Source organism: Rousettus aegyptiacus, unplaced genomic scaffold (assembly GCF_014176215.1).
Source record: "Rousettus aegyptiacus isolate mRouAeg1 unplaced genomic scaffold, mRouAeg1.p scaffold_m13_p_13, whole genome shotgun sequence".
Taxonomy (NCBI): Eukaryota; Metazoa; Chordata; class Mammalia; order Chiroptera; family Pteropodidae; genus Rousettus; species Rousettus aegyptiacus.
Genome location: NW_023416288.1, coordinates 35,215,980 through 35,459,772, shown reverse-complemented (window position 1 = coordinate 35,459,772; position 243,793 = coordinate 35,215,980). Strand labels below are relative to the sequence as shown.

At 39.8% G+C, this 243,793-nt stretch overlaps 1 protein-coding gene and 1 pseudogene across 4 annotated transcripts; one reads left to right on the top strand and one right to left on the bottom strand.

Moving 5' to 3' along the window:
* The first annotated feature begins 8,084 nt into the window (after positions 1-8,084).
* Positions 8,085-114,109, top strand: HIBADH (3-hydroxyisobutyrate dehydrogenase). Of its 4 annotated transcripts, XM_036230423.1 has the most exons (9): positions 8,085-8,239; positions 13,801-13,961; positions 21,199-21,308; positions 23,806-23,927; positions 82,658-82,791; positions 84,339-84,415; positions 91,187-91,343; positions 109,496-109,548; positions 112,807-114,109. In XM_036230423.1, exons 1-8 carry the CDS (start codon positions 8,149-8,151, stop codon positions 109,511-109,513), a joined length of 870 nt encoding a protein of 289 aa, XP_036086316.1. In that variant the 5' UTR covers positions 8,085-8,148; the 3' UTR covers positions 109,514-109,548; positions 112,807-114,109. The 4 variants fall into 4 exon arrangements, with proteins under 4 accessions (XP_036086316.1, XP_015991435.1, XP_015991436.1 ...); XM_016135949.2 differs by lacking the exons at positions 109,496-109,548; positions 112,807-114,109 and adding an exon at positions 96,062-97,023; XM_016135950.2 differs by lacking the exons at positions 8,085-8,239; positions 109,496-109,548; positions 112,807-114,109 and adding exons at positions 8,246-8,481; positions 96,062-97,023.
* LOC118610897 lies at positions 93,226-93,344 on the bottom strand (annotated as a pseudogene).
* Positions 114,110-243,793: the final 129,684 nt, after the last annotated feature.

Here is a 243,793-nt window from a genome sequence, read left to right as displayed (position 1 = left end):
AGTTCTAAGCACCTAATATTTTTGGAAGGTGACATTTTATTTCCACCCATGTAGCTCAGTTTTACATAATTATATAAGAGGTTAGATCTCATCATGATCTACTACAGAAAAAGTAGGCTGGTAATTTCTTATGCATGACGCCAACTAACACAATTATTTTGAGACTGAAAAATAAGGACTAGGGAGAGCCTTCCTACTTGAATGGCAAACTGTACATATGTGTCTGATCTGGATGCAATTAAAATGAAAGGAAAGAAACAAAAATCAAAAAAAAAAATCACAAGAATGAATAGGGTGAGAATCGCCAACAGATGAAGTTTTTTTTTTTTTTTTAAATTTATGGAAGTGAGAAAAAAGATGGGATCATGTAATGGATTAAACAGAGAGAAGGAAGCCTGAACCCAGATGTAATCAGGAGGAGCTGCCGTGGTAGCAGGAGTGAATCTGTCCAGTAAAACCCTCAGAGATGTTCTGGGGCTGGAAACGTGGAGTTAAACTGTCAAGTAAGCAGTAGAACAAGATAAAGATATTCGTGGTCTCAGAAACTCCTTTTCTTAAGAAGTTACTCGAAGTACTTGAGAAAGTGACCTGGAATACAGAAAACATGGAACTCGTCCAGCGTTCAATGAACAGAAATCCTAAATGGCTGTGAGTGCTGCAGGCCTAGAAATCGGTCTTTCCAAAATAGAACAAGGATTTAGTGGAGACCAAAAAGAATGTCTGTAATGAATAAATTCCATGCTCTAGATAGAATAGATAAGATGTTGGAAGATATTTTGATATGGTAAAGAACGCATGTTACTTTTCCTAGGGGAAACACAGGCAATTATAAATTCCGGGGGGGGGGGGGAGGGATGAAATAAAGTTGTGATCTAAATATTAATCAACCTAAAAGACAGTATAATTTTGAGCAATTGGTAGAGTATAAGGATAACAATCTATTTGGCTGTCAAAAAAAGTGTATGCATTTTATATTTTAATAGCTATTGCCAAAATCCTTTATAAAGAGGTTCTATCCATTTTTGCAAGAACTATTAAAATATAAAATGCATACACTTTTTGACCCTACTATTCTAATTCTAGGAATTTATCCTCGGATTTATAGTCATATCTTTGCTCAAATATGTAAATTTAAGGCTGACCATTCATCATTATTTAGAGCAGTAAAAATTAAAATTGGTTAAATTAATTGTGGTGTATTCATACAATGGAATATTGTGAAGCCTTTTAAAATAATAAGATAAATCCGTATGTACAATTTGAAATGATCTTCAAGATGTATAAAGTACAAAAGCAAGATATGGAACAATGTGAATATTGTGCTTCTATTTGAGTATTAAGAAGGACACACACACACTTATGTGAAGCTTATTCTGTGGTTGACTCTGGAGAGGTGAATAATGTCTGAAATGAGATGAACATTTACTTTGATTATCCTTTTATCCTGTTGAATTTTACCATATGCATATAAATTTTAAAGCTTAAAATTTTTTTTTAAGTGAAATAAAATTAAAACTAACTCACCTTTTTAGTTAGGATATTTTTGCCCAAAAGTAACAGAAAACCAGACTCCACTTAGTTTTTATTGGCTCATGTAACGGGGCATTCACTTGTCCACATGATGGAATTCCAGAGTAGGGCAGACTTCATGTTCAGCCTCGTCCAGCCTGCCAGGACCATTATTCCTGTTTGTTGGATTCATCCTCATACTGGCTGTTCCCATGGCAAAATGCTGCCTTCACATCTGCTTTCCTCTCTGTCCAGAGAAAGACAGGGTGTTTCTTCCTGTGATTCTCTTACAAGAACAAGGAAAACTCTCAGACGGTTCTGCCCGTCTCTTCTCATTTCTTATCAGCCCAACCAAACTGGTTGATGTGTTGTTCCTGAACCAGTCCCTGGGGCCAGAGGAATGCCATGTGCAGATCAGCTTAGTGTTGTATCACCAGTCACTGTAGCAAGGGGGAATGGCATTACCTTAATTCAAAACGGCCTTTCTCTGGAGCTGGGTGTGACAGTTTCCCTTGATGTGTATGGTAAGAGTATTACTGGATTAGGATACTGTTAAGTAGGAGAGAGAGGAAATGAAAGTGGGTGCCTTGCAGGCAACCAAAAGTGACCATTAGTCCTACCCCAATCTTCCTCGATGTTATTATGAAGGCCATTTCACTGATAACTTCACATTATCCTAGTTCATATAATTAAGTCAAAGAAAACTAATTTCTCTTTTGTGGCAATAAACAGAGTAAAGCCTGGTAATAATGATCATGATACGTCCTTTGAAAAGATATAGTTAACAGGAAACTCTCCCATCTGGTATCGAATAGATCATTTGTTAGATGAGCCTATTACTTAGGATACACTATTTGGGGGAATAGAACTATATCCTTCAAGAATATCAAGCTTGGAGGGAATATAGAATCAATGATTGTTACAAGGAAGGTACCATAATTATAAAGTTCAAAGTGGAATTCATTAGTTTTAATTTTCCCTCATTAAAGATGGACTACAAAGAAACAATATAAAGGTTACAGAAAGAAGGAAGAAGGAAGAAGAAGAAGAAGAAGAAGAAGAAGAAGAAGAAGGAGGAGGAGGAGGAGGAGGAGGAGGAGGAGGAGGAGGAGGAGGAAGGAGGAAGGAAGAAGGAGGAGGAGGAGGAGGAGGAGGCTTGACAAATAAGCAACAGAATCTTTCCTTGTTAAAAACAGGATCAAGTTAAAATTACCATGGACATTCAGTTTCTCCTACCCCAACTTAGAGTAAATATTGGTACTCAAGAGAAGGAACAGAACTGTGAACATCCTGGCTTATTTGTTTTTCATACCACACCCAGTAAAAGATGATATTCCCTAAGGACTGCATAATGCAAGTCAAGTTGAAAATTACACAGGCGCCATCTGCAAAATAATTATTATTTGGCCGTATTTTAGATTCTAGAGCCCAATCTTTTAGGTCTCAAAAGGCCTGAAGGGTCTCCTGGACTGCATGGAACTCTTCTAGGTAAGTTGCTGGAATGGTGATTGAAGTGAGTAATGGAGAATTACTTGGAGTGAAACACATAATTGTAGTGAGTATTTTAAATGCTGGTTGAATGGAGTTACATAAAAATTCCACAGCGTGGAGACTACTTTATTAAGGTCTACTAACCTCTTAAGAAGATGGCCCAAATATGAAATATTCTAGTTACTCCATTCATGTATCCTTAGCCATGAGTTTAGTGGTGATGGGAAGTAGAGCTGGATTTGAAATGCCAATGGAGGGGTTACAAGTATAAGGTCCCCCCGAGAGTTCTGTAGGAGAGGAACCTATCTGGTGGTTTGTACTGTTCCCGTATTTTGCAGGTATATGGTAGCAGGCGCATCTTGCAGTTGCATGGTAGAATGTCCAGTGTCAAGTGTGGAGAACCTTGAAACCCTTTCTGTAAAGCTCCTGCTAACAAATTAGCTTGATATGTCAAAGAGCCAACATCATGACAAGCTTTAATACAGTCTTCCAAAGGTGCCCCTTGGGTTTTCAGGGGCCTCAAAGCCCTTTGACACTCTCCATTTGCATTTTCATAAGCTAGAGGTTCTAAGAGTAACTCTTGAACTTCAGGAAGAGCCAATGCCCTGATAATGGCAGTACATAGCCGAGACAAAAAATCAGTGTAACTCTCCCCAGGACTCTGCATAATTTTAGTGAACGACTGAGGATGTTTCCCAGGTGGCTCCACTGGAGACCAAGCTCTTAACACTATTAATTTCACTTGTAACAAGGTTTCTTCAGTCGAATGACATTGTTGCTCAATGGTGGTAAAGTTTCCTGTACCTGTCAGCTCTTCAAGAGTACCCCCTGGAGGGTTTCGTGCTGCATTTCTTCGAGCCACTTGTTGGGCTTTCTCTCTCCACCAGGTTTTCATTTGCAAATAAGAACCTGGTTCTAACACAGTTTTTACAATAGCTTCCCAATCTGACACTAACAATTGCGTTCTGTGGCGATACTATTTAAAAGACCCGCCACCTAAGTGGATTGCATACCATATTGATTGATAGATTCCTTAAGTATCCTCAAGAATTTATGTTCCAATGGGGTATATTGTACATTGATGCCCCCTTGAGGAAATTGAGCATTGGGGGGAAATGCCTGTCTCACTATAGGGAACCCCATCAGCTGAGGAGTAGCTGTCTGTCTATGAAGATTTTTTCGACTATTCTCTTCATCCATTATTTCTTTAGTCAAGTCAGGTGAAAGGGGAAAAGTAAATGAGACAGGACCAGCAACTGAAGGCTCTGCCCCAAATAAAATATTTATAGGTGGTGCAGAGGGCTTTCTTGGTTCTTGAAAATATTCTCTAGTCGGCCCTGATTGCAGTTGCTTCAATCTCTGATTTATCGCCTCTACTTGGGTCAAAAGAACCTGATATGATTCTTTACTGGGAGGAATGCGGCCTGCACATTTCTCTTCAGATGAGGACTCAGTAGATTCCTCTTGCTCATTATCAGACGCTATTTCCTTAGGATTTTCATAAACAGGTTCAGGTTCTTCTTGGCGTGCTGCCAGGTCAGTTGCAGTACCCTCAGGGTCAGATTGCAGAGACTGTAAAGCCTGAGAAATTAAAGTGCATAAAGACCAAACAGAATCACGGATTGGATCCCCCTGTTGATGAGCTCTCCGTAAAGCTCTTATGACTTGTTTCCACACTTTACCATTTAATTGAGATTTTCCCTCTGGCTTGAACCAGTAGCAATGTTTACCTGTATAGAAAAACAATTCATGAAATTGACTTTTTTTCACTTCTACTCCTGAAGACAACAATAAGTGTCACAATAACTTAATGTACTGGGTCTCCACCTTTGACAGAAAATTTCCCCATGCTAGAACTGTGTGCTAATAAACTATGCCGAAGGTACCGCTTACCATGAGCGGACTTGCCCCTTCGGTTTCCAGCGTCGTTCTGCACCCTCTTCTTCGTGCCCCACGTTGGGTGCCAAATGATGCGGAGACGGTTAGGAAGAAGAGTCGGAGTCTGGAAATGCTTTTACTCACAAGGATAAGGGAGAGGGGATGATTGGCAATGCTAGCCTTCCCCCATCCCTTCTCCATGGCTTTTTATTCTCTCTCACAAAGCTGGCTTTGTTATTATTATTAGTTACTATCAGGTTAGTAATTACAAACTACAGCCAACTCCTAGATTCAGCTTCCAGGCCACCACCGTGTTATCAGCTATTTCTTCTTTTTCTAATCCTCGTCCCTAGAGCAAGAAGTCCCAGAATAGGTCAGGCCTGTGCGCCCTCCCTGCAATGTGTCCTTGTGTTCAAGTCCACATCTGCTTCTGATGACCTTGTTGCTCCAAGCACCAGGCATCCTGCCAGGACTGCAGGCGTTTCTCACGACAGGCTGCCCCTTTTTCGTCTTTGGCTGGAGAGAATAGCCTTTTACTGGGGCATATTTGTCTGTACCTCTAGGCATTTTTGGGTTTCTAGTTTTCAGCTTCTGTAGTACCCACAATGGGAATATAAGGCTAAATGAAAACCCAAGAACTTACCTCTGTGTTCCTCTTTTGGTCCTGAGGTATCTAGCTGGCATGCCTTCTTTTCTCCTCCTGCTTTATATACAACGTCCAGAGTTTTTAGTTGTACTTATTGGGAGGGATAAAGAAAAATACACCTATTCTATTTTGCCAGAAGCAGAAGTGAAGAGCCTATAATGCATTGATATAGTCAATACTACTGTAATAACTATGGATAGTACTAGGTGGGAACTAGACTAATTGGGGGGATCACTTTATGTCTAACTACTATGCTGCATACCCGAAACTAATAGAAAATAAGATTGAACATCAATTCTAAGTGATAACTATAAATTAAAATATATAATGTACTAAGACACAATTTTAATCACAACTAGTGGCACAGATTTAGAGAGAAGTTGCAGTGCCTTTCAAATAAAGATATTAGGAAGATAATCAAATAAAGCCAACCATTGACAGTAACTGCCTTTGCACGTGCAATATCTGCAAGCACCTTCAAATACTAATAATTACTTAAAAATCATAATGCTTATGATAGACTATGAAAATCTCAGACCCTTAATTTACGAGTCAATATAGGGCTTCTGAGAAGATATTAAGAAGATATGTGATGTAGGGATATGGAGAACTTGTGACTTATCCCTTGGTCCTGGCTGAGTAAATAGAATCAAACTTTCAATGCCGTTTACTCCCTTCTCAAAGCAATCACATCAGTAAAGTGGGGAGAGAGGGGGAGAGAAAGGGGGGAGAGAGAGAGAAAATTAAAAAGATCTCATGCCCAGCTTTAGTTCTGCCGACTCTTTCTTGTGAGCTCTTCCTCTTCCTTCCCCTTCGAGTCATAAGAGAACACTTCATAAGAGGCAGCCTTTTGTAAAGTAATACTAATTTTCAAGAAAAGAGCCCTATAAACAACCTAGAGAAACAAAAACAGTAGCTCACAATAAAACTGACAAAAACAATCTGATTGGATATAAAATCTCCGGAGGACGGGGATGTAAATTTTAGGAGCTGGTAGATCAATTGATATGTTGTCCTGTGTCGTAATAGCTCTGCTGTGTAGGTTGACATAGTTGAAAGGCAGGTGGCATTTCAGCAGTTAATTACAGAAACCTTTCGGGAGAGCTACATTTATTGGTTGCAGGTCTATTTCAGTTAAAACCTAAATAAACCAGGAAGAGAGGGTCAAGTAGAAAATGCTCCAGAAACTAATAAATGGATCTGGTTGGGGAACCAAATCTAGGAGACTGTCCCAATAGGGAAAATGATATTTTTTCTTCCCTTTCATCTTTCTTTTTGGTTGGTGTGGAATAGAGCATTCAGGTGGAGAGACAGCCAAAGAAGGGAATTGCTTTTGTATCAGTTACAATTAGGAGCTTTGCACTCTGTACCAGCTCCTGGAAACACTGCCAGCATGCCCAGCACTGAGAGAGCCTGTTTGGAAATTATTCGAATTTTTTTTTTTTTTTTCTGTAGGCACTTCCAACTTTCTAAATGACTGGTTAGAGAAAAAAGGGTCAAAATCAAATCTGTTGATTCTACTACTTAGATTAAAAGTTTAGATGAGCACAACCTAAGCAAATGAATAAATAAAATGAATTTTGAGGGGCAGGGTGTGGGTCCTATTGTGCTAGCCACTCCTCACTCTCTTTTCTGTTTTACTACCCTTCTGAAAAGGCTTCCAAGTCTTGCTTTGGTGTCTCCATAGCTCCCACCTTTTGATAGGGTCAGTGGGAATGGGAAGTCCTGCAATAATCACCAAAAGAGTTGGGATTCAAATATGTAAATTGAACACAGTCGGAAGAATGAATAAATCCCTCTGACTTGTTTCCACACTTTACCATTAGTTTTTCGAACTAACGGATGCAGAATTTTCGAACATTAGAGAACTATGTACTGGATATATACGGGAATAGACAGTGTAAGTTCCTAGTAATTCTACACTTCAACGAGAACAATGTTACCAATTTGTTTTCCTACTATTTTTCAAATTTCTGAAAAAACTGTTGCGCTACATAAAATCAATTGAATTTAAAAGTTACTACATCCACGGTAGAATTTTGATTGTTTCTCAATGAACAAACACTAAAAATACAAATGCTAACACTAGGAGACCCACGTACTACTGAAGTTAAAAACAGGTCCCGTACTTAGAAAATTTGGGAATTTCTTCTCCCGCCTAAAAATTGCAGCAGCAGCTGGAAGTCAAAGTCCAGTTCTTGCCTGCAAGGGGGAAGGGGGCTGAACACACGCTGTTAAACCCTCCGAGGGGGCGGTCCTGGGGGGGAAGGGTGGTCAGGTGCTCGGAGAAAGCCGTAGTGAGTGACAGCCACCGTCTCCCACACACCCTCTGCGTTTTGGTAAACAAGGAGGATCTCTCTGGCAAGTCTGCACACGGGGGCGGAGCTTGGGGGCGGGTCCGGGGCGCCTGATACGCGGATTCGAGAGGCCTCCTATTGGTGGTTCGGGAAGGGCGGAGGAGCTGGGAATCCTGATTGGTCTGCTTCCTGTCCATAAGGCGATTGACGACCGCTGTCCTGCCAGGCCGATCCTCGCCGACAGGCCGGGCGTGGGCGTGCGCGCGCGCGTCGGTGGGCGAGCCGGGAGCGGCGGAGGTCAGCGCGGGGAGGCGGGGCGGGGGCAGTATGGCAGCCTCCTTACGGCTCCGTGGAGCCGCCTGCGGCCTCTGGTACTGGCGCCGCGGGCAGCGGCCGGCCGCGGCCAGCCTAGCAGCGGGTAAGGACCTCGCGCCTTCTTCCCCCGTCCTTCCTCCGGCCGCCCGCTTCTCGCGCCGTGACCGCTGAACAGGTCTTTTGATGGGAGGCGCTGCGGTTAGGTCGGGGCTTAGAACCCAACATTTTGGCTGGTCCCAAGGCCTGGCGTCTCCTGCGGCTGCCGCTCACGACACTAGTGCGTCCCCCCAATACCTTCGCCCCGGATCCAGATGAATGGCGTTCAGCGCCCTTTTCGGAATTTAGGTAGGGCTGGGAAGACCTTGGGTTAAAGGGAGGAATATTTGGGTCCGGGGCGTGCTTCTTTGGAGTTAGTTAGAGGTGCGAGGATAAGTGGAGGGCCCAGCCTCAGGGTGCACCCCGGGCGATCTCGCACCCATCCCAGCGACCCCTGGCCTCGAAGCGCTGGCCTTTCAGCGTCCTTAGGATGCACCCTGGGTGGGCGCGCCCTCGCTGCAGGGCCGAATTTTTTCTTAACTACTTTAATCGTACAAGATGCTTTTACACAAGTGATGTTAATACAAAGCAAGTCATAAGTCATTCTGGCAGAATTTGAAGTCACCCTTGACCCCGAAGGCGGGCTTCCTCTCGCCTTTTCATTGTACCTGTGCTACCTGAAGATGGCACTTATGTCACTAATTAACCAAACCACTTAAAACATCCTCAAAATTGTGACTTGAAGCTACCTTCCCTCCCTCACTCCATTACCATTATAGGTTATCGTTTAGGAAGGAGGAGTTTTGGGATCCACAGGGATCTAATCTTTTTCATTTTTCAAATGAACAACCCGAGGCCCCTTGGATTAGTGAATTGGGGTATCCCAGAAGGATTTAGAAAGTTAGTCCTCGATTCTTCCTCATTCCTGCACTTTCTACCAGGATTCCGCTTTAACTGAAAAATTGGTTGAATTGTGGGTACACTCCCATTGTCTTCCTCTAAAATTTTGAGAGTTGTAACAGTGCACTGTTTAGCAAACTCATCCTCAGGATTTAAAAGAAAAAAAAAGCCTTAGAATGGAAAAAAAAAAAATCCGTGCTTAAAAAAACAGCGAGTGGAGAATTGAGTTCTTAACAGCCCCCTTCCTCCCTCTCAGTAAAAACTAAGCAGAAAAATTTCCTCTCTGGCTTCTCAAGGCCAGGCTCCCTGTGATGCAAGAGAACAGATGAGGGGCAGGTAGATGGGGTAAAAGGGGTCAAATATATGGTGACAAGAAAGATATCTTAACTATGCGAGATGAACACACGATGAACACACAATGTAAATATGCCGTCCTGGTAAAATATACAGCTAAAACTTCGACCTGTGATGCAAAAGAACAGATGTCTGTTAAAAGAATCACAATAACAGGATACAAACTCACAGAAACAGCTAAAAGTGTAACCATTGTTTGAGCTACATTTCTGGAGCTAGAAAAATGCCTCTTTGGAGATACTTTTAAACAAATTGGCTAGTCACTTTTCCCCAGTAATAAGTGTCGCACCAGTTTTCACATGAATGTGCAATTCTTTCCGTTTTGATTAACCAAGGAGGACATATGTGCTGTTTAGAGCTTTTACAAGGTGATCAAATGATATTTTAATGAACTTTTGATGCACCCTTTAGAGTTTTGAAAGTTCTTACAATTCATGATAGAAGAGTATGAAGCCCAAGACTGTAACAGTTGTCTATATAAGCTGGAATGCTGTTTCACAATGCTGGTTAGATTGCTTCGGCATGTAATCTTCTCTAGGTTCTTTGACCCAAATATATTGTATGAATGTAGATTTATGATAAATTTTAAACAGTTCTTTTTTGCGTGATGATTATCTAAAACACTTCGATTGTTTTTACTATGGAATTGTTTTAAATGTTTCCGTTAATGTCAGTTTACTACAGAAGCGTTAACTTTTTTGGCATTAGAGTTAAAAGTCCATGTGCAAGTTTGGAGTCTAGAGCAAAAGAACCATGTTCAAATAGTAATATTAGTGTTCTAAATTCTGTGGGATGTTTTTCCCCATGGTATGTTTAAGATATTTCTGTCATAAAGATCCACATAGTTATTTACTATTTATAAAAAATTAGAACTTAAAGTTGCCAGTTAATAGCACATCTTAATTTTAAAATATTTGAAAGCATCAAAAAAGAATTAGAAGAATGATTAGTATTAAACTACACATGTTACTATTTCATCATCCTTTAATAAAAATGTTTTATAGTGTATCTTAGAAGATAATTAAATTTAATTTCAGGCTTCTTTATACAGATAAAATCTACAGATTAGGCTCTCTACAGTCATTGTGACTCACTCACATGTACGTGGAAAAATAATTTGTATCATATCTTAACGCGACCACTTGATCAAAGGTGGAATGGGAAAATTAGCCAGCGTTATGTACAGAAATGGGAATAAAACTTTTTTTATTGGCCTTTTTCATGTGTAAGAAATCCACTTTCAAAACAACACATAGCATAAATAAAATGTGTAATGGTATTTTTTTCCCCTTTACATAGACTTCTAGGGTTGAAGCTCTGAAAAGATGCACATGGCCCTGAAACCAAAAGTTGTCCTTAACCTTGTGAAATTACATAGGGAGTATATTTATTTCTAAAATAATTTGACTCAAACAATAAAGGCCTTTATAGAGTAAGTTACCATCCTTAGTTTAGTAACTCTTAATATTAAGAAAATAGAATGTTTATAACAATGTTATGTGATAAGAGAGGATAAAAAGTATCTTACAATGGAATCTCATGATATAATTAAAAGAATGCATTCAAAAGACTGGTTATTTTTGTGTAGTGAGATTAACTTTTTTGTATTTTCCTGTTTTCTACAATGAAATGCATTACTTTGATTAAGGAAGAAACTCTTTGGAAATGTAGAATAATTGACCTATTACCAAAGGAAGAAAATCTTTGGAAATGTAGAATAATTAACCTATTACCAATTTTTGCATTTTGAAACTTAGAATTTTTGGTAGCACTTAATGATACTACGATGTGGATAACTTTACCTATGTCCCATTCTAGAAAGAGGACATAATCTGTAAATCTATAATTTTAGAGACTAATGTCAAATTTTCTAACTGGTTTCTTAATGTCACCTTTGTATTGTGTTGACTTTCTGCCATCTTGATTTTAGTTCTGATCAAACTCTACTATTTCTACATGTTGATGTATGTGACTTAAAGGAAGATGCATTATTTAAGTTTGAATTTTCACCCTTTTAGGAGCATATTCTCTATATTGTGCAAGCATGCTTTGTGATGCATCACCTTAACTAAAAGCTGTATTTCCTCGGATACAAGGCATTCGCTTAAAGCAGCCTTTATCTCTTTTTAACACCTTGGCTCTTCTAACCTACTAAGCAAAAAAGGGGCATTTGGCATAGGGCTTGTGCTCCAATGCTACTTTTTGACCATTGATAGTAAAAATAGCAAATACTTACTATCACGTGCCATGCACTGTTTAATGCTTAACTTGTATTATCTCAAGTAGTCTTCTAAACTAGTTACTCTTGCTGATAAAAATGTCTAGAGAAGTTAGGTAACTTGTTAGCTCAAGGGTGTACATCTAAGAATTGACCTCGTCTGGTTATGAATCTAGGTCTTTTAAATTCAGAGAAGTTCTTAAATATCGCCATCAATAAATAACCTTTTCTGACATCAGATTCATCTAATTATACTACCCTTTTTCTAACTTTGCCACAAGCAAAGATGAAATGAAGAAGAGAACTGAGCTTTTCATTAAAGACTTTATCTTCATTGATTTTCATATTGGCCCATCCAGAATCTGGGCCTTAATATTTTTGACCTCAACTTTAGGAACTGATGTCAGCACTCTACTTCAGCTCTTCTAAGATCTTATCACTAGAAATTGCTGGACTGTCAATATTTCAGAAGCTAAAATAGTCTTCTGGTTGGTATAACCCTCCTCTGATTCTTGTTTTACTGACCAAGAATCATCATCATTGACCATCATTGACCCTCTTGTGAACCAGAAAGTCAGACACAGAACTCCTGTTATATACCCAGTATGTAAAACGCCTATAGCAACCTGGTATTCCTAGGCTGTCTCCCATCCAAGTACTAGCCAGGCCCAACCCTGCTTAGCTTCTGAGATTGGATGAGATTGGGCACGTTCATTGGGCATGTTCAGGGTGGCATGGTCCACTATGTTAAACTAAGCGCTGGTAAAGTGATGTGGCATGAGAATGACACCCATATTTAATGGAAATGTTAGAGGTGATCATCAAGTTAAAAAGAAATATGCTTTAAAAATTTTTTTTTAATTTTTCAATTATTTGTGTGTGTATGATTCTAACACAAGAAGAGTCCTATTAAGCATTAGCGTTTCAAATAATTTGCTTTTAGGAAATCTCATTGCATTTAGACTAAGTTCAAGGAAGAATAGGGACCCATGAGTTGAGAGGACCTGAAACTTAGAAAGGGCGACCATGGTTAATTAGTGCACTATATGGGTTTCAAACTGGAGTTCTTGAAAGAAAAGGAAAAAGAAAAAATACACAGTGGGAAGTGATAGGGGAAGAGGCAAGTGGAGTTACAGCTCCTTTTTCTCTCACTAGACTGAGCTTTTTGAGGGCGAGGCTCATAACTTGCTTATGTCTCTGAGCTCTGTCATAGAACTTCATACTATACATATTTGTTGAATGGAGTTCTGCATCTAGAAACAAATATCTAATGTTATTTTCATGGTAATGCAAAGTATACAGTGTGATTTTAAAAAGCCTTTTGCAAAAACAGTCAAATAAAACCAACATACAGCTTTTTCTAGGAACAATTTTTTCCCCTTGTAAATGGAAGCGCCTCTTTTCTGAAAGTGCATGACGTCGCTAGCCCAAGGTCCCGAGACTGTTACTATTGTCATTTAAAGCCTTTGGAAGTGTCCCCCTCCTCCTAAAACCCCATTTATAAACTGGTGACTTTTGGTTGAAATACATTCTCCTGGGTTAACATTGCATTAAGATTGTTTTTTGTTTTTTGTTTTTAATACCATTGGAGGTGATGGTTTCTGTAAATGTGGAGGTGGAAGGTAAAAAACTTTTCGTGGACCCTGTCCATGATACAGGTTTTATTGAATGCTTTCAGCTTTTAAAAAATACACATTATTAAAGGAGATAATATAGATATAAGGAATCTAGACTACTTCCCATAATAGGTAAAGTACATAATAGATATTTTATAAATGATAACATTTTAAAGTTTATTGTTAATGGTAAAGGGATATTCGAGAGGTAGAAAACAGAAGAGATTGCTTAAATATTTATGATTTTTTTTCCTAGAGAACTAAATAATTGAAAGTTAGTCTGCTGCACATTGTTGATATCCTTAAATGTGATTAGATCATTAGTTTAAAACGAGCTTTTAAATATTTTAAAAATAGAAAACATCTAAAGATCAGTTCACCAAACCAACCCACAGATATGGAGAACAAGTTGATGGTTGCAAAAGGGGAGGGGATGGGGAGATGGGCGGAAAGACATAACAGTTGACTTACTAATGTCAAATGAGTGTTCACAGTAAAAAATGCACCCTGCTCCTATTGAAAGTAATGCATTGAAATCAGTGTGTTCTAGGTCAATGGCCTCAAAGACTCCAGTTGGATTCATTGGATTAGGCAACATGGGGAATCCAATGGCAAAAAATCTCATGAAACATGGCTATCCACTCATTATTTATGATGTGTTTCCTGATGCATGCAAAGAGTTTCAAGATGCAGGTGAACAGGTAAGGTCTTAAGATTTTAATGTTTAAAAATGAATATACATTCAAATAAGTGACAGCTTCTTAGTATACCCAATAGAGTTATAAACCTAATTGTAAATTACATATATATATATATAAATATATATATAGCATCTTGTTATATATATAATGTATATAGGAGACCATGTATTAACTGAATTTAGAGTTTTGTTTTTTTCTAGATGAAGGAAATTCTTGTACAAGTTGTAGAGTGGTATCTGAGGGCTGAATGTAATTTTAGAACTTGAAGAATACTAAAAAATTCCTGAGAAATATAGAAAAAGGTGCGAAAAAATCAAATTAAACAGTAAACTCCTGGATTATAGACTTGAAATAAATACTAAGAAATGCAATGCCTACGTAAAGAGTAGGTTTAGGCAACTTAGAGGCCACATGCAGAACTGAGTATTCTCTAACTCCTTCCATCCCACGAGCATGTCACATGGGCACGGCAGTAGTGTGTATGAGGATATGCATGTCATCTTGGAACCTTTCAGGATAGTAGTGTTGTGGCTGGTGATACCCATACAGTCTCTAAATACTGATACTGTACCACCAGTTCAGCAAAGCTTGCAAATTGTGATGTCTAAAAATAAAGAGCTTCATTAGTTTTTAGTAAAATATGCATTATATTAGGTGATAATGCAGTTAGGGAAGTTCTCCCGGAGACTAGACATTTAGCCAGATATCAGAATTAATAGCCTTTATCCAGATGAAGAACGGGGATTAAGAAGAAATTTTCTTCAAAAGTGGAAGCCTCCAGGTTTCTAGAGATATCTATTTAGGTCAACAGGTATAGGTTGAATAAGTACCATGTGTCTAGAAGTCCACCTAGTGCTGTGGAGAATAAGACAGTTTGAGCTGGATGTGGCGGGGCATTAAATGTGTCTCAGGTGGCAAGACTAAATATTACAAGGAAATTTCTACTGAAATTGTATTTTGACTGAAAGTGCTGAAATGGTTTTTGAGGAGGGAAAAATAAGTAACTGTTAAGAGTCATTTCATTTATCGTAGGGAGCTACATCAATGTTGTGTATAATCTTTGCTCATCTGCAAACAGAAATGATGGTCTGAAATGAAAGTCGTGGAGACAAGATCTCTCAGATTCCTGAAAACAAAGGAGAAGGTTCTAGGACGCAGACTCAGTTATTAGATTTTCCTCTTTCCCCCTGTTCCTTGAGATATGTGAGTGGGTTCTGGGTGGTTGCCCTGCCCAGGTCAGTGAAGAGTGAAGACCCGCTTTAGCTTGTGTCTGCAGTTCCCACCCCTGGGAAAAGTTGTGTGTGTGGTTCACACTGAAGCAGCAAGCCTGGGAGGCAGAACGCTTTTCCCCGCCTCCCACCTCCCTCACATCTCTGGTTCCCCCAGGAGTCTTGACTTTAAGAGGTCCTCTGAGCACTGATTATAATAACAGCAGTGGAAGGGTAGGAGAATGTGAAACTTAGACGAATGAAGGGAGAAGGATAAAGGGTAAAAAAACTCTGGGCCTGAAGGGAAGTAGCATGTCCTAATAAATTGAAAAGTTTGTTGATAAACCGTTTATGCTGGCAGCTTAAATGTTCCAAACAGTGGCAATGTCATTTGAACAAGTGGGATTTCCTAAGAGCACTGTCTTAAAAATATAACATTAATTTGGATGAATAAATTATGATATAGTAAAACATCAGTATTATTTCACGGTTATATTTAGTTTTAAAAAATATTGGATAAAAGAAAAAATGAGTTTCATCTTACTAATACCAGGTGAAGACGAGGTGTGAAATGGAGTAAAAAAATATATGTGAAAACTTTGAAACGTCTTTTCCATTGTGCATAATAGTGTAATAAAAGGATTCAGAGTTTATTTGAGTTGACACTTACATTTTAAGGACAGATGTCCCCTAATGTTACTATGTCAAGTGAAGCCAATGAAATGGAAGCTGAAGAAAACAGTTTTTTCCCCTCCCAAAGATGGCAGAGTTCCTGGCTGGCTGATTTCTAATGTCTACTGTGTTTTTAGTGGGACATTTTCAAGGAGAGATAGTACCAGAGAGGCACATTTGGGTCAAAAAGCCATCAACTGGTTCTAAAGATCTTTGGACATCTCGATGAAGTTCTTTTTCTTTTTTTAACAGCAAAAACTGGGGATTTATTATCTGTGTTAACTGAGGAGTTGGGAGTGATCTGAACCCAAGCACAGCTGAGTTTTTGGCAAATGTAAGCAGCTTCCTTTCTGCCTGCCAAGGCTCTGCTTTCCTCAGGCAGGCTCCTCCCCCTCTCCAGGTGCAAGTCGACTGCAGGTGAAGAGGTGCTTTGGAATGTTCCAGCCCTGGAGATTTTTCTTCAAGCTCTAGCTAGTAGGAAAAAATACTTCATGGGTTCTGAAGGGAATAAAAACTTTGATGTTAAGTCTACGGCCATGCCACCTGAACAAGCCTGGTTCTGTCTGATCTTGGAAGCTAAGCAGGATCGGGCCTGGTCAGTACTTGGATGGGAGACCACCTAGGAAGACCAAGTGCTATAGGCCTAAAAAAAATATATATATAATAAGGGGTTGTAAGCCGACAAGGTCCTTGTAATCTGTGAGGTCAACAAAGGGTTGCCTTGTCAAAAAAAAAAAAAAATATATATATATATATAAAATAAAACTTCAACATGTTAAATATGTTTTACAATGACTGATTATATTTAATATATTTATGGCTTTAAGTATTAACCTAGTCTTAATAGGGCATTTATAATTGGTGAAATATGTTATTTGTGGTCATTTCCATAAAAAATTTGGATATTCTTTCAATATCTCTATTATATCCTTATTTCTATTGAGAACTGAGGTTTAACCTACAATGTATCATTTCAAATTTTAAGATCTTTTCTGAGAATGTAGCCTGTGATAATTACCAAGCCTTTATATATTAGAAATCACGAATCAATAAATGGTGAATGTAGTAGTTTAAAAACATAAAGCCTGGAACCAGACTGTCTGGGTTCAAATCTCAGCTCTACCATGTACTGGCTGTGTGACTTCAGACGGATTATTTCACTTCTATTTAAATTTTCTCATCTTATAAACTGGGGATAGTAACAGTACCCTGCTCTTAGTCCTAGGGAACTTGATGCATAGAAAGTGCTATAACTGCTATTACTACTATTACTACTGTTCTTAAGGTTTTTTTGTGTGTACCACATTTCACCCCAGTCATCACTCCTAACACACAGAAATATACCACTGCCTTGGCTGAGTAACTGAGTCCAGAGTGCTTTGGAAGAGAATTATAGACATTTTAAAATGAAAGAATGATGATAAAAATTAAAACCAAACTAGGTGATAATGATTTGACAGCATCCCTGCTTAATATATTCTGTACTATCCCTTCCACCTCACTTTTATTTTGCAGAAGATACCGATTTCTCTTTATAAGCGTTCGCATCAAGGGGATGTGACTTGGGCTTCATTTTTATTTTTATTGTCCAGGAATTTCCTTGGAGATGCTGCTGCTCTGCTGAGAGTCTTGCGCCATTTCTGCCTGAGTTTTCTGGTTGAACTAGGCTTAATTGGAGACTCTTTCCTTTTGTTTTCTCTTTAAAAACTTGGAAGCCACCCCATCATTTCTTCATTGTAAGACCGGGCATGTCTGGTTAAGTAATTCCCTTGGGGTCTAATCTGGCATCCCCTCACATCTCGTTAAATGAGAACTTGGAAAAACCTCTTGCTGAGTAGCCTCCGCAATTGTTGACCAAATGTTTCAAGATATAGGCACAAACTGTTTTTTTGTCAGTTTTTTAAGTGTAGTATAATTTCAAAGTGACAATATACTTTTCTATTCGGAAAGATTAAAGAACACCAAGTAGCAAGTTTAACCAGGGTCATGTTCATCTCCTTTCTTTGCAAGTTTCTCTTACCCAATTACTTGGAAGCAGGGCTAAGCTTGACTTATGTGACTGTAGAGACAAGTGGGATGTTTCTCTTTATATAAAGCAGCTAGTTAACAGTTGTCTCCTTCCAATGGATATGTATAAAGGAGGTTCTCTTCCTTCAGGTTACTGTGGGCTCCAATGCCCCCATCTTTCCTCCTCCTCATCCAGCAAAGCAGATTTTGTCTTTAATCTATCCAGTCTTCTACCCTTTGTATTGCATACCTGCCATTGATGTGTACTAGCATATAGATGAATGTAAATTCAGAGAAATTGACTGCAAAAACTTTTAAAGACCATAGATATCATGATACCCGAGGGAAACAATCTCCTTTGGTCAAAATTGAAAAATAATGGAAAGGTAGAGTCATCTTAATTCATAATAGCGTAAGAATGAGACAGTTGGAATTAGCAAGAGGTCTTTTTGAAATGGCTGTGATGGCCAGAGCGGAGCCACGCAGAGTCAGCCAGGTAGGCAACTGTCCACAGATGTGGAGGTGTAGAAGATGCCTGTTGATGCTGTGTATTTCTACTGAGTCATTGCACATGTTTCTTGTCCTGTCAGCCCTTTTCCACGGAGGCTAAACCTTCCTGAAACTTAAGGGTACTGAATGTGAACATTTTCTTTGCCAAAGTTTCCTTTCTATTTGGAGATAGAAACTTAAAGATAACCCAAATCACTATTCTTATTTTGTAAATTCAGAAACCGAAGCCAGAGAGGTTAAGTAATTTGCACAAAATTACACATGACTTAGCGGCTGAGCTGTAACTAAATCTGGGTCTGTGGCTTCCCAAATTAGTGTTCCTTTCGCTGATCCATGCTGTCTTTGCTTATCCATTCAATTAGCAAATGTAATTGAAGGGCCTCTAATTAGTTTGGCTCCTAAAGGCTTTTGTGGTTAGTGTCAGACAGGCAACAAGGTTCCCCACCCCAGCTTTTGAGTCCTGGCCAAATCTTGTCAGTCAGTTGTTTTAGAGTCTTGAAGTTATCACATAGAAGGCAAGGTGATTCGACTAGCTGGACACACATGTCTGTCTTTCTGTCTAACAAACATGCCTTCTGTAGTGCTTAGAGACTTATTATACTGTACCAAATGTATATAATCATTAGATATGGAGCAGTTGTGGCCAGTAGAGTGGTGACATTCCAGCTATCACTATCATTGTGTGTATTTTCCAGGCCTGTGAGCTTTGACACTACTGTCCTGTATAATTGAGGGGTTAGCGGTCCTCTGGCAACCCAAGCATCCCAAGAAGCAGATGCTCAGAAAGCAGGGGGCTGATTGGCCACCCCATGCACTTGGCTGCTTCGTGAACTGGCAGTGCCAATTCATGGGCGTAAGAAGCTTAGAGGTGTGAAGTATCCTTAGATCTGTGAGCTAATTGTTGGTGCCCCTGAGGGCACCTCTCAAGTAGTCATCTGGATGGAATTGAATTTCCTTCAATGGAAGAGCCTTTCCCAATTCCCAAGAGAAAGACTGAAACTAACTCTTAGACCTCAGGGCTTACTGCAGCCCCTGAGAGATTTGGAGAGATGGAGTCGGAACAGAAGGCCAACAAAAGATTTGCTACTGTTTTGCATTGTGTTTATTACTTCATTTAAATAGGGATGAACAGATGGGGCTCTCTAAGGAACCCGTATTCTTGATACAGTCCAGTAGAGAACTAGGACTCCTATAATTTTTCCTCATCTCTTCATCTTACTGAGCTGTGTTTTTCTTGCTTAAACTTGAACTGTTTGCCAGGAAATAGTAGCCTCTTCTTGAAGCTCAGTATTTATATGGGTGTAGGAAAAGTTTTTATTTAACCTAAGTATTTCTTTGTAATTGGACAGAATTTTTTTTTTCAGAATTATTTATGGAGAATTCCTGTTATATATCAAAATATACATGTTAAATATGCCATATCGTACTCTAAAATGCTGTATTTTGAAACACTGAGAGAGATTATCTCTTATTTATTTTAGGATCTGAGATTTTTATATTATCATTTAATGTTCATAACAAAGTGCTAGGATACATGAGTATCTGCAGTTTTAAAGTATGACTTCTGAAATTATGTTAGAACCACATTTATCTAGAATTTGATTTAGAAACTAATAGCCTGTTGTGGGTAATTGAAATGTAATTACTTCTAGCTCATAATATTTAGATTACACTCTGTGTTTGGCTTCTCATTCTTTCACTTTCATCAACTGTACATCAAAGGCAAAAAGAAAATGTTATGCATACTTCCACCACATGAAAAGTGAAGGCATTCTCATTCCAAAGATGCTTACATGTCACTTCACATTTCGTAGTAGAAAATATGTCAATTTCTAATACACATGTCAGTCATTCTATGGAGAAATCTTCGATTATCCTCCTGATAGTCTTTTTTTTTTTTTTTTTAAGAGAGAAAAGGCTTTACAGGAGCTTTTGTGACAATTGGGGTGATGGATTCTTTCTGTTAAAGGAGAGTTTGAGTCAAGGAGTGAGCTCCTGGTGACTTCTGACTCCTCTGGTTGCTGACTGGCCAGGTGAATCAAGGTGTATATATGTGAGAGAGCGCAGGGAGTTGGGCGAATGTGAGTGAAGGTGTGTACACCCACACGTGCACACTGAGGATGGGTTGACCAACTTTATAGCCTGTTGAGTTATCATTGAAGCAGAAATAGTTTTGAAATGAGAGCACACCTTGATGCCTTTTCTTACGTCTCTCCTGTATGTGTAGTTTCCACGTGAGTCCTGATAGCTCACGCTCTCAGCCTTTATGATGACACTCAGTCAATGCAGGAAGTGCTCGTGTCGTTTTTCTGACCTTTTCTTTTCTGAAACAGCCTACATTTTTTTCCCCCTTGAAAATAGAGACTGGAGATGGTGGTGATTGGGGCTTGATCATTTTATTAGGGGATTTTGCTGCCCATTGAAATCATGGGTGAATCCTGTAGTTCTAGCCACCAGTCCCTGTTGTATTAGAATGTTTTTCTTAGTCGAAACATCTACCAAAAAGTATGTTGTTTAAGAATCCAAGTTGGAGGAATCCATGAGAAGTGTGTCTGTTCCCAGGACTGTTGGGTTTTGCCCTTTCCCCCTTAACTCACTTCACACTTTTTAAAATAAACAGTAGATTTGATTCCATAGAAACTATATCTCTATGTGTGTAAGGAATGGACTCTCTATTTTAGGCAGTAAGCTTCTTCTTCTTTTTTTTTTTTGTCATTTGGAAACAAGGATTAGTTTTTATTCACCATCACTGTTATCTACATGCATAAACAGTGGATCCTACTTGTGTTCTATAAACTGCTTACATTTCAGTTATTTCCCTTTTTGATTTTTTTTTTAAGGTGGTGTCTTCCCCAGAAGATGTAGCTGAAAAAGCTGACAGAATTATTACAGTGTTGCCCACCAGTATTAATGCAATAGAAGCTTATTCTGGAGCAAATGGAATTCTAAAGTATGTATTTCCCAACTGTGGATATTTTCTTGTTATGATAGTTCATGAATTTCTTATTTGTTAGAACTATTAAGAAATTACAATTATGTTTCTTAAAACTTTTCATACTGTTTTCTTAAAAGTGAATGGTGTGGTTTCTCATTATAAAATTGTTTTTTCGCTGAAGTCAAGTATGTGACTTTTGGGAATACATTTTTTTTTTTTTTGCTTCTGTTTCTTTCCTTTAACTCTTGCATTAAACTTATGCTTTCATTGGTAACATGTTTAAGAGACTTTTAAAGCTTGCATTTTAAACTGTACAAATGTTACAAGCATAAAATGGTTTATAGAAATTCAGGAAAAGGTTTCTATGAAAAATAAAACCAAACATTGGAAAGAACACTATTATTTAACATTTTATTATATAATAAAAAGTTATTGTATGTCCTCTGGGCTAGTACATCTGTAGTAAGAACTTTGAGAAGTTGGATTTAAAGGTTAGCAGTAGCTCTTTATATAAAACATAATTTAGGTCCGAGTTTCCTAGCCAGTGCCTAGCTTCCCTGGTTTTGAGGACCTTTTGGTTAATTACTGCCGATTGCCAAACCCTTGTGGTCATGTTAGGGTGACAGTGGTCGAATTCCCAATTTAGTTTTCTGGTCTTACTAGTTCCTGTTTCTAACATGTTTTGTTGTTGAGTTTCAGCAAAGAGCTAGAACAAATTTGTAGGCCCTGTAGGTACATGAAGGGCTAAAAAGAAAGAGTTTAATTTCATGGGCCTATAATACATGAAATTTGAGGTTTTTGAAAATTGAATTGCTTTGGAAAACTAACAAACTTGGAAGCAAAAGACACTTGGATATTAGGCAGAAAACTGATAAGATAAATGTTTAGATTCCCGGGAAGGTTGAAAGACACTTATTTTGGATGGAGCCCTCAGGCCCACAGTGTGTGTGGTCCTGAGGTGATCAAGCTGTCTTATTACCTAATCTGTCCCAAGTATGGCCCTGCTTTACGTCTCAAGGAAAAGTTACTAAAAACTTGTGTGGAGACAAATTCTATGTTTATTAACATCCTTTACTAAGGAATATGGTGGCCAGCTACCCAAGCAATCTTGTTGAGGAAGTGCTTTGAAAGAGTTTGGCTTTACACTGAACTGTGATTTGCTTCTCATGAGTGGTTCTTTATTTTCTTCTGGGTCAGGGACATTGCCCCACAGCCAGTGCAAATGTAGTTTTTGAGACAATTTCCCATTTCCTTAAAGATTTAAGATCTTTAAAATATTAATATCACAAAAGACTGGTAAACTTAATTCTTGTTTTTTTAGATTTCATAAAGTGAAACTCTATATACCAAGGTGATCTATAATAGAGTATGCTGTTTTATTTATTTTTTTCCTGTGGAATATACCAATCATTGTATTTGGACCAGATCAATTTATATGTCTAAAATTGTTATAATAAGCTTTTGTATGCTATTTTTTTTTCTAGGAAGATTTTTTTCTTTTTCTTTTTCTTTTTTTTTTTTTTTTATAGTTTTTAGCAATGACTGTTTATTCTTCAGTGTTTATATTTGTTCAGCTCTTATCTTCCAGTCATAATTATGATTAAATGTCTTCTAGGTTAGTTTGTCTGTAGTAAGAACTTTGGGAAGTTTGAATTATCACAGCCCTTTAAATTGTAATTTAGGTCACAGTTTCCTAGCCAGTGAAGATAGGCATAGATTATAGATTATAAGGGAATTATCTAGGTATATAGTCTGCACTTTCAGTACAAACAAAAATATTTTACTGTAAGAACGCTATTTAAATATTGATGTAAAATGTGATATATGAAGACTGCTTGCTGCCTTTACCATTGTATGTATAAAATTTACCATGAAGAACACAAAGACTATGAGATATCCAGGTTCATTCCTTTATTTTCCTTTCTGCTTGTTTGATATTTTCTCTTAAAAAAGTTACAGTCATTAGAGAATATGCCATCCTGAAGCAAACGGCTAAATTTTCATTGCTTATGTTTATTCCGCCTAGTGGAAAAGACACTTATATGTGAAATTTTGCAATATGGAATTTTAAAGACGAATCAATTACTTTTAGAAGAGACCCAGCTACTTTACAAACAAAAAATTTAAATTATACCAAATACTTTTTTTTTTTAAGTTAATAGGTACTTTGAAATGCTTAAATCTTAGCTTACCTGTGTTATTATGGTTAGCATGTATTTCACCTAAAACTGGAATTTATACCATATAGTTTATTAGATTATTTGGGTTTGTTTGATAGAGTTTGGGTTTGGTTTGCTTTGAACTATAATTGATCTGAAAATGAATTTGAGATTTTGAACCAGTTCTAACAATGTTTTTAATACTAAACCAGAGACCTTCTTATACCTGGCAGCTTTTAGCAGATTCTGATTCTATAGGTTGTTGCATGAAATGTGTCTTCAGCATTGGAAGCTATATTTTTAAACTACAAAACTATAATTTTTGAAAACCTGTTTTTACTGATTTTACTTAGAAAAGTGAAGAAAGGCTCACTACTAATAGATTCAAGTACTATTGATCCTGCGGTTTCAAAAGAATTAGCCAAAGAAGCTGAGAAAATGGGAGCAGTTTTCATGGACGCCCCTGTTTCTGGTGGTAAGTGGTAGCTAAAAAATATTCACACCTATTTCTGTTTGTCAAGAGTAGTGATTAAAGTTTTATGATACTCAAGATATATCCAGTTATTTTTAGACCTGTTATAGGGATTCTCAATTCCCTCATTAAAAATAAAAACAAACCAAAATAACTTTTTTAGTGCTCTCAAAATACATCTCTTATTCTATGTTCAGATAAAAGGATGTCACAACTTTGAAGAGCTGTAAATTTTTGGTCCAGATTGTTGTAAGTAGGGATAGAACAATTCCTAGATAATTTAACTTTTTCAGAACATATTTAAGAAATAATTAGCTTGAATATTCTTATAACTATTAAAGAAATTGAAGAAGTGGTAAAAAAGAAATATTTCACAAGGGAAATGTTAGGCCCAGATGATTTTACAGTTGAATATTACCAAAATTTCAAAGAACAGAGCCTCTCAAAATTATACAAACTTTTCCAGACAATAGAAAAAGAGAAAACGCTTTCCAACTCATTCTACAAGACCTGTATAACTCTGATATTTTAACCAGACAGAATGATTATGAGAGAGAAAAATCATATGTCTATATCAGTCCTGAATATAAAAATAAAAACGTGAAAGTATATTAGCAAACTAAATTCAACAATGTAGAAAAGAGATCAAACACTGCAACTTGGTTTGGTTTATCTCTCATATGCACAGGTGGCTTAATATTAGAAAATCTATAAATATATTTCATCACAATAATGTACTTAGAAATCATATGATCATTTCAATCAGGGGAAAAGGAGACCCATGAATAAAATTCTAAAAGCTTATTATTATATCAAATATTAATAGCGAGTATCTGGGTATTTTGGAATGGCAGGATTATGGTTATTATGATTTTGCATTTCTAAATTTTCCAGAATAATTGTATAATCAAATACTATATGTGTACACACACACACATATTTGTATACATATAAAATATAACAGTAGACAGTGGAATAGTAAACTTAATTGTAGGCTTTGGAATTAAATAACAAAATAGATTAAATCAGTTTCTATTTTTCCATAAAGAACTTAATGGCCTTGTTGTAAAGGCATTTTATATCCCAAACCATTTTTGAATATAGGTTGAGTATAAATAATTATTAACCCTTCTAATTAGTATACTGAATTGGTTAAGTAGGATTTAGGTATAAATATTTATAATATGGTATAGGCACTTTGATCACAAAACACTTGGTGTTAGTGTGTTTTTTTTTATAGAATGGAATTAAACTGAACAGTTCTTTCTTCTTTGAGTGGTTCTATATTTGAATTTGAAAATTGATATGGTACATATGATCTTGCTTTTGATTGATGATCTTTTGTTTCAGGAGTATAGCCTGAAATTATCATTTAATAATTAAGAATGCCAATTTGATTTTTAAATATTATTTTAACTTTTAAGCTATAGTCTTCTTTGTGATAAAAGTTTGAAATTATTCTTTTGTTCCTCTTATTGTTAAACCCTAGTTTGTAGTTTTAGGTTGCAAAAATTCTAATTTATGGTAGTGAATATACCTGAGTCTGAACTACATTGTAAGTTGAAAGCTTTGTGCAGAGAAGGTTTGTGCTAATTTATTGTTTGACACATGATCATTATGTCATTTATAATAGAAGTATCTAATAGAGGCTTATATTTGTCTTCTCATAGTAATTAGTTTTATATTTTTAATATGGTAGGTTAAAAATGGCTCCACTTTCTTGGTTAGAGGAAACTTTCTGTAAGTTAAATAGGCTGGTTTAAAAATTGTTACAGTTTAACTAAATAAAAATAAGGAGAAGGAACTTGGGCTTAGATATCCATGATGATGACCCCAGAATTTTATAGAGATTCTATATTCATCAGTCTTAAAATGTGGAATATTTGAGGTAATTTGAATAAAACCTAAAATGTTCCCCTATTTTATCCATTTCTATTCATTCTTCATCTGTTCCTTATCTTAGACTTTTAAAAAATGCATTTACATGTATTTATGTAGAGATATCATATAGTAGTATTCTAAAAGTATGAATGTGAATTTATCTCTAATTCTGTGGTTAGCATTTTAAAGAATTTTTTTTTTTTAACCCAGTGTAGATTGTATAGGTAGCCATATAGATTTTTGAGCAAGTGATTCGTTTCTTTATTCCAGCCTTTTCTTCTACTTCCTGGTAAATATTATTTTGGGGAGTAAAATGAAAAAAATCATTGCTTTATCACTTTACCAGCCCCTGGGGTAATAGACTGAAGGTTTTCGCCAAGTTTCATTTTGATATTTATTAGCCCCGCCATGTAGCAGCTTCTTGTACATCATCCTTATTACAAATAATTTAATTTTATTTGAGTTGTATATGACTTTTAAAAATAAAAAGCAAATGTTGCTTAAACTGTTAGAATTTTCATCCTGAAACCTGAAATTATCATCCTCTGGATAACTGCTTTATACTTGTGTAAGTTACCACTTTTCAGTATAGATATTACCTTGTAAAGTACTTTGGCATGCCTCATCAAATTTGGTGCTTTCTTTTGAAGCTGTCAGACTGTACATGTCTTTATCAAAGCCTACATTGTATTATATTTATAGGCATTGACTCTCTTCCTCCTACAGAGTTTTAAGCTCTTTGAGTACAGGAAACAAGTCTTTTGTTTCCCTAATTGTTTTTATTAAATATATGCACAAAATATTTATAAAATATACAGGGGTACAGGGTATAAGTGTACATTGAACCTGTGTGTCATCACCCCCCCCCCCCCCCCCCCCCCCCCCAGTTCAAGAACCAGAGCCTTGCTGTTACCTTTGACATTCTCGTGTGCTTCTCCCAATCCTGTTTTCTTCTTGGTTAGAGGGAACCAGTAACTTGAAAATTCTGACTCATTCCCATGCTTTTCTTTATAGTTTAACCCCATGTGCTTTTATCTCTAACCAGCAGTGTATTTTCCATGATTTGGAATCACAGTGAGTGTATTCTGTGACTTGATCTTTCACCTCATGTTATGTTCCTGAGTTTCATATATGGTGTTGTTAAAGCCACCGGCCTACTAAGTACCTTGTGAGAACTAGCCAGAGGCACTTTCTCTGCACTGAAACAGCCCCTCAGGTGAGCAGAAGACACCTGTGTAAAAAGGAAAACGTATTTTCTTTGGACAGATGAAACTTGCACCGGGTTGGGTTTGTGGTTTGGCAAATCGAATATGGGTTGGATGTCAGCCTCTGCTAACCCCCTTGGCCAATGCCCGTGTGCAGTGCATAAAATGTATTACCATTACATGATTGTTACATGTAGTTCACTAATTTTAACTTCTCTGTGGTATTCTCCTATAAAAGTATACCGTGCTTTATATACATTTGTTTTATTTTCAGTTTTTTAAATATTACATTCTTATACACTGTGGAAGTGAGTTTTTTTAGTCTGTGTTCCCAGCTCAATGCCTGGAACATAGTTGGTCCTCAATAAATGTTGGAAGACTTGGGTTGAGTTCAACAGGAAAAACAATCATGGGTGATAGACAGGACGAATGATGATAATTCCCATTTTACCAAGGATGGAAGTAACACCCAGAGATATTAGGTAGCTATCTGAAGATCACACTTTTGGTCAGCAGCAGAGTCGAAGACTAGATAAAGGCTAGTTTCTAGTTGAAGCCTAGAAAGGCTAGAAGAAGAAACCAGTCATTTGGTCAAGTCTAAAACTAGACTTGTTTCACATTCTACTGTGTTAGGAAATATTATTTTCTGTAAAGTTCTAGTTTATTCTAAGGAAAATAAGGATTGCTAAATGAAAGGCTGCCCTTTAAATTATAAAACCATTCTCATTATTTGGCCAAAACAGCTAATCATCAGTGTGGTACATTGTGACAGTAATGGCCCTTAATGACTCACATCTCTGAATCCACGCTCTGTATTCACTCCCTTCACTGACTCTGGGCTTGGCCAGCTGACTAGCTTTGGTCAGTGGTGTGTTAGCAAATGTTACACGAGGACAGACTTCAGGAGTACTTGGTACATTGAGTCTTGCCCTCTCCCACCGCTGGGATCTCTTCTGCTGCTGCATAGGGAAACGGGGACTAGCCTGTTGGGAGGTGCTTAGCACCAAGCATGCGAGTGAGGCCGTCTTGACCATCCAGCCCAAATCGAGTTTCCAGATGACCTCAGGCCTGACGACCAGCAGTGATCTGCCCAGCCAGGATAGTCTAAATTGCTCACCCACAGAGTTATGGGCAAATATAGCCACTCAGTTTTGGGGTGAGTGTTAGGTAGCAATAGATAACTGATGGAGCCAATGTAGTTGATATTTTCATAATTATGTAGAAGTGTTTGTTACTTATTGTATCAATTTATCAATTAGTGTGCTGCCTGTGCTTATTTAGTATAAGTGTTATAAACCCTTTCTGAAGGAGAATTATTGCAGTGCAGTTAGCGGAAAGGCCAACTTTAATGCCAAAGCTAAGTTGCTAAAATATTTTATTAAGCCAGTTCAGAAAAGAGTTATATGTCTGGTATAAATAGGTCCCCAGCTTACGTCTTGATATTTCTGATCGCAAAGGAGAATGTCTGACTAAATGTTAACCTAAGTAGTTACTCTGGTGAACTAATATGAGATATCCAGATTTGGTAAGATCTGAAAAAGTAAGATGGTAAAAATTTAATAAATGTCATTATGGTATTCTCACGGACTAATGGGATTAAATAGTATGTGCTCTTAGAATTGAGTTTTATTATTAGAACGGACCTTAGCAATAATTTGACTCTTTTATTATGTAGATGGCAAATAGAGGCCCAGAGAGGTTCAGTGACCTTCCCAGGGCTTACCAGCTTGATAGCAGATCTAGAAGTAGAATCCTACTCTCTCAACTCAAGGTCTTGCCAGACCTTCTCTTCAGCACCATCCTATGGTGGCTTTATTTTTCATAGTGGTTGTCTACTATTAACCCTATTCCTAACAATTTTGTCCACCCCAGTGGCTGGTTCTCTGTCTTCTGCCTTGCTAGCCGATGGGCACTGCCATGTGGAATCCTGTTGGGGAGCAGGGGGAATGAGGGGAGTGACTGCTTTTTTTTCTAACCCTGAGGCTGGCTTTTAATCTGGAAGAGGCCTAACACTTTGTTCTAGAGTCACCTGGAAGGAATGGTTGAGAAGCCCATATGTTGGAATCTGAGGAACCCTGGATTGATCATCAGATCTGTCCCCCATCCTGGAATGTTTATTAACTGGCTGTCAGGAGTCTTTTGTTCCACTGATGAGTTAGGATAGAACCAGAGTGTTTTGGATCCACTTGGCTGGTTAATCAAATAAACTTCCAGGAAAAGAGAAAGCAAAGTGCTATCTTGACATAGCTCTAACATGTTTGGATTTGGCTGGGACAAGATCGGCTCTGAGGTGTAAGGATTTGGAGCTGACCAGGATTATACTTGAAAGCAGATGGATGAGAAGATTGTTTTCTATAGCAAGATTGGGACTATTTTCCACGTCCTTCTGTGTTCCCATAGTATGGTATCTGTGCTGTTACTAGCACCATTGTGCTGTGCTTATGTTCATGTCTGGGTTTTTTTTTGTTTGTTTGTTTTTTCCGCTACTAAATTCTGAAGAGGGCAGATACCATATCTTATTTAACTTTCTATCTCCTGTTGGGCATTTAATAAAGCATGCTTGATTGAATCAAGAATCTTTTTTTTTTTTTTAATTAAAGATTAATGTTAAATATTTTGACATTTATTTTTCACTCCCAAGCTTTTCTCCAGGTTATTTATCTCCAGACTATTGATCTCTTCCTGAAGTTAAACTAAATAACTGCCTTTAATGTTCTAACATCAGTCAGATAGTATTTACTGTGTTCAAAATGTTATTTTATAATAGTAGATGCTATTGGAATGTGTGATTATAATCAAGGTTAAGATAAAGAAGTAGAATAATAAGTATTTAGAACAACTTGAAGAGAAAGTCCTTACATTAGAAGTTTAGAGTTTAGGGAAACATATTAATAAAATGATTCACGAATAGTTACAAAATGCAGACTAGAGCAGTACAGCAGTGACCCCAGTAATTAACAGCCAGGAAGAGAATACTTCATTCATGGTGTGATCACAACAACATGGCAGGCCTTGTTGAGAAACACTGCCTTTGTCCTATCTGGAGTGGCTATTAATGCTTAGTTTGACTTTTCCCTTGTATTCACCTTTATGGATATTTAAAAGGAAGGAGTAACACTAGATTTGATTTATATAGTTGATTCCAGGGCAACAGGAGGGTTTTTGGTTCTGGAAATAAAAAATTTATGTTGAAGATCAATTGGAAACCCCATAAGTGATTCCCAGTTATATCTGAGGGAAATGAGTGGAATTTGGAATTAGATTTGACAGTCCTTTAGTAAATATTCTTTTAAGCAATGAAGAAAGGCAGTTCGCTAGTTCATAGAATTCTCTTATCACATTTAGTTTTTTTGTTGTTGTTGGACTCCCGTTAATAAATTAAAAGAAGTTCACTTGGATATTAGGGAGAACCTAGAACTTTTAGAGAGAGAAAGTAACTCTAAAAACGAAGGTTTTCATTTTATCTTCAATGAACTGTCCTTTACTTAGAATTATTGTGTTTATATAACTTTTGTAAGATTATTTACTGTTTTCTGATAATAAGGTTTTACCTAATCTCTATTATGCTCGACAGCACCTTGATTGCAAGGGGCATACTTCATTCTTCATTTTGTGCAGTGAACATTTATCGAGTACTTCCTGTGTGCTCGACATGTTCTAGGTACTAGAGTTAGGGCTTTAAGGGTATTCAAAGTCTTGCCTCATGGAGCTTATGATTTAGAAATAGAATAAGCAAATAAATAAAAATAATTTCAGTGATAAGTGCTATGAAGGAAAAAAAAAAGGCAGAGTAAACTGTTAAAGAGACAGAGACTAAAGGGAGGCCCTTTTACATACAGTGAACAGGATACCTTCTCTGGACAAGTGACTCTGGAGCAGAGATCTGAATGCATGGGGCCGGGGGAAGAGTTTCAGTACGCGGAGCTTCCCTGTAAGGTCTCTCAAGGCATTGAACGAGCTTAGTGAGTTTGTGGAATGTTTGTCTTCGCATCACCAGGACTTGGCAAGCAGTTACACGTAGTAGAGTTTGTTAAATTCAATCACCTATAAATTGACACCCCCCGCCCATGCCTTTGTTTAACAGCTTGTGGTTATCAAAGTACAACTAATTGGACTTATAGTTAGCACATGACACTGGCCTCATAAGTATGATGCCCTAATCTTTTCATCTGTCTTGTGTAAATCACAACTTTATAAAAGTCGTAATCCTTCTTTAGTGTAAAGTGTTGTTTAGTCGCAGCATTTTGGATACATCCTTTTTTTTTTTTTTTTTTTTTTAAGTGTGGAATGGGTCTGTTACCACAGAGCTAGTTTCAGTTTGATCAGCTCTTTTGTATAATGAATGCTAGACATAAAACAAATTAAAAACTATTGTTTGTGACTAATGACCAAATACTGTTCAGTCTGCTCCCAGGGCATAATTACAGCACTTAACTATGCTTGAATAATTGAAGAATAAACTCAATGACTGCCTAATAGGTCTGTAGATTCGCATAGAAACCTTGAGTTGAAGGGACTCTGAAGTGGCACTTGGTAGTTAGTCCAAAGCTTTCTGTGCTGGCAAGCCTCATTGATTTGCTAAACTCTATTGCTCCAGTTAGAGTTTAATGTCAAAATTAAATAATTGGACTTGCGTGTATGTGTTTGTGTAATAGTTCCCTACCAGGAAACCAGATTTTATAGTCTCCTTGGCTGGGTTGAGCTTCCGTAATTTGTTCGAGGTATTCTTAGAGTACGAGTAGCAGGCACGGAGCCTGTCCAGGGGCCTCTCGGCGTGCTCGACGTGCGCCTGCGATTGTTCTTAAAACCCAATGCGCAGCCTTGGCCCTCACTGCTCCCTGAACCGGAGACCTACTGTTTCTCCACTAGATCTGTGTCTAATTTATGGTAAAGGGACCACAAAAACAAAAATTATTTGTATTTTGGCACCTAACACCAGTATAGTTAAGGGTCTGTTGGCATTTCCATTAAAACATTTTTTTCGAGAGGTTTATAACTTGGCACTTTTACTTGGCTTTGGGCTGAAACGTTGCTATTTCTGTCCAAAAGCAAATTCTTTTACCAAATTTCATATAACTTGAATTTGCTGTGGTTTATAATGTGTGGAGGGGGAAGGGCTATCACAATAGGTCTTTGATGCTCTCCCAAGCTGTTTGATTACATGGTGGTGTCGTGTGCGGTGTTTATGACATTTTAGTCTTACCTCAGTAAGATTTTATGAAATAAGTTGGTTTAACATGATTAATGTAATTCATTGTCATGGGTTCTTCCCTTTAAAGGATTATACTACTACAATGCTTTTTAGTTCTTTTTAAGTCACCAACTTCTATTATTTATTTTGAAATGTAAAGCTACTTCTTGGCATTGACTTTTGTATAATAGACTCGAGTTAATCTGTCTTGGAAAATATTAAATAAAATAAGCCTGTTCTTGGTTTGATTTGGTGGTATTTAAAACCTCAGTAATTCAAATAATTAAAGTTACCCTTAATTTTGTTCAATGGGTAAATCCATTTCCTTAGAAATAGCATAAGATTCATTAATACCGACACATCAGAAATGGGTTAATTAATTAGCCATTTACATTTGCTCATAATTTGACAAGCATACCTGTGAGATGTTGTGGGTTTAGTCCCAGGCCACCACAATAAAGCGAGTCATAATCTTTTTGCTGATGGAGGTTCAATTTGTAAGAAATGCAACATCTGTAGGGGGTAGTAAAGCTAAGGGCAATAAAAACGAGGCATGTCTGTACCCATCACCCTTTACCCATTATGTATCCTTTTTGTCTCTGGAGGATACCTTTGGCCTGGGATTTTCTCCAGTTTGCATAAGTAGTTCAGAAATATTTGGTACATAAATTCCAAGGATTTCTTAGAAATTAGTCTCGGAGAAGAGGTGCCCGTAAAAACCTCTTTTTACATTCTTTGGCATGCCCAGGACTCCCTCACAGCAGTGTCATGGACAAGAGTTCCTATATAATGTGTTAATGAGTTCTTAACATGTTTGGTAAGACTGCTGACTCACTGCCCAAGATAACATGGCTGAGGTAGCTTTAATAATTTGTCTCCTAAGAAAATAATAGAAGAGTGAATTGGAGAAGGCAAGGTGATCACTTCACTCAGTGTTTGTGTTATTGCTGTCATTTATTGTTAGTAGTATTGCTAACAACCTAGTTTATTTCTAAGAATGTACTTTCTTGCAGTTTGCAATTCCCTCATCTCTAAATCTGCAGGCCAGATTTTAATTGCATTGCAATTTCCAGTCAAGTAACCATTACCAGGGTTGCTCCTGCCAGGCTCTGTTCTATGGCGGAGGGACACTGTGTTCTCGTAACATGATTGTGTTGGAGAGTGCGCGGATAAGGCAGGGGTCCTGCCTGAAGTAATCCCAGGGTATTTTTAATGTCCTTTAATTGCCATTCAGGATGTAAGTCAGACCAGACACAATTGAGTCTGGGCACACAGTTCATGGCTGCCTAGTTTAGTGGTGGTTATATAAAAGTGAAGTAGATTCAGTAAATCTCCTGAAGCTATTACTTATATATAATTTATCTTTTATTAACATCTATTGATTCCTAAGCAGTGTGAAATTAATTCCAATATATATTATGGATAGCATTGGGGGCGAAGTGGGAAGAAAAAAAGGAATTAAGAATTTGATACGGGCCTTGTCATCGTGATCAAACCATCATCAGACTTAGCTGCAGTTTTCTAGATGTCCGATTTTCTTTGAGTTTGAAAATGTGAGCAGATGAAAAATGTATTAAGTTTAAATCCTTCTCCTTATATATTTGCCGCACAGTTCTGTTTTGTTTTGCATTACTTTGGGTGTTTCAGTTGTGAAAATTTTAAATTTACATGCACATTTCACGTTGGTCACCCTGGCACCCTCCCATCACAGCGAGCGAAGATTGGCAGCAGGCTTATCTTCTCTTTCCCGCCTCGAAGTGATTGCAACTTGACCTGACGGTAGAGGGTTTTATTGTTGTTTAGCCGAAACTACCGCCAGCAATATGAGAGACGTGAACACTTGTAGAAGAATATTAAGAATTTTAAGAATTTTGTAGCTGCCATCTTTTTATATCGAGTTATTGACTAGTAGTTGTGGTCATCAGAATGTTTCTCCATTGCAGTCTCTAAGACAGCATTGTTCTTAGGGAGGTTTTTTTTTTTTTTTTTTTTTTTAATGAAACAATATGGGGCATACAAATAATTTTACCATTAATTACATTTCATTTCCCCTAGTTCTTATGTGTGAGGGTAATACTTGTTCTCATGTGGCCAACATTTTTAATGTACTGTGTACATATATTAAAAGAATAGAAAAATAGTCTTGGCAGACACTGAAATAATTGGCTTTTCTAGCCAAGATAGGTTTGTAAAATGTTCTGAAATTTAAGAAGTGGGAGGGAAAGAATTTTTCCTTGCATTAATGCCATATTTTATTAACCCTTTACCTTAGGCTATAAAAATTTTCTGGCAGCGTTTTTTATTAGATAAGCAGCTAGAGGAAAAGGGTAGTTGATTTATTGTAATTGTCAAATATCTACAAACATTCAGATAGTTAAAAGAATTATTTTGACTTAAAATCCTGAGTAGAGATGATATATTTTTTTCTACAAGTCAATGATAATTTTGAGAAAGGAATAAGAGCAACAGAATGATTCTGGCTTTGAGTTCTGTAATCTTTAATAGTGAACCTTTAAAAACAGCATTTAGAAATATTTGATGGTATCTCATGGTCTTTAATTGGGCTGTGCTTTTATATTATTAGTACTCGTATAAAATCAACAGCTTTTCACGATCAGGCATTTACGTCTTAAATCTCGCACACTACTCTGTTAGGAAGTAGACCTAGAAATACTGGATATTTTGAAGTTAATAGGAATAGTCTACGTTTGATACAGAAAAGTTACCTTATATAATAGTCAGGGGCTTGTGGACAAAGGGAGAGGGGAAGGAAGGCAAGCAAGGCAGGAGCATTTGGGGGAATAAGAGATTACATTGTCCTTTTCCATTTTAGCTGGTAGTTGGGAGTAAAACTGTAAAGTTAAACTTTTCGGAATTGTTACTGCCCCAAGTGGGAATATAAACTATATTGAACAAAATTTATTTAGCCTGTTAAAAAGTCAACCTAAAACTATAGTTAATTAGTTTATGTTATTACATCACTTCTAGGAGAGACTTAAACTGGTCGCAGAGTAAGAGGACCTCTATCAGGTGAGCTGACTGCTACCCATATGGGGCTTTTAGATAATGATGAGTTTAAATTTCCTCTTAGAGCTAAGTGAGAATAAAACTGGAGGCAATAAATACTCTTGGCCAAAGCCATTAAATGAAAAAGCTGGGAATTCTCCAGCTCTTGACTTAAATTGTTTGTTTATCAGCTGGCGCCTAGTCTGGAGTCAAGAGCTGGAGATTTCTATCTGTGACAGAACTTTGAAACTCTTGCAAGACACTTTCATTTCAACTTAAGGTAACTTGAGTTTATAGCTTTGGCTTTAAAGATTACTAATGATTTACTCATTTCCTTACCATTTAACCAGAGTGGACTTTTTCCCAGGAAGGGATCTGTGTTTATTTAGGGCCTTTGTCTGCGGAGGGATTAAAAGGCAGCCCACCAGCATTGTGAACTTGATGGTAATAAAAGGTCACCAAAACACACCGTAAAAACATTCTTACCATGGAATTAATTATACAGTGTAATTTTACAAAGCAGCTCAGTTACTCAATCCTGACCCCCCCACATCTTAAACATTTAATCTTTTAAAAATTAAAGCTTCGGTACAATTTAAGTTTTTTGAAAAAAAAATTTTTTTTTGCTTCTTTTTTGATATTTAAACACTGAGGAATTGTCACAGGCAGTAAATTGCTTAAAAATTTTAAAGTTTTAGAATAAAACTTGTCACGTATTGTTAAACTCTGAGATGAATAACTTGTTTGGGATGAGGTTAGAGTCAAAAGGGGTGGCCGGAGTTTCGTGTTAACAGCTGAGTTTCTAAAAACCGAGCCTAGTTGAGAGTTCCTGCGCCACCAGGTGGCATTGCATCCAAACCTGCTTGTGATAAAGGGAGGATTTTAAAATACATTATTTTTTGTTCGATCGAGGTCATAACACTTTTTCTAGATTTTGCTTTTAAAGTTCGCTTAAAAATACCTCTAATCTCAAGGTCGATTAAATGTCTCCAGATTGACTGTCTTTCAGAGAACTGAAAAGATTTCTGAACTCTTCAAATATTTACTTTTAGGTGGTTAATATTGAAATGAAAATAAATTAAAATGTTGAAACATTTGCAGAGGCTTGCCTTTTTTTTTTTTTTAAAGTAAATGAACATTTAACAGTTGGTTATTTTGTTTTGTTTTACTTGTCTAAACATTCCAGAGAGGATCCGGCCTATGAAAACCCTTACAAATGTTGCAAACCCCCCTCCGAGTGACACCCCCCCCCCAAAAGACACACCTACTCACCCACTCCAGCCCTTATTAAAAAAAAGTGTTAGCAGGTTTCACTGTATGGGAATTTTTTTAAAAAAGGGAAGACCTCTGAAAGGTGCAGCGCGGTCCTTTTCACAAGCCTAACTATGATTCATTAGGCGATTCATGTTCATGTTTTAAAAGCTGATTTTGGGAAAGTAAATTCTTGCAGTTTCCTGTACTGGTTCTGAGGGAGTCTCTTCAGTCTTTTGAATCAACTCTTTAAGAAAGTGAAAACATAAAAGCAAAAAGAAAAAAAGACTCCTTATAAATTTTATAAAAGTAAGATTTTTTTCATTAAAATGTGTTAATGTTTTATTTTGATGAACCCATGTATAAGTTAACAAACCGTTCAGAAACTATTTATGTAATACAACTACCCAGATGCCACAAAATGTTGTCAGAATAAATAAGGTTCAGTGTACATTCTATTGATTTTTATCCCTTTAAAAAATGTATTCGCCATGCAGAGAGATGTTTAAGGCTTAGCTTTGATCATTTATCAAAAAGCTTTATGAAATGTTAACTCTCTTATACTCTTGCTTCTTCTCTGAGGCTTCTTAGTGTGCAAAACCTGTTTAAGAAATGTATATGTTTTCAAAGTAAATGTTTGACCTCCCACCTTGATGTTCTTGCTTTTAAGCCCCCCCCCCCAACTTTCCCCTTTCCTATATATTTTGAATAACTTGATTGGAATGTGTGTTGTACTAAAACTCAGTATACACAGTCTTCAGTACTACAGAGAATTTTGTTTTAAAAATTATGAAAATTTCACATTTTAAAATAGTCTAGACAAAGGTATTCATGACATTCGACTCTGAATATTTTAGTTTTAAACTTAATACAACAGTCTGCTTCTTAGCTTTGTTGTATGCTGATATTTCTACTTATTTAACATCAAAAAGCTGTATTGGTTTCTCTTTATAGATTGTGCCTGTGTTCTGGAATTGCCTCCTGCTGTCTATGAATTGCTTCTTGGCTTGTTTTGTTAGAATTTCTCACCAGGGTTTTTGTGAGCTTTGTAGCCAATATTAAAAAAAAAGAAGAAGAAGAATTTCTTACAGTAGACTAGATTAGTAAAAATTATACTTAGTATTCATATTTATAATTGACTATGCTTCATGGCTCAGTATATCAGTTTTATGTAATAAGAGTAAGCACACGCAAATCTCAATAATACACACATATATAATTGCCTACATTGATCCTATTTTTTTTTTTAGCTATTTCTATAATAAGTGATTTTTTTTTTGCTGAAAATCCAGAAATCTACTTTTTCATTAAAAAAAATATGGAAAAAAATCCCGACTCGTTTGGGCATATGTAATTTAGTAATGAAGCATTTAGATTTTGGCTTCTCTCATTTCAGTTGGAAATGGTATTGGTGTAAGTGAGTGTTGCCATGGGAACCTCCACATAGATATAAAAGGCAAGACTGTCTAAGTGGAGGAGGAGGGGCTGTGTACTAAAATACCACTGGCTTAAGTGATCTATTTTATGTATGTGTTGGGGTGTAAAGGCAGCTAGGATGAGAAGAGAAGAGAAAGTACAGAAAGTAAATGTTAAAAGTTAAAACCAGGTATGCGTACTTCTGGGTGGAAGTGTTTTTTTGTTTGTTTGTTTTTTAAATTTGAAATGGGATTCTTAATAACTTGTATTGTTTATATATGTTGGGAAGTCTTTGCATACCTTATTTTTAAACTATGCCAATAGAACATGCATAATTTACTTGATTTTAGATGAAATACTTAACCCAGTGAAATTTGTTGGTTGGAAAGTTAGGATTTTGATCTCTGAGATGGCTTTAATTATAAATTTTGTTAAAGTTATTTAGTTCATCATACTTCTTTTTCAAATACCTGAAAATTAAAAAAACAAAACAAAACTGACTTAGCGAACTAGGAGACAGTTAATGTAGCTTTCAAAGAAAAGCTGGCATAGGCTTTATAGTATTTTTAATATATTTTTAAAATTAAATAATGTTAATACTTTTCTGTAAATATTAGTCAAGGAAATAATGACATACTGTATCTGCATGTATAATATATCGTTTTCTAAAAAAAATAATGAAAACATCAAAAGCAAGCAACAAATCCTGTTAGGTCCCACAGGAACACATGTTTAGCTGCTGATAAAAATGATTAGAAAGCAGCCAACTTAATTGTATGTAAAGTAACATTTTTATTTTTGTGTATTCTGGTTACAAAAAACAATGATATTGTGCTACACATAGGTTAGTGTGGTAAAATTCATCATCAGCATCATCATCATCATCATCATCATCATCATCATCATCGCAGTTTTAGTGCTATGGATTCTGGTTTTCAGATACATATGTAAAAAAAGAAAAAAACAATAACCCGACAAAAACTGTTTAGACTTAGCTTTTTAGTGAATCCAGAGAAAAAAGTGAAGCTGCCAAGATAATAAAACATCCGGAAGTTTTTAAATGAAAAAGAGTAGTTTAAATTAAAAAACGGGACCTGGGGAAAGGACTGCGCCCTGCTCCTCAGGCCTGGCCGCGTCTGCTGTAAATTTACCCGCAGTGGAGGTGTGTCGTTTCCAACTCCACACAAACAGTGCGGGCATCTCTTTGGGCGAGTGGGAGGTGGGTGTTGGGGTGCAGAGGGGGTATTGAGAAGTGAACTGGGCTCCAAAGTGTAGTCATCAGTGGTTTCTACAGCGAAAGGAACAGCAGGACTGAGAGCAAAGAATGAGAAAGTATGTTTATGGGTAAAATTAACCAAGTAAAACTTCAAGTGGTGTGAAATAATTCATAACAGAGAATGCTTAGTCGTCAGTAATCTTCAGAGTCTTTATCTTTAAAACTGAGGCCTTACACTGTGTAATGTTTAGCAACCAAGATACCATATCACTTCCGAGGTATACTTTCAGTGTAGGCTATCTGCTTAGTTTTAGGCATGACATCTTAAGAACAAGAAGACTAAGAAATATTTGTATTTCTTGAAAAAATAGATAATAAAAGAGGTAAAAAGTCAAGTTTATAAAAAAAAATTGAAGAGAATGAAAGTAAGGGCAACAGCATCTGTGTTTTTTGTTTTAGTTTTTATCTGTTGCTTCTCCTCCATGCCTCCCTACCCCCCCCCATTCCTGACAAGCTTAATGGAGTAGAAAGCATAAAAAATGCACACATCCTTATCAATAGGTAGATGCAAAATATTTTTACTTTAGTCACCTTTAAAAAGTTTCATAATACAGAATTTTCTAGAAGAAAGCAACTAATACGCATAAGTAGCTTTGGTGTGTCAGGCTGTCATGCTGGGGGGTCGTGTATTTTAAACCATTTAATCTTTATAGCAACCTCATGAAATGCAGATTATCCTTATATTTTTTAGTGAGGAAGTTGGGGCTCATTTAGGGAGGGAGGATATGATGATACACGATTATTACAAGAATTAGCCTGATGTAGCAAAGATATTTTAGGTAGAAGATTTTTTGAAATTATGGTAGGACTAGTACCTTCAAGTTTGGAACACCTTTTGGTTGCTAGAATAACAAAAAGGCTTTGATTTGTTTTATTTCAAACAAAATCAATGGAAATACTTTTTCATGCTTCATTTGAGATCAGCATGCAATGTCCCCCTCCCCCCATCAAAATATAGGAAAAATTATTAGCTGACTAAAAGAGTCTACTTAGGTAATTTAAAGCAATTTTGTTTTTGGTTTTATGTGCCTGAATTGAGTCAAATACTGGAATAAAAGAGCCAAGAAAATGTGGAGCCAGAAGTGAAAACCAGAAATTTTAAACCTTCTAAAGTAACTTCCTGGAAGGTCTTAAAAATATTAAAAAGAGCCAAAAGGTGTCTTATTTAGCTGTGCTGTCAGAGTATGAGCACACAGGACAGTTTCACATATGTTTTTTTCTTTTAACAAGTGTTTTAAAATTTTTGTTTTCCAAAGTAAATTAGTTAAATGTACTTCTGCAAATTTTTAAATGCCAAAAATTGGCCTTTACAAATTATCGGTGAAAGTTTCAGCGTGCATGTATATTTCTTAAAGAATGTTTATAGTATTCAACATTAAGACTTATGACTAACAATGTGAAAGCTTATTGCTCAATAATAATAATATAGTATTTAGTCTAATTTGACATTACAACTATCATTTTGTGTTTTGGTGAAAGAATTGTAATGTATTGGTAATTGATGATTATCATCTTGTCAATATTTTTAACCCCTCTCAATATACACAATTCTTTCGTTATATTACTGAAAGAAATCTCCCAATAGTTTTTAACAGATGGAGATTTTAAGAGAAGTGGGGTGTGTATATGTATATGTCTGTGTGTGTGTGTGTGTGTGTTTTAATAGTTTAACCTAAAGATAACTCTGTGAAAGATACTCTTTACTTAATTCAGATTATGTTAAAAAAAAAAAAAGAACAACTAAACCCAAACTTATACTAGCTTAAGTATTAAATATTAAACATAGGTTCATTGAAGGCTATAAGAAATATGTTTATGACATTTTGCTTTGCCAATTTTCCTCTGAATTTTGTAAAGATAAAGTATGCTGCAGTGTGAAATGCTAGTGTATATGTGGAAAACAAACTGAACTCCCACCTACCTCTTGTGCATTTTCTAAGAGTGAGAATTTCAAGTGTTTAAATTGTTTGATATGTCTGGTTTTATCCTCATAGATTTCAAGTTCCAAACATGATTGACATCCATTTAGAAAGCAGAGTGAAGAGGAGGCCCTTCCCCCACTCACACTGGTGTGTTCAACAGGAAAAAAACAAACCAATAATCTTGTTATTTTAGCTCGGTGCACTAAAGATGGCCTTGTACCAGTTCTCAGGTTATTCTGGAAGTCATATGCGAAGCTTCTTTCATTTGTTTGTTTTCCTTATTCTAAAGATTGCCAGCTTGTTATGTACCAGATTGTTTCCAGAAATGCCTACTAGATGGATTACTGTAAAAGGAAAGGCTAGAAAAGGCAGAGTAGAAGATGTTGGCAGGAAATTTCTAGAAAAAAGATATTCTGACCCTAACCCTTACCAGGGTAAAGTTCTAAGGGTATAGTGATGATTGCTGGTCAGAAAATTGTCCAACTGGATAGTGATGAAAACTAGAGTTTAGCCAAACTTCGTTTTTGTATGGTTTTGTTCTTTCTTTTTTGTTGTTAGTTGTATTGGAAGGGACCTTTAGCGGGTCATCTGTTTATGGCAGGAGGAAGGTTAAGTGGAGCATTGCCGGACTCAGTGATGTTATCTTTTGCAACCAGAGTGACTTATGATAATGATATTCACCAGAAAAAAAAAAAAGGAACAATTCTTGATCTTTATATATCAGTTTCAAGAGTTGATACGATTTTTGAAGATTGAGGTTGTGACTTTAAAAGGGTGAACTGGGATAGTTCAGAAAGTATGGTAATGTGAACAGATGACTGTTCTCATGAAGGAGAGGTGATAGGGGAAAAGTGTGGTTAAGGAGGTTGAAGAAAAATAAGGAACCCGCAGAAGAATACCATTCTGTTTTGTTGTTTAAGGGAGAGAGTTAGGGAATTTGTACACATTGTCAATTATATGTAGATGTAAAGTTTTTTAAAAAGTAGGAGAAAATGGCTTCTGAATGGTAATTTTGATGTCCATGCTGAGCATGCCATATTAACCATGTTTGCGATACAGTTGACCATCAAAATCAACTGCAAATAAATTCCAAAATAAGGAGCTGTAGACTTTTCTTTTACTTAGTAGTATGTGTCATGTGGATATGAGGGTCACAACTGAGGAATGAGTTTTGGGAAAAGCACTGTGGAAACGAGCTGTTTGTGGTTTGACGCCCTCACCATTTACTATTTCCCACTTAGTTTCCGTTGAGATCATAGGTGTGCGTCCGTGTGGATGTGCATCTTCGCCTGGCTTCTCCCCTGCTCTGCCAAAACAAAAAGCCTCTAAGGAATGGAAGTTATTTTTCTGTTATTTCCTCCGCCCTTCATAGTAACTTAAACTCTGAGTTTTTTCCCACTGGCAATAAAAATGAAGGTGACGGACCTTCCTTGTACTTACATCTGAATTTTAAATGTTTTTAAACTTTTTATGCGATAGATACCACAGTGTAAACAATTACGAAGATGGCCCCAGCACACATGTACTTGGAATTTTCATGCAAACCGTTTTTGAGGGGATGGAAAAAACCTTTCCTAAAAATAGCCCCTACTCTTTCGAGAAATTGCTATTCAATTTTAGTTGCATTACATTCTCATGCTTAATTTTAATCATAATTTAAAATAATAATGTAAATAAAGTATTTAAAATAAAGTTTAGGATAAAAAGATTATCAATTGCAGCTGTTTTTTCCTGTATTTTCTACTGAAATTCCTTAAATCACAGTCCCTTCCTTTTAACCCCCCTTAAAATGGACCTAAGGAAGGTGTTTAATAAACGTTTTTCTCTGGACCCCAAACCACAGATTTGATGGCCTAGTAATGATGACTCTAAAATGGATAGATGAGATCATTCTCATACTCTCGACGTTTTCTTCATCGAACCTTTGGTTGGAGGAATGTTTGTGTTATTTATTGTATGTCTGCTTTCAGTTATACCCGCTTTGTCTTGGTTATGCTCCTGAGTGGGCATACTTTTTGCTTTTCTTTTCAGTTTTCACTCAGTATGTAATTATTGATATGAAATAGTGATAAGGCTTGTGTGGGAAAGAAGTCCTTGTTTCCTGTCTTTGTTGGTACTTGCGGGTTCCTAATCTCTTGAGTCTTGGGATGTAGATCTGTACATCATGACTAGGGGTGGGGAGTTTTTATGGTGAGGAAGAGGGAAAAAAATAGTATTGAAGCAATTCCTGTCTAGGTCTGCAAAGTGCAGATTGCATTTCTCTTTCAGTGGTGTTAGGTTTATGGCCCTTTTTTTGGAAAGTGCTATTAAGTGTTTGGAGACCTTTATCTTTCTCTGTTTTGTTGTAGCAGATGGAGTTGTCCTCTGGTGGTTTTGCTAGGTATGATAAATGTTGTACTAAAACTGCTTGGTGGAAGTTTGATCTGGAAAGATTACTCTTTCTTTTCGTTTCCTGAAGAAAATGGAATCATAGCATTCAAACTATTGAGCAAACAAGCCCATCAGCAAATCACCAATAATGTGTACTTTCCATTGATGCATGTGATTTTTTTCTTCCCTTTTTTTTTTCTTAAAGAAGGTTTAGTAATAAAAATCAGAAATGATCAGTTTTGTCTGAAAGAATATAAATGGTAGAATTAGTCAAACCTTTTTCCTCAGAACATACAGAGAGAGATGTCTACACAATGAAGAATTATTCTTATTTTATAAAAGAATGGAAGCAAAGAAGTTAGGCAATTCTCTTGTGCTCACAGAAAGCTTATTCAAGGATCATGGTGTTGAAGTCTTAAATAGCCTATCTTTAGTTTTATTGCTAAAAAGACTTCTTTGGGCATATTTCTAATATTCTAAGAGGCATTTTCCTCTTTGGCCACACCTTTCTTACTTTAATTTTAATTAATTTGATTTAATTTTTTAAAATTATTATTTTTATTAAATTTATTAGGGTGATATTGATGAATAAAATTAGATAGGTTTCAAGTGTACAATTCAGTAATATATCATCTCTATATATTACATCATGTGTTCACCACCCAAAGTGAAATCTTTTGTAGCTAACTAGTAATATTTTTAGATAATTATGTACTTCTAATAGCTTTTATGTTAGTCTGTGATTTATCTACAACTGGAGTTGAAAAATGTTAGCCACCACTTAGCAGCTATATTGAAACAAATGTTTGATCAGTTGAATCCTCTTGACTAACTTGTTACTAAAAACAGGTAGGAGGTTCTAACATAGTTACCTGGCATTTGAAGACAGTTTTTTTCCCCTTGAGTGAGTCCCACTCTAAATCAACTAGACACAACTGAGAGTAAAATTGTAATCTGAATTGAATTTGTGGCATGACTTGGAAAATTATTTTTAGATATTAACACCAGAGAATATTTTTTATCACATCAGAGTAGGAAGAGGGTTTTTTTTTATTATTATTATTATCCTCACATCTCAGTTATTTGCATTCATGCTTCCTACCAGTGATGCGTGGAAGATTATTGACTTGCAGTATCATGTTTTTCTGTTTACCAAGGCTGCTAAGAAACTCAGAGCTAGATTTTGGCATCCAGTAATAATCATTTTTCCCAGCCTTGCCTTTTTCTCTTTCCATTCTCACTCGTAGCTTTAGCTTGACACATTTATTTGGTTCTTACTATCGCTAGGCACTGGGCAAACGGCAGTGAACATGAGACTGGCTTCCCCTCTTAGTGCTTGTAGTCCATGTGTTTGTGTCATTTTATAGACTGTCTCAAAATCCTTTTGGAAGGCTGTGAATCATACATACGGACTCGTAGGGCTATCAGGTTTTCTTAAGACTCTCTCTTTAAAAATGTCCGTCCTCTGTAATTTTATTTCTGCCTTTATTTTTGTGTTCTTTGCTTATTTTTTCCTTCAGTTTTTTTAATGAACTGAAGGCTCCCTTATCTACCTTTTCTTTTTAAAGCTTCTGTATATTGTAATCAAAGACTGCATTTTAATATTTTAAAAATATTTTATTACACATATATGCATATGCACATTTAAAAAAACAAAAATGAGTTTCTTTTTTTGAAACTTATTTTTTCATTTAATGTTAAATTACATAATATCTTTTAATGTATAATACATTTCATACTTTTTAATTACTACAAAGTATTCTGTCATGTGGATAGACTTCTATTACAAAAAGGCTGTTCTGAATATTCTTGAAAAGACTTTCTATGTAGATGCAAATTTAGCAGTAAACGAAATTCTGAGAAATGTAGTTGCTGGGTCAAAAAATTTGTGTACTTAAAAAAATTGTGTGTTTTAAATTTTGGTAGAGGTTGCCACTTTTTCACCAAAGTTTATACTTCCATCAACAATGTAGGAAAGTGTTATTCACACTCTTGCCAGTACTATCTTTACAAACTATCTAAACTCTAGTTTGAGAGTTTAAAAATGGCATAGTGTGGTTTTGATTTTCTTTCTTTCCTTTTTTTTTTTTCTTTCAAATTATGAGTTAGTTTGAGCATTTTAAGAATGTTTATTGGCCACTTATTTGTATTTCTTTTTCTCACGATTGCTTCTTCCTGTCCTTTGGGCATGTTTTTATTGGATTCATTCATTCAGCAGCTATTTGTCAACCATTTAGCGTGTGCTGGGCACTGTGCTAGTCGTTGATATCTTTCAATTGATAAGTAGGAGTGTTAAATGCTCATTCATTTATTCTACAAATATTTGTTGACTATCTACCGTGCACTAAGTACTTAGTCTAGGCCTGAGAATACACCAAAGAGAATCCCCTAACACACATTCCTGCGCTTAGGGAAGTTATATTTTAATGAGTGTGAGTATGTATGGGCAAATATAATTATTGCAAATATTTTCTCCCAGTTTGTCTTTTCTTAATTCATTTCGTTTGTAGCATTTTTTGAAATATAGAAGTTTTGAATTTTTACGTAGTTAAATTTATCAGTCTTTTTATGGCTTCTGAATTTTATGTCCTGTTTAAAAGGGCCTTACCCTCTCCAAGATTGTAAAATTAAAAAAAAAATACACATTTTCACACATTTTTAAAAGTTATATGATTTCATTTTTTAAAAAAATTTAAATCTGACTCATTTGGAATTGTTATGGAGGAGGGAATAAGGGCAGAGATCTAGTTATTTTTTTGTTCATAAGTATGAGAAGTACCGATGTCTATATATTAATTTGAACTCTACTTAGTTTTTGAATTCTCTTGTTTTTAGTAGTTTTCAGCAGTTCTCTTGGGTTTCCTGTTTCTAAAAATGAAAATGTTGCCTCTCTAAATTTTAGGTCTCTTTTTTTTTTTCTTAACTAATCACATCGATTAATACTTCCAGAACAATTTTGAATAATAGTAGTGATAACAGGTGTGCTTGTGTTCCTGACATTGATGTGAATGCTTTTGTGGATTTGATCTTAAGCACAATTTGTGGTAGCTTTTGGTTGGAGGGAGGTTTATTAAAAAATTATGTTGAGGAAGTATCTCATTCTTATTTTAATGTGTGTTTTCATTATGCATTTCCTCAACAAATATTTATTATGTTTCTGGTATGGGTCAGACACTACATTGGTACCAGAAAGTGAGCAGCAGTTGGACTAAGTACAGACTCTGACCTAATTGAACTTAAAATCTAGTTATTATTATATTATTAATATATATTATTAATCTTACAATCACAAAAAGCTGTACAGTATTTTTATTACTGTTGCAGTGGGGATACACTTGCCATAGGAGTTTATAAGTAGGGAGATTTTCTTGGAGGTCAGGAAAGACTTGTTGGAAAAAGTAACCATGATTTGTGACCTCCAAGAAGGGAATGGACTAAGTAGGCACAGGGAAGAACATTCCAGGCAGAGGGATGGCACATCTGAAGGGAAGAGTGTGTTGGATGAGGCTGAAGAGAGAGGTCCGGCTGGATGATCAAGACCCTTTAGTGATGCTCCTCTTTCTAAGCCATTGAAAGTTTTAAGCAGGGAGGCAGCATGATCGGATTTGGGTTTCTAAAATTTCACAGTAGCTCTCTGTGGAAATCATTTTACAGGCAGGTGAGGGTAAAAGCTGGGAGACTAACTGGGAAGCTAGTGCAGTCGGCCAGGTACGTAAGGGTGGTAGCTCAAGGTAGAGTCCTGGTCGTGAGTCGAGAAACGTGGAAACGTGATTGTGTTTGGTTGTTTTACTAAAAGTACCTGAGATTTAGGCATTACAAGAAGTTAGCCTGTAAAATTCACCAGGAATAACTCATGGGATGGATAGAGCCAGGTGGGAGTGCAGCTTTTTGAATAAAAACTATCCGTGTTGGTCCCGGTACTTTGTTTTGTCATTTTAATCCTTGTCCTCTATTTCTTCTGATCTTTTCTTTCTTTGTTTCCTGACCTGAAAATCCAGTCTCTTTTCATCAGATTTCTGTTCTTTATTCTCCAACATCCTTTTATCCAGCCAACATTTATCGAGCAACTCCAGTGCTAGGGGAAGAGGTCATCACGAGGTATTAGATGCGACAGATGCGTATTCATAAAACAACACTGTGCTAAATGTAACATAGAAAACATGCAAAATCAAGTTATTGATCCATTTGGGGAGTATCTCATGGTCGGCTTTTTGGAATAAGTGAGGTCTAAATTACACTTTAAAAGATAAATACAAATTTTTCAAGGGGAGATGGGGATGCCTATTTTCAGGCAAAGGAAATAAACCATGTACGAGGACACTGAAACATGAAATATCATTGTGTGTGTGTGTTTTTTAAGTTTATTGGGGTAACATTGGTTAATACAATTATATAATTTTCAGGTGTACATTATAATTTGACATCTGTATTTTCTATTGTGTGTTTACCATCCAAAATTCAGTTTCCTTCAGCTACCATATATTTGATCCCCTTTACCCACTTTACCCTCCCCCTACCTCTCTGTATTTGACCCCCTTTAGCCATCTGTCTACCCCCTCCTCGCCCACCCCCTCTGGTGAAATATCAGTGTTTTTGCTGAAATATAGCAGTTTGGTATTTCTGGATTTTGATGTTTCTGGTTGTAAATGGAGGGGGAAGTGGCAAGAGATGAGATGGGCCAGATTCACATGACACTCAACAGTGAAGTTGCTTCCGGGATCATTGTATTCAGAAAAGCATGTCGGTTTACTGAGGGTTAGAAAAGGATAGCATGAGAAATTAAATTAGCAGTGTATTTAGTTTTTAGAAGCCCATGACTCCATTTTAAAAAATGTCTTGTCACCTCAGTTACAATAAGTCATTAGACTAAGTTTCTCAAGAAGGCAGATTTAGTTGTAATTTAAACAAATATCTTCTTCGTAAATGCCTTACATCGTGTCATATGTAAATGCTTAAAGATAATAAAACTAAACAACGGAAGTGCCTGTGTTGCTCCCTGGAGGCAGAACCTACAGTGGGCTCCATGATGCATAGTGAGCCGCGAGGGCTCAGGTCCTCACCACACTTCTGATTTACTCCAGGGGAGAGACTTCTGGAGATTTGTGGAGAATTTTTAAATAATAATTTTGTGCTCAATAATTGAATTTACATAGTGCCTCCATTTAGAAAAGCCGAAAGCTAACCTTAGAATTAAAAACTTAAGGTTTAGATGAGACCATTTGGAACCAAACTATGATGGTGTGATCATTTAAGTCCCTTCAAAAGAAAAACTAAGGTGGTTCTGTTGCAGTATTAGCATATTTCATGAGTTTTTTTTCTCCTCCGGTTAACCATTTCTCTGTTCCTCGAGGGAGATTTTCAAGGATTAAAACTAACGGTGTGCTTCACCGAAAGGCTGGAAATATAATTTCACGTCACATTCATGGTAGTATCTTTTAAATGTGATAAGAAAGTGCTTTTCTAATTCCAGGTGCTAATATTATGACCAGACTTTGAAGAAAGTGATATTTCTAGTTTACAGAAGTGAGATCTTTATCCAGAACTATGAAGGAATTAGCAGATACCTTCAGAATGCTATACAACCAAGGTGTAGATAGGGGTAGAGCTGTAAAGGGGTCAGATGGTGATAGTTAAGTAATAGCAGATGTTCCTTTTGGAATCTGTGAACCAGAGGTCTGCTAAGTACAGTGCTTGTTTGAGGCTGACTTTAATCAATGGGAAACCTTTGTATTTGTTTTTATGCTTCTGAAAGATTCAAGAAGAAACTGTTCAGGCGATTTAGAGACTTGGAGAGCAGTATTTTTGCTTTGTAAAGTGGACGGATTTGCACAGGAAGGGGATTCTGACGGACCGGCGGGCAGCGACGCAGGTGCAGCGTGAAAGCGCGCGGGCCGCGCTGGGAATCGGACGGCGGGTCTGAGTCCTGTTGTTTCCGCTGCCTGTCGTGCAGCTTCGGGTAAATTATTCGACTTCTCTGAGCCTCCACTTTTCTGGGGGTGAATAAAAGTGGTGAGAGTATCAATACGGAGTCTGCGTTATTCCGAGGCTTGAGCGAAATAATGTATAAGATGAAAACTCTTCCTGGCCTGTAAAAATGTCACCATAGACTCTCCCCGCGTGTGCATATGCCTTTCCGCAATGCCATTTTCAAGGCCTCTGCTTCCTGTGAAAATCAAATAACAAAGATTTCTATCTTTCCTTTTTTTCCCCCTTACCAAACCTCCAACTCCAGGACTGACTTTACTAGAATTTAGTTCTGACATAATCAGAGTGGAAAGATATATACATTGCTATTAACATGGGAATGTTGTAACTCAAATCAGGCTCTGTGTCATAAAACAGGACTTCGAGAGCTTGGAGAAGAGGCAGCGTGGTGTGATGGAAGGGTTATGAGATTTGGATTCAGGACTCAAGTTCAGCATGCTTACTAGTTGTGTGGACTTGGGCAAGTTCACACATGTCCAGAAGCAAACCATAGAATCCCTGTCATAGATAAAACCATGCCGAGAACCGAACTGTCTTCAGTTTAATTTGTATTTAGAGGGTTGTTTTCCCACACTACATTTACTATCTGGTGATTGTCTAACACCAAGTGGTTGATTTCTAGTTTTCTTTTAGTTTCTACAATAATTTGGAGGCGGTGGAGTTCAGAGTTAGTTTCTCTGCTGCATACTGACCATATATATATAATCTCGAGCAAGTTGTTTAATATCTCTGTGCCCCAGTTTCTTCATCTGTAAAATCACATTATACTTAATTCCTATCTCTTAGGGTTGCCTTTAGATGTCTTTACTGATCAGTATGTGCTCAGTAGTGTTACTCATATTAACTGTTAGAATTATTAAGGAGAAAGATGCGAAGTTCTCATTTAGCTGATAGGAATTTGAGAACCTAGAAGAGTAGTTTAAGGATGAATCCTCGTTACCGATTTTCTGCTTTGTATATAAAGATTTAGGGGGAAAGGTCATATCCACTGTAAGGGAGGGAAAAAACATCTTTTTCCTTCTACCTTCTCTTTTGTTCTCCAGCTGGAGCCCTGTAAATGAGACTGACAAAAGGCAAATTAACAAGAGAAAAGCGTATTTAATGTCAATGTTATGTAACAGGGAGACTTCACAAAGAAAGGAGAACTCAAAGAAGTGGTTAAACCCACGTGTTTTTGTATTAAGTTTGATGCAGAGTGGAAAGCGGTGGGAGAACTTGACAGAAGGTCGTGCACTAAGGGTAGTAAACTGGGGGACTTAGCAAGGCCAGGTCCGTTTGGATTCGTCCGAGTCCCTTATCTTTGGAGATGAAGATGCTCCTTTCACTGGGTCCAAAGAGGACACCTCTCACGTGAGGGCCTTGTGACTTCAGGGGAGAAGGGGATGGCCCGGGAGCCCCTCCTGTATCTGTTGTTTCTCATACATATTCCTTCAGCCTAAAAGAGTCAGTATGTTAAGGAGCCGTGTTTTGGAATAGTGTGTTCTGAACCCCATCACCACCATAAACATTAAAACAACTAGAATCAATCTTAGGTTTCTCCTAATTAAAGTATAAGCATTTTAATGATTTCTAAATGTAATAGAAGTATACTTTACTTGACTTTTTTGTTGATTTGAATTTATAAGTGGGAATGTAACATGGCGATAATAACATTTCATTAGATGAAAATACACATTTTCAATATTACCTCATTTCTAATATTGCCGTTCCCACATTTCAAAAAAATCTCATGAGTGACATAGCTTTGTATTCTTAAAAATACAATGATTTCTAATTTGTATACATATTTATACTTTTAATTACATAGTTGAGTGAAATAATTTACTTACTATTTTAATTTTACTTGTAGGATTTTTTTTTAACTTCAGCCCCTCAAAATTTTAAAAATATTTGGCCTTTAAAATCATTAAAAATGAAGCATTTGAGAAGCAATTCTTAAACAATTTGATTTTAGGGGTTAAAGAAGCATACAGGGGTCTAAAAGCACATAGGCACTAAAGAATAAGGTAAAGCAAGAAAAACAACTAGACAGTAGAACAGCTTACGTGTTTAGGGTGTTGATTCTCAGATATAATTGAGGAACTTAGTAATTTATAGAAGCAAAATTATAGAATTATGAATTAATAAATCATCTTGAGTGACAAGATGACTCTGGTATATTTAAAAATACTATATATTTCATGTATTTAAAATCCTGTCTATACCGATATAAAAATCCTATATATACTGATATGTAAAAAATATATATTTTTGATTTGCCAAAATTTCTTGCCTTGTATTTATCCTGGATCTATCTCCTTTCCTTTCCTTATTTCCAGGTTCAGTTAGAAAATGAAGCAAACCAAACAGACTAGTGACATTTCTCCCTCCCCCCCCCCCATCTTACAGCTTTTACATTTGGCTTGCGCCTGGCCAGCTGTCTTCTCATTCTTTCCGTTTTGCAATCAACAGCGAATTGTTGTCTGCAGAGTAAAGTTCCTAAACATTCCTGTGCTAGAAACATTTCCTTGGGCACCGAGGTCTAAACACCCTTGTGTCACTCGGCAGCACCTGTTTTGGCTAAGTCTGTGGTGGCGCTTGTGTCACCGCATGGTTCCTAAGCAGACACGTACTGAGACCCTGTCCCTCCTGAGCCGCCGCACTCAGATCGTAGAGACTGCTGATTTGAAAACGCGACTACTGATACACTCATCTTTTCCCCTAATCTTCTGTTACTTAAAGTGTCTAATTTTATAACAAATTCTCACCCATTACTTAGGTGAGAATCTTTGAATTACAGCTTTTAGCCTGGTGGAATCTTTTCTCAGTTGTCTTTTGAAACGGTTAGAAATAGTTAAACGCCTTTCAACACTCCTATCCCAAATTACCTTCAAATTATTGGTTGGCTAAAATGAGTGATTAAAACAGGAAGAAACCCAGCTGAAGGGTGTGGGGAGCGAAGAGGGTGCCTGCAGAGGAGGGAGGACAGCGCGGGGAGGGCGTGCATGGGGGGCACGTGGCTGGCGGTGTGTGCAGGGCGGCGGGGAACGTAGACAAGGTGGTGAGCCATCAGCATGACTTTACCTGATGTCATTGCGTTCCTTTTCATTAAAAAGTGGGTATTAGTAAAAGCACCGCTACAGCACTTTCTGTAATAATTCTTCTTTTTCTTGTCCAGTATAACTTGTTATACCAGATTTTCCTTTCAGTCGTTAAGATTTAAATTTCGTATTTCTGGTAGTAAAACCATCTCTGTCAAGTGTGAGGAGGCTGCCGCTTTAACACCACTTCACGTCTGATTAGAAGGTTTTCTTTTGTAATTAATTTTCCTCCGAGCTCTTTGTGGAGAACCATAGCCCACTGCAGAGAGGTTAGACGACCATGGACTTCGGCTGTTCAGCTTTAATGATACAAGGGAACAGCAAAGCAAGAATAAATGAGGTACTTTTTGGTGAGCAAAAAATGTGAAGTGACTGTCAGTGTGAGATTGGTTCTAGGAGCAGTTAGCCAGCAGTAATAGGGCACACTTGAGTAATTGAATTTGCATAACAAGGCTTGCTGAAGAGATCTGACAGGCATAGAGATTTGTCTAGCTAGAGAGCTCCAGATGGACGTGACCACGCAGCAGCTGGGTGGCACGTTGCTCAGCATGGACAGCACCGCCCAGACTGGCAGCTGGACCCTGGCGACTGCAGGGCTGTGGCAGGCCAGCTGCTGGCTTCTGACAGCCAGTGGCCCTGAAAGGGAATCTTTTTATAATGGGCTGTCAGGGTACTGGACCTGCAGGGACCGGCAGGAGAATGTCACAAGTCACCAGCAAGGGCTGTTAAGCTGAGGAAACTGTCCCAGGGAAGTAGAGGTGGTCACCGTTGCCGCCACGAAGCTAACACCTCCCAGAATGATCTCCCCTTTTCAAAGGGGACAGGAGCAATTTCTTTCTTTCTTTATTTATTTTAAACACATTTGCTCTAGACTGCGGTCATTATGGGTTATGTTTTATTCGTAAAACCTTGAAACCAAGTTGGCCACCATCCTGAGCGCCCCGGTTGACCGTCAGTTGAGATGTAAAAGAATATTATTTTCATGTTTAACCTCTGCCTTTGCATATCTGCAACAGGGGCATGTTTGTTTTTTGGGAAATCGGTGTTATTTAATAATTTATTTTGGATTTATTGCTCATAGGAAAAAACATAGTTAAAGAATAAACGGCAGAGAAAATGAGTGAACTCGTATGAAGAAGTCAGTCTCTTTAGCCCCCCCGCCCCGCCCCGTCCAGGTGGGCTGCATTTATGTCGAGGAATTATATAACCACCCTTCTTAGATTAGAATAAACATGGAAGAAGGCCAGCTTTGGGCCTGCTATTAATAAAGTTTACATCTGTGTCCTTAAACTGAGAATTTTGCCATCTTATAACATTTCCACTCTAAAAAAATGATGTAGCTAGACAGTACAACTTTTTTTAAGAGCAGGAAAACTCAGAAGCATTTTCTAGTAAAATGAGAAACTTGCTATTAGAAGCCTGAAGCTCATTCACTTTTAGTACAGTCATTCTAGTGAAACAAAACAAGTCATACAAGAGCTACTCAGGCTTTACGGCAGTAAGAACAATCAAATTGGTAAAGATAAAACCCTCTGTTTTAAACAAAGGGAGAGGACCTATATAGCTTCATAGACTGCTATCGGGTATGTAGATTATTTCACTAGTTCAGAGAAGAGTTTGAAAAAAAAAAATATATATATATGCAACTTAGTAATTCTAAGAATTTATTCCCCCAAATTAAGAATGTGTATAAAGATTTAGGTATAAGAATGTACTTTTAGCATTGTTAAGAGCAACGGTTCTCAATGTGCCATTCATGGACCTCCAGGGGGGCCATGAGGTAAAAATTATTTTTATGCTAATAGTAATATACAGTACAAAAGTATTGTCGGGTGAAACACCTGGCCCTTAGCATGAGTCAAGGCAGTGACATTGTGTCCTTCACGGCCACACACATGTGGTTTTACTTAAGATTGTCCTTGATGAAGTAATAAAAACTATTTTATTAAATTTTGACCTTTGCATACATGTGTTTTTTAATATTCTGTGTGATAAAATGGAAAATGGGCATAAAACACTTTTGCTACAATCGGTACTGGGATTGTTTTGAGGAAAAGTACTGTGGTGATTGAGTTGCCAGCTGAACTATCTGCTTTTTGAGGGACACTTTTTATTTAAAAGAATGACTGACAAGACATTTTTATAGAAAAATAACAGAGTGAGCCTGTTACTTTAAGGAAAGCAGCTGACAGTATTTGTTGGCAATTATAAAATTGGATATTTAAAACAAATTAGAATTTTTGAAAACTTGTATCTGATTTTGAGTCTGACAGTATCCTAATACTAAAGACTTATGAGATTTGTGGTTCTGTTAAAGAATGTGAATGTCTAATAATGTATATGGAGAGTTTGGAAGATCTGCATATAATGTTATGGAATTATGCCTGGGTAAAAGATGCTTTCGGCATGCCAAATAGACAAATTTTAATGTAACAGACTGAAGAAAAGTTTATCGATAACAACTTTAGATTTCACACTGCAACTAACCTTTAAGCACCATTTGTAAAGTTTTAGTTTAATATCAAAGAAGGATATCCACAATTATCTGAAAAGCTTATTAAAATACTCCTCCCTTTTCCTGCTATGTATCTGTATGAGGCCAGCTTTTCTTTATGTACTTCAACCAGAACAACATACGTATATCTGCTCTGCATTCAGTTTGGGAAGAAAATCCAAGTGCTTTCTATTAAGCCAGAATTAAAGAGATTTGCAAAATTGTAAAACAGTGCTACTCTTCTCACTATTTTTTTTTTGCTTTGGAAAGTCTTGTTATTTTCATAAAAATATTTTAACATGTAGTGGGTTTAATATTGTTACTTTTAACTGAATTAAATTTCTTAAAATTTTTTCTTTTAATTTCTAGTATATTAAAAACTAATAGATGTAATCCATATACTACATAAGCAAAAGTTTATGTATTTTATATGTATACATGTATACATATATGTATATATATAAATACATTTATATATATAAATTTTACTGTTACAGTTGGGATATGATGTATTTCTTTCCAGTGTACAACACAGTGATTAGACATTTATATAACTTACAAAGTGATCACCCCGGTGAGTTAAGTACACATCTGACATCAGGCATAGTTATTACAGTATTATTGACTATAAATGTTTAAGACTAAGAAGTTTAAGAACCACTGATTTAAAATAATGGCTTGGAAATAACCCAGTTTCCAATAGGAGGGAATAATTAGGATTAAATTATGTAATATAAATTAAAATGATTAACATTTGACATAAAAATATTTTACAGTATTTTGTTAGGTAGGAAAAGCAGATTATAAAACAATACACAATGATTCCATTTTTGTAAAAAATTATAAGTATTACAAATGTATTCTGTAACACTAAGGTATTAAGCAGTTTTATCTGGAGAAAGAAAGTGAAAAGGTTTTTAAAAAGTTGTAAGAAAGAAAAGAAGAAAAGTTATTTTGTTAGACTGCATGATGAGCTACTGTTTCCTCCTGACTCTTGATCAAGATATCTTGTTCTTTACTCGTTTTGTGATTGGCTGAGTTGCTTAACCTGAATTTTTTTTCACATGTTTAAAAAATTAAGTGAGGCCATATACCTGGCATATAATAGTTGTTCAGTACTCATTTGACCCTTGAACAACGTGAATTTGAACTGCATGGGTCCACTTACATGCAGATTTTTTTTCAATAAATATATTGGAAAATTTTTGGAGATTTTTTTACTGTCATGAAGCAATCATATTAATTACACTAGGCCACCACAAAGCAATTGTGTTGCTGCCGCTTTGTTATCAATGTGTGATTTGTTTATACCTGTAAATAAATGTTTGTTTATCACATTATCTTGTAATTTTTGATACTGTGTTAGTAATACATATTACATCTGCAGTGTTTTGTATCATATAAGACAATATTGATGTAGGTACTGACATGATTTATCTTGTAAACAGTATCAATAAATACAGTAAATGTATTTTTCTCATGATTTTCTTAACAATTTCTGTTCTCTGTTAGAAGAACACATTACATAATACACATATAAAATATATGTTAATCGACTGTTTATATTTGCCATAAGGCTTTGCTCAACAGTAGGCTTAGTAGTTAAGTTTTGGAGGAGTCAAGTTATTCAGGTTTTCAGCTGTGCAAAGGGGTCAGTGCTCCTAACCGTTTTTTTTTTTTTCCCCCTAATTAGAATTGACATTCAATGTTACTTTATTTTAGTTCTGGTGTATAGCATAGTGGTTAGACATTTATATAATTGTCTAGTTAGTCTAGTACCCACCTGGCACTGTACGTAGTTATTATAATGTTATTGACTATATTCCCTGTGCTGTACTTCACATTTCTGTGACTCTGCGTTGTTTAAGGATCAAATGTATTTACTTCCCTATAACATACTTCTTTCTCAGCTCTAAAATTCTGCATAGTCGCAGTGTATCCGTGACATTCTGAGGCTAGTAAAGCTTCCTTTGAAGTCAAAATAAGGTTCTTTTGAAAACAAGGAGAGCGCATCACGTATTATCTTTTTTTCTGTGAGAAAGTTTTGTGGAAGAATACCTGTAATACAAAAATATCATTATACACATACCTTTTGGTAAAGATAGGTAAGGGAAATGAATGTTGAATGAGTTGCAATTACATACTAAGCCCTCAGCCAGGTACTTTTGTGAAATAGCTGAGTGCTTTACAGACTTTATTTTATTTAGTCCGCGCAACAACCCTGTGAGGTAAGTACATTTTACTGATTGTAGAAAAATGGTTGAACAAAGAGGTTAAGGAACATGTCCTAGTCATTCGTGGACATGGAGTGAATTCGAACCCAAACCTGGCCGACTCTAAGGTTTGTGCTGTTTACCCATGTAATATGCTCCCTCTGATTAAAGAGAACTGAAGACCACCAGGGGAACCCAAGGAAAAGTTAGCCTAACTCCTCATGCGGGGAGACCAGCTGGATGGATTCTGAGGTGGGGAAAAGCCTGTAGTAGGGTTCATAAATCCCAAGATTTCTGGGATTTAAAGACTCATTTCTCAGTATTCAATAAAATAAAAATAATGTATATAAAAAGCACCTGGTACATCACCAGCATTCGGCAAATGGAAGTGAATTATTATAACTGTATGACCAAACCAGAAGTTTGGGTTCCTGTTCATCAAATAGGAAAAGAAGAAAAACCACTGTAATCCCTTACTTGAAACTTTTGGAGCCATGTGAGTTTTGTTTTCAAATTTTAGCAAGATAATATCGTATATTTACCATATATTATGTAATATCTGCAGCAGGGTCCAGGGCAGCTGTCTATAATCAAATACACGAATTATTTCTACAGTGAAATACAGGAATATTGACACTAAGAATAAATAGAGACTGTAGATAACCTCACATCAGGAAAGGTTTTATTGTCAAATAAGTGAAGAAAAACTTACTTTTCGAAGTTTTTGCATAGCAGAGTTATAGGAATGGGATTATAGACTGATAAAACATACAGTCATGTTTCCAGGAGAGTGAAGAAGCATGGGTCACCTTACCAACTGAGGACCAGATAGTCAAGTAATAGTTCTGTTCGAGAGTCTCTAAATCCTAGGTCAAAGCAGTAAGACCTTTGACTCCTAACCTCAAATACTCATTACAGCCAAAGAGAAAACAAGCACATTTTCTTCTGTCTTCTCTCAAATAAATATGCTTCACTTTAAATAAAGCTGGGGACAAAATCAAGTACTACATTTCTTCTAGAAGATCTGCCTTTATCAAAGAAACCACAGAAGCCAAATCTATTTGTATTGGACTCTCCAAATTTCTTCTCGTTATAGAATCATCTTTCTTTTTGGTGAGAATGGAAAAATGATATTTTGTGTCTTGATCTTTAAATGCTGAAAGACCTGCAAATACTAAATTCTCCTGAACTTTAAAAGAGACTAAGATTATAGGCTATGTTTGGTCATTCCTGAACAAAATTAATTAAACTACTTTTTGTAAAAGAAGAAGGACTGGTAATTTTAAAAGAAGGAAATTTTCGAATGTTAGGAAGATAAGCAATATAGGTCAGCAGCTCCTGATGGAGCTAGAACTGAGGCAGAAGAATCGGCCTCTCTACCCCCATCCTCCTCACGCCCTCGCTTCCTTTCCTACTCAGTTTATATCGCATGGTCCATGATTATACAGAACCAGCTCCCTCGATCCTCTTTCCCTCTGTTGAATTTGACCCCAATCCCTGGTCAGACCCAACTGTTCATTTCCCTTTCATCTGCCCCAGAGTAGCTGCACACGGCTGGAGTAAGCGGATGACCATGTTGGCCTGGTTTCACTTTCAAATTATGATCACTAATCTCAAGGAGTCCCTTGAAACTGCTCAACAGGTCTTTATTTTCTTAATTCATTCCCCCTTTTCATCACCTAAACAATCATTTCCTATCTTCTTTCTTCAGATATCTAGTATTCTTCCCAATGTCAGCTGATGACCTTCCTTCTTACTTTCATGGAGAAAATAGGCATGAGAGAACTTGCCCATGAGTTTCTCACCACATCTACAAACCTACATGCATTTGTGTGCATATACTCAGCCTTCCCCCCTGTCAAGGCATAAACCATCGGCGGTGTACCTAAAGCGAACCTCGCCACTTGTGCTCCTAGTTTTACCTATCTTGCTTTCTCACCAGTTAAATCAGAATCTCCAAGAGTTATTCCTAATACGCAGCTGGGATTAAGAACCACACCATTAGAATATATGCTCCACGAGAGCAGAGATTTGTTCTGTTTCGTTTGCTGCTGTATTCTCAGCGCCTAGATCAGTACCTACCACATGGTAGGCACCCAGACTTGTGTCGAATGGATAAATGAGTGGATGGATGAATGAATCTTTCTAGGAAGAGAAGATAGAAATGACAGTATAAGCTCTGAAGAGCACAGAACATACCTAATAATCTTTCCCCATGTTTGCTTATCAAATCGAAAGCTAAAATCTGTTCACTAAAAATTGGTTTAAAGAATTTTCTACTGAATTTCTACAAATATGCTCATCTGAAAATTTCTCATAGAATTTTAATGCAGATACTCCTAGTTTCCTGGATATTGTTTGGTTACCTACCAGGAGCTGGGATTTTTCTGATTTCTATATGCTCAGGCTTTTCTTGTCAAATGGATTTCATTGGTGGCACTTTAACAAATGAGTGGGATCTATACAAATCCAGCTCTTCTTTTTACTCAACATAGCTGCTCAGAAGACCTGGGTTCAAATGCCCGCTCCATCACTATTTTCCTCTATTAAGGAGTCAGGGGATAGTAATTCTTATATAGAGTAATGGTCCTACTATATATAATTGATTGCATTTCTGTCATTAAAATCAGGAGAAGAGTTTATTTTCCTGATACCTCTGTTTTGTGAAAACTCAGAAAAATAGCCACATTTTAATTTAGTTTTATCTTTTCTCCAAATCCTAATTTATGGAAATGTGGCTATTCAAATATACTTCTGTATTTTGAAAATGTATGTGTGCAATATACATGCACTGTGGTTTTAGTATGGAAATAAACATGGATTTTCATGAGCCGTCACTCAATAGCCCGGCAGCGTGTTACAGAAACAGTCTGGGCCTACTTCTGGGTTTTCTTACTAACAAGTCATATATTATCAGTATAAAGATATCTAGCCACTTTATTTTGATGGTTGAGTTTTTATTTGTAAAAGCAGCCCTAAAATAGAACTTTGCTGGGTGATTTCTATACCTAATGCCCTGGTAGATACAGTAGAACAAACACTATTAGAGTAGTCAGTCATTTACTTGGGAAGCTGTTAACAGGGCAAACTCAGCTGCTAGGGACAGCAAGCACAGATGCAAACCCGATTGTGAAATGGAGATGGAGGGTTAACTCAGCAGTGTAGTAATGTAAGTTAATGAAGAATAATGTAGTTTATAGAAATTTGACTCCATTGTTTTAAGAGCTTATATATATTTTGTAAATGAAGATGCAAGGATTTATCTCCATCGGTCTTTGGGTCAGAATTCTTCCTCCCACACCACTGCCCTTTTAAAAGTCACAGTAAAAATAGAATTCATGGAACATTTCAGAGTAATAAGTTTATAGGGATCCATTTATATGTAGATCAGTGCTCTGCTATCTAATTATTTGTCCTCTTTCTAATTTCAATTTCAAGTCCCCCCCAATACTTTTTCTTTTTTGGCCAAACCATTCGCCCACACCTATATATACTTTTAGCATAAATCTCCTGAGGACAAGTTCATTCTCCTGTATAACTCCAAGACTAATGTCACTCCCAAGAAATTTGACATTGATTCAGGGTCATCTAATAAATAGCCCATATCCAAATTTTCTCAGTTATCCCCCAAGTAACTGGGCTTTTTTCTTTTCTTTGATCCAGTGTCTCATAAAGGTTCATGCATTATATTTGGCTGTCATGCTTCTTCGGCCTTCTTTAATCTAGCGCAGTTCCCATACTCTTCTTAAAAGAAAAAGTCTTTCGTGATGTTGACATTTTTTGGAATTGTCCTCACTCTGGTTTTGTCTGTTTGATTGTTTCCTTAATATTGGTTTCAGGTTAAACCTTTTTGGTTACAATATAGATGCTGATTAAAAAAAAAAAAAAAAAACAACAGTATAGAGAACCTTGTTTTTGTTCTGCCTATTCTCGGATGCTTTTCTTAAGAGTCCCAAGCTCTAAACCAGGTCCAAAGAAGTAGAACTTGAACTCTCTTTTTGTAGATACTGAAAACCTAACTTGTAGTAAAGAAAATTTTGTTCTGTTTTTAGTAAAAATCAGCTGTCCAATTTGTGATCTAATGAGCCTTTCTGAAACCTGACGGTGGGATTTGTACTTTCTATTACCTCATAGGAACCTTAAAATGGCAGCATTAAATCTCTTCTGAAACGGCAGGCTTTCAGGTTTATACCCAGTGAAAAACGGCCCATTGTGTAAAACAGGCTGAGCCGCAAGTGCGTATGCTACGATTACACCAAGGAAATGAAGTATTTTATACCTGCACTCTTATACCATGGGAAGAAATGGGACATTCCAGAATCAGTGTTTTTAGTTTTTAGTTTTTTTTCCCCTAATATTATCTCTGCTTATTTTCAAAATTTATGTATAAGAAGAGTTAACAGTGAACATTGTAACCAAAATGGGGCCTTACTCTAACCCTAGTATGCTGTCTGTTTAAAAAATAAAGCAAATATTTTACATGGCATATTAAACTTATAAAATCATGTATCCAGAAAGTTTCCCTTAGTGGTAACAGATGTTCATATTTAAGTAGTATCTTCAGCTCTGTCTTTTCAGAACCCTACCAGCTTTCTCTCAGTTAGAAAAATTTGCCTACCAGATTCTCTAAAAATATTGTTTTTGTTTAAAGATTCAGTTTTTATATTCTCATACTAAAGAACAGTACGACATGTTAATAATAGTGAGGAGTAAGTTTTTTTTTTTTTTGAGGTCAGCAGTGTTTCGATTAATCAGGTTGACATTTCTTGCTGGTGGGTCATGAACTGTTGATAATAGCATTAAATGGTGATTTGGTTCTTGCAGAAGGTATAACTCATTATCCAGCTACTATATTAAATCATCGCAGAAAGCAACTGGCGCTCCACACCCATGTGTTCTGTAGAAATAGTGTGTGAGGAGGTATGTATGTTTCTTTTGTTTACATCTTAAATTTATTGGAGACGCAGTCACATTCTGTACGGAAGCTCCAGCATTGCCACTACTTTGGAGAACCAGGATCAATACCTTGACCGATTTCGGGGCATGAAGGGATGTATAATTCTTTTAATAACATACGCAGAGTCTCCTCTTCATATCGTGAACCTTTCTGAAACCTTGTTTTAATAATTAGTATACTGGGTAGCAAGTAATAAAACCAAATATTTACAGATTTGTAAGTTGGGTTTAAGCTGAATTACTACTATAGGCATATCAATACTTTAAAGAATAGGTGTTCATTTTGAGGGAGAGATACTTGGAAAGTTCATTTATGTTCTATCTGTAGAAGATTTCTTAATGAACATCATTGTTATAAAATTCTCTAAGAAAAGTTTAAAAAATGAGCTAGATTTTTTTACATTGTCTTATCAGTTGCTTTATAAGATAAACCTCAGTAGTTGGGTGTGCAGTGAATTTGAAATTACTACTATCTTTGAATTTTAAATTGAAATTTGTTTTCAGCATGTCCTGTGTGTGTATAGTCAGTGAACAGATAGTAGCAGGACTTTTGTGTTAATGTTAATTTAGTTTCTGATTCGATAGCACACAATGAATGAAGTCAGTTTCCAGGTGTTAATAAACTCTGCTCCGTGCTCGGGGTCTTACAGATAGGTGCTCAGTGATGATTTGTTAATGAATATGTGACACTTGGGCAGGAGCGGGAGAGCTTTTTATCACTTTGTATTTGTCACACACAGTGTATTTTACAGAGGGAAGAATAGGTAAAAGAAAGATTTCCCTTTACAGGGAAAAGGAATCTTAACATCTTCAAAGTAACACCCTTATTTAGGGTAAATAGGTTCTTGGAATCTGTGCTGACTCTTTAAGAGAAACAATATAGCATTAGAAAATTATGGGCCACTAGAGGTCACTGTTTAGTAATCAACTTTTAATGAACCAGAACAGTCAGAAAAGCCAATAAATTACGGTGTGGATTTTTCTAATTATGAATTCATATTTAATCATTCAATGACAAGTTAACTGTGGCAGCGGTTCTGTGTACTTTGCATATGTGGTTATGCTAATACAGTATTATACTTCTCAGATGCCGGTCCTCCATCATTAGAGTAGTACATTGCCAGAGGCTTTGTTATCTTGTCTTAATTACTAATTATGAGATGTGATTAACTTTGTTACTATCTCTACCCCTTTCACGGACCAGAAGTTCTCTTGAAAGTAAAGTTTCGTTGTAAATGAAAGTTTCGTTTCCGTGGTCACAGGGGCGGTGGTTCCGATCCGTCCCCCGGCCCCCCTCCTCCGACGTCTTCATGCTTCGTTCTCGGTGGCTCTTACTCCCACCCTGCTCTCTGCTCCGTCCGTCTCACCTGGGTTTCTTCCTCCCTCCTTTGCATTCCTTTTCCCTTCAGTGCGAAGCAGCCATTTTATTTCCTCAGTGACAGTGTTTCTTCTCAGGCTTTTCAGCCTTGATTCAGTGAGTGGTAGGATGCGACCCTTGCCGCATATCTTAGAGGAGTCCCGGCCGAGCCCCGCAGCAAAGGGAAGCGGATCTCGGGGGGCACGCACGTGTGCTGCCGCCACCTCTGCAGCTAGCAGGTGGCCACCTCCGCTGGCCTGGCCCAGGAGCCATTCAGGAAAAGGCAGATTTCCCTACTCACGTGATAAAAATTTGTTTTCTTCTTTAGAGGCTGGGCCTCCAAGGGGGGCCTCCGAGTCGTAGGGTAAAACTGAACACGTGCACGGTTCCTTTTCCTGAAAACAGTCCTGTGCGTCCTGCTCAGAAAGCGGGTATGTCAGCACGTCGCTGCTCAGACTCCCTCTGCTGCTTGTTGCCTTTGCTGCCCTCCTCGCCAGGCTGCTGCCATGCGCTCGTATCCACTCACCCCCCAAGGTTTGCTGCCCACCGTACTCGGCGGGGTTCACCTGAGCCAGCCCAGGCCTCGCGGCCTGCCGTCCAAGGCCCTGCACCGTCTGGATCCAGCTTGCTTTTCTGCTCTTGTTTCTTCCTGCTTCTCTCCACATGCCCTAACCTCTAGCCAGATGGGATCATTGACTGTTTCTCAAATGTGTACCTCATTTACTCAGGTCTCTGGTTCTTGCTCTTGCTTTTCTCATATTGGGATTTTAATCTCTTCCTCGTTTTTTGTTTGTCAAACTCTAAGCCCAACATAGATGCCACCTCCTGTGATAACCTTAGGTACAGGTGACCCTTCCTGTGAACAGTTAGCATCCCGCCTCGCATTGTCTTGGCTTGTTCACCTGTGTTCTCTCCTTAACTACATTGCAAATCTGTCAAGTCCATGGATTCTTGGCAAATTTTCAACAAAAACCTATTTGGCAGGGTATCTAGCTTTATAATCTTATTCTGTGAAAATTAAAAATAACTTTATAATACTAAGGTTTGTAACATTAGGGAAGGTAGTGGGATAACCTTTGCTGGAAATCTTTTTTATAAAACATAGGTCTTTGTCCATTAAAATGAATTCTCTTTGATCACACGAGGAATAATAGTCATCTTTCTCTTCTTGATTATCTGCTCTGTAATATCAGTGGGAGTACAGCTGGTTCTTTATTAAATCTCCTAAGCGAGAGAAAAATATAGTTTATACTTTGAAATGATGCTCCTCATATTTGCATATGTTAATTTTGAAGGAATTGAGAGTTTAGTTAAAAATATTTGCATATCTGAATTTTGAAGAAATTGAGAGTTTAGTTAAAATGAACCTTTTGCTTGTAACAGCTGAAAATTTTTTGTTTCTATAAAAATAAAAATGTGGAGGATATATGGATATATGGATTTTAAACTTGAACTATAATTTTCAGCTCTTTTTCAATTATTATTTCCAGTGGCTGGATACAATATATGAATTCCATGTTATGAGAAGAAGTGTGCATAACCAGTTTTTTTCTCTCCTAGAGGAGCAATAACCGAAGTTTCACATGCCTAAACCTATGTTTGTACTTTATTATGAAAGAAGCTAAATTGATGGGGTTTTGTTTGTTTATAAATCAACATATAGAGAATTACCTGTTTGAATATGGAATGTACTTTTTCCTTGGAAACATTTTCTAGTGTATTTAGGTCCCTATTTTTGACCTTAAGTATATTCAACCCAGACTATCCCTAAGTTATAATACTATTTCTGTGGGAAATGATTTCAGAGCTCCAGCTTGGGATGCCAGCCTTTCCTACCCTTTGAGAAAAATCAAAATGCTACCTCTTTTTCCTCCTTTTAAGCTGTGGGCATTCACCTGCTCTTCCAAAATTTCAACTATCTCATCTCTGAAGCGTTTTCCTAATTCTGTATTCCCATCATAGAGTTTTCTGTTTTCTAGACCTGAGTTTTTATCTATTAGACCCCTTAAGTCAAGCTAATTTCTAAGTCAAGCTTATCTTTTCTATAAAACCCATTCTGCTTCTTGGTTTCATAATTACAGTATTCTACAATTTCATATTTTCTGATCTTTAGTTCAAACTCTGAGAGTAGCACTGTTCAGAAATATAATGTAAGCCACATAAGTAATTTAAAATTTTCTAGCAGCCACATTAAAAAAGTAATAAGAAACACAGGTGAACATAATTTTAATGTTTCATTTAACCCAATATATCTAAAATATAATTTTCACACAAAAATTAATTTGTATACAATTTTTGAGCTATATTACATCCTTTTTTCATAATAAGTTCTTTGAAATCTGGTATGTATTTCATACCTGAAGAACATCTCAGTTTGAACTAACTATATTGTAAGTGCGCAACTGTCTCATGTGGTTACTAGCTGCTGGACTGGACAGCGCACAGCCTCGGCCAGTAACACATTGTGGTTCTTCATTGTCTGCCAAAGTTCCTTCAGTGCTCGCATGGAAATTTACAGGTTTTCTCCTTCTTTTTCTTCTGTCCTTCCTCCATTCCTGTTGTCAGAAATAAATATGTTATCGGTCACTGTGCTGGAATAAGTGAGATGGGCATGGAAAGAGATCCTGCTTTGCATTGCAGGGTGGTAATTGTCATAACACAGGTATAAACAAGTTCAGTGATAAATTGATGCTATATTGTTTGGGTGATTTGAATTTATCACATCTGACTTTTAGGCCAGTTGCTTTCCTGAAATGATAGATATTTACCATGTATTGTGGAGTTCGGTGAGAACATTCCAAGGAACAGAGATAGGTTTCAAGGTTTGGAATGGGAAAAGGGCATGGCATATTTGAAGAATTACAGGAGAGTCAGTGTATCTGGAATTTTAATTATTCCAAATTCATCTGCTTACTATTTTCTGAACAGATCCTATACTTCTATACCTTTACATATTTGTTTCTGTGATTCACTTCACCTGGACTCTCTTTGCCCCAAGTCATTCTCTGCCAGCATATCATAATCTTAATCACCTTTCCTGGCTGAATCGATCTCATCTTTTTAGTGAAGCCTCTCCTACTCTCTTTCCTTGTTTCATTCCACAAAGGAATGTGATGTTTCCCTCCTTGAGTTTTAAAAATTTTGACTCCTTTATGGCAATTAATTTTCTTTTTATTAAAGTTAATTTTATAATACAGTACCTCTTGTGTGGATCACAAAACTTAATTTGAGCAAGAATTGGGCCTTTATTTTTGTATACTCTGAAAAGACAAGAGTGTGGGTTCTTTGCATATTTCTATATTCAGTAAATACTTGGTTTGTGTACAGTAAATATCTCCAATGATATATGTAAAACAAATAACCCCCCACAAAATAAAGTGATCTAGAGATTTCAAATACCTAATGTTTCCTTTTAGATTACTTTCATGGAAAGTACTCGTAAACTTGATTGAATGCTATATCTAGTTGGATGAAATTTCTTGATTTCACCTGTAAAATTAGATGCCATAAAAGCAACGTTCTGTTGTAAATTTTTAGCGTAATACAGGTGTTAATGGTAAAGATGAAACCTGTTTTATTATCAGAAAAGAGTTAAGGATATCCTGGTTTAAAAATAAGATGGAAATCAATCTTTCCTTTGACATTTAAGGACCCATTTTATTTCCTTACATAGGCATCTGCTGCTTCTGGCAATATGGTGGATTAGATATGTTAAAATACCCAGCTGTCATACAGCACCCAGGTGCTAGATAAATTATAAAAAACATTTTTAAATGCATATTGGATTCCTCAAAAAAATTATTGGTCATTTCTCAATGACCAAATAATCGAATAGTAACTTGAAATCAGAGTGATAAGAAATCAGAGTGATAAACCCAGAATCTCTGGCTGCCCTGGGAGCAAACGTTAATTTTAAGAACCAGGAGCTCTGGGGATTAGTGTTTGTGGCTGAAAATCATGGAGGTAATGGGAAACTAGGCCTTGTGCTCACACAAAGTGAGAAATCTGACATCTTCCTCTCATTGCTCTCCTCCCCGCAAAAGCCAAAAAAACCAGAAGCCATACCTTATGTATAATCTGCTGGCTGGTAAAGGAAACTAATTAGGAAATCTATTTGTCTATGCTGGTTATAGTCTCCCCTGAATCTTTGTAACAGTAGGTCTGATCTCATGGATATAGAGTTCAAATTGAAACAACTCCAATTGGGAAAACACCCAACCAATAAATTTAAGGGCTTCTGAGTTAGTAGGGCTTGGAGGGTCTGTCACCCACAGAATGAATAAAAATCCTCTTTGGAGAAAATCATCCTCAGTCAGGACTCTCAGAATTCACAGATATTAAGCACAGTAAATGTGCGCACACACACACACACACACGCACACACACATACACACAGACACACAATCCAGACACATTAGAGGCCAAGTCACCAGATCAAGTGTCAACTGGAACAAATTTAATCTAAGAGCTACAGATACTGAAATTTCCAAAACAGAAAATAAAATAGAATGACCGTCTATAAAACATTTAAAGAAATAAAAGATGGAATTTAATGTAAATGAATAAAAAACAAGAGAATATTGGAAAAGACCAATTGAATTGGGGGAAAAAATCATTGAAATTTAAAACTCAATGAGTTACATGTCATATGAGAATTGAAGAGAAAATTAGTAAATACGAAGAAAGAGCTAAATAAATAATCTGATGTAATACAGAAAGACTTGGAGATGGAAAACATGAAAGAAAGGCTAAGAGGCCTTTCTAATCATGTATCCAGAGAAACCAACACATAATATTCTTTATAGAATTTGAATGAGACTCAGAGTCTCATACAATATTCCAGATGTCTGTGATGTGATGAAAAATTACTTGACATGGAAAGATCCAGGAAAGTCTGATAAATTCTTAAGGGAAAAGATAATCAAGATACTAATCCTGAAATTACCCAGATGTTTTATATCAGGCAGTGACTTTAAAACAGCTGTTAATACCATGTTCTAAGAAGTAAAGCACTCTAAGCTATAAAAAAAAGAACCAAACTGAAATTTTTTAACTGAAAAATTTGAAAACAAATTTGAAAAAAAAAATCACTGGATGTGTTTGAAAGTGGAGTAGATATGACAAAGGAAAGAGTTAGTGAGTATGGAGATAGAACATGAATTGGAATTATTCATTCTGCACAACAGAGAGAAAAAGTTTTTAAAAATTCAGAGCCTCAAGGTGTCCCGTGAGGTAATATCAAAAGGTCTAATACATGTGCCATTGGAATCCCGAATGGAGATAAGAGTGTGGTGCAGAAAAAAGCATTTGAAGAACTGACTGAAAGCTTCCCGATTTTGACAAAAGACAAACTTATAAATCCAACAAGCTCAGCAAGCCCAAAATAGGAAGAACTCACAGAAGTCCACCCAGATATATCATCATCAAACTGCCTAAAACCAGAGAAAAATCTTGAAAGCAACCAGAGGAAAAGGATGCATTACATGGGAACAAGCCACGAAACCCAGAAGGCAGTAGAACATTTTTAGAGTGCTAAAACCAGGATTCTATATATGGCGCAGTATCCTTCATGAATGAAGGTGAAATAGAAACATCATCAGCTAAAAGAAAACTAAAAGAATTTATCTTCATTAGACTTGCTCTAAAAATTTCATATGCCGCATCTAATAAAATAACCTAAGAAATGTATAAAGCAAAAAAATAGAAAATGTAGAACTATAAGAAGAAATTGATAAGTTTCACCATCATAGTGGGATATTTCAGTGTACCTCTCTAAGCAGTTAATGATCAAACAAAAAATTGATAAGGCGATAGATTTGAATAGCATAGTTAAGAAACTTTATCAGGAGGACATATATAAAACCTCATACCCAGCAATTGAAGAAGACATATGGGAAAAGTATTAAATTGACCACACAATGGGCCATAGATCAAGTCTGTATATCTTATAAATTGCATTCTCTGATCACAATGCAGTTTACTTGGATATCAAAGCAAAAATATTATAAAGCCTTTTTTGCATTTGAATCTAAAGTCACATACCTAAAGAATTCATGTTCCTTTTTTGGACATGTCTCCTTGGGCAAGAGGAACAAAAGAAAAAATAAACAAATTAGACTACATCAAGCTAAAAAGTTTGCATAGCAAAGGAAACCAGCAGAATAAAGACAACCTACTGAATGAGAGCTGATATTTGCCAATGATACATCTGGTAATGGGTTAATATCCAACATGTATAAGGAACTCGTACACCTTAACACCAGAAAGACAATCTGATTAAAAAATGGGCCGAGGACCTGAACAGACATTTCTCCAAAGAGTTTATATAGATATATGAAAAAGATGCTCATTGTCGCTAATTATCAGAATAATGCAAATTAAAACCACAATGAGGTATCACCTCACACTTGTAAGAATGGCCTGTCATCAAAAAATCAACAAACAGGTTGGAGCGGTTGTAGAGAAAAGGGAACCTTCATCAGCTGTTGGTGGGATTGGAGATTGGTACAGCCGCTGTGGAGGGTCCTCAAAGAGTTAAAAGTAGAACTGCCACATGGCCTAGTAGTCCCGCTTCCAGGTATTTGTACGAAGAAATCCAAGATATGGAAGCAGCCTAAGTGTCCATCATAGACGACCGGTAAGGAAGATGTGGTACGCATATATGACGGAATATTATTTGGCCATAAAAAAGAACAAAACCTTTCCATTCGCAACAACATAGATGGACCTAGAGGGTATTATGCTAGGTGAAAAAAGACAAAGACAGCACATTATTTCTCTTATATGTGGAATCCAACAACCAAATGAACAAACAAAGTGCAAACAAACTCACAGATACAGAGACCAAACTGATGGTGGCCAGTTGGGCAGCGGATGGGAGGGTGGGTGAAATAGATAAAGAGTTAAGAAGTACAAATTTCCAGTTATAAAATGAATAAGTCACACGATGTAATGTACAGCATAGGGTGTATAGTAAGTAATTTTGTAATAACTTCGTATGATGACAGATGGTAACTAGACTTATGGTGATCATTGGGTAGTGTATAAAAATATCAAATCACTATGTTGTTAACCTGAAACGATGTAATATTGTATGTCAGTTATAATTCAATAAAAAGAATAAATACATATTATAATTTGTTTAAAAAAAGACTAATAAGGCTTTTGTCAGTCCTTTTCTTTAAATAATTGCATTATGGATTTGTAAAATTCATTGTAATTAAACATCAGTATATTAAAAATTAACACCGTCTGGTCTTCTATGTGTGAGAATAAGAATACTATTAATAAAAAATTATTTTTTTTTGGTTTTCTTTCAAAATCATTTTTTAATTTGGTAAAATACACATAATGTAAAACGCATTGTTTTAACCCGTTTTAAGCGTGCAGTTCAGTAGTAGTTCAGCAGTAGTACAGTCACATTTTGATGCAACTAGCACCACCATCCATGTCCAGGACTCTTCATCGTGTGAAGTGAGATTCTGCGCCCATTAAACAGTCACGCCCCTTCCTCCTCTCCTTCCCGCCCCCGGCAGCCATCCTTCTGCGTTCTGTCTGTATGATTTTGGCTATTCTGGGTACGTCCTGTAAGTGGAATTATGCAGCATTTATCTTTTTGTGACTGACTTTATTTTACCTACCATGATGTCCTCAAGATTCATCCATGTTGTAGCATGTGTTAGAATTTCCTTTTTCAAGTCTAAAGAATATTTTGTTGTATGTGTATATCATAGTTTTGTTATCCATTCATTCATCATTGGACGTTTGAGTTGCTTCCACCTCCTGGCTATTGTGAATAGTGCCACTATGACCATTGGTGTACAAATATCTTTTCAAGACCCGCTTTCAGTTCCTTTGGGTATATACCCAGAAGTAGAATTGCTAGGTAATATGATAATTCTGTTTTTAATTTTTCGAGGAGCTGCCACGTCGTATTCCCACCAACAGTGCAAGGATTCTAATTTCTCACATTCTCGCTAATAATTGTTGTATTTCGTTACGTCTTACAGTAGCCACTGTAATGGGTATGAGGTTTTCTTCTGTGTTCTTACAGAATAAATTCCGATTCATGTATATTGAGCCAGAGTCTAGACTTGGACTGACAAGCTGACTGCTCTCTTTGTGCTCAGCACACTGAACAAGTTGTAGCTGTTGGCCGCGCATGCCGGCAGGAGGTAGGTTGTGTTAAGGGGCGAGGAGGGAGAAGGCTGTCATAGGGCTTATGTTTTACTTTTAAAAAAGTAGGGCAGGAAACATTCCCTTCTGCTGTGATTCTGAAGCCAGATGAAGAGTTCTCCCCACTTACATCACCAACATTCAGTAGTTGTCTTTATCACATATTTGGTCTCATAGCACTTTGTAAAAGTTTTATTCCACAGGTTTTAGTACTTGAAGTTGACCACAAATATAATAATTTTTTATTACTTCCTGTATAGGAGTGTTTTTCTACTCAATAAGGAAGTAGTAAGTGGAATCCAAGCTCTGTGTAAACAGTATTGTGTCCTTGATCTTCATGCAAACCTGGTTAGCTGCTCTTTCTCAGTGTTATGTTGTGCAACATCAGAAGTGGCTGCCAAAGGCTGTGTAATAGCTGAGGGCCCAGAAAGGATGGCAGAGGAGAGGAGGTCCAGCTTCCACTCGGAAGTGCTACTTCGTCAGCTAGGCCCATCCGCAAATTCGAGTCCGGATTCTCAGGGGATTCCTGAGTGGTTCCCAGAGATGACTCCTGCTTAGCCGAGTGTAACCTATTAGCATAGCTTTCTCTTACTCTGTAATTTCGTGCTGTCCTCAGTTACTCTGATTGGCTGCCAGGTTATCATCTTGCCTTTTCTTATCCCTCCTTATTCTCTACCCTTCTTTTTACCTACTCCCAAAGTTAGAATATATGTGAATAATCAATTCTTTATAGAACAGAGGGCAAGTGATTATTACACTTGTTTTTCTTCTCAAGCAAACTAGAGGGAGAAAAACTACAGAGGGGGGCGGAATATGCAAGTGATTGGACTGCGCAGAATTTGGTTACAGCCAGGTTTTACTTTGTGATTATTAATGCTGAATGCAAGGAATGTATGGAAAAACACCTGATTCCTGTTACAGAAAGATCTTCCAAATTATGCAACTTCTAAACAAAGTAAAACAGGACATGAAGGTTGCAAGCCACTTAATGCAAGATTTCTTATTTGGCTTTAAAAAATGACTTTTAAAGCTGAAGGATACATGACCTACAAGACGGAGTTTTGAAAATCACATTCTCCAAAGGTGTTAACTTTTCCCTTGGGCTCCAGATACTCCGCTTTCAGGAGCCGAGAGATTCGCTGCAGTACGGTTTTCTGCACCATCTTAATCTGGGGCGAATGTCAGAGAATTTGTTTTTAAAGGGATTTTCAAAATGAAAGCAAACGTTTCATTCTCTGAGGCCCCCCACCCTTCCACACCCCACTCTGCATTTCTGTTCCCCGGTTTCCTCGGTTTCCTCGAGCCAGCCCAGCTCCAGGCGGAGCATTCTGTTGCTCTTTCAGCACAAGTAGGTCTATTGTGATATTTATCTGAATTCAAACAAGGCTAATTAAAAGAGCTGCTGACAGTTGTTGTGATCTGACTTTGACTGCAGCTTGATGGTCATTATGGGTAAATAATGAACCAGGTCTGCAAATGTAGCAGCTGCCAACTTGGGATAGAAGAACGGCTATTGCTTCCAATTTAAGGATCTATCGACCGCTTCCCCTCTCCCTGCAGATCTTTTGCAGAAAACTAATGTTTTCTGCTGCTGCGTATTGTGGTTTCAGCTGTTTCAGATATAGCCTATAATTTCCTTCTTTAATATTTAACTTCGGACATTATTAGCTTTCAGAGTTAACAGCTTTTCTATTTTGAAGTTCAGCTTTGTCCTTGTGTATAACTAGTTAAATAGCTGTAGTTTTTTTTTATATGTGTTTAATCCGTAATATGCAGGAAACAGCTAGTCGAGAAGAGCAAAGTATAGCTTTATGAAGATGTTTCAAAATCCTACGTAGATGGAGTGTGTGTGTGTGCGCGCGCACGCGCGTGCATGTGTTAAGAGATAGATGCATATCCCTTGCTTTTGTTTTCTTCAAGATACACACCTCTTGCCAAACCTTAGTTCAGGTTTTGTTCACCTCATCAGTGACGTATGAAATATTCTGATGCAAAGCTCCATCAATTCAGAGGAACTATAGTGACTTTCATTAAAATGCAATACTGAATATATTGTCACTCCATCATGAGCTTTTCCCTGTCTTATTAGCAAGTAGGAACAGGTGCATTAAAAGTAGGAGAAAAGGCACGTTGCATTCATAGATTAATATACTTCCCTGCAGATTTTCCACAAGTACAAAATATAGCTTCTGGATTTAAAAGTCACAGTCTAGAATTTAACACCAGTACCAATGCTTAACACATCCGTAGCATTTGTTCGCCTGCCATGGAAAAGGCTGTCTGCATTATGTAGAGTCTGAGGGTGCAGTGGTGCTCTGTGTATAATGTAGCAGAGCTTCGAGATCTTGCTGGGAGGAAATGATCCCAAACATGCCCCCGAAAGACAAGTCTTACTTTGAAAAATAATGATGAAAAATTGCTTATTTCTCCATGTATTTGTTGTCCGTGTTTAGTTCAGGAAAAACTAACTTAACTTTGTTTATCTGACTCCAGAATAGTGCTGTGAGCGTTTTTGCTTTTCTGTTTCTAGGTTGAATAATACCAGCAATAGTGTTAACAAGGGGTTATGTTATTCTGGCTTATGTTAAACTAGATCACCCCCTAACATGTGCGGAGCCATTCATCTGTGTCACCAAAACCCAAGAGAACATCTGACATGGACTCTGAAACAGAAACAGTGATCACTTACAAATCAAACATGGCACGCTCTAAACTGATTGTACACGGCAATCTTTTCTAGAAAGGACAACTAATTGAACATGATAAAGTGTAAAGTTAATTAACACCCTTAAATTTGTTGATTACTTTCACGGGATTATATTGTTCGTTGAGTAGCAGCTTTCTGTCCCAGCTGTCGCCTTTCTCAGCGAATGTCGCTAGTAAACAATAGAGACACCATAACAAGTCGTAAATGGTCCCTGTGACAGCAGCCCCTTGTGAGGCTGCATCTGTAGAAAATGATTAGAACAATTGCATTTTAAAGACAGCTCACATTGCTGCCCAAGTCCCATTGGTCCTTTCTTGATCTCTTTTGATGGCAGACTGGTTAAAACATTTAAGTTCCTTTGAGTAAATGAAGTGATTTACTACGTTTTGCTGTATATCAATGAGAGTGCTTTGGTGGCAGGATTTTTACAGTGTTAAAGACATATCTGATTTGATTATACTTTTTAGATTTCCATCTCTTTCCTCTCTGGATTCAAAGACCTCTTTCCAATAGTCAGGGAATTAAAAATGATATTATTTGTGACTTTTAAATGGTTTATTCCAAGTTATCAACACCTGCGTAATAGTTTTTCTGTCACAACTCTCGATTCAGCTTTTCAGACTGAATTCCAAATTTCATTTCTTTGCTACTGTTAGACCAAAGACTGACATGTTCAAGCTGAGCAGATTTACTTGTTTTGTTTAAATTTTTAGAACATTTTATAATAACTGTTTAAAACTATCTTTCAAATGCATTCTTTCATTTAAGCTGCAAAGTTAAGTATCACAAGCTTTTCTTTTTTCCCCCCAAAATTGGTTGTTTTTTTTATTATGTAGTATAAGCTCTGTGAGAACTTCACAGGCACTTCCCATTTGAATACAGTAACGAATCAGTTCTGTCTACATGGATTCTGTGATCAGCTTTTATTTATTTATTTTTCTGTGCCTAATTTATTTTGTAACTTTTATTTTTCACTTAGGATTGATATTCAGTATTTTATATTAATCTTAGGTGTACAGCGTAGTGGTTAAACATGAATATAATTTATGAAGTGGTCCCCCGATTAGTCTAGTACCCACCTGACACTATTCATAGTTATTACAGTATTATTGACTGTATTCCCTATGCCGTACTTTACATCTCCGTGAATATTTTGTAACTACCAATTTGTACTTCTTAATCCTTTCACCTTTTTCACCCAGCCTCCTAACCCCTTTCCCACCTGGCGATCACCAGTCTGTTTTCTGTATCTATGAGTCTGTTTCCATTTCATTTGTCATTTATTTTGTTCTTCAGATTCTACATATAATTGAAATCACATAATATTTGTCTTTGTTTCACTTAGCGTAGTATCCTTTAGGTATCATCCATGTCATTGCAAATGATAAGGGTTTTTTGTTTGTTTGTTTTTAAATTTTTTTTATATAGCTGAGTAATATTCCATTGTATATATGAACCACATCTTCTTTATCCAGTTGTCTATTTATGGGCACTTAGGTTGCTTCCATATCTTGACTGTTGTGAATAGCCCTGCAGTGAACGTAGGGAGGTATATATCTTTTTGAATTAGTGTTTTGGTTTTCTTCAGATAAATACCCAGAAGTAGAATTGCTGAGTCATAAGGTAGTTTTATTTTTAATTTTTCAGGACCCTCCACAGTTTTCCGTAGTGGCTGTACCAGTCTGCAGTCTCACCAACAGTGCGTGAAGGTTGGCAAGTGTTTTTATCACCATTGTCAGATGGAGAGGTGTCGTAATTTGTCCGTGTGGTGTGACCTTCACTCCAGGTCTCCTAACTCACATCACATGTTCTTCATTTTTAAAGTCTTCATACTAATGTCTTTATACATGTGCACTTACGCTTGTGCATGTTCATGCAGCCGTTAGTGGAAATGCCATTGTCGCATGCGGAGGATCATGCCACTCCCAAGTTGAGCGTTTTTGATAAGCTAGGAACCATTGTCTAACGTAGTCTTAATTAGTATTCTTGGTCATTTTATTAATCATTGATTTCTTCTCTGCCTACTTTCTAAAAAGACAACGAACATTTATCAGACACATGCTATAGGCTGGGTGCTAAGATTCAAACAGCTCATGCCCAGAAGGGTTTTAACAAAACACACCAGAAAAGTCACTGATTAGAGCAGTGTAAGTGCTTTATTAGAGATTGCACTGGGAATGTTGTAGGAATAGAGAAAGGGAGTTATGATCATGAACTGCTTTTCAGAGTTGACATGAGTTGAGTCCTGAAAGATAAACAGGAGTTAGCCAGGCAAAGAAGGAAGGAAGGACATTTCATATGGGGGAACGGCCCAGGAAAGGCATGGATGTATCAAGAATCACTGCCCCTGTAAAGTGTTTTCAGTATGCATAACATAGTGGCTTTTGTTGCAAGAAAAATAAAAATTAAATCAGAAACCATACAAGGAGATAGAAGAGGAAGTTACTGCTTCCAACAACTCAAGACAAAAGGAAAGATATAGTGAGTGATGTAGTTCTTCTTTGCTGAAACATAAACATGTAAGTACTTTAGAAAGAATATTCTTTTCTTAATGGAAAAAAATAGGAACTGTGAGACTGTCTAGAAATGGTAATAGCGGATAATGTCGTCAGCTGCTGGTCATGCTCCTGTTGATGTATAATTTGAGACTTCAGCCTGTTTGGTTCTTATATCAAATAAAAGTGCCAAGATTGGGAGACCGATAAACATAAATATTAGAACTAAGTGATAATGTTAATATATAAAGCAGAAACTGAGTTTTAACTCAGTTTACATTGAAAAAACTAGCACCACTTTTGATTTAAAAATATGAAGACCGTTGTCCATTACTTCATTTACTGTATCCTGCGTAAAGTTCCAAATGAGAAATTTTTTAAACATGTAACTTAGTTCAAGGAAAAGTTATGTTTTGCTCGAGGCTGCTATATTCCTCTCCCAAATAGTGTTTGCCGAGACTTCTGAGTTACTCGGGTCTATATTTGAAATTTATTGTCAAATCTTATGGTTTCATTTGCATTGTTCTTAATTCCAATTTTCACTTTTCTGATTGGTTTGTTCTAATAAGCAAACTCAAATCTGTTGTGAAGAGAGGTAGAGTATTATATGTGCATTTAGATAACAGGCAGAACTAAGTGTTCGTATATGAAACATAGGAAATTATTTGCTCAGTTTATGTTTTTTTAAACTGCTGTGAACGCAGTTTGCAAACACATTCAGAATGCCAATATTATCAAAATTTTCACAGCCTATCCACAGTCGTCAGCAAGACTAGTACCCTGAGTTTCTTGGTTCCTTTTTCACCTTTCTCTTTCTGAGAATTCATTGTTCTTTCAATGATGGAGGCTGAAAAATGGAAGGAAAGGGAGAATCAGGATTTGGTGGCTATTGTCTTCATCCAGCTGACACTTGATATTATGAAGCTACATTTTGGCATTTACTTCTTATGCCTATATCTCTCTCTTTTCCCTAATTATATTTTAGAACTTTTGAGGACAAAGACTGTATTTTATACTTACTATCACTTTATATTTTGGACTTTCTGGAATACTTATATTTCAGATAACCACCTGATACCAGAAACTAGGCCCTGATTTTTGATTCAGAAAATATGCCTGCTCCTTGAATCTTTGCAGCTAGCACAAAGATCTAGCAAATTGTTAAGGGCACTCAGTAGATTCTTGTTGATAATATTTTCTTCTTTGAAACTTTGCAGGACTATTCCTCTCCTGTAGAATGCATCTGTCTTCTATTATTTATAATTGTGTATTTGCCTTATTACTTCTCCCATCTACACACACACACACACACACACACACACACACAACCACCCACCCACTGCCACTACCCACCACAAACAATAGATTTCTGACTCCTTAGGGCACGGACTGTTTTCTTCCTCATCCTCAGGGTTGAGAACCAGTGAAGGGTGGATTTCAAATAGTCAGATTTTTGATGTCAACTCTTGAGTAGAAGTGGAAGGAAAGAAAGAAGGTAGTTTAAGTAATGGAGGCTCTCTATGATACCTTTTTTTTTTTTTTTTTAAGAGGGGTTGCTGACTTAAAGACTTAGATTTGAAGTGCTTCTTTACTATGAGGTTGATCGAAATTAAAACAGACTACCAAGAGAAATGATAGCTGTCCTGTACTTTAAAGGCAGGGTAGGTAGTCAGCCACCCATTTAGAATGGTTTGGGCTTTTGCCTTTTCATTTGTACAAATGTGTTCAGTTTTTCTGATTCTATGGTCATAGGAGAGAAACACTGGAGACGTTGTCACAGCGAAGTGTTAGATAAAGCATTTAAGGCAACCACAGATGTTTAGGATTGTTAGGTTTAATTAATGTGGTTACAGGAAAAGATTTATTTTCCGATTTGTTCTCTAATTTGGAACTATTTATGTATTATTTATATAAAATGAAATATGCCTTGGCTTTGTGTATCACTTTGATAAGTGTGGGAAAGTAGATGTGGGCAAACTTGAAAATCCTAAATTATACAATTTCAGAAGCTTAAAAATAACTAAATGATAATTTTGCTTGATCATCTCACTTTATAAATTAACAAAAACTAGATCAGGGGACACTTAATGACTTGTTAGATGACAGCTGCTTTGTCTGTAATTCTTGGCATCCTGTGTGTCTATGAGAACAGGTTTTGCACAGCACGGTAGTCATTCATTCCTTTGCTCTTCCCTCCATCATTGTCTCCTTCTCTCTCTTTGAACAAGTACTGTTCTTACTGAGCATCTCTTATGTACCCGGAACTGTGAACATAGGGTGAATGAGCCAACAGAGCCACTGCTCTCATGGAGCTCATTTCACTTGGGGAAGACAGACCAGAAACAAATACAGGCGTTGAAATTAAACAGGTGTTAGATGATAAATGCTGTGAATAAAATTAAAGCAGGAATAGGAGATGGGGGACATTTTAGATTGTTAGATTGGTCAGGGAAGGCCTCCCCGAAGAGATAAATTTTGAGAAGAAATCTGAATGAAGTGAAGGAAACAAATCATGAATATAAAGGGAAAGAATGTTTCAGGCAAAAGGAGCAGCAAGCGCAAAGCTTTGAGATGAGAATGTACTTGACCCATTTCAGGAACAGCAAGGAGGCCAGGGTGGCTGGGAAGCAGTGAGGGAGAGACCGGAATGAAATGAGATAGGAGAGGCAGCCGAGGGCCACATCATGCGGGGCTTTGTAGGACTTTGGATTTTATACTCAGGGGGTGGGAAGCTCTGAGAGACTTGAGACTAGAGAAGAAACATGAAGTAGATTTATGTTTTAAAAGGATCCTTTGGCTGCTGTATGGAAAATAGACCGTGGAGGCAAGATCTGAAAAGAGACCAAGTAGGAGGCTATTGCAATAATCCAGGCGAGAGGGTGGTAGTGACGGGTAGAGAGAGAAGCAGTTGGGTCACAGTCTTGTAACTTCCTACGAGCAGGGACTTCAGATTTTCATCTGTAACCCCAGGGTTTACCACAGGGCTTGATTCTTAGTAGGTTAATTTTGTTGAATGAATAAAACCAAAGAAATGCAAAATTCTCATCACTTTCCCATACACTGTGCTGCCATTGAAAGGTTATACAAGAGGTCTTCTCTGTCATTTTAACATTGTTGGCTAGGGACCACTTTGGTATTTCTTAATCTGGGCTAGCCTGGTTTAGCTCAAGCCAACTGATATTTAGCTAGAGAGGCTAAAATTATCCTTTGGAAGACAACGGCTTAGATAACCAAATAGGAAAGGACTCAAGATGTTTTATATAGGTAAAGATAAAAGTCCCAGTTCACGAACTCGTTATAAAGTAGTAAGGCCTTACATTTAAACGGCATTTGAGATTTTACAGCATATGTTCATATATTTACAGCCACTCTATGAAGTAGTTTGCAATGCTTTCTCCATTTTGTACACTGAGACTCAGAGAAGTTAAGTAATTTGTTTATAATAACAGCCAGCAAGTGACACATCCCCTAAACCAGACACTTCGTCTGTGGATCCTTTACTCTTACCACGCTGATAAGTTTACTTACCGAACAACCATCTGTTGGGTGCGTCATGCACCATGACAGCTAATGGGAATGCTGACATAAACAAGACCCCAGTGCTGACCTTGTAAGAGTTTATCGGGCAAGGGAGGAATAAGATAAGAAATCAAAGATTTTAATAAGGTGCAGTAAATACTGTAATAGAATTAAGCACTGGATATATTTTGGTTTTGTAAATACAATTGCTAAAATATAAGGAAAAAAGTCTCTCAATATTCTAGCAGCCGCCTGAGTGTATAGTTTGTGTTCTTCGATTTTGGGAAGTGGACTTGAATTAAAATGGCATGGCAGTGTGATAAATCTCTTTATTTATTGTTTATTATTGACAGACATAAAAATGTATACAACATCGGAAATCCATAAGATGTCTACACAGCTTTAGAATTTCAGCTTTCTGGATGTTATTTTCTAAGCTCAAAATGGTTACTTACATTTATTTTAGGATAATTTAGGCCTTGATTTTGCCTTTGCAGTGGGACTAGGCTTGATACTGTTATATGGTTAGAGGAATCTGTATAGACACATGAACTAGGTTTGGTCTCAGGGAATACAGATCTCTAGAAATACCGGGTCAGTCAGGCCCTTACATTGGAATGTAGGTTATGGTAAAGTCAGAAATAATTATACCACCACATTGAGAGCAACAAAGAGTGGAAATTCCAGGAACCTCTGAATTAAAAGATGAGTTATTTTTTCTTTTGTGGTCTTCTCTTGCTTAAGTAACTTATTTCTTCTTTTTGAAATATGTGTTTGAACAAGTGAGAAAGTACATGTGAGACTAACCAGCTGAGAACCATTGTCAGCATTAATTTTTCCTTTCCTAAATGACTGTTTATTACAGACTGCTATTTAGCAGCAGTCTGTAATCTAGATACAAAGCTGTTGACCTGTGGTGGGTAGTGCTGGATTTGTTTGTAAGCTTTGACTTAAATTGTCTGCTTAATTTCTTTAAGTCAGATCAACAGGATTAGAAGTAAGGGCGGTTATGTGGTTTGAATGAAAGAGGCCATAGAAATTGAGAAAAATAATTATAAAACGTTAATGATCTTCCACCTTGGTGAAGTAAATTGGAAACTAAGAAAATGACTGTCACTTACACTTCAACATTATCAGAATGTTCAAGTGACACAGATTGGCTAATTAAAAGCATTTGTCATAATTGGGTTTTTGTACATAATCAATTCCAAAATGTGTCTGAATATTATGAAATAATGTAATTTAACCATACATGTGAGCATCCCAGGCTTTCGTAACATGTGGGCACTCCCTCTTCCAAAATTGTTTGGCTACCATAATGCTGACTTCTTTTGCTTTTAATAATTAGTTAAAAATAGCATGGACTGTGAAATAGAAAGGCTACTTGATTTGGCAATTGCACAATATTCACAATTTGAATGAAATAGGTCTCTCCTCACTTGTGCTTTTTATGTATGAAAACCGTGTATTTTATTGAATAAATTAAATTCAAAAGTAGGCCATTACTTGCAGCTTTCTATTCTAATGGCCAGATTTGATACATAGTACAGACAATTAGGGTTTCTTTATTCCTAGCTGTACTATAAAATAAGTTGTAAAAGCAAAAATTCTACTAATATAGCTCTTCCACATACTCTCCTGATTTTGAATAACAAAACCTAACTTGAAAATTATGAATTAAGATTTCTCTAATACTAAAAACAGTAATACTACTCTTGGTTTTGTTTTATAGTTACTAAAAATTTAGATGAATGGAGCTTCCTCCCCTTTTTAGGACAAGTCTAGGTCATATTTTCTGTGCTAAAATAGAAGTTTCTTCAATCATTTCAATTAGTGAACATGTATCAAATCTTTGTTAAAGGATGCTAAAGAGTAGCCAGAGTATTGTCAAAGTTTTTTCTTCTTCCTGCTCGTATCACTAGGAATGATTTGCTCACAAGATGTAGGAGAGTAAGAGATGCATGGGAATAATAAAATTCACACTTCAAATTCCTGTATTTGTCATGCTATGATTATGCCAAAATATTTTAAGATGAATTGAGAGTTCTACAGAATCTGTATGTCTCTTTTAGTTTATGATTAACCTGCATAATACTTGATTATTAAAATATTCCAGGAGAAACTTAGAGTATCTTAAACACACCTGACATAAATGTAATTTGGAAGCAAGATGTTTTAATTTGGTTTGGGGATTTTCTCTAATTTTACTATCCCTTTACCCCCAAACCATTCAGGTGTGGGAGCTGCTCGGTCTGGGAACCTCACGTTTATGGTGGGAGGAGTCGAAGATGAATTTGCTGCCGCCCAACAGTTGCTGGGCTGCATGGGCTCCAACGTGGTGTACTGTGGAGCTGTTGGGACAGGGCAGGTAATAACTCCACACCAACGACCCTGACTGGATGGTGTAAAGTCAGCTCATGTTCATTTCTCTTTCCTGACCACATTCTTGTTTCTCCTCACTCTGTTCAATCAATGGATTCTTCGTTTGCTCACATTCTCTTAAATTAATTGGAATAAATTAATTTTCCTTCATTTCTGTTGGAATTAAGCAGACATCAGCCAGTTAACTTATTTTAAACAGAGATCAAATGCCATCATCCAGATTTTGACGTTATCCCCGTGACCACTGAAATCATCCTTAATGCTGCTGTTTGTAGTGCTCGTGACTGAGTTGCTCTCAGCGGCCTTCTGATTCTGTAATTACTTGCTACGGTCCACTTGCAGTACAGTCAGGTAGAAGTAACCTATGTACTTTAATCTTTTTTCTTGAGAATGAAATAATCTTCATTTAGAAGTATATCCACTTTCTAGCCAGAGATAAATGGCAGTTCAGAACTCTGAAATCAAACCAGGCGTCCTCTTCCCGCCCAGTACACGCCCACTCCCTCTCACTCCACTGACTGCTTTGTCCTGGTCGCTGGTACCCTCTTGATCTTATTTATTTAAGACTTCAATGTTATCTTAGCTGTGCCTGTTGTCTCCATTCCTGTGTCCAGCCAGTCTCCAGGTGCCATAGATTTCGCTTCAGTGGCTCTCCTCGTTGACTGTCTTGTCCATTCCACACATTACCTGATCCAATCTTTCCCTTATTATCTCACACCTTGTTTACTGCTCAGAGGGCCTGACGGGTCTCTGGATGCCAGGTTCGCCACTCTGCCCAACACTGTAACCAAGACCAACTCCATCAAGATGCTCGTATCATCCTTGTACGTCCCCATTCTGAACTTTGAATAGATCCTTATTTCCTATTATGTCAAATTTTAACTCTCTACCCTCCTTAGCTTTCATAGCTCTTGCCTCAGTCTTAACTATCAAATTTCTCACCATTTCTTAAAATACATGCACGAGTCCATTTTCTTGCTGTTCTCAAGAACATGTCAAGCTCGTAGGCGTGTGATCCCTCTTACACATTTACCTTTTCCCCCGCTCTCCTCTTTTCTCTCTCTTGCCTGTTTAAATCTCCCTGGCCTTTGAGAAATGGTTTCGGGTTCCACTTCCTCTGGATCTTATTTCTCTTAATTTACCACTTTAATTGTTGTTTGTTTGCTGCCTCTTCATTCAGTGTGTTCCTCCCATCTCCCCAGTTAGAATGTGAACACCTTCCCTTAAAGAGTGGTCATGCCGTGTAGATCAGGGGGACTTCCCTGTGGTGCAGAGCTCACAGGAGCCGGGCCACCACTGCGGGGTTCTTGCCTGATGGCAGAACCCCCCTCTCCCCCAGCCCCAGCACCTGCTTGGGAGGGCACGGTCGGCTCAGGGAGTCGTGCGGCACCGTGTGCCTGTCCCCATTTGAGAGAATCACCTGTCGAATGCTCTTACTTTTAGAAAGAAGCATGTGGAATTGGGCGAAGAAAAACTTCCTATGAGTTATAACTTGAAAAAAAGATATTTAATATATACTCTTTTTACTTTCAGGCTGCAAAGATCTGCAACAACATGCTGTTAGCTATTAGTATGATCGGAACCGCTGAAACTATGAATCTTGGAATCAGGTTTGTTGAATAGTACATTTTCACCTACTAACAATTTTTATGGGCTTTCCTGTTTGATTTTCTGATGTTGAGAAAAATGTTCATGAGAGATAAATGAGTTGATCCAGGAACATTTTGAAAGTACTTCATTATTGGACTTTAATAGACTTTGCTTATTTGACGACCAATAGGACCCTGGAGAGCCCGAACGTTCTCTGCCACAGCCATAAAGTGTGCTGCGCTGTGTGTTCGGAGCTACATTATCCTTTTCATGTGGGAGCTCCGTTTGTTCTATTATGTCAAAATGCAAGAAACGCTTTACTGTAAAATTTAAACATACTTTGGGGGCAGGGTGTAGGACAAATTTGTGTAAAACATGGTTTTAACATGTAGAGCATTCAAGTGTTATGCTACCACGACTGGTTTTATGTATTTATTTAAAATATAATCCCCAAAATCTACACTAAAAGGGCTGTTGGTTGCTTACTCCGAGGGTGAGCTGGATGGCATTCATCAAGCTGCAACTCATCTGCTTAACTTTCATTTTAACTTGCCTGTGTTGTGTCATTAAAATATTTTTCATTAAAATAAAATAACATTCGTACTTAGCTAAAACTGTTTCAGTTTTTCCTATGATGATGATAATCCTTTAGAATGCTTAAGGTCAGTGTCTTAATTTTAGCCTTTAATTTTTTGGGTTAGGAATGCTACGTGTGATTAATCACCTAATTATTTTAAAAATGTTTTTTAGTTCACGAATGGAATAAATATATATTTCTTTCTTTAGAAAGTGCTTAATGAGCAATATGTTTTATTCAGGTGATTTTTTTCCCCACACTTTCCAAAACTCCTTAGCAAATATATCACAAATAAAAGTATTGTTTCATATCACAGCTTCTAATAAAAGCAATGAAAACAGCCAAAGTACTTGAGATATTTTTTAAAACACAGTAATGGATTCACATTTCCTCTTAATTACCATTTCAAGATGCTGTTGTTTTATTGAATCGCCCTTGTCTCAGATGTTAAACTATCTTGACCTATTAAGTTGTCATGTTGTAATTGAGATAAAAGAGGAATTTGCTTTGCATCAGTGCTAATTGGTTTATCAATATCCTGTACCATTTACATTTTAAAATTGAATGTCTGTGCTTTGGTAAGTTTAGCATATCTGTACAAAGCTTTAAAGAAAACTGGTAGAATATATATGTAGGAAGCTGTTCATTGTTCTGTCTGTATGTAGCCAATTTTAGGCTATGGGCCACTTATCATAATTGATAAACTGGTTACTAGTAACTTGTTTTCATGTCCATCCTCTAGACTAATTTCATGGAAGAACAAAATGTAAATTTCTGGAACCAAAATTGCATAAAGAGTTAATTGATGTTGACAATAAGATTAGAGCATGAGTATACATGTGCATCTTTAGAATTTTATTTTCGTTTTTCTGGGTATAAAAGAATATATAGTAAAAAAGCGAAAGCCTCAATGAACCCAGTTCATGCCAAACTGAAATTTCCCTCTTTATCTTTGCCAGTTTATTTTATATTCTGCTTCTTACCTTGAGCATCACTGGATCAGGATGTTCCTTAGGTATAGTGATGCATCGTCTGGCATTTCTCAAATAGTTTTTCTAGCAAAACTCTTATTAGATGATCCTTTGCCATTCTAAAATGAAGTTTTTTTGTATGGTCAATGCTCGTGGAAATTCAACTTCAAATACTAGCTAATAAAGAATAGTACGAAAATCAGTCGAATCAAGTGAATAAAATGTATACGATGAAGAGTATACATTGGCTGCTAGAGTAGGTTTATCAAAGAGAAAATGAAAAGTGATAAATTCTAAATAGAAATGTTAAAAGCAGAAGCAATAGATAGATGTTCTCTTATTGTTGGCCTTGATTCACTATGATAACAGTATTTAGAAATATGAAACTTTTAAATGTTTAATTGTTTTAAATGTTTATTTTTTTAAAAACTATACATTACTGTTCCTGATATCTATATCTATATCTCTCTATAATAAAATATCTGAACACAAAGCAGGAACTCACTAGTTTTACTTAACTGTTAAAATGATTTATACATTTCTTGTGCTTCAGATTGTTTTAGTGAATTGCTTATTTTCATAACATTAGGCTTTTATCAGCGTATCTGATAAAGATTCTCAGTGGTTTGAAAGTCCTAAAAATGATTGCTTTTGCTATTGTCTTTTCTTCATGGTTTACAGACATGGTTTAAAATGACAGGATTGTTCTCTAATAGAGTATAGAGAGCAGCCAGAATTTATCGAGCTGTACAAGGTGAAAGAGAAAATTGGCATCAGCAAGCACACATTCCCAAGTAGTAAATTCGCACAGAGTAGTACAGTATCAGAGTGGTTCAGCCACATTTATATTCTCTTCACTCCCAAGTGGAATTTTTTTAGAGCATTAATGTAGCGTTTACAAATCGAGTCACCTATTCCTATGAAGTGATCATTTCTGATTAATTTCATCCTCATAAGTCAGTGGGTTTTTTTTCCCCCAGAACACTGATGTTTTTCTTTTTTAGAATAGAATAAAATCTTACAGTTTAGAAACTCTTATTTGACCCTACGATCTTTTACAGTGAGTCTTTATGGATGTTCGTGAAATTTTTAAATGCTATATAAAAAAGTAAACCATAAAAAATATTGGTATACAACGTATTTTGGGGTTCTTTTTTATTAGGCCTTCCTGCCTTCTAACTGGGTTCTGGTTAGGACTCAGGACGTAGTGTTAAGGCGCAGAAAATGCCCTGCTTACATCAGAGCATTTGTTCCTGTGCATTACATAGGAACAACATTGGTAATGTGAGTTTTGTTGTCGTATTTTTATTTTTGTTCCACTGGGAATTGTTTTTCTCATTTTTTTTTTTTAATTTTGGTGGTATAAGAAGTTATTTGCATTACTAACAAGTTGCAGGCCCCTCCAGCAACAACCATGTTGCCTTCTTTCACCAAAAGCTTACCCGTTGAACTTCAGAAAGGCTGTTTAAGATCAAAACTTCCCCACAATAATAATTTTAGGTTCTTGGCTACTGCCCTTCGATGACGTTGCCTTTTTATTAGATGATGACTAAGGCCTCTGAGTGGTACGCCCTAAAAGACACGAGAAATGGCAAAAGGTTTGTAATAAAAGTTCGACCAAATTTCTTAACAACTGATAAAACGCCATCATGTTGGTTGATTGGCTATTAAGTTCATTACCCACATGACCCAGCGAGACTCAGGATGATAAGAGTGTGGGTGTCTTGCTGATGCCTGCATTTCAGCTCTGCCATAGACTTAAGCTTTTCTCCTCTGTAAAAATCACAAAAATAATAGTATCTAACCGTAGAGTTGTCGCGATGGTTAAATGAGTTAATCCATGTAACTCTTTTAAAAAACAGTTTCTGGCATTGAGTATGGGCTCAATGTGTGGTAGTTATCGGTATAATGGTGGTGGTTAGCATTCGAATGGAATCGTACTTGAATGTTCTTTCTTCGTGACCCTTCTCACTAGATAGCACTCTACGTGTATTTGTTTATCACCTGTCTTCCCAGCTAGAACGCAAGCTTCATGACGGGGGATGGCCTTGTCCGCTCATTGCCATATCTTAAGAACATACCTGACATACAGTAGGCACTAAAGGAAGATTTGTCAAACGGATGAGGAGAGGAAAGAGGGAGGGAGGAAGCACTTCTCCTGGGTGTGCGTCTGAACCGGCCGGCTCACTCCTGGAGGGCAGGCACTGCCTCAGCCTCCTAGCTCGTGGTCTCCTTGGCTCTAGGCACCGCACCTGCGTGTGGCTGATCGTGCGAGCAGTGGGGAATCACCGAGTGAGTGGCCGAAACTGACGCAGTCTTAGATGTTTCATCTCCAGGACAGTTCCTGTGATACAGTCATCTCAAGTTTAGTGACATCATTTTCTTATGTAAAATTAAACAGTGTAGATACTAGTAGAGAATATAAAGTGAACAAACTTTTTTGGCCCTTTAAAGCCTCAGTTATAGCAAAGGCAAACGTTTGGATTCTCTTTAATTTTTTACAGTTTATGCATCATTTTTACTTCTCTCAATAATTCATTTAAAATTCTTATGTATTAAAAGGTGAGTAGATTTGACACAGTGACGTTTATTTGAGTTGCATTATGTATGCGGTCAGAGCAATGAATTTATTCTCCATTTATATCAGAGAACATTCCAGCAATTGTAAAGCCACATGCATGCACGCTTGCACCCTCGAACCACATCCAGTGGCAAGTTATTATGGGGACTGACAGACTGTCATCCTTTTGATGGCTTGAGCTGTATATCTCCTGAACAGCAGTGGGGCTCTTATGCAGAAAGTATCATATGTTCCCAGCCAATTTACAGGGAAACAGCAATAACATTTTATCATGGTTGAGAGCCCAGTAGCTGCTTCCTATTAAACTTGCCCTTTCAGATACCTGTCTTGGATTAATTTGTTGATTTCAGATGGAAACTCAGTCTTCTCCAGTGAAGCATGACGTTCTAGGATAGACTCTCTGAATGACAATTACTGTGTATTCTAGCTGGTTTCAGACCATTACAAGCCTTGGGCACAGTGGAAGACAGAGGACTCCAGTAACTGATTTTAATACCGTGTCTAATTTTAACTGTCAGTTATGTATGTGCCAGTGAGAGAATCTTCAGAAAGATGAAATGTAAAACACTCCTAACTTGCTCTTTTTAATGATACACTTTGCTGCAGGGTGGGAGCAGGGGAGGAAAGCGGAGAGGGAGTAGCCATCTCCTAAAGGGACCTGGCGCGGTGGGGAGGTGTCACATTGAAATGGAGCACGTACAGCTGCCACCTCGTTTCCCCGCGTGCCCCTCAGTATTCTTCTAAACAGTAGTATGTTCACCAACAAGGGTTCCATAAATCAGCGCCAGTATTTTTCCTCAAACATTCAAGAAAAATGAAATTTAGAGTTTTACAAAGGATGATAAGCTTTGCTCACCATTTTGGTGAGTATTATAGTCAGAGTATGAATTCCTTTAGCAGTAAAGACTGTCGTGAGGTACTATTGAGTATAATCTGGTAGATTATGAAGAGGGGAGTAACTGTCACTTTAAATGTGATAAACCATCTTAAAAGAAAATCTAAATTAAGAAGCCGCTAAATTATATTTTAAATGGAAGGGAAAAGCAATGTTTTAGGGTCTTTAAAAATATTCCTTGCCCATGGAATACGTTAGACATACACAGTCTTGAACATTTAGGCTTAGCATATTTGCAGTTACAGCAAATTAATTAATTGTGAATTTGCAATTTCACTTTTCACAATTATTCCCTAAACACATTGGCTTTTTCTTTTCCTAAGTCATCTACTACAATAGCATACTGATAGCCTAATTTTATTTAAAAGGGGAAAGAAGGTATCAGTAGCAATAGCATATGTAATAAACTTAAATCTTTATGAAAGAATGAATGAAACTCTTGGATTTCTTTCCAGCAATCTACAATTGAATGATAGCCAGTTTAGAGTGGATTGTCTATATCTGTTATAATCCTTAGTAAAAACCACTTGTTTTAACATGGCTCACCATATGAATTTATATGGTGAATTCAGTTCAACATGACATGTCACACAGTGTTCCTTGAACTGTAGCTACTCCTTACAAAGCCTGGTTATGTAACAGTTGTGTTACATGATAAATGCAGACACATCCTGGCTGTTAGTCCTAACCCTCTGTCCTAGCATTGGAAAAATGTTTGCTGGTCATGATACTCCGATTTGGAAATAAACAGACATATTTTGAATACACAAAATAAGAACTGAAGCATGCCAAAATGCATAATTTGTTTAACAGATATATGTGTCTCTTTTCAACCTTTTTTTTTTTTTTTTTAATTCTGGAAGAGATTGGTTTTAAGAAAAAGCAAGTTTTATTTGAAACTTGATTCAGTGATATTTGGCAAAACTGTGCTTCTCCAACTGCATTAAGATACTTAGAATCAAAGTAATATCAAATTTTGATTCTATTTTTTTTCTGGGTCCACATTGAACCGCGTTTATGCCATCAGCTCAGTGATTGAACAAATGATGTTTCCGCCTGGGCAAGCTTTGTTTTATCAGGATCAGTAACCTTATCAGCAGTTGACCCAGAACTATAATGCATGTCGCTGAATAGATAGCATATGTCACAACTCTGTGCAGACTTGCTTCATAAGCAAGATTGTCTAATGAAGATTTAATAAATAAGGAAAAGTTTGCAGCAAGAAATGTCTTATAATGATTACTTCCCTTAAGCTCATTGTACTGCTCATGGCTCATCTCTTGCATTATTCTCATAAAAGCTAAACAGATAGACGTATAAATGCATCCACACGGACTCACATGATGCATAGAGTGTATTTGTCCATATTTCTTCCTGAAATACATTATTTGTGGGTTAAGAATGTAGAATTTAGATGATCATATTGGCTTAAGGTTCTTATGTGACACATAATGTCCAAAAGACTAGAAAACCTATGTGTGTGATAAACCAACAACACTTTTCTGCAATTATGTATTGTTTCTTAAAAGTAAAACACTGCAGAAGGTTTTTTTCCTCAGTACAGAATGTCCTGGCTCAGAATGCTTTAATCACTGGTGTGTACACCTTATAATTTAAGATTGGATTCTTCATTCTCATCTATCTGCTTTGATTTTTGAAGACATATAATAAATGGAGAGAGGAGATGAAGCATCCTCATACATTAATAAGTCATGCATGACTCGTACATTTTGACATTTAACATTTCTTTTCTTTGACCTTTGACAGGTTAGGGCTTGACCCAAAACTGTTGGCTAAAATCCTAAATATGAGCTCAGGACGATGCTGGTCAAGCGACAGTTACAATCCTGTACCTGGGGTGATGGATGGAGTTCCCTCAGCTAATAACTATCAGGGTGGATTCGGAACCACGCTCATGGCCAAGGTATGGTAATGCAGAGACTACCCAAGAGAAGGGGGGGAAATGTTTAATGGTCTACTTCCCTCCCCCCTCCCCTCCCCCTCTCCGTTTTCTCTCTCCCCTCCCCTTTTAACAAAACATACTCTATCCTAGAAGGCAAGATTACTAAAATAACGATTCATTTACTCACTAGAAATGAGCTAATTGAAACTTACCTTAGATAAAAATCCTTATCTGTTCGTTTTTCTTCCTGGCCTTTTTGGATGGGAAGAATGGGCTGGGATTTTTCTTTTGTCTTTGTGTTTGTTTATAACATGAGCTGCTAAAATTTTGTTCTTCATCATAAATTCACGTTAATTTACCATGTCCTTAGAATGAAAGCAGTAAGATTTTTCTGATGGTTGATAATACGTTGACGTTGGCTGTACACACCACAAAAGAAGCAAAGTTCCTTTCTCATGATACTGGATTTTTAAATATGTCTTTCTGCTTTAAGAATATGTATGTGTTTATGTATAGAGGCATTTAAAAAACAAATTGTTGGCCTCCTCTCATTTGTAGTCATAACTTTAGGAAATATTTTATGGATGGACAGACTTTCCGATTTCTGCACAGAGCTTATTTCCCCCCCCCCCCAGTTGACTTTTCCCCCCGATTACAAGAGTAATAATGCGTACAGCTGGACGCCGTCCTCGGCTCGCTTCCCTTCGTTCCCTGTGGTGGTCTGTCCATTCTGCTGCTCGCGTGGCCTCCCTTTCTGCAGTGCGGGCTTCGTCTGGGGACGCTCCCCCATGCTGCCCCCAACTCCGCCACTACCAGGATGTCAGCTGCGCCCCGTTTGGATCCTACCACGTCAGCCCTAACTGGTCTCCTCGCCTTTCATCTAATCTTTTCTAGTTCATCGTCCACACCATGGAAAAGAGCTGGCTTTCTGAAACGTAAAAACTCGATTGTGTCTTTTCCTATTAAGTCTCTCTCATGGCTCCCAGTTACTTGTATCTTAAAGTCCATCTCTGCAAGTTGCCTTACAAGGCCCTCAGTGACCCGGCCTCTGCTCGCCTCACCAGCTCGGTCTTGCCTTCCCACCCCCGTCTCTGCTTCAGCCGTGCCGAGCCATTTCTGCCTCGTGTTCTCTGTCGCTTCCATGCTTGCCGTCCCCGCCGCTGGGATGCTTCCTCCTCGCCCCCTCCACTGCAGCTGCTGGCACAGTACCTGGCTCGTCGTCAGCGTACTTTAACTATTTAACTATTTGTTGGGTGACGCGGTGTTTAATGTCTCGTTTTGTAGTTTTGTCTCTCCTAATGTTTCATTGAAGAAGCTATTTATTTTTATGCCAGTCTCTAGACCTCGTGTTCAGGTTTGCGTGTCCGCCACACAAGCTTTTGTGGTTGTGCCGTGTGGCTCTTGTTGGAAACAGAAGGTAGCTTTTTGAGTGCATTGTTTTCGTCAGCGCTGCAGGGTGATTTATTAGAGCACGTGGAGGAGCGAAGGAGTCGCATGCGCGGTTTCCTTTGTGTGTTCGTGTGAAGTAGGTCGTGACCTGTTAGCTTATTCGGTTCCTAAAATACTGGTAAGGGCTCAGAGGCAACAGCCAACAAGTAGAGTGTCATACGAAGCAGAAGGCTTCTAACCAAAGCGAACGGATCTGTGTGACCTCCCGTTCCTCCGCAGTGCTGGCTTTGTTTGGGGACTCTCCACCATACTGTCTTCTACTCTGCTGGACACTTTTAGCCATTTTCTCCAGTGTCCCTGGACAGGCGGACAGACTCTGCCACTTTAATTTTATTCATTCATTCATTCATTCATTCATTCATTCATGTATTTTTAGGTGAGGCAACCCTTGGTTGACCTCACAGATTGCAAGGACCTTGTCAGCTTACAATCCCTTATTTATTTTTATTTTTTATGCCTACAGCACCTGGTCTTCCTAGGTGGTCTTTCATCTAAGTACTAACCAGGCTTGACCCTGCTTAGCTTCCGAGATCAGATGGGATCGGGCTCATTCAGGGTGGCATGGCCATAGACTCTGCCACTTTAATTTTAAAGGTCCTTCCTTTAAAATTATTTTCTTGGTAATTTTTTTTAAAGAAAGCTTTTTCAACTAATAGCATAAGACAGCGCAGTACTAAAACATGGATCTTTTATTCTTGTTTCCATTGTGAAATGCAATTGTCATTTCTCTTATAAAGAGGAAGACTTCTTAATTTTGTTTGGAACAAAAGTACCTAGAAGTGAACTTCTAAAAATCTTTCATTGCTTCAGATAGCTATTAGCAAAAATGCCATAGGCAGTTAGCTTTGCATAGAGAAATTGATAGAGCTGAAAGAAATCTCCATCAGTGCGGCAGTGATTAAGACGATTGTACTTGCTTGGGCAGATCGAGGCTTTACTTACTAAGACGGGTTTTGCTTGATGGCCGTTAAATTTTGTTGTGCCAGGGGATACGATGCTAGCAGGTCCCTGAAGCAGAGGCTCGTCCGTTTATTTCTAGGTCTTAACGTGATCAAATTCTAACATACTGTGTGTGTGCGTGTAATCAGCACGTAATCAATACAGAAACTAGACCGTTCGTCTGAACTCTCCAAGCTAGAAGTCCGCTTCCAGTGGGCACTAAGGAACAATTGACGGGCAAACATGGCAGCCCTTGGTACTCACCCAACAGGCCACTTTCCTTGTAAAACAGAACAGCTTGCTCCTCCATTGATTCGTTGAAATCCTTTTGCAGTTGTCTTGTATTTTTTCCTGAGCTACCCACTGAGCTCATGAATTTGTAAGTATTTTATTTGACTAGTGAAGTGGGATATTTGTTTGTTTTAAATTGTATGTTGTAAGCTTCAAAGGATGCCTCCTTTTCCTAACATTCGAGGGTTGACAGGCTACTCAGACTCTATGGACTAATCACCTTTTCCTTTTTAGAATGTCCATCCTTTAAGGGAACAGCCACCAAAGTATTTTAGTTTCCCTTTTTTGATTTTATTAGATCTTATTTGAGATCATATTTACTTGCCCCATTGAAAAACTCTTAGCAAGACTTTTTTTTCTTAATAGTGTTGTCTTCTCTTCAGTATGTTATGTTCACTCTGAATTCTTGTATTCTAGTTTTATTACTAGGTTAAATATTAAATGTAGTCTACGTAGATTTTCTCTGTCCTTTTAAAATAAAAGCATCTTACAGACGTGCTGCACAATGTCGTTGACAAAGAACCTTGGCTGCTTGTCTGGGCATAAGCAATAATTTAGCCATCCGTGTTCGTTAAGTGTGTGGGCAATAATTAAACTTGCTTTTTAGTGGAAGCTATAGAAGAATTTAACGTTAAGTAGATTTTCCAAATCTATGTGTTTACGTGTGAAAATTATACAAACACAAAATAATGTTTGCTATTGTGGCATACATATTCGAGAGGCTAGATATTTAATTCATTCTTTAATGTCTGCTTGGTCGTTTTTGTTTTGTTTTTTTTGTTTTTTGAATCATTTTCTCCTTTGGGTGGGCGCTATCAGTAACTGCTCATTTATTGAGGACGCGCTTCGAGAGCAGCAGCATTCCTCTTGCTTCGCATCCCCCCTTCGTTGCGTGCTGACCGTCGGTGGTGGGGGCAGCGAGAACGGTAACGGTAACAAGAAGGCCCAGTCGGTTTTGCCATTTGTTTGCAGCTCTTATAAAATCACAAATAAAATGAAATGTGGGGAATGGTGTTTCAATTATTCGTACCTTCATTCTTCCATATACCCCAGGTATTTTAAATTTGAACAAAATTCCATTTTTATGTTTTTATGGTAGTGAATAGCCATTAGCTACGGTTTAACTCTCTAAGAGATTTATAATGTTACCTTTGTATATTTTCCAACAGCCATAAGTTTTCTGAAACGTTCAGAATGAAGCATCAGATCTATGAGGTGTTAAAGGGTTGTTGTGAAGATGGTTGTCCCGCTGCACTTAAAATAAAAGGCAAACATATCCAGGCTTCTGTGTCCACGGGGGCCCATCCCCCAGCGCATTTCCCTCCCCAGCCCCTTTGCTCACTCTAGTTCAGCCTCATTGGCCTTCTTACCATTTTTTGAGTATCCAAGCCGGGTCTCACCGCAGGGCCTTTACCTTGCCATTCCACCTGCCCGAAACTCACGTGCCCCAGCTCTCCTGAGCGCGCTCTACCTCCCCACCCCGTGCTATCCATCACTTTCTAACCCCTCACCCTGCTTTATTTTTCTTCGCAGCATTTGTTGTCGTCTGGAATTTTAGTATTTGTTTTGTTGTCTATCCTCCCCACTGGACAGCTTCATGAGAACAGTGACTTGATTTTTCATAATGTATCACCAGCATTTAGAACAGTGCCCAGCACACAGCAGTTTTGAGTAAGAGATAGAATGGGTATGCCATCATTCCATAACGGGGTTTGGCATAGGCTCACAGGCTTCTGCAGACCTGAAAAAGCATTCGCCTGTGTGATCTCACCTGTGTAGTAACCCCTGGGCAAAGTCAGAACAAAACGGGTCTGGTGGAGGGTGGAGCGTGGAGAAGTGGAGAGGACACTCAGGAATCCAGCTTTCTGTCTGGAGCAGTTTTGCAGCTACGTGAAAGCACTTAAAAATTATATATAATTTACCATAGTGCTTGAAAGTATCTTATTTTTTTCAGACTTCATTTTTTCTTCTTCGAAACAAAAGCAGTAGGGGCCACAATTCCAAAGTGAGGCTTTACCTGCCAGTCTCAACGTGTTCCCTCCTGCCCTTGTTTGATTTAGGATCTGGGATTAGCACAGGACTCTGCCACCAGCACCAAGAGCCCCATCCTCCTGGGCAGTCAGGCCCATCAGATCTACAGGATGATGTGCGCGAAGGGCTACTCACAGAAAGACTTCTCGTCCGTGTTCCAGTTTCTCCGAGAGGAGGAGACCTTCTGAGTGTGCACTTTGGCCATGGACACTGTTGGAAACCAAACTATCTTGAGCCTCCTTACAGCTCACGCCACAAGTAATTGAGTGTAGTCAAAGGTCACCTGTCTGTTTTTGGTCGCCTAGGTCACCATAAACCCTGGGAACTTTCATCCATTTTTAACTGCTTGTTTTTTTTTTTATCTTTTTAGCAAACATACATTATCTGAAATTTTTTTTTTCTGTAAGCCACCGATGGTCTCTGCTAACTAGCTGATTGACCTTTCTCAAAAATTTGATCCATAATCATCTTTAATGAAATAGTTGCGTACTTCAATCAGGATGTTACTTACTTCACTTTAAAAATAAAACCAAATATTTTTCAGTAGGATGAAACTGATCTTCAAGGGGAAAAAGGAAAATCCACGTGAGGAAAGCAGTTAGAGAAAGGGGAAGGACAGTGGATTGCCACCTGTGTTTCTCAGGAAGTTTGTCCTGTTAACCAGGTGGTAGTATTTTTGCATTACTGAGGTTACTGATTTGTTTTCCAGGGAATTGATAAAGCAAGAGAATGCCTTGCTGCATGTTTTATGCTTGGGACTCCATTACATCCTAGCCTGTCCACCTTATATCAGTTCTCAATGTTCAGCAAAGTTGTTTTTTATATTTTTGCTTCCTTGTACATTCTGAGTACATATTTTTTGACTTCAGAAGAATGACACCTTTAGACCTGTTTCAGAAGCAATGATGATATTTGCTTTAGGTAATTCTTAACAGTATTCTAAATAGAGCCATATTATTTTGAATTCAAATAAATTTCTATGCTGATAATACGTCCTTGGAGTTTTTGCGTCTTCTCAGCTGTTCTGTGAACAGTCAAGTGATCTGACAAACTGGTGTGACAGCCCAGCGGGGAGAGGATGAGAAGAAGAGGAGGGGGCGGTCAAAGGAGCCAAGCTCTGTGCGGGCCGGTGGCAAGCCAGCCACGGGCTGCGCCACCCGAATCCTTAATGCATTCGTCTGAGTGTTTTCCAGGTTGTAGACACTATGGGAAGTGAGCCTGCATGAAATATGGCCCCGTGTGGGACATAGTTGCCATTTTCCTCACCTCGGCCCCTAGAAATAGTCCAGGTGATAGGCCTAGACACCAAATTTGGCAGAAGTACAACTACTTCCATCATTTTTCTGGTGATAAAAAATTCCAGGCACTATTATAAGTGATGGGGCTATGATGGTGAATAAGGAGTCAAAATTCTGCCCTTGTAGACCATAAATTCTGGTGTCGCATATGTGCGTGTGTGAGGGGAAGAGACAGACAAGAAGTACATGTTCAGCGCACATGGCAGGTGATAATAAGGGCTAACGGGGACACCAAGGGGTGGGGTGGGGCTGCCGGGGCATTGGAGTGGTAAGGGACACTCTCTTTGATGAGGCGGCATCCGAGCAGAGATGAGAAGGAAGTGAGGGAGCAGGCCATGCAGTTACGCAAGGAAAGAACGTTGTAGGCACCAGGACAGAAATCGCAAAGACCCTCAGTCAAGATGGCGTAGCTATGAGGAATGACGACGAGGCCATAGGCGAGATGTCATGAGATGGGGCGGGGAGGGATCTCGTTGGGTCTTTAGGGCTGTGTTAGGACATTGATTTTTATTCTGAGTGAAGGAGGCCTGTATCGGCAAACGCCCAAGCTGACCACGAGACTGGCACCACCAAATTTAATCCCCTAGGTTGGCTCTATTTCTCTTCTGGTCTGGGCTAACGCATCCGGAGCCGGAGGGTCTGGTTCGAACTCACTCAGCTGGGACTTCTCTCCACATGGTCCCTCATCCCCCAGGAGACTAACCTGAGTCAGTTCGCTTGGCTGTGCTCTCAGCAGCCACATAGGACAAGTCCCAGTGGACAAGCACTTTTCACGCCTCCGCTTGCCTCGTGGCTGTACTATCCCACTGGCTGAAGGACGTCACCTAGCCAAGCCCAGAGTCAGCAGGGGAGGGGACTGTGTAAGGGCGTGGACACAGAGAGGGGCATCAGGGTGGCCATTTGCAAACGCCCTATCACAGCCAGCCCAGGGCGGGTTCTGTCAGAGGGTTAATGTTCTCTGCCCTGCTTTTCCAAGGGATCACTCTGGTCGCTGTGTGGAGACTAGACTGTGGGGGCGAGGGCGGGAGCGAGGAGACCAGTTAGGAGGTGACTGTGATAATGCAGTTAAGAAATGGTGGTGCCTGGGACCAGAATGTTAACGATGGAAGAGACAAGAAGTCATAACAGAGCCACTAACCGATGGAAGGTGTGAGAAAGGAGGGAACCAAGGGGCGACTTCGAGGTTGGTGGAGAATGCGGAAGGGCGGGGCTACCACTACTGAGAGGCCTGATCGCCACCTCAGTAGAAAAACAAAGGTCCAGGCCCAAGCCCTGGGTACTCTACCTTTCCATGGTTGAGAAGAGGAGGCAGAGCCAGCAAATGAGACTGAGGAGTGACCGGTAAGGTAGGAAAAAATTGGGAGTGGTGTCCCAGGAGCCAAAAAGAGTGTGTTAAGGAGGGAATAGTTATTTGTATCAAAAACTACTGACAAGTTGATTAATATAAGAGCCGAGAGTTAATCATTTGGATTTGGCAAAATAGAAGTCATTGGCGACTCCGACACGTGTTCCGATGGTGCTGGAAACGAGACTGAGAAAGAATGGGAAGAGAGAAATCGGAAGTCATAAGTAGAGACGGCTCTCAAAAAATTTTGCTGCAGAGGAAAGTAGACAAATGGGGTCAATACTGGCAGGGATTATGGGGTTTAGGGAAGTCTTATTTACATTTTTAAGATGGCAGATATTATGGGGTTATTCAATGGGAGGTGGAATGATCAAATAAAGAGGGAAAAATAATGATTCACGAAAGAGAGAGGATACTTGCTAAATGATATCCTTGAGGGGGAAGGTACAGGTGTGGATGGATCTCCAGAAACTTAAAAACCAGCACAAACAGATCAAGTGTCAGATTGCCAGCATCTTGTATGAAGGACAGTCATGTTGAAATTAATTATTCAGTTTTTCAACACAGAATAATAACTTCGTGCTGGAAAGGACTTTACTAACCTCTAAGTGTGACTCATTTAAGTCACGCTCCTCTGACCATTAGTTTCTCATCTATAATGTTGTCATAAACAATGTAGCTTAATATTAAATACGTGCCTGGAAACTCAGAACCAAAAACAGGAGTTAAGGACAGTCACAAGTGTTATTGAGCATGTGAAGAAGTTAATACCCTCTTATATTTGCTGCCGGGAGTATAAAGCAGTGCAGCCACTCTGGAAAAGAGTTTCGCAGCTCCTCGAAAGGGTGAACAGGGTTACCCCAGGCCCTGCGGTTCCACTCCTCACCGTGCACTCAAGAAAAATGAAAATGTTTCTGCGGAAACTTGTACACGAATGTTGATGGCAACATTATTCATGATAGCCAAAAAGTAGAAACTATTAAAAAAAAAAACCCTTCACCCGACGATGGCATAAACAAACTATGCTCTGTCCATACAGTGGAAGACTGGCCGTGAAAGGAATGAAGTACAGGTAGGTACGTGCCTCAGTGTGGATGAACCCTGAAAACATGCTGCCAAGTGAAAGGCCAGACACCGAAAGCCACACACTGTATGGACCTGAATGAAATGTCGGGAGTAGGCAGATCCGTAGAGACGGAGTAGATGAGAGGTTTCCAGGGGCCAGGGTGTAGGGGGAGCGGGGAGCGGCTGCTGATAGGTGTGGAGTTGCCTTTTGGGGTGAGGAAAACGTTCCACAATTAGGTAATAACTGGTTGCGCAGCTTTGTGAATGTATGAAAAACCACTAAGTGCTCGCTTCGGCAGCACATGTACTAAAAACCACTGAATTGGACACCTTTAAATGGTGGATTTTATGGTGTGTGAATTATATCTTTGGGGAAAAAAAAATACTAAGGAAAAAAATCACGTGTTAAGATCTTTCTCTGTGGATAATGTGGTTCCTACCAGGGAAGTTTTGCAGCCAGGGGACATTCGGCAGTGTCTAGAGACACTTTTGGTGGTTATACTGGGGGACGCTACTGGCATCTCATGGGTGGAGTCGAAGGATGCTGCCGAACGGCCTGTAATGCACAGGACAGCCCCCCCGAGAATTACCTGCCCAAATGTCCATAATGCGGAGTCTGAGAAACACTACTCAGGTGTGTGTTCCCCAGGGCCTATCAAGACCTGAGCTTCCCATCCTCCCCAGCAGACCTGCTTCTCCTGGTCCCTGTCCCATCCAGGTTCCCAGGGGCCAGCCCTGGCTCCTTCCTCTGTACACATTCTCCATCGTGAGTTCTAAATCTTTGGGGCCAACGTGAGGCCCTCGTCAGTTCTTGTGCAGGACACTTCAGTATCTTTGCAATTGCTTCTAATTTTTTTCCAAGAGTTTTACTGAGGTATAATTTACATATGGTAAAATGTGCTGGTGTTAAATGTACAAGTCATTGACTTTTTGTAAATTTACAAAGTTGTATAATCACCACATTCCAATTTTAGAACATTTTGATCACTTGCCCTCAGCTTGAAAAAAATCTCCAATGCCCATTTACGGTCACTCCCTCTCTGTCCCTCCCCCACACCTGCAGCTGTGGGCACCCATTAATCTTTGTGTCTATGGATCTGTAGCTGCTTTTCAGCCACCAATTTGGTTCTTGCCCAGTTCATCCTTCACTGTGAGAGAGGTCGAAGACGGATCCCAGCCAGTCCTTCCCCTCATAAAAGCTCTCAGCCTCAGGTGCCATCCGAACTCAGCATGGTGTTCAAGCCCTGGGTGCTGTGGCTTCTGTTTCGCTTCCCTGGCATCGGTCATTTCCCAAGCATGCCATGCTTCTCGCGCCTCAGTGCCTTTGCACATGCCAGTGTCGTCTCCTGAAATGCCCTTCTGTGCTCCTGGCTGAGCAGCTCGGGCACCGTATCTTCTACAGGGCCTTCCTTCCCCAGCCACCTCACGCTGTTGTTGGCCCAGCTTCTGTGGCTCTCTGTCGCTATCTCTGGTGTCATAGAACTTACGCTATTACATTATGTATTCGCTGGTTTGCCCATCTTTCTTCCACGCCACACTGTGAGCTCTTTGGGGGCGCAGAATGTGTCATGTTCGGCTTGTGTTGAGTTCAGCACCTGGCATTGAGTAAGAGCTCAACAGAGATGTGAATAGCAGTGGTTAGGTGAACTATTAACAGCACAAACTTTGTTCCTAAAGATTTTTCCTTGGCAGATCAAGTTTATTTTACTCTGAGTTATAAGTTATGCTGTGCATTACACACAGCTGCCCAAAGTCTTATAGAATGTAGATCTTTTACAAAGTTTTCTAAGTCAAAAGATTGGCCTATGCTGCTTGGTATAGAAGCAGCTTATGGGGAAGAATAGGTATTTTTGATACCAGGCTTTGGTCTCTTTATGTACTTTACACATCAACTTATATGCAGAGAAGCACGTACATTTTTCTCTTTATGGAGCACAGCAGTTTCAAATGCTGTCTTTTATAACATGCTACACAGACCTCGAGGCATAAGGTGAATCTCATAATAACACAGGTTTGATTAATTCAAGGGATTCTGTGAGGAGTTAGGTGTTTGAGAGATTCTTCTGCTATCCTATTGATCTGACATCATGATAATGGGACACAAACTCGGCCATAGCTGAGTCCAAATGTAAGCAAACCCCAAATGGAGCAGGCCTACTCCTTGGCCATTTTTCTCATTGCACGGATTTCGATCCTGACTTTTATTTCTAAGCGATCAGAAATTGTGATTGTGTGATCTGTCCACTTCCTGTGGGGAGTGGGCTAGAAAGGCCTATCTGAGCAGAGGATGGGGAGACATCGTCCCTGTGCATAAGTTCTACCCAGGCTGCTGTCAGAAGCCTGCCGCTGCTCAGGAAAACAGCACAGGTTACTCCCGGCCTCAGCTGCAGTAACTGTGCCCTTGAGCATTCTCGAATGGCCAGCCAATGGGGAGGCGTCTGCCCGAGTGGGTTTTTTTCTTTTCTTTTTTTTTTTTTAGCCATCTTTCAGTTCAATTGAAGAGGGAGCTTAAGGACATCATAGGGATTTGTAACGTTCCATGCAAGGTGTCAGACCCATAAACTAGCATGTCCATCGCGGCGATGCGCACACGGAGTCGTCTCCCATTGGTGGCAGAGAGATTGAAGATGACCTTTTACTACTTAATTGTATTCATTTAATAATTCAAGAATACCTAAAAGAGATGCAGACTTCTTCATTCGGACTCGAATTTGACTCTTCCAGAACGTTAGGAGGAGGATGCAGGAAAGCAGAAGGACTTTGCAGCTAGCCCGCAGGGAGTGGTTTCGAGTGACTCGGTTACCGGAACTGTCCCTGGCGCGGGAGACAGGACGTAGGTCATCGCTAACTGTCAGCGTGGAGGATCAGTTTCCTTCTCTCTAAAATGAGAGCATTGCACTGATCTCCGAGGTTTGCTTTAACTCTTAAATTCTAGTTCCTCTTAGTTAACGGTCGAAGAAAATGTGAGGCATATGTTTTTGACAGTTTTTGGACTCTCCCTGGTTAGGTATTATTTATGGCTCATATAGCCATCTCATTTATTAGGCTTTTTTTTTTTTTTTTTTTTTATAGCCGGGAATAGATTCAGAGATCAATACATTTTTATTAATGATAGTCCGTCATGCCTGGTAAAGAGATGGCAAGAGAGCTCATCTAGAATGAGCCACTTGAATAAACCTGACACACAAGCTTAGCTGCGAGCCGCATTTTGGCAGGCCTCTCTGTAAAATAATGACATTGGCAGAGCGAGACACTACGGAAACCGTCCTCACAGCCAGACTCATAAAATCAAAGGGCAGGTGTGGGGTGTGTTTCTCAGCCTTGGCTGTATATGCAAATCCCATGACTTTTTGAGTGTAGCATTTTATCTTCAAAAGGACAAAATTTGGCATTTGCTGTAGTCATTAAAAATGATAAATGCCTAAAATGCTTTTGAGTTGGGATTATTGTAGGTTAGAACAAATATTGTTTCAATACCAAACAGTATCTTAGAGTAGAAAACTTCTCATAGACGTTGTCAATTCAGACAGTAAAAAAATCTTTCGTTATTTTCCTATTAAGTCATCTGAAATTATGCATAATCGTTACCAGTTCTCCTTATAAAAATGAATGGTCTGGGCCATTTGGAAGTGAATTACTTCTCCTGACACCATTAGGAGATAGCCTTGTGCCCTGAAAGAGTTAATTTGCCTCCAGATGGAGCTTTTTCAGCCCCTTTGAGCAGAGTTCAGATGACATCAAGTTCACTTACGTTTGTTTTGTGCCTGTTGAACTTAATTTTCATTTTATTTATGGATAGAATTCAAAATAGTCTATGGTAATTTTAGACTGTTTGAGGCCTTTTCCATAAATTTCATCTTAGAGTTTTAATCTCAGAGACCCTAAGAGCAAATATAGCTTTAATCCCTATCTCTGTCCTCTTGATGACCTTAACCCTGACCCCAGGCCTGCTCTCTGTAAGTGCCCAACGTGATTCATTCTCCTTGCTTGGTTTAGTTTTGTCCTTTTAATGAACCAAGATGACCGGGAGACCTGATAGCTTATTTGTGCTAATGTAAGTATGCTCTACTAGTTAACTCCTAACTCATTTATTTGGCTTTTACTTTTGCCCAGCATCACCCCTTTGTCTCAGAGATGAAAAGTCCATGTTTTAGACAAGTGAGTCAGGAGACAGATACTGCACTAGAATAAAAGATAAAAGCAAATTGCTAGAGAAGGATGGACAGTCTTTATATTCTGTGCCTCAACTGCCGTATTATAGACACGGCATGCATGTTCATTGAGAACATATCTTATTACGCGGTTACAGCCCAACACGCTGCTGCTCAGAACCATTTTCACCTTCTGAGTTCTAGGCATTATAATGTCCCCAAGTCAAAATCCTTTGTGCTTGTGACTTTGTGGTCCGACTATCTTATTTCTCCAACCTCTATAACATAATTTCTGATGCCGTTTATGTGCACAGGAATACTTTTCTGAGTTGATGTTTAATACATATTATCTGATTCCCCGCCCCACCCCCCCAAAGTTGCCACGGCAGAACTGGGCCATCAAGGGCACTTAGGAGGTGATAAGCAGAAAGAGACTTTTAAAGAGAAGATTTACGATAGGTTTGGTTTTCCTGTCGTCTGGCTTACCACTTGCGGCCCAACTCATTTTTGAGCTGGTCGGGGTCACGCCGTGGGGTTCTGACAAATGTGTTTTTATTCTTGTGAATTTATGCTTGCTTCAGTGTCAAAACCAAAAAATAAAAAGCCAACATGACCGAACAGTGATATGACGTTGAACAGTGGCTTGATCTCTGATTATGGCCTTTCCTGGCAATCTCATTTAATTTCTGGCCGGCCCGGCCGGCGACATGAAAAGCTGCCCCTTCTGAGGCTGGATGTTCCCCGCATCGCACTGTACTCATAGCAGTTTAGTCTGGCTCCTTTTATAGGTCAGCGACACCCTCAAGCTTATATACCTGTGTCACCACAAATCTTAAAAGATGCAATTTTCTTGGCAGCTTCATCCTCCTAAGATGGATTGGAGGGTGGGAGTGAAGGACAGGCTCTAATCTCTGTTGCCAGGACCAGGGAGGGCGGACGCCTCCATCCGCCCTCACATAGGCCCCAGGGACAGTGCTGCCTGAAGGACTCTGAAAGGATTCAGTTCGTGGTATTCCTCATATGCCGGAATCTTTGTTTTTCTTAAACGATCTGCTTGTTCTCTTCTGAAAACACCTGATTGTGCTTCTCCTGGAGTGGTACTGATGGCATTTCTCATCCACATTACAGCTTTGCATACTTACTCTCTTTGGAAGAAATAAAATTAAAACTTCAAAGAACATTCTCCAGGCACTCGAAGAGTTATCTCATCTCCAGCTCCTCAGCGTTGGGGGATCTTTTCTTGTGTGAGTCCTGTTATACCAGATGGTTTCCTCTTTAAAAAAAAAAAAAAAAAATCATAAATGAATTCTGCATGGTCAAGTATTGTCATCTTTGCAAAGAATTTTCTTTGCCTAATGTCCTATCTGATGGGCCATTCTATGTATTATATGCTACATAATCTCCACAAATGTATACTGTGGTCCATAAAACTGCCATACTGTTTTCAGAAACTAGTAATTCACAAAGCAAACCTGAGACAGTGCTGTTAATAAACACAAATTGCAAACAAGAAGGTAGTAAGTGGAAATAATGCACTCATTTAGGACTAATAAAGCCTTTGATCTTACTTTGAAGGAAAGAGTCTATGCTTAAACTACCCATTCCGGACGGCCAGATGCCCATTATAAAGCAGTGCTTCGCTTTGATAGAAAATCACTGAGGCCTGTCTAGCAGGTCTGGTTTGTAAACAGATTAGTTAAGGGCTCATCAGGGCTGATTTGCATAGGATTCAGCGAGCCACAGTCACTTTTTCAACCTTAATGAGCAATGCCGGTTCCAGGTTGGAAATTACACCATCTTTTTTTTTTTTTTTTCCTAGCTAGAAATCTTAGGTAATTACTTTGTGGAAAAGGGAAAGAATATTCACATAGAGTGAACCCTGGCTGTCTGCGGTAATGGGAAAACGATGACCTGAGACTTGTTTTGCTTACTCTAAATGGTGAAGGATGTCGTGAAGGAATAGGTTATGAATTTAGAATTCGGTTACAAAAAGGCGTTCCTCCCTTCCTCTGCTCTTTGAGAGGGAAAGGAGGATTATTTCGAATTATAATGGAAAAAGCTACATGGGACTACAGACTCAGACCACAAAGATTTATCTACACATGTTTATGGAGGACCTCCTTGGAGCCAGGCAGTGTTTTAGGGCCTGGCATCTCTCTTCATTCAAATCAGACAGAGGCCCCGCCCTCGTGACGCCCACCTTCTAGAGCCTTCCATTATGGAGAAGTGGGGATAGTAGGGGGAATTGGGCAAGCTTCAGCACAGGTTCTGAAATTTCTGCTCATAAGCAGCCATTTGCTTAAAAGATAGCAAGACCAGTATTTCTAGAGAGAAAACTGATTCTGATCAGTCTAATTGCATTCTTATTTTTGATTTTCAGAATAATTAGTAATCTCTTTGCTTTCAGTAATCAAAAGTATCTCCTCTTTTTAAATTTTGGAATGAAGACAATGTCAAAAGACCTTGGATTAGTCTGATCACTTAATAGATAACAAATGGAGCAGCTAAGTAGGGACAAGGGATAGTTTTGAAAATAGTTTCTAAATAAAGTGAAGTGATCCTGGAAATTTTCAACCCTGACCTTCCAAAAGTACAGTGAATTGATGGTAGACAATGTTTTTTTTTCTTTGTCTGGCTTGCAGCAGCATCGTTCTGCTTATGAGAGATGTTTTTAAGTACTGTCAATATTGGCAACACTAATTTGCTTAGTTGGGAACTTGGGTTTAAATAACAACTTTTAGCCTTTGTGTCCTGCCTTGTCAAGGCCAAGGACCTCAGCCTTACCCTGCTTCCTAGAAGCGAGATCAAATCAGCACACTCCTATAAATGTCACCTTGGATATATTCCACCCCTCCAAAAAAAACGGTCTAGCTCTGATAAGTGTTAGGAGAGTCTGGGACAGTGTCCTACTGACTTGGGCAGGACTCCAGGCCCTGTCCAGGTAATTCAGATGGATAGGGGGTGTAAAGGGAGGCCATGCCCTCTCTCCAGATGGATTTGATTAGGCTGAGGAGGAAGAGGAGGCCTCATTCAGTTGTCTGCTTGTGAAGATTGCTAGGGAGAGGGTTCTAGTAAAACCCATATGAGACCAAGGAAGACACCTGTATCCCTTAGGAAAAATGGGTCATGTGAATTCTCTCTAGGGAATACGTGCAAGGTCTTGGAAGGCCTTGCATTTCCCCTTCCTGGCACCCCCTCCTACTGTATCCTTATGGGGAGCTCTCTCTCAGCTTCCACCTGGGAATATATCTGACAACCTCTTCTAGGCAGGTAGGCTCACCTGGGAGGAGCCCTCTAAATGGGCACCGACGAGGGCTGCACCCTGCCTCTCAGGAGTCCTCTTGACACATGGCGACGTGGGCATCTTCCACGCACAACAGTGGGTATCTGGGTCGTTCTGCCTCCTCCCCACTCTTTCTATAGACATCTCTCTCCCATCCACTTCTTCCCAGCTCGGGCCGACATCCAAACGTGAGCTCCGTGCGGGCGAGGACCATCGTTTGTCCCTGATGTAGCCCAAGCACTTTGTACACTGCCGGGCACATAATGTGGACTCACTAAATACTGCATTTGTTGGGAGAAAGAATGAATACGTTAATGATGATTGAATGAATGAATGAAATACCAGTTTTTTAAGCATTTCTAATTTTTATTGCTAATGTTCTTGACGCTCCGCCTCCTCTGGCTCACCAGGAACAGAGCCAGAGCTGAAGCTCCTGAGGCCTCTGCTTCCATGGGCCCCAGAGCCAGGGGCAGTGGGGAGAAAGGGGACTGGTTGTGGGGAGGCAGGTTTACCAATTATTAGGAAGCCCAAGGTGGGGCCATGTGGATGATGCCCTGCCCCAATATTTGGAAGCTTTCCAGAATTAGAAACAAAAAACACTTGGTCCCTGTTGTTATGGGCCCCAGCGCCCATTCCAGAGCATCAAGAAAAGTCCCTCTAAACAGCCAGTTACTCATTTAAAGCCACCAGCACAGGCTATGACCCGTAGTCGATGCTCAGTAAAGGTCCCTGTCTCAGTGTGGCTGTATCTAAATGCTGGCAGGTGAGCTCTTCGACTAGAGTCACAAGCCTGGTACATTGAAATACTGCTTGTGCCAACCAAGCTTAGGGGACATAGAGACCCAGTGTAGAAGGAAGCCAGAAGCTTTGCTTAATCTTGGTTTCCTGGGTTAATATAGATGAGTGAGATAGGTTTTAAAACCCTCCTTTATTTTACAAATCGGTAATCAAACTTTCGAAAGTCATGCTGAAAGCTGTCCTTCGCTCCCCCAGTCACCTCTTGCATCTTTTAACATGGCGACATTGAGGCTGTGTGTCTGAGACAGGAGGTGGTCAGGCCTGAGTTTGAATCCCAGCTTTACCATTTCCTGCTGTGTGGCCTTGGACATGTGGCAGCCTCTCTCAGCCTTAGTCTTCTCATCTTGAAAAGGGGTGGTCACAGTGACCACCTCATGGGGGAGTTGCATGACTTTAGAAAGATATGAGCAGTGCATGGGACAGAGTCTGCCACAGAGTAAACTCTGACCCAGTCATTTGATTCCTAGAAGTGTATCTTAAAGAAAAAATAGAACTTTATTATTTTTTCAAATAACTAAACACATAGAGATATATTTGCAAGCGCACTCACTTACCATAGTTCGTTGCATAGTACTGACAGGTGGTTTGGTTCCTTTTCTGTGCCTTGGTCTCCTTATCAGGCTCTTTCCAGCCTGGCTTTGCCAGGCCCATAGTCATCTGATGAAGACGTTTGGTTTTGAAGGTGGAAAAGATGTGGGCAGAGCTATAATGGAACTCTAGGACCCCCAGAGTGTCCCCTACATCTGTTAAATTGCCGACAGAGGCAGGACATGGCCCGCACAAATGACCTAGCCTCACTTCCAGCCACCTCTAACTTTCCTAGTTATTAGAGAGAGAATACAAATGACTGTGGATAAACAAATATGATCCCAGATAACAGTGTTTTGGAAAGTAAAATAGAAGTGAAAGGATTAGAGCGAGAACAGCCATTATTTGGCGAAATATCTAGGGAGAAGGAAAGAAATAGGGGCTTTGGAGCATGAGAGACTTATATTTGACTACCATCATTGCCCGTAATTAGCAAACTAGCATTACCAAAGCTTAGTTTTCTTTTAAAGAAGCAATTCATAGAGCTATTGGGAGAATTAAATGAGATGAAAGAGTATATATATATAAAGTATCTGACTCATGGAAGATACTCAGTAAAACTGAGTTCCATTTTCAAATATTTTGCCTCCTTAAGAAACCTGTGTGCTATACAATGTGTGTTTATTTCAGATTTAGAGGACATGATCGGTGTGACATCTTTAAAATTATTTTCTGTCCCAGATGTAGATGTTCTCATTAGTGTGGTTTGCATAGTTTTCATTATCTTAGTGTGGTTCTAAAGGTTTTAGCCTTGTACTAACCTTTTCGATTAAAGACTCTAGTTGACTGGTTCAAGAAATTGGTTTAATAATGAAGTAGTTTAGCAAGGCCAAGAGAAGCATTTTAAAAATGCGATTACGTGAAACGTGGTGGTTAGCCCTCCACCAAACACTTGTGTTTGTCGTCGCGGTGAGTTGTGTTCACATCTGTTGCAGACCGGCGGAAGGCTTTGAAGTTCACTCGGACTACAACGGAAAAGGCTGGTCAGGTAAGGGAGGGGGGATGGGATAAAGCCTGAGTTTACCCAAGTCTCCCATGCAGATAAGCACCAGCGTAGAGGAAGAATAAGAAATAGTCCTCTAAGCTCGGGTCTTCTGTTTTGCTTTCTTCTGTCCAGAGCCGTTGCTAAAGTAATTTACAGTTCGGAAAGCTGTGATCGCCCCGCTCGAAGCACTAAAAGCTCGTGGTGGGGCTCCCAGTTTATCACAGGCAGTAAATGCTCACAGATAGTGATGGACTAAAAGAGCCATTGCCTACGATTTTAACACAGATGATAATACCATTGAGGCGAAGCCTTTTTTCTCCTTAAAAACACATCCGGTCTACCGAATATTTTAAGAGCTCGCGTTTTTGTGTGATGCTTTTCGATCTGATTAAACCAGACCTAAGGGTGGCTTTCGGATTTGCAGGAATGCACCCCTCCCCTTCCCTTTATTGCCTGCCTCACTATTACTCCTATCCCAGTGGGGATTTCCTGGTGTGTGAAGAGGATGTGCCGTTTGATCGATCTCGGCTCGAACGGGGGGAAAAACATGCGAGGAAAATGACGTTTGGCATTTGGGTTCAATCGGGAGAGAGCTTTCTAATTTCAATAGCAAAATATGCATCCGAAACATCGACAACGGACGTCGGCATCACTGGGAAGCAGCACTGTGGGCAGCTGCATCTTGGGAAGCACACCTGCTGTGTTTAGAATGTTGTCCAAATTCTATCGCACTACGTTCTGGTGGAATCTAACAGTTTCTTGTTAGAATCGTGGAAATTATTCAGAACTGATCCATTTAGCAAAATGAGTGAGTTTACTGATGCCAGAAGATAGATTTATTTAAGAAATCCCTGAGTTTTCTTAAAAGAAATGAAAGAAAAAAAAGAGATTGTCTCAAGATATTACATTGTCCTGAAACTTCAGAGGCTCTTGGTCATGTCAGTTTTGGGCATCTCTATCTACTTTCTTTTAGTCAATTTTGCCTTCTTTACTGCCATTCTTTCAGACAGGTTGGAAGCCTAGTTTTTTGTTGGCTTAGTTTGGTTCAAATTTCTCTTTCTTTCTGGATTAGTAACAGCAGTCACCTGTCCGTGCTCTTGTGGACTGGGGACCAGCCGGAGTGGCCTCAAACGAGAACAGGACAGAAATACAGAACCTCAGCCTGGCCCAGACCTTCTGAGTCAGTCTGCTGCACAGCAGGACCCCCAGGGGGCTCCTTTTTACCTTCAGATCTGAGAAGAGCTGATACCTGAGTAGGGCTCAGCCCATGCTGTTTTAGAGGATGCTGCAATAGAGGTCATTGGCAGGATTTTAGTTTGAAGGGATGACTTTAGGGAGCCAAAAACAGAGACTCAGAGCAAGAATCAGAGGGTGTCATGGTGGGATAGACGTAGACCTGAGCTGGAACCTGGAAACCTTGTACCTCTCGGGACAGGCCACCTCCGCCTCTGCCACCTCACCACTGCGGCTTCCACTTGACCCATCGTGGCCCCACCAGTCCTTCGCTCCATCCTCACAGCCTTTCAGCTTCGGCTCACATTAGTGCCTGATTCCTCTGTTTGCCAAATCAAATTCTCAAGAGCTAGAACCTGATTGGCCCAATTTACCACTTTGCTCCCAGCCTATGAACTGGACTCTTGGATTAGTTGAGTGTGGGAGGGCAAGAGGTCTACATGAAGGCTCTCGCTTGACCTCAGGCAGAGAGAGAGGCCTGAGAAGTGGGCTGACCCCCCCCCCCCGCCCCCCGCTCCACACACACACCGAATAAATCTAATCACAGCTTACAGGAACCACAGCATGAAATTCTGGATATACCTTAGGAAAAGCACTTACCTGCTTCCCAAAGGAACTGTCAGTTTGAGCCAAGGAAATAGAAAACATTTCAAAACTCATTTATTGCCAGACCTATTCTAGGGCAGGAAAGAGGGAAAAGTGAGTATGAGGAACTGAATGTTAATTTTAAGGTATTCTATGGGCCAGTTAATTTTAGAGATTTACCATGATAAGATACAAAATAGTGTATGGTGAGAGATGGTGAGAGATGGGCCTACTAGCTGAGATTTGCTGGGTAATTATTCAGAAGACAGGGTACCCCTGACATGTCTTCAAAGAGCCTAATAACATAGCTGAGAAAAGTCACTTATTTAAAAAAAAAGGAAACAGTGTATAAAGTAAAAAACTAAGTCCTCCATTCCTGGTTATATTAACAATATTCTGTGTGTCTCTTTATTTATTTATTTATTTTTGGAAAACAGTAAGGCAATACACTTTATTTTTATTTTTTAATTTATTTATTTTTTATTTTAATGAACTCTGATATCTGTGTCCTTTTAGATTTTTAAAAATGTGTATGTACACTAATATTTACTTATATGTAAATATGTTAATTATCTAACATGATATTATCATATACATATGATCATTTTCCCCAGAAAAGCATGTGACAGACATCTTGAGGTTACTATATTAAAGACCGTTGTTTCTTTGGAAAATACCCTAGTCGTATCCTATGACCTCAGCCCCAAGAATTCAGCAAAGGTGATTTGAATTGAATTTAGCTGCTAATGTTTGCTGCCAGAGCCTATCTCTGGGAGAAGGGGGAGCAGCATTGTGAAATCCTGCAGGGACTGTGGGAGCGAAAGAGGTTTCCGAGCACTTGGCGTCAGGCAGAGAGATCTTCCTCTCCTGCCGCAGAGCCTTTCCCGCCAGACTTAGAAACCCCCAGCGCCCTAAAGGTTCTATGGCACTCATCAGTCAATCAGGTGACCCAATGTCACTAACTCTTCTAGGCTTTATGGGCACAGAAAACGCATTGCTTCTAATGCTTCTCTAAGAAGCCGGAGCCCATGAAGCTGTGTCCCCCAAGGAGCAGGACACTGAGGTCCTTGACAGGTTGCTGCACTCACCTCCCCACCCAGACCACTTCTGTTCACCAGGAGCCTTGGGGAGGAAAGCACTGTCGTCGGATGCCGCCTCAGCTTCTTTCCTTGCAGAGGCTGTTCTTCAAATCAGCCCACACTGGGAAATAATAACAGTGATAGACTTGACCTTTGAGAAGGAAACATTAGATCTTCTTTCTGGTAGCTGGGAAATTCAGTACAGCAACAAAATCGTGTGAGTAACCGACAGAAAAGAGGCCAGTGGCTGTAACTCTCACCAAGACGAGTGAGAGGTGGGCAAAACGCAAATTAAAATGTCATAGCTTTGATTCCCAGGGATTCGCTGTGCGAAACGGCAGACTGTTTTCCTTCTTCTCCACAGCCCCAGTGCATCCTGCAGTGACGGTACACCTGGCTCACAGCAGGCTTTCACGCCTTGGCCAGAATTAGACCTCGGAGAAGGAGAGGCAGTACGGGTTACACTCAGGGAGACATCAGAAGTCAATCTCACCTCGGGCCTTGACTTGCCAGGCAATATCACGGATCAGTCTTCGACCAGTAATGTGGGGAGAAGTAGATGAACCGCAGCAGAAATAATCCTTGAATCGTTACCTACCACTAAAATCATCCCAGGCAGAGTATTTTTATGCGGTTTTTCTTGGTAAAACTTTTGAGATTCAAAGGAACAAAGAAGGATCGATCCAATAATGATGATAAGAAGCAGACTCTGGCCAATTATCCATAACAAGGGTAAAAATAGTTATAGGAACCTTTTAAAAACTGAATTGGATAATAGGTGACAGACTTCTGCTTTCTGTAGTGTCAGACTAGGATCAACCTACTTGTTAAGGACAATTAGAAAAGCTGGACAGGATCCTTTAAAAAAAAAAAATCTGCTTCAAGGCGTTAGAGAGCTAATGAGGCAGAAAAAGAATTACCAGATTAAGATTTGGGGGAAGATAGGAACCCAGAAGAAGAGAAGCTAGAAACTCTGTGGCATTTAGGGTTACTTCTGCCAATTACAGAAGAGGTGGTCGAGCAGGTAAGCAGGGCTTACGGGACACGGGGAGATAAACATTGGAGTTTGAGGCTTCTCAAGGTGTGAGATCCTAATAAGCTTTCCATATTTGGGTTGAGCACCCTAAATAGCTATACCTGGAAGTAAAGGTGACCAGAAGTAAACTAACTCTCAAGGAGTCCGAAACCCAGTTCCAATCTTCTCATCTCTGAATTTGGATCAAGAGGATCCCTGATTGCTTATATCTTTAGTTTTCATCCAGAAGCAAACCTAAATCCTTTCTGAAGGAATGCTAACACCATCCTACAATTTTTTTTTCTGCTGTCTTTTGTATCGAATTTCAGGTACTCAATGGAAACATGAGGGGAAAAACCCACAAATAAAAATCAAGAGAAACAACAGACCCACCAGGAATCTAGACATTAAAAGAATTAAAAAATATTTTTTAAAAAAACATACTTGATACGTTCAAAGATATAAAAGATAAAATTGAGATTTTTGGCAGAGAAAAATCAAATGGAAACTGTAGAAATGAAATTTCAGTAATTAAGAACTCATTGGGTGGGTTTAATAAAAGATTAGACACACTCGAATAGAAAATTAATGAACTGAAAGATAGGTCATGAAAAAATATTTGGAATGATATTTTGAATGATGGGGACAAAAAAAAAAAAAAACAAGAAAGAATACTGTTATGGGTGGACAATTTTCCAGTAAGCCAGCATTAAGTATTTACTTCTGATAGTGTTAACCAGGGTGTGGTAATCTGATCAAGGAGATGCTGTTAACCAGGGTAATCTGATCAAGGATATGCTAACGGCCAGCTGTTAACCAGGGTGTGGTGATCTGCTCAGGGATGTGCTGGTGGCTATATAAACTGCCTCTTCTGGGAGCTCAGGGCTGATCTCTTCTAATCCTGCATGGTAGAGAGTCAGTCGCCAGCCGGCTAATAAAGGCTCACAATTCATCTCAGTTGGCTCCATGGGTCTTGAATTTGATCGCACCACAACAATACAAGACAAAGAGAGTCTGTGAGAAGGACTAATATGTATAATTAGAATCCCCAAAGTAAAAGAGAGAAATTGGGCAGAAGCAGTATTTGAAGAGATAGTAGCTGGGAATTTTCAAAAATTCAAGAATCACTACAAACTCTAAGTAGGTCTAATAGAAGAAAAACCAGACCTAGGCACATCACAGTGAAACAATTCAAAACATCTTCAAAAAATTGACAGAAAAATCACTGCCAACTTAGAATCCTATACTCAGTGAAAATATCCTTTGAAAATGAAGGCAAAGTCAAAACTATTTCATCCAAGGATGGATGAGTTTGTAGTAAAGGAAATACTAGAGAGTGTTCTTTACACAGAAGGAAAATGATCACAGATGGAAATAAGAGATGTAGAAAGGAATAAAGAGCAATGGAAAGTGTAAATATGTAGGGGACATAAATAAATACTGACTGCGATAATGCTTTGAGGAATTTATGCCATGTATAGAATTAAAATGCATGGCAACAATATCACATAAGATCAGAATGGAGGGTGGGGAAGAAGGGTAAGGTTCTTGTGTTATCAAAAGTGGATAAAAATTTTTTTAATTTAGATTATTAAAAATCAAAAAGATGCATTATAGTCTCTAGAGAATGACTGTAAGAGTAGTAAGAGTATGCACACGGGATACACGCAATCACCTCTGTGCATACATGCACACACACAGAAAAAAGATAGGAAGCGTTCATCAAAGTGTTAATTGTGGTTTAATGTGCACGGAAGCAATCTGGTTAATTTTTTTCTTTCCTTTTCTTATCTATATTTAATTTTTTCCCATCTAATATGTCAAGAAGAGAGCATTGCCCACCCAGAGAGCTCTGCCTTCTCGTTTTATGATATCTATTTCCTTTTTTAGCTCTTCTTAGCCAGATGATTAAAAATAAAATTTGCTGTTAATTCGAAGCCTGTCTTTTTAACTTAACAGCATAACTTAAAAAGCTTTCCCTATCATTAAAAGTTATTATATAATATTTTTAATGGCCCTAGACAAGTCCATTGTACAGCTGCTCTATAAGTGTTCGGCCATTTTCCTACTGTTGGACATTTGCATTATTTCCAATTCTTAGGTAATAAATACTTCTGAGCATCTCCCATATAAGATATCTTCCTGAGGATATATAACTAGTGGTATAATTGGTGGCTCAAAGGGCCTACAAAATATTGTTTGTTGATTCATATTACCAAACTGCATTCCGTTAAGACTGTATCTAGTTGCTTTTTAATTGGGTATAACAGTATTAGAGATATGTAATAACAGTTTTAACAGTGTGCACATAGTCCGTGTCTATGAAAGCTTGAAGTTCACTCTCCAAACTGCTGTGATTACTCCTGGAGAATTATGCCCATCAGTGCAGGATTGCATGGGAGGGCCAGCCGGCCCAAGCAAGGGAGCATCTCAAGATGGCTAGAGGAGAGAGGGCACTGTGTGCTTCCTAGTGGAGCAGGACCAGGCTGGGGATGGGGCAGCCACCCCATGCTGGACTGGTTAAAATGGGTACCAGCATCTGGGGTCTGGAGCAAGGAACAGGTTTGATGGAAGGGACGTGTCTGTGTCTTCATTTGACTCCCATACTTGATGATTCCTCAGAAATGGAAAGAAATTGGGTCTTTTCTCCTTTTCATTATAATGGGGCAGGGGGTGGGGGTGGGGGAAGCGTAAACACGACCCTGCCAATTTGCTAGATATTCTTGGAAGGATAATAAAAATAAAACTTTCTTCCTCTCTCAGCAGAATGGAATTAGGCTCACCTTGTTACAAATTGTGCTGCTACCAATTAAAGAGAGAAAAGAAACTCTGCTGAAACATTCTCCACCTTCCAGCTGTTCTTATTTAATCCACATAGTTTAAATTCCCCCAGGACCTTAAACCAACTCGACCACCAAATATTGAAAAATAAAAACAAACTGTTAATTAGAGGGGTAGCAAAGAATGCCTTCCCTTTTGTTTCAGAAAGTGAGGGGTTTGAGAAGATATTGGATGGGAACCCCTTTAAAGGTGAGGAGGAAAGAAGGTGAGAGCCCCTTCCTTTTTCTCCAGGGATTTCATAGCAAAGATTTGTAAAGAATCAGGAACACCCAGGACAGCACCGGCTCTTACTAAAGCAGGTAGGGACCTCGTTAGAGGCTGATGAAAGCAGCCAGGGCTCCCTGCTGGGGGGAGGTGCAGTGAAGTCTGAGCAGAGCAGGCAGCGCTGAGACCCGAGACCCGCCCCGGGAGGAGATGCTCTGCACGTTGGGGACCTGGGGACAGGGACAAATGGAGAGGAGCTGGGCATCCTGAGCCAGAGCGGGTGCCAGGTGACTAGGGCAGACCCCCGCCTCCAGGAGTAAAACTGGTTAGCCCCGCGGGCACCCACACAGCCACAGTTTGCCAGGAAGAAGCGGTTCTCACCTGTCAAGGCGTCTCCTGCGCCAGAGGAAGAGCGAGGAAAAGGTGCCTCTACCTGCCTGCCCCTGGGCACCACGCACGGCCAGCGGATTGGGACCCTGATCTCCTGCGCTGGCGTGGCTTGGACTGTGGGACCATGTCACTGAATGCGAAAACAGGACTTTGGGGGTCAGTAAGTGGAATCTTGGATTTTTAACTTTTGAGGTTTCATTTGTTTTGAAAACTACTAAAAGAGCATGAAGTGTATCGAGTGATAGAGTCGCACTGCTCACGTGACTTCAGGTGACTTCAACTGACTTGCCTTTGCACTCCAAACCCGTCTCTGTTGAGTGGAGCTAAGGCTAAAACACCCTTCGAAGGTGTGGTGAGGTGATCAGATGAGATGATGCCCATAACTACCCAGGAGGGGCCTGTCACAAAGGTGTCGTTCACACTCCCAGCTACCCGTGCTGGGATGTCCACTGCAGTCAGGGGTCAAGCAGAAATCACCAACTTCTCATTAAAAGAAAAAAATCTTCCTTCAAAAACAAAACTTGATGTAGGGCAGATGCGTTCCTTCCAGGCGCACGTGCCGTATTTGAATCCAGGTATGACGCGGGACTCCCAGGTAAGGCAGGCATGCGGTCGTCCACGAGTGTCAGCCAGATGACATCAGGTCCCGAAGAAACCTGAAGCGCTGGATATCATCAAGTGTCTCGTGCCCTGCTGCTCTACTTCAGGTCTTATTTCCCTGACATTCTCTGGCTCAAACGTGTGTACCTTTGTAATAATTTTGGCCCATGTGAGAAGCCTGCAAACAATTATGCAGGCACTGAGATGGAATACATCTATCGACCCCCAGGATTTCAGCCAAGGCGAGGTGGTACTCCACCAAGCTCTGCACGCTGGCGTTTAGAGGCCCGTGCTTTAAGTTGGCCTGACTCAGGCTCTAATGGCTGTCCTGTAGGTGACCAGTGTCCAACGTGGGTACTGCCCCTGTGCCGTGGGGAGGCTGACTCAATCCATCAGAATGGGTGGACGTGGACGGGAGTCCCCTGCTGTGGCCTTATCAAGGGAGTCGCCAGGAGCCCCGGTCAACTGCAGACAGGCCATCGCTAAGGACACAGTGCGCTCCTGGAGGCCACGGGGGCTCAGGGAAAGGTTGGCCGTCTCTGGGGGGCTCCCGCGGCTCAGGCTAAGCTGGAGCTGCGCTGGGCAGCAGCCAGGTGGTGGTGGGGCCCACAGAGCCCCTGTGGGAGTCGCTTCTCCACCTCATAAACAGGGAGGGTTTTGTTGGGGGCGGGGAGTGGAGGTAAATCAGGTTTTTGAGGGTCCTCCAGAAAACTCTTTCTCGCTCCAGTCAAGGCCTTCGCTTTCCGAGCATTGGCCAGGCTTCCTTTCTCTCTCCGCATCCTTAAGACCAAATTATTTTGCTAAAAAGTATGTTAGTAACTGACATCCTGGAAATGAATGAATGGGACAAGTCCGTTTGATGCTTTGCCCTTTAAAATGCACATCCAGTTTGCCAGGTAGTAGGAGTGAGAAGGATCTTCGGTCGGGTGGTTGGCCATGGTACCCAGAGAGAGACCCCTCCTCAGCCTCAGAGACCTCACCACCGAGCCACATGTCCTAGCTGAGGAAAGCCCACGGAAGTGTCCACCCCTGAGCCCACCTGCACATGGATTACACCCCCTCCTTCCCCTACAGCCCCAGAAATCTTGGCCATACAATTATTAGAACCGTGATACCGAAATACAAAATTTTCGCTAAGGTGCTCACCTTATTCCTTCAGGCCCCGCATGTATCATTGGATTTAATGTAGCATGTATCCTTTGCTGTGTACTCATTGTATTGGGATCGTCACTGAATTATTTTATTGAGTAATAGATACACATAGTTAGAAACTGAAAATGTCCAAAGCCTGCACAATGAAGGGTAGGCTCCTTCCCTCCGCCCCCCTCCCCCAGGCCTTCGTTTCTTCTGCGCAGGGAGCAGCCACGGTCATCATCAGGTTTTCTGTGTCCTCCGGGAGTTAGTCTACATATGTACCAGCATGTGTGTGTCTTGTCGCGCGCGTGTGTGTGTGTGTGTGTGTGTAGTACCCTTTCTTCAAACCACAAGAGATGGGTCACTGTAAACATTGTTTTTGCATGTTGATTTTTTCCATTCAACAGTGTGTCTTGAGGCTTGTTCCACATCAGAATAATCCAACTCATTCCGTGGGCTGTCATTTCACCGCTTCCCTCTTGATAGACAATTGTGTCATTCCCAATCTTTTGAAATTATAAGCGAACTGCAGAGAATACCCTTGTGCATGGTTATTTGGAGTACAACGCGTATGCTTGTGATTGTATCTGTGGCTTAAAATCCTGGCATTGGATCGCTCGGTCAAAAGGCATAAGCATTTGAAACTGTGACTGGTAGTTTTCTGCTGTGTTGTCCTTCCGGCGGTGTATTGGGGGTAAAGATTCAAGTATGACTAAGAGGCGTGTTATTAAAATAGCACTAAAAAGGATATTATAAGCAGCTTTACACTGCACCAAAGAAGTATAGACTTTTCCACGTGGAAACTACCCTAGAAAGCTTCTCTTGCAAGAAAACAGTAATGACACTCGCCACACCCTTCCTTCATGTCAGGCACTGTGTCTTATACGCAGAACAGACACTCCATGAGGCATAATCGTTATCTCTAATTACTGACTGAGGGGACCAAAGCACAGAGAAGTTAAGTAACTCGCCTGAGGTCGCACAGCATCCGGTTTGTAGAGTCTTGAACGTGATACTTAGGTCGGGCCTGCAGGGTGGGCCTCCCTGGGCCAGGGATCTGTAGATTCCGGGTTACAGATTCTCTTTAATTTAAGGCTTGTGCTCCAGATTCGCCCTCTCCCCTTCTCCACGCCGCTCTGTGCCTCGAGAGGCTGACCTCTAGGCACAGTCTAGGCTTCCCGCCCTCTGGCTTCTGGCTCGGTTTGGCCCACGGGAGGCAATGGCAGGAGATCAAAGGCGAGAAGTCAGGAAAGGTCAAGGTGTTTATTCCACTGGCTCCTCTCTTCTGGCCCACAGTCTACAATATCTTAAATCTTGACATCTACATCTTGCTTCAGGTCACCAAGTCTCAGATACTGCTTTTGCAGTTTGTTCTAGAAACAGTCTTTTCAAACTGTGAGCCTTCGATTTCTTCGGAAGGTTCTGTCCCCCCTGCTCCGCTCTGTAAGTCCTGGCTCTGCCAGCAGAAGGCCCCTGTCTCCCTAAACTCAGTGTGTGTGTCTCCGTCCTCTCTGGAAGGACCAGCATTTTCCTGCACACGATGGCAGGAGAGGGTTGTGTTTGCAAAACTCCTTTTGGTGGCATGGCTCCTTTCTTGTAACAGGGGTGTGCTTGCCCTCACCTTCGCTTTGCACAGACATGACAATCGCGTGCAAAACTATGACGTAGCTCCCTCGCGAAGGTTTCTCTGGGCGTTACTCTCTACTTCCAGGCAGATTATCTTTTCAAAGATGGAAGCAGTACTATCTCCCCCCACCCCACCCCCCAACACGCATATGCTCTCGTGGAATGTGACCTCGACACTTCCCATCAAGATGTAGGGTTTTGTCCCGCACCCCTAACCCCCTGCTTGAGATCTGGGTGAGCTTGAGATTGTTTCTACCAATAGAACATGGCAGAAAGGACGCAAAGTGACTTCTGAAACAGGGTCAGGAAAGGCCACGTGACTCCAGACTGATCTTCTTTGAATGCTAACTCTCCAAATCCCTCTTGGTTCCTATCGAAGCCTACCCACCAGGCTGCGAGAAGCCCAAGCCATCCGTGGTGGCCCCGTCCATGGTCCTAGTTGAGCCTTTCACTTAGCTCAGCTCAGCAACAGACACGTGAGTGGAGGACCTGTTTGGGGAGTGGATCTATCAATTCCAGCTATTCCAGCCTCTGAAGGTCACGTCTCCCTAAGCTGAGGCCCCAGACGTTATAGAGCGGAGAACGGTCCCCACTCTCCCTTTCCAGGAGTGATCCCTGGAATCTATGAGCTTAATAAGTGGTGGTTGTTTTCCACCACTAAGTTTGGAGTGGTTTGTTATGCAGTCATGGCAACTGGAATACGAGCGTACTTCCTGTCCGATGCTGTGTGGTCACATGGCAATGGGACTGGCTGATTCATTCAGAAATGCACAGCCTCCAAGACCCAAACGTTAAACAACAGCCCGTCTCCACCTCTATTTTTTTTGGAAGGAGGGGAGATCCTGGAAGTTCAGATTTTTTTCCAAATGTCAATTCAGTGATTTGAGACCAAGCACGGGTACTTAAAATTAAAAGGATGCTATAAACATTAAATACGCTTGCTCAAATTCCGGTGCTATTTTTATAATGCGAGTTTGCACATTTTTTCCCCCTTTGCTGCAGTCGCCTCTCATCTTACACCATCCACCCTGCTCTGATGAAACTGGAGCACCCCAGGCCTCCTCTCCCTCGTCCCTGCTCAGAGTACATGCTTACATTCATTTAACCATTTTGTAGGCCTTAAGTGGTTAAATCTCAGCAATTTCGTGTGCTTCGACCTAACGCTGACCTCCAACTCCTCACATACCTGTAGCACTGAATTGCAGTTTTAGGTCTCACCCTGAATGGGACTTGCTCCCTGACTTTCTTTCCTGCCTGACTCCGTCTAAATTGGATTTTTCTGCATCATAACATTTTGTCTTTCCTTCTACAGCACTTATCACAGTTTGTAATTATCTACGTGTTTATTATTTAATGTCTAATACCCTAACTAGGCTTATATAAAATCCACGAACACTGCACATGGGGCCTGGCACATCGTAGCCACTCAATAAATGTCAGCTGAGCTAATGCGCACACAATGTGGCTCTCTTCACACGCAGACAGCGTTTTTATTCCGTTGCCAGAGTGTCCTGCACACACTGGTCCTTGTCATTGCAGATGGATCCAAATGTAAGCGTCTAGAACAACGAATGATTCCTAACCCTGACTGTGCATTAGCTACCCCAAGGAAGATTTCAAAACATACTGAGGAGTTTGTCCTCGAATCAATTAAATGACAGTCTCCAAAGAACGGAGCCCAAGATGATGGCGAAACCTCCACCCTCAGAGGTCTCAATGCCCAGGGCTGCGAAGTCATGATCCTTTCCTGCCGTTGCCCCAGTGACAGAGTATCAAACCCGATCGACTCGTTTCGTTCTCAGTCCCAGCGCCTTCTTCGGGCACATTAGCTATTGCAACCAACCAGCAAGTTTTTGAGAACCAATCAAACTCATTTTGCAAGTAACTTTTCCAGTGGTCGTACCAACGGGCGGCTTTAGCCTTCCCATAAACTTGAACGGCGCCCCAAATCTACCCCACACAAACATGAAATCTAAATTAAAAGAGTGTGTGCTTCAAAGAAGATTCTCCAACCTTTCCTTCCAGCCATACCCCCATGCTCAGACCCTTTAGAGAAATTCTCAGGCCATCACTTAATTTTTCCTTTCCCACCTTCCCAATTCTTGGGGTTTTCTGTAAGTCACAATGTAAGGGGAATCTATGCAGTGATCTCTTTAACCTTCTTTGTGTCCGTCCATCTATTGATTCATCTGAATACTGAATACCTGCTGTGTGACCGGTCTTCCAGCAGCCTGGGGCTGTGTCTTACCCACACAAGGCACACTGAACTGAATGAGGCTTCGCGCCACCCTGGTGAGCTCACGTAACCAGACATTAAAACAAGGTGATAAGCGCTATTTTATCAACTTGTAAAAAGTGTCATTGGGCTGCAGTGAGGGAAAGGATTAATTATTGGTAGGAGAAATGAAGGAAGGCTTCACAGAGGCGGTGTTAACTGGACACTGTGAGTCGGAGTCCACTGGATTGGAAGCAAACGGACAAGTGACAGGTGCCTGGCAAAAGCAGAACCTGAAAAATTAGAATAAACCCAATGGTCCTGGATGAAAACAAAATAAATCACGCAACAGACAGGTGTTTGTTAACCCTTTGTCCTGGACGTGGCCTCAGGCCACAGAGGCCTCCTCCTCATCTCCTAAGTGTGGAGCAGGCTGTGCGTTTTTTATCCACATTCACTCAACTAATTCCATTTTCATAAACTTTATTGATTCCACCGTATTCTTTACAGCTACTGATTTTATATACTCTTCTCATCAGCTGCAAGTTGATTATTTCATTCCGTGCATGTTGCAGTAATTAGATTGCTTACTTCAATGGCACGATCGTTTTCGTGCACTTTGCCGGTGACGCTGCTGATGTAGCACAGTTTATCCTGCTTTACTGCATTGTTCTAATTAATTCTTCCACAGCCAGCTAAGCTGTTTCTCTTGGGACTTGCCTGAGAGGCAGAAAGGTGTATTTCTGTCTCACTTTGGTATTCCTAGGGATGAGCAGAATTTTGAATTGACCTCATTTTCCAGTAAATCCATTTTCCGGTAAATTCCAAACTGGGGGTTGTTTTGGTTATCTGTGCCACTTAACAAACCACGCCGAAACCCAGTGGCTTAAAACAACAGCAACCATTTACCATATGCATCTCACAATTCTGTGGGTTGACTGAGCTCAGCTGGATGGTTCTTCTGTTCCATGTAGTGTTGGGTAGAGTTGCAGTCATTCAGCTGGGGTCTTCCTCAATATGGAACTTCTCAGCTGGCTCAGCGATGTGGCTGGCAATCACTGCTGGCTGTTGACCAGAGCATCTTGGTTCTCCTGTTTGGTTCTTCCACTAGGCTTGAGTTTCTCATAGCATAGTCTGGATCTCTCAAGGCTCAGCTTTGGAGGGTACACAGCGTCACTTCTATATTACTCCGTTAGAGGAAGAAAATCACAGGGCCAGCCCAAATTCAAGGTGAAAGGTTATAGACACCAGCTCTTGATGAGAGGAGCAGCAGAGAATTTGCAACCATCTTTAGTTCACTGCAGGCGTTTTCCCCTTAAAGATCAATTTATTTGCCGAGGACACACCGTTTCACAAAATATATCTCTGCCATTGCCCAACTGTTTCACAAAAGTATAAGTCTACTGCATTTCTTGGAAATCCACTCAAAGGCCAGTATCACTCCCTCCTTTTTAAAATATATCTTACTACCATGGAGAGTAATTAGGTTCTATGGAACTAAACTTCTGTTTTTACTTTTAGCTCACTGCTATATATGACCATTGGTAAATAAAAGCATGCTTACATTTCATTTTTTTCATTTATATTTTGTCATTATTTCACTTTGGTTGAATATTACTTCCATATCCTTTATGAACTCTAGTCAAAAAGAGCTCCAATCGAAGCAGGCCTAAATAGGTTTATATAGATTTTCTTGAGAACAAAGGTGTAGACTTAAGCATAATTTGCCAGTTGTGTTGCAATGAACTCTTAGCCATAACATTTGTTCAAGCCAATATTTTTCTAAATATTGCTAAATTGGTCTGGCATTTTGTGTAAATGTACTTATTTATTAATCTATCCATCCATTAATTCATACATTATCTTTTGGACATTGCCACTTTGGCATTGTTGATACAAAGATGAATTAGACAGGGTCCCTGCCTGTAGAGAGCTCACGATTCGAGGAACTTTAAGTGTGCACGGCTTGGTATATAACATGCTAAACCATGATGAGGGCAGCTGTGGTATAATGCAACGGGGTGTAGTGGCCCAGGAAAGCCAGAGGTAGCCCACGAGGCCGAGCCAGGTCTGCGCCCGGGCACCAGTCCTCTGCGGTCTGTCTGTGCACCCAGGCCCTCCAGGGCACATCCCTGGGCCCAGCTGTTTCTCCAGCTCATGGCATTATAATGGGATTAGACTTCTTTCTCAGGCTACCAGTCCTTCTTGGCTCTTCATGCTCCCCGCATTGTGGAGACCCCCACATGTGCCCTGTCAGAGACATTCCCCCTGTCACCCTGCCTGTGGCACATCTCCCTGCTGATGAGCCCCCTGGTCCCTCATTTTGTTGGGGTAGAGAGGTCACAGAACCCCTGGCTTCTGTGACTTTCAACTTAGGAAAGAAACCAGAATTTAATTTCAAAGCCCTTTATAATCTGTAAAGTTGTGTTCAAACAGTTTGATTGCTATCACTATGAGTTTCAGAATTGTACAAGTCCTTAATGTGTTTTTAATTTCTTCTAAGGTATTTGGCATAGTCCTTTGGTGGTATATGTTCTCAACAGGTAATCATATGTGAACAGTAATAATATACAGTTTATTGAATATCTGTGTTTGCCCTTTTCAAGCACTGGTGTACTTTTTCTTCCAAGCATTGGGTCTGTGGACAATTTTAAAAGGTGTACCAATGTTTAAGAATTCTTCGTCCATCCTTTCCTTTCCATTTTAGAATTTTAATAAAATAGCTGCTGGCCATGAAAGCCATATATCTTGAGAGCGTAGGAACAGAATTAAAAGTGAGAAATTATTGGGATCATGAGATAGCACTTCGTACGCACCAGGGTGGCTATAATAAAAAAAGATAGGTAATAACAAGTGTTGACGAGGATGTGGAAAAATTGGAACTATCATACACTGCTAATGGAAATGTAAAATGGTGCTTTTGAGAACAGTTTGACAGTTCTTCCAAATGTTTAACATATGACCCAGAAATTCCTCTCCCAGATATGTATCCAAGAGAATTGAAAACATATGTGCACACTAAAACTTATACATAAATGCTCGCTGCAGTATTAATATTAATAACCAAAAGTGGAAACAATCCAATGTCCATCGACTGATGAATAGATAATCAAAATGCAGTATATATGCGCAATGGAATAAAGGAATGAAGTAGTGATATATGCTAAATATGGATGAACCACGAAAGCCGTAGGCCACACGAAAGAAGCCAGTCACAGAGGACTATGTATTCTATGATTTTATTTATATGAAATGGCAAAGTCTGTAGAGACAGAAGGAAGAATAGTGGTTGCCTAGGACTGTGTCGGGTAGGGAAGCAGAGTTACTGCTAAGGGATATGAGTTTTATTGGGAGGTGATGAAAATGTCCTAAAATTGATGGATGTTGGCATAACCCTGTAACTATACTAAAAACCACTGAATTTTCTACTTTAAATGGGTGAATTGTATGGCATGTGAATTATAGATCCATAAAACTCTTTTTAAAAAGAAATGATTGCGAAGAAAGATTTCTAAGCGTTTCCATTTTTTGTGAGTGTACATCTGTCTTCTAGTTCTGATCATCCCTTCAAGATGAGCTCAACTCCAAGAGTGAAGTCGCGACTCCTGCCACAATTCTCTCCCTGTCCGTGAGAGGGACTACAAGTGTGGTTTGCATCCGACTCAGCCTTCCTTCCTTCTCCAGAATCCTTAGTGAGCTGTTCCCTACTTCTGCAGCATTAGCCCTGGTCCCTGAGACTCTATAAATCACACCCTCCATTCCGTCCTCTCACTTTAAAGTGATCTCAGATACTTTGTATAAAGGATGAGACAGCACATAAAAATAACTAGTATTGCACCGATGTGTCTCATCTGGTGGTCTACGGGATGCGTATTTGTAAAGTTCTAGCAGATGTGAGAAACCAGGGAAAATTGCCTCTCATCCAAATGGAAGAGCTAGATTTTTTATTTTGTTTTATTGATCAGTGAGGGTGCAATGATATTTTATTTCATAGTTTTCCTGCAGGAATGACATCAACCCAAGACAATTAAATGAGCCAGTTATTCTATAGTGTGGTAGAGGCAGCCATAGAAAAGGCAGCTCTCTGGATTCATAGGCTGGCCAGTTACATTTCCCCAAACTGCAAATGCAATTTGAAGTATACGACTTACTAAGGGAGCACTTGGTTGCTGACAAGTTGGAAGAGTCTGACAGTTGAAGCCAGACCATTTTGATTTTTACATAAAGACAGTTAAACATTGTCTTGACAGGTTTATTCTAATTTGGTAAAGGCAATAATTTTATGGGATGGTAACTGTTTCCTTGCAGTCATGATTCCTGCTGTTAATCTTGCATTTTCTCCTAATTGGCAGATTGATGGGCTCCCGAGCATTGCTCAAAAACCATTTGCAGAGGAAGAAAGGCTAACCAGAGGGGCTTGCTTTTTCTCCTGAAATACTACTTCTAATACTGTGGGTTAGGGGGCTACTTTTACACACAATTTACAAATGATTTCTGGCACATTAATGAAACTTTTACTATTTAAATTTACTTTGTATGAAAGTAATAAATGTGTTTAGTTTAAAAGTCAAATACTACTACAAGACTTATAAAGAAAAGCAACAATTCTTTCCCCCACTCAGTCCTTTCCCTCAATTCCTGCTTCCGTGAGATTCCAGAAAATTCCTTTCATCTCTTTAGCCATTCCTCCTGTTATTTATAGTCATATTTCTAAATAACAATATCATACTGCTATTTCTTTACTTTCCAGTTACAGATATTACCCATTAACTTCCCCACTACGGAAGATCAGAAATCAACTCTCTCCTATTCATCCACCTTATCATCCTTGGAATTTCCTTTTCTTCTCTGTTGGATCCCCTAATTTTTGTTTATTTGTTGTTATTGTTGTTATTAATCTCACGTCTTGCTCTATTTTGGTGGTGCATATCCTCTAGTAACTTTTTGAAAAGGGTACATGGAAGATACATTTTGAGATCTTATCTTTCTTTCTTGTTGAAGCTTAGCTGGGTATAAGATTCTAGTTTGGACATTATTTTCCTTTAGAACCTCTAACACATTATTCCTCTAACATCTGGTATTGCTATTGAAAAATTTGACACCATTCTGTTTCTGCATGTGACCTGTATTCTCACCCACCCTTCTGTCTGTCTGTCTGTCTGTCTATCAGAACTTTTATTCTTTACCCACAGAACTCTATACTATCATGATAATATACCTTGCTGTGGATCATTTTCATTCATTGTGCCGGGCCTTTGTTGAGCACATTCAGTCTGAAAATTCATATCATACAGGAGACTTTTTCTGTATAATTTCTTTGATAATACTATGGTTTGTTTTATCTGTCTTGCTTTTCAGAATTTAGACTTTCTAAAATAATTCTTCAACTTTCTCTTCTCCATATTTTTGCCTATCTCTTCTATTTTCCAGAAGAGTTACTCAGTTACCTTCCAATTCTATTACATTTAAAATTTCTGTTACCAGGTATTTAATTTCCAAGAGCTTTGTATCGTTTGCCGGATATTCCTTTTTTTCCTAAGATCTTGCTATTTTATTTATTCTCTGGGGATATCGATCATTGTTCTCTGAAGTTTTGCCCTGCTCCTTACATTGCTTCCATGTCCTCTACTAAACTTGCATCATGGGACAGATAACTCAGTGTATAGCTCTAGCATGGCTTGAGCCAAATTAACAGAAGAAAATCGCTATAGAAATTTTCCCGTCAGTACATTCTCTTCTCTCCTCTTCAGCTGAAGGGCCGTCATTTGATGGATCTGCTATTCTTCTAATTCTAAAATTAAAAAGAAAATAAAAACAAACAATTCTTACAGCTTCAACTATTACCTCTGTGTGAATCTATGGTCCCTCAATCTACATTTCCAAACATTCTCATACACAAGAGCTGGTTCTAGATCAGCTACAGCCTATCAGACATTTCCCCCCGAGGATTCTGAGACAAATGCAAATGCAACATGTTTGTACCAAACTAATTTCAAACCAATTTTCCACTTCCACCCCCAGCGGTATCTTTTTTCCTTCTCAGTCTCTCAAATTTGAGAGGTGGAACCTCTCTCATGATCAAGGGCGAGGCTTTCCCTGCAAATAACCCTCCCCAGAAAACACCCCCTTTCCCCCTCTCTTGCTGCCTAGTTGAAACTTCGGCCTCAACATCCCTTCACACAAACAAAGATGTTAATTAAAAATCACGGCACCGCAACCCATGAGCTCTCCAAGGGAAAAAGGAAGAGAAAGGCAGCCAGTTCCCGCCAGAGCAGTTGGGTGCCGGCCAATGAGGTCGCTGCAGCCAAAGAGTCTTGTTTCTCGAAAGCTCTGCTGAGAATTTATTGCCCATCTTCTTCTAGTCAGGGTAGGTTGGTTGTAAGGTTGCCAGCTTGCTCAAATAAAGAGAGGAGGATATTGAGCAATTTCAGGGGCAGCCCATAAAGTCAGGCACAGCTGGTTCTCATGGGGATTGCAGATGGGAACCGGGGAGCCATCAGGGATGCAGGCAGATTTAAACTTGATCCGAATTGTAGTCTGGACTGGGACTGTTTTAATAACTGAAAATGACCCGGGAAAGACCGGTATCTGATATTGTTCAATTTCTGACAGACTGTGTTTGAAGGAGATAAAGACGTGTCTAGGTTAAAGCTTACTTCATAGGTCCCATTCGGTAAATAAGTATATTGAGTATGTAAAAACATTTGGCACAGTGTTTGGCATAGAGTAAGTGCTCAATAATTATTAGCTATACTGATAATGGTTATTATTATAGTATTATCACCTCGTGCCTGGCACACAATATTATCATTAAAGTTATTTGTGTGCATTATTTCTCCCTCGACTACACCGGCACTCCATTTATTGGGTGAATTGTAGTAGATGGGGGAAGAGGAAACTGCATGAACACGGCTCTCTTGCTCCCAACAATGAAGCATCGCAATGCACCCAGAAAATAGTGAGGCTGGGAGAGCTCGTCACCCAGCAGTAGAGTGTTACGTTCATTGGCTCCGAACGACTCTAGCACAGATAGGATGGAATTCTGGATTCTCTTCCAATATGACTTCTGACAAGAGGCAGGGCCAACAAGATATAAATGAAAGAGGGAGCGGGAAAGAAAAAGGACATTTCTAGGTGGCCTACTATGTGCTAGGGATCACACTGGGCCCTTTATGTTTGTTATCTCACTCAATGAGATGAAATAATGAGCAAATTCACATTGTGGCTTGCATTACCCTGATAGAACATGGATGCATTTTTTAACGTGAAATGCTTGTACAGAGAACTGCGCGCCTTTTTCCTTCCATTATTATTTGTGTGTAAACATAAAATGACAAGAGTTTAAAGATGGAGCCTCCCTGGGCACAAGCCTAAGAGTTCCTAATATAATCAAAATCCTCTTATTTATTTTCTTGCCTAAGTGGCTTCTCCCAGGAGGATAGCAGTTGCGTTTTCTTCATTCTGTGCAGCAGTGGTCGCAAATTAATGTCCTCTGCCATCAAAAAAGCTATACACACCTCTGCCAAATGTAGTTATCTCAGTTGATAATAGGTACTGCCTAGAGATGGTGGAGTTTTAAACTCCAGATCTTAGACATTCTGGGCAATTAGCCACTCCCTTGCAGAAAAGAGCAAGGAAGGCCAAGGCTGCGGTAAAAAACAAACAAACAAACAAACAAAAAAACCTTATTGTGACAGCCGTTGATCCAAATAAAATCTCCTTTATGCTTCTAGGTACTACACCCTCTCTATAAGCTGGAGTGAGTGAATTGAAGTGATAAACAGGAGGAAAGACAAGGGGAAGAATGAGAAGGTGATGGATAATTAGCAAGTTCTCAGCTCAGAATTGGTTCAAGGTGGTGGGTATTAGCTGGAGAATGACTTTACTTTCAAACTGGGATGGGAAGCTGCAAGCCTAAGAAGTCATAGGAATGTAGTTTTAAAGACAATTTTAGACTCAAGATATATTTGAAGCGCATTAAATGAATGATGCCCTACAAAATTTAAGTCATGTTTATATACAAACCTAAAGAATTAAGTTATATTATAGCAATATAAAAATCTGTTGAATTAGTTTTTTTGTTTCTATCTAATGTTTATTAGCCAAAATATATTTTTTAGTTTAGAAATTGCTTGTGTGAAAAAATACTTGTTCAGAATAAACATTTCTTGATATGGATCTTAGGAGAGTTGAATCTGGAAAGAATTTGCTTTTAGAAATGTGGTTTTAAAAAATCTGTTGGAGATGGGAAGTAAATTCAGTCATATACATCTATATGAGATGGTTCATAAAACCTCCATAAGCCCTGTTAAAAAATATGACTTTATCTTTCACTACTCGTATTGAAAAATTCTAAAACATCGCTGTCTTATTGGTCTGGTTTCAGGTTTATATGGAAAAATGGGCATAATAAGCCCCCTTAGCTCAAAGCATGTGGGATATGGGGTCAGTCTGTCAGTTAGTAGTCTCAGTTTGTCCTGAGGGGCACTGTGAGTGACATCTCTCTGGCAGATACGATTTGCTGCCCCCTGGATATTCACTCTCTTCTTACCCCGTTTCGCTAGAGCAACAATACGCGTAACTCAAAATGTTTATTTCTCCAGACTCCCTTGCACCCAGGGCTAATACTTCATTTTCTAACTTGTCGAATACATTCTATTATTACTAGTGAGTGATCCCCTCAATTGTGTGCATGGTTCTAGATTTTATTCACAGAATATTGCATTTAAAAGGAAATAGTGGTTTCAGCAAGACCCCAATGAGATGAACCATGCTAAACCATCTCTTGCCCATATCTTGTCTGCTTGTCTGAAAAGGAGTCATTCTGGAATTAAGTTTCATTGCATGTGTGGCATCCAGGGGCTAAGATGCCAGGGCAATATTTCTGTCAGAAGAATGAATCAGGGTTTAAACTGGAAAGTGTTTAGTTCAGAAAAAAGCAAAACAGTTTTATAAGATTCAAGTGATGTCTTTTAAACAGCGAAGACTCTGGGACTGAAGACTCATAGGTACTTTTAAATTTTTACTTTTCTGTGTTTTCCACAGAAGATCTTCTATTCTGTAAACAGAACAGAAAAAAAATATTTCAGAGTACAGTAAAAGGCTTTAAAGGAAAAAAATAAATACCTAATAAATGGAAATAATTTCCTTAAAGAATAACATTATGTAAAGTAATATTAATAAAAATAAATACAGATGGTCTTCACTTACGAAGATTTAATTTTTCAACTTTACCATAGTATGTATGAAAGTGAGAACACTTTCAGTAGAAACCATACTTTGAATTTGAATCTTGATGTTTTCTTGGGATGGCAACATGTGGTATGATACTCCCTCATGATGCTGGGTAGCAGCAGCGAGATGATTTTGGCCAAGTGCAAGCTAATCTAAGTGTTCTGAGCACGTTTAAGGTAGGCCAGGCTAAGCTATGATGTTCGGTGGGTTAGGTGTATTAAATGCATTTTGACTTACGATATTTTCAACTTACGACAGGTTTATTGGGACATAACCCATCGTAAGTCAAGGAGCATCTTCATCAGCGTTAACGTTTTCATTAAATGTATTTTGAATGTTGGCTACAATTTGCTTCTATTATGTGTGCATCTCAAGTCACTGAAAATTTTAACTTCCCAAGGACTTAATAATCTACTTCGCCAAATTCCCACGGATCTAATAATTTTTCTCCATAAGGACAGACAAGAAAAGCCCATTGTCTTCGATGCAGGATTCTGCTTGCAGAAATGGCCTAAATCATGGGGCTGGAAACAAGAATTGAGCAAATGCAAATAACTCCCGGCTAACACTAGTACATTTGGTTAGGGAAGATGTCTCAAGAGAAATGTAAACTATTTGAAAACATCCTGTTACTAAAACTTGAACATAAAAAGAATGACAAATGGACTGAACTCAACAACTTAATTGTAAGCACGCATGAGTTTGGCTCCTGTGAATACATTTTTTAACACACACTATTTTTCATGGTCTCTTATATGGATAGCATCCCTACCACGTGAAGAAAGACCAGTGACATTTATGACTCACCGAAGAACAGATTGGAAGCAATCAGCACCCTCACTCCTTGCCTGGGGTCCAGCCCAATGAGTCACAGAATCCTCCATCCTTGCTGAGTCTCTTGTCCAACTTCCCTCCAAGGCTCATCCCTGGGGACTGATTACAACCATCTGTTAAGAGCTCTTCCTCTGACCAAAAAAAAAATTTAAAGCTACAAATTGTCAAACAGGAAGAATACAAGAACAATGGGGCAAAATAACCAGATCTTAAACCATGCTTGGAATTTATAATCCCTAAGCAGCTGCAAATGCATCCAGCTGAGATCTCAGAAGGTGTGGGTCAAGTGTCTAGGGAGCGACAGGCTGAAGCCTCGTTCCCATTGGAGTTGGACCAGCCGGATTTATGGGTCCAGGAGCTCCAAGACTGTATGAATGTTAGTTACTGTTACATTTTCTCTACTTACGGTCCAACTCCGTTTGGGATCATTTGTGGAATGGCTTTTGGTCTGGGTCATTTTTTTATTGGCAGATTTACTTTTTCAAGGTATTTTTAAGGCAAAAGGAATGTAATAGGAAACCTGCAGCATATTAAAGAGTTAGCTACTCTCTTGGAAAAAGTGGAATGATTAACTGAACACTGAACACTGAAACATGCAATGTGCGATCAATATGTGCAGAGGGAAGATCAAGATGAGGAAATCTTAACTAGAAAGAGATAAGAGAAGAGGATTTCAGCGTTAACACCATCTAAAAGTCTGATAATGAACTGTAGCTACAAACCACAAGGGATAACTGCTTTATTAAAAAATAAAAAGATGAGGATGTCTAGACAAAATTATTAGAGATAATGTCTTAAGTGTTCCTGTACTGGAAAATATAAAACCGTATAGAGTCTTTCCTCACTTTCCTGCCTTTTCACAACCAAAACCCAAGACGTGAAGAAATTATGGAAGAAATTATCTGGGACCCAGGAACATTCCCACATAAAAGGCAAGCAGATGCCTCCAAATGACTAAAAGTTTTCTTCTCATCTTTGTAGACAGTAGATGTTTTGATAGCAGGGTTGGTATCTGATTATTTTACGCCCTTTCCTTCGCAAACACAAAGCTCTCAATAAAAGCTAGGTGAATTAAATTGAATTGTAATCATGGATTTTTGTCGATCTTGTTCTTTAAGTGCTATTTTTTGTTACTTGCTGTTTGGATTTGAGTCTTAATGTGAATTGTACACAAGGCTTTGGACAGATTAAAGAAAGACAGAGAATGAGGACAAGAGAGTTTGGGATAAAGAGAGTGAAGTGTGGCCTCAATCGCCCCATCTATTAAGTGAGGAAGATGGACAAAGATGACCTCTAAGTTCCTTCTGGCTTTAACACACAAGCTTTGCTGCATCTTCCCATCTCACGGGTATTTTTGCTTTTAGCATCTCTCAATTCAAACTTCCTCTGAAACATTGCATTTTCTAGTCATTCCATCACTATTAATCTAAAATATTGGAATGTCCAACAAAGAGGGTCTTTAAATAAAGTATTTAGTAAATAAAATATGAGACATCTCTGTGACAAAATACTATTGACAATGTGGCTGGTAAGATATTGATAATGTCACTAGATGGCCTCTTGTTAACGTGGAAAGTTGTTTCTAGGAAAGAAAAAAAATGGAAAACCAAGATATTATAGTAAAAGAAACCCTGGACTATTGGAAGGAGATTCACCAACACATAATTATCTCCAGATGGTGGGACTGTGAGTGAATTTTATTGCTTTTTTTTGGTTGATGTATTTTCTAATATTTTTACAATGAACATAGATTACTTGTGTTTTAAAAATAGCAAAGAAATGAAAGACTGCATCTCAAATCACCTTTAAAAACAAACAGACAAAAGAATGCTTAAGCTAGTCTTAAAGTTTTCTGGGGAAGGGAATTTCTTGCCCTCCATTTATTCACTCGACTCTGTCAGAGCTTCTTACTGACTTCAAAGCAGAACTACAGCTCTCCACCTGGCCCAGAATCCATCCTGCAGCTTGGCATTAGCTTCACCCTTGCCCGGGCTCTTCCCAAACATCATCTCTCCCCTAATTCTTCTGGACTAGATCCACTAAGCTTCTTCTAGGTTCCTTCTTGTGTCATGGAACTGGGAAACTAAAAGCTTAATTCCCAGACCCCTTTGAGACTGCGGTTCTGGATACAATGTAGGTTCTGCAGTGAGATCCCCTTGCATGAAGAGTTAGAGACAGAACGAGGCAGAAGCTATCTTTCCGCAGTGGTACTACCTGACAAGCACACACTGACAAATGTGGCGGCGGCAGCCCGGCTCCACCAGTCGTGCGTGTGGGGTGGCTATGGAGCAGCCAGAGAGGTGACAGTACTGTTTCTGGCCGTCTCCTGACCTTTGCATCGCAGCCACTGTCGTGTGAACTTGAAGCCAGACGTCCAGCCTGAAGACCTCCTGACATTCCTGCAGCCCTGCCAGTGATTTTGTAAAGCACCCAGCTCCCTGCATCTCATCCTTTTCTGCTTGACATGCCTGCCATGGTTTCTTTTTCCTGCACGGAACCCCGAGTGATATACGTCACCCAGGCAAAGTCTACTGGCCTTGCAAAGCCTGGTTCAGGTCTCGTCTTCTCACGAGAACTTCGCTGAAGATTGTGTGGATCCGACTAACAATAACCTCACTTGGCAGATTTCACTCAATTAGAGCAGTGATAACAGACTGCTGAGGGCCCCATTGGACGGCTTTTATTTCTTTTCTATTTGGGGCTTCATGTGAAGATTTCCTTAAACAAAGTGTTCCCTATCAAAAAGAGCTTTGGAACCCACTGGACTACCCCTAAGACAAGGACTTTCTTGCACAGAATATGCCATTTCTTTTTAAACAGCCACGATGTCGCGACCAAAGGAACAGAGACAAGAATGGGGTTCGTTCTGTGCTTTCCCTGAGGCGAGGGGCTCACAGGTTTCACTGAGGCTCCTGCCTGAGACATAAAAAACCCACCCCTCCCACTTTGGTGAGGCCCCGCCCCACCGTTAGTGAGACGGGGAGCCACCGGGTCCCAGCCTCCCTTTTGTATCCTCGCCAGTCAGCGAGATCTCTCCTCCCCCATTTTCAAATTTGTGTCCACCCAAAATGAAATTTGGAGCTCTCTGAAAGGGATTGGTGGCTCATATCATTTAGTACAGAGGGCTGGGCCTGCAAGAAAATTGTTTCCTAGTGAGAGCCTTACTGTGCTCGGTCCCATCACAGCAAGGCTCCAATATGAGGGGGCAAAATGGATTTCCACTTTTCACCCATACAGGAGAGTAGTTCATTTGACATAATGTGCAAAACTAATAGCTGTAGATTTGATATGTTTCTCCACAAATACAGTTCTCTGCAAACCTGGACTCGAAGACACACAAAATTTTTTTTTTGTCTGGACTGCAGCTCCTACAGAAGTAGGCATCACCTCCCAGTCTCTAAGATATTATAAAGAAAGAACAATATGATGAAAATAATTCATGTTAGTACACTTTTCATCAAAAGAATTCTAATAACTTTCTAGACTCCATGTAGGGAGAACATTGGGCATTTCTGACTGTCACTGTCTCGAGGTGAAGTACAGCAACTGTTTAATGATATAATTGTGCCTGGTGATCACAGTGTTTGGAAGAACTGGGGAATCTCATCTCCAAAAGAAATTCTGAGAAGCATCAAAGTAACTCTGGGCAGTATTACGTATCTTCTAGGACATGGGAGCATTGTTTCAAGTGTCATGGACTCTTTAAAAACATCTATTCAGATTTCCTTTGCTCCCTCATCCCCCTAACTTTCTGGAGCTTTTGTTTGGTACCAGTTCAGAAGAGGCCTGTTTCCTTCCAAAGAGGCATCTCATGTGGGTTTGCATTAATAGGCTTGGAATTTAGGTGGTGGACACATACCAAATAGCTAAGGAAATGGGCACCAAGAGAATTGGAAGAATGTAGACGAATGTAGCATTATTTATTATTATTATTATTTTAATTAACTGTACTTGCCTTATTAATCTTCATTTGCATAATACTGAATAAAACACTTAGCTAATCCATGACTATATTTGCAATGTTCTTTACCAAGAATAAATCTATTCAGCATTTATATAACACCTATTGGTTTATGATGCTAATACAGTAAATTCACGTTTCTGTTAAGGCTTAAGTGAAAGAAGTTGAAAGCCTAGTCCATTATATTACCTTTTTTATATAGAAACTTTCATCACGAAGAATTCAAATTGTTTTACGAAGTACAGTGAAACCCTTTTACAATGAATTCCTAAGGGAGCAGCTACAGCAGTGTTAGCTGGGGCATTTCATTGTATGAGCATCGTATTCAGCACTATGAGATTGATGGAGAAAGGGTAGATTTAAAAATCTTATAGTCCCTTGGAACTCAGATTGTGTTATCTGCCAAAGTGTCTACAGTTCAGAGAGAAGGAAAAATTAAATTCTGCTATCGACCTATTATTAAATGAAATTTTAGCCTTACAATATAAAGAAAGCATGCACATGGAACATATTTAATGCAAAGAAAAAAACACCTTAGTACAGTAAGTGAGAAATACATCACATGCAGAGAACATGCTAGTAAATACCAAGTATTTGATAATTAACACATTTCTCAAGAACACAGTTTACCTTCTTCTTAAGAGTTTATTCAAGTATAACATTCACGAAAGTGTACAAATCACAAAGGACAACTCAATGGATTTTTACAAGTGAGGTCACCTATGTAACCAATGCCCTACTTGAGAAATAGGATGCTACCAGAACCCCTGGGGACCCCACATGCATCCTCTCAGTTATTTCCCAATATCCTCAAGGGAACTACTCTTCTGACTTTTAACACAACAGGTGAGTTTTCCTAGTGTTTGAATTTTATGCATATGGAATTATACGGGATATACTCTTCATGATGGCTTCTTTTGCTCATTATTATGACTGTGAGTTTATCCACATAATTGTATATTCCCCAAACATCTGTTCTATGTTTTTTTTTTCTAATATAATACTGCCCATTTTGAGGAAAGAAAACTAAAAATATTTCATTTCCTCACCCTTTTTATTTCCTTAGCCAGATCTAAGGAACTGAAAATTATCTCCAATAATTCTCTAAGCAAAACAGCAGCTTTGACAACTTACTGTGGAAGAAGATTCTGGAAAAGTTTTACAATCTCAGCTTATACCTAAAACTATTCTCTTATTGGTCCAATATCCAATCATTTAAACCAGTGTCAAACAAAATTTAGCACATTTAAAAGTGGAAATCTAAATAATTGTCCTGCCAGTTTTGGGGGAGCAAAGGTCATTCTAACTCCTCTGTGGTACAGGGTTTCCCTGGACGCAAGACAAAGTGGTCCTGTGTCAGTTGATGGCGGTGACTATACAGGAAATTCTCAGTGATGGCACATCTGGCTTCAGTAAGGAGCGCCCCACTCCTTATGTGTGGCTGGCTGCCTTGGCTGTTTCTCGAATGGAGATTTAATAGAATATACAGACAACACCATGTAATCCTCAAAAGACTCTTAAGTTTTAGTTATGATTTTATCTTATGAGGACCTAAGCAGAAGGAGAAAATAACTTAGTATTCAGTCCCGTTGCTCAGTGGCCAAAGTACTCACCTGCCCAGCAAATTTCTCCCCTCTCTTCTGACCTCCCTGCCTCTTTCCTTCCCTCATTCCTTTCTTTTCTTTCTTTCTTTTTCTCCCTCCGTCTCTCCCTTCCTTCCTTCTTTTATTCGAGAAAGGTGCTATAAATATGGGGACCAGCTATATCTAGATTTGATAAGTTCTCAATCCATGATTCTATTATTGCTTCCCGGGTCGGAAGTATATTTCTTGATGGATGGAAATGATCAATCACTCTTTCTATTAGTATTTTCAGTTTCAAAACAATTGGTGGCATCATTAGTTTTGCTTATCGTAGAATATCTTTATTAGGGAGAGAGTAGTTGAAGAATCTCGCTGTGGGTTTGCGACTGCCTTCTCCGCTCCAATGCCACTTGCTGCACACATATATTTAATATCTGTACTGTACTAGGTACCGTGCTTGTACCACAAAGATCCCACCTGCAAGGTACTCACAGCGTAGTTGAGAGACGAAAATGGCAGCAAGGTGAAGTGAAATACGCTCTAACTAGAGGTGTAAGCAACATGCTTTTTAAAATTATGATGGCGGTAGTGGGGTGGTATACGTGTGCTACAATTAGAGCGCTCTCCCTTGTGAGAAATAGCATTTAACCTGGATCATTTTCCCATTGGTCTTGGGCTAGCATTCACTGTGGGTGAGAACACACGGCTACCAACGGTGTGGATTAAGGGGCTCCAAAAGCTCCTTTGCCCCAAAATGTCATCTTCTAGGGGCCTGTCATGATGCCTGAAATCCCATTATTGAAATCAGTCCTTTTAACTCAAGATACTGAGACTCTAGAGGACCAAGTTGTAAATGTAAGCAAGGTCCCTCTGGGAGAGACACATTTCACTGTTGGGCACACATGCTATCAAGTAGTTTATCAGCTGGTATCAGCTAGTTGTCATCTTGGGAAATGAAACACAGGGTAGCTATTCTTTTCTGGGTTACCCCCCCCCCAAATATTTGGCTTTTGTAGCAGCGTAGTACAAATGGTAGGGGCAAAGAAGGACACTTTGCTTGTGAACCATGAATGCCCCATCTGTCTTACCACCTTTACTGAGTGGATTACGAGTGTGTGTGTGTGTGTGTGTGTGTGCGCGCGCGCGGCGTGTGAGGGGGGCGGAGAACATTGGCGGAACCCTTCGTGGGCGTGAGGTTCTCAGCGTAACCTTGCAAACACAGTGGAAAAGCTTCAGGGCGTCAAAGGATCCAAGACTGGCAAAGAATGCAGAGCTAGCCCACACCTTTATCAACTCTCAGGCCCTACCCTAGACTCATTGAGTCAGGATCTGCATTTTCATAACCGAAGGCTCTGTTGCTTGGCTCCCAAGTGTCCATTTTCCCATGCGCCCTACTTCGGCACCTCGTTTTGTTTTGTTTTGTTTTGTTTTGTTTTTTTATCTGTTAACCACTTCTTGACCATGAAGGCTGTGCTTCAGCGGAACCGCCTCCCTCACCTGATTTGAGAGGCGGGGCCTGATGGGCATACATGGATTTCACATATCCCGTTCCTCTGACAAGTCACTGGCTCATGGGTGGGCATGTGACCCAAGCTAGTCCAAACGGGATGATTTTTTCCGTAGCTCTGCTTGGAAATCTCTCACTTACTGAATGAAAATAAAGAGGCAAACACTGGAACCCCTTATGTGAATGCTAGATGAGACATCCTTTGACTTCAGCCAAAGCGGTAGCCAGCAATGCAGCGGAGTGCGAAAAAACTGGATTCTTGAGGACGAGGTAGAGCTTCCGATGAGGAATCCTAAAGCTTGTCCCTACGGTTGTCTTGTGGGGAGCATGGCTTATAAAATACTCTCAGGAGTGTAATCCGAAGACCAGCAGCATCAGCAATACTCAGGAGCCAGTAGAAATGCAGAGTCTCAGGCCCTACCCTAGACTCACTGAGTCAGGATCTGCATTTTCATAAGATCCCTGAGTCATTAATGTGCACTTGAAAGTTTAACAAGTATGGCCCAATACAGTTTAATCCCATTGACTTGAGTTTTCTGCTGCTCTCAGTTGACCAAATCCTGTCACAGGCTCCCTCACCTGGTGACTCCAGGCTTCTCTGGCTGTGTGGCCTTGATTAGCCCCCTTTTCGTTTCACCGTAACTAGCACCCCCACTCCTTTCTTCTCACCATTGTCCATTTAGACAACATCTGGAGATGTCTCCTTTTCCTGCTGACCTCTTAATCTATTTCTTAAACATCCAACAGATATGTAAGCTGGACCCATTCCAAATGCTTTTTAGAGCAGCGAGAGGGAGTTTCGTACTGACTAGCAAAAGACAACTTTACTATTTGTTTATTGCAAGGGTCAGAAGGTTAGCTCTTAGCACACCAACCCAATTCCTCGCAAGCGCTTTCTTGCTCAGGCCACCAGAGGTGTTGAGTTTCTGAAATACTTGAGAGACGAAGATTCATTGGTTAGTTCCGCTGCCGTGTCTGAGGGTTAGAGGAAACTTTAGGCAGAAACGTAGAACAAGATCCCACCCCCACTCTCTTATTTGGGAGGGAGGGTCGATGGGAATCCCATCAGAAAGCTCACTGATCAGGGCAGGACCTGACAGATGGCACATGCTTAATGTCCTGTCGTTGGAGCCCTCGTGAATCCAGACGTAACAATGATGCCCATCTCAAGAGGGGGCCTGACCGTGTAACCGATAGCTACTACTCGCTCTGAGAAACAGAGAGAAAACGCTGCGCAGCCCGCCGTATGTCAAATTTAAAGTGTAAGTTGTGGTTTTTGCACCGGATTCCGCACAGCACTTCAGGTTTTCCTGTCGAGGGTCTTCGCCTGGGACTCAGAGACTTGCTTTTCTCTCTGGCCTGGGGGCTGTCACTCTACCTCCCAGATCCTCAGTCCCTTTCCACTGTCAAAGAAGGGACTGGACAGCACAGTTATCCAAGTCCCTCCCAATATTCTAGAAACCTATGACTGCTCTTGTCTGTCTCTATAGCATTTTTCTCAATAGCCATCCTTAGAAGTGACTCCATTGTAGAAAATTCGATTAAGTGAGAAGTGGAGTACAGAAAAGGGAAAGGACTTACCCTGAATGAAGTCTGACCATGAGAAATCGGAAGCAGGCAGAGCTCTAGAGAAGTTGGGCTCTCCCCATGCCAGCTGGAGCTTGTCACGTGATTGTACCTGTCTCCAGTGACTCCCTGGGACTAGAAACAAGTTTATAGAGGAGGAGTCCAGCTCTTGGCAATATGTCAATCCTATCTCGTGAACTCTCATTTTAAAATAAAAAGTCTAGATTAGAATGTGGTTTTCATGGTCTAAGAGGATTTTGTTGACTTTAAAGACAGTTTATATCATTCACCTAAAAGTTTGAATGAGGACAGCCCCCTACTGCCCTAAATCTGTAGACACTGCCTTAATTAAGTGGTGGTTTTTCAATTCTGTATTTGCGTAATAAAACCGGTTAGCAGACCAGCCAGGGAGTTTGCTCTGGGGGGCTATTCATCAAGGTTATAATGGAAGGAAGAGCACCTGGTAACATCACAAAGCAGACTTCATTTCCCTTTGTAATTACAACTGTAAAATAACTTCCAAAAACCCAAATTGCTATTGAGAACCAGATAAGGCAATTCTCACGTCTCCACCTCAGTGAGTGACAGTCTCATTTCTGCTTAATTGAGCAGCAGTCAATTGCTTTTTGTAGTGAGGTGGAAGCAGTAGCTTTGGCTTGTCTGTCGCTGGGGTGAACCAGTTACAATGGTGGGAGCGGCGGTGGCCTCCCTCAGCCTGCTGCTGCTCATCTGGTGATTCTGCCTTCAGCCGTCAGCACGCACAGACTAGCTTGGCAAAGAGTGCTCCTAGCGAGCGCCACTGTAACTTGTCATTTCTTAAGGAAAGTGAAAAATAATCACCGAGAGTAACGGCATTACACAGTGTCTGTTCTAACAGCAGTCAATTACGAACATCAAGAATTCCATAAATGGCCCCTCCTAAGCCAAGATGAATAGACTGAATTTTTCATTTGCTGAAATCTCTCGGCATTAAATTTAATCAATGTTAGCGGATGACATGGCCAGATTAGACTTTTGTTGGTCTTCACACAGACTATAAAATGCTGTCAATTACCCTCCCACATTCTCTTTCCCATTAAAAAAATAATAAAAGGCTGTAACTACAGAAATAAGTGATTGTAAGCTAAAGGACAGCAGCTGTTTAATTTTTGTCTTAATTTAAAAATTCTGGTCAGACTGCCATTTTAAAAAACCAAACTCAGAGTTAACCATATGCAGAGAACTATTTAAGTCACAACAAAACATGCATGTAGATGTTTCCTAAATGACAAACAATGACCTATTACTAAGTGTTGACTTCATCTCCTTGAATCCCAGCTGCACTGTGTCCCAGCTAGATGTCCTTGGGCAAGTTCCCGAGCCTTGCCATATCTCAGTTTCTTCTTTTGTAAAGTGGTAATAATACCTCCTATCACATAGGGGGAGTCGTGAGAAAATGTTTTCACAATCCCCCTATGAGATAGGAGTACAGTGCCGAGCTTTCCTGTAGTGAGCACCCTATTATGTGTTTGCTATCATTATTATTATTATTGCACATTTCCCACTCATTAAAAACCCTTAATTGCAATAGCTACGTCATGTGATACCCAGGTGGTTAAATATATTCTTTCATCTTTCTGGTTTGATTTAGCATGGAATGTAGTCTTTCTAATTTGATTTAGCACCTAATGGAAGCTTTAGGCTGTAGACTGCTCCTCTGAGGAGCTTAGCTGGAGGAACAGGAAGGAAGAAGAGCGAGCTAACTAAGACAATTTGGGGATTGGCCACCTTCACCAGTGGAGGCCTTAGCCTCGGGCAGGTACATGTCATCTGCTAAGCCCACAAAGAAGGAGAAAAGGCCTAGAGAAAGTGAAAATTGTTGGAGTAAGTGGAAGTCTGCTGAAGGAGCTTGTGTAGAATAGTCTTGATCTGGCTAGGAGTGGTTCTCAACCCTAGGTGCACATCAGAATAACCCAGGCTGCTCTCCAACCTACGACATCGAGATCACTAATGGTGGGACCCAGGCATTGGTGCATTTTAGGGTCCCGATTGGTTTCAATGTACAGACAGAAACACTGCATGAAAGCGTAGGGGAGGGCTGAGCGAGTCCTAACTGGAGAAAATTTCAAACTGCTGCTGCAGAAAATTCCCCAAGGAGTCAAAGAATGTGAGAGAGAGAGACAGAGAGAGAGAGAGAGAGAGAGAGAGAGAGAGAGAGAGAGAGAGAGAGAGAGAGAGATGATTAATAAGCCCTGAGTTATAGTGACGGGCTATCTGAGATTAAACAGCACATCTTGGTAGAAGACCTCATTGTAATTATTTCTTGGTAGGCTCAGTTGAGGTTCTCCTGGTTCGTGGAAGATAGAAACACTCTGGCCAGCATTTGGGAAATGAAGAATTTATTGGAAAGACACAGGTATTTCAACAGAAGCCCAAGGAACTGAGGGAGCCAGGGCCACGCCAGGGCCCTGAGCATGAAGAAGTCAAGGACCCTCTCTCTAAAGTTCTGTTAACAAGGCTCAGATTAAGGCTTCCTTTCCTATTCAAACTTCCTGGGTAAGAGAATGATGGGCCCAGCACGGACCAGTAGTCTGTTCCTAGACCAATCAGCTACGGCCAGGAGGTGAGGGCTGGCAGCCCACCCCTGTGGACTGGGGACAGTTCCCAAGAGCAGGGGTCATAAGGAGCCTGGGGTCCACGGCTTTATTTTTCTCTAACTGTACTTGATATCTGAGCAGTAGAAGTGGAGAAGACCAACTCCAGGGGTCTCCAGGGCTGTATGCGAAGGCAGACACGGCAGACTGACCGTCATCGGTCAGGAGGCAAGGGAAGGAGGTGAACTGTGAGAATAAGGAGCAGTGATAGTAAGGAGAGCAAACACCTCCATGGTACTTATGAGCCAGCTACTGTTCTGTGTGCTTTGCGCGCATTACTAAACTTACTTAATCCTCGCAATGATCTTATGAAATAGTACTATCGTTGTCTTCATTTTTCAGATGAGAAAATAAAGGCATACTGTAATAGGTGACTTACCCAAGGTCACACAAACTCAGAAAGTCAGGCTCCATAGTTTATGTTCCTATGTGTTCTGAATCACCACGCTTATCTGAAAAGATGGCAAGTCCTGGGGATGCTTAAATGAAAGTGGGGTAGGAAAAGTAGAAAGTAAGAATGATACGATGGAGAATTCAAAGTCTTGAAGGGAGAAGAATTCTAAAAGATGAAGAAGTCATGTTGTTGGGGAGCTGAGGTAAATGTTAAGAAAATGGACACAAAACGTTATATTAAGAAAGACTCCATCAAATGGCTCTTATTATAAGCAACCTGTAATTATCATAGTATCTGGATGATGCTCTATTTTGTTGTTGACCTTTTGTTCTTTGTAAGATTGCAGGCTCCTCAAGGGCAAGGATCACCCTCGTTGGTGCTCTTGAAAGGCCCTTTTGGGCGTCTAAATTGACAGTTTATTTCCTTCAACCTCCATTCGCTGTGCAGAGTACTTAGCCTGATGTAAGAGAAATTTACTAACACAGAAATTCTTCCCTTCCATACTCCATATTCTATTAGTTCTATCTAACCATTGCTGCAATGATTCACTGCCATTGAGACTGTGATTTAATTATGCAAAGTGTGACAGATCATTTGTAAGTTCTTAGTTGCTGAGGAAGCACATTTGTGATATGGAAAAAAAAATCCTTTGCATTTTGCTAAGTTTCATATCCTTTATGAACACTTTTTAGTGGGAAAGAACTTAAATTCTAAATGATTACCCTGCAGATTTATGAAATATTTCAACTAGATGTGACAATGAAAATGTGTTCATGTTTCCAGTGGTGGAAAAGAAAATGACACATTCCGAGAATCTGACTCTATTTTCTGTGCAAAATAGGTAAAAGCTTTATCTTCCTTCAGCACCCAGCCTGCATTCATAATCACATCTCTTTGACACCTTAGCAGAACTGTAAGCTAAGACTGACTACCCTCAGGTCCCCTGTCTGGGAAGTGTACACTCTGGGACCTAAACACCTCCAGGGAAAAGATCAGGGTTAAGTCTATACATGGTAAGGGAATCAGGCTCTGGCTCGATTTGTTGACAGAGCCATCTTCCCAGTTGCCATGACACATTCAAATATATCAGAATGCTTTTTTCCTCAAATGCTGCAGACCAACAGCATCAGCATCAGCTGGAGGGTAGGGGTGGGAGTGGTGTTAGAAATGCAGAATCTTGGATCCTGCTCCAGACCTACTGAAGCAGAATCTACATTTTAACAAGATCCCCAGAGATTCGTATGTGCATTAAAGTCTGAGAAGCATTGGCATAACACACGGATCAGTCAAGAGTTCTTTAAGGACAGATTCTGTGCCTTTTGTCCATGCCCAGAACAGTCAGTGGGGGCTCAGTTATTTGTTGTATTGAATTAAGTGGTTTATATGCAAAGGCACACATTTATGAAAGTATTGGGACTTCTGAAGAATGCAGAGTGGCTGTAGTATAAAAGGAAAGCAAGGGAGTTTCTTTTGTTCACTTCTTCAGCTGGTATCTATTGAGTACCTACCATGGGCCAAGTATTGTTCCAGGTACTTGGGGTACAGTGATGAGCGAGACACACCAGTGCCTTCTCTCAAAGAGCTTACTTTCCCAGGGACACAATAAACGAGCAGTAAGAATTCCTCTTTGAATGTGGTATATGTATATAATGCAATACCACCCAGCCACGAGAAAAGATGAAATACTGCCATTTGCGACAACGTGGATGGATCTTCAGAATATCATGCTAAGTGAAATAAGTCAGATGGAAAAAGTCAAGAACCATATGATTTCACCGAAAGCAACAAACGAACAAACAAGACAAACAAACAAAACTCATAGCCTCAGACAACAGTGGTTACCAGAGGGAAAGGGGGATGGGGAGAGGAAGAAAAGGGGAAGGGAGTCAAATATATGGTGATGGAAGGAGATCTGACTTTGGGTGGTGGACACACAATGAAATATACAGCTGAGGTGTTGTAGAATTGTACACTTGAAACCTATGTAATTTTATTAATGAATGTTACCCAATAAACTTAAAAAAATTAAAAGAAAAAGAATTTCTCTTCGAACCAAAGGTGATAGAATCTTTTGGTTATTGGATACTGGAAACTTAACTGTTCTTTGCTAAAAATTAAGATAGCCATATTATTTTTCATCTGTTCTTTATCATTCTTTTCTCTCTTTCCACCTATATGAATGGAAAAATGCATGATTTTTAGTCATTATCCTTACTGGCATCAATGCCAATTTTTGGCTGTATGAAAAGTCTAACTGGTAGTTTATAATGGCTCCTTCATACTTTTAATGTTTCTCAGCTTTATGGGTCTGTTTCAGATTCACTGCCTGCGTTGTTTTGTGTCTTGGAGACTATAAGAAGATGATTACTATCAATCGTACTGTCTCAAGATATTCCTTCTATAACAGTTGGAAGTTTGACAATCACAAAAAGGAGAAATTTGCTTTAAAATGTCCTTTCATTTTTTTTTTTTTTTGCATTACCATCCAAATCTAGGGACCCTAAAACTTGATACCTGAATTGAACCAAAATACTTTTAGTATTGAAAATACGTCACTTTCTCCTTGTTGAGGAGATATGGAATCCATTTGTGCACAAGTGTGGCAGAGGAAACATCTAACCTTGGAGGGCTATCTAATAGCCTTAAATAAATACCTTTTCTGTTTAAACTGGCTGGTTGGAGGGGTTCCTGTTGTCTGCAACTGAGAAGAATACTGACGCAGCCATTCAGATGATTTTGATTATTTTACGTTAGTAATTCTCAAACTTTTTGGTTTCAGGATCTCTTTACTTCCTTAAATATTATATTAAGGATTCCAAATAATTTATGTTTACACAGGTTATATTTATCAATATTTATTGCACTGTATCTTAACATTTTAAAAATATATCTATTAATTCATTTAAAAATAACAATAATAAACTCATTTCACTTCAACAAAAATAATATATAATATGAAAAGTTACCAGTTTCTGAAACAAAACATAAATGAGAAAATTAACATTATTCTTTTTATTTAAGCAAGTCTCTCGGTGTCTGAATAGATAGAAGTCAGCCCAATTTTCATATCTTCTACATTTAATCAGTTGCAGTATGTTGTTTTGATTGAAGTATATGTAAAAATTGGTTTTACACAGATATTAATAGTCTTTCAGATGGTGGTGCACATTCTTTGATGCTACACCAAAACTTCACGAGTATCACTTTCCTAAATGTTATTTGCAATAGGAATCTAAACCCATTATCAATGACATTTTCATACACTCTTACATTAAAATCAATTGATATTTCTTTCAGTTTCATTAGATCTTTTACCCATACATGATTTTGAAACATCACACATCAGTCATCTGGAAAATATACATGCACCGAGGAGGGGCCAGGTGAGGACATGGCGAGAAAGCAGCTGTCTGCAAGCCAGGAAGAAAGTTCTCAGGAGAAACAAGCCCTGCCAGTACCTCGATCTTGGACTTTCAGCTTCCAGAACTGTGAGAAAACAAGTTTCTGTTATTTAAGCCAGTTGGCCAGTTGTATTCTGTTATGGCAGTCCAAGCTACGACAGTTAAAAGCAAGATTTTGGATAGTAATCATGGAACGGGCTTCCAGCCTGAGCCAGTCTCTGTAGGTACAATCTCAATTGCTTTAACACAAAGAAGTTCTCTTCACCCACTAGCTTGGTTAAGAGACGTTGGATTCCTTTAGTCGTAAGTAACAGAAAAGTGTCTTAAACAGAAAGAAGCCCAATCCAAAGTGTCTTAAACTGAAAAAACAAGAAATACGAAAGCAGGGTGTCTCCTGGGTTGGTGACTCGAAGGCTCAGGGACCCAAGGCTTTGCCGTCTTCCTACGACACTGCCTCATTGTGTCAGTGATCGCCCATGTGGTAGCACAGTGTCGAGGTCCCAGGCATCAGAAGCAGATTCTAAAATGTCTAGCAAAAAAAGATGGATGTTCTTATTCAGGTATCTCTTTCATGAACAAGAAAAACCTTTTCCATATTCTCTGCACCCACGATTCCAACTTCCTTTCAGGTTTCATAGACCAGGACTGGGACACATGGCCATGTCTATACCAATCATTGGCCCGAGGACTGAGGCCACCAATCATCACTCCCCTCCCACAGTCTAGGGCAGTTCCAGCCTCCTCTCATAGATGATCCAAAGGGAAAATGAAGGGGTTTTTGGTACCATCCTCTGGATCCTGGTGTATATTTGTGGTCATGCTGTAATAAGCTGGTATCTGTGTTATAGTAAGTCTGATGCTTGAGTCATGACTACAGTGTTACTCAAGGCACATTGCCAACAGTGAGTCCAAACGACCTTGCCCTGTTTAGAGCTCCTAGAGCGAGGAGGCAGTCTCCTGGGCAGAGCCTCTGTCCCTGAGGCGCCTTCCAATTTGTACCTTTTGGCAAGAAAATACAAAGGTTATGATTCAAATTGTAGTAGCTGCTCAACCTGTGAGGTCCACACCCCTCCGACCCCACCATTTCGGTGAGCTCTCAAGGTCAAGGATGACTTCCTGATGCCTGCACCTGTATCTCCAAGCCTGAGGGCTCTTTCTGGAACTAAGCAAAACTCTCTGCCAGGAGTTAACGACTCCTCCTTCGGCAGCCTTCAACCGATGGCTGACTCAAATTGGTATATAAATGCCCCAGTTCACCCGCCATCTGGTGAGCTAGGTCTGGGGCAAGGGTCCTACACCATTTCCCGGATTCAGCTCCAGTCACTCACTGCGATAGTTGGCTTCATTACTCACCCGTTATTGGCTCCCTTCCTGTCCTGCTTCCCCTCCCCCCTGCTAGTGTTCCCTACCCCTCCCAAACAAATGACTTGCATCTGAATCCTTGTCTCTGGGTCTACTTCTGGGAAAACTCAAACTAAGACACAAACTATCCTACATTGTATAAATCATGCTGGTCTTAGTGTCTAGGGCATGCCTCGGGTAAGTTTCAATTCCATCTTGAACCATGAAGAGGAAGAAGTTTGCACCCAACAGGGCATATGCCCTGACCACATTTCGTAGGTGCTAGAGTCAGAATCAGTTTTGAACCAGCTGTTCTCATTTTATAAGGTCTCTTAAGAGAGTTGTCTTGCCAAGGCATCCTCTTTAAGCAAGTCCCTCCCCTCCTCACCGCCCCCCCCCCCCCCGGAAGTCAGGAACCTATATTATATTTTGAGAGGAAGGCGGGAGCAATCTCCAGAGACAAACAAAATGGCTTCATACTTACAAGGGAAAATAAAAATCATGCGAGCTGAGTATGTACGAATGGCAGGGGCGGGGGCAGGTGTAAAGAGGAGTGACGAAACAGGGGTTCGCCAGCGCTGTCCTTAGGAACATGGACTCTGGCTAGTGTCTGATCCGTAAAAGGATTTTAGAGAGTGTTCGCCTAGCTTTTGACTAACTAAGTGCAAGAAAAAAATCCAAAGTCAATAATGGAGTGTTGTAAATATAGAAGAAAATCTTTAAAACCTTTTTATGTAATTTTTGTCCAATTTTTCATTTCTACTCATTGTTTTCTATGTCCCACTAAGCTAAGCATGCTTATTGTTAGGCATTTTTTTTTAACAGCAGTTCCTCAATCTCTGAGGTTATCATCTTTATTTATTTTTTTTTTAAATCAATTTTCCTTCACAACAGTGATAGGTTAGGTCAATATCATTTCCCCTGTTGGAGAAAAGTAAGGAAGAGAAAAGTAAGGCAAGCAAGAGAACAGATGTCATTGGCTCAGGTCAAACAGGATGTGACGATAAACGTTTACCAGCCTACCAGCCTGTGGGTAAGGCACCTCTGGGCCCTATATAAACAAATTCACACAAGTCCAGTTACTTCCTTCGGACAATTAAAGATGATTAAATTGGAAAATAGAAGGCCCTTAAAAAAAAAAAACCATGCCTACACTAATGATGCAGATATTTCTCAGACATTTATGTCCTATAAATTATGAGGTCAAATTAATTTTCTGCTTGAAGTTCTCTACCTTTATCTTTTCATCTATTTTCTCCCCAGATCAAACTTCACTTTCTTCAGGAAGTTCTCCAAAACTATGTCAGCCTTCAAGAATTGACTTCTCCACTCTGCATCTGACAATATTTTGTCATCATATCACAAGGATTTTGATGTTCAGTGCTGTTTGCCTTGTCCCTTGCATGATTTCTGGAACATAGTAAAAGTTCAATAGGTATTATTAAATGAATGAATAAGATTTTTAACAAACGTGGCATGTGTGTGTGAGTGAGTGTGTATGTGTGTGTGTGTATGTGTATGCATGTGTGTAAAATGGGGAGAAGGGTTCAACCCTAATCCTATGCTTAACTAACCAGCAAAGGCAGGCAAAGTCTTGGGGACAGTTAAGGTATCCCTTGAAGAAAGGCTAGACTGCCATAGTCACAACGTGTCTTTTCGGGATCACAAAACCATGTCATTTCCTGCACATTCCTGACTAAATTAGTTCTATCTTTGAAATTCTCATCGTTCTTCACTGTCATAGCACTTGAAACTATCACAGCTGAAGGCTCGCAAATGAGCCTATCCACTCTGTAGACCACCCCACAGAAAGCCCTATTTCACCAGGTGCTGGGGGAGATAAAAGCAAGCAGAAGGCTACACTACAGAAGCCACTTTCTCATGCATACGATACATACACGTTTGCAAACTCCTTTATTTTCCTGGCTCTTGGATGTACTTTTGACCACTAATAACGCATTCATTCACAAGTGTTTAATGAACAGCTGTCACGTGCCAGGCACTACACTGGGGACTGGATATATAGAGCACATCACCAGTGTTTCAGGAATTCTTCAAAGTTTCTGGCCCACCAATGATGATTTATCTTTCCAGGGCCATTATATATTCTTTATTGTTATTAGATAGTAATTATTATTATAGGGGGTAATGAATAAGTGTAGGTAGATGCTCCTTTAGAACTTAATCCACCTGCATTATTAGTGGACACTCTCAGTTGCCTGATGGAGGAGAGGCGGCAGCAAAAGTCATGTCCCCATTTTGGTCTTCAGTTTCCTTATCTGTGACATGACAATACCATGGACGATCAGCAAGGCCGCCGCTGTCAGCAGTAGCGTACTAAACTCTTAGTCCTGATTCCACAGTCTCTTAGCCCGTCCTCCCTCCCTTCTTCACGGCCGACACTTTCATCAGGGACCTCCCCCTGATGCGCCTGGCCCACTCACATTCGGTAAGATAAAGAAATCACTGTGCCGGGCGCTTCTGCCCATTGAACACTTCATTATAACCCAATAGGAAAGAGATTTAAACTAAACAAATGCTCATTTCCCTTTTCTTCCCTCACCCATCAGTCTCTGTCAGCTTGATCGAGAAAATATGGCTGTTAATAGCCTACAGTGGAACAAACATTTGCATAACTGTTACCTCAGAGCCCATAACTCTAAGCTAATTGGCTGATGGTGATTAAAATGATTAAGTGATTGTAATTTATGTGATTAACCAATTAAACCATTCTCCAGTGATTGGCTCAGGGTAGGCCTAGAGAGGTACGCTTGTCTCCCAGCATGAAGGCCAAGTTGAACAGTGTTAAATGTTCTTTCGAATGCTGAATTGTTCCTTTGACCAGCAGGGGAAAATGTTTTACACTGGGAGGCTCAATTTTATCATGTTAAGTGAGTGGCTACCAAAAAACTCTGTGCCTGGCGTAAGAGAAATGAGAGGCAAGGCCATGATTCTTTAACACAAAGGGGCTGGGTGGGTGTGTTGTTCCCCAAAACCATGACTGTTATTGGGAAGTAGCCCACATTTCACTAACGTTCAAGAAAGACATGGTTAAGACTTAGGACTTGGGAGCCATGGAGCTGGTTTCGGCCCCGACTCTGTCACTCAGCAGCTGCGTTGTATGATCAAGGCATTCAACTTTTTCAAGCCTGTGGATTCCTCTCCTATAAATAATATTCTTATCTACCTCTTAAGGTTATTATGAGGATCGAATTAGATCATAGACATCATACTCACAGGAAGTATGAGCTGCCATTATTATCGTTATTTTTTTAATGATGTTATTTTTACTCTACAGGGATATAAGCTCCAAAGACATCCTTACGTTTCTCTTCCAGTCGTTCAGCATGGTGCCTGGCACATAACAGGTACTAAAAGTACACTAGTCCTTCCTTATCTGCAGTTTCGCTTTCTGAAATTTCGGTCCCAAATATGAAATGAAAAACTCCAGGAAGAGCTCATAAGTTTTAAAATTCGCGCAGTTCTGAACGGTGCGATAAAATCTCTTGCCATCCCACTCTGTCCCACGCAGGATACGAATCATCCCTTCATCAGGCATGTTCATCTCGTACGTACAGTATAAGAAGACATTTTGAGAGAGAAAGACCACATTCGCATAACTTTTATTATACTGTTATAATTCTTCCATTTTATTATTCTCGTTAATCTCTTCCCGTGCTTAATTTATAAATTAAACTTTATCATAGGTATAAGTATGTGTATATAGGAAAAAAACTTGTTATATATAAGGTTTAATACTATCTACGGTTTCGGGCCTTCACTAGGGGTCTTGGGACATACCCCCCCCCCCATGGATGAGGGAGGGCTACTGTATGTGCCGATGACTGAAATAATATCAGTGAACACAGTGCACTAATGTCCCGCCGGGCCCTCTAAATGCTTTACAGCCATTAACATGGGTAGTTGGGGAACCTTGGCAAATGTCTCCGTGAGGTAGGCAGTGTCATTATCTTCTGCATTTTAGGGGTGAGGAAATTCAGGGACCGAGAGGTAAGTTAACTTGCACAAGGTCCCAGGGCTAGTGAGAGGTGGATTTGAGAGTGAGGTCTGCATGAGGAGGCCTCTAATACCTAATAAGTAAGAGGATGTTTAGATATTTTCCTCATCCAAGGTAAAATGTCATTGCCAAAGAGGGAGAAGAAAATATTATGTTTCTTTCTATTTAGTGAAAAAAAAAAAAAAAACAAGCCCGTGTTAATTTGTCTAATGACACACTTCAGGGACGTGGCTAATTTGGTGAATGCAATATGCAAGAAATAACTTGAGTTTTCAGAACCAACCAGGCAGGTATGCAGGATGCAGGAATCGAACATTTACTCTGTTCATCTATTCGGTAAACTCAAGTTCACTGTGATCTAGCATGTCCACTTCACCGCCCCCCCCCCCCCTTGCCTTCTACCAACAACCACTTTACTTCTCCCTGTCGCCCTGGGCTAAACGCGTCACCTTCTTCCCAAGACTTCTCAGGCTTTCAGCCACTGGGAGATCTGTGAGACTCAACTTGTGGCTAGACGTAAGCCCGCTGGTTTTCAGTCTGCGATTTGTTAGAAAGTGGAAAGAGAGGCAGGCAACTGATATCCCTGTTCTAGAAGCTTCAGCCAGCATGCCACAGGCAGCCGCTTGAGGATGTCTTTCTCCCAGGCCTCCTCCGGTTATCAAATGTCAGCATAAGAAAGACAGAAAGTGTTTTACGCCCGCTTAAAGTATGACCAGAGGCGGAGATATTGTGCTGCTGCCGCTGTACTTACAGCAATAGATATGAGTGTGAGGGGACCTGGAACTTCCCGACACTGACCCCAACACCTGATTGGCCCACAGCCACCTTGCCCAATCCTCTTTCTTTTTCTGACTCTTCATCTCCTTTTCATTCCCTTTCTTCATAGCCCGGAACTTCATCCTTTTCTCCTTTTCCCTCCTTCCTTGCCCCATTTCTTGAAAATGAATGCTTAATACATCTATTTTCACGGGATAAACCAGAGTTCATTGTGATGAATGTGGCCATTCAGTAGTGACCGGTGCGTGTACACTTTCTTTACTAACTCCCATGTGAGGGAAGTAGAAATTTTTATTGTTAACCTGATGCCAAAATTAATTCCACTCTCTATCACTATAGGTTCTTAGAGTATTATGTTGGTGTGACTTTACCTAAGTTCTTTCTTTTTTTTAACTTTTTTCTTGTAAAATTAATAGATTTTCATATTAGAAATTTTGTAGAATACAGAAAAGACAAAGAATAAAATAAAAATCACTTTGGTGTAAAAATCACTCCTGATGTTTTTCTTCCCTTTAAATTCTCCTCTACTACAAAAAAAAACTGGAAAATTATTTTTTAACCTAAAAGACTGTGCTCCATGTGTATGCATGTGTATTTAAAAAGTGGGTTTTGGAGAAAGCTCTTTTTGATTCACTGGGCTTGAAGAAATATATCAAGATACTCGATGAGTTCAAATTATGGCTGGGTCCCCACAGCTCTAACTTCTGGATCCCTGATCTTTCTCAGGGTTTAGGGGAGCTGGTCTCTGGCTATTGCATGGGAGAGAGAGAAATTCAAGCTCTGGACTCAGCAGGTCAAAGCTATTCAATTTATCTCTAAATCTTTACAAATCCAAGAATTTCCCTGAAGTCATCATTCACTGAACTTGTCCGTTGCTTTTTGTAAAGGAGAGGAAAGAATCCCACTTTGTTTAAACATCAGCTCCCATGACACCAAACATTGAAAGGGGCAGAGTCCATAATTGATTTTCTGACAGGTTATAAAATATTAAAAGATGGGAAAGTTTTAAACCTAATTTTTAGGTATCCATCTGAAGCCATGTCCAGTTGGCCTGCAGGATCAATGAAACAACATTACATAGAAATGCTGAACTCATACTCTCCTGGCTAATCTATATTTCAAAGATGAGATTGAGCTCTTAAATGACCTACCCTCAGAGCGAGCTGATCCCCAGTTTAAACCTCCCATTTGGAATCTTGGTTGCAAAGATTAACTATTTTAAGGAAATGAAGTCAACACATCCCTGAAGTCTTGGCAGGATGGGAGGAAAATTCAGACAAACCATGTAAAATGGGACAAAATAAAACCTACAAGGTGTTTTTTGTCAATTGAATGTTGACTTCTTGGAATAATTTCTGGCTTATCATTTTATGTCTTCTGGTTTACCTCTCACTCAACAGGCATGGGAAATAGCCTTTATTATCCCTGGTTATACCCCTCAACGATGGCATTATGGAAATTTGTCTGACCTTGTGTGTAACCTTGTCTGACCTTATGAGGTCTCACCTAGGAAGGATGGGGGTGTTTTTCAGTTTCTCGAGCTCTGTCTCTAACAGGAAGTCTTGACCAGGAACACAGGAATTCAGGTCGTTGCCAGGTTTACAGGAGCAGGATGTGAATCAAGGGTATGGCCTAAGGCCCCCTCTCCTGTCTCCAGCATTCTTTGTCAACTGACCTTGAAACAAAGGGAACTGTTTTGACCTGAGGTAAATTTGGAGGGAGTTCCATCCAATCATTTCTAGAAACTGTATTTTTTCTTACCTCTGAGGCTGAGCCTCCCTAAGTCCCAACCCTCTCCGACGGTTCTGAAGCTCAGGTCGGAAGTGTCGAAACTGCGGCCTTCCGTAAGGCTTCAGCTGTGTCTCAGCAAGCTCTCTGTGGCCTGGGGACTCCTCACACCGGGGCATAGTATTTAAGTGCTCTTTCCATCTCTTCACCCCAACCCTCCACTGCTACTCTCCCACCTCTTACACCCCCTCTCATCTCCCCGCTTTCACCACCATCAGCTCCTTGAAAGCAGGAATTGGGCCTAGCTCAGATCTATTCCCAGAACCCAGGGTAGCACTTGGCATCATGACTGTCTGACATATAATTATTACTATTGTTTTCTGACTCTAGAATATAAACTCAGAGAAGACAGAACTTTTTGCCATATTTGTTTACATCTTGAGCCTCAGGGTCTAGAAGAGTGGCTGGCACACAGTAGGTGCTAAACAAGCATTTGTTGGATGGATGGATGGACAGATGGATGGATGGATGGGTGGATGGATGGATTGATAGATGGATGGATGAGCTAAGATACAATCCAATAGTAGAAGCGTAAGCTCAAGGTGCTATAAGAACGTAGTTCCAGAACCATTTGTTTTGAAAGGGTTGAAAAGAATGTTGGAAAGACTTAACTGAAGAGAGGTAACTGGTGCCGGGCTTTAAAGGGCATGTAAGTCTTTGTTACTTAAAAGTGAGGAACTAGAGCTGAGGCAGAGGGGAGAGTGTGGTCAGGGCAAGAGGGCATGACCTCGTTTGGGACACACAGACCAAATGGGGAGGCTGAAGCATCAGGTTGACACAGCGCACTGTGAAGATGAGGCTAGACAAGTAAACTGAGACCAGACCGTGAAGGATCTGGGATATCTTGATGGGCATTAAGGTTTTCTTCTGTAAGACCCTCGAAAACTTTTAAAGAAAGGAGTGATAGCATCAGATCTCTTTATAGAAACTATGTGGAGAATGGACAGAGTGTGGAAGTGGAGGCAAACCAGAGGCAGGGAAGCCAAAGAGAAGAGACCTACTATGTATGGTGGCAGGAGATGGGTGTGAACCAACCTGGAGTTCCATCATACTGTGCCTGGACCATAGAAGGGGCTCGCCATAGAGTGGCTGAATGAATGCTGCTGAGTCAGTGCTGAGGGTTCTTGAGATTTTCTTGAGTATATGTAGTTTCAAAGTTAATTTAGTTCACATTAGGTCACTAGTTCTCAACTGGGATGGTTTTGCCTCTCAGGGCAAAGTCTGGAGACATCTTTGTCGCAACTGGAAGGCACTATTCGCATCTAATGATTAGAGGCCAGGGATGCTGCTAAACATCCTACGGTGCACAGGATAGCCCCACAACAACAACTTATTCAGTCCAAAATGTCGGTAGTTCCCAGGGTGATACAAGCAGTAGAAAAATGAATGGACTAGAGGTAGTGAGCCCAGGAGATATGTGGTTTTGCTCTGCTACAGGCAAGACCTTAATCTAAGAGAGACTCCTTTGAGTCGTTTAAATTTTGAGAGACTTCAGAGTTGGGGTGACAGACACCCTAAGGCACTGACCTAAGTACATTTGACCTTGATTGCATGACTTGTTGCAATTAGATGAGTGCCAACGGAAGGCACCGTTAAAGAGATAACAGGTCAAGTGGCCAACATTGTGTCTGTCTCTTTTTTAATAACTTGTCTTGATATTTCTACCTGATTTTAATTCTGGTTCTTCCAAGAATCCCTTCTTCAAGTGTCCCTTCAATGTCCCCTTCTTGGTGTGGCCTTTTCCTGGTTGTCTGTCCTAGCTAAAATCGAAGCCCGTCTCCCCACATAGTTCCTATCCTTTTTCTCTATGTCATGTTTCCCCTCTGACATACTCATATGTGGCTTATGTGTTCATTGTCTGTCTCTCTACTGGAATGGAAGCTCTACCAGGACGAGGATCTTCGTTTTGTTATTATTGTCTCCTCAGCGCCCAGAACAGAGCCTGCGCATGTAGCAGATGCTCAATAAATATTTATTGGATAAATGACTGAATGAAACAAATGCCAGTTTCCGGTAGTCAGAGAAGGTTGTTATGATATGCCATGTGAAAGCGTACGTTTCTCTATGATTGATATACAATGAATGTTTAATCAGCAAGTGGAAGGAAAAAAAAAAATCCATGAATTGCCGCGACCAATTTTTCTCTTGAAAGGAGGCAAGTCGTAGTGGCCTGTATGGCTCCAAATTTTTTCACATGTGAAGAAAAGATGTTCCAGTCTGACTCTGTTCACTCTCCCCTCTCTCTGTCCCTGGTCCCTCTGCAGGAAGGTGGCCATCAGGCCCTATCAGCACTGCTGGGCTCATAATCAGATTTTAATGACTGTCTGCTTCCCTTCCTACATGTTTATAGTCCTCTGTGCTCTGATTAGGTTTTTGGTCCCACAAGATAGTTAAAAAGCCACAATTTGCGCTGGGTGTTTTATTTTTTCTAAGTTAAGTGAGTGGGTAAATGTCCCTTTGATCTTACTGCCGTGGATGAGAGCTGTTTGTGTTTTTAAAGCCCTCACCAATTATGTGAAATGGATGTAAGACTAAGCCCGAGGCTGGGCTTCTGGGTGGTTTAGAAGTCCCTCAAAGGTTTTTTATTCTTTCTCCTACTGTCTCCTCGCATCCCAGGTGTCGAAGGAACAGAGGAAAAGAAAGCAGCTAGAAGCTCTGGGAAGAAACACGAGCCGATGGTGTAGGCCGGCCGAGGGTCGGGTCTCGGAGCCACGTTCCCGGAGGCCAGCGCGCTTCCCTCTGCAGGGTTCCCCGCGCCTGTGATTGGTAGGTTGCCAGTGGCGGGGAAAGCACGTACGTAGCTCAGGTTGGCATCCCCATGGCGTTAGGTAAGCAGCTCCACGGGAAGGCCGGACAGGAGGAGACAGTCCCAACCCTCAGCTGGGCTGGGTTTGCCGCCTAAATGAGGGACCCACGGACCTCTTGTCGCTGCAGTTGTTTCGGCAATTATGTGTGTGAGAGGGGTGGGAACGGGAGGGGTGGCTAACAGGCAAGGGAGGGGCGGGGGCGTCACATGCCATGCCTCCTGGGCTCCCCGGTTGTGTCGGGTTTGAAATACGAATGCCATGCTGGCTGGTGACTTCCTTGTGGCCCGTATACATTATCCCACCCGCGCCACAACTACGTCGCCTGCAATAGCGCTTCATTATTTTAATTAAGTTTATTACAAGAGTTATCATCGCTGCCGTCAGTATCAGTCATCAGTGATTTTTTCGATTATGGCCGTAAGTGGTGACAGTTCATGTTGACAATAAATGATAATGCCTCTGGCTTGAGCTGGCACTTCATTGGACTTTGCAAGCTCGCTCTGAACACTCCTGGGCTTGCTATGTAAAGAACTATTTATCTGTGACAAAAGCCGGGGCTAGCTGATATTTGTTTTTGCTTCCCAAATGGATAAGTTCATAATATTTGCAAAATTCATCCTTTAGTAGATGACAGCCACGGAGTCCAAAACACATTTAGAAAGAAGTTATATGCTCTCAGCCCAGGGCTGAAGCTTCACAGCCGTTCCCCAACCTGTCCTAAATATGTATTAGCTGAGTTATGGCTCTTTCTTCTAAATGGACATGGGAAATGAAGTCGTTTCGATTGCAGAATGGCTCTTGGCTATTTCCTATTTCTAAGTAGAAGCGGGAGGAAAGGAATCCGAGGGGAAACAGCTCCACTTCCCTTCGTAACTAGGCCTTTCTGGCGTCCCACATGATTGAAATTCTTCAGCATTTAAATAAGACTTCTCCTGAACAACAATAACCTAGTTGCTTATTATTCTTGTTCCTGCATTTCCATGGTTTAAAGCACTCCCTGGTCTCAAACATTTGTGCTACAAATAATTTTAATTGAGCCGAGAAACGCTTGACATTTTAGAAATTACCTTCTATTTATAAGCCTTGAAGAAGGAACCTTCCTGCCAGTCCTGACCTCTCTGTGATTTGGCCTTTCCTCCCCGCCGCCTCCCCTGCCCCACTTTGAGTTTAGTTTTTTATTTTCATTGAACCAAATGACTTTCATTCCTAATTTAATTTTTGCAGTAGCAAATAGAAAGCCAATTTGATATGTCTGTAAAATCCCACACAGGCCATGAAATACCCAGGCTCCTTCGACTCACACGTATCAGGAAGCCATTCATCTGAAGCCCGTTTTGTTAAGGTTGATAAAATGAGTCCTGGGAAAATTGCTAATGCCGAGAGTCAAAAAACCGGCTCTGTTGGATCCTAAAATATCCTTTGGGGTTCATGACGTTTTTCTAAATATCGAAAATTTTAATTTTTGTCATTTCCTCCAAATATCACAAATCTCACTGGCGTAGACCTTGTCGAGGTCAATTTCATTTTGATATAGATAATAAAATGCTGTACACTTGTATAGTATTTTCGCATTCATTGTCTTCTTTGATCTTCAAAAGAACTCATGCATTCATTCGATAAATATTCATAGACCCTTTACTGTGTTCTAAGCACCATCCTAGTCACTCTGCACACAGCAGAGAACAGAACAGTTCATGGAACGTACTGTTGAGGGGGAGACAAAGAAGAAACGAATAAACAAAAATATGTTTGTTTGGAGTTAAAATGTTAAAATGTTAACTGTAATAGTAATATTAAACAAAAACTAAGCAGGGAAGGGAAATAGAGATGCTGGGTGGGATGATTCGCTGGTAAGATGGCATTTGAGCAGAGGTTGGAGGAGCTCTAAGGGCAGGAGCAAACCTCCAGGTAGAAAGAACAGCAAGTGCAAAGGCCCTGAGTCAGGAACAGAAAGGAGACCATCGGGTGTAGAGTGGAGTGAGCAAGGCGGCTGGCGGTAAGAAATGAGATCGGCGTGGAAGCCAGACTCCCATCCTGCAGGACCTCGAAGGCCAGAGTCTCAGGGTCCTGACTGAGACGAGAGCTCTGCAGGGTTTTGAGCAGAGGCGTGACATAGGTTGACTTCTGTTTGAAAGCGGTGGTCTTGTGGCAGTGTTACAATAGGTCGGGGTAAAGGCAGGAGGGAGGTTGTTTAGATCATTGTATTTATCCAGGAAGAGATGACAGTGGCTCAAACCAAGGTGGTAGCAAGGGAGGTGTTCAGAAGCAATCAGTTTCTAGATATTAAAATTCATTAAGGAAAATATTACTTAGTCCCATTTTTAAAGTGAGAAAACTCAGTCTCAGGATAACTGACTTTCTCAAGAGTATAGAGCAAGTGTATAACAAAGTTGGATTTGAAACTGGACCCGTTGGTGGGGGTCCCTCCGCAGCACCACCTGCCACTGAATACAGCCCAAATATCCATCCCAGAGTGTCTGCCTCAGAGCCACGGTCATGTTCTCATTAACATAATAAAAAAGGACTCGGGGGGAAGAGCAAAGGTGCTCCAGTGCCCCCGGATACCTGTACGACTAACATTACCTGGCAAGTAGCAGGTTGGAGCCTGATGAATGGCTGGGAAGAGGAGCAGGAATGTTTGCTTCTGGGGGAGGAGAGGCACTCGTTAGTGGCCTCGTTGCTCAGGGGGTTGGGGTTCTGTCTTCGAGCAGAGCCCTGCTCTGCCAGGTGTCTTTCTAGAAACAAACAATACTACTATGGCGCCCCATGTTTTGTTTTTTGGTTTTTGGTTTTTTAACTGAAATGAGATTCATATAACATAAAATTAACCATTTTAATTTTAAAGTGAACCATTCAGAAGCACTTAATACGTTCAAAATATTGTGCAACTACCAAGTCTATCTAGTTCCAAATGGTTTTCATCCTACGATAGGAGACCCCATTAAGCAGTTACTCCCCGTTCTCCTCTTCCTCTGGTCCTGGCAACCACCAATCCATTTTCTGTTTCTATACATTTACCCACTTTAGATAGTTCCTGTAAATGGAATCACACAATACGGACATTTTTGCACCTCACTTCTTTCATTTAGCATAATGATCTTGAGGTTCGTCTGTGTTAGAACACATATCAGTACTTCATTCCTTAGTATGGCTAGACAACAGTCTATTGCATGTGCCTGTCACCACATGTTTATCCATTCATCCACCGATGGACATTTTTCCACCTTATGGCTATTGTGAACAGTGCTGCTATGAATACGTGCGTACGGGTATTTGTTTGAGTACCCATTTTTAGTTCTTTGGAGATATACTTAGGAGTGGGATTGCTGGGTCATATGGTAATTCTATGCTTGATTTTTTGAGGAACCACCCAACTGTTTTCCACAGCAGCTGAGTCATTTTCATTCCCATCATTTGTGTACAAGGATTCCAATTTCTCCATATCCTAGCCAATACTTGCTATTTTCCTTTAAAAAATATATATATATTTATATATATATATATATATATATATATATATATATATATATATATATATATAACCATTCTAGTGGGTGTGAAGTGACAGCTTACTATGGTCTTGATTTGTGTTTCCCTAACAACTAATGACAGTGAGCATCTTCTCATGTACCTGTTGGCCACTTGTATCTCTTCTCTGGAGAGATAAATGTCTGTCCGGGTTCTTTGTCCACTTTTTAATTGGGTTGTTTATCTTTTTATTGTTAGGTTTTAAGAATTCTTTATATATTCTGGATACGAGACTCTTAGCAGACATATGATTTACAAATATTTTCTCCCTTTCTGTAGGTTGTCTTTTCACTTTTATGATAACGTCCTTTGTTGCAAAAAAGTGTTTTAATTTTGATGAAGTCCAATTTATCTACGTTTTGTTGTAGTTGTTGCTCGTGCTCCTATCCCCTGGCTTTTATAAAGCGATGTTAGAGGTCACAGCAACAGTAACGATAATAACAGTGAACTGACACACAAGGAGGAAGCCATAGGAAAACACTGTGAATTTTTCCATGTTTAGGTCAAGGTCTAGAGCAGACGTGGAATTTCCCAAGCTTGAAGAGTATGAAGCTGTAGACCTAGAAGCATTCCTCTTATAACCTCTGTTAGGATGTATGTCAGGCCGCCGTCATAATAGACTTACAAATATGGCGACTTAAGCCAGGGAGAAATTCAGTTCTCTGCGTCATGCCAAAGGCAGGAGGGCTTAGCAGGGTCAGGGCCCCAGGCTGCTTCCCCTTTGTGTTCCTTCTCTTTAAGCATATGTCCCCCAATTTGCACACATCACTCCTCATCTCCCATAGGCCAGAACTTAGTCACCTGGCCACATCCAAAAGGAGACTGGGAAATGTGGTCTTTAATTCAGCAGCCTTGTGTCCAACCAAGAGTTCAGTAATACATATTGGGAGACAAAAATCCAGTCCCTGATGTAGAACCTCAACTTTAATAACTATCAAGGTAGCACTCTGAGCAGTGTTGCCAAGATTAGGAGGAAAAGAAAGAAAACTTTATTTTCACCCTGCGATTACTTTCCCATCCATTAAATGGGTCTCTTTTAAGGTCTCTAAGACAACTTAAGAAGGAAGACTGAAGCTTGGTACCAAGATAAGTCTTCAGGGAAAGGACTCAAGTAAGTACAGGGCGAAGGAGAAGAAAATTCACCAGCGAGCTGTCTGAAGAGGCACGTCGGCAGTGAGGGAATGGGGAAGAGTGTGTTTGTATCGGCGTCCCCTTACTGTGGAAGACTTTTATTGGCAGAGATTTCTATCTGGAAGACCAAACACCACCACCAACAACAAAACTCCAAACAGATGTCATTTTGGGTGCTTTAGAGTTTTTAAGGTGCTTTCACAAACTTTTTTTTCATTGGGTTGTTATAATAATACCAGGAATGGCAGATCGTGCTACCTCCCTTTCACCTCTCCGATAAAAAGGACTCTCAAAGGTCAGGAGGTTTCTAGCTATTTGGTGGCAGAGGTGGGATTCAAACTGAGCTCCCTTAGCCCTTGGCTTCTATTTAGTCACTGCAGGGCTTTCCCATAATGCTTTGCCCCCGACCTTGCGCACGAATGGAACTGACAGGCCAACCCACTTGAAGCCCGAAGCCTGACATAGCTTCCAGGAGAGCCTGGAGTTTTGACTCTAGGCCTTCCACCTATTCAGACCTGTTGTTATACCCAACGAATCCTTGGAAGATTCCTTAGCTGTTGTTCCTATTCCCCTGCTTTTCTGGCCTGCTGCAAGGGTGGTATGGACAGGGGAAGAGAGATGCTGGGGAGAGTGGCGTTGGCAAACATACTGTAGGAAACCTCTGTGCCTTTTGAGCAAATTGGGAATTCATGGTCCTGGGTTCCTGCAGAACGCAGCGTTCAAGGCTCCGGCGAGGCTTGGAGTCAGATCAGTGGAGAGTCAGAGGTGACCACATGCGCCTTCAAGTAAGTCCATACGCCATTTCAGGAGACACTTCAGAGGCATACTGGACATTTTGTATTGGCTGCATGAAAACATACAATGAAATAAAACACCTTGGCTAATTTTTTCCCAATAAGTTGGACAAAGTTTTAATGACAATGGCAGGAGCTTATGACCTGAGGTTTCTTACCTGGGGACCAACATTGCTTCGAGGAAAAGGCAAGAGATTTAAAGGTAAAAGCCCGACTGCTAACTGACCACGGTGACCTAAGCTCACTGAGCCTCGGTTTCCTCTTCTGAGAAATGGGAGCTCATAGTCACCACAAGAGCAGTAGCTCACATCTCTTGATATCAAATAAGATATCAAATAAGAATTGCTTTACAAACTGCTAAGCGATATACAAATATTAAATATTATTATAGTATAAACCTGGCCTTTAAACGTCAGGACCACACAGGATCAGGAGGGAGTGAAAATGAGAGAGAAGTTCGAGGACAGCCACGAGATCAGGGATTGCGCTTCGGTCCTGGTTTACTGACATGCCTTTCTTCTGGCAGGGGGAGGTGGGACCCGAAGTCAGTCATGGACGGGAATCATTAGGATAATAGATAGTGACTGAGATGCTCACTTGCCTACATTGCTACGAGCACAAAGTTTTTCAAAGTATTTTGTACAACTTTTCACAAAAGTATTCCTGTAAATTTCAGGAAAGCTTCTTTTTTCTTTTTAAAGGTGTAATAGAGGCTTATTTATTAATTCTGAGGCAAATAGACTTGGGGCTCCAGTTTCCAGAGAGGAAAAAATTTAAAGGGACAAAAATATAGAGCATGGGAAAACCAGCTATTGTACAAATCACAGCAATTTAAAAAACGATTTTTCCTATTTAGGGATTTCTGTTACACTGCTGTCTTTCATATTATTTTTAGTGTATGTTTTTAAATTGTTTTTCACAGCAATTTTGTATCCTATTACGGCTTAAGACCATACTTATTTTAAGCAGTCCTGAAAATGAGGCATCTACTAAGATATTTGAAGAGGGGAATGTAGAGCAAACTCTGAACAGTGGTTACCTCTGGGGGGAGTTGAAGCGGATCTGAAGAGGTGGGGAAATCTATTCTTGACTCAGTTACAACGAGCATCTAATGTAGTTAAATGACAAATAATGTACATTTATAAAATAATAAAAGTAGAAATTAATTGTTTCAGAAAATAGATACTCTATTTGTCTAGACAAGTCCCCATATCACCTGGCGAAAAAATATCATCGACTTAGACTCCCATTTTATTTTCCTAACCTCTCTCCATACCTTCCCTTCTTCTCCCCACAAAGCATTGACTTGACAAATCATTGCCAGTTATTGGAAATTTTGAGGAGAAAAGCAAATTCAATTTTGGCGTAAGTGGCTATGTCAACAAATCTGAAACCAAAGCCCACTAGACTATGGACTCCTCAAGAGCAAGGGGCTTTTCTTTAAATCATTCATTCATTTAAGTCATTCACTCACCCATTCAATAAATGCTTATTGAGTGCCAGGTACTGTTCTATGCACAGAAATACAGCAGCTAACAAAACAGATACAAATCTCTGCCTACAATTAACTGATTTTCCAGTCTCAATGCACGGTCTTAATAAAAATTTGCTGAATGAGTGAGTTTGTTAATAAAAAAAATTATTGAGCACTTACTATGACCCAGGCATTACTTTAAGCACTGAAGCTATAGCAGTGACTCTGACAAAGTTTATACTCTAATGAATACCAGATAAGTCAATACATCAATGTCAGATGATAAGCTGTACATAACGTGACCACTGGTGCTAGCACTACCCTCTGTGCATACAACTGTAGCTTCGCAAATGGGAAAATGTGCAGACCTTACTTATTGCTTGCTGGTTTGGGTGTTTGAACTTATCATGACAAGTGGAACTGAAATTCCATTGATATCTTGCATGGCATTGGGTCAAACCTCTCATTCTTTTAGCAGTCTTCCCCCAAAGACTGCTTGCCTAGGAGGCTCTCAAGAAACATATTAGTTTTCCATTACTGCCAACATGAAGATAGCGGCTTAAACAACACAAAGTTTTTATCTTATAGTTCTGGAGGTCAGAAGTATGAAATGGATCTCCCTGGGCTAAAAAGCTCTCAGGCAGAACCATTTCCTTGTCTTTTCCAAGTTCTAGATGCTGCTCACGTTCCCTGCCTCATGGCCCCTCCCTCCATCTTCAAAGCCAGAAACTTTGAAGTTGCCAAGTCCTCTTCACACTGTCATCTCTCTGCTTCTCCCTTTTCTGTCTTCCTCTTCCACTTTAAAGGACTTTGTAATTATACTGGCCTACCTGGATGACCCAGAATAATTGCCCCTTCTCAAGGTCATCTGATTAACAACCATAATTCCACAGCAACCTAGCTCCCCTTTGCCATGAAACTCAACATATTCACAGATTTTAGTTATTAGAAAGTGGACATATTTAAGGGCCATTATTCTGCCTACCGCCATCAGGCTAGAAAAAGAAGAAGCTATTTTTTCTTCAGCCGTCATCTCCAATCTCTAGCACAGTGTTAAATGTCTAGGAAATATTGACTGGTTCATTTATGATGTTGGTAAAAAGAACAGAAAATGCCACACTCCAGACATCAGGAAATGTGGAACCACATCTTCCTTCCCCCCCTCCACCCGCCCCCCCCCCCACCCCGTACTGGCTAGCAACTGCATGGGGCAGCAAGCTAGTAACTCCCTTTACAAGCAAACTCAAAAACTTCTTGCAGAAAAGTCTTTAATCATCTGCCCTGTGTTTTCTCAGATCTGCTTAAGTATAGATAGGGAAGATTCCTTTTAGTGACAACCTCATATCTCTTATCTTAATATTCTTCCCTTTAGCATCGTACTTAACAGTTTATAGAGCACTTTCACATACTCTCACTTGACCCTCATGAAAGCTCTTTCAGGAGGAAGAGCAGGGAGAAGAGTCATTCCCATTTTATCAGTTAGCATACTGAGCTTCAGATGGCAGGCATGATGTGTCCAAGATTCTGAAGCCAGGACTCACACCAGGTTTCCTGACACCAAAGCCTGCACTCTCTCCATCAGAACATGTTGCCCCCAATAGTCATTTATCTTGGTTCAGGATTTTGCAGTCCCTGGACTGTGTGGCATCCTCACTACACAGTCATCATAGCCCCCCTCCTCCTCATCATATCATCATTGTCATCATCATCATTATGAATTTCCTCCGTTATTCATCAGAAGAAATCTCCTTCGAGTGTCAGTAACCACCTTTAGCTCTGTCCTTGGGGAGGAACTGTCACTGGGCTTAGAGCCCCACTTTCTGATTCGAGTTATCAGCATGTCAGGAAGTCAGTCATTCTGCTCTGTTCCTGTGAGTAATCACCTTTATTTATTCTTCCTAGTGACACCCAGACTCAGTCTCTAGGTGTCTGAAAAAAATTAAGATGATCCCCAATCAAGATCACCAATACCACCAGTATCGACATGCATCCCTGACATGCCTATTCCAATTATCCATGGCTACAAAACAACGTACCCAAAACTCATTGGCTTAAAACAATAATCATTTTATATGCTCCTGATTCTGCAACCTGAATGGCGTTCAGCTGGGTGGTTCTTCCCTCATTCCCGCTGATGGTCACTCATGTGACAGAATGAAAAAGACAAATAGTACCTTGTCTTTTCATAACTATTATTACGAAAATAGTTTTGACTTTATATACCATCTGGAAGACTCTCAGGGATCAAACCCCGCCAAGGGTTCCCTGGAACACACTTTGAGAACCACCACCCGACTTACTTTTGGTTTTCCATTTTCAGATTGGATCATCGCTTGTCTGGGAGGAGGGACATCAGTTCACTCCAGAGTAACTCTCTAAAGTGCTGAGGGTGCTGGGGAACTTTTCCGATTGTTTCATAATTCAAACAGTGAGCAGGTAATCAGTGCCCGGATTACCGGACATCACTGAATTCAGTTTCCAACCTCTGGAGCTGCGTAGCCTCCTCCCAGTACTCTTACGTGAAGACTCCAGCTAGGGAACGACGTCGAAGGAAGAATTCTTCTTTCGGTATAAGGTGTGTAGGATTTGTTTGGGGTCAATTTTTTTTTTTTTCTTCATCAGAATCTAAAATTTCCACCATCCAGCCCGAGCCTTGCTCCCTGTTGTACCTTCCATGACATTCGCCATATTTACAGAATGTTCCTCAGCTGCGTCACCCTAGCCTTGATTAAAGAGAGGAGGGGTTGAGCATGCAGCACTTATTAAAACCCACAGCAGTCACATCGCTTTGAAAATTTAGTGGTTAGCTAATATAAAAGTCATAAAAGGTTTGGGGTTCTGGGGGACTTCCATAAACTTACAATTTTAGGTGCCCTGAGATGCAATTTCTGAGCAATTTCTTTGATCTCTGGCTGCCCTGGTAAATCATTTATTAGGGCAGTCTTTTTAAACAGAATCCTCTCAACCTCTCCCACAAGATATATAAAATAACATACTCTGCAAACAGTCATCAACCCCCTGTATTTACTGTATTCACTGATTATAAACCGATGGAGATGTTGGTTTTTTTCAGCCAATTCTTTTTATTCTCAGAAATTTGCGGAAGAGATAGTGACGATGTGCTATATGATGCCAGATTGTAGCTGCCTGAAATTTCAAGAATAGGACACGCCGTACTAAGAATCCTTCAGCAGTATTTGTTTTGTAAAGACAATGATATTCACAACTAACAAAGTTCCAAGCCTTACTCAGTCAATCTCCAAGTCGGCCTGCTAATATAAGTTTCTTGTAGCTTCCTTACGTTTTCCTCTCCCTCTTTCCCTAATCTGTTCAATTATTCTATCTGTGATGATTTTTAAGGACTCCAAGTGGAGAGGGGAGCAGTCATCAGATCGCTATAACCAACTCATCCATCTCCTGTTTGTCTCTGTCTCTCTGTCTCACACACACACATATATATAACATATATACACACACGCACTTGCTACCCTGCCTTCTCTGAGGACTTCAGGGAAAGATTTTGGGAATTTTGACTTAGAAGAAAATACATGTTACAATACTTACCAAGGGTCTAACACAAGATAAGAAGAGAAGTTTGTGAGGAGAAATCCTGGTGAAGACTTGGAAACTCATGCCTCATGAGAAGAGACACCAAAAAGCTTGCTCGCTCTCTCTCTCTTTCTCTCTCTCTCTCTCTCTCTCTCCTGCATGAGGACACAGGGAGAAGGTGGCTGTCCACAAGCCAGGAAGGGACCCTTCACCAGAATCCAATCATGCTGGCACCCTGATCTAGGACTTTTAGCCTCCAAAACTGTGAGAAATAATTTTCTGTTGTTTAAGCCACCTAGCTTTTGATATTTTCTTAGGGCAGCCCAAGCAGACTAAGAGAGCTACCATTTTTATCTGTGAGATTGTAAGCTATTTTAAATGTTTAATGGTACCAATGTCAGCAAATATGAAATGAAATAAGCATTCTCCTACCCCCTTATTGCAAACATTTTGGTAAGCCACATGGCAGAATACATCAACTACAATTCACGTTTCTTTTGACCCGGAAGTTCCCACAGTATAAATTCTTCCCAACAATTTATACTGCAGATTTGTTTTTATATATGCAACAATGTATGTATAAAGATGATGACTGAGGTGCTATGTAACACCAAAAACTGGAAGAAACATAAATGTACATTAGCGAGGAACAAGTTAAATAGTTTTATCCTTACGTGGGTTACTCTACAGCCTTTTAAAAAGAACATGGTAATTATAGACTTGAAAAGATGAATACACAGATGTTCACTGTATGATTCTTTAAACTCTTCTATTTATTAGAAAAATTTTGTCATAAAAGTTGGACAGTAGGGAGAGAATAAAGTCGACTTATAAATGCTGTTATGAAAACCAAGATAGATTAATTGAAAAAAATAAGTTGCAGGACAATGTACATAGTATTATTCAGAATTTTCCAATTTTTGGTCTATCGCTTATAAATTTCAATGTCCTAACTTTCTCGTTTTCATTATTACAAGTAAATCTGTAAGGAACACCTGTGTTAATAATCTTTTTGTACATCCCTCTCATTTCAGAATAAAATCACAGATGCTCAGAACAAGGGCTTATGATCATTATTAAGGCTATAGATACATATCTTTTAAATGCCTCTGGAAATGTCCTTCCAATTTGCTCTTTACCAAAATTCCACAATTTAATAAATATCTATTCTGTGTTTATATTATTGAAAAATACTAGAGAGAGCACCTTATAAGAATTCCCAAGGAGTTCCAAGCACTTCTCCTAAGCCACTGAATATAACAGCTAACACTAGTGAATGCTACCATATGTCAGGCCCTGTGCTGGGGGTTTTACGGACAAGGTCCACTGGCAAATTCTGATTCTGGGGGTTGTGTCTGAGTTATTTCTTTGCAGAAAAAATTTTTAAACTGATTTCCTTGGCCCTTGTAACTTTCCATTTCCACCCTAATTAAAAAAAAAAAAAAAGATTTCATTCATTTGAATACACCCAGCTGTCCTCTTTGCAATGGTGGCTTCTTGCCCCATGATTAACATCTCAGCACCAAGGTAAATGCCCTCCGAGGCTTTCTGCTGGAGGAGCAGCCAGGCCCTTCTACCTAGCTGGTACCTAGGTAGAAAGGCAATGAGGGCTCTGTGGAATTGCTCGGCCTAACTCAGAATGAATTAGTAAACCGAGAATGAGCAAAATCCCAGCATGTCATTGATGGGCAGAGAAAAGGATGTGGATCCTTTCAGGATGATGCAATTGGAACACCTTGTAAAGTAAAATTCAGCTGTCCTTTTTCCTGAGTTTGCTAAAAGACCGCTGTCCGTTATGTTGCGTAATGATTGCCATTACGTAAAAGCCTGCATGAGACACGTTTTTAGAATTTAGCTCCACGCTAGCCTTTATCTTTCTAAGGAACTGGTATGCTCTTCCTGAGTAAAAGAACTAGAGACGTGCAGAGCCAAACTGATGTTTAACCTCAGTAACTCTGTTAGCGTTCATGATCTGTAAGTTTCTTTCTTCTGCCTTTTCTTCCTTCCAGTTTTCTTTTTTAATTTAGACTTTACTAATGGTATGGTATAGATGCCCTTTGATATATTTTACTTCAACTCGTTTTTAGGAGCGAAGCTAAGATATAAATAAGGTGCTCTTGGCTGAGAGGTACTGCCTTCGGTGCCATGTACTCACAGCATTCCGGACACCTTGCATGCCTCTCCTCCATCCATTCATTCATTCGTTCAACAGAGATTTAAAAACACATTTATATAGAGAAGACATTTACATAGTTTGTGAAACGATCCCCCTAATTGCCCCTTTTCTCCTCTGGTTTTCCACCTAGGCACATATTAATGCTAACCGCGTTCCCTATGCCGTGCTTAACCGATGTAGTGTATACTTGAAACTAATAAACACTCACACACACACACACACACACACACACACACACTCTCATGCACACACACACCACACACACGGGCAGTAAGCGAGGGCAGAGGTCCCAGAACCAAACAGCCTCCACTACTTACAACCTGTGACCTCCAACAAGTCACCTAATTTCTCTAAGTCTCAGTTTCCTCATCTGGAAAATGGAATTGATAATAATAACACTCGTAATTCTTGATCTTAATAGTGAAGATTAAGATAATATAGGAAAAGTACTTGAAATAATGCCCAGCATGTAATGTCTCAGTAATATTAGCTTCCATGATCATCACTATTATTTTTTATTAGATGTTATTATGAACCGAATTCTGTCCCCACCCCCCAAATTCATATGTTGAAGCCCTAAGCCCCAATGCCTCAGAATGTGACTATTTGCAGATAAGGCCTTTAAAAAGGTAACTACATTAAAATGAAGTAATTCGGGTGGCTTTTAATTCCATATGACCGGTGTCCTTATAAGAAGAAGAAATTTAGACACACACCTGTGCAGAGGAAAGACCACATGGAGATACAGGGAGAAGGTGGCCGTCTATAAGCCAAGGAGAGAGGCCCCAGGAGAAAAACAAAAAAAACACCCTGCCAACACCTTGATCTCAGATTCTCCAGAATCTTGAGAAAATAAATTTCTGTCATTTCAGTCATCAGATTTGTGGTATTTTTTTTTTTTTTATGAAAGCCCTAGGAAACTAATAAAGATGCCCACTATGTGCTCAGTTGTTTCCTACGCACTGGAGATACAGTGCTGAAGACGACAGACTAGGGTCCTGCTTTTATGGAGGTTCCATTCTAGTGGAGACAATTAACGTGAGAGCAAACCTATGAACCATATAACTCCAGGACGTGGCAGACGATAGTAACCGTGATGTGAAGGGGGTCGGTCACGCTGGGTGGTGGTGCATCTATTTAGACTACATGGTCGAACAGCCGGGGGAGGCCTGCTCATGGGATGACGAGAGAGTGACAGCGTGGGAACACCAGCTCCAGACCATTCAGGGCAGAAGGAATGAAGGAATGTGCTTGATCCGCTTGAGGATCAACGAGGTGGACACTGTGGCTGGAGGACAATGGGGGAGGGGAGGCGGGCAGGAGAGGAGGTCAGGGAGGAACAGGGCCTGGTCACACAGGGCCTGAGGCCAAGGAAAGATATTTAGAGTCATATTTTAAAAGCTCGCTCTGCTGGGAGGAGAGGGAAGGAGGGGGCTGGAGTGGAAGCCGGGAAACGGGGCGGTCGGGACGGCGGTGCCCTTGGACCGCGGGGAGTGAAGGGGACAGAAGAGAGACAGCGGATGGATGGATTCCAGACGTGTTTCGAAGGAAAAGTTTATAGGACACGCTTGTGGATTAGGTACAAGGTCAGCGGCAGGGAGGAAGGGCAGGCGACTATCAGAGAGGGATTCCAAGGTGCCAGGTTTTTAACTGAACAGCTGCATGCTAAGTCGTGTCATTTGCTGGTTTGGGGAAGTGGGGAGCAGGTTGGGAGTAGAATTTAGAGCTACAACGTGGCCGGACCATGACCCAGATGCCTGTCGTACGTCCGAGTGGAGATGTCGAGGAGCCTGTTAGTATCAGAATAAGAGCTCAGGAAGACCGAGGGCCCCAGACGCACCCCTGTGAGACAGCTGTGGGAACGGGCGGGATCGGCTAGGAAGATGCTGGAGCAGAAACCCCGAGACCAGGACGGAGCCCTCGTGTGCTCCCACTTGAGAATATAAGAGGAGACTAAGGAAGAACCATCGGTGAGGTCGAAAGAAAAGCAGTGAGGTGAGAGGCAATAACCACACACTCTGACACCACATCGGGTTGTATACACGATGTTCGGTGCCTCTGAAATGCATGCGTGTTCCCAGATGACTCACACGCGTGTGTGCGTGTGCGCATCCTGGGGGCTGTCCGTCGGTATATATAGTTATAGAACCCAATGCGTCTAGGGTTTGCAGCTCTTTTTAAAATTACATTTTACACATCAGTAAACTTGTAATGCAGGAACTGCTTGCTTAGGGTTATTTATATCCTTGGGTTGCAGAAGGATTTGTCAGGAAATAATATGAATGTTATTTATCTGACTCTTCAGTTTTATTGACTGCTACATTTCACATCCTTCAGTTCTTTTTGGCAGAGGAGTAAATAACACTGCTATTAACCTCTAACACCGGTATAAAAATAGGCAGTTATTAAGGGGTAAATATTACTTTGACGATTATTGCCCCAGTCTGCTTTCTCTGGGAGATGTAATAAATAAGGCCTCTCATGGGGTCCACAAAGCTCCCAATTTTGTTGAGGGAGCTGGCAGCTCTCCTGGCCACGGGCTGTGATTTGGAGCCACGTGGAGCCGATAGAAAGTATTCTGTGAGCTACTGCTCGTTCCTGGAGGAAATCAGGACCGCGTTAATGCCAGGCTGTGGCTGTCTGTGGGCGCTGATGGTGTCAGGTCTGAGAATTAGAGAACATAGGTTTCTGGGTTCAGGAGCAGGGAGTATGTAGAAGCCTGGGGTTGGTTATGTCGACCTGCTGATGAACCCAAGTTATGACCGTGGAAGCTCAGGGCTCAGAGTTTTTCATGGTGACCCTTTATGAATGGACAGGTTAATTAACAGGTAAACTGTGTGGTGTAGCCTTATTCTGGAGGAAAAGTGATAAAGAGTTATGTTAACCGGTAGAGAAAGAGTCTTGGACTAGAAGCCAAGAAGACTAAACTATAGTCTCAACTCCAGCCTTCGTTTGTGTGACGAACCTGGTGACTTATCTGCTTTATCATTTATAAGAAATGAGGGGACTGCACTACATGGCGCCTAAGACCCCTCCAGTCCAGAAATGCTTTGTCAATCACCCAGTTAGACCTGGCGAAAATCCCAGTGAGCCTAGTGATGCCTGTCCGCACGGTGGACATGATCACGTGCCACAGCCAGCAACCCCTTCATTATCCTACAGGAAGCCCCAGCAACAGCGGGACCTGTGTGCTCCAGCAAGCCCCTGCCCGCAGCCTGAACCACGAGCTGCGTGGCTTTGCAGCCCTGCCAAGGACCGCTGGAACCCTGACAATCATCGTACATTTTTGCTTGCTTTCCAGGACTAAATTTTTTTGGCTTCAAAGATGATTTTTGATCTTGTTCTGTGCTCTGATTACAGATATAAAAAATGTGTTTTTTTCCTCCTTAAAAAGTATTTAAATCCAGACTGAAGCATGCTTGCTCCATGTTGTGCAAGAGATTAACTGCTGAAAAGCTGCCTTCATGGGAGCGCATTCTAGGAACCCATTATTTAAAGACAACATTGTCAAATGAAGGATCCGGCATGAATGTAATTTGCGTGTTTGGAAAGTTTGAGTTCTCACACATCAGGGGTGGTGGAGGTGGTGTCTGCGGTGATTTGCGTCCCCACAACTAAACTATGCTAAAATAATCGAACCTAGTGTCGCTCAAGCCACTTGTCTCCGTAAGGCAGCACCGGAGAGGATGCGACCACCTTGGTACCCCTATTCCACTCAGGAAGCAGATGACGCTTATTCCAGAGAGTTTTAGCTGTGAAACAATAGAAATATGCACAAAAGGGTGAACTATATAATGTTATAGGCCCGTTTGGCATAAATGTCAGCAGAATGGTTTGGAAATCTGAGCCTCATTTAATTCTCCCAGAATTTACTATTTTATACTTCGGTGTTAATAAGACACTGTGCCAGCATTTCCCGGAGGTCGTAACTTGTGGCAAGGGGACATTTTAAATCATTATGAGGACCACGTCGGCTGGCTAGTAGCCCCGTGAATAATCACAGAAATGTGCATTTTGGCAAAGAAAGGATAATCCTATGTTTAGCAGCAGCATAGGATGTAGATACAGATCACATCATACATCATATCATATACATGTAAGATGGGAATGCAGCAAATGGAGAGAAAATATAGAACTTGGGAAAATGGTGAGACGGGATCGCAGAGGGGTCAGGGGGGGTCTTCTCTAACCACAAAACTCCTCACTGATAGGAAAGCCCCTCGACCCACAGCCCAGGGCTAATGGGTAGGGTTCCCGTTGCCATGGAGATTGTGGCTGCTGCGCTTCCGGCATGGACTCCTCCGAGAACTCTTCTCTTCCCGCCTCCTCACTCCTTTTTCTGTCTCACCTGTCCTGTTTTTCCTAGCGATAAAACAAAGCTTGGCGTGGCCGTGGCTCCTACTTGAAAATGTGCAGGGGTTCTGTGCCCTGGTTGGTGGGCCCCCTGGGTGCCTTTTTGCAGTAGGCAATGGGGACTCTGGAGAAGTCATTCTACAGGAAGAAGGACCCTGAGACCTGAAGCTGTACAGAGTAGCACGGGGCCAGCGATTCTGAAGACAGGCTGGTATCATCAACCTAGACTTGTCTGCTAACTCGATCCCTCACTGGAATTATTGTAGGCCCTGTGGTTGGGGACAGGGGAAGGGGTCTCAGTAAAAGCAGACAGAACTAATCAAGAGGAGGGGAGAAACGTTTGTGAGCCCATGGGTGGCCCTTCCTAAGACTCTCCCCCTCCCCTCAAGAACTATCACAGGACTATTAGACATATTTATGGGGGGGTCTCTCTCTATGGATAGGGGCAGGGGTGTTACCTGCCTGTGAGAACAGATTTAAACAAGAACTAGCAGAACTTGAATTGTTTTTATGTAATTCCATTTGTACTCCAGGATGAGGTAACCTGGAGAAAATCAAATCAGATGCTTCCCCACATGCACAGGTGCACGTAGTCTAAATCCAATGTCACTGTCACTGTGTGGTCCTTGAGCTGGCAGCATCGATACCACCTGGGAACATGTTAAAAGTGCAGCATCTCGGGCCCTATTCTAGACTTACCAAATTGGAATCTGCATGTAGCAAGACCCCATGCATATTGAAATTTGAGAAGCGCTTCCCCAGAGCAGTTTTGGCCACATACCAGAATTATCTGGGGAGCTTTAAAAACTGCTGATGGTTGGGTCCTATTCTTAGACTCTGATGGTGTGTCCTGGGCTCTGGGATTTTAAAAAAGCTCCCTATATGATTTTAATGTGCAGCCAGGAATGGGAATGAAAGGAAGAACTTTTTCAGAATCCATGCCAATGGCCTTTGGCCAAGTAACCCACAGTGGGACCTGTCGGCCCAGTGACTGTGTGCTTAACGCCCCAAGTGCTCCCCATTTTCAGTTTGTGGGGTATGTTCGAATTAGCCTGTTTGCACTTACAAAATATTAGTTGTGACTTGTGATCACAATTACAGATCTATTTTGGCTTATGTAGCAGAAATATTATGAAAAGTTATGTGCAATGGTATGTTTGTAGCTTGAACCATATTTGCACACAGATATATTAACATTTCAGAAGTTTTTTATCTACATCTCTACCCTCTATTAATGTTATAGTAACATAAGACACACTTGTTATCTAAAGAATCTTCTTTTATATAAAGTAAAGCACCTATTTATAATGTAGTAATCGAACGTAGTTTTTCTAAGATTAAATGTTCATATATTATGCTTCTTTGACATGAAGGATTATCAAACACCTCATGTGTACATTACGGTTTTATATTTCATGACTCCAGCTAAGCATGTAGTGCTCATATTTGAACCTCGGACTCAACCAGAATTAGTTCTTCCTCTCTCTCTGCCAATGTCCCTCTGTTAGAGCTCCTTCTTGATTCGCTCTGTCACGGATTCTGTTCCACGTCTATTTATTTTCCTCCCACTAAACTTCATGCCCCTTGAGGAATAAAAAGATGTGTGATCACCTCAATGTCCTTTCCATACAAGGTGCCCAATAAATGTTTGACAGGCCAATGAACAGAGCCGGAGGGAGATGTGCGATGTCCTCGGCTCCACCGCTGGCTGGTCGCAGAGGCAACGCTGCCCTAGTCAAGTACTGTGGCGGGCTGGATAGACGCCTCCCCCTCAGGTGTCCTGCTGCCTCCCACCTTCTCTCCCCGATAAAGCTCCCCTGTCACATGCCTGTGGGTACACGGCCCACTCTTTGTCACGTTTGTTGGCTCTCTCTCAGGTGCCTGGGTTTTCCCTGAGTTTTGTGGTGTATACCTGTATTGTCACCTTCTTTCCCCCTTTTGACAGAGTAGACTCCCCACCTCCGACCAAACAGTCACTCTTTTCTCACACACCTCCAAAGAAGACACATGTGGAGAGAAGGCCCAGGTGAACCAAAATAAACGTACCTACTAGACGGGGTTTGTACTTGTGAAATCTGTGTAGCCTGGATGTGTCATCTGACTTGACCAAGCAGTGCTGGCCCATCAACAAATAGGGAGCCATCTTAGCATAATGCTGGGATTGCTGTCAAAACTGTGGATTTCACCCAAATTTGACCTTGAAGTGGTTAATGCTTTGAATGTCACAAACAATACTTATTAATGGAAGGAAGGAAAGAGAGAAGGAAGGAAAGGAAGGAAAGAAGGAAGGAAGAAGAAAGAGAGGGAAGGAGGGAGGGAGAGAGGAAGAAAGAATTTGCTTTTATATTCAGAAGCATTTTTGCCCAGTGAAACCAAGTGCTGAATTACAAGGAAAACATTGGAAAATACTCTGATGTTGAAAACTATACATGGGATAATGAGTAGGATAACTCATTTTTCTAAATCATTGATAGAAAATAAAATATCACCAAATAGTGTTGCCTCAAGAATGTTTTTTCATTGGGTTGTAGAGAGAAAGATAGGAAGGAAGGGTCATCCTAACCTTCTGGCTTGACTGATGGAATTTCAAAACAATTTTGAGTTAGGGAACTGGAAACTTTGTTATTTGACCTTCTCGAACGTCTCATTCTATCACTGGTCTTGTCGATCATTTTGAAAATGTAGTTAATGACTAGATTTTTCCATTTGAAATTACACACGGTCTCCCTACCTTAAGTATATCTTCATTTCATGAAGATGATATGACCCTCACCCTAAACAAGCGTAAATTCTCATGTCTTTGCTACTTTCATGCTTTCGAGGTATCAGAGGGTCAGACTCTTCAGGGAAGCAGAGACAAAGTTAAAACAATCATTGATTGGAGATTGAGAAATGAGAGAAATGCCCAAAGAAAAATCTAGCATCTTCTAATTCCTGTTAGGTGAGGACATCTGGTTTCAAGGCAGTGCACATCTCTCACATCTGTGCATCTCGAAGTGGGGTATGCCTGCTGCTCCCCACTGGAGTGCCCCACCCCATGTGTGTGTCAGAGTGGAAGGCCCGTAGGTAGCCACGGGATAAACCCAGTGAATCTTGGAGCACTAATACCTACGAGATGGGAGGGAAGGGGAATACATGCCCCCCACTTACTTAAACCTCTCCGGTCCATTCAGTACAGTGTCGATCTTGTCAAAGTGCGAACCTCATCCCGCCGAGGTTTTGTGTAAGGCCCCCTTCCCCTTCATGGACCAACCTACATGGTCCACCGCCTTCCGCCAACTCCAGCCTCATCCTTGAACCCACTTCCTGCCCGTGTTCCTGCCTCGTCGTCCTGTTCTCAGTTTCTCAAACATCCCCACTATCTCCTCCACTTCAGAGTCTTTGCTCCTGAGGCTCCTCCTGATGAGATTGTTCTACTCTTTCCCTGGCTGACTCCTCCTTATTCTGCAGCTCTTTATTTAAATGTCACTTCTTCAAGAAAACTTTTCCTAACCCCTCACGTTTAACCAGATACCTCAGTCATGCACATGGAGAGCACCCTGTCCTTCTTGCTCCCAGCTCTTATCCTTGAAATTCATGGGTTCACTGATTAATTCATTTCAGTTTAATGTATGTTTTGCTCACCAGATTATAAGTGCCATAAGGGCAGAGCCCATTCTTTCCTGTTCAGCATTATGAACCTGGCATACTACCTGCTACATAGCAAGCAGTCGATAAATATTTCTGTTGTTGTTTAATAAATAAGTGTATAAGTGCCATTTTAATGCTAATGCTTTGCTTGCCTCTCACAGGACTCTAACCCATGCAAGGCAGCGGTTCCCATCTCAAGACATACATTTCAGGCTCCAACCATATGCCCAGGAAGGAGAAAGCAACCATGAGGCTTAGAGAAAATCAAATCTGTTGGGACAAACAGGAGCCTTTGACACCGCACAAAGGATACAAAGGACACAAGTAACTTTAGAAGGAATCGTGGAAAAATAATGGCTTTCTAATAAGAAGTCCTAAAAAGAGAAGAAGGAGAAAGAAATATCAAGTGTGGGATTTGTAAGGAACACAGCGCCGGCCCCCCCTTACCCCGCCCCGCCCCTTCCCAGATTGTGTTGACAGAGGCTGGAGCAGGGAAAGGTGGGGGGGGGGGCGGGGGACTCTGTTGGCCGCTGAGGGACAGCTGGGAGGCACAACAAATTCATTAGTCTAGGTTAGCTCAGGTGAAGCCCAGGACCACATTTATATGCTAGAGAAAAAGAGGCTTTCTAATGCCAGAAATAAAGAACCGCTAGCAGGAGATAAGACAGGAAGAAAGAAATTGAATTGTAGAGATACCTGACTTAAAAATATATGTATCCTAAATGAAACTGATTTATTTGACTCAAAGGCTAGCCCTGGTATAAATATTAAACGGCTATTTATTTTTTCCATATCACAAAATGTGCATCACTAAATTTGCAATATGAATGCTTTATGGTACTTCAAAAACTCTGGATTCTTTAGGCTGCTCTTTGTCTGTTCCAAAAAAGCTATTTTAAAAGCTCTCGTTAGAATATTTTATAACTCTTTTATCCCTCCTAAACATCTGTGAACTGGAAAGAATATAGTATATTACAGAAACAATCCATTTAAAGAAAAACAATTAAAATGAAAACTACTTCCATTTCTGTGGCATAAAACTCTAATTCTCTCCCCTTTGCAATTTTATTACCACGATGACATGATATAGCCACAGCTTTACTTACACACAATGTTAATTTTACTCATACTCTACTTAATCATCAAAACATTGCAGAATAACATTTTTCTTTAGTAATTTATCATTGGCTATGATAAGGCGATGTGTTTAGAGCATGTTCGACTTTTTTTTTTAAGTCTGCATTTACCTCAATGCTGAAATGTGCTCTGAATGCTATTAAAATATATCATTTATACACTTTCACATTTAACTACATTAACTATACCTTAACTAGACATTTATTAAGAGCAGCATATTTATTTCCCATTCAGGACTTTGTAAATCTGCGGAGTCAGCTCTATGGAAATGAGCAATTTTTGCCAGCCTTACACTGTGTAATAGGTTAAACTGAGCAGAAACCCCAAGGCTCTATTGTGGTGGGGTACACAATTGCACCTCGTTTCTGGGCTTCCATAAATTGTTTTTTCTGAGGCAGGACCTCTCATCATTCCATCTGCTGCCAGTGATATGTTTTGAACTCTAAATGATCTCATGACAGCTCTCATTCATTCATTCATTCATTCATTCCAGATATCTTCTATGTATAGGTATTCTAAGATGAAAACATCTTACTTCAAGATCTTTCCCTTGAGATTAATAATGAAAACATAAATTCCTCTTGTTAATTTCTATTTATATCAAGATGTAACATATGCATATAGCTTAGAATCTCAAGGCTTATAGATCTTATAATGAAAAACCACAATTCCTGTCCGACTCCTCCCTACCCTTAATCCTACTGTCCAGAAGTCACTCCTTTTAATTTTTAGTCATTTCTTCTTGTTTTTATCTCCATAGTTTTAAATAATATGTTTCTCCTGCTATTTTTTCATTTTTCTGTTTTAGATAATATTTACTGACTCCAAACTATGGAGGATTTGGGGGTTTTTTTCTTCTCATACTATCACCTCTCTACACACATCTTGCCCTCCCTCCAACATCTCAATGTAGCATTGCGATGAATCGATAAATATTATTTACAGTTGAGCCATAGTAATAGGCCATTCCATTCTTTATCTGTATAACTTTTGTTTTCCCTGGAGTTAAGATTTTTCTGATTGGTTTGGTTTTCCATATTTCTATAGGAAATTGAACCCTCAATCCTCTGACAGAACTGTAAAAACTTCTTTCTAAGACATTAACCTTAGAGTCTTTTGTTCTCTCATCACAATCTGGACTGGCTGCTCCCTAGGCCTGCTGGCCATTTGTCAGGCTGGGACCACTCTTCGCCCTTATCCTGAAAATTTCCTTTATCTCTTTACTGTGGTGGAGCCCTGTTTTATCAATCCTAGGTCTTTTTCTTTCTCAATTTCTCTCTTGTTTTGATGGAGTACATCCTCTAGTAGCTCTCTGAGAAAGACGCATGGGAGGTACAAGACGCCTCCAAATCTTGAAACTTCATAAGGATCCATGGCACAAGCACCTTGTTTCTTATCGGCTGTTCTCCCACAAGCTTATGCTTCAGCTTTTCCCAGCCTGGAAAAATAGTTAAGACTATCAGCTATTAAAATTTTGTTGAAATCTCCTCTCATTCTCTCAGTCTCTGTGAGTTTATACCTTTTGTATTCTTTTAGAGGGGTTTCTGGAGGGTAGGGAGACAAACACATGTGTCCACTTACATATTTAGCCTAAAGTATAATAATTCCTTCTTCTTGTACTAAGAATTTAGTTCTCCTATTTAAATATAACCGTTTATTCTTTCATTTACTTAACAGGAGGGAGGCGCAGAGAGATAGATAGATAGAGAGAGAGAGAGAGAGAGAGAGAGAGAAAGCGCATCTACTATATGCCAGGCATTACTCTAAGCCCTAGAGATACAACACTAAACAAAACTGACAAAATTCCCTACCCTTGTGGAGTTTACATTCTACTGGAGAGAAGGCAGTACGAGAACATAATTAATAAAATATATATCATAAAAGATGATGATTGCGGGGGTGGGGGGGATAAATATATAAATGAAGCCAGGGTGGGAGCGAGACCTTCGCATTTAAGTAGCCTGGCCAGAAAAGGCCCCGGTGGAAAGGTGATGTTTGACCAAAGATGAGAGACCAAGATATGCGATGCTTCGGGGGAAAAGCATCCCGGACAGGAACAGCATGTATGACGGCCCTGAGGTGGGAGCCTGCCTGAATGTTCAAGAGCCAGGGGATCGGTGTGGCTGAGTAGAGGAAGTGAGGAGAGGAGATCAGAGAATTAAGTGGGAGGCGGGCTAATATCACCTCTAGCTTTGGAAGCTGTCATTATAAGGACTTACATTCCCTCAGCTAGAGCTCGGTTCATGGAACTCTCCCCTGGCCGGTCATTTCTCTCTGCATTTCCTTCAGGCTCTTTCAGAAAACATGTTTCCGGGGTGAGAGTTCTTCTTCCCTTTAAAGAGTTCCCTAACAATTATTTTTGTTCAAATACCTGTATGATTGGCATCTTCTCATCGTTAGGTGTCGATGGCACCTCCTCAGACTGTAGTACCCTCAAGTCTTCCCAGGCATTTCCCGTCATCTTCCCCACCCCCCAATTTTCGTAAAACTTACTACACTTTGAAATTATGTTTATTTATTTCTTGACTTGTTTTTTGGTTTTGTTTAATTTTGTTCTTGTGTTCTTTTCGGTCTCCACCTCTAAAAATGAAAGCTCCGTAGGCGGGACAACATCCAATTTGCTGTATCTTTCACACACCTGCCCCTCCGGTGTCCAGATGGACAAGAGATGACTTTGCACAGACCTGGCAATGTCTAATAGTTACCAAAAAAATGGGTCTTTTAGAATATCCCCCTCCTTTTATCTTATTCTTTAGTTTCATTTAGCTGATGCTTTCAATTACAAGGAGGCTAATGAAAAAAAATGGCTAGGTCTTGAATTAATACTTCTAACATGTTCTCAAGTTGCATTTCCTTCTTCGGTGTGTTTTATAATCTTTATTTCATCTGTTAATTGTAACAATATAAACCATAGATTGTGAGCCTAGCTTATGCACAACTCAACTGAATGTAATAACTTGTCCCCCCAAAATTCCAATCTATTACTGTTTGAAAGCCCACTTCTTTAATAAACAAAATCCAAGTTTTCTTAGTGTAATAATGTCTACTGCATTACCACTTTGTTCATTTTTGAAAGCTGAGATTCTGGGGGAGAGAGGAGGAATGGAAGTGGTGTGGTAAGAATCCTAAATGCTAATATCGCCCATTAAAGCTAGCACCAGATGAGGAAGGAGGAAAAGCGAATAACAAGAGTTACAAGTATTTTGGCCAGAGATCGATTGAAGCCGCTGGGCCTCCTATTAAAACAATGATATGTTAATGACCATGTGAGAATTTGATGGATGACATTAGGGGTCAAATAAAAGTGAATTAACACAGGCAATAAACAATATGGAGGAACCGGCAGGCAGCGAGAGAAGGGGAAAATCTACGTGGAAAATTCCAAGTAGCGGCAGACCAGGAGAAACAAAAAGGAGAAAAAAAGAAAGGACAGTTGAGGCTCTTGGGACTCTCCCACAATGACTTCTAAACGCTGAGCTAAAATTGGCTTCTTGGATAAAGCCATTATTATTAGTTCAGTTTAGGGAGGAAGTTAAGATGTTGTAAAATCATTTAAAATGTTTATGTTTCGTATTCTATCCCTCTATCTTTTAGGGATTTTTTTTTTTTTTTAAGGAACTAACGTAAATTCATATGAATATGAATCGGTGTAAGGTAAATGGATCTTGGGGAATAACCTGGCCCAGTCCTCCTGTTTTTTTTTATACTTCAGGAGATTGAGGTCCAGGTTAACCTGGCCACGATTATCACTGCACACGCTTTTGTAGTTATTTGCAGTTCTGCAATACATAGGCTGAGTCTGATTCACTTACAGTGCCCCTCCCATCTGGCACTCACAGAGTCCAGCACGCTATATGTGCTCCACAGCATTAGCTGAGTGAGCTAGAAATGGCAACTCATTGCTTCTATTTGGGGTTATTCCCCATGGGCTTGTCTTCTGACAGGCTGTCTTAGTTCTTCTAACTCATTATTTCTAGCATACAAAGTAATAATGGCTATGGATAGGGGGATGAATGTCTGCAGTGTGGCGCTAAGGAAATGCATCATGCAGAGCTTTCCAGAGCACCAAGTCTCCAGGGATCAATGGTACTTCTTTCCACACTCACAGAAGTGGCCTCCAGGGTACCACTGTGCCCCTGTGAGAGCTGCTCATGCACAGAGCTGACCAGTGACTTTTGCAGCTTGAAATTTATGACCTTACTTCTTGATGACCTTCTGCTAAGTGGGAATCCGTGTTTCCAAGTCCTGAAGCATTATTATGTATACTTAGTATAGAGTTTTGAGAGCTGACAGAAAAGCTGACAAGTTTCTAACTGGGCACAAATAGTGATATAGCATTAGTTAGCTCTCCGTTTTCCCTTTGGTCCAGACCTCCATGCCAATCTTTGACAACCAATAAGGTGTTGTGGTCAAGTGAAGTGCATACCAATGGGCAGATGCCTGCATATAATCCTACAGAAGTATCGCATCGACCTTCCAAAATGTATTATCCCACTATGTCTGCAGCTAAAGAAATCAAAGCTTGCCAGTTAAGTGCCTTTCTCAAGGCCATGCAGAAGCCCAGGTTCAAACCAAGGACTGTTTGAGTAAAACACCCTTTCTATATCCCCTTTGTTGCCACTAGTGAGAATTTAGTCAGATCGAAAAAATGATCAGGGCCACGCAGGTGGCTTTGGGACCAGGAGAAAGATTTACAGACCTGATGTAAAGGCCAGTCTTGGAATTGGCAAGATCTGTACTAAGCTTTTCTTGGGTGTCTCTCCAACCACATATATCACTATGTAATCCATACAGTGGTGTTTTAACAGACAGAGCTCTTACTTGTAATAATTTTCTTTGAACTCATAGGCTCTAAGAAATGCCAATAAACTCAGTTGAAGTAATTTCTTACCCATAGCACACGCATTTGTGCAGAAGGACCCTAGATCTCTCCAACAAGAGAAGAACACCCCCATAAAGTCCACACAGAGCAGCCATTACATGCGAAATGGACGTTCGAAAAAGAAAACATTTGACCCTTCCATTGATTGAACTTTCCTTCAAAGTGCCCTTCAGGGAGTACTGAGCTGGTTGCCAGGAAACAGAGTCTTTTCTGGAATCAATTCTTGCCATTCTAAGTGTCTTTGCGTGTGTCACTTATTAGACTCTTGGTTCCCAACTAACAATGCGGTATTCTCTTTTTCAGGCTTCTTAATCAAGAAATGTCAGGAGACTCAGAATATATTGTAAAAGCTATGAGCTTACTGTGGACGTCTGGAATGATGATCTTTTAAAATCGTACATTATAATGGAGCTGTTTTCAAATATGTCATTTAGAAGGCACTGAGTGATGGTAATTGAAAAATTCAAAAAAAAATATTTTCCACATTGGTTTTGAGTAAATGTGAAGCTGCTCTTGGTGTTAGGATGTAAACTTTGTGTGATCCATTTTGAGGCAGCCTGGAGTTTGGGAACAATGTTGGGTGAGCAGATCTTAGTTCTAGGGCGGGTCCTGTCACTCACTAGCTCTATGATGTAGAACTGTCTCTGCCCCTGTGGCTCTGTTCTTCGCTCGTAAAAGTGAGAGACTTGGGTGAAGTGATCTCAAATGTCCCTTATCCACCTGCTCTTATTTTGTAACTGTGTCGCCTATTCCGGATCACACAAAAAGCATACCAAGCCCTTGGTCTCAGCTATTTTATAGTCTACTGGTAGACTTGAAGAACAAACAAGTAAATAAACAAATAAATAGGATTATTACACATTGTTATAAGTGCCACGAAGAACTAAGATGATGGTAGCAATGGATATAATGGAGAAGGGAATTAATACTCAAGGGCAGGAAGGTATGGACGGCAAGAGGAAGCCTTGCTAATTTCCTCATTTTTACAGCAGAATGTCAAAATATTTTGTTTGATGTTGACAAATCAAGAAGAGTTTTCAATATACTATTAAACATACTCGAATAACAAAAACTAGAATGTCAATCTTTAAAATTTCTAGAAGATAAGGAATCTCCCTCAGCACAGAGCCTAAAACAAGAAAGCTAGGCCGTGCAGGAAAAGATAAAAAAGGAAGAGTAAAATGGTAAATCATAAAATGATAGAACTAAGATCAAAGAGAGTTTATCAGTAAATGTAAATGAGAAAACTCCTCTATTTGAAAAAAGAAGACTCACATTGGTTTTAAAAAATGATACTGCCATGTGCGGCAACACGGATGGACCTTGAGATAATCATGCTAAGCGAAATAAGCTAGTCAGAAAAAATTGAAAACCACATGATAGCACTTATATGTGGGATATAAACCTAAAAGCAACAAACAAACAGGATAAATAGAGACTCGTGGACATAGACAATAAACTAGTGGTTACTAGTGGGTGGGGAGGGTGGGTGAGGGGGAGGTAGATGGGGTGCAAGGGGACAAATATATGGTGACAGAAAGAAATCTATGGGCGGTGAACACACACCGCAATGTATATATGCATTACTGTTGAACTGTACACTTGAAACTTATTGAATTTTGTTAACCAGTATCACCATAACGAAAATAAGTTTGACTAAATAAATAAATAATAAATAATTATGACTCAGTTATATAGCACATCTATAATAAAATTACTTGAAGAGGTTTAAAGTAAAAAGATAAGCAAAGACACTGAAATTAAGTACAAGCCAAAAAATAGCAAGGATCACAATAACATTAGTCGAACTTAAATTCAAGACAACACAGTGCAAAACAAGGATGGATGCTTTGTAATGATAAACATACAATTTAAGGAAATTTCATGGAGCAAATAGCATTGCTGCAAAACACATAACAGAAAACCTGCTGCATAGATGAAAAGGCAATCGTGGCGGGAAAATTTAAATAACTTTTCTCAGCCCATGAGAGATCAACTGGATGAAAAAGAAAGAAATAAAAAAAAAAGAAAAGCTATTAAAAATCTGTATCCCATAGTTAATATGGTGGAGCCCACGTATGTGTGTATGGGTGTGCACATAGGCAGGTGTATCTATCTATCTATATCAGTATATCTATACCTCTAAACTCTGAATACAAAGAATAGGCCTGTTTATTCAATTGTCCTTGAAATATTAATAAATATCATTATATTTATAAAAGTTAGGTCATAAAGAAAAATCTCAATATATTTTAAAAAGTAGAACTATTATATATCACAATCCCTGATCTCAGTGCAATTAAATTGGAAATTAATTTTTTAATCAAAGACAAAAACATCTTAACCATCTGAAAACTGAGAAGCTCTCTCTTAACTCTTGGTCAAAAAAGGAAATAAAAGAAACGGTATCCAGAAAATACTGATAATGCAAGACCATGTATCAGAACTTTGAGATACTGACATTCATAGCATAGTTCTACTTTCTAATATTACTAAACGGGAAAAAAATAAAAATAAATAATATGAACAGTCAACTAGGCAAGTTAAAAAATAATAAAATATACCTAAATAAGGCAGAGGAGCTAATTTTAAAAATAGTGGAATCAATAAATAGATCCACGAGATGGTTCTTGGGAAAAATAAAAATAAAGCAAAGAAAACAATAAAATAGAAAAACAAATCATTAGCCAACCTAGTCAAGTAAAAAGATAAAACAAAAACATACAAAATTAGAAGTAACCACAGATAAAGAGGGAAAAGTTATAATAAAGTGAAGGACCAACAAATAAACCCAAGAGTAAGATCTCTGAAAACAGAACAGTAAATCTACTGCTTAAAATATTTTTAAGTGAACAAAGAATACAAAATGAAAACAGTAAATGGGAAACTACATATATAACTAATATATAAAAGTAGATATATAAAATTAAAAGAACTCTGACATATTTCTTTGCTCAGCTCTATTGAAATAAAATAGATCTGGATGAAATGGATTGCTTTCTAGAAAAATATAAATTATTAAAATCAACCATAGAAGTTGTAGAAAATTGAAGTGACTAATTATCATAGAAAAATGGAATCAACTATCAAAAATCCATCCCTCCCAAAGCGCCAGAATTAGACACTTTCACAGATGTGAAGAATGTCTTCTACCAAGTCTTTACAAAAAAGATAATTCCAGGACTATTTAAACCATTCCAAGACAGTAAAAGAAGACGAATTTCCAAATTACTAGTTTTTGAAGTTAGCGAGATATCGATTCTAAAACCTGAGAAGGATAACATGTACATACAAAAAGAAAAACTATTGTTCAAACTATTCTATTAATACCAAGACAAAAAAAATTTTAGATAAAATTCTAGCAGACAGAATCCAGTAGTACTTTAAGAGAATGCTACCTCCTGACCAAAAATTCAAAGATGGTTAATGAGCCCAGCTGGTGAGAACATGTGTTCAGTAGCCAGACTGCCTGTGTTCAGATCTCAGCTGTGTCGCTTGCCAGGTATAGAGCCTTAGACACATAATTATTTAACTGCTCTAGGCCTCAGTTTTCTCATTTGTAAAATAGAGTTAATAATACTAAATGGAGAGAATTCAATGAATTAATGCATGTGAAATGCTTAGAACAGTGCCCTGAGCATAGTAAATGCTGAATAAGTATTAGCTATGTATTATTTAATTTTGGGAAAAGCTAGTACTATAATTCACTATGTTATTAGAGCAAAAGAGAAAAATTGGAATCACTTCATAGATGCTGAAAAGTCAGAAAATCATCATACACCCTTTTTTTATTATTTGTGTAACTTTTGACAAAACATTACTGAGGGATGCATCCCTAATATCTTAACTCAATAAAATAACAGTATTATTAACCAAAGCCTGAATCGTATTGAATGGGGAAACCCAAGAAGCCTTTCTATTTAAATCAGGAGACCAGGGTGTCCACTTGCCCCTCCATTATTTGTTAATAGGCAAAAATTTAAAGGGTTGTCAACATATTGTACAGTATATAGAAAAACACTGGCACTTTAAACATTATTGAAGGGAATAAATATTAGCGTAACCTCTACAGAATCTAATCTGCCAAATTAAAACAATACAAACCTTTTGACTCAGCAATTCTACTTTAGGAAATCTCACATTTACCAACATAATCAGAAATGCATCTACAACGTGGTCTGGAAGAACAAAACTGGAAACAGCCAGAGACCATAAAAAAGAACTGACCAAATAATTTATAGTATATTCTTATGTGCTAATGTAAAGAGATCCCAAGACGTGTCATAAAGTAAAAAAAAAAAAAAATTTGCGCGAATGTGTGTGTGTGTGGTGTACATGTGAAACTGTTGTTGGAGATTCTTGGGAATCAGCCCAAGGGTGATTCCCAGGAGAGGCAAGGAAACTCAGTTTTCATTGTATACCATTTTGTGCTTTATAATTTTTTTACTGTGTGCAAATGTTACTTGAGTAATGACACATGTCAAATTTTTTAATGTTAAAAAAAAGAAAGAGGAGTGATTTTCTAAAGGACTTTAAGCATAAGAACTCTCCTACCATGGACAGTGGCCACCACTTCCAATTTCCAAGGAAGAGCTCTTCCCCAACGAGAGGAAATGGCAGGTTCAAAAGAAATATATATTTCAGGTTGGAGAAAGTGAATGATTTCCTGGAGTTGGAGGAGAGTCGTAAAATCGTCTTAAAGGCTTTGGAGAAAGGATTTGAGTCTGGGGTGGGTGGCGAGCAATTGGGTGAGGGCAGGACCCTGGTGGCCTGGGGAGGCGTCTTTCCACCCCAGGATGCTAGGACCCTCTACCTGCTCTGCTAGCCGACAGATTGATGAGCATTTTACCCAAGGCATATTTACACTAGCAGGAAATCCTGTTATATTCACGAGTTCCCATGAGTTAAAAGGCCGCCAGGGCCACCGTGTAGGGTTTGCGTTGGGCACTTCCTTGTGCTGTTTAGTGTTGAACACCCAGTACAAAGAGGGAGCACCTCTGTGAATTTGGTTCTTCTCCACGTTATAAACAGCGATGGGAGCGAACTCTGGAGCTCCTCGTGGTTGACAGAAGACAAACTATCTTTCTCCTACCAGGAGCTCCAGTCCATAGGGTAAAAATGGGACTCCTTCTATGGCTGAATGAGCCAGGACACTTCAGTGAGAATAAATGAACGAAGCCAGAGTAGGGAGGAAGCCACCTGAGTTTGGGCAGCCGCTGTTTTCTTTTTGCTGCAAAAACACATTCCATCGTTCATCCCCTAGCCCAGTGGTTCTCGAAGTGTGGTGCCCGGACCAGAAGCATCAGCATCACCTGGAAACTTCTTCAAGATGCAGATCACCCCCAGACCGCCTGGATCAGAAACTCCTGGGGCGTGGCCTGGCAAACCGTGGCTTCTGGAAGAAGGCCACCCACCGACAGGAGAGAGCACTGGCTTGCTCTGCATTCTTCCCTCTACGGGAACCCAAGATGACACAACCTGACATCTCTGGACAAGTTTTTAAATTTCAGCCTCAAGGTGCCTCTCCAGCTCCAGGTGTTAATTGAGCACATCCGCACCTGCCTCCTCTGAGTGGAGCATTATCTGATGACACCAGTTATTCCACAGAAAGTACAGCTATTCCAGCTCCTATGCTGTGCTGTGGACACACTCAGAAAGCCCCGGGAAGCCAGGCTGGCCCTTTGTTCTCATGCAAATCGTGATAGCCAGATTGAGGAAGTCCACCTCGCCCCTAAGTACATGGCAGTGACTCAGGGCATTAAATCGCATCATTAAAAAATCACATCTTAAGGTTTCGAGTTGCGGGGTAGGAGTTGAAAAAGGCAAGGGTCGTCAGCAATAAGTAAACTGAGGCTCAACAAGTCTAAGCAAATCTCCCAGATCAAACAGCTTGTTCCTGATTGCTATACGAGTAAATGCAGAGCTGGCCAAGGGAGTATCATCAACAGAAGAGACCTATGAGAAGGACTCTCTCTTTATCTGCCACCGCTTGGATAGCGGATAAACCCTGACCTGGCCATGAGTTTGCTGATACTGATGCAGAGCTGACTGGGCTGCGCATCCAAGTGTCATAGGTAAGACAGGGCAGCTGGTTACCATGTCCGCTTTGACCATATCCCATGGCAAGGGCCCTACATATGCAGCTGACCATCTCCCACCAACCCACCGACCAGTTCACACATCACCAGCCCATCAGCAATACAAAGAGGCTTTGCTTTCTAATATAACACAGAGAAGTTTGTGGGGCTTTGCTTTGAAAGACCTACCCATGCCAGTCCTCCCTACCCTTTGCTTCTCATCCCTTAGAACCTAAACACGGATTTCCTGCTTGGAGGTAAAACTTTTCCACTTAGCTCTCAATCTTTGACTTCATAGACTTTATTTTTTTCTTTTCTTCCACCAACTTGTCAATACCTTTTGCCCACTGCTGCCTCCAGGACCCAAAGAGTGACAGAGGGACAACAGTTACCTGTGGCCTCAGTTGAATGGGAGCACATTCTACCTTCGACAACCCCTCACTTTCCAAATCAAGTCTCCCCCAACCCCAACAAATGGACTCTTGTCATAGAAGTCTCCAAGTCCCTTGTCCAGAGGTGAGAAATGTCCTTGGTAGGGCTATTTTAGGCCACTGGAACACAATTTTTTTTTTCTATCAGTGAAATAAAATACACCGCCATCAACACACGGTCATTGAAAACAGCAACAGAACTTTGACAATTTCTGTGATAGCAAATGGAGCTATTACACTTTATATTACTGCAGGAGATTTCATCCAGGCACTTGAAGATTTGCTTTCAATTTTAAAATCAGAAAATTCTTCTGGTTGCTGTACGTTCCGATCTTCATTTGAGCTGAAAGACTAATGGTGACAGAATGAAGGACCATTACAACTTGAGCTGTGGTTATGTAGCGCCTTCATCCCAATTTCCGGTAATTGAATATCTGTTATTTTATCCCTTTTTTTTTTTTTTTTGGTACTAGTTGAGGAAATCATACATCTGTTATGCTTCTGTGCTAGTATATGCTGGTTTATGTATGACTTTCCACCATTTTTGATGTTGGGTGAATTATTGCATATCACTCAGAGCTATAAAAGGACTTGCTCTTCATTTAACAACTATCCACCGTTCACAATTTTTTTTTTTTTAAAGAAAAGAGCAACAGGAACATTCCACTGGGTAGGTAAATCAGCATGGGGAAGAAGGTTTTCATCACCCTTGATTTAATGCTAGCCCCAGGCACACACAGGCTGAGATAGAGATTTTCACAAATGTCCCCAACCCTTTGAGGGCAGGCTCGCACTGATTGAGAGAAGTCAAAACAGCCTTAGATGCTTTCTGCAGGTCACCTGTACTTCCTTCAACTATTTCTATTGTTCCCCGGCTTTAGTTCTCCAACATCTCTGGCCAAAGGGAAGCCCCGATGGTTTCACATGAGGAGTCAAAGCTGTAAAACGGAGATGCAAGTGAAAAATGCCTCCGCGACCATTACCCTCTTTGTACTTGCAGCCAGAGTTTTTGGACTCGAAGAACTAATTTAAAATCCCTTTGTCCTTCATGTTTGGATGATGAGTCTCTTGGGGCTTAATCAGAATGAAAAAGAATCAAACACCCCATCAACCGTAAGGCCTCTTGTACCCAGCCAGCTCAGATTTCCATGTATTCCCTACAATCACCTCAGAGGCAAAAAAATAAAATAAAATAATGATAAGGCAATCACAAAATTTGGCTGCAGCAACTGAAGGTCATAGCAAGCAACATCCAATGGAGACATGGCTCCAGCTTCCTGAGTCAGGGTCTCGTCGCGAGTGGGTGGAGCTACGGGCCACTATAAAACAGAGCAGGATGTGCAGGATATCCCAAGTTGCAGGTAATGATGAGGGATGAGGGCAGGTAGCCCGGAGCCACGCAGCCTCGTTCTCATAATAAGGAGCCAAAGGCAGAGACGTTTCCAGCCGCCTGAGCTACTAACTCTCAGCTGTTAATCTGCACGATTACTGACCCCCAGTAAAACCAGTCCAGTTTAGCAGGCGGCAGGAAGCAGCCGTTGGCTTGATCGCTGGGAAACAGCAGAAGAAAAAGGCCTGGCTGGGAACCTGGTTTGAAGGATCAGCCCCGGAGCACATCCCTTTTTCTGCCGTTAGATGTTCTTTCTGGGCCCAGGTTCCGGAAACATGAATGAGGAAAGGTCATCATCACAGAACCGCTCTGTAGAATCCTTGGAAGCTGCTAATAATTGGAAAGGATGCTCTGAACCAGCTCATTTTTAATACTACTTTGTGATTTTTCACGATCTGCCTAATTAAAGGAGAGAAGTGAGTGGCTAAAAAAAAGACCACTCTAATTATGCTCACCGGCATAGGAAAGTAAGGTCGCCTTTTCATAAAAAAAATGAAACAAACAAAAGGTGTCTCCACTAATAGGGTCTTACTCATTCATTTACTAAATATTTATTGAGCATCTATGAATGAGTCCCTTTCCTAGGTAGGACCAGGGAAAAACAAGGTCATTGTCCACGAGGACCTCCAGTCTAGGGGAGGATGGAGGCCATGCATGGCATTTGGCAGAATGGGCAAATACAAGATACTGAGAGACCTAACTCAATCTAGGGGCATCAGGAAAAGCTCCCCAGTGAGGATATGTCTAAGTAGACATCAGATGATGGTGACGGCCTGCGGTGGTTCAGAACAAATTAAAAACAAGTTTCTAAAAATAAAAAATAAAAAGAAATTTCAGACCAAAGGATGGGGGAATCCTGACTGAGTGCCCAGAACTGCTCTCAATTTTTAGGAATAATGATGAAAGCTCTTTTTCTTAACCTTAGAGCCGGGGCTGCTCAATCTCATTTCTTTCAGCATTCCTGAATTCCTAGCTTTTGACACAGGTTCAGTTGATTCTTTTGACTTTCGTTTGATATTATTCTATTTTTATCAGTCTGTGTAAATCAACCTGAAAATTATTCAAAATGCTAGAAAATATGTTGTTCTTATTATATTGGGAAATTTTGTAGCAACCTCAAGAATAATGCTTGGCCGAGTATGTAATTTGAGTTTCTGTGTATTGCATGGACAGAATAGGAACAGAGTATATGAGGGAAATTCCTGTTGGTCTTGAAGAGGTAGGAGCCAGGAAAACTTCCTCAGGGAGGTTTATGCCCAAATTAGGTATAACGGTTTCGCCACAGTGAAGTAATAACCCAGGAGTCAAAAAACATGGGAACAGGCTCCCAAATGTGTTTGCTGCTGGAGTGCGGCTAACTGAAAAAAAACAAAAAACAAAAACGAAAACAAAAAACCTAGAAAGGTAGAATAAAGGAATTATACCAGATATGAAAAGAAAGTAGGTTATCAATAATCCCTTTCCTTATTTAAAGTCGACATGGTTTTGGAGCTAAGCACATCAATTCTGGAGTGGAAATATCTGGGCTGAAATCCCTGATTAACTACTCAGTAGTCATTTTATCTTGGGTCAGTTACTTAAGACCTCGTGCCTTAATTTTCCTTATCTATAAAATGGGGCTCTAAGAGTACTTACCTCATGAATTTAGGGTGAAGATTAAATAATGACAGACATGTAAATATGCTTGGAACATACTAAGGTTCAAATCAATTTAGTTATTGTTATTATTATCCCCTACTTTTTACCAGAAAAGAATGAGAAAAAATTGGGTTTAATTATAGAGAAAATATGTTAGTCCAAATAAGAATTCATCAAGAGCAAAGATGTTTAACAACATAACAATAGTTTCCTCAGACACAGCAAGTCTTAGGAAGGTCTATCATTTGTCAGTAGGAATGAGATAATGGGTCTGATCTGCTGAGGATGAGTAAAGTGAAATGACAAGGAGGTCTCGTGTGGGGGCAAAGAGAGAACAGTGTTTAGAGACAAAATACTTGGGTTCAAGTTTCAGTGTCACCATGGTAAAAACAAGGCAATAGGCTCAAAATGGACTCACTTGTGCCTCACATCACCAAATCAAAATTTAATTATAGCTTTAGCTCTCTCAGAAACGAAATCTTAAACCAGTAAGCAGAAATTGCCTGATTAGTATTAGTTAGGTAATCTGCCTAGTTGACCCTTGCCATCCCCTGTAAGGAAAATAACCTTGCAATAACCAACCCTCATTTTTGCCCAGTACAACTTCCTTGTTTCTGCTCCCTTCTGCCTATAAAATCTCTTGCCTTGTAAAGCTCTCTGAAGCTCCTTTCTATCTGTTAGGTTGGATGCTGCCCAATTCATGAATCACTGAATAAATCCAATAAGGTCTTCAAAGTTTATTCAGTTGAATTTCATTTTTAACAACCACAAATCAAACCCATACTGTTTTCCATCATCTCACCAACAGTGTACAAGTGGGAATCATTTTCTTCCCATGCACCACACACCTCTGTCTGTTTGCAGCTGAGGTATCCTTTTAACAGGCTCTGGGAAAAACTGATGTGTGTTCAAGCATTGCTGTATGTATGAGAACTTCATTGTTATTTTGAAAGACTTGCTATGAAAATGTTCAAATGAATTTAAAACTCAATTACATTAATAAAAGAAAACTCAATATATATTTCTCAGTAGAAGAAAAGAAAGATTTGTCAAAATTTTAAGTGGATTTACAACTGTAGAAAATTTCCGAATGGTTGTAAAAATGGTTTTAAATTTTTTTTAATTAGCTACTTTGAGACTAAAGCTTTTCTCTGATGACTAAAAGGGTTCGAAGAGATCATTGTTAAAAGCCTTGAGTAGGAGTTGAATGTAGGCATTTAAAATATAAAAAATACATATCTATAGAAGCAAGCTTAAGTTTCTAATCTTAAAACTTATAAAGATTTTATTTGCAAAGTTTATATAAATTCAATGTTAGTATCTTTCCTGGTACTTTTTATTTTATTTCTCTTATAATTATATAACATAAAGAAAAAGTAGTGATTATTTTCACCAAGCCCCATAAACATTCCCCAATCCCCTCCAATTTACTCCAGTGTGCCATGCAAGTTTTAGAATTTTCTTTGGGGTATGTTGTGGAAATCACTGGAAAGCACTGTGTTGGATAAGAGGGCAGAGCCTGTTGATTCCTAGACAGCAAGAATTTATTCACGTCTTCCTTGTTAAATGAACTCCCAGCTGATTCAGATATTGAGAAGGCCTCTGCTTCAGAGGAAGCCTAGTCTCTCTCCAGCCCCAAGCCAAACAGGTAATTTCATTCTCCTTGCCAATGATAGAGTTTGGAATAGTCATGTGATATGATTCTAGCCAATGAGCCATGTGATGGAAAATTTCGGAGTGAGTCAGACAGAGGGGCTTCTGGAAAGTTTTCTTCAAATTAAGAAAGGGAACTCTTTCTTCCAGCCCCATATACACTGTCAAATGAATCTGTGATGCTTGGAGCTGCTACAGCCATTCTGCAACCTTGAGGAATTAACCATGAGGACAGCCCCAACATGTTGGAGATGGCAGAGCAGAAAGGCAAATAGGACATCGGACCCTGATGACCACTGAACCACTCAATTAACCAGCCCTGGAACTCTCTCTTCTCTGGACATCTTGCTATGTGAGATAAAGAATTTTCTTCTTATTTAAGTCATTTTTTGTCTAGGTTTTCTACTACTTGCATCTAAAAGTATCTTCACTGATGATACACAGTGGGCCTGATGCCCTCCGATGATAGTCTCAACTTCCAGCTCACTGGTAGAATGTGTGAATGCTCGTTTGTTTCCCTTTCTCAGCATTAGAGTCACCGCAATTCTTTGCCAATTTGATAGTCGGCATTTAGTTGAAGACTGATAGAACCTGCCTGTTTGCCTTTAGGGCTTCTGCCTTCTAACTGCCTCCGTGGGCCTCTGCCTTCATCACAGTGAGTCTGTCTGTTGAGTCGGGCTGGCTCAGCAGGACCTCTGTTTTTTAATGCTTAATTCTAGTCATAAAATACACTGAAAAGTAATATATTTTCACTTAAAGGAAACACATTTTTAATTTAAACTTTTCATTGATTGCCACCAATCTTCTTCCAATTAGTTATTTTAACCGTCTTTGTGGTTTCAGTCGTGGGCTATAAAATGAAAATCAGTTGAAAGTCATAAATTAACGTGTACCTCCATAGTGCACAACAACTTGCCGAGATTAAAGAGTGTGAGTATGTGGTGCGTGAGAGAGACAGAGACGGAGAGGGCGAGCCAGGGAGAGACTTGGGGGCAGAAAGAGATGTGCACACGTTCGGCCACATGAGACCGATCCTGTGAGCATGGTGGTCTATCCCATCCCAGCCCTCCATGAGACCCAGTCAGGCAGGGAGGTGTGATCCCAGTGAACTTTGTCCCTTGACATCACTCACTTAGAGTCAAGACACAAGAGGCATAGACTTGACTTCCAGTGCTGTAGCTAAATTCAATTTATTCATTCACTTCAACTGTCTCAATTACTTCTGACAACAGCCGCACTCGGAAGATATTGCGCCCATTTTAAAGACACAAAATTGAGGCACAAAAACATTAACATCCAGGGGCCTACAATCAATATGAGGCCAAGTGGATGTGACCTCAGATCCAGTGGATGCAAAGGCCCACGGTGGCCCCACAACCCTCCAAGGGAGTGCTTTGCTAGCAGACGGCTCCAGGCCTGATTCAATAAAGACTACGAAGGCAATGGGCCTCAACGGTTCACTTGTAATTTGTTAAATAACTAGTTGACATAAAATTTCAGTTCTGCTAAATCATGTGGAGCAAAGTTATTATAGGCTTATTCTAATTATCACTACGTCTTCGGATTTGTTTGTTTGTTTGTTTTTGTTGTTTATTTTTACTATAAAAAGTGGTATGTGTTCAGGATAAAAATTTTGGAAAGTACAAGGAATAAAATAAGCATCTGTTGCCCCATCACATAGAAAAAAAAATACTATTAACATTTTGATGATAACCCCTTGGCTTCTCAAAATCATATAAAATGTGGAAGAATTACTCTCTCTTAGTATTGTTGTAATTTTTGCAAATGACAAGTTTCATCTCCCACGACTACGATGGTGAAAGGAGCTGTCTGTAGCTACATTCGTCCCTTACCTTACTATCTTATCATTACTGCTTTATACTCTGCTCTGGTCTTATATGTTTTTAGAAGTAAAAATATATTCCTATAAGAAACTATATATGATATATATGCTATGCATTTTTAGGGGAAGATGCAAGAATTTGAGTTACACCATTAAAAATAATATAGAGCAAAAATCAACTCCCTAGTAGAAAAATTGGCAAATACATGAACTTAACAATTCATAAAAAGTAATACAAATACTCAATTAACATGAAAATATCTTCAACCTCGCTATTGATCGAAGCAATCAAATTATTATAAACATAACAATCAATCTTTTGCCTACAAAATGGTCAAAGGTTTGCAAATACAATCATGCTTGATAATAATTTCAGGAGCTAGACTCCCTCTACTCTTACAGGATGGGAGAGAAACTGGCACAATCATGTGGAATCACATATCAAGAGGCTCAAATTTGCTCCTGCTCCCTACCCTGCTCTAAGAGACAACTCTTCAGAGAGGTGACCAGGGGTCTATGCACATGGTCCTTCATAGCAATGTAATTTATAATAATGAAAAACTGGAAACAACTAAAAAATCCAAGAGATAGGGAAACAAATTATAGAACATCTGTCCAATATGGAATTAAGCTGCCATAAAAATTTTTTAAAGATCATTTAATGATGTGAGGTAATCACAATGTGAAGAGGTGACAGTCACCGTAATAGGGGCAAAAAGCAAGAAATAAAACCATAGCTGTATTAGGGTGTAATTTTTGTTTATATATATGCAATAAAAAATTTTGAGGAAGATATACGAAGCACTCACAATTGTTACCTCTTAATGATGAATCAATGATTAAATGTCATTTAAAAAAATTTTTTTCTGAAATATTCTACAAATTAGAGCATATTATCAGAAGAAAAAAAAAATCTAGTGGTAAATAGGCTCAGGGAAAGCAAACGCAGCTTGAGCTGGCTAACCCTAAAACATCCTTGGAGTCCCAGTCCTTGACTATGTCTTCTCCTTGAGAACTAGGAATAATTACTATGGCAACTGCCTATATTTATTGAGCAATTACTATGAGCCAGGCATCATGCAATACATTTAGCATTGCATTTAATCCTTATAGCAGCCCAATAAGAGTGCACAAAAATTCTCCCTATTTTACAGAAAATGAGACTAAGATTTTGAGACAAGTGATTTGCCTAAGGCCATTCAGGAATTAAGGCAAATCGAACAAGGTTTGACTCTAACAAACCGAAAACCATCAATGATTTTATTGATACATTCTTCGCTTCTCTTAAATCTCCCTCTAGGCTCTAACCCTTCAACTTAAACAATTTTTAATAGCCGAACAATTTAGTTTTCCACGTTCTAAGCCTTTGGAAGGAAAGCACAATTTAAGTCTAAGAAATATATACAGTAACTAGGGATAGAAAATTTGTTCTGCCACTTTAGGGAGTAGTCACCAGAACCAGCATGGGCCCACGATCAGTGCGGCCACATAGGGTCTTCCACATTTCAAAAGATTCCATGCTTGATTTAATGCTCTGCTGTCACTATCTTATAATTCTCAGTAATTTTTTAACAAAGCACTCACATTTTTTTCATTTCACACAGAGCCCTGCAAAATCATGTTATCGATCCTGCTAGTCATGTGTGAGTAACTAGGCCTCAAGCCTCATGTAAAAAGACATAGAGTTTGGGATTTAGAGTTGCGTTCTTTGCTTTCGATGACTGACCTGGTCCTGACGCCTATAGAGAAAGTACTTTCCCTTCCTTTCGTGAATCCTCCACTAGAAAACAGGTTGTGTTATGAGAGCCTCGGTGGCTTTCCCACTCTATCATATCCAGTGAGCACTGTTTTAAACACTGAGTGTCCCTACACCTGAGGGCATGCGTCCTTTGGCCAGGGTGTGTATGGCCCAGCCTGGCCTCGCAGCTAATCAGTGTTGCCCGCCTTCAAGGTAAGAGGCAGGTACCTGCTGCAGAGGAGGCTTTGCCTGTTTAGAACACCAGGGATTCTCCCAGATGAAGAAAATAAAAGCTCTATAATCTGTACTGCTAAATAAGGTCATTGTCAGGGAGGAGAGAGAGGATTATGTTGCCTATATGGCCCTACTCTTTTGAATAGGGTAGAGGCTGGGACAGTAGTTTGGTATTAACAACAACAACAACAACAACAACAACAATAATAAACTACCTTTCAGCACATTTGTGACTATTTTGGACTCCCAGGCCTTGCTTCAGGGAAAACTATGAACTCTCACCTGCCTTGACTTTTGGAATCGCGTAGATTTCTGTATTACTAACTTCCCTGTGTGTTTTTCCTTTTAAATGGGATCTAGCCTAGAAATAAGTTAAGGCCTTTGGGCGAGTGGATGCCTCTGCCAAACCGCTAGGTTGCTAAGAATGCTGCACGAGCATTGTGCCTGTGAGAAGCCTGAGGCCTTGACATGGGCAAGCAAAAGCTTGTGGGAAAACAGGGATGTTGCTATGGAAATAAAATAAAGATATATAAAAGAGACAGTAAAACAATAGAACTCAGTTTTTGGTCAGTCCTCAAAGTCGTCTCTTTCGCTGCCTCATTCCATGGCAAACACACAAATTTTCTCCAATTTGTTAGCGACCAAAACCATGGGATTCTGTTGCTTGTCTATTCATTAGCCATTCCTACATCTTCGTTCCTACAATAACTCTGATTTTTGTTCAGGTGCAGCCCCTTCCCCTGAATATTCCATGTGACTTAGAATCGGCTTTGATTGGCCATAGTAACCCCATGGCCCTTGCTCCATAATTGTTGGGGGAATATCGCTAGGGTTGAAAAGAAAAGATACAAAAGCCCTTTGAAATATGTTGGTGTTATATACATATGAGATACAGTTACCCTCAGGGTAAATAAGTTTGTAATAGGCCCAAGAAATCTATTTTTTTTTGGATACAGGTACATAAATAACAATGCCTTAGTTTGAGTTTCCCTCTTTTCTTTCTCATTTCCTTTCTCAACCATACTTAGTGTCTCTTAGATGTGTAGGAGGCATTGACAGAGCTTTCCAGTGTCATGCTTCTCCCTATTCAGCAGATTCCCAAAACACCAAACAAAAGGATACAGTAAATTCTTTAAAGCATCTCATTGAAACCCCTCCTGTTCTGTGCTCAGAACGGGAATCCAAGATGTGGTACTGAAGAGACTTTTTGGTGGCCGGAAAGAAATTTATTTAGTCCCAGAACAGAGTGAGTATCTGGTACATTTATCCTCCTAAAATGTAAATGAAATTGTCGAAGGCATTTAATGGATTGGCAGAATTTTAAATGGAAACTATGTGTTTTCAGAAATGCACAGACTTGTGATCATTCACTGCAGAGGAATGTTAAACCGAAACGAGGAAAAGAAAAATCTAGCCTGTGAAAAACGCACAAACGCAAAGCAAAGAGCCATCGAGAATCCGGGAGACCAACTGGTCAATTAAGTACCGTGTAAAGATTTCCAATTTTCTTGTAGTAAATTATTTATTTAGCTCTTACATACCATCGATATATTTTACAAGTTTAATACCCAAATTATAGCTGGCCCACCCATTTATGGCCCCCTAAATGAGTCCTGACTTACCAATGTGAATTCTTGTTCCTGGCAGTGTCAGATTTAGATTGGATTTGGATCTATTGCTTTTATCCTTATCAGACATTTCGAGGCTGATATTTTATTGCTATATTTAAAATGGAAAGTGCTTTGAAATAGACTTGGGAGGGAGCACAACTGATTCCTGCCTGATATGTCATTTCCTGACTCACCATCCCACTACAATCTAGGATGAAGGGTTACAAGTCCACACGGAACCCCTCTCCACTGACGATTTCCCCACACACGGAGGGTTTCTTGGAGGAAAGTGAGTGATTATAAAAAGAATAACTTTAATCTTAAGTAAGAGTACCTGGAGCTTTCGGTAGTAAAACTGACAGACAATTTCCATGCCTATAGACTTTGTAAGTCAATTGAATAATAAAGAATATATATGAAACACATCTAGCCATTTCTTAAGTTTTAAAGTATGTATGGAACTAAATTGCCAAGGCTTATTATTCAAGGGTTAGAGTTTATAAAATATGTGGGACGAACCAATAAATTAAGGCAGAAGAGAAGACTAACAAAGCAAATTTAGGGACGGCCTCCACTTACAGTTATAAAAAGTGTAATAGCTCCGAGCTCAGTAAACCCCAAAGTTACGAACGTGAAAACAAATGCAAAGTATGATTAATGACATTCAAAATTAGAATAATATCCAATGGTGGGTTTTAAGCCTTTGAAAAAAGTCATCAAAATGATTTTTACATTACTTCAAAAAATTTGCCATGCTAGCATTCTTTTAAAGATTTTTATTACAAGTTCTTTAATGGATGATAAAATGACAAACTTGAACACGAGGCACGTAGGAACCAGCGAAGCTCCGTGGAAGGATCAGAGCGACGTGAGCACTCAGCCCGGGAAGGGGATACCAAATCCAGGCCACTACATGGAGCTCACTGTTCTCATTTGGAAAATGGGCCTGTCTCAGGGGACTTCGGCAAGGCAAAGCGCCTTGGAGGAGGAGAAAACGGTATTTGACATTAAGGGACATTATTAAGAAAAAAGAAGCAATTGTCTTATTAAGGGACTTAAGAGTCATTTAAAAAAAATAAAATTGGATCAGCTTTATCGTTCTAGCTATTTCCTTGGGCCGCGGCGCCATAACGGCACACCGTTCCCTCGGCCAGCTGCGTGGCCTCTGGGGCGCGCTGCAAAATGAAAACAGGGGACTCTTATTCAAGAAGCAAGGAGATCTAAGGTCCTAAACGTTAAAGCTTTTCCCTTTCTCAGTCTCTTGATTTGTCATGGTTTTTTCTGATTTGCTATATGCCGTACTAAACAAAGGGGAATTAAAATTTTTTAAATTATGAGCATGAATTTTTCTGTTCATCGTCATATGCGATGCCAGTTTTAAATAAAAATATGAGTATTCCCTTAAAAAAGGGGGAGGGAGCTTTTTTCCTTGTCTTGGGTTTTTATCTTTTCCAGCTCTCCTTTTTGCTTTTCCCTTTTTAAATAAACTTTCCTTTTGACCCTAACAGTAAACAAACAGGCAAATAAAAACATGAGTATTGAACTTATACGCAGAATCACCAAAACTGCACGATTTGTATTTTGTACTTCAAACGTGCATGGGTATTTTATTTTTGCCAGAACAGTGGAAATGCTGCACGAAATGGTTTCCTTTCCCTTCTGGATCAGTGCGGACTCTACCTACGCTCGACCTTTGGCTTTGGCTGAGGGAAGGAGCGAAGGAAAACGAGCTCTTGCTTGCCCTATCTTTCCCTCCCTTTCACGTCATCATTTTTGGTACAAGCGGTGACTGCCAGAGGGAAGTGACACGGGTTGAGAGAGGACACGATTGGGTCCCCTGGTCCTTTATGTTTCCTACGACGCCACCGGAAAGCAGGTTTTCGAACGGAAAGCCTTGCCCGTGGGGCTCCCGGCTCCCCCGCTTCGCCCACCGGGATCTGTGCTCCTGCTGCATCGGGAGAACTGGATGCGAACCGGGCGTATGGAACAGCGAACGCGAACACCCAGCGCATGCTCCGCGTCCCGTCAGATTTTATGTAAAAAAACACAAGTTCAGAATGAAAATTTTTAAGAATTTCAAGCAACTGACAGTAGAGCCTCAACCAAGTGTAAGCCTTTGAGCGCCAGGCCACTGCACAAGTCACACGCCCACGAAGCCATCTCTGCCTTCCACCAACCCCCTACCTGGGTTCTCTGGTGTTCCCAGTGGGGCAGACAGTGGCCACCCCACCCCCAATAAGCTCTTCTCTGTTCAGGCACCCATCACCGGCCCTGCCCTAGCCCGGCGCAGGGAAGCCTCTGCCCACGACCTTCTCCCTTCTCCTCTTCCTCGGCCTTTTGCCCCATTTAGTTCTAGACTTGGAGGAAACGCAGAATGGCCTCCCTTCCGATTCAAAGGCAGGAAAACGAGCTCCATTCCCACCTGCTTGTACCTTTCCTTTTTCTCTTAAAACAGTGTTTATGCTCCATGCAACGGAGCAAATTTCGGTGCATTCTCAATGTTGACAAATTTTAAAAGCTAGATGGCAAAGAATGGAGTTTCATTCATTGTATTATCTGGGCAGAACTTTAGAGGGGAAGGCAGGTTACTTTTTCAAACTCATGGGCTGGAGATTAAAAAAAAAAAAATTATGTATAGTGCTACTTTATGTGAGTAAAGAAAGAACTTGCCTAAGAAAAATCACAGGTTTTGGATGAAACCTATGCCTTTCCACATGCAATGCAACTTGGTACTGAACTCTAGAGGGAAAAGAAAAAAAAAGAGTGGGTTGTGGAATAACAAGGAAACGAGGTGAGTTTATTAAGATTTCTTAAATAATCCTGGAACACAGGCAGGCATTCGGAAACTTTTTTTACTCACTGAAGAATGATGCCTGAGGGAAAAAAGACTCTTTTCCATTTTTAAAAACTTTTCCTTTCTATTCCCAGCCTAGCATTTCTACAGTTACTTCTCAGGTTTGTAAAATACTGAATGAAAAAACAGATCTGCTCTTGTTGGCCCATGAATTTTTTTTTTCCTATTTTGCACCTGTAAAGAACTATTTCCAATTCAACTGTAGGACTTGGCAACTGTCTGAGATAAGAGGGGGAAAAGGTAGATGATTTCTTCTTTTGCTGTTTGAAGCTTCAGAATGGCATCCTAACTGAGCCTGCTAACCAAGACACTTCCCTCCGAGATTTAAAATCAAGAGTCGGTGTCCAGGTTCCTGCAGATTTAAGCACCAACCACTCGAGAGTGAATGAAAGACTAAAGGTCCTTTCCCGAGAGTCCAGTTCTCTTTAGCACTTAACAGATTTGACGTGTTAGTGGCACACAAGGACATCCTTCTATAGAAGTTAGCAAACTCACAGCCAGACTTACTACATTGATAACTCGGTGGCAGCCAGGAGTACATTTCTCACTTTGTTCATAAGCCCCATTCATTAGCCCTTGAATGTGGCCCAATTCTAACTAAAATCATTTATTCAGCCCCATTTATGCTTTTCCTAGAACTCTAAATGGACATCACTCTTCCCTTGGGCTGGTCGGAAGCCCGTTGTGCTCTGCAGGTGGTTGTAATTCAGGGAGAAGGAAACTGGACATCGTGACAGGTAAATATTTAATAATCACAGCAACTAACTCTCTCTCTCTCTCTCTCTCTCTCTCTCTCTCTCTCTCTCTCTCTCTCTGCAGATGCATGCTCTTTCCTTTATATACTTTGAGAGCTGAGTACTTTGGAATAAAAGCAGCTCCTCAAAACTTAAAATCATATTGAAATAGGCAAATCTACCCAAACAGGCAGTAGATTAGTGCCAGCAAATGAGGGAAGGGGACAATGAGGAGTTGTTACTTAAGGAGTGATCTTTTGGGGTGATGAAAAAGTTTTGAAACTAGAGAGAGGTGCTGATTGTACACATTTGTGAATGTACTAAGTGCCACCGAATTGTACACGTTAAAATAGTTGTGTTATGTGAATGTCACCTCAATTTCGTAAAAAAGTAAAAACACTGTTCTCACAGATTTCATGCGCTTTTCATTCTCTAGGCAAGTCTCCTAGGAGTTTCAGGGATACGGTGCACAGAAGATTCATGTCACCGAAAAAATCTATAAGAAGAGAGTGTGACCATTGGCCGATGAGTCTGTTCGACAGGTATTATTTGAGACAGAAAAGTGGTTTTTCTCAGCTACCTGAAAAGACTTCATCTCATCTTCCCAAGGTAAAGACCTGAATATGTCTCTCTTTAGATGCGATTATTTTCTCACACAGCAAGAACCACATAAATTAGATCAGAGATGCCAGAAGTAACAGCACTGGGGTGTGCTGTGAGCTTCCTTGCTTGAAGCTCACGTGTGAATGGCTTTGGCTGTAGAGGAAACACCTCCATTGGCTGGAGCAACAGGGCCCAGTATGATGCCCCGTGCTCCAGTCCCCAGTGACTGACACGCTCGCTTTGTTCAATTTGAAAGGCTCAAGCAACAGACATTAGTGATACAGTCTGTCCCTTTGGTGTGAGGTTGGCTCCCTAGTCCCACGGCGCTGCACTTGTAAAGCAAGTGCCACATGAGGCAGTAATTAAAGAAACATAGACGTCACACATGCCAGACTATTACACAATCCAGCCCCAATGGGGACTTAAATATACCTACTTATGAATGTTCCACCCTGTCAAATGCATGCAAAGCAGAACTGCTGAGGTATGAGCTAATTGACTTGATCAATGTTCCTAGTTCTCTCCAAAACTCTGTTTTTAAAGAAATAGCCAAAGCGTGTCTATGTTTTAAAAGCGTATATTCAGTTTGGCTCTTTCGTCACACCAGTCGTGACAGATGCATAATCCCACTGGCTCGGTGCCTTAGCTGCGTGAGCTTCTGCGTCTCCATAAACCCTTATTTACTAACTCATGACTGCCCAGCTGCTAAGTCCACTCTAAGTTTTAGATTTGCCTGGTATATAATTAGTGCTGAATTGTTAGTTTGTTTTCCAGAAAAAACATATAGCATACAATAAGATTCAGAAAACCTCTCGGCACTCTTTGTAATATCATAGAAGCATAGAACAAAAGAGACTATAAAGAGTTTCTTTTCCAAATGTCCTCATTTTAGAAACGAAGCCGAGAGAGGTCGAGTGACTTCTCCAAAGTGCCACAGTGGGTCAGCGATGATGTCAGACTAGAGGCCGGGTCTCCGAGCCCACTTCATTGGTTGTGATTCACCGCTTTGCCTTTCCTCACATTTAGAGGCTCTGAAGATAAAAGATGATGCAATTTAAGAAATACACCATGATAGTATATTTTAAATTATTTTTTCACACAGGATATAATGGAAAAAAAAAAAAAACCCACAACAGTACCTTAGAAATCTGCATCACGTCTCACACATGTCTCTCCCCTGGCATTAGGCAAAGCCAGCAGGCCGGGGACCTTGTTGAAACCTTAAAACAAACCAGGCCAATTCTGAGGTCTAGACAGGCCCCAGACAGGGTTTCCCGAAGCTTTGAAATGCGATTTTAGAACTGGGTAATTTAGAGGCAATTTAACTCAGAAACCAAACTGACAATCAGAACATTTATTTTGAAAACATTTTTAAAGCATCTACTCACCCCCTTAAAATACGATTTTGTGTTTCAGTTGGGGCAGACCAACTGGAGTTGCAATGATTAAGGTTCAGAGTCACTAATTCCCAGTAAGTTCTAAGTACAGAAAATGCAGCCTCCTTCCTAGGTGCGCTTCCCCAGCATCCAGGAGAAACTTGCTCTGTCGAAAATTATTTCAAAAATCATGTTTAATTTTTACATTGCTTTTGCAACAGTAGAGGGTTATACTTTTATGTTCTACCTACATATTAAATAGAGAGTCCCAGGAACAATTTTGACTAACTTGTGTTCAAGGCAGCCAAATTATTCATCTATCCAAAGCGCCATTGCTACAGAACTCAGTCTTGCAATTAGTAGGTACTTAACGACTTTTCCTGTTAGTGAAACTTCGGCTCTAGGGTACGTGGGCTGGGCCATAACTTTCTTTTCTATAAACACAACTAGGAACTACAATTAGGAAGATGCCAGAAAGCCTATCATGCTCTGAGTGCTGGGTAGTAAGAGGAATTCCCAGTTATTTGGAGAAGCAACTGTTTCTAGTTCAGACTCATTTTCGTTAGTGGCTCCCGCTCAACGTTGGGATAATTTTACTTTTCAAAAGAATGACAGTGCTGTTTGGGAAAGGCTGGTTGGCCAAAGTACCCGAGAGATTCAGATCACGCTGTCACGGGCGAGGATGCGTATGTGGTTCTTAAAGCTTAGACCTTGGGAAAACACAGTTACTCTCTCTCAACAATGTGTGATTATTGGTAATTACCTTAAAATATAACTGTAGGAAATAGCATCAGGCTATGATGGCTCTGTAGTCTCTGGGTTCCTTCCTTTAATCCTTTTTAGTTATTTTAAATTCAGCTTTTTAAAAGTCCAATTGCCCTCAGGAACAATAAAGTGGCAATTAGGTATGACAGAGGCATAGAATAGACACAATTACTTATTGCCATAGTAAAAGGAAAAAGATGAGTATGAACCTACAAAATGGAATGGGCGGCTGGACCTTATGAAAAATATACCCGAATATTTACAGTATGTATTTTTGGCTACCTCCCTTTTGAGATATTACACCATTTCTTTCATCAAATAATTTACTACCATTACATTTTATATTAATTTAATGACTTTGATCAGGCCAATCATTTATTTGCCTAAATTACCAGTCCCTTAGTACTTTATCAGCAAAGGAAAATATTTCATAAAACAGAGGCAAATCTTCTAATTACTATTAGAGCATAATTTAAAGTAACTTCAACAGGTATTGTAATTTTGACCGAATGAGTTACTAATTTGGAGACTCACTTATCTCCTGGACCTTCAGTTTACTGCCTGGTTTAATTGGCAGTGGCTGTCCAATTATATATCTAGCACAGTAGCTATACTTGTATCTGCAAATCTTCAGCCAATCAGCCAAACCGAGCCTGGCTGTCACATAATAATTGTGTGAGTTTGAGGATTTTGATAATATGTGCATCAAATTATTTTTATAATTTGTATCAAATTATTTACTCTCCTCCTGTAGCCTTCCTCTGGCATTCATCTAAAAATTTTTAAGTTTTAAAGCAATTTTATTCATATAATTCATCTCCATTCTTCCTTCTGGCCTCAATCTCACATCATGTAAAAAACAACAACAAAACAAAATAAACAAACAAAAACAAAGGGAACAACCTATTAGTGGCAAAAATGGACAATTAAATATCATCCAATACTGCAGGGTGAAATTGGTACAATCCTGTACTATTAACTACAAACAAATTGTGCAAATCTTTGAAAAGCAGCAGAGCCACAGGAGTCATAAAACGTCCATAAGCTTTGATCTACTTGCAGAGTTTTATCCTAAGGAAATAATTCCATAGAGGAAAGAAATTTATATTCCAAAGATGCTTTTTTCCAATGCTAACTTTTAAAAGTAACAAACAACAACAATAAAAACACAAAAACTGAAACAAAAATAAAGTCTAAAATAGAGAAATATTTAAATAAGCTATGCCAAAAAATAAAACACGTAGCTGTTCAACCTGGAAATTATTAAGACTATGCAGAAATATGGAAAACGTCTGTGATGTTAAATGATATAAGCAAACTATAAAATGAGATGATTGCAACAATGAACAGATGGGTGTCCGTATTCCTTATATAAAAGGAAGTAGAGTCAGTACCGTAATCTCTTAGAGCAGAACCAAAGTGCTTTGAGAGACAGAAGGAACTCTCGCTCACGCCCATCTGGGGAACTAGCGATGTCACGTGAACTTGGCGTTCAAGGGTTCCAGAAAGTCGAGAAGGTTACTGTGGAGGAGAAAGTTCCGTGCCGAGAAAAAGATATGCCACCTCTGAGGACCATCGAGGTTTCGATCTGGCTGCACTGCGGGACATGGGCACGAGCTTGGCGACGTATGTGCCTGGAAGGAGAGGCCAGCGTCTTACCATGGAGGGCTAAAGGTTAAGGCCTCTTCCTGGAAGCAGGGAGAGAAGCTGAGCCTTTTAGAGGAGGCCACGTGCGATAAGCAGCCTGAGAATTGACCTCGGTTTGAGTCCTGTCTCTGTCTGTCGTAACTCTGTGGACTTGGATGCGTTCCTTAAACATTCTGAGCCCTGGTTTTCCTACCTCTGCTATGGCAGTCATATCTACTTCTTAGGGTGATTGTGGGAATCAAAGGCAATATAAAGTACTAGGCAAATTGTACTTATTATTATTAAGAGGAATCTGATATCAGGAAGCAGCCTGGATTCAAGAATGGAGAAGAAGAAGAAATGGGGAGAACCTTGTTAGGCCCTTACTCTGCTAGACTACCGACCCATGGAAATGAAATCTAAAGAGAGGTGACATTAGTGGCAAATGGGAAGATGACACAGAGTCGGGAAGCACCGTGAAGGAAGACCTCGTAAGGCTGGGCCAGGGTGAATCCAGGTTCGATGCGATATGAAGCTTGTATAAATGGGAGTCCTGTTTAGAGAAAAAGAATAAAATATTTGGTATAAAAGTGAATATTTATTTAGAATAAGAAATCATAACAAATTACAAAATCAAGGAACCTGACAAATACCAGGAGCACCACACACACACACACACACAAAAAAAAGTATTTTTAAAAATGAACTGCCTGAAAATGTCTATAATTCTTGTTTCTGTACATTTTTTGGCTATATACTCCTTTGTTGTTCCTTATGCAACCAGTAATTTATTACTGCCATTTTCTGTAGAGAGAATAGAATGGTAACTCAGTTTTTCCTCTAGCATAGCTGCTTAATTTTTTTTTTCTATTATTGATAGTTTAGAAAAGTTTCTTTTGGCTCACAGCTCATTGTTGGTGAAGTCATGTAAAAAGTTAAGAATTATTTTCAAATTGAGAAGCATTTTTATAACTTTCTTCCATGTGCGAGTTGTTATAGACACAGTTATTATTTATAGTCCTGCTGCAGGTTTGTGCCATACAAACACAAGCTGATAAATGCTATTATTCCCATTACAAAATAAAGATAAGGTATGGTGGGTTCACAATGGTATACGTACATTGCATTGTAGAGTATATTCCTGATAAGAGAGAACTGGTATGTTGACCAGGTATTAATGAGAAGAGAATCCTCTGCTGGCAATTTTACATGTCTGAGAGACTGAAAGAGGTCCCACGGACCAGCTTCAGGCTCCACGCATTCACGTCCTGTGTCTGCTCCACACCTGCATAGCATGATACACCGCCCTTGCCTCCGTGTGGTGTGATTCAGCACAGTGGGCAGTATGAATGTCCTGAAAGTTGTCTCCTACATTGGGTCAACTAGCAATAACTAAATGTAAACAGAAGTGCCACCAAAACACATAAAAATGTCCAATTAAACCCAAATAAATGTATCCCCAAACTCAATTTAACATCCCTTTTACCCAGTCTTTAAATTGGCACTTAATGAGAGAAAATGTATGCTGACGAGAAGTTAGAGTGGAAGGAGACATCTGAAACATCTTATTTTTCCCAATTTTACAAGAACACGTTGCTGGGGCCCCTGCCAAGTCCTGGAAGAGATCTGCGCACAAGAGAGGACTTGAACTTCAGCTTCATCTCCTTCTTGAAAACTGTGTCTCTTTCAGCAATGATTGACTTATCATAAGTGGACAGAGAAACAGGAAGTAAGACTACGATTACCAGTAAGGGGAATAATTATGGAGCCATTAAGGCAAGAAAGAAAATAAAGATGAAAAGGGACACGGTTAGTTTTGTCGTGTTATGAATGGTTAAGGAAGAATGTAATTGTAAGTCTTATCTTAAATACGGTGAATTTAAGATGCCTATGGGACCTCGAAGGAGGTACGTCGAGCAGGCAGAGTCACTTCGTTAAACTCTAAAATCAGAGATTCTCTGCTTAACTGAAAGTAGTTCTCTGAGTTCTTAATCTGCACCTGCAATATTTACTTCCATTTGTGACCCTTTTCTTAATTCCTGGCTTGGCCATTCTACCTTTCACTGAAAGCCAGCATTCTTGTACAGCAGAAAGACAAACCCATCACCTGAGATGACTGTGGTGGGAGTGTGGGTAAGGAACTTGACATAAAGCTTCAGTAAAATTGCAAAGTCCTGCTTTCGATTCTCCGTCTTAAATAATTCACAGCGCCTCCAGTGTTTTAAGAGTCCTATGACACAGAACCAGCAGGAATCTCCATTTACTGTTCTCTTTCTGCCAATTCTCCTAGCTCGAAATGAAAATAAAAGAGATGATAGATAGTTCACTTATTATCTTGGTCTTCATTTAGGCCATTTTGTCTACCGTGCAAACTGAGTAATCAGAGAATGAATCAACAATGAGAACCATTGTGGCCACTGTACACAACTGTAAATTCATGCTCATTGAGGCTGACGCTGCTTGACAGACTATTTTTCACGTATATTACTTTTGCTATCTATTTGTGTCCTCGTCTATTGATAGTTAATACATCTTGTGTTATTGTTCCATGTAGCAATTGTGGTTATCCACTAACAATACAATGATACAAAAAAATTAAATATTAATAGGCAATTTATAAGAGGGCTGAAATTTTACATTCCAATAGATAAAACTGAAAAATGGAACATGTAAAGTGCTATAAGGATCAGAAGGCTGTTTCTCACTGAATGTGTAAATCAGAAGCTCTCCGGATGCTTTTAATGTTATCTAAGGATTAACAGAAGTTAAAACCTACATGTTTCCAGTGGAACCTGGGAATCACCAGCTGGCGTGAAAAAAATGTTAGACAATCTTTGTTTTGCCCTTCTGAAAAAAAAAAAAGTCTCAAGCAACTGGGCTCATTTCAACTAATATGACAATAAAAAGAATAAATTTGAGGCAGGGCAGAATGATCCGAACCAACTCTAAACAAAAATCACTCTTACAGGACTTGATAATGATTTTTTTTTTTTTTTACCTTTTCTCTTTCCTTTCATTGTTTCACTTCTGATGGAGGCATGTATCTCAGCCCAGTTCTCGGTTCATCCAGGTCAGAGATCAGCACTTCTAAAAATGTAGAGAGAAATCTATTGTCATAAAATTCTTAAGCTCGATTTAAGATCCTAGTCTTGCTCACAAAGCTATTCTCACGGAGTTGGCCTTCATTCAGCCAAAAATGCTCATTGGGCCTCCTATGTACCAGCCACTGGGCCAGGTAAGTTGATAAGGACCTGACCTAAGGTGGTGGTACGAGGAAAGGAGAGAGAGATGGAAGTAAGTATTCCAATTTCTGTTGCTATGCTACAGTTTATCCTAGAACTTGGTGGCTTAAAACGACAACGATCATTTCATCATCTCTCATGATTTCTGTGGGTCAGAATTTGGGAGAGGCTCAGACAGGCAGTCTATCTAGGCAGAGGCTATCATAGTTGTAGCCAGATGGTGGTTGGAGCCTGAAGAGCAGAGGGATGGAGGCAGAGGGAGTGAGCCAAGCATCTCTGCCTCTTCATGTAGTCTCGGGGCCTCTCTACGTGATTCACCCACATATTTTGGGCTTTCCCACAACATGAAGGCCTTTTGCTGATGAGTTCCAAGGAGCAAGGTGAAAGCTGAATCTCCTTTTATGCATTAGCCTTGGGAGTCACATGACGTCACTTACATCACTCTATTGGTCGAAATAGTCACAGAAGTCTAGTGTCAAGGAGAAGAAACATAGACCCAGTTCTCAATGGGAAGAATGTCAAAGAATTTGTGGATGTATTTAAAACTACCACAGTAAGGGGTTAGAATTGACAGGGCTTAGTGACTGGACTTGAGGAGTGAGGAATATGGAATGGAAGGTTCTCCAAGATTAGTCACCTGGTGTCTTAGTCTATTCAGGCTCCTATAACAAAAACACTATAAACTGAGTGGCTTAAACAAGCATTTACTTCTCATAGTTATGGAGGCTGGGAGGATAAAGTTGCTGGTAGATTCGGTGTCTGGTGAGGGCCTGCTTCCTGGTTCATAAGTAGCCATCTTCTTGCTGGTAGAAGAGGCAAGGCAGAATTTTCCAACGCGTCTCTTTTATAAGTACACTAATCCCATTCATGGCGGCTCCATGTTCATGACCTAATCACCTCCCAAACTCCTCACCTCCTAGTGACATCCATTTAGGGTTTAAGATTCCAACACATGAATTTGGTGGGGACATAAACATTAAGACCATATAACACATGGGTCAGTGGGGATGTTACCAAACAAGACATGGAATTCAACAGGAAGAAGAGATTTGATGAGAAAAAGGTAGATTTAGGAAATGTCTAAGCAAAGATGACCAGCAAGGCAAAGTTAGAAAGGTATGTCTGGAACCCAGGAAAAAGTTGGAGCTAGAGACAGAAATCTGGGCATGACTGGTATGTAGGGAGGCCATAGGTATAAATAGAATTTCCCAGGGAGAGTGTGTAGATCAAAATTAGAAGTCTATAGACAAGGGGAATAAAATCTCGAGGCCATTTGAATGTCTCCAACCACTAAGTGCACTATATCTACCCCAAGCAGATACCGACATGACTGATGTCACGTGAGTTCCTTGGTAGTTGATTGGATATTAAATAGGACTGGAGGGGTGGAGGCCATCGTGATGATGGCAGAGAAGGAAGGACTTGGGATCAGTCTGATCCCAAGGCCCATGCTCTTCTCTTTGCTAGACCACCTCCTTCCTGGCTGTATGTTTTCTTTTCACTGGAACATTCAACAGTCTTCACCCAATTGCTGCTGATCAGCTGCCCACCTCTCCCAATGCTTGGTTTCTTTCTCTTTTGCTAAAGTCTAGACTGAGACTCATTTTCAGCTCTGCCTACCTGACAGGTGGAGGCAGATTACTCATACATGCTTGCTTCCTAAGCCATTCCTACTGGCTTGTGCTATCCTTTTTAATTCAATCGTCTACCTCTCTTCTCTCCAGAAAAAGAATGAGAACTTCATCTAGGTTCCTCTTGACTTCTATTGTTCTTTTTCAAATGATTGAGGTTAAATCACTTACACTTAAATTAAATTTGACTTTTCACGATTTTCATCAAATCACTTGGCATTTTCTACCTAAATACCTAACCCTGTATAAAAGCCAAGTCACCTGGCCCCTTTCTTGGTGGGAGGATCTAAAGATGAACTCGAAAATACGGTTTCTTAAGCACAAATGTGGGCACATTTGATTCTTAATAATCCTGTGAAGGAAATAAGCAAAACAGGTATTATTATTATTCCAATTTCTACTGATGAAGAAATGAAGGCTAGGACTGTTCAAGTCACTTGTCTTAAAAACCCTACTACTGAAGGAGGTAGCCCAAATGCAAACCCTGGTCTCCAGCTACGACCCCATGACACGCTGCTTCTCCCAGGCCTACTATACATGACTTCCATTATCATGAAACATTTGGAATAATTTTTAGGTGACAGACTTGTTTGTAATGGAAATAGACGTTCTGAAGAATCAATACTAAATCAAGAGGATATCAGCCAGATGGTGTTAGGATCCCTGTTCCACTGAAGAATCCTTTTGTAGAATCCTTTTTCTTTGTTTGCTTTTGGGGAACAGCACTGATACCTTTGTTATGCTAATTGTTTCAGGTTGTAGCGTCTTGGGGCCTTTCTCTGGAACAGCACCTTATTAATCACCAATAGAATCCTGGCTCTCATTTTAATCATGCGTTGAGACATTGAGGGAAAAACTGAGAATTTAATCTTCCAGATTCCTGTGGCCAACTTTATATCCTGTTATTAAAATAACTCCTTTCTGGGGAGGCACCACGAAGGCAGAGAGAGGACTCGACTGGCTGCAAATGAGGTGGAGGGACTTAGGCCACTTCCACCCGAAGCCTTTCCTGGCCCTACCTTATTTAAACACACACACTCACGATCTCCTTTGATTTATACTGCTGTGGCTCAACTGTTTTGAAAAGCTGATGTTGTGGAATCCTTAAGTCATCTGTGACCTAGGTCACTAAAGACAGGAGCAATTTAGTAAAAGTATTAATTGGAACTCTCCTGACATGTCCTACTCCTCAGATAAAGTTACACATCAAACCCACACAGGCCGCTGGGCTATTCTGAGCAGCCTGAGATTTTCCATATCTCATAAACAGGCCCCTCAATCACTACAATCTAATAAAGCTATAATCATCATTGACACTATAATGATTAAAATGAATAAAACCCATTAAGAAAAGTCATGTTGAGTTATTAAAAGTTTCGCTCTGTGTGATATGTAATCTTTTATCCATTTTTTATGATGAGATCTGTAACCATCTATCCACAAAAGACCATTAATTTACTGCTCTGTGGATGTTACCATGCTCTTTAGTTTAACAGCTTATCATTGATTTCTTGAGGGAGATATTATATTTGGAGAAATACACATGGAACAAAAGCCCGAATGTTGCTGTAAATTTCCCACTGACAGGATGATCAAAGTATTTTGGTCTGGTCTGCAGCCCGGGGTTGGCGAACAAGTTTTCCAGAACAGACAGAGCCCTCCGGCTACCAGGCAGCAGATACATGTATGTTTTGGGTCCTGCAAATGCTTCTAAAGGAAGGTCATGCGGATGGCGTTGAGAGCGGGGAGACAATAAAATGTCCATTAACTGCAGCCTAGTTAACTGGCTTATTGGCATCTATTAGAAACAAATTGCAAACAAAACTGATCCTATTATAAACTTCTCCTCATCCCCTTCATCAAGGGAAGTCCTGATTGGCTCAGGAGAAGCCCAACAAATACAGTGCTGGCAGATGACTCTTTTATTTGCAAAGGAGAAGATTGGGTTTCAGCCAGTAGTGGCCTACAATTCCAATCAGCAGAGAACTACAGGGTTGGGAGGGAGTCGTGGCCCCACATGACAGAAAGAGCCCTGGAGAGGCAACTGATGCACTCTTGCCTGTATTCTTTCACTAGGGACGTTTTTCCCCTGAGCAAACAGCAATAAAAAATTCTGAATGGAAGAATGTGTACAGAGTGCTGAACTAAGTAGTGGGGGAGCCCAGTTCTTAATGTGTACTTTTCCTCACAATGAACTCTGCTCCGATATCTTTACTGCCCATCTTTTATTTAATCTTATTAACAGTCAAACCCAAAAAGTTTCTGTGAAGCCAAGGAAAGGGTGTTGTCTTTGAAAGTGTTCTTCATTTTTTTCCTGAAACGATTAATAAATCCATTTGCCAGTCTCTGAACAGACTTGCCAGGGTTCTCTAGCAGATAATGACAAGGTCCCACAAAACAAGATGAAAATGGTGGCCTTAGGTTTCATCAGATAGCTTTATTTTCCAGATTTGCTTGAGGTCCTACTGGTTTTTTTTTTTTTTTAAATAAAATCTTTCTCTAAATAACATTAGGTTATAAACGTCATTCCATAACATTCCATCTCTTTTACTAAGGGAAGCCTGTCTTTACCAAAATAATCAAATATTCTTTATGATCCTCTCTTTTAAAAGAAAACAGCAAATTTTTTTTTATAAGGTGGAAATACAGTTCAAAGTGTGGTGAACAGACATCTATGTCTATCAGTCTTTGGAGAGTTCATTTAAATCTACACCCTTCTATCATGGAAGACAAAATGGTTGCTAAACAAAATTAAAAGGCAAATTCACCATGAAGAAAAAGGAAATTGTTCTTTAGATAACACATCGTTAACCTGTGGAAGTTGCTGCTTCGGGGCATGAGGGAGGCTAACAGCTTAGTAAAACTTTTTAAATGATGTAAAACTTCAACAGATCAGAACGGCATAAGCAACTGGTGACTCTATCCATCCTCTCCTTTCTGTGCATACGCCCATACCACAGTGGAAGCCAGGAAGACATCTTACGTGCCCTTAGCATACTAACAACAGCAGGTTAGTGAGATGTAAATAAAATGGTGTCCAGTGCGCAGACAATTAACTTTTTTTGCTCTTCTCCTACTGTCCTCTCACCTTTATCATACTGATGTCAAGTGTGGCTCAAGGTGAAAATGGGGTTGGGTAAACTATCTGTCCATTTCTCTGTAGTGAGTCATTTTTCTCCCTCCCTTTTTTTGGAGGGGAAATCAAGATGTAATGCAGTATAAATTTGACTGTGTCTAAAGGCCCTTAAGAGAAATATAAAATCACATAAACATTCCAATAAAAAGGGACTGATATTTAGAAGAACACTGTGCGCGCGTGCATGTGTGTGGGTGTAACTCAAAGTAAAATAAATAAGCCAGAGTAAGAGATAGGAAATAAGGAAGAAATTACTTCAGCATATCAAACAAGTCTGCCTTTAGCATCTCTTCAGAGAAAGTGAAATTGACTGTTAAAATACCTATAAAAAATTTAAAGACGTTTATGAATTTTAATTTATCATCATGATATTAAAAATATCACCCTTCCAAACCATGGAGGTACTGGGAATTTTGTGACATGAAAGTTTTCCTGGTGTTAATTTGAGCCTTTAATTAATTATAACCTTTTAGAAGGGTGTTGTTTAACTGCAAAAAAAAAAAAGGTTACACAGAAACGAAGAAAAAACAAGACTCGTTGCAGATTTTAGTGAAGCTGTATATCGGTAAGCAGTGGTGCTAGAATGATGAGTCAGCACTTCTGTGATTACAGGTGGAGGGAGCAATAAAATCTTGCTGAGTTTAGTTATTGAAATTATACGGTTTCATAAATAGCCTAATGTTGTTCTCAGCGGGTAAATGTTATATTTTAATGACATCCGTATTACAACACATACAAATTCTCGAGCTCAAGGTCAACGGGGCCTCCTTCTAAACGAGCAGCTGGAGTCCAGCTCTGAGGCTGGAGTTGAATGATTCAGGCAGAGAGAGAAACTGAGATCACGGTAACTTATTAGTTAGGAAAAAAAATGTTTTTCTAGTAGGTCATTTGGAAAGGTGTGCAGATTGCAGCTAGTTAGAACTTAACATCGATGACCAAGCTTTCTCATGAGGTAACAGAACCTCATGCAAACTTTGCTATAATGAAGGGAGCAAACGTTCTGCAGGAGCAAAGACCTTTGGTTTCCAGCATTCACTGTGTCAAAATACACATCAATATGCTCCTTAATTAGTCTCAGATCAGTATACCCCCCATTTAAGCCCAGAAGTGGGGAGGACGGGTAACACATGCATACATTTAAACCCCCTCCTAAATGTATTAACTTAAAAAAAGTTTGAAGAGACTGACTTTGTTTGGGTTGCTAATGAATCAGCTTTGTTCCATTTAAAACCTATTTATTCTCTGTAATCCTTCCGGATGTTTTCCCTTCAAGTCTCAAGTCGGCTGCCAAGATGGTATGGATATTTTCGCTTGTATAAACGGCATATTATTGTTCCTCTTTTAAAATATCTCTTATGTATGGACCGTGTAATAGTACAAAGCACTCTCCCTTGCATCAGATTTTATTTAATTCTCACCGCGAACTCTGAGGTGCTGTGAAGTAGACATCTCTATTTTACATATGATTAAACTAAAGCTCAGAAAAGCTGATTCATTGCCTGAGGTCAAACTGATAATTGTTGAAGTCGAGGAACAAATTTAGGTCTTTCATCTCCAAATCCATTTCTCCCTACCGAACTCCACATTAGGGATTTTTAACACTGGATGGGGCTCAGTAGCCATCTTTAAGTCACGGCATGACAGTTCATCACTGCTAATCCTTTTATGGGTTATGTTTCTTTATCCCTAAAAAAAAAATTCACAGAAGAAAGTGCTTTAAGAACTGCTGCTCGTTTACTTTGGTTATCCGCAGACAAACAGTACGGGAGCTGACAGCAAACCTAACTGGTTGCCCGCTGACCTTTCCTTGCTGAGCAGCCATCCTTCCTCTATGAAGTTCACAGGTAAAGCCTGAGTAGACCATGCTAATCAAGATAATACTATCTTCCAGTGGCTGGTTTGGGAGAGGACATGTGACACAATTCTGGCCAATGAAATGCAAAGGAAAGTCTACCAGGCGCCCTCTCAGGAACGTTTCCTTGACTTGAAGAAGAGAAGCACAGCAACACTCTCCTCCTTTTAATTAATAGCTTGTCACATGACCACGAGGTGAGCTAGCCTAAGGAAGAAGCGAACACACTGAAGACAGAGAGATGGCAGGAAGCTGGGTCCTTGACAACTTGATGGCTTCTCCGACCCCGAGGACACTGTGCCTCAGAACTTCTTGTTACATGAGAAAATAAAATGTACTTATTGTTCAAGACAGTTGAGTTGGAGATCTGCCATTACTTGTGGCCAAACATCTACTAACAAAATTTAGACAGCCAAACAGGTTGGACATATTTCTCAATTCAACGACATTTAAAGTTATACAATCAAATGCGTCTTACACTGTCTAAACAATATCAGCTACATTGTATTTGTGAGGTGCTCCAGCTTCCTTAAAAATATATACTTTATTTTCTCAAGTGAGAATCTTCTATCTGTCTCTAAAAGCACTTGAAGGACCCAATATGAAATCATGTCGGTATTTTTATAATAACATGTGATTTACAATTTGAAGATCAGAATAATTAAATGGTTAGAAATCTATTAGTTAATAGCTTTGGATAATACAGTAATCTTGGGAAATCATAGTGATTCTAAATCTTAAATGGACAAATTTTTTTTACTGACAGACCAAACTGTATCATCTGTTAATATGACCAAAATGTTTGTAGTTACTCATCGAGTCCTCAAAATGACACCTAAAATGAGCCAGGCTCAAAAACACAACCGAGATTTATAGTTATGCTGTGAAGAATGCTCGGCTATATCTTCCTTGTGAGATGCAGTAATACAAAAGACTACAACGTAAACCGTATTTCAGGGAGAAAGTAACAAAGAGGTAAAATAAAAATGGAATGGTCACACAGCTAAGAGTCACGTATCCTCATGTATGTCAAATTACTCTCCATAAAGAACGCCTTGAATCAAGAATACTTGAGCTATCCATTTTACTATCAACAAATCTCAGGAAATTGAATTAGTTTGAGATAAAGGTCATTTTCCCTAGCTCCTGTGTACTCTGGATCAATATTTCTCAGGGCCTATTAGATGTTAATTGTTGTGTAACCCCCACCCCTAAGAAGGAAGGTCTTGGTTTGGGTTCCTTCAGAAACAGTCAAAGAGTGAAGTGCAAATGATTTGCTTACTAGGTGATCCCTAGAAACACGAATGGGGAGGGGGGAGGGGCAGAGTGTGGCAGGGAAGGGAATGCAGCCAGTATGGGGGGTAGGGGGTGCGGAGGGTGCTTTATCAAGTCAGTTACCGCTGTCAGCAGTTAGAACTCAATCTTTCTGGAGAACCTGGGAGCATTACGGGACATGCCTCAGTCTCCTAATGAAGAAACAACTGAGTAACGAATCTGCCAACTTCCCATCCATCTCTGGTTAAATACTGCTTTGGAGACGGGGCATTACCTCTCTCCTTCTTTCAGCTTACCTGTTAACAAACAGTATGTTCCCATAGGCCCCCTTCTCCTAAAAAGCCTCAGGAAAAAGATTGTAAATCCAACTCATATTTTCACTCCAGGCTCTGTCATAAGTCATTGCTTAGCCCATGAATTGTCCAGTCCGAGTCGGTCGCCCACCCTTGATCCAGGTGTGCTTAGGGGTTGGGAGAGAGTGACATTGTTCACATGAAAGAGGATCCAGGACAGTTCCTTGGGAATTTTATTTGGGAAACATGGAGAAATATAGGCCATTAGCAGAAATGGACACTTGAAGGAAGTATAAGAGAAGCCGCGAAGGCGCATTGGGTTATGAGAGGGGGCAGAGAGAGGCTGAGAGTGGTCTTGGCGCGCCGGACTTATGACCAAACCGAAACTGAGAGGAAGCAAAAACCGTGAAATCGTAGGGGTTTATTTTTTCTGATAAAGTAGATTTTAAAAAATAGGTCCTTTAGAGCTAGCTGTGATCAGAAACAAAAAGGTATAGGTATCCAGATTACTAAGTCATGTCACTGGTGGAAGTCCAGAGGAGGGATCCATATGACTCCCAGCCCTTGGGCCATTAGGGTCACCATGGATTCAGAAGTGCCCTCGAGTTCTGGACTGTGTGGGATCTGGCCCTGTTTTAGCGATGTTCTTAGAATTCCATGAAAATCTATGTTAATCCTAAAATAAACTTGCTTCTTTATTGAACTTGTTCTGTTGCTTCCCACAGAACGAATTTTGTCAATCATTTTTCTATGAGGGCCAGATCACAAGTCCAACTGTACAGCAATATCTGTGACTAGAAGAGGGGATTTGACTGACAGGTTAGCCAGAAAATAGAGAAGTGAGAAAGGCATGCTGAGTGATTTCTTCTGTTGAAAATTTGTGGAAAAGGGCAGGATTTCTGCTTCCAGCCTGGGTATTGGAAAACTTCAACTCTGGTGCTGGATAGAAGCAAAAGCAACTGTATTCAGCTTGAGCGAGTGCTCTCTGCAGGTCTCTGAAGAAAATTTATATGGTCAGCTCCTCCACTCAACAACCTGAGCGTTGACTCCTAGAGAAGAAAGAAAAAAAGAAAGAAAGAAAGAAAGAAAGAAAGAAAGAAAGAAAGAAAGGAAGGAAGGAAGGAAGGAAGGAAGGAAGGAAGGAAGGAAGGAAGGAAGGAAGGAAGGAAGGAAGGAAGAAAGAAAGAAAGGGTTTGAAAAACTCAGAATGAAGAGCAAGTCAAGAAATAAAATAGGGCGAAGTCTTTCCAGCAGATGAGGAAGATGAGCCTGAGGACCTTTTGTCTAAGTGGAAGTCATCTTCATAGTGTATTTTCCTGCATGGTGAGGAGTCTCCCTAACAAATTTGCTCAGAAATAGCATAGTAGAAAGAAGGTAGGCTTTGGTATCATACAAACTTGGGTTCAAAATCTCAACACCACCACTTTCAATGTGTGACCGAAGAACAAAAGACTTAAATTCTGTGGACTCCTATTCTCCCATTTGTCAAATGAAAATACTAATACCTAGCCTGCAGTATTATTTTAATGGTTAAATAAAATGCCTGAAACACAACAGATCATAAGTATTTATTCTCCTCTACTTTAGAAAAGGAAAGGAAGTCACTGGGAAGTCTGCATTGCCTGTGCCTCTCTAAATCAGCTTTATTAACTTATGTTCTAATTCTAATCAGGATAAGACAGAATTCAGAAATTTTATTCATTACATTTCCTTGCAGAATAGACATAGTGCATAAAGTAACCTAGACTCACAGAATCCTCAGATGTTAGAGTCTAAGGAACTCTGGACATCACCCCCCTCCCCTGCCCCCATATTATTTTCCAGGGGAAGAATCCCAGGGCAGAGAGAGGTTATGTGACATGCCCAAGTCACACAGCCGGTTACCAGTGGAACCAGGCTAACTATATACTAAACCAAAAGTCTCAAGAGTTTGAAACAAGATTACACGTGAAAGCAGAGCAATCTGTAGTAAGATAATTCCTGCGCCACGAGAAATGGAGAATTCTCCTTCTGAAATGGTTTGCAAATAATCCCACCAATAATAGAGCTATAAACAAAAAGACCTTGGAAGACGCCCTCTCACCAGAGGATTCTTAACAATATGCGTAAGTGTACATACTCAGGTATGAGAAATGCCTTTACAGTTCCCTTTACTATTTTTAAGAACATCCTAAATTGGGTAGGGAGTAAAAATCAAAAGGTGGAAATTCTTTTAACATATATACATAATGGGTGAAATCTTGACTATCAAACAGCATAAGAAATAGGAGTTTTTCTAGAAGTTATTGAACCATGAGGCAGTTAATGAGTGAAGAAATGTCTTTTGAATTGAGTAAAAAAAGATCGTGTAACAAGATTCCCATTTCTCTAGGGCAGAGCTGGGAAATCGATTAAACTAAAGCTCAGGAAAAATCTGCTTAACATAGATGTAGCTATCGATGGTCCATCGGTAGTTGTTTAAAACCAGTCACTGTCCTCTGTAATAATATTAAAGAGTGATCTATTCCCAATGACTCAGCTCTAGTGGAGACTAAACTAGAGAAACTTGGTAAGCACGAGGCAAATAGAAACTGACCATTCCAGCGTCCCTTAATCTTGCTGATTTATATATTGAACATCCTATGCAATTGTTACTATATCATATTGGGAATTAAACTGAAAAAGATTCACTATGTTGGCTCTGTGTGTGTGTGTGTGTGTGTGTGTGTGTGTGTGTGTGTGTGAAGGACAGAGAGACAGACAGAGACAGAGAGACAGAAACAGAAACAGAGATAGAAACAGAGAGAGTGACCAGAGTGGAAAGATTAAAAAGTACAAGCATTTACCTGAAAACTTACACCTCGACTATTATGAACTTAAAAGAATTCCTTTAAATGCACACTCTGGAGCAAAAGAAGCCAAACACAAAAGACACCCTAAAATTCCACGTCTATAAAGTACAACAGGATGCACAATCTAGGATGTTAGGCATTAGGCTAGAGGTCACCCTTACAAGGGGGGTGAAGACTGGACGGAAGGGGACTTCCAGGGTGCTGGTTATGATCTCCTTAATGTGCTGGTTACATGAGTGTGTTCAGTTTGTACAAAATTCACCAAGCTGTACATTTGTGATATGTGCACTTTTCAGTCAGTTGGATCAGGAGCAGATGCTGAGATAAAGAGAGGAATGCAAAAGGTTCGTTAGAGGGTAACATTTGCGAAAGGAGAAGGGGGAGAAGCAGGGTGGGACAGGAAGAGCTGTCAGACCATGAGGCAGAGCTGACAAAGACTCTGCCAGCTCATCCGGGCCCCACAGCAAGGGTTGCCCATTGGAAGGGTTCCATGGTAGGTAGAAACACTCAGTCATTGGCTGGGGCCATCTTGAGAAGAGCACGACCTTCTCAGTTCAAAAGCGGTCTTGAAAGAATTGACAGCAAGATGGCATCGGGGAACCATACTCTTTGAAACTGGGCAATGAGTCCTTTCTTAAAGGGTGTTGGAGTAGCACATGCATCCTTACAGTGCAAGGGGTAGACTGTAGGTATATATTAACTATTTAACATGACATATAAATACAGTACCTGTATTTCAATTAAAAGTGTTTTTTTAAGAAAAGGAAATCCACCATCTTTTCTAAGTATTCTTAACATCTACTTGCATGGAACTGTAGTATTATAGAAGTTAAATTAATCAGTGTTCTGCTAATGAAAAATGAAAAAGCTAGTATTTTTTTTTCCATTTTCACAGAACAGAAACCTAAGATAATGCATGTTTTTCTTATTTTTAAGTTTTTATCTGAAATTCTTATTAAATCTCTGGCACATATTACTTCATGTCTGTACAAAACCCAAATAAGTTGATATCTGATTTAGACAAATTATATATATTGTGATATCAATAGTTCATGAGATTTCATAAAGAGCTCCGAGACAGATGTCCCACCACAGGAATAACTGAGGATCAGCTAAGCTACTTGGAAGAAATTGATGCCAGAATTTTAAGGAATCCATGGAGCAGCAATGCTGTAATCACTAACTACTGGGGAACAAATGGCCTAATCTCAAAACTCACCAGCAGTTACGGTGCTACGTACATCTCCCTGTGTGTACTGGACACTATGCTGTTGTCTCTCATCTTACAGAACTTGGAGAGTACGTTCTATGCTTATTCCCTTAAGCTGTTTTCATTGTACCTGAATGCCTTGTCTCTGTTTCTGCCCATATGTGCTCCATTGGTCTGCCTATCTGGGTACCAAAGATATCCCAGACCTAAATCTTAATCATACTCTCTGGATTTCAACACACAGACACACAGACACACACACACACACACACACACACACACACACACACACACACACACAATCTTTCCAATTATTCTTTCCGAACTTTCCCACTCATAAGCTCTTACCCTCGCATCATGCTCTCTGCCTGACCCAACCTGGCCTGGTTCCCAGACCAGAGGCCTCTAGGCTTGCCCTATCTTGTAGCTATCCTGGTGCTAAAATATGTTAGGTATAAGAGCGTTTGTTAAAGTTCAGAATAGAAGCCAAGTGTGTGTAGCAGGGCATAGGTGTATAAATTCTCCTGATAATAGGATCAAACAGCAATCATCTGAGAATCCTATCATTAGATATACTTTCGAGTACAATGGAAAATGATCAACAGTCATCTATCTTCAAGTTCATGATATCTTAATAAGCCATTAATATTTCAGTCCTAAAATAAATCCTATAAACATCTTCATAAATGACTACAAGCCGGAGACATTTATTGTTTTGGCTGCACAGAATCCATCTCTTTAGGCATGCCTGTCTCCTTTTGGAGTCTTACCTTCTCATCATAGTAAGCAGCTTTGATAAGACTGTCAACCAAGGCACACTGCACAAACAAGCCAAGGAAGGGGCATGTGGACCCATCAGGCTCTTAGGGTTTTCCATCTTTCTCTTTCTTTCTTTCTCTTTCTTTCTCTCTTTCTTTACTTTCCCTTCCTTCCTTCCTTCCTTCCTTCCTTCCTTCCTTCCTTCCTTCCTTCCTTCCTTCCTTCCTTCCTTCCTTCCTCTCTCTCTCTCTCTCTCTCTCTCTCTCTCTCTCTCTCTCTCTCCTTTCTTTCCTTCTTTCAAAAATATAAGATCTAAGAGAAGTTACATATGTTTTCACTCGAGACCCCTGGTTCTTTGGATTCCAAGGATAGATGACGGAGAAATAATGTTTTCATAAATCAGACATTCTCCTTGTCTTGAAGGAATTTATGGTCTAGAAACTAGTATAAAATACTCAGTATTCAAACATTCAGGCTTCCACTTTCCTTTTCCTGAGTGTTTAAAGTTACTTACAGATAAGATTTCACAAATGAAAAATAAATCCTCCATCATTGCAAACATGTTTAGAAGGGAGAAGAGGTCCAAGCTGATGATGCTCACAGAGAGAAGGAAAAGGGAGGTCTCAGAGTAAAGGGAAGGACGGTTTCCAACCTCAAGGCTTTTTCTATTTTTAAAATTATAGAGAGATGAAAAGTCATAACAATTGTGAGTGAATGTTGGGGGTCCAGAGACAGGTTTAGAGGTCAATCTTTGGTTATCATTCACTTCACACAATATATCCAAAGATTCCTTTCTGCCACATGTACTTGCTTGTTTATGAACAGCACTGTGACCATGTTAGAAATATTCCATTTGGACCTTCAACATGGAATGTGCTGCATGTTGTAGAAGATTTTTAGCATGTGACTTGGTATTTCCTTGAACCACATAAACACAAAAGCAAAACTCTCTTTTCCCTTCACCTCTCAGCCTCCCTTTCCTCTTCATCTATTCCTTTCCTTTGCAATGAATGTGTCTATTGCTTCAAAAAGACAGAAAAAGTTTGACCGACCTAAAAGGATTTTCTGTTCGCATTAGTGGTTCTTCAACTCATTATCCCTCCATCGACCCCTGGAGACTTCTGCCATAAATTTAAATCACCCCATGAATTTATCATGAAATTTTTATAATAGAGAGGGCCACAAGGAGTAGAGTGCTTTAAAATGTCTCCTGTCCTACAGACAGGTGATAATTTTAGTCTTTGGCGAGTCCTTGATGCTGTACTATGGCACTCAGATGTTTTTATTCTAAGATGAAAATATTATGGATGAACATAAAGTTTTAGTACTTGGTATGGTTGGATTGCACACTAGGTAGTCGGATCTTTTTTTTTTTTTTCTATCCGAATGTATTTTAAGATCAGTTCTATGTAATGCTTCTGATTCTAGCTGGTTCCTAAGACAAACGAAAAGAAAAGACTTGTAGGAAACCTAGATAGTTTGAGTTTGAAGAAACTGTTTTACCGAAACTTCCATCCAGACTATAAATCCCCTCTATCGCATCCTTAACAGCACCAACCCTCTCCAATGAATGGGAAGAGTATCTGTGGTTTGTGTGAAAAGCCAATCCAGGGTCTGGACAGACGATTGAGAATAAAGGGCTCTTCTAAGTAACCAAAGGACAGAGAGTTTAGCAGGAGCAAGGCCACTGCAAAGAGCTGTGCAGGCTGTGCATGGCACAGGGCACAATCTGTAATGAATGGTGTCCCCTCGGATGCACAGTACGCAGCCTGAACAAATTATAATGGCAGTCTTAAGCAAGAGTGAAACAGAAATTTAAAACACAGCAATGAGACTGAGGATAGAATCAGGACCTCAAGCAAATTGCCTGAGAAAAAGAATCAAAGCCGAGAATAAATTTCATATTTTGGATGGTGGCTACAGGCAGCCACCAATAAGAACATAACTCTGCCTCATGGCTACCTGTATTTACCTTAATATAATTTCCACCAACCTCATCACCCAACACAGGCCTGTGGTCTTTCATAATCGTACCATTTTCCTCCTGTTCCCTCTCAGATCCCCACTTCTCTCTAAGTTCCCACAGTGGTGACTCCTAAACCAAACCCAGAACCCCGTACTTTGGGTCTCCAGTATGAACACAAGGCCTTAAAAATTGACCTACATGAAAAAAATGATCAAGCAATTCTGCTTCTAGGAATTTGCTCAAAGGAAATAGTCATTAGTATTATTAATAATGGTGATAATATGAAGCAACATAATTGTCCAACAACAGTGTTGTTTAAATAAACTATGCTATAGCGGTACAATGAAATACTAGGCAGTGATTTAAAATGATTTTCATGGACAGATCTTAATGATGTAGAAAGATACTTAAGATATGAGGGTAAGTTAAAAAAATAAGATTACAATAGTGTGCTTGTAACCATTTTTTAAAAACTCTATCGATACAAAGGAAAGAATACTTACTATATAGCAAAATATTGGCAATAGTTCCTTCTGAATAGTGGAATTAATTTTATTAATATTTATTTTGAAATTGTTTTGTCTCCATTACAAAAATAGCATAGTTATCATTGTACAAAACAGGGCACAAAAAAAAAAACCCAAAGAAGGAAAGTTAAATTACCCAGAATTCTACCACCCAGAAAAAAAACTATTAACATTATAAAATATATATTTATGAACTTCTTAAAAATTAGAAATAATTTTTCCTTATAAAAACTATATTCAGTGTTAAAAATTTGAAAATATAGATGAGAAGAAAAATATTTATTAAATGATTTTATTATCTGTCTTTTACTTATTTTTATATTATAAATTTTCAACAATGAATATTCATTGCTTCATAATAAAAAATTTTAAATGTATTGATCGTGCCTTTCATTATTTCTTCAGCTTCACCTGAATGGCAGGAATGCAGAAAAGAAAATCACTTGGTGTAATGGCTGATAATGGCTTACCGTATAAACTCGCCCACTTCAGCTGGGCCACCAGCACGAAGCCTGCAGAGAAGCACAAGCCATGGAGGAGTAAGGAATCCTAGGCTAAGCAGAAACCACACCTTGGAGACTAGTCTTGCAGCAGAGTTTGTAAGGGCTGAATTCAGATGGAAATTGAACACTCCAGGGCCAGGGAGGGTGCTGTCCCTGCTTGCCAAAGATCTGACCCTACGCCACAGAAATAAACTGGTAATACGGCTGCCTGGTCTAGGAGGGGATGTCAGGGCTCCCATCTCTGTCTATGGGACAGTATGAGCCCCAATCCCAGGAAATCTGGGGCACTATGCAAGGTAACCAAGCAAGCCAGGGCTCAAAGAATTGGAACCCCACTGTGTGGCTGGGAGGGTATAGGAAGGGTAGATGGGATACAGTGATACCCAGAGCTTGCCCTGGACCACTGGATATAGGACTTGGTTGGCTATGAAGGCGTTTATCCAATTATTCATTCATTCCACAAGTATTTAGCAAGCTTCTAGCAGGTATCAGGCACTGTCCCAGGTGCCAGAGACTCAAAGTAAAAATGCATAGGCGTAACAGAGGCAGATAGATCTTAATCCAATGTGAGAATCACACAAATCACAGCAACAGAGTGTAACAAGTGCTTCAAAGATGAATCAGGATGCTCTAGTGTACACCAAAGGTACAGAGTTTAGATTGGGGCTGTCAAGGGAGACTTTTTAAGGAGTGACATTTAAACTAATTCAAAGGCTGATCAGGAGTCAGGCAGGTAAAGACAGGGAGAGAAAGCATTCTAGCAGAGGAAGAAGCTACAGTGAGAAGTCTCAGGATACACACGGTAAGCAGGGACACACACAAAAGCCTGCAAAGCAGCTAAGACTGGTTCGACTGGTCACCCAACCCTGGCCCACAGAAAGCAGACTTAGCTCCAGGCCTGGAGTGGAGGCTTCAGTCTAGATAAGTCAACGGCTCCAGCAGGAGGAGCTGAGGTAAGAACCACATCATGACTTTCATGGACCCCAGGCACTTTGTCTTTGTCTTCGTGGGCAACTTCTTACATTTAATATATATATATATATATGACTGAGTTAGTATAAGGATGACTATAATCCAAGCTAGATTATATCCACTTTTTTCTTCTTATTTTAAAGAAATTAAAATATTTTCGTGGGCCTTTAAAAGTACCATGGACCCTAGGTACTATGCCTACTGTGCCTAATAGGTAAATTGGTCCTGGCTAAGGAAGGTTGAGGTAGAAAAAGAAAGTAGGCCAGACCCATCAACCCAAAGAAGTTAAATATAAAGAAATTTCTAGAAGCCTGCAGGGACGTCAGGAGATACTTGGGACTTCGTAGAAGTCTTTGTTGACCTTGAAACAAATAGATAATAACATCACATAAGTGATACCCACTGATGCTTCTACTGTGCTTTTTGCATTTACAAAGCATGTCTACACACAAGCTTTTATTTGAGCATGTAAGGATTCTTCACCTACTCACTAGTTCAGACAAGGTTAAAGCAAATGTTCAGTTGCCTAATTCTTCCTGGAAGCCAAAATGGTATCTGGAAAGATTACGGGCTCTGCAGTCAAGTTTGATCTGGGTTTAATATCCCTCATCCACCAAGTCATCGCTGTGTGACCCTGGGCAAGTTGCTTAACTTTGCCAAACCTCGATCTCCTCCTCTATAAAAGAACTGTTATATTCTCAAAATGTCACTATCAGGCTTAAGTGAAATAATACATCTAAAGCATCGCTACGACTCAAAAATAGTTTAGGAATATTTTATGATTTCTTTTAAAGCTTTATGAAGAGGGCTAGAGCTTAGGACACTATCAAAACTGGAGTGTCTCCTGCTTATAGGGGGCAGCTAGATAAGGTATATGAGCGTGTGTGTGTGTGTGTGTGTGTGTGTGTGTGTGTGTGTGTGTGTGTAGATTTTAGAGGAAAGACAGGTAAAGGAGAGGAATAAAGCTAGGATTGAAAATATGTGTCAGCCAATGTTTCTGTGAGCGCTAAGGTGCAGAGAGCTGGGAGCTGGCTGTGTGGGCTAGCACCTTCAGGTGATGGTCAGGTCGGAAATGGGTTTGAGTCTCCTTTAATCTTTGGAGGCTTTCAATGGTTGCAGATGAAAATGAATTCTGAACTCCTCTGAGTATATTTCATGAAGTATATCTGGTAAATTACCAATAAAACTTAACTGAGTTCATCTCATGTCAGGAGACCCTTAAAGCTGCTGTCATAAAACTCTACTGATGAAAGCATTTCTTATTGATTGAAATCATTATTGGCTCAGCCCGCCCAGCAAAAAGCAAATACGCAGTACACCCCTTGAGAAAACACATTTCAGAACCACACCAATTTTATGAGACAGGCCTAAGAGATGAAAGCACATATTCAAAGTTCCATTGTGATTTTTTTCGGGAGGCCTGTCTTAACCAGGAAGGTCTCTATAACCCAGAAAACTCCAGAGCAGCAGGCTGCTCTGATTAATGCAACCTGGCCAGAGCCATGGGGTCTGACGAGAAGGATGCTCCCAAATTCAAGCAGCCTAATTTGCTATTTTACACTATATTAACATTTCACATTATTAACTCAGCATACCAACTATTGATCTGAAAATAAAAATAGTTCTTGCCTTCACATAACAAAGAATGGCAGTTTATAAGGGAAGAAATGCTTATACTCGATTGCATAATAAAAATCATTATGTTTCCTTATTACAAAGGTACCCTATTAGCAAAGATTTTCATTTTCCCCTGATATCAAGGGTGGGCCAATTGCTATTCTAAGCACCTAGCTGTCCCTTAGGTGCGTCAATATTTGCACCTTGCAAATTTCTTTTCAGACAGTGCCTTAGAACAAAACAGAATATAGATTCGGCAGGAGGTTTTGAAGATGGGAGGATAGAGAGATCCATGAAGTGGTAGTTGTGTTCCTTAGGAATCAGCCAGGGGATTCTTCAGTCACCCTGGATGTTCTCCACAATTTTTCACTCTGCCAACTTAAAAATATTCTTTAGCATTCTCAGCATAATAAATATTTTGTATTTTTTCCCTGCTACTCTGGAGTTTTTTTTTATAGAACATTGGAAAATGTAAGATATACTAAATATAATCCCAGAAGTTATGGCATAAATAAATTTGTAAATAAAATTATTTTTAAATTAAAAAGAAACATCCAGTACTGGTAAAGGTGCGGCAAAACTGGTACTCTCAAGTATTGTTAGTTGCATGATAAACTGGTGCTGCCCATTTGGGAACACAACACAGTAATGTGTACGATGAACTATACAAATGTTTAATACTCTTCGGCTCAATGATCCTCCTTCTGGAACTCTGGAAATTCAGCTCAAAACAGGGTAAAAGTCTATGCATGAACATGGTCTTCTAGGCACCATTAATAAAAGTAAAAACCTGAAAATGGCCTAAGTGTTAAATAATTAAGATATTTCCTTACTGATGGGCAAAAAATTTAGATGTTTACCTCACAATGCTTGAGAGATATGAGAAAGCTCCTTGCTTTACCTGCTGAGATAGTCTAAAATATTACCAAGTAAGGTTAGAAGCTTTGTATCCATGAGTTTCCTACTCAAAAGTAGTTCCCTACAGAAGCAAACAAAGAAACACAGAAAATAAATAACAATATTGGAGATATAAATCCAGCTATATCAATAATTACATTAAATGTTAATGAACTAAACATTCTGTGAAAAAACATAGACCGGCAAATTTGATTTTTCAAAAAACGACTCAGTAATTCAACTATATACTGTTTACAGGATATAAGCACCCAAAGAAGTTGAAAGTAAAAGAATGGAAGAAGATATTATCATGCAAATGCTAACCTTAAGGATTATCAAAGTAGACTTGAAGACAAAGAATATTACCAGAAATAAAGAGAAACATTTCAAAATGATACATTAGTGAATTCATCAGAAAAAAAATGTAACTATCCTAAATTTGTATGTACCTATTAATATAAACTTCAAAACACATAAGGCAAAGTTAATAGAATTAAAAAGAGAAATAAATAAATCCACAATCATAGTAAATAATTTTTTAGTCTTTGGGTCACACTATATCACTAACAGTTTAGCTCAAGATCATCTCTGAGATGGCTCGTAGCTTAGCCCTGAAGGAAAATCCCCCTTTGATCCTAGGGGAAGGTGAAGGACGGGTCTGAGCCTGATGTGACCAGGGGAAGGTTAGCAGAGACCTGGGGCAACAGGACAGTTCTAAGTTCATAAGGGAAAGAAAGTCAAAACGAAACGGATAAGGAAGGGGCAGTGGGCAGATTGGAATGGAACCAGAAAGAACATGACTTGGGTTTGAATACTCATTTTAATACTTATAGAATGACCCTGGTCAAGTCCATAAACCTCTCTAAAATTCTAACACCTACAAAAATGGAGAAAGTAATATGTGCCCTATGGTTTGATATGGAAGTTAACACATATGCGATAAGTCCTGGCAATACAATATCCACCCCCCTTTTCACACTGTTTCCTGATAGTGACTCGTATACTCAAAGTTTGTGCAAAGAACCAGGAAGTGAAACAGGGCAAAGATCCCAGGACCCAAATCATTGTGGAAGAAAGAAAAATAACTTAACCTAGTCCTAAGAAGGTACAGAGAACCTCAAAACAACCCATCCTCCAGGAGCTTCTCCTGGCTATGGTTTCCTTTAGCAAAGTGAAAAATAGCTCCATGTTAGTCCTTAACCTACTTCACAGGGGTCTGGGCTAGCATTCTCCCTTCCTATCTATATGCAAGCACTGTCTTAAGGAATTTAAACTGTCTCAAGAAATGTACTAGATTTCTGACTACCCAGACTCTTTGGTGGTCATCAGTTCACTGATTGATTGACTCCAAGCAGGACAGAACCTCATGTAAAAATTTCCCTGAAAGATGTATCCCTTTCTTCAAAATTTCCAGAGAAAGCTGAAGTCCCCTCTCCTTCTTGGAAGTACATTTCAGAGTCTTCTTTCTCACACTCAGGGAGTCCTTTCTGTCTTACCTCAGAATCCATGAAACAAAACAGAGCCCTTGTGTGTGTCCTCGTAGGATCAGAGTTACAAAGTGCTGTGGAGGCTAAGGGGAGGGAAAGCCTTTGAGAAACCAGGAAAAACTTCTTAGACAAGTCATTTAAAGAACAGGCAGGGTTTTGACCCTCTTGGGAAGGGGACTACAAATGGACCAAAGGCTGGATAGGGAAATGTGAAACTTTCTGGGGTGGAAGAGATGATGGTCAGGGCAGTGGGGAAACAGGAGGAGCCGACAGAGAAGAAGATATGACTCCATATTGTGGAGAGCCCCATATACCAGAAAGAAGACAGTTGGCTTTATTTGGTTGATAATGAGGAGCAACAGGGGTTGTCGCTGATATATGTAGTTAGAGCCCAGTTTTCAAAAGATTAATCTAGCAGGAAGATTTGAAGGGCGGAAGGAAGAGTAGTGATGAGAGGGCAAAGGTCAGTAAAGAAGTTCTTTCGACCATTCAGATAAGAGTTCCTAAGAGCTTGAATATCAGTGAAAACAATGGACGTAAAGCTGAGGAGGGCAAGCATGAGGCCTTGAGTTCGGAAGCATTCTAATTCATCTTTATGCTCAAGGCTTGGCTCTCAATAAGTATGTATTGAATTAGAGTCTCTGTTTGGCTATAAGATTTGACTACATAAAGAAGTGAGAAAGGAAGAGGAACACAAAGAATTAATGTAAAAAGAGAGAATGTAATAGATCATAATTAAATAGAGAGAGCCCTATCTCAAGATTCATTTTAACAAAGTCCCTAACTCAAGACTCTTACAATCATTACTTGCTAAATAACTCTAAACACATGTTCAACTAATGGTGACTCACACTATATCTTTGTATCTGAGGGACATCACATTTGTGTGATCCCATTCTCCCAAGAGAGATGCTATACAGGCCAAATAAAAGGAAATCTGAGGAAGCATATTTAAGCTTATTGTCCTCACACTCAATGTCATTGAGAATCTCTTATGTACTAGGCACTGTGTTAATCACTTTATGTGAATTATCTTATTAAATTTTCTCAACTACCTTATAAAGAAGATGCTACTATTCCCTTTTATTGGATAAGGAAGTGGAGGTTTAGTTAAGTCACAAAATCAGAATTCAAACACAGGCAGTTTAAGTCCAAAGTATGGACTGTCCCAGGAAACTGTGCTGACTTCTAATGCACCATGACTGAAATGTGAAACACAGCTAGGTGCTTTTTGAGATGTGCTCTTCTGTAATTTATTTAAAAACAAATGTCAAGTTGTCCGAGAAGTAACCATCTACTCCATGACTTGTCGCTCCAGACCAGAGCTTTCCCTTCAGAAGTTCTGATTGGCCAGGCTGGGGTTATGCGACCATCACTTAACCAGGGGTTGGCAGGGCAGTTCCACCTGAATGACGTACAGTGCAGGAGAGTGGAATCCCCACTCTCACAGGAGGACCAGGTTGCCTGAGAGGAGCGCAGTGGATGCTGGGCAGGCGAGAAGCGTAGGTGCTCATTACATGCCGGGAAGCAAGACTTCCCTGAGCTGCAGGTGTGCCCAGATGTAGGCAGAGGAGGCACCACGAGCCTTGCAGTTCTATACAAGGAGGAAAAAAGCGACACTCCCCACTGCTGCTCCTCCAACAGCTCTAGATTTAGTTAGTATCATCTGTTACAATTTCTTTAGGCAAGTAGCATGTGACGTTGACTAGGAACACTTCATTTTAAATTTTGCTGATTTTTCAAGTTTGCTTTGCATTCTTGGTCATGACTTCTTGCTCTATTTTTATGCCCCCTCAGATACAGTGCTATCATACATGATGTTAGCCCCATTAGACAGGAAGTAAGCATCATTTATGATTATAATCAAGGTTATGAAGCATTAAAATAGGATAGAAAATTCAATCCATACACTTTTTCAAAGGTTTGAAAGTTGGGCTTTAAATTTGTCAGACTTCAACTTTCTCCGTGCCATGGGGTGCTGAGGGGCGTTAGAGCAAAGCCGGTCAACGGCTCACAGGTCTTTTGTTCAAAGTGTCACATGAAGGTGGTTGGATATTTTCCCGATTCCACTCCAGAAAGATGGGACTGTGGTTGAACTCAGCCTTCTTTGACAAGCTGAGTATGAGCGAGGCTTCTCGGATCTGCATTTTAATCTTATAGAGAGGTTAGATGGGTTGGCCATGGTAAACTAGAATTTTAGGATAATTCAGGGTACAGACCAGATGCAGATGACTAAGACAGGACACAACTAGATCAGTGCACTCTTGTATTTTATCAGCAAGTGAAACATGTTAATACATATGTAAAATCGCCATTGCAAGCAGAGTGTTTTCTTTTCTTTTTATTTTTTCAGATTGGAATACTACAATGGAATATTACTCAGTAGTGAAAAGGAATGAATTACTGATACCTGCTACGACATAGACGAGCCTTGAAAACATTATGTCGAGGGAGAGAAGCCATTCATGAAAGACTACATACTGAATGAAATGAGCAGAATAGGCAAATCTACAGAGACAGAAAGTAGATCAGTGGTTATCCACCACTGGGAGAGCAGGGGGGAATGGGGAGTAACTCCTAATAGGCATGGAATTTCTTTCCGAAGTGACGAACATGTTCTAAAATTACATTTTGATATTGGCTGCATAATTCTGTGAATATATTAAAAACCACTGAATTGTACACTTTCAAGGGATGAACTATATGGCATATATCTCAATAGAGCTGTTAAAAAAAAAAAAAAAAAAAGAGTGCCTAGATTCCTCGTACCAAAACCCATTACAAATCAAAGCTCCAAGATCAAATTGCAAAAAACGGAATAAAATATTGCTGTCGAGCTTGAAGTAAACTATAGTTGTATGTATATTAAAAAATTAAAGAGTAAAGAAGATGTAAACGACTAGATATCTCTCTTCCCAGCAAACATAACTAGGTATAGTTATCGGAGACCCGACCATGACTTTGCTGTGGGGGTCAGTGACAGTGGCCGGGGAGTGGGGAGAGAGCAGGGGCAGTGGCCCCCACTGGCCACTCCGCAGTCAGGACCTCCTCTGGGGGCCTGCCTGGTGCAAGAGTTCCAATCTTGAGACAAGAAAGGCAACTGCCCTTCTAGAGGTACCTCCTACCTTGTGAAACCCAGGAAGGCCCGGCCCAGGTCTGACAGTGAGCACTGTTACTTACTCCATTTATTTTAACTGTGAGAGCTCAAGTCAGGTCGTAAACCTACATTTCCATAGGTCTCAGACAAAAATAAACACAGACTGTTATTCCTAATCCTTCTCCCCTGTTTTTCTCAGAGTGCTGATTAGATTGCATATTTTATGGAAGGATGGATGAGTTCGGTCTTTTCTAAAGTATTTCCTCACAGGTTCATCCATGATTAAGGAAACAAGTTTTTCCATTTGAAAGGTGCATGATCCAGCTGTTCTTTTTCCCTGCTGCAACTTCTTGCTAACCTTTCTGGCATTAAGGAGAGAAAAACCTTGTTTAATTATCGTGTCCTGAGCATGTCTCTCCCAAATGAGAAAAGAATCTTTTGTATGTACATCCAAGATAATAGCTTCTTTTAACCAGTAGTGATCTGTCATTCTAATTCTTTGTTTATGATTTCAAAGATTGGTATGTATTTTATCTTTCCAGTCTTTAAAAAATACAGTCATTTTGGCTAACATGAAATGTCACACATCGAGGCCTGATAAGTCGAGAGCTAAACATTTTTAAGACCTCTCGAGTAATAATCACTAAGAGCTTAATTTCAAAACCCACACCATTCATTTGCTTCCACAGGACGAAGTGCCCATCACAGAGTCATACTACCGGCACCAGGTCAGATTTTTCTTCCTGGGCCTTTTGAACGTTTAGGTGCCTAAGGCAACACATTATCTCACTGGGCTTCCTAGTTTCTGCCTTTCAGGGGTGCTGAGGCTCATCATTTGTATAAACAGGGCAGAGGGAGCCATTTCTCCTTCTGCACTGAAATCCAGAGTTGCCGGTTCTAAACGAATGTCTAGGGCACCTCCAGTGCAGTCAGAGCTGTGCTAGGAGGTCCTTCTCCTGCCCCTGTCCCCTCCTGCAGCCTCTGCTGGCAACGCCTAGGAACGCCCCAGGGGATTCTTGCCCAAAGGTCCAGATCAACACTGTCTGCATCCCCACTTATAGGCTGGCTGACTTCCAAGAAGTACCAACGCTTGGCCCTGTCCTAGGGGGAACCAATTTAATTTATATCAAAAGAAAAAAAAAAAAAAACTTGTCACATAATCCAAAATAATCAAATGACATATGGACTTGAGTCAATGAATCGCTCTCATGGAGGAAATAAGGCAAGCAGACCTCTGACTAGCTGACACCGGCTGGGGTCTGACTGAAATCTGGATTCAAGTGTAAAGGGCAAATCAAGTGTTTTATTTTGTTAAAAGACAGGGAAGTTGGGGGGCAGTATTTATTAGGCTGTGAATCTCCAAGTTTCAACCATAGAGAGGAAACGTTAGACCAAGAAAGCGAAAATCTTAGACAAAAAAGTCTTAGGCAAAGAAACTCTTACCACAATGCACGTAAGGTTACATTTTTAAAAGGAAGGTGCTGGATAGGTGCATACACATGCCGACTTTTGATGTAAAAAAAAAAGTTTGAGTAAGAACTATATCATCGTCCTTGCTTGATTTTTGCATAAAGAAACTCTAAAGGATATACCAGTAACTAGAAAAAAAAAAATGATTTCTTAGTGTGAAGGCGGGGACCTGGCAGCACAGAGCGCAGGACTAAGAGGTGGAGTTTCACTATGTATCTTCGCTTATGTGTTTTTACTACGTGCGATGACCTGCTGTCAGTGCTTAGAATGTATCACGGAGCAAAACTGTTCCTTCAAGGAGCTTACATTCTAGGGAGAGAAAACAAAGGTAAGCACATAAAAATAAGTACATCGCATAGTACGTGAGATGCTCATGAAAATTAAAAAGTGGAAACGGCTAAGGGATACAAGGGAGTCAGGAGATATTTGCATCATTTAAGGTGGCCAGGGGAACCTCCGTGGGTAAGAGCCGCACTAAGTTTTGAAGAGATGGGTCTTTGGAGGAAGAGTGTGCCAGGCGGAGGGAACAGACACAGCAGTGACTCTCGACCAACGTTAATTTTGTCCCCCAGGGGACATTTGGCAGCGTCCGGAGATGTGTTTGATTGTCACGACTGGGAGTGAGATGCTACTGGCATCCAGCGGGTAGAGCCCAGGGATGCTATTGAACATGCTACAATGAACAGGATAATGCCCCACAATAAAGAACTATCCAGCACAAAATGTCAGCAGGTGCCATTGTTAAGAAACCTCGAGCTAGGCGAAGACCCTGAGAAAGAAGAATGCCAGGTACGTTCAAGGAATAAAGAGGTCGACGTGGCTGTAAGTCCTGCTTCTACCTTCTTAAGATTGTTCAGCAAGCTACAGTTGAATCACACACTCACACTTCCCATAGCAAACATTAATTCTAACCGTGAACTCTAAACCCTTAAGAGTGCCATATTCACAAGGTTACCTCTTTATAACAGTGTTGACACTTCGTATTATCATGCAGAGCAGTGCTAGGTCCTTCGTCATTCCCCATCGCCAGCCCCAGTACAAAACACAGTTTCACGAAGATTGCAGAAACTATACCCCTCTTAGTCAAGGATGAAGAAAAATTCAAAACAAGAATAACACGTTGGGTTAATGAGATAGAAGAGAAATGGGGAAGATGGAAACAAATAAAAAATAATACACAGGACACTGGGGCGTCCTGCAGAGGGTACCATGGAGAAGGGAGCCTTTCGAGTCTGTCAACTCAGCCAATGAGTCTCCACGAAGACTGCAGCCATATCTCCGAAATTTCCTATCATTTCAGTCTCTTTGTTACTGTTTTCTCTTTAGTTGCTACCCAGTAATTGCTCTATAAATATTTGTTGAATTGAACTGTTGCAAAACAGAACTGGCTGACATGAGGACTTCCCTCAGCATTTCTAGAGCCAAAGTATATCCTAGTAGGCAGGAAAACACAGGTGTATTTAGGTGAGAGTGACTGGTTCGGTTTAAATAGAATATCGGTCAGATGTAGGGGAACAGTGAGTAATAAAGAAGCTAGAGTGATGTTAAAATACTTAATAACGTGCATGGTTATAAAAATTAATATGCAGATTGCTACATTCTTGACACTTAAAGATCTATCATCTTATAATTACTAAATAAACTAAACAATATATGCACGCGTGGAGACGTTATGGCAGTGAGAAAGGAGACTTTGGCGTCACCTCAATCTGGGTTTGAATCCTGGCTCCACGAATTTTTATCAACCTTGAGACCTTAGGCTAGTTATTTAAGTGCCCTGAGCTTCAATTGCTGCAGCTATAAAGTTGGGGTGATGATAATATCAACCTCATAGAAATACGGAGAGGATTAAAAATATACTTTATGTAGAATGCATGGGCTGGCAATAGTAAGAACTCAGTAACAGAAGATATTAAGATCAAAATCATTGTTTTTGCATTCTTTGTCTACCAACAAGACAATAAACTTCTCAGTTATTTCCTATCTCATCGTCATTACCAAAATTTGCTTTTACAACAATTACCTGGGTAAGAACTTTCTGTCTGAAGTATCTGAATAACCATTTGGATTTGGCTTTGACTGGAAAGGCCTGGCCAAAAAGAGAGGTCAGGAGGCACCTAGCTGTGGGCACTTCAAGGTAGGAATATTAAATGCGAGTGTCAAAATCATGCGTAATGCTGGATCGGGGAAGAGTTCTGTTTTCATACACGACATAAAGAAAAAACAGATTTTTAATTGGCCATTTTAAAAATGAGGTAAATATTAATAATGCTAAATTGAAACAATCTCCAAGATCTTTTGTTAAATGGTACTAACAGCATAGATAGGGTAATTACATGTATATTTACAATATAGACATATGTATGTATGTGTACACACATTCACACACACCGCACATATGTGTTGGTAAATGCATGGACTACCCCTGGAAGCCTACCTAAGAAATCATTCATTCTCCTTCTGAGAGAGGGAGTCAAAATGGGGAGTAGACTTACTTTTCATTATATATGTGTTTCTGCTCTGAAGTTTTAAATCATGTACTATATGACTTACAAAAGTAATTTTAAAAATTGTAAACCAAAAAAAAAAAAAAAGGCTGTAAATTGCATAGAGAAAATAGCTCAGCGAATAATAATTAAAACACAAAATTTTAAAGTTCGAGAATGCTGGATGCTGGCAAGGATTGGGAGGAAATACAAATTCTTATTCTATTCTCCTGGGAGCGTAAACTGGAACGTTTTTTTTTTTTTTTCCAAAAGCAATTAGGCAATATTTAGTCAGGTTAATATATACATACCTTACAAACCAGTGGTTCTACTCTTAAGACATAAACCTAAAGAAATTCTCACCTGTTTGTAGCAGCGTTGTTTATCACTAGGAAAAATGAAAAACATCGCTTAGAGTATAATTATACGTTGAAATATTATACAGCAGTTAAGCAAATGAGCTAGATTTACATACACTTGTGAATAAAACTCAGAAACACATGTTAAATTTTTTTTAAGTAGTAAAACAGCCTATTGTGTATAATACCATTTACGTACCAAAAAACACAAACACCCAAAATGATTCTATGTGCTATATCTAAATACACACATCTGTCATTAAAGCACAGAAACATTCAACGGAAAAACACATCCCAGTCCTCCTACAATAGTAGCCACCTAAAAAGGGGGGGGCGGGCGGGGACAGATTGTAGGGAGGTGGGGGCGGGGTTTAGCTGTGTCCCTAAAGTTGTCTATAAACCGGTCTCAACCAGGATCTGTGAGGCGGGGCGGGAAGGAACATTAACACGGTGGAACCCTGTTTTGAATGAACTGCTGGTGGATTTCCCCAGAAGCAGATGACAGTCTGGGTGAGAGAGGGCACAGCTCAGGGAGTCAGATGCCGGCTCGGACATGGGGGAGGGTACTGCGTCCCTTCTGGAAAGTTCTTTAACCTCTGCTTCCTCAATGTCTCCGTCTGCAAAATGAAACTAGTAAAGTACCCAAGTTAAAGGATTGCTATGTAGATTCAAGAAGAAAAAAAATGTAAAATGCTTAAAACACAGCCTGACATATACTTGTTTCTCAAGAAACATAAGCGATCATCAGTCAAGCATGGGCCAAGCCGTGAGTTTCTTCCTGCCCACCTCCCTCCTGGAGGAGAGAGCTACTGCACAGTTTTTAAGAAAGACCCCAGAGCACAGGCGTGTTCCGGGGTGACCTTCCAGGAGAGAAAGCTCACTCTCCCCCAGAGGTCTGATTTAGTGCCATCGCCGTCAGGGAAGACCATTTGAGAAAAGGACATTCCAGTCAGCGAAGTCAGCAAGCGAGAAGATAATACTCGCAGATAATGGGCCTAAGTTGTCCAAACACCTCTAACAAATCATCAAGCAAGAAATAAAACACTCCTAGGGAAAGAGCATCCAAACGGCTTTTCAGTGACTGTAAGTACGTGGCTTGTTTATGAGGAAAACATTTTCACTGCTGCTTTAAAGAGTCAGTGCTTAGCTTACCTGATAATAGGAACCCAGGAGTGACCTGTTGTGATATTTTGTTCATGAGGTTTTTGAATCTCTAGGGGCTTGGACTATTTCAGAAAGCAAGATATATTCTCTAAAACTGCATCATAGCATCCCATTGTAAGGCAGCCTCTGAGGCCCAGATTTGGGCATACCGTTGGTCACATAAGGACAGAGCTAGGTGCTAGGAAAAGTAAAAGTTTGAAGTGAGTGATCAGGGAAATAATAGCAATGACAGTAACACCCTTGGCTAATATTTACTCTACACCAGGTACTGTGCTAATTATTTTGGATGAATTATCTCACTCAATCCTCAGAGCCTCTGTGAGAAAACTGAGTGGTTAGGTCACTTGTCTGAGGTCCAGGAGCTAGTACCCTATAAAGCACAGACCTGCCACGACCCAGCTATGAGCTCTGTGCTGGTCACCTCACCTCTCTGGATCTCACTCCATTCACCTGTAAAACTAAGGGTGGATGAGACGATCTCAAAGGACCACTCTTCACACTTAGATTTCAGGTTTGCATGAAATTAAGTAACCTCCCCTCCGCCAATAAAACCACCACTTTCAAAGCTTTTTGTAATACAGTTCACTAAAAAGGGGTAGGAGGCTGCTTCCCTAAGAGTAAATAAAGGTTTCACTGTTTTGGTCAGAAAATACAAGGGCTCTGAACAGTCCTACACAACAGTGCTTGTGTTTAGGGAGTTTTTCTTGCGGGGGGAGAGAGTTGTTGGAGGGGGAAAGTATCAGAGTGAGTGACGTGCAGGAGAATCGAGGCGCTGGTTCCTGGAAAATCATGAAAGTATGTCCTGCTTGAAGTCACCAGTTCCACTAAACCAGGACTCCTGCAAACCAACCTTGTGACCTTTCTGCTGGGAATACTAAATGAGCCCCCAAGGTCTTTAGAAATATGGGACTTACAAATAAGGCCAAATATTTCACCTCTGATTCTGATGAAAGGTTTATGAGCCCCAGAATAGTTCAAGCACGACATGTCTGGATTGAATATTTGGTGTGCACTTAACACCAACGGGTTTCAGAGGCTTCGTGTTTCACAACCAAACTTTGGCAGAACTGTGTTAGTTACCTGATACCCATGGTAGGGGACATTTTCTCACTTCTTGGTGCCATAAATAGTTCAGGCTCCTGTCTGTGGCATATGTGAGTTAATTAGGCACTTTAAGCTTCAGAGATTTGCCGGCATTGCTGTCCCTTGACTTTGTGACCATAGAAAACAAGGCTAAAGAGATGATGACATGCAGCAGACTGAGGTTCTAATAGGGTGACCATGGGGAGGAGGGTTCCAGAAAAACGCTGTCTAGAGATGTGGCTGGTCAAGATCCGATTTCAGAGATCAGGCGCTCTTCTCTGGAGAGAGATCACCCTGATGTGCTAACTGATCCTTGGTCTTGGAACATGAAAATAGAGATACATGAGGATATAACTAGAAGGGAAATCCTCTGAATCTCAGAGAAGATTAGGTTCTACT

Excerpts from the sequence above, each read along its gene's own strand:
- HIBADH (XM_016135949.2), top strand. The coding sequence starts at position 8,149 with ATGGCAGCCTCCTTACGGCTCCGTGGAGCCGCCTGCGGCCTCTGGTAC. Across the intron at positions 13,962-21,198 it reads TTCAAGATGCAGGTGAACAG|GTGGTGTCTTCCCCAGAAGA; the intron begins GTAAGGTCTTAA and ends TTTTTTTTTAAG. Across the intron at positions 82,792-84,338 it reads GAGCTGTTGGGACAGGGCAG|GCTGCAAAGATCTGCAACAA; the intron begins GTAATAACTCCA and ends TTTTACTTTCAG.